General features: G+C 45.2%; 3 protein-coding genes across 15 annotated transcripts; 2 read left to right on the forward strand and 1 right to left on the reverse strand.

Moving 5' to 3' along the window:
• Positions 1 to 7855: 7855 nt before the first annotated feature.
• KANK4 (KN motif and ankyrin repeat domains 4) lies at positions 7856 to 31703 on the forward strand. 7 transcript variants are annotated; one of them, XM_038144700.1, is made up of 10 exons: positions 7856 to 8000; positions 18944 to 19022; positions 20329 to 22113; positions 23063 to 23174; positions 24449 to 24670; positions 25190 to 25277; positions 25668 to 25887; positions 27253 to 27395; positions 29359 to 29559; positions 30136 to 31703. In XM_038144700.1, exons 2-10 carry the CDS (start codon positions 19007 to 19009, stop codon positions 30223 to 30225), a joined length of 2877 nt encoding a protein of 958 aa, XP_038000628.1. In that variant the 5' UTR covers positions 7856 to 8000; positions 18944 to 19006; the 3' UTR covers positions 30226 to 31703. The 7 variants fall into 7 exon arrangements, with proteins under 7 accessions (XP_038000628.1, XP_038000631.1, XP_038000633.1 ...); XM_038144703.1 differs by having other exon boundaries at positions 20332 to 22113; positions 30136 to 31701; XM_038144705.1 differs by lacking the exon at positions 7856 to 8000 and adding an exon at positions 11577 to 11598 and having other exon boundaries at positions 20332 to 22113; positions 30136 to 31702.
• A 3303-nt stretch (positions 31704 to 35006) lies between these two features.
• On the reverse strand, positions 35007 to 176307 carry PATJ (PATJ crumbs cell polarity complex component). 7 transcript variants are annotated; one of them, XM_038143825.1, is made up of 44 exons: positions 176160 to 176306; positions 170329 to 170394; positions 170080 to 170246; positions 168325 to 168507; positions 166883 to 167022; positions 164911 to 165103; positions 163106 to 163234; positions 161265 to 161477; positions 158505 to 158607; positions 157647 to 157735; positions 156258 to 156390; positions 151376 to 151452; positions 148974 to 149030; positions 147428 to 147562; positions 143772 to 143936; positions 142854 to 142982; positions 127856 to 128065; positions 126904 to 127023; positions 123760 to 124134; positions 122469 to 122589; positions 121766 to 121922; positions 120691 to 120762; positions 119650 to 119827; positions 118703 to 118813; positions 117894 to 117971; positions 114723 to 114840; positions 92801 to 92997; positions 85540 to 85631; positions 76636 to 76708; positions 73914 to 74006; positions 69795 to 69866; positions 68676 to 68793; positions 67958 to 68091; positions 56056 to 56139; positions 53874 to 54067; positions 51984 to 52131; positions 50842 to 50928; positions 47586 to 47703; positions 45915 to 45955; positions 45532 to 45654; positions 44363 to 44467; positions 40909 to 41012; positions 39268 to 39391; positions 35007 to 37645 (listed from the first exon to the last, which is right to left on the reverse strand). In XM_038143825.1, exons 2-44 carry the CDS (start codon positions 170348 to 170350, stop codon positions 37499 to 37501), a joined length of 5529 nt encoding a protein of 1842 aa, XP_037999753.1. In that variant the 5' UTR covers positions 170351 to 170394; positions 176160 to 176306; the 3' UTR covers positions 35007 to 37498. The 7 variants fall into 7 exon arrangements, 6 of the variants coding, with proteins under 6 accessions (XP_037999753.1, XP_037999752.1, XP_037999749.1 ...); XM_038143824.1 differs by having other exon boundaries at positions 45915 to 45952; positions 156252 to 156390; XM_038143821.1 differs by having other exon boundaries at positions 156252 to 156390.
• A 2493-nt stretch (positions 176308 to 178800) lies between these two features.
• On the forward strand, positions 178801 to 192387 carry TM2D1 (TM2 domain containing 1). Its single transcript, XM_038143828.1, has 6 exons — positions 178801 to 179098; positions 180377 to 180450; positions 182956 to 183064; positions 187355 to 187446; positions 190232 to 190305; positions 191500 to 192387. Exons 1-6 carry the CDS (start codon positions 178980 to 178982, stop codon positions 191608 to 191610), a joined length of 579 nt encoding a protein of 192 aa, XP_037999756.1. The 5' UTR covers positions 178801 to 178979; the 3' UTR covers positions 191611 to 192387.
• The last annotated feature ends 14859 nt before the right edge of the window (positions 192388 to 207246 follow it).

The raw sequence follows: 207246 nt of genomic DNA on the forward strand, positions 1-207246 counted from the left end.
TGCTCACAAATTGCTCCCTAATTCCCCATCATCGTTATTTTGACCAAACCACGCATATGTCATTTTTAATTTCCACTCTAAATTAGTTCTCTCTGGCTTTGAGAGACAAAGCCAATATAATTGTGAGACATTCTGAGTAATATTTAAGCCTCCTCTATGCCACCTGGATGGAAAACTGGGGTGAAATCTTAGCTGCAGCTCTGTCAGTTGATTGATTTTTTTAATTAGGCAACACAGTCACACTTCTGCCTCTTCTTTCTTCCCTCTCACCTTTCTCTGATGAGTAATCATCAGCTGTAATCCCAGTCCAGGTCGTTGTTGTATCCCAAAGTTTGGGGCACAGGGAGGAATCCAGGCAGTGCCAGCCCCTGGATGCCCAGGACAGCCTGCTTTGCTGATTCCTCACAAAATTCCCCTGAAGCCATGATTTATTTTCGGGAAGCAGGAGCTGCCCTGGTTAGGAAGAAGCTTCACCCACCAGCCTGACATGGAGCTGTGCTGCCTCAGAGACACCCACACAGCTCCATCTCAAACCTGCCATCCAGCAGCTCCTTCCCGCCGAGGAAAAACCCTCAGCTCCCTCAAATCTCCTCTCCACCAGCCTCTCACCCTCTCAGATTTTTATGCCCCCTCTTAAAATACGGCTCCCTGTCAGTGCTCAACGTGGGGAAATTTTTCCAGCAGGAAAAGGATCTGTTTAAATGTAAGGAAATGGGGATTATTTTTTTTCTGTATCTCTCCAAAGCCACAGTAACACCTAATTAAATATTTATGGCAGCTTAGCACGCTCCATAAAGGAGCTGTTGTCCAGAAGGCTCTGAAGCCTCACTCCATACAGTAAAGGAGTGTTTCAGGCACAGGCCAAAGAAGGAGCAGGTGCAGGAGGCTGAGATTCCTTACGTAGGGTCCAATGTGCAAAATCAAATTATGTCCAATACTATGGACTTCACAGCCATGTGTTACAAAAATAGCTGTGCTGGGAGACCAGAAATCTTCACAGGCACAGCCAAAAATAACCACATGAAATGCCTGGAAGGAGCAGATTCCCCAGAGATGGGATTTCTGGAGTCCTGGAGGCAGCCTCCAGTACAGAGCACGATTCCCAGCAGGGGAAAACCTCCCCAACCTTTAGCTGTTGCTGAATCATATAAATCAATTTCCAGAGCCTGCAGCCATATCAGTGATAGGTCTATAAATCTGTCAGGGCTCTGGTATTGTTAGAATCATTCTGTGAATTTTGGTGCAAATTGTGTGCAGACAATGTGCTCTTTCAGCAGGCTGGGATCACACGGGGACCTCGGGGTGGGAAGCTCTGCAGCCCATGCTGGGTAAAACTCATTTTATTCCTGAGGAATAGGACTGTTGGTTAAATTCCCCACACAGAAAAGGTAAGAAACCATTCAGGCTAATAAGAGTACTGGCTATAAACGTCAGGACAGGACTGGCTTCAGGCACAAGGAACAGGAATGAATATTTAGGGATTTTATTGTTTGGTGATCCCCACGGTTCATGCAGACTCTGTGCCCTTTCACAGCCAGAAACAGGAACAAATTGTCTGACTTGCTTTACTCCACAGGAAAGGAAATCTGACTCTTCCCACAGCAAGCAGCCTGGGAACGTCACAAACCCTGAATTATCCCTGCTTGACGAGCTACATCTGCTTTCAGAGCATCTCAAATCATTTCATAACCCTTCCTTTCACTTCGGTGCTGCTGCCTTGGGGCACACGGGAACAATTTGGCCACTGCAGAACTCCAGTCCCTGTGAGAGCAGCACCTCTGCAGGGCTGTGCCAGGCTCTGGCAACCAAACAGGATGAGTTTGGGCAATTTGATGTCAGACTGAGGGGGCGAGGCAGCAGCAGAGCCACTGTCTTCTGTTAAGGGTGAGATCCAAGCTTGGGCCACAGAGCAACTCATTCCCACCTGGGCCTTACAGCAGCTTCAGCCTCTGCCAAGTAAAACCTGGCCCAAAACCTTGACCTCTGTGGCCAGCTGTTTTCTGGCTTCCATAAAGATGCAGATTTTAGGGGAGGCAGGAAGGAATAAATCAGGAATTGCTACAGTTCTGTAAACTCCACGGACAGCCTGCAAGGAGCTCCTTTAATTTCAGCTGCAGAAGGCAAATGTCAGCCACAAACCACGAGCTTGTCTATGCACAAACCATAACAAGCTCCTCCGTGTGGGAGAGTTTATAAGTCTGGAGGTCAAGGTATTTAGCCACTGATAGCACAGCCTTGGCTCTTGTTTATCTCCCTCCTAGGAGAAAACACAGTTGGATGTGATCTGTGAACTTCCTAGAGCTACATATGCATGGATGGTATCTCAGAAAATAGCAATAATTGCACCCATAATGTAGAGATGAAGTAGATTAATTAGTTCATAACGATATGAACGTGTGCTTCTGAAAATCTGCCAAGGGCAAGAGGGTTCTGTGGCCAGGGCTGAAACAGAACATTTCTCCTCAGATCTCTCTGAAGCAAAGCTGCAGATAAAAAGGAGATGTTCTATATGTGGTGCTGTTGCATCCTAAGGGTGTTTTCCCCAGTTTTTGCCTGGCTGTGCATATTTTATTCCACAGCTCACAGCCTGCTGCTCTGTTTGATATAAACACGGATCCAGAGCTTCGTGGTAGCAGAGGCAGTTTGCTACTAGGGGCTGGAATTCACATCAGAAGGCAGGTGCTACACTGCAAACCATAACCAAGATAAAAATGCACACAAAATCCCTCCCCATCTCTGTTCTCAGGTCGGAACGACATCGCACAGAGCTGTTACTCACTCCTGGAAGCAGAGGAAGGAGGAAGCCCGACCTGCACATGCTTGCACCATCTGCTGGCAGCATCTCCACTGACAGACATTCTTAGAAGGGATTCTGGAATTCCTCATCCACACCTAGGGACACGAGGCCACCGTTGTAAAGGTTTAAGATTGAGGTGAGTGTTGGAGCCCTGGATGCTGAGAATTTGAGACTGTCTGTGCTGCCAGGCACTGACCCCCAGGAGAACACTGCATTGACCTGAGGCCATGGAGAAGGATTCCAAAATGGAATGACAGAACTGGGAGTGTGGGTGTGCAGTTTGGATAGAAGTGTGTGACATCACAGGGTGGGAAACTCAGAGTTTAAGGGTTTAGAATATAGTAATAGATATTAAGCAAGATGGAGGTTTTAGGGTGGAGGCTGCTCCTTCTTCTTCACCTTCTTCCTCACCTTCTTCTTCACCACCTACTTCACCTTCTTCTTCACCTTCTTCTTCACCTTCTTCTACATGGGTTTGGGTGGTTTTGTGTAATTGGATAAAAAGTCCCCATTGTGGGCACGGGTGGTTGGTTATTGGGTTAAAAGTGAAAATCATTCAGGTGTCATTTCTCAATTGGCCAGTTGATCCTTCCAAGGCCTTGCAGAGAGAGATGGGGCTCCATTTTCAGTGTGTCAGAGTGAAGTGCTGCAGAGCTCAGGGTTTGTGAGACTGTGCCAGAGATAAGAACTAACAAACATCTGAGTCCCAACAAGAAATTCCATCTCGTGCATTTAATCCCCACCTTGGCAAAAAAGAAGCAAAAGAATCAACAGGTGACTACTTGTTTTTCTCCATAGCAGAGCCATTTCTGCCAGGTTTTAAGGAATTACACAGCAAAGTGACCCCAACACAGCCACCTCCAGCAGGGAACTGCAGAACCTGTGCTGGCCTCATCCAGGTCTTGTCCCCACTCCAGAGCCATCCCCTCGTGGATTGCTGAACTCCCTGCTGGAATCCCAGCTGAAGAATGGGATCCTGTCAGATTCCTTGTCTATCCCAAAGACTTGATATACAAATAAACTTTTTATACAAATTAACTTTAAACTTTATATACAAAGACTTTATATACAAATTAAACACAGCCTTTTGTTACAGCCACAAACATCATCATGTGAGTGAATGAATGACTCAAGTGAAAGTGAAACTTGATGAAAGCATTTGTGCTGTTGGGGTCTGCAGGGATAGACCAGTTCTCCTTCTGTCCCGCTCCCTTGGTTCAAGAAGAGGCTGTAAATGGTCATAGGAGGGAGGTTTCCAGAAAAACCAACCTCTCCTCCTGCAATCTGTGGAGTTCACAGCACCAAGAACATCACTAGATGCCCTTGCTTGGCTTTTAAAGAGAATTGGCAGTTTTCTAGCAGGTAACATTTTTGTCTCTGCGAAGCCAACAGGTCCCATTTGACCCTTCAGCCTGGAGGATGGAACTGGAGGGATCTCTGGGGCTTCTCTAGGTGCAGCTCCTGGGGAGGATTACTGAGAAGCTGGCTCCTGAGTCATCAGGCACTAAACCAGTGCTGAAGGGCAGGAGCTCCCAGCCTGGTGACTCAGTGGGAGTCAAACTGTGGAGCACAGGGACAAATGACACACGAGTAAAAATCCAGGAAACCAAAGCTAAGGCAGAGAACCGCTGAGCCTCTCTGTGATGAGGTTCCCTCTCCTAAGAGGAGCAGCATCACAGTAAGCCCAGAGCCATGGACACACACCTGTCCACAAGAGATGTGTGGAAAAATGAGAACCAGTTTACAAGGGACAACTGAGCAAAGAAATTCTCTTTGAGTAGATCTGGAGTCTGTCAGTAGATGTGTGAATTCCAGCTGTGGCTGTGCCAGGGCTACCTGAGCTATGGGCAACAGCGTTTCATGTTCATTGCAGAATGCCAGACTGGTTTGGGTTGGAAGGGACCTTAAAGTTCATCCCATTGCACCCCCTGCCATGGGCAGGGACACCTCCCACTATTTCAGGTTGCTCCAAGCCCTGTCTAACCTGGCCTTGGACACTTCCAGGGATCCAGGGCCAGCCACAGCTTCTCTAGGCAACCTAAATACTTGCAAGGACATAACAATTTCTTTTGGGCAACACAACTACAGCAAATTTATTTGCCAGGCAACCCACATGGTTTGATGTGAACATCACAAGGGTGATCTGTGTGCCATGAGCAAAATCTTTCCCATATCACTTTGGGGATCACAGGATGTGCACAGCCAGGGCTGAATGAGCAGCAGGTTGGTTCCTGGAGGCTGTTTCTTCTCCAGGACACAGAGGTTGTATCTACACTCCACAGTTTTTCCTGCCTGCATCCAGCTGGCTGGGATGTGCAGGGAAGCACTGGGTTTGGGGTGTGAAAGGAGATGCACAGTCAAGTTTCATGATAATCATGGCTTGATCCATAAAACCCTCCCAAATGGAGCTGCTCTGTAGGGTTGATGTTTGTATTCCTGCAGCGCCCAAATACTGGCAGAAGCATTTTGCCAGCCAAAAGGGGAAGGCCACAGGCCTGGCAGGTGGATGGGGCAGGCTTTTGGCATTCCCAGACCATACAAGGCAGCTCTGTGAGCACAGTAGAAGCTTGCAGAGAATCTGCAAAAATGGATGTTGGCACAAACGTGACATTCTATAGAACAGTAGTGATTCTGTACTGCCTCTCCAAAGGGGCTCCATCACATCAGCCCCTGCCTGCCCTGGCACTGCAGGCTCTGGACACAACATCAACTCTGTTTTCCTCCCAGCACAGGGCAGGAGCCTCTCCCTGCTCCTGTCTGCTTGCTCTTGGCAGCTGCAGGGCCTCCAGGAGGGTCTAATCCCACCCCTGTAGGGAAACCTTCTTCCCGAGGGAGTCCCTTCCCCATCCAAGCAACCATCCACCCTCCGAGGCATTTGCCAGCCAGCAAAGCCCAGTGCCTCTCTTAAAAAACACACATAAAAGCTAAATCAGGTGAAGAGAGGCTGTAGGAAACCACATTCTTCTTGTTGTTCTTTTCCCCTCTTATATTGACCTTTGAAAAGGAGCCCTTGGGCGGATCTGGCGCGCAGCGTTCCGGGCTGACCTCCCGCCGTGGAATTTCACCTAGTAATTTCTGTGGCACACAGAAATCCTTGGAGGGACTTGTCTGGCTTCAGAAGTAAATCTAAGTGCCTGTGGCTTGACAAATAAACAATCTGAAAGCGCTTAATGACTCACAACCTCGCCTAAGAATAGCTGAACTCTGCAAGATGGAAATTCAGCGCGGGGAGCGCGGCCTCCGACGCTGCCCGAGCGGGGAGCTGGAGGACACAGTGGGAGATGATGGGCAGGGAGAGGCTGTGGCTGCATTCCTGATGTCCCCTCCCAGCTCCTGGCAAGCAGCATCTCAGAGGATTCTTGGATATTCGTGTGTATCAGCCACCTTGGAGCGCTCCCCAAATTCACCTAATCCGCTTTTAAACAAATTATCGGGTTTCGTTTGTGCAGACAGCAAAGTTCTCCTTGTTTATCCCGGATTGTTTGAAAGCACCATTTATTCTCTGGGGTTAAAGAGGGGTCACACAACTTATCCACATCTCTGTATACATTTCCAAGCACCTACAGCTCATGGAAAAGACTCTTTTTCCTCTGGCTGTTGAGCAAGTAGAACTTCAGCGACTGAAAAGGGGAAATGGGTTTGGCTGTTTCCTCAAAAATGGGGTTTTTGGTAGTTGGTGCTTTTCTGAGGCACACTTACAGAAATGTGTGCTGTGAGCTGCCACCACAGCTTCTTACCCCCCACACACCTTCGAGCACTTTAATCTAACCCCAGGGAAAAAAAGAACAAAAACAAGTTCAGCTGAATATCTGTGACCACAAGAGCTTCCTGTCAGTGCCCAAAGTTCCTGCTGCAGAAACCTCGTTGTTGTCACTAGGGCTCAGGGATCATCACGGCTTTGGGATGAGCACAAGGAATGGGTAATGGACGAAGTGCACAGTCCCAGGAGCAGCAGGAGAGGTGCTGTGTCTCCAAGGCCACGGCTGCACATCAAAGTTGGTTTGTTGATCAGGACTGAGAGAAGAAAATAATGTCAGAATCACCCCCCACGTCCACCAGCAAAAAAAAACCCAACCCCAGTACCATGATCCCTCTCTTTTAGGCACTGCCAGAATACCCCAAGCAGCAGAGACAGGGGCTGTCCTGGGAAGCCTGAAGGATCCCACACTTTCCCCTTATTCTCTGATCTGTTGTTAGACTCCTCAGGAAATGTGTTCCTCTCACTCAGCACCTGAGCCCCTCACATGGAAACAAGGGCAGAGCCCCGGCCACTCCTGAACCGGGTAATGGGATATTTTATTCCTCCCTGTTTACCAGGAGCCTGGGCACTGCCAGGAGGACTCTGGAATTGCTGGGTGGTTGGGCAGCAGTCAGAGCCCAGCCCTCAGATCTGCCCCTGTGACCTTCCCAGTCAGAGTTTAAAGGTCTTTGAGTTCTTCTGGAAGGAAGGGGGGGATCCCAGTGGGCCACATCCATCCCCGCTGGATGCTGAGTTCCTGGCCCAGATGGAGATCATTTGCTGCCCCAGCATCCCTGGAACTGCTGCTCTCCCACGCTCTGGAACAGCTGGAGCAGGGCTGGGATTTGCCCCTCTGTCTCAAAGACGAGGAAAATCAAAAGCTTTACCTAGCGCTGAAGGAATTATTTGGCATCACTGAACTGATTTCTGCCTGTCCTCACTTGGTGCAGCTGGATGAGCACATGGGACGGGGCACATGGGGAAGCTCAAAGCCTTAAACCCAGATTGCCTTTTCTTTGCATTTTCCATGTGATTGCATTGAGGAACAAGGGCCCGAAGTGAACCGGGCGGGGCTGAAGGGCCGAGCCAGAGAACAGCTGGTGCAAAAACAGTTCAACTTCTGCATCCCGAGCCCATCCCCGCTGATTTCCCTTCCTTCCCACCGCTCTTGATCCGCATCTGTGCAAACAGGATGAGCTACAAAAGTATAAATAAAGCGTTCAGCCGAATACAGCGGGCATGAGGGAAAGTTTAAAAAAAATTAATAAAAATCCCAAAAAGCAGCGTTCCGGCCTCCCATACCAGCCGCTCCCCCTGGCTCCCGCTGTCCCGCCTGCAGCCCATTCGGGCCGCCCCCGGCCCCGCTGCCCGGGGGAGGGCACCGGGTCCCGCCCCGCCCCCGGGCCCGCCTCGGCTCCCTCCCGGAGGAGGCAGCGGGAGCGCCGCGCTGGCTCTGCCCGGCAGGTACGGCCGTGCCCGGCGGGAGCCCGGGCACCCGGGGCACTTCGTTCGGGCTCGGGGTCTGGGACTGCCCGGGGGCGCTGCGGGGAGCGCTGGAGGATGCTCGGGGGTGCGCTGGGGGTGCCTCGGAGGGTGCTCCTGGGCTGCGCCGGAGGATGTTCAGAGGGGTGCTTTGGAAGTGCTCAGGGATGCTCCAGGGTGCTCAGGGAATGTGTGGGAGCGCTTTGGAGGGTGCTCCTGGGTTTGCTCCAAGGGTGCTCTTGGGTCTGCTCCAAGGATGCTCCGGGGGTGCTCCGGGGGTGCTCCAAGGATGCTCCGGGGGTGCTCCAAGGATGCTCCGGGAGTGCTCTGGGGGTGCTCCAAGGGTGCTCCAAGGGTTCTCCTGGGTCTGCTCCAAGGATGCTCCGGGGGTGCTCCGGGGGTGCTCCAAGGATGCTCCGGGGGTGCTCCAAGGATGCTCAGGGGGTGCTCCAAGGATGCTCCGGGGATGCTCAGGGCTCTTGGCCCCTGGCGTGGCTGCCCGGCGGCAGCATCAGCCGTGGCTCACTCGGGACAGGAATGTTTCCAGAGCGCCCCTGGCTCCGGGATGGGGGCACTGAGCGTGGCTGGGCAGCTGCGAGAGGGCAGGAAAGCTCCGAGCCCTGCTGGGACCCCCAGAGGTCACCGTGTGAGGGCTGGGAAGGGCCCCCAGGCCCTGGGCACTGCAGTGGAAGTCCTCAGAGCTGTGTTTAGCCTCAAAGCCGAACCATAAAACCCTGCCTAGCCTTGAAGATGTGGCTCAGCCGAGCCCCAGCGCAGCCTCCAGGCCGAGCGAGGTCTCCCCCCGCTGCCCGCAGCCTCTCCCCGTTTCCTCGCCGGCGTTCCAGCCGCCCGGACGGAGCAGCTCCTGGCACCGTAACTCATTTCTGGCTCTGGCCGGGGCTGTGCCCGGGTTCCCTGTGTCCCGGAGGGGCAGGGAGGGACAGGAGGGAGCGGAGGGACAGGCAGCATCGCCGTTCCGTGAGCGCTGCCGGGGCATTTCGGAGCAGCCCAGCTCTGCCGGGAGCAGGCGTGCCCGGGCAGCTTTGCCCAGCTCCCTGCTGCTGATTTCAGCCGGCCTGAGAGCTCGGGCTGTGCTCCGGAGGAGCCAGGAGCAGGGAGCGCCGAGCTGCTGCAGTGGGTGCACATCACTGAGCTCGCTGGAGAAGAGGCCGGGCGGTCCATGAGGAGGTGGCTGGAGGCAGAAGGTGGGTCGGATAATGTCAGCTGGAAGTTCAGGTCGGTTCAGGATGGAGGAAGTGGTGCTCTGGATGCTCCGGGTGTGATGTGCGCCGTGCAGGGGTGGAAGTGGGTCTGGGCTCTTCAGGGATATCTCATTTTCCTGACAGCTCTGGGATGTGACACCAGCAGGAAGAGCTTCCCTTGTCCAGAGCCACCCCAGATATTAAATATTTCAGCTGTGTTGCCCAAATGAAATTGGTGAACACCCAAAACCATTGCTCATGTAGGGCAAGGGTAGCGACCACAGCCATGTAAAAAAAAAAATAAAAAATCAGCATTTGCCTTTGGACATGTTTTGCAGCCTTCCAGGTGGTTTGTGTTTGGTTTTGGATGGGGTGAATGGGAAAAGCTGATCTCTTAAATGATACCTGAGATGGCAAAGGAGGAGGGGAAACCTGTGACCTCACGTTAATCATAGGTTATTTGTCACTTTGGCTGTAATATTTAAAAGATAAATGCATCTGCTGAAATTACGTTCAGCCTGACGAGCAGGGACCTGGCTGGGGAATCTGGGGTTGAGGAGGGATCAGTGAATGGATTCATTAAAACAGCCCTGGAGCTGGAAGATGAGGTGTCAGGGAGCCTGTTGCTGCTGTGGGCTCTGTCACACTCCTGGTGCAGTTTCCTGGGAATAGGAAAACCCTGGTCACATCCTGCTCCTCTCCAGAAGGTCCTGTTGTGAGGCAGGTTTTACCTCCCAGGTATCATCCCCTCGTGCAATGCTGGGTCTGTCCCATTCTCACATTTCTTTGCCCCCAAGCAGGAATATGACATTGCTTCCCATCAGAGAACCTCTGGCATGGGGACCTTTTGGGAGGGAGAGGTTTTGCTCTCAAAGCATTCCTTGAATCAGGAGTGGTGTTGAGGTCCTGGGACATGGCTGCTGGAGGAACACAGGCTCATTCACCAGCTCGGTGCCAATTCAGGTCCCTCCCTTGGTGGTTTCACAGCTGCCAAATATTTTAAAAGTTGCGTTTTCATCACTGTGTGTTGCAGCCCAACTCATCAGAAAATCTTGGGTCTTTTTAGGGAATCTTTGGGGGCAGCCACAGGGATGAGTGTGGCCCCATTGATGAGGGAAAAAAAAGTCAATATGGAAAGTTATTGTATTTTCCATTTGGTGCCCCACTTGACAGGGGTTATGTGTGACTCTGCCTGGCTCCAGAGCAGCGGGATGCAGATTTTGGTCAATAAAACCCTGAGCCCAGCTCCAGGGGTGTGAAGGATCCCATGGCTTGGGGCAGAAATCCTCACAGTGACAATGCCAGGGGAGAGCAGTGGGGAGGAACTGGCTGCAGGGAGCTCCTGCTTCAGCCCTGTTTATTTTAAACCTCAGGGGAATTCATGTTTTGGGAAGTCTCGAGTCCTGCCCATCCCAGGGTTTAAACAGCACATGAAAAAGAAGGTGGTGTCATTATTAAGATAATACGCCGCCCAAATGGACAATTTGATGGAGTCAGAAATGTGAAATATGGTGAAAAACCTATACAGACACAGAAATCTCTATCTTCAAAGTGAGAATATCTTAAATTAATCTTTGCAGCTGGTTCCTCTGCCCATCAGGGATGAATGTGGTGTGAGCAAGCTGAAACTACACCAGCAATATGTGGCTGAGGCTGGGTCAAAATCCTGGAGGAAAATCCCCATTTCCTAAATGGGTGAGAGGTGGGAAATGCTGCTCCAGGGCTCCCAGCTCCCATTGTCCACACAAATCACCAGCAGAGGAGGAAGGTGGCACATCCTCCCTCTGGGCAGCCCCAGTCAATGAGGAGACTGGTTTCAGGTGGCCTGAAAAAGAAAAGTTCCTGTGTGAAGAGGCTTTTGAACTTGTCAGGAGTGTGATCAATGCGAGTCTCGTTGGCTCGGGTCAGAAATCGATGTGAAATGGCTCCGTGTCTCCGTGGGGGATTGAGGTGGTTGCCCAGGGAGGAGGAGAGAAATGCAGACAATAGGGTTTTCCTAAAAGCACCTAAAATTTCCCATTTTGACCACGTGGGAGTTACTCGGTATCAGTGGCAGCAAAGCTTGACTTGTCCCAAGGTCAAGGAGGTAGAAACCAGAGCTTGGAAGAGACCAGAAGCCATAGCAGGGCTTCACTGTTTTCCCTCAAAACTTGTGGGATTGAGGCAAAGACAGTAAACTTTAGAAACGAGGCGCCTCAGATTTTTGCCTGCCTTCTGACTGGGGAGCACTTTTGTTTCAGGGCTTTGGGTGCTTTTTTGTGCTCACCTGGCTCTGGGAAAGAAGACTTTATGGAAAACACCGCGGTTTTCAAGGCACGGGATAAAATCACAAGAATCCACCAAAGCTTTTGTGAGTCTGTGGCTGGAATGAGCTGAAGGTCAGTCAGAAAAGAGGTTATCAGAGGAGGGGGTGAATGTGATCGTTTTCCCCTCCTGGTAAGCCAGAGAGGAGGGAGAGAGTTTGGATATCTGATACCGCCAGGTCTGACCCGTCTCTAATGGAAATGCTGGCAGGAAGCTCATAACATTTATTAGACAGCAGCGAGCAGCTTTAATAAAATCAGAATCCACACAGCTTTATTACAGACATTGGGAAGGAAAGGGGCCTGAAGTGGCTGTTTAAGCACCAAGGGTTGCACACCCGGGGGCTGCTGAAAGAGATCCTCTCCTTTATGGAGTGGTGCTGGGTTCATTATTCAGCTTCCTTGTGAACCCTCTCGTTCAAACCCCGGGGAGGCCCCACACGCCTCCAGGATGTTTTCCATGTGCACAGCCCCCAGCTCTAGCCCCAGCCGCTCCTCCTCCCCTGCTTTTTTTTTGCAGAGGGGGTGGGAGGCCAGCCTGGACCTCTCCATCATCAGCCACAAGCTGATGGGTTGCAGAGAGAGCTCCCAGCACTCCCAAATTGCTTCCAGCTCCCAGCTCTGCTCTGGAGATGCCCCGGGCAGGCGGTGGCCAAGGGAGTTTCCTCTTGGGATGCAGTAAGGTCCCGTTGTCAACAGCCATGTGCTGAAAGCATGCACTGCCCCAGGATGAAGGCTCTTCAGGTAACCTATGACCTGTTAAGTAGCAGGTTTTGCATCCTAAATCCAGTCCTGCTCTGCCTCAGCACAGAGGGAAGCCTGCCCAGCACGTGTGGTGTGGCTGCAGCTTGGGGTGGATCCAGCTTGGGAACTTTTCCTCCTGGGTGCTGTTGGGTTTGTAGCAGTGGCTCAGGCATTGTCTGGTCCCCCCACTTTAATTTTGGGTCAGCTCAGCTGCCCTTTGCCCCCTCAAGCTGCCCTTCCAAGGGATGCTGTGGGACACAGGGCCACTGGCAGTGGTGATTTTGTGGTGCCAGACACACGTGGGAAGGTGGCTGGTTGGCTCCCAGGATTCAGATCTCATCCAGCAGCAACCCTGTGTGCTCTCACTTTGGAAAACATCATGACAACTCCTTGCAGTGCAAACCGGGACTTTAAACTGCTTTTATTTAACTAGGTATTTATTTAATCCCACAAAGTTTTCAAACCTTTTTTTTTTTTCTCCTGGAGGGAAGCTCCTTCCCGTGGCTGTGCCAGCGGGCAGAGGATCACAGCAGAGATCCCACCCGTGTGCATGTCCCCAGCAGACTGGAAGTGGGTTATTTTTCTTCCTTTGCAGTGAAAACAGAATTGAAAAATCCCTACAACAAATATTCCCCAAGAGGCCATTTTTATTCCTGGTATGTCCATTTGCAGCCGGGTTGTTGTGCAATCCAGACCGCCTGGATGGAGCAGGTTTGGGTGTAACCCTTCGGGTGCCGAGGGCCAGCTCTGTCTGTGGGTCACCCTGGGGTGATCCTGCCTCTCTGCTCAGCCCTGTGAGGCACATCTGGAGTGCTGCATCCAGCTCTGGGCTCCTCAGGACGAGAGGGACGTGGAGCTCCTGAAGTGGAGGCTGTGGAGATGAGGAAGGGCCTGGAGCATCTCTGTGCCCAGGAGAGGCTCAGAGAGTTGGGCCTGGTCAGTCTCAAGAAGAGATGACTCACAAGAGACCCCATCCATGATATAGGTATCCAAAAGGAGGTGTCAGATGGACAAGGATGGACCAGGCTCTGCCCTGTGGTACCCAGCAGTGGGACAAGAGGAATGGGCAGAAAATGATGCCCAGGAAATTCCACCTGAACGTGAGGCAGAACTTCTTCCCTGGGCAGTGACCGAGCCCGGGGCAGATTGTCCAGAGAGGCTGTGCAGTCTCCCTCACTGCAGGTAGTCTGGACACACTCCTGAGTAGGGTGCTCTGGGGTGACCCCACTGGAGCAGGGAGGTGGCCCTGGATGATCTCAGTTGTCCCTCCCAAGCTGAATGGACCCGTGGTGGAGAGGAGAGGTGGTGCAGCCCAAAACCTGCCACCCCACAGGGATTCTTTGTGGGGAGGGGAGGGCAGCAGCCCTGCCAGCATCCAGGGAGGCAGCAGTGGGGCCAGGAGGGGTGGGTGGGATGGCTCTTGAGCCACTTCAGAGCCGTCTGGTTCCTCTCATCCATGGGAGCAGCTGGCAGAGCAAACCCCCCGGCAGCTGCGGTGCCTGACGTGGAGCAGCAGCAGTTTCAGGCCATGGCCTCAGTTCTCATGCTTGGGGGACAATCTTGGTGAGCCCCTTCCCCGCTTCCCACCCTGCAGCAGTCCCTTTGGGCAAAGCTATCAGAGGCTGGATGTAAATCCATCAAGCACCAGCCCGTAATTAATTAATTTGCGTGTTTTGACTCCTTCCCTTCGTAGCTCCCGATTAAAAGCTTATTTAAGGGGTCACAGACTTCCTCAGTTCCAGAGGGATTAAATGTGGGAACAACCGTAGGTCGTATGTGGGTAATTGCAACGAGGAAATGCTCCAAATTAAAGCTTCCTGCTAGGTCTGTCCAGTGGGAAAACCAAACAATTCTTTCAGAATGCCTTTAAAATCAGCATCATGCAGAAATACGTGGATTTTTCCCATCGTGCTGCTTTGCCTGGAGAACACAAGCGGCAGGATGTGCTCAGAAAAGACACACGAGCGTAACTAAAGCAGAGGAATTCAGCAGCAAACGAGCCAGCCTGCTCTGGAGCTGGTTTTGAAGCTCGGGCTCAGTAATTGCTTGTGAAAGCAGAAAGCCACGGCCACCGAGCCGCGGCCCCGCGCGGTGTGGGACGGAGCCGCGTGGGAAAGGCGGCCTTTGGGAAAGGCAGCTTTTGGGAGAGCAATGATTTTTCATCCCTCGGCTGGGAAGTTTAACCCATCCGTGCCTCGGGGAGGGCTGGCAAAAGGACAAACTTCTGGTTCTCTTGTGAGTCCTGATACTCTGCTTCCTGCGAAGGCAAAACTTGTCTGCTTTTCTTCAAAGTTAATGTGTTAAAGTCCCGTTTGGGGGTTGCAGGGAGCTGGAGCAGCGCCAGCAGCTCTGCTCTCACACAGCGACAAGATGTGGTTTTCCTCCCTAGCATGAGATTCGGGTCGTGCTGCTCGTTCAGCCATGGGAAAGGTGCTGGCACTGCTCTGTGATGGGAGTCCCTGGTGAGAGCCCCCAGCAGAGCCCCCAGCTCCCAGGGGATGCCTTCACTTCCCAGGATTTTCTTTCCCAGCCCTGGAAGAGTTTTGCAGCCCTGAAGCCCTCGGCCTTTGCAAGCACGAGGCTGTTGCAAGTTCAGTGCAGAGAGTAAGGGATTTGTCCCTGCTGCCAGCCCGGAGGGGCAGCAATCCAGGATGCCCTAGGGGAATGCCAATGCAGGAGCTCAGGACAGGCTTGGGACGGGCACTCTGCCCATCACTGAGCCACTCTGCCCAAAATCACAGAATCCCAGACTGGTTTGGGTTGGGAGGGACCTTAAAGCCCTTAAATCTCGTTCCACCCCTTGCCATGGGCAGGGACACCTTCCACTATCCCAGGGTGCTCCAAACCCCATCCAGCCTGGCCTTGGGCACTTCCAGGGATCCAGGGGCAGCCACAGCTTCTCCGGGCAGCCTGTTCCACGTGTCTGCTCTGCCAGCTGACCCCTGCCTTGCTCGCTGCCAGCTGGAAGTCTGGATGGATAACCCCAGCGCCAAAGGCTGGAGAGTTTGATACGGAGAGTGCCACTGTCCCCCCCGGGGACACCGGGACACCCCCCGCCCGCGCCGCCCATCCCGTCCGGCATCTCCCGGGGCGCTGCGGATGGATGGACGCGGCGAGAGGGGACAAGGGGCTGTGCCTGCTCCACACGTGGGAAACGCGGCTCCGCCGGAGGATTTGGGGACACGGAGCCCTTGTGCAGCCTGCCCCAGGCTGCCGCCAGCGAGTCGCGGCAGCCGGCTGCGTTTCCTCGGGAGAGGCGCTGGTGGAATTGCTAATGCTCCAGCCCGGAGGTGCAGCATGCGGAGCGCTGCAGCTGCAGCAGCAGGTACAGCAGCAGCGCCGCCGTTAATTATTGACTGTCCCTTCAATGATCAGCCCCGATAAGGCAGCACCCCCCTCGACAGCCCGGGCAGCGCTGGGTGCTCCGCGTTTTCTGGGAAAAAGAACCGTTCCGTGGAAAAGTAACTCGTTCTATGCACCGGGATTGAACTGTCCTCGCAAAGGTCATCCGAGAGCCGTGGGCTGCTCTGTTGGAAAATCAATCCCTCTTTTGTGCTTCTTGGTTTAAACTTGTGTTTGCTTTCTGAGCAAGGTCACAGCTCAGCTGACCAACTTTGTAGCTGCTGGAGCAGGCTGGGGTCCAGCCGCGCCGCGCTCGCTGCTCCCGGCCCTTCGCTGCCGGCTCGGGCGTGGGAGAAGATGCTTTGGAGGGAGGCAAGAGCTGCTGCTCCCCGGGGGGTTTGTGGGTGCCAGCGTGAGCAGGTAACCTGACTGAATGCTTTGCTAACCGGTTTTTCCTTTCACCACGAAGTGCTGGAGCCGCTGCTGCAGTGCAGGAGAACAGACAGGCAGAGCTCAGATCATGTTGTGTGACAGCTAACGAGACTGTGCTAACGTGCTGGTGGGTTATCTTGTTGTTTATGGGCTCAGGGTTAACTGTTTCCCAGTTAAAATTACTAGCAAGACGCTCTGGGAGAATGGATTTTGTGGGTATTTGTGGTATGTGGTTAATTTGTTATTTGAATCTCTGGGGGTGTCATGGTGCTCTCCTTTCTGCTGGCTGGGGTGGATGGGGGAGCTGCTCACATTGCCTGGCAAGTGGCATGGAGTGAAAGAGGGGTTAAATGTGAGTGTAAAGAGCCAGTGCTTGAGTCCAGGCTGGTTAAAAAGACAGTACATTGTCCCTGCAAACGGGCTGCCCCCGGGAATGAAACCACTTTGCTCTGTGCTGTTGCCTTCTCACTATTTGGCTTCTCCGTTTGCATTTCTGTATGTATTTATTCCTGCCTTGAGAAAAACAGCCTAATTCCAGTCTGGATTAATCCTCCCCATGGCCTCTCTGTGTAGCAAAGGTAAGAATCAGCGATGCATGGGGAGAAAAGGAAATGTTCTTCAATTTCATTAAACAGAGAAAACTCAGCAAGTACAGAACCTGGCAGAGGGTCAGCCTAACAGGTTTTAGCAGGATGGAGAGGCACCTAAAACTGTTACCCTGCCTCAAATTATGGACCCTGGCTGTAGGGGTCTGCTACTTCTGGCAGATGACTTCATATTTTAATCTTATTTTTCTTAGGGACAGGCATGGGAGAGCAGCTGTGGGGTCCAAAGAGGCACATTTTTGGCTCTAAGCCATATCCTCCATGCCTGAGCTGGCCCAGAGGGGACAGGAGAACATCAGCAAGCCGTTTGGGTACATTCAGCATCCTTTTACGAGGAGATTTTGAAGTAGATTGGTCAAAGGAGAGTAGTCGTAGTATCAATTTGGGCTGCAGAGCTGGGATCCAGCCAGCTCATAAATGATCCAAATGTAATTATCTAGATATTAAAAACCTTCCTATTCACTGGCTTTTCCCCCCCCACTTTCTGAATAAATGACCTAGAAGAGCGGAGTGTAGCTGGTCAGGCTGGAATTGGCTGCAGTCGGAAAATTAAGGGAAAGAAACAACATTTGAGAAAGAGGCTGGTGTTTGTTTTGGCACGTGCTGTTCTCTGGCAGGAGGAGACAGAAGGAGTTGTCCTTTGTAGAAAGAGTGTGGTTAACTGGAGAGCACTTGAGGAGCTTTCCAGGAGCTCCCAAGGTGCTGGGTGGGCATCAGCGTGACCCTCTGTGACCCTGCTGGAGCTCTGGAGACCTTTGATGTTCTCCTTGGGCTGGGACCTTCCTGGATGCCCATCAAGGCTCTACATTGACCATAAACATGCCCACGTGATTGACAACTGATTGGTTCTTTAAGAGGTTTTGATCTTTCAAAGTATTCCTTATAGAATCATAGAATGGCTTGGGTTGGAAGGGACCTTGAAGATCATCTCATTCCATGGGCAGGAACACCTCCCACCATCCCAGGTTGCTCAGAGCCCTGTCCAGGCTGGCCTTGGACACTTCCAGGGATGTGGCAATGTCCTGTGGTAACAGTACAGCAGGATTTGACTTCATTTTTCAGCTGGTCTTTGGTAAAGGTCAGCTGGAGCCCCTTCCTGGGGAGCTCTGGAGCTGTGGGGAGGTGCTGAAGCCCTCGCTGAGGCAAAGCTCTGCACGCAGAGGATGAGTTCAGACTCTGATGCTGTGATCCATGGGATGGGTGTGAGCTGGGGCTGGCTTTGTGCTGCTGGGTCCTGCCCTGAGAGTGTTGCATAGCTCAGGGATGCACTGGAGAGGAGCAGGGATGGACTTCCAAGCAGCTGTGGGGCCGTCTCTGGCCAGGAACCAAACTAGATACTGTAAGGACAGTCATAAACAAACAACCTACTGTTCGGGAAACTCCCACGTCATCCTCTGTAGCAGAAATTAAAACCAGACCTTCTCACTTGGAGCGTTGTTGTCCTCCTCACACAAGCCAGGGAGCCTCCTGCTGTGGTGTCCAACTGGCCCAACCTCCTTCACCCTTCCCCGCCTCCTCCCTGTGCCTTTCTAAAGGATCTGGAGGTGAGAAGTTTCACCCAGGACCTTTCTTGCTGCTCCCAGCCTTAATTTCTCGTGCTCCAGAAGGGTCTCATCCATGTCCTCGTGATGGGAAGGAGCTGGAAATGTGTTACCATTTCTGGTAACACAGCCCAGAAATGATGTGAGGATCTCAGTGCTGGCTGTGGTAGATCTCCACCTGAAATTGTTCCCTGAGCTGAAAGCAATTTGTCTGGGGTTCAGTGCAATTTGGTGAAGGTTCTTTTTAACAGTAGGGATGTGCTCTGAAGTAATGGCTGTCGTTTGAACCAGAGTCAACATAAATTTTGAATCTTTGCTTGTTATGGATTAAAAAAATAAAAATAAAAAAAAAGGCAAACCAGTCATTTCAGTGTGTAGTTTATATCCCTGTTGTCAGGGAGCTTTTATCATGTTGGATATCTCCAGCTCACAGGAGTCAGTGGAGAGTCCCTGTGCATCCATCTCAAGTCATCCCAAATGTCTGTCTGTCCTCGCTGGCAGTCAAACCCTCTGTAATGCAGGGGATGTTTTAAAGGACCAGCTCCCTGGGAGGTGTCTGTCAAGCACAAGTTGTTGCCTCTGGAAAAGGAGCTATTGATTTTAGCAGCTTCAAAGCCTTGGACGCCACTGGGCTGAAGAAGATGGGAAGTGGGAGGGGGTGGCCTTTGAAGGCTGGTAAGGCTTTAAGGAGAGATGAAGTTCACATGCTGAGCGTGTTATTTTATTAAATTAGAAGTATCCATTTCTTTTTTCCAGGGTGAAGCGACTCCTCAGCCCTTGTCAGAAGATGCTTAAGTGACAGCCCAGTTAGACCCCACCATGGAGAAGACAGAAGGTATAGAGCCTCCAGGATGTTTTTTTGTTCATTTATTTCTTTTTAAAAAACCCCAACCAAGCCCTGGAGTAATTTCCTTACAGAAATGCTGTTAATAACCTGTTCTGTAGAGATGGGGCCAAGAGGTGAAAATTGCATCGTTCATTATCATGCTGATTTCTTAAAAACCACAGCAAAAGCAGGTCCCAGCTCTAGATCAGCACATATTTGTCCTCCCATGCTCTGTGACAGATCCCTGCTCCCACCCTCCAGCTGTGCTCCTGTGCCCTGGGATGACCCCAGTGGTGGCTTCCCTCTGTCCTTCCTCTGACTTCCACGTGCTGCTTCCCACCCAGGCAGCCCCTCAGCATCTCAGGGATGCTCTGTGCTGAGCAGCACCAAAATCTGTTCCCAACTGTCCTGGTCCTCTCCAGCTGTCTCCAGGGTGGAGACAAAGGGGTCAGCCACGGGTGGTGGTGCCTCCTCCTCACTGAGCCCAACTCGTTTGCTCAGAGGTGCAGAGCAGCCCAAACCACAGTGATTTCAGGGACTTGCTGCATAAGGGAAAGTGCAGAAATTTAACTGTTAACCCTCAGGGTGGAAATCTGGGGGCTGTGAATGTTTGCAGGCTGGAGATGGCTGTGTTAAAGTGGGAGACAAGTTGTTTGCCTGTGCTGGCTGGGTGGGCAAACACAGTGACACCCATTTAGTGGTGATTTGCCTCAGTTAGGAGCTGTGCTGGGAGCTGAGCCGGTCACCTTGGGATGAGTGTTCTGCATGGCTGCGGCTCTGAGCAGCAGCCTCTGCCCAGATCTGTCATTTTCAAGGAATAATATGTGACCTGGTGGTTGCAGGTGAAACAAGGCAATGATTTTCCTGCTTGGTGTGCACTGCTTATGCCACTGAAAAGTTTGAACCAAACCAAAACCTTTGAAAAAATGTCATTGTCGTAGATTGATCCCACATACTATTATTGATCTGGATTTATTATCTACCAGGCAGCTCTTTGTGCCTACACAGACACGTAGCTCTGCCTGCAAAACCTGCTGTTTGCTTAATTGCCAATTAGAGCCATGATTTCAGGAGATTTTTGTCTTCCTCAGTGCAACAATTACCTGAGGCACCTCTGGAAAACCAGATCAGAGCTTGGTGCGTGTCACTGGGTCTCTGCACAGCTTCACCACGAGCCTCCACGAAAATGAGCTGCAGCCCCTGCCTGCCCAAAACTGAGATGAAAAGAGAAAAAACATCTCCCCTCTACTCTAAACAGGTTTTTTTCCCCAAAATTCGACCATTTATTCTTTTTTTTCCTGGGGGGATGTTTCAGCAGATGGCCAGCTACCCCAACCCGACGGGGACAGGGAGCAGCCCCGCAGCCTCCCCTACTCCCTGGAGACACCCTACGGCTTCCACTTGGACCTGGACTTCCTGAAGTACGTGGACGACATCGAGAAAGGCAACACCATCCGGAGGGTCCACATCCACCGCCGAGCCAAGCAGCCCAAATTCAGCACCCTGCCGCGAAACTTCAGCCTGCCCGAGAGCGGCTCCCGCGCCTGCTCCGCCGCCGCTGCCAGCAAGAGCTGGACCTCCACCTGCTTCTTCCCGCAGCGAAAGGCATCCCTGGGCGAGGAGCCCCCCCGGGCCGTGCTGCCGGCCGAGGCAGCTCCCGAGGAGCCGAGCTACCGGCGGCGGGCGCTGCTGGCGGAGACGCGGCGGCAGGCGGAGCCGGGCTGGCCGCGGGATGCGCTGCGGGCGCGGCCGCAGCTGCTGCGAGCCTCCAGCATGCCCGAGGCGCTGCCCCCCGGCCACAGCCCCCCGGCGGGACCCCGGAGCCCCCCGCGGCACTGCCACGGCCAGCCCGGCTCCCAGAGCGCCTCCAGCCCCAGCTCGGACGGCAGCGCCTCGGCCCCGCCGCGGGAGATGGAGCGGGACGGCCCCGTGGGGCATCCCGGGGGGGGTCCGGGCCCCCTGCAGCCCCCCTGGCAGAGCCAGCAGCTGCAGGTGCTGGTGGAGAGCGGCGCCGAGGAGGGCGATGCCGCCGATGGCTCCGGCGTGGCCAGGGGCGAGGCAGCGGCTCCGGCTGCCCTCCGGCCGGCAGAGGAGAGCGTGAACCCTGCGGAAAGGGGGCCGAGTGTGAGCGACAGGGATCTGAACGTGCTGAAGGAAGGAGAGGAGAGGAGTGTCCAGGCTGGAGGGGACAAGGAGAGCGGTGCTCCCCAGGCTCCTGACCGTGGAGAGCCCGGCGGGGTCACGGCGCTGAAGCAGCAGGTCGCTGACCTGGAGGAGCAGCTGGCCAGGAAGAAAGAGGAGCTCGAGCAGGTCAGGGCAGTGCTGCAGCAGCAGGATCATGAGATCCAGGAGAAGGAGAAGAGCATCAAGCTGCTGGCCAGCTCCAAAGCTCAGCTGGAAGAGCAGCTGTGGCAGGAGAAGTCCAGAGAGGCTGAGCTGCAGAGGCAGCGGGGCAGCGGGGCCTCGCAGCGCCTGGATGCTGCGGTGAACACGGAGCTCTCCCAGGTGACAGGGCTCAGGCAGGCCCAGGACAAAGGCATCAACGTCAATATCCCGCTCTCCACCAGATCCATCGGCGTCGGCGCCCACAGGGCACAGAGCATCAGCGCCCAGGCCGTGGAGGTGTGCAGGGAGCAGGGGCCGGCAGGTGCTCGAGCAGAGGGACCTTCTGGAGAGGCCAGCACGGAGGCTGGGCTTCCTGCTCCCTGCTTCACCCAGCTGCAGATCCACGAGCACCTCAGCGACGACAACCAGAACCACCAGAACTCCCTCGGCCCAAAGGCGGCCCAGAGCGAGGCGGGCTTTGGAGAAGAGGAACCTCGGGAAGGGCTGCAGGAGGAAGGAGCCCCTGGCCATGAGGACCTCCCGGCTGTTGACCCCATTGGCCAATATGTAAAAAAGATCCAGGAGCTCCTGCAGGAGCAGTGGCTGTGCTTGGAGCACGGGTACCCCGAGCTGGCCAGCGCTATCAAGCAGCCGGCCTCCAAGCTCAGCTCCATCCAGAGCCAATTAGTTAATTCCCTCAACTCCCTGCTCTCTGCCTACTCCTCACAAGGGCCCGTGGATAAGGAGAATTCCAACACGCACTATCAACAGTTGGGTAAATAATATTGGCACAGGCTTCGATGTGTCCGGGCCAAACCTTTTCCCATTTATTCCAGCGTGGAGCAGGGGGGATGTGGTGGAACAGTTGTTGTCAGTCAGATCAGGAATAATCTCGACAAAGCTTGATGAGAAAGGCAGATCTCTGCACGGCAGAAGTTGTGGATCTGACATGGGAAAAAGCAAGCGAAATGATGTAGGAGCTCATAAAGCAGTGGCTCGTTTATACGCAGGATCAGCTTCCAAAAGCTGCCACACTGGTGGCTGTTCCATCAAATAAACATTCTTTTTATTTGGATTGGACATGTCAGTTTGCAAGAACACGAGGCTGGTGCTCATCTGGGGTAAATCAGTGTGGAGTTCTCCAGAACCCAAACCAGTCAAACTAATTGAGCAACCAGGCTGGGAAAAGACCTGTCCCCACTCACAGACCTTCATCTAAAATAATTTTAGCTTATATGAACATGGGAATCCAATGCCTGCTCTCTGGGGGAGGGAGGGAAGGGACTTGCAAATAGATAAGTGACTTATTCCTTAGTAGATAGACTCTGTTCAAAGTCCAATGGAAAAACTTAGCCATGTAGTATTATAGCAGATTTATGTAGGAATTTTCCTATACATTGCTACTGGGTAAAAAAACCCCCACAAACCAAAACAGTATTACAAAAGTAAAATTACTTAAATTCATAGGACAAATACATGATTCCCAGTCACTTCCTTTATATTTCCAGTCACCTGGAGATGTTTGAGACCTGTATTAAAGGTGGCAGGGCAGGTTCAGGTTGTGGCCAGCTGCATCTGTAGTTTTGCAAGACATCAAAAGACTCTCATAAGATGAAGTAAGATGCTTACAATTATGATTTGTAGCTTGTTGCTAGAGGTTGGGAATAAGTATTGCTAATTATGGCACGTCTGCTTAATTAATCTATTATTTTGTATTTTGGTAGAGAACTCTCCAACCACAAGTCTTAAATCCATCATGAAAAAGAAAAGTTGTGGTTTCCATGCAGGAGGCAATGGGACCAAAAAGAATCTCCAGTTTGTTGGGGTAAATGGTGGGTAAGCATCCATTCAGAAGACAAAAACTGCCTTTTAATGTGGAATGTCCTCTGTATCCTGGAGAAGTCATTCTTTCTCGCCCTCTTTTCCCCTCCTGATTAAAAGGCCAGTTGAAATAGAGCCTCTTTTCTCCCTTCTTTAATCCAGCACTGATAACCTGTGAGTAACCCCGTTAAGGAAGGGTGGTGGAGTGTTCAGAGCAGCGGGGACACACTGGGGACTGACTCTGCACACCCTTCTCCTGGGGCTTCATCCAAAACCCAGCAGGGGAAGGTGGGAAGATTCTCTGGGAAGATTCCCTGGGAAGATTCCCACTGACCTTGGTGGGTTTTGAGGAGGCCAGCACTGCCTGGGTGAGCACGCTGCCACTAACCTGCCCCCACGCTCCAGCAAAGCCAACAGCACTTGGTTCAGGGCCTGGGAAAAGACTTTTTTGGTAAATAAGGGATTACCTTGGGATGAAGGAGACTTTAGGTTGCGCTCCCCATTCCAGGTGTGCCCAATATCCAACACTCCTTGGCCTGTGAGCTGAGCAGAGGCACAGCTGCTGCTGAGGTGAACGTGTGCTGGCATGCAGAGTGCAGGGCACGTGTCACTGTCCCTGGGCTGGGCAGACAGCTGTGTGTGCCAGTCTGGTGCTGCTTTCTGCTCACGTCCTGCTCCCCTAGGTTCTGCCAGATGGGCACAACTTGTAGGGACTGGAGGAGTCTTGGTTACTTTGAGGAAAGTTCTGGGGTCCATCAGAGTGAACGTTCTGTTTTGTGGAAGACATTATTAATATTAATGCTTTTAGACAACCAGAGGACAGAGCTCTGCCAGGGCTGCTGGAATGGTGGATTCAGCCCAAAAGACTTCAGCCCGAAAGACTTCAGCCCAAAAGCTGTGCAGACACAGCTTTTGTCTCGTGCTCCTCGAGGCTGCCGATGCCACCAGTCCCTCCTTGCCACGGGGGCCGTGCTGCTGTCACCTTACCACCGTGCCAGCAGCTCCCAGCAGGGAGGCAGCTCGCAGCCCCTGCCCGGGCTGTGTGTGATGGACATCCCTGCAAACCCTGAAGTAACCTTGCCTGCTGCTCATTAACTGCTTCTGTCACACTCCTGCTGCTTGAGGAGCCAAACAAAGACTAACCCCGACTTCGGCTGCGGCTCAGACCTTTTAACTTGCTGCTTGTCACTCTGGGCTTCACCCAAGGCCCGTTGGGGACAATGAGTCTTGGTCAGGCCCCGTGGCTGCGGCTGGGGAAGGAGGGAGTAACCTGTGGTGTCCTCAAATAGCTACGAGACAACGTCGAGTGAAGAAGACACCAGCTCTGAGGACAGCGCGTCGGACGGCGACACCGAGACCGAGGCCGAGGGCAGAGCTGGGGACATGGAGCCCGAGCAGGATGGAAGGGAAAGCAGAGGGCCTTCCTCAGGGGAGAAGCGTGAGGAGGATGATGATGATGAGCAGGAGGCATCAGCAGGAGCAGCACCCTGCTCTCAGCACCAGGCTCACAGGTAACCGGGACAATGGGTGGTGACTGGGCCATGGGACTGCAGGGCTGGGCTGGGGCTTCTGGTGGAACAGCAGTGGTGACCTCTGCAGGCAAGGGAAAAGGCTTTAAAGAGCTAAATATTTTCTGAGTTACTACAGGACCTAATGGGGATTGATTCATGACCCTACACTGAGTCATGTCTGGTGAGTTAGCTCATTTCTCCCCTCTCATGGAAAGTTTTTTGGTAAAGTTCTTTGCAGATTCAGGAATATGATTTTTTTTTTTACCCCACTTCAAGGATTTTTGTAATAGATGAAATTGACCATATAAATCTGTGACTCTGGGCTTAAACCTCTGCTTAAATGTTTAGCTTTGTACCTAAAAGCTGTGTCAAGTCAATGGGACGACTTGTGTCCAATAATTTAAACTCTTAAATGTGTTGAACATATTCCAACCTAATCTGCCCGTGTTCTCCTACTTGGTTCAATACCTCCTGCAAGTCCTGTCCTATGGTGGATTTACAGAAGTCTTTTCCCTTTAGATGCAAACCCTCCGAAGATTTCCTTGCTGCCTGCCAGCTCCTCAGTGAACACCTCCCAGAAATCAGGAGCAGAAGCAATAAGCATCTGGTACAGATATTTCCCAGTCCCGTTTCAGACACGGTTCATGCTCTCTGTTCGCTGTAATGGATGAGATTATCCCCGTGGCACATCGCAGGCTGTGCTCTGGACAGCTTTGTGGGGAGAGGGGTGTGAGGTGACATCTGAGTCAGTTTTACAACAGCCAAAAAGAAAGGAAGAGGGGGGAGGAAAACAAAAAAAAAAAAAAAAAAAAAAAAGAAAGATGGAGGCTTTGTCTGGTTACTCATCCAAGTTACCACAGGAAATTCCTTTCCCCCTCAAGTTGTAGCAGCAATCACAAACCCACAAGCTGAGTGCTGGCTGGGTGGGGCTAGGAGCTGGGGCAGCCACTGCTCGGCAGGGACGGTGACAGTGACAGTGACTCCTTGGTGTTTGCAGCAGCACGTCCTCGGCTCCATCTCCCAGGAGTGGTTCCAGGTGTCCAGCCACAAGGCTTCCAGGCCAGAGGTGGTGGCAGCGTACCTGGAGGTGCTGAGGGACATCCAGCCCCAGCTCCTGGAGACCGTGGTGAACCTGCCTGACAGGAATGGCAACACAGCTCTCCACTACAGCGTGTCCCATTCCAACTTCCAGGTCGCAAAGCTCCTGCTGGACACGGGTAGGAACGGCCACTCTGCTCAGCCAGGGCTTCTGTGGGGCAGGGAGTGGCAATGGCTCTTGCCATGGGCTCGTGGTCCCATGAGGGATGGCTGCACAGGGAACAGGGGGACATGGACACTCCCAGACATGGCGAACACTGAAGGAGGTCCAGGGTCCTCCCAGGGAGCTCAGTCAAGAGCTAAAGGAGGTGGGACAGAGGTGGGGCTGAGGACCAACAGCCACCTACCTGCAAGGCTCCGTCCAGGAGACAAACATGGAGGCAAGGTCCATCCAGGAGAAAAACAGGGGCCCAAGATCCATCCAAAGTACAAGGATGGGGCTGAGGTCCATCCAGGAGACCTGGCTGACCTCCAGACCAGCATCCTCCCCCACAGGTCAGCTCTGGGCCCATGGCTGTAGTCGGGGGTCCCAGCTGAGGCTCCTCAGGGACATGAAGGCTCATCAGTGGCCTCACACATCTCGAGGGCTTTGCAGCCTGACTTTGGGATGGCTCAGGGTTGCTGTATCCAAAGGAATGTCCCTCATGGCCCCAGTCCAGGTGGGATGGGGTGGCTCCCCAGCTTCTTACAGCAGCCAAAGCCACATCATGGCTTGGGGCAGGAGGATCAGACCCCTGAGAGCGTAAGAAACCCCCCAGCCCCGCAGAAGAACTCCCATGTTAAACTATTGAACTTTCAGCTTGTGTTGCAATGAAACAACAAAAATCTCAGCTGAGGCTGTACAGGGCAAAAATGTGCTCGTGCTCTGAGAGAACAGAGGCACTTTGGCCTTTTCTCATGGGCCGGACAATCCATGAAATGTTTGGGAAATGGCAGATTATCATACACATCTATAACCCGATTGTTGCGCAGAGGCGCGGGGAGGGAAGGGTTTGAGGCAGCTGCTTCCTCAGGGCGAGGCTGGACCCGAGCCCTCACCCTCAGTCATGGCTCATTCCTCGTGGAGGAGCTGGAAATGGGCTCTTTGAAGTGAAAAATGAGTGAAACGGGGCCAGGATGTTTTCCAAGCCCGTTGGGTGATGGGCGTCTCTCTGCTGCTCCCTTGCCACGGGAGCCAAAGCAAACAGCCCACAGCTCCAACCAGCATGTGCTTGAGGCATTAATTATCCCCCTTTAATTTCTATTTGTTGTGGTCTTCAAAGTTAATTGAGTTGACCTCAACAGTTGTAATTAACTGTAGCACCAGGGGCCGTTTAATGCTGCGCTCACGAGCCCGGATATTCAAAACAGATAAATCCCCGTCCTGTATCACTATGGAATAACTCCTTTTCCTGGGAATATGAGATGCCATGCGTTGCATGACTCCCTCTTTCCTTTCTGTTCCCTCTGGGTGATCCACCACGGGCTGGATCCATCCCCTGCAGGCAAGTGCTGCCTGGACCTGCAGAACCGTGCTGGCTACACGGCCGTGATGCTGACGCCGCTGGCGGCCCCCGAGACCCGCCAGGACATGGAGGTGGTGATGAGGCTGCTCAAGGAGGGGGATGTCAACCTGAGAGCTGCCCAGGTGTGTGGCAGGAAACAGCTGGGGGAGTCTTTTGGGTTCCTTACCTTCCGTGGCAGCGCCAGGCTGAGGCTCGGCAGCAGGAATGGGGCAGGAGTTGCTGCTTCCTGGATGTTCCAAAGGAAAGCTCAGCTGAGTTGCAGCTCAGTCCCCAGCAGCTCCCTGGGAAGGGGTGTGACATCTGGGGCAAGTGGAGAAACTAAAAAAAAAGGCTGGATATTTTGCAAACAAGTTTTTCTGAGGTAAAAATCAGAAATGCTGCCAGGGAGGAGCAGCGAGGGGTGAACCCCAGGGCGTGGGAGCCCCAGGTTTGCTGGTGAGCTTCATCAAAATCACACATTTTGATTTAGGGATGCGGGTGCCCTCACCCATCTCTGCTCCCAAACTGCTGTAAAAGTCAGTCCAGATCTGAAGAAACTGCCCAGCAGGATTTGGGGAACCCAGGTGTGGGGGCAGCTGGGCAGTTTGGCCATGCTGCTGCAAGGACCAGGGGAGCAGGTGCCTCTCACAACACCTGCAGAGGAGCCCGGGGTGATTTGATAATAACATGCAATAGGGTGCAATACGAACAGGAATTGTTACAGTGTATGGACTATGCAATAATAATAATAATAATATGCAGAGTTGTGACATGAGGTCATGGGACATGGGGTAGTGGTGGGCTTGGCAGTGCTGGGTTAATAAGCACTGACTCGGTGATCTCAGAGAGCTTTGCCAATCTAAATTATTCCATTATTCTATGTATGTAGTAATAATAATAATATTACTACACCAAAAATCTATATATTCTATATCATTATATAATTATAATTCTATAATAGTATATATATAATTATATAAAATTATAATTATATACTACATAACAGTTAGTATATATACAATGCATAATATATATATACAATATATGTACAATATTTTGTATATATATACAATATATACAATGTATTATATAGTATTATTATATATAATATATTGTATAATTATAATATCATAAAATTATATAATATATAATAGATATTATAGAAAAATATATTATAATAATAGTCAAAAATCTATTATATATTATACATCACTATATAATTACATAATACATAATAATTATTAATATATATATAATACATAATATATATAAACACTATATATATACAGTATAGTGTATATATATATACTCTACATATACAATGTATACAATGTCTATATGGTTTTATTATATATCCTATATTGTATAATTATAATATTATAAAATTATATAATATATAATAGATATTATAGACAAAATATATAATAATAATAATAATAGTCCATAAATCTATTATATATTATACATCACTATATAATTATATAACACATAACAATTATTATTAATCTATGCAATACATAATATGTATAAACACTATATATATATATACAATACTGTATTTATATATACTATATATACAATATATACAATTATTATATAGTATCATTACATATCATATATAGTATAATTATAATTATAAAATTATATCATATATAAAATAGAAAAGTATATTATGGAAAAGTATAATATAATATAATATAATATAATATAATATAGTATAATATAATATAATATAATGTAATGTAGTGTAATGTAATATAATATAATGTAATATAATATAATATAATGTAATATAATTAATATAACGTAATGTAATACAATGTAATATAATAGAATGTAATATTATATTATATTATATTATATTATATTATATTATATTATATTATATTATATTATATTATATTATATTATATTATATTATATTATATTATATTATATTATAGTATATTATAGTATATTATATTATAGTATATTATAGTATATTATAGTATATTATAGTATATTATGATAATGATAATAATAATAATAATAATAGTAGTCTCTGAGCGAGCAGGGCTGTGGGAGGAGGTGGGCAGGGAGTGCTCATCCCGTCCTGTGTCCCTGCAGGGCGGGCAGACCGCGCTGATGCTGGGGGTCAGCCACGACAGGGACGACATGGTGCGGGCGCTGCTGGCCTGCCAGGCCGATGTCAACCTGCAGGACGAGGAGGGCAGCACGGCGCTGATGGTGGCCTGTCGCCAGGGCAACGCCGACATCGTGCGGCTGCTGCTGGCGCAGCCCGGCTGCCGGGTCACGCTGACGGACAAGGTGCGGGCACGGCAGCGGAACTCAGCTGGGCTTGCTGCTCCAGGCGGCAGGCCCCCGGGGTGGGTCTGGGGTGAGGAATTGCCGATTGCAGTCCCTTTTCTGAACCAAACCCCTGGCTTTGGTGCTGCTGGGCCGGGCATGGGGTGGCTGTGACAGCCACGGGCTGGGCAGGAGCTAGGGTTACATTTTAGGTGTAACCCTAAAATGAAATCCTGGCGCGTGGAATCGGCTCCAAGACATCAGCAGCAATTTACTCCTCCCCGAGAATGGAGCCTCTGCATGGGGATGTGTGGGATGGGGCTGGGCTGGGAGCGGGTGGAGATTGCTCCTGCTGGGCCACAGGGCTGCGTTTGGAATTCTGGAGCTATTTTCTAATTAAACTATAATTTTATCTGAGACGTGCAGGAGGGCACCGGGGCCGGGCAGAGGCACAGCTGGGCTGAGTTTGGTGTGGTTGGGGCCCAAAGGGGGGTTTGGGATGGTGACTCACTGGAAGGCAGGGAGGAATGGAGGGAGGGAAGGTCTGGGGATGGAGCATTCATTGTGGCATTAATGTGTCACCTCTGTGTCCTGCAGGGCGGGAACTCAGCGCTGTCACTGGCCCGCGGGGACATCGCAGCGCTCCTGCGGGCCCACATCGAGCTCAGCCCGTCCCTCCAGGTGTGACCGAGCCCACACCGAGCTCAGCCCGTCCCTCCAGGTGTGACCGAGCCCACACCGAGCTCAGCCCGTCCCTCCCGGTCCCAGCACGGCAGCTGGGAGCCAGCACTCCTCCCTGAGCAGCGCCGCTGTGGCAGGGCCACGCAGCGGGGTCACAGGGCAGGAACGTCCCTGCACCATCCAAATCATGCTCCCTGTGCCTAATTCTCCTCATTCGTCCCACTCGCAGCCCTGATCTGTGCCACAAACAACTCCAGACTCTCCTCGTCTCTCGTCTCCGCTTCTCCCGGGGTAGATTTGGCAGGTGAGCACCCAAAATAACAGAAAAGCACATTAGAGCAGCAATACTTAGTCTTTTGTAACCTGAGGTTATGGGTGTCCTTTTAATCGACTACTTAACTGTATCTCATTTAACTTGTAAGTTTGTGTCCTAATATTTATTATCAGCTCTCCTGTAAGTAGTGGCAGGCAGCGATTACTCCGTGTATGTAACAACAAACACAAGCTGGATGGATTATGGAAAGCATAAAATCCTATTTATGTTTGCTTCTGCGGGTCTGATGTAAGAATTAAAAATTAATGCTCTAGGAAAATATTTGAGCATGCCAGACCCAAACACGCAGACATTGTTTTGCCTGGCTTTGGCATTACCATATGGCTGTTATTTTTCCCTAATTAAGTTTGAGCTAACGAGGAAGTGCAGCCCACTGACAGGCTCTGCATCACGGTGGGGTGGGGCAGGGCATTCCAAGCCCTGGAAGATCCCAGCAGATTCCCATCCCAGGGTGTGGTGATGCTGTCCAAGAGCTCCGTGGAGTGGCTTTGCTGGCAGATGCCTTTTGGAGCAGCGTTTGCTCCTTGCTTTTCCTCTGCTCAATTGTAATATTCCCAAACTCCTCCTCTAAAGCCAAGCCGTGGTTTAGGTGCTGGAATTGGGTCTCCCCCACCATGGAGCACCCACAGGGTCCAGCATCACCTCAAATCTGGGTTTTTTCTTAAATCCCTTTGCTGACAGAGAGGGAGGCAGGGCTCAGGCCCCACTTTTCCAAGCATCCTTGTTCTGCTGCATCAGGACCCACTGGCTGCTCTCCCTTGGCTTTGGTGGAGCACACCCAGATCTCCCTGATTACCTAATTACTCTTTTTTTCTTTTTTTTTTTTTTTTTTTTTTTGTAAGCAGAAGTAAATTGTGGGCCCCTCTGGTTGTTGTTCAGTCAGTTCACATCCTGACAAAATGTCTCCTGAGCTGCCTTGTGCCCCCGTCCTTGCAGGGAGGGGAGAGCAGCCCTGACCTCTGTTTTCCATGGAAATCTGCCATCTGCTCACTTTGCTTTCCTTTCTTCACATTTTCAGTCCAGGCATTCACTATCTCAAACTTCTATCTGCCTCTTTTTTTTTTTTTTTTTTTTTTTAATCTATAACCCAAAATGCCTCTTTGTGTACAAATAAAATGAATTAAACCTTTCCCTGTGTGTGTTCCTGCCCCCACGGCTGTGGCTTTTCTGGGGTGACTTCCCACACCTGCACAGCACCAAACCAGCCACTTTTGAGGTTTGTCTTCAGATCAGTGACATCCCCCACATCCCCAGAGGGGTCCCTGCACAGATATGACAAGGTGGGATATTTTTTGCAGGAATCCTCCCAGTTTGTGCACAAAAGCCAGCACGGGCATCTCTGCCAGGCCCAGCTGCAAACAGAAAAGCCATAATGCAATTTTTTGACAGTTTTCACCGAGTTTTTTTCCCTGACAGCTCTGGATCCACACTTGCAGAGAGGAATTTTCCTGCTGCTTCCCTGAGGAAGGTAAAAGTTTCAGTTTCAGCAGGATAAATGTGGGAGATTCGCTGCTGATCATCAGGGTGGCTTTGGGAAGTGCCTGCCTGCCCTTGATTTGGGGACAGGACAGTTCTTTTTGGGGTGTGCTGCAGCTCTGCAGGGAGGCACAGAGTTTGCTGCCTTCCCCTGCCCCTTTCCCTCCTGTTCCCATCCCTGCAGCCCAGGCTGGTTAACTGCATCCCAGGATGTTGGTTTTCATCCCTGTGCCCATAATTCCTCTTTGCCCATCTCCCCAGGGAGGAGCAGCTCCCCCAGGATGAGCCCCTGGAGCAGCTCCTCTGCTCATGTGGACCCTGTGGGACCATGGATGGGTTGATGCTGCCCCTGGCATCTCCCAGTGCCCAAAATTCCTGCTGTCCAAGTACCAGACTGCACAAAAAATCATCTGTGGCATCTCAGTGCCACAAAGAGCCAGAGCCAGCCTTAATTTATATATTCCAGTATCACTGTAGAGATCAAACTAAATATAGGCAAGGAGAAACACACCCCCAGTGCGAGCTCTGCACAGGACAAATGGAGACAATTAAGTCACAGCAAGGAAAGGAATTAATCTAATGATCTTTACAGGCTCAGCATCCAGCAGCCCATCAGCTCTGAGGGGAAGGAATGACGAGGAGCTCGGCTGAACACGATTTTTCCACTCTCCTTATGGGCATTTCCAGTGTGTCCCTTTCTGTTGCTGCAAGGAGAGGAGAGGGGACTCTGAGGGTCTCAGCTGAAGCACCTCAGGGCTCAGGGAATACCCCTTTGCTCAGCCTTGACAGGGTGAGAGAGCTGGGGATGGAGAAGAGAAGGCTCCAGGGAGAGCTCAGGGCTCCTAACAGTGCCTAAAGGGGCTCCAGGAGAGCTGGAGAGGGACTGGGGACAAGGGACAGGACACGGGGAATGGCTTCCACTGCCAGAGGGCAGGGATGGATCAGAGATCAGGGATAAATTCTCCGTGAGGGTGGGCAGGCCCTGGCACAGGTGCCCAGAGCAGCTGTGGCTGCCCCTGGATGCCTGGAAGTGCCCAAGGCCAGCTGGAACAACCTGGGGCAGTAGAAAGTGATGGAACTAGAAGATCTTTTAAGGTCCCTTCCAGCCCAAACCATTCCAGGATCCATCCAAAGAGAAACATCTCCTCTTGAGACGATGATCAGCCAGAACCTGCCCCATCAGCAGCTTGGACAGCGTCAGTGCAGCAGCTCTCAGCAGAATTTAATGTTCTTGGGAGAAACAAAACTCTCAGCAGCAAAGGCAGATTTCTCTCTGCAGGGGAAGTTTACTGACTGCTCCTCTGCTCTGGGGTCTGTGGGGCCCAGCTGGCTCCTGTCCTGTCCCCACAGCTCAGGGTGGAAGGGCCAACTCGCCCTGGTTTTGCCAGGATGGAAAGCAGCTCTCAGCAGGAGCGAGACAGGCCATGGTTTCCTTTCCTAGAACCCTCCTGTCACTGCACCCAGGTGTGTCCTTTTTGCAGCACCCCCTGTCCACGGGGAAAGAGCCGGCTCAGTTTGGGAGTTTGTCTTTCCTGGGCTGGGCTCTGAAGATGCTCAGAGCATCCCTGGGGGCAGCTCCTCTGGCCGGGCCTCCAGCCCTGCAAGAAGGCTGCAGAAATGCAATATTTTGTCAACTGCTCCATCTAGTGCCATTTCAGCTGCAAAAGCACCCAGAGCACAAGGCTCAGAGCCCTGCTGGGGCCTGGGCAGCTTTCCCTGCCTGGGCTCTGGAGTGGGTCCCTGGGGATGTGCCAGCCCTGGCCCAGGGCTTACCCTGCAGAGCCAGAACCAGGAATCTTGACCCTGATTTTCTCATCCTTCTCAAAATGGGACTATAAACCCATATGTGGAAATATCTGCACTGGAAAACATTCCTCATGAGCTCTTTGACTGCTCAGGAATCCCTTAGGTTGGATCAGGCTTGGAGCAACCTGGGGTGGTGAAGTCCCTGCCTGGGGTGGAACGGGATGAGTTTCAAGGTCGGTTCCAACCCAAACCCTTCTGGGATTCTGTGATCCTAAATAAAGAGTTTATGCTACCAGTGCGTATTTTCTCTTTTTGTGCAGGAATTGAGACTAAACTCTGCTTCAGCCCCACCAGCCTTGGGAAGGCAGCAGAGCCCTGAGAGCCCACCTGGAAAAGGCTAAATGCAAAGTCAGAGTGACCAGTGCTCCTTTTCCATTTGGGATGCTGCAGAACATGGATCTCTCTGATTTGCTGCCATCCTAGAAGGTGCAGCTATCACAGGAAGGTGCATTTTGGGGAACAAACCCCACTAAGAGGGGTAACAATGACCATGGCAGTGTCTAACCAGGACACCAAACCAGATATCCAGATGTGTGACCCTGTGGGGAAAGAGGATAATGGAATTAGGCATCCACACTCAGCACAGCTGTAAAAACTGATGTTTTATAAACGTGTGACACTAAATTAATTCTCTCCAGTGCTTTCAGACAGAGGGGCATTATCTGCTCCACCCTGGCATAATCACTTCACCTCCATGGCTCTATGGATGTCACACTTCCAGGGTGGTAATTGCCATGGGATTAATCACAGGGAATTTAGGGGCACTACATTGATTCTGCATTGCAGGTAAATGAGGTGGAGCCCCTCACCCCTCCAGGTTGACCTGCTGGCCCCACCAGCCCAGCCAACACCACCACATCATAACCTGTGTTATGAGTTGGCCAAGAAATGCCAAGAGCCCTGAGATGGCTCCTGGCGCTGTCACTGCCCAGAGCAGGTTATTCCAGGTCTCTCCAGGTGAGGAAGCTGATGGAAGGACTGTGAACAGCACATGGCCCTTCTAAAGTAAAGGCTCTGCCCCCCGAGTCCTCAAAGCAAGGCAGGAGAACCCTTAGGACAAGAGGAAGCAGAGGAAAAGTTTTGCCAGAGGAGGTTTAAAGTGGATATCAGGGCGTGCAACAGCTTTTAACACTGACTTAAATTAAAATCTAGAATAAAACAAATGCACAACTGCTTATGCAACCGAGCTTTATTTAGAACCTTTGAAGTCATAAAACGTCTCATTTTACTGATCTACGTAAACATACAATCAGGAGGTTTAATTGCTTTTTCCCTTGCACAGAAAAAAAGTTTTAAACAAACCAGAACATCCCCAACCCAGACAAGCGTGATGCAAACTGAATTCCCTGCCTTGGCCCTGCACGTGGAGCATGGTCACTGGTTCATCAGTTAGTTGCAAGATAATTTTTTTTTTTTTTGGCAGTTATATATTCGAACACACAAAGTGCAAATTACAAGAAGCAGAAAATGTTCTCTCTCCTTCTGAGCCGCGAGAAGTGCAAAACGTCTCAGCCCATAAATTCTGTTATTTATGTCTATGAACTTCATGTGCATCACAGGCCAGTAAACAGCCGTGTACAACTTCACTGATTAAATGTGGCAACGTCTCAGGGTGGGTACAGAAACACAGCAGGATCATTCCCTTTGGCTGGCAAATTCCACACACTGCTGCTGAGGGGACCTCCTCACACCTCACCCTGAACTCCTGCACGCCTCAGGTACTTGTGCAACCAGAGCAGTTTGTTAAGAATTCTCCAGTTTCCTGCACCTGGAGATATCCCTGGGCATCTGCAGTCAGGATTCCACTCACACCTCACTCGGCAAATCAAACAGGACGCTGGGAATCCACTGAAAATGAGAAGTCTCTTCCAGGCACTATTAAGGGAATACCCACCAATGGTTCCAGCAGGCTAAATGCACTTTGTGATTACCTACAGTTATGGAAAACTTTCCAAGGAAATAAGGAAAACCCTTTTCCATGAGAACTTATCACAGCATTCCTGTCTCAATGTAGTTCACCTCGCTTCAGGACTGGTTCCTGTATGTAAAATGGGGAAAATTCTACTAAATTACACAGAACAGCTGTACCTTTAACACCTCCCTGCACTGCTCAGTTATTACACTGCAGATTTTCAACCTTCTTTCCATTTAATTCCTGGAATTCTTCACACAAAATGAGCAGCCAATTCTGACCCCACCCCCCCTTTCATTTCTCCCAGCTATATCACCATTATAAATTATGCCAAATAGTTCCAAATCAGACTGGGCTGCTTCCTCCAAACCCCCTCCTGCTCTGGATAGGAAGATTAACCCACAATGCCCTGCACTGCCAGGAACCTGCCTGCCAAATTCATCTGCTAAATCACCAAGGCCACGCTCACATCATCGCTGCTTGATGGCTGGGACGTGGAATGAGGCTGGGAACTCTTGGATGAATGTTCCTGCACCCCACCTCCAGAGTGGGACCAGCCTTGGGAAGGCTCCTTGTGGGCTTCAGACCCCAAAAAACTGGCTGGGGGATTCAACTGAGCTGGAGGGGGTTGAGGAACCTCATCCCAAACTGCTGCACCTGGCTGTGGGAGATCATCCCAGCCCTGCCTGGCAGTGCCTGGTGTTACCCAAAATCCACTCTGGCAGCCCCAAGAGAGGAGCATCCTCCATGACCATGAAAGCCTCTTCCTGCACTACCTGATCCTGGGGAAACTCTTGGAAATGTGCATCAGTTTGGTGGTTGGGATGAACTCCATCGAGCCGGAGGGACTGCTCACCAGCGTTCCTAGAATTACAGGATCACATTCCCAAAGCAAACTTTTTGTCTTCATTAAAGTTTCAGGATGAACAATTATGCTGCAGCTTGGCACGACAACAACTGCCTTTGTATGCGACATGCCTAGCATATATCAGCACATTTCTTCTTAAAAAATAGAATTAGAATAGAACGAGCTACGCTGTTGTTGTTCATGCTGCCTAAATATCTGAAAAGGCTCAAACATTTTAAAAGCCTAAAAAAATAAATTTCCCTCTCCCCTCGTTTATTTTTCATGCTAAAGGCTGCAAATTGACACATCACAGTAATTACCTCTGACTAACTTCCACAGACCTACCCAAAGAGATAAACATGAGAAGTTCACATTTGACTATCAGACTTACTGTGCCGAGCACAAATAATTTCCCAGAGGAGAATTTGATATTTCATCATTTGGAACAGCGGTAATTTAATTACATTGCTAATGTTTTCTGGCATACTTGAAAGAACAATTAGCATAAGTAAATCATGAGTGAGATGACAAGTCACTCTGCATTTATTTCTGCTCCTCAGATGAGATCAGTTGATGATCTGGAATTCTCTTTTGTGTGCGAATCGATTCCAGGTTCAGCAGTCGCAACCGGGGTTCAGAGCAGCGGGGACGAACCGACGCGCCAAATAATGCACAGCGAGTCCTGTCCTTTGAAGTTCCTTAATTAAAACTTGTCCAGGGAAACCTCCGAAGCCACCAGAAGTCGTGGAGGGTGGGGAGAAATGCTGAAGAAACGTGGGAGGCTGAATGAAGCTGGAGATGCGCGCTGCCGCGCCTGGCAGCGGCGGGAGCGCTGACCCAGGCTCTGCTGGGGCTGGGCAGTGTTTGACAGCTCTACTGACGGCCTAAAACAGCTCAGTCTGTCTCAGGACAGCACTGTCAGGGTCACCGTCCCCCTCTGGCGCTTCAGGATGGCCACGGCCTGATCGTGGGTGACGCCTTCCAGGGCCTCCCCGTTGACGGCCACGATCTGGTCCCCACGCTTCAGCCGTCCGTCGTCGGCCGCCGCGCCCTGCAACGGCAAACCGGGGCTCAGCGTGGCACCCCCAGGCTCCTGGAGCCTGGAATGCTGCCTGGAATGGGGCACGGAGCTCTGGGAATCCCTCCTCATGGCCAGCAGAAATGGCAGTGCTGAGCTCCCCCCCGAGCGCTGCCGCCCATTGCTCCCCACCCTGCCCAGGAAAAGAGAGTTGGCTCTTCCCTGAAAAAAGGCCTGGGGGAGAGATTGGTTCTGGATTTTATGATCATGGAGAGGCTTCTTAAAGCAGCATTTAAATGTACTCCATGCCTCGTGGCTGAGAAACAGCTAAGAAAGTGGGGAAGGAAAAGGAACCAACCTGGGCACTGCCCCCAGCCCCAGCAGAGATGAAGAAATGGCCTCGGGTTCTTCAGGCTGAACATCAGGATAATTTTGGTCACCAAAAGGTGCCAAGCATTGCAGCAGACTGCCCGGTGGAGTCCCCATCCTTGGAGGGATTTAAAAGCCATGTGGATGTGGCACTTGGGGACATTGGCTGGCAGTGCGGGGGCATGGCTGGACTCGGTGATCTCAGAGGGTTTTTCCAGCCTCAAAAGCTCTGTGATAGTCCTGAAAACTTCCAGAGAGCTTTGAAAATGGCTCTTCTCCTCCAGACATCTCAGGGCAGGTTCTTTTACCTAAACCCCAAGCCCTGCCTGCCCAGAGCTGGCTCACAGTGTCTCTTTCTGCCCCACCTGCAGGAACTTTAGGTTCCATTTAGGATTTCTCAATTATTCTCACATCTAGAAACTTGCAGCCCTAAGCACCAGTTAAGAGGCACAGTATTTTAGTAATTCCAAATTGTAAAAGTAGCAGATGTTTGTGGTTTGAGCCCCAGAATAGCAGGAGCAGGAGAGATGGCTCCTACTTCACCTTCAGACAAAGTTTTCTCAACTACATCACCTACCCTGGCACAAGTGACACTGAGTAGGCACAGGGCAAGCAGCTGCATGTGACAGACTTCACAATTATTTTATGGCAAGTATCCCTAATTCCCACTGGTTTTCTTCCCTCCCCTTCCATTTCCACAACTCCCCTCGTGCGGCCATGCCTGACAAGTCTTGCTGGCTCATTTTTAGCAGGGATGGGTGGGAAAAGGGGCATATCTCCCTCCTATAATGTGCTGTATTAGGATTCTTCCCCAGCCTCAGAGGCTGGAGCTCTCTGTACCTGGCAGGGACCCCCATTTCCCCAGACACTCAGGGCTGGGATCAGAGATGGGCTAATTCCTGGTTTTTTTCATCAGGATACAGCATCTCTGCAATTTCCTCACTCCTGCACAGTGGGGGAAAAAGATGCCTTCAATACCTCATGGAAACCTCCTGGAGATTTACAGATAGAAAACTGCCTTATAAATATTTTAATGTACAAACCCAGGTTTCCCAAGTACACAGAGCAATTTTGCTGAGACAAAGTGTCTTGCTTCAGCCATCAGTAATATGAAATATAAACTGAGAAGCCAGCTATGAGTTCTGGGTCCACTAACTCACAGCAACCTACTCAGACAGTACATTTTGCTTTCTGCTACATAATATATTTTCCAAGCCCAATCTTAGGTTTATTTTTAAAGATAATACAGAAAAAAAAAGAGGGAGAAAGTGAAAAATAAAAGGTACCTTGGCAAATATAGTCTTGACATAAATGGGCAGGTCTCCATGGGGACTTCCATACCCCCCTACAATACTAAATCCCAGTCCATCAGAGCCTTTCTCCAAAGTAATAATCTTAGGTTGAGGTGCTCTGAAAACACAATAAATATCACTTAGATAAGCAATGTCTGTCTCTGGGGACTTTATGCAGAAGGAACACTTACACAGACATTTATCCACCACGAGGTTTTTTTCACACAGTCACAAACCATGACCCTTGCACTGGAACATTCCTGCAAAGCCCAGAGTTCAAAGGCTGCTCCGTGTGCTCCAGCTCCTCACTTGGAAAAAATTATTTTAAAGTATTGTATTATACCCACATGCCTGTGCTCATAACTCCAGAGCTCATTAGCTGGAGCCTGAACTCTGCAGGGGTTTGCTCTGCCTCCACTGAGCAAAGGAAGATGTTTTTGGTGGAATTTAGACCACTCACACGGATTCATCCCTCTCAAATTTGAAATCAGCAATTTCTACGTGTGCAGAAAGAAGTGCTGTGGACAGAAGGTGGTCAGGCGTTGGCACAGCTGCCCAGGGCAGTGGTGGAGTCCCCAGCCCTGTGTGGATGTGGCACGTGGGGACATGGGGCAGTGGTGGCCTTGGCAGCTGGGCTCGATGATCTGAGGGGGCTTTTCCAACCTAAACCATTCCGTGATTCCATGGAATCCATTTGGCATCTTCCACCTGTCTAAAGGTGCAGCCCAAGCTGAGTAATATCCATGCATTTTTTTAGGACATACCCAATTCTGCTTCATATTTTCGCCTCCAAATTCCCCTGATGCTTTGATATGAAAAAAGGATTCAAATCCTTTTGTAAAGCAAGCAGTTCTCCTTGGGGAGCAGCAATAAAACCAGTGTCTCACACTCTAAGACCACAGAATGCAGCACAAAGAGCTCAGCTTTTACACTCAACCCTCCTGAGGTAGGGCAGCAACTTCTTAAAATAAACAGAATGAACCACGGAATGAAAATGGAGAACACAACGAAAATGATGAGCTGAAATGGAGAATAAATGGATTTCAAAATGGTAACTGGGATGCTACAGTGAGAAAAGCACACGATGGAGAACGATGCACAGCAGGGCTGGACCTCCAACTTCCATCACCACGCACAAGTGCTGCAAGAGGAATGATTTTAACTGGATTTTTTTGACTCATAAACCGATAAAGATTGAAAAGACCAAGTCCTGGGACATGTTTTGTAATTTGTAATTTGTTACTGGCAGACTGATGCCAGAGGTGTTAAAAACACACCTCTGGCATCAGTCTGCCAATACCAAATTATTTCAAATTGCTGAGATCAGAGCTCCTTCCAGACCAGGAAGCCAATGGACAAGGGCAGAAATACCACGTCAGCACCACATTAAGGAAAAAAAAAGGATAATTTTCCTTGAAAAACACTCAGAAATAGTGCTTGGAAACACATTTTGTGCTTATTGACTCAAGCAATTTCTGTCAGCAGGTGAAGACAGACACGAGCCCACCATCAGCTTGGGGAAGGTCACGGAGTTTTCATTTTAAAGGTGATGGAAAAGTAGAGAGAGAAGCAGTGGGAGAGGCCTTTCCCCAGCCCAGGAATCAACCCCAGCTCTGCAGGAGAGCAGGAACTCACTCAGGATCCTCGGTGGGATGCTCGGAGGGCAGGCTCAGGCTGCAGCCCGTGGACATGCTCTCCAGCTGGCTGGCAATGGCACTGATGTTGGTGTCAGCCACCACCTGGGCAAGAGGGAGGCAAGGAAATACAGTTTGGAAAATCAGCTGCTGGCTTTTTTTCCCCAAGCAAGCTTTAAAACCAAGTCCTACTCTCTTAAACCTCCACTAGTTCCACACTTTCAGGTAAGAGCAGCCACTTTTCTGGGGTCCAATGCAAATTCTGCCCTGAAGCTTCCTCTTGCCCTCACAAGACCATCATCAGGCTCTGAGCAAAGGGGAAGAGTCTTTCTGGGTAATCCAGACAAAAAGGCTGCTTTTCCAAGGAAAGAGAGCCAACACAAGGGGTCCAGGATTGGTCTTGAGAGAAACCACCCCAACCTTTAAGAGATCACCAAGATCCAAGGGACTATTGGGCAAAAACCCTGAAATGCCTCAGACTGGTTTCCTTGATGAGCAGGGAACAAATTAACCCTTGGTTTTGACCTCTCTGAATTTTTAGCCTGAAAAAAAAAAAACAAAACAGGATTGTCAAACTTCCCAATGCTGGGTCCTCTATTATTCTGAAAACATCCTGAATGATGCTCTGAGGGCTGGAGCACCTTTCTATGGAAAAGGTTTCTGTGGAAAGGTTTCTTTCTCTAGGCTGGGAGAGCTGGGGGTGTTCACCTGGAGAAGAGGAAGTTCCAAGGAGATCTCAGAGCCCCTTGCAGGGCCTGAAGGGGCTCCAGGAGAGCTGGAGAGGGACTGGGGACAAGGCATGGAGGGACAGGACACAGGGAATGGCTCCCACTGCCAGAGGGCAGGAATGGATGGGAGATTGGGAAGGAATTCCTTCTGTGAGAGCAGTGAGGGCCCTGGCATTAACTTCATTTTTAATTCATTGATGCTGATTTTTAATTTACTTTTTTTTTTTCCTGGAAAATCAAAAGAAACCACCACAAAGTGGTTTGGATTTGAAGTATTTACAGCTGAAAGGACATCAATTTCCCAACAAGTCCACGCTGTGGTTATCCCCTAACTCCATCTCCCTCTGAGGAGATATTCTTCTCTGCCTGACATTTACTGCAGCACAGGAGTTCAGCTCAGACACAGTGAAGAACAGCCAGGAAGCACAATTCCAATATTTCCTCTAGCTATGGCCCTATTTTATCCAAGTGAACAGGTACTTCTTCCACTCGTTGCTGTGAACTTGGCTTTAAGGAAAACTTCCCTTTTCAAAGTAAGAAATTTGTTCTATAAATCTGTTTTAAACGAGTGCTCACAATTCTTCCACAGCAATATTTCCCTCTTCCCCAACCAGCTGGAGCCAAGAGGGTGATGGAGCCAGGAGGTTTCCATGCAAATTCTGCATCCCAGGACTCGGGTTCCAGGATGCCCCAAAGGAGGGGGGTCCAGCAGATGAGAACAGCACCTGGCTCAGGCAGCACAGACCCCACCAAGGTTCCCTTCCCGTGGCATCAGAGTAAGGAATTCCAGCCAGGATTTGTCATGGTTTTTTTTGTTGTTGTTGCTCAATAAAACGAGGGTAAAACCAAATCTATATTCAAAAATCTTCAGCTGGCAGCAAGAACACATCAGAGTTCAACAACCTTGTAAAAAAGCTCCCCCTTATCTCATTACTACACCTGCAGAAAAGAAATTAAATTAAACCAAGGCATCAAAACAGCTGAGAGGGATGATTGTTCCCCTGAGACCTTAATCTCCCATTTGCAAACAGCATTTGCAAACTCCTTCCCAGGACGTTCCCATAATAAGCCTTTCCACCCCACTGAGCACAATTATCTGACCTTTCAGAGCAGCTTGCCACGAAGTGGTCCACCCTGATAATAAACAGAATTGCTTAATGGCACACCACTCGTGATGATGACAGTGATAGGGCTGCTGCTTTTGGAGTGTTCTGGTTAAAAAAGAGCAGTTTGGTGGTGGAGAGGTACCTGTGGCTGCTGGGGAAGGGAACCACACCACTCCAGGTGTTAAAATACAACACCCCACCTTCCTGGAGCAGATTTTTAACAGAGGAAAACAGCCTCTATTCTATCCCAATAAACCTCTATCATCTGTGAACAGCACCAGGCTCATTTTAATGAGTCAGAATGCTCAGAAGAAGAAAAACAGCCAACTGACAGACCCAAAGGCACTTCCAGAAGAAGCTGTTTGACCCAGTGGCATTTCTAGAAGAAGCTCTTTGTTTGTGTGAGTGACCCAGTGCCAGAGTGCCCCATCAGGAGTATTTTTAAATCCATCATGAGGTGCAATATTGAGCTGTATTACAGCTTTCAAGATGAGCAATTTTGGGTTCTGCAGCAAGCTTTCATTTTCTATTCAGGGAACACTGTTGACATGAAAAGTGAAATTACTCAACGTTAGTAACAATATGATAACTATAATTTAACAGAGAATCCTCAGCTGGTGTGAATCTGTGTGTTTCCTCTGACTTCAATGGAACTACACAAAACACCATCTGCTCTGGAACTGGCTCATCACTCACTGGGTCAGCAGTTCATGGACAGACAAAACAAAGAATGAGCAAGTCTCAAACTAAGTTTATTATCATTTCATTGCCTCTTTTTTCTTTTCCCCCCCCCACCCCTGTTTTTTATAGTCACATTTGTGTCATAATACAAGCAAGAAGCTTGCAGAAGTCCCTCAGGATGAGTTCCAATCCAAAATGCTGTGATGATAAAGAGAGTTAAGAGCAGATTTTAGTGGTGCCTTCAGCTTGTTTTCCAATTTCTGCAAACGAGGAGAATTTCGAATTCTAACTGGTGAGTATTTCCCCCATTTCTTTGCGTAAACATAAAAATAAACTGTGGATCAACGCAGTGGCAGGCAGCAATCAGAAGCAATGTGGCAGAAGATGTCCCTTTCAGCTACCAGAGAAACACAGCAGTGACAGCTCTGTTTTCTCTCTTCCCTGTTTTGATCCTTTACCTGATGAATAATCAGTTCCAGGCAGCTCTGTCTCCGTGATGATGCCATCATTTTTCCTAAATTCTGCTAGAATTTCTTTCAAGGACAAGGAAACCACTCTGTGGGTCTGTGTCTCATTACATCACAAGCACACACACATTTTCTTGTTCCTAGTTAACTTCCAATTAAAAAAAAAAAACCAAAACAACAACCCCACAACTTGGGAGCTTGTTGATTTATCACGTGTGGCAACAAGTCATTTTGTTCCCTTTGTTATGCTTTTATAGAACCACGCTCGCAGCCTGCGTGAATGGCAATAAAGAATTTTTGAATGGAAATGATTTCTTGCTCTCCTCCTGTGTAATTCCCACCAGCAAAGCACCCTGCAATTCTGTGATGCCTTATGCCAGGGATGCTCAGGGTTTGGTTTTTTTTTTTTTTATCCCTTCCTGAATGCCATTTATCTACCCTGCTGCAGCTGCATGTTCAATTTATCACCGTACCTGCAGGATAATGCTCCCATAAGCATTCTTTAGTAGATTAACTGCATCTGCATGAGACAGCCCATCCAAAGGTTGCCCATTAATGCTGACAATCCGATCTCCAACCTGAAAGTACAACAGTAATGGAAAATTACCAGCATTAGGGAAAATTAAAATTAAGAATGCTTAAAATTCCTCGTGAACTTGGCACTGCACAGTCATGCTTCTCTTTTGCAGGATCCCTTTTGTGAGGATTCTGCACTGCCAGTGATCATTTCCCATTCTTCTTTTAACACTAACAATATGATCAGAGAAACAAAGATGGGTTGTATTTTGCTCTTTCTATTTGCAAGCAGAGAGGGAGGGAGGGAGATTTTCACTGCTGTCCTCCCATCCAGAAAGGATTCATTTGTGTCTGAATGTACAGACAAGTTCATATTCTTCCAGACCATGTAAGCACATGCTGAATGTTGTATGGGAGAGAAGGAACTTCTGATATTAATCCAATTAACCTGGATGATTTCTTCTTCCTACACACAAAAATGATCTCGACCCTGCCACTGTTTAATTCCATCAGAGACAAGGCATGAGTGTAGCAGCATGTCCTAATGAATCTCATGGGCCAAAGCACGTGGATCTGCATATTAAATTCTTGTCAACCCTCCTGATTCCTTGAGACTCTCTCCAAAACTGAGAGTGTTCACCATGCCCATGCCTGGAAACCCACATGTGCTGTGGGTCTGACACAAGTGCCTTATTTTGCTGTTTATTTATAGGGGCCTTCAGATCAAACAAATAATTTCTGATCTGGTTTCTACCTGGTTTGAACTCTAAATGATGCCCTGTGTGGAGTTCCCAAAATACCTGTGGTTTCCAGAGGGCCTCTCGCTGCCCTGCCCGGGTCTGGATGAACACAGACATTCCATGACCACTACAAATGCATTTAAGCTCTTTCTCTTTACATCACTTTTCCAATACGGGCAGCAATTGCCAAGATGGGAAGAGAAGGGTAGGTTTGTTTTTTGGGGTGGTTTTGTTTTGCTTTTATATAAATAGAGGCAGAGCAGTCTGTGAGAGAACATCAGTGACAGCAGATGCAGAAGTTTTTGAGGCTTCAAGGGCCACGTGGGAGATGAAACAGGAAATATCAGGGGCCTAATATTAGGAAATAACAGGGCCCCTGTACTCACCCTGAGCCTCTGTGTCCGAGCAGCCACTCCACTGGCCTGGATCATGGCGATGAAGATGGGAATGTCTCCCAAGGGACTGCCCTTGCCTCCTGCTATGCTGACACCCAGGGCATCATATGGGCCCTGGAACACAGCAAAACCAAACATCTGCAGCAGGGGCAACTGGCAGAGTGCAGGGCATGGCAAAAAGTGACTGCTTGGATTGGTGGAACAGGAGAAAATGGGTTTGACACACACATCTCCTCAGCCAAAGCACAGGCACACATCCAGCCCCCGGGTGCAAACACAAATCATGCAGCTTGACTCGAGAGAAATGCTGCAAAAATGAACAACTTCAGGGCAAGGAGTTGGCTTTATGAACGGGTAGAAAACAACTCACTGACCCTTGTTATCTCCACAGTCCTGGGGCCCATATCGGCTCCTACTAATAAAGAAACAAACAATTAGCTTCTGTAATTAAGAGATAATATAATTAAGAGATAACACTGTCAGGTGACAACGGTCCCTTGCTGCATAGGCAGAGTTATCACCAGGCAGGAGTGGAGCCTTCCTGTGCCAAGGCAGGCAGTGCTGCCCACGTGAGGAGGAGGAGGAGGAGGAGGAGGAGGAAGGGTGAATGAGGTGTAATCCCTCCGGCTCCCGGTGTCACCCTGACTCCCATTGTAGCCCAGGCACAATCTGTGGAACTGCAGCACTCTGCCAGCCTGGAGAACAGCCCTATTGTGCCTCCACTCAATTAAAGACTGGATTATTATTCCTAAATCACAGCGTCCTTGCACAAAGGGCTCTGGGAATGGGGCAGTTCCAGGGAGCTCCTCTTCCCCTTTGTGCTGTGCTGGTAAATAATGGACAGGCAGGAAGTCAGGCTGGTGTGTATCCACTGAAAGGGTGTGGAGAAGTACTCAAAATACTGGGAAAGGGGAGGGAAAATGGAAAGAAAAGGGGAAGGAAAAGGGGAAGGAAAAGGGGAAAGAAAAGGAGAAGGAAAAGGGGAAAGAAAAGGGGAAGGAAAAGGGGAAAGAAAAGGGGAAGGGAATAAGGATGAGGGGAAGGAAAAAGGGAAGGTAATAAAGGTGAGAGGGAAAGGAAAAAAGGAAAGGGGGAAGAGGAAAAAAGGAACAGGGAAAAGAGAAGGGGGAAAGTGGGAAAAGAAGAGAGGAGAGGAGAATGGAAAGTAAAGGAAAAAGGCAAAGAGAGACTTCAGAGTTGAATTCAAACTGCAACTTTTTCAGCCCAACAAGCTGATGGTGTAGCCAGGTCCTGAGCTCTGCTACACCCACCCCTAATTGTATCAGCTTTAATGAAACTGGAAGGCTGGCAGAGTAAATTTCTTCCAAAAATCCAGGATTCTTATCTCCTCCCAAACCAGCACTCCCCACATCCATGCAGGAGTGCCTGGGCAGGAGGACCAGGACAGCTGAGGTCTGTGGCATGGCAAGCCCAGGCCTGGGGACCCCAGATCAGGGTCAGGAAATGCCCAGTGCTGCAGGGCCTGCCCTGACAGTACAAGGAAGGATGCCCAAAAGCCACCAGGCTCCTACAGTGCCTGCAAACCAGCAGAAGAAATGTCTTCTCCTCCTGCCCACGGTCAGATGTGAGCAAAGATTCCCAAATCCTGGAGCCACTCTCCCCAGGCTGCTGCAGCTTGTGGATTTTTAACAATCTCTAAACCTGCAAACTGGGCATTGTGACTTTCTCATTACGAAACACCCCTTTATGCACTCAAGAGCAACAAAGATATAAATGAAGTGGTGGCAGCTTTATTCCCTGAGAAAACCGTTCCTAATGTGAGAACCATGCCTGTGCTAAGGCTCTGACAAGGGGAATAGCAGGGCACAGGAATTCTGCACTTAAAATAGAGGGGCCATTCCTCCTCCAGCAGACATAAAAATAATGTCATCTTCTGGGAAGTGTTTGGGTCTTAAAAACATCCGTGGGGCGTCCTCGGGGAGGCAGGGCAGGAAAGGCAGATTTGAGTGCTCAGTTTGGCTTCCAAAGCAGCAGGATGCAAAGCAAATCACACTCAGCTCTTTTGACAGCTGCCCAGTTTGTACCTGAGCTTCTCTGGGATGTGTCTGCTGAGGATCTTTTAGTGCTGACAAAGTTCTGCAAGGTGGAGAGGACGGGAGCGAGCGCGGGGTGGAAGTGGCTGTGGACACTCTGCTGGCTCGCCTGAGGGTGAAAATAGAGAAAAAAACCCCATGAGTCAAACCCAAAAGTGAACTTTAAACCAGACCTTGCGACAGATGGGTGCAGCTGCGCTCTGTGCCAGCCACACTGGAAATGCCACATTGGCCACGCAAGTGCAAACCCCTCTGGGAGGGGAAACCGACCAAAATCTCCCTGTGGAGGTGAAGTCACCAGCCCTGCAGGGATTTAACAGATGTGTGGACGTGGCACTCAGGACAGGAAATAGTGGTGGGCTTGGCAGTGCTGGGGGATGGTTGGATTTGATGGTCTCAGAGGGATTGTCCAACCTCAGTGATCCTGTGGTGCTGCTCACAGTACTACAGACTCTTATTCCACACTTAAGTGTTGCTCAGGTCAGCTTTAGACAGTGCTCCCTTCTCTCAGCTGCTGCCAGGGTGTCTCCACACCTCAGGAGAAGGGGAGATGATGGGCACCTTCCCTGTGGTGCCTCTGCATGCACGAGCACCCAGGAGGACAAAGAGCTGCTCTCTCACATGAGGGGGAGTAACAGGGACACCCATCCTGTCACCTGGCAGGAATCTTTGCTGTTTCAGCTGAATACACTGCAATTGCCCCTGCTCCTTCTATCTGCCCAAGAACCTCTTCTCATTTCCAGAAGAACATGGGAGCTGACACAGGAGAGACTCCAAAGGGAGAAGCTCACTCCTGCTGCCCTCCCCATTGCCCTGCTTTTCCCTCTCTCCTTTTCTGGCTTTTATCTTTGATGCCTCGTGCAGGCTGCCCTGGAGCAGGGGCTGGGCAGAGTCACAGGATAAAGCAGGGATTTATTCAAAGCATCTCCTCCATGGATCCACCTTGGGCAGCACCAGAGCCCAGCCAGGGCTGCCCCCAAGATGAACCCAAATGGTCCCAAAATGCACGAGCGCTCCCGGGGTCTCTGCCTTGGCTCAGCTCTGCTCCATTTGCACCTTGCAGTTCATTGTCCCGTTCCAGCTTTAGCCCAGGCACTCCCACCCTGCTTGTTTTCCTCTCTCAGCCCACGCTGTTTGTGCTCCTGGGCTGAGCTTTGGATCATTTGTCCTTGGTGCCCAGCTGGAGCAGGAATTGTTTTGTGTCCCTGCTCTGTGCAGAGCTCACCATCCCTAATGTGAAGCTCAGACCCACACACTGAAGCAGCTCAGAACCTGAGAATAGAAAACCCAAAACCTGAGGAATCATCTTCAGGCTCTGTCCCTCGAGGAAACCCAACCATCAATTTAGGAAGTGCATCTGAACAGGTTCCACCAAGGGCCAGACCTTTCCAACTGAGCTGCCTTGTCCAAAACAAAGATCTGCTCCATCCTTGTCCACACACAGCAGAGATTTCTTCCCCCAAACCCATCAGCTGGTGACTCAAAAGCCCTGACACATTTATGCCACTGGCCAGTGTGCAGCTGTCAGTGACAAACACCAGGCACAGCACAGTTCCCACCCCTGGGTGCCAATTCATGGCCCAGTTAACCACATTTGCAATGCATGTGAAAGAAACCCCTGTTTCGAGTTCCACTGCTCAAGGGATGCAGTGGACCCAGAAAAAAGCCAAGTGAGGACAAAAGGTCTGGATGCTCTTGGCCAGCACCTTCTAAAGCAGCACTTGCAGTTGTGCAAATCACTCAAGCTGGCTTGCTGCATCATCTGCCAAGATTTTTATAACTCTTGGAAGGGTTTTGGTGAGAAACATTTATTCAGTTTTCAAAATCACCAAGTCACTTCAGAGCAGGGAGATGAAGGCTCTCAAACGACTCTGCATCAAGGAGATTAGGATTTCTTGTGTTAAAAGAAAGGCAGGATTTACCAGGTTCCTGCAAAAGCCTCTTATGGTACAAAAAAAAAAGGGAGATGATGTCATTGGATCTGAATTTTTACCTAGACCCATGTAGATATTATGGCATTTTGCTTCCCTTTCAGCTTGAGATTTACGTGGTAAAACCAGGAGGGTAATTTTTAGCTGTCACTTTTTGATTACCTTGCTCTTGCTAAGGCTTCATGTTGATACAATGGCCAAAACAAAATCTAATAGCTGACTGCTGACTTAATGCAATCAGTGCAATTTCCCCCTGTTACTTCACCTCCCCTTGCCTGCTGCATGCACTGCAGATGTTTCTCCAAAGCCAGTATTTTTTAAAGCTGGGCTTAGCCCAGCTGTTCCCACATGGCTTTAGCCCTTCCTGGCACCTCACCACCTCCAGCCAGCCAGGGCCACTGCTGACCCTCAGGAAGTGAAGAAATCACACCATGCTGTGATAATTTTGGCACCTTTTTGGGGCTGTTCACGGACAGACCCCTTACAGACCTCCTTAAAAACACTCCTGCTTTAACTCACATCTCCCCTAAGCCTCCCGTGGCTCCTCCTCCCTGTTTCCAAAAAACAAATCCTTCTTTTAGCAGTGCTGGATCCCCTCATGTGCAGCTTCCCCACGGCAGAAAGGGGCCAAAGCCCCCCACAGCCTCACCCTGCTGTGATCCCCTCTTTCAGAGACACTGGCACCTTAGAATGGCAAAGCAGTGGATTTTCAGAAGGAAAGCCCATTCAGAAGAAGTTTTCTAAGCCACCGTGCCTCGTTTCTCTCCCCCTGCAATCCTCCAGGTTTAACACCAAGAACTGGTGTCTGAGCAGACCGGGGGGCACAGGGAGAGGGGAAAGGCCCTGCTCTGATTGAAAAATGAATTGTTGTCCTCGCTTCAGGTAAAAAGCAAGTGAAGCAGGAAATTGCTCTGTGTTTTCTTGGAGAGGAAAGCAGCTCTCCTGTGGTTCTGCTGGAAGATAGGCAGAGATGCAGTTTGGTTTCATTAGCTCGTTTTGATAGACAAAACAGCTGCAGAAAATACATCCAAGCAGTTTTTGCAAGTCTTCAAACCAAAAATTTCTGGGCATCATCACTTGAGAAAGATATTACAGATTTTTGGTGTGTCTTGGGAAGACACTCCTTCAGCAATAAATACATTAACCAGCTCTTCTGCTCCATCAGCATTTCAGCATGGAAAATTAGGGGATAAAATGTTTTGTTCCCCACCCTCAGCAGTGTCTGTGGGAGGATGAGCTCCATGTGCACATCTGTGCACCATCCCCGTGCTCTGCCCTTCACAGCTCCAGTTTAAACAGAGGAATTTGTCACTAACCTGGCTGTTTTGGGATGTTTTCCGTGATGACAGCCATGACCCAGCTCGCAATCTCCCAAGCTCAAGATGCACCAGGCCTTGGGCACACTTGGAGAAAAAGAAAAAAAAACAAAAAACAACCCCCAATGTACAATTTAAGTAGACATACAATATTTCATGCTCTCCTGGAGAGAATCATGTTTATATTCAGCACCACAAGTCCGTGAAGAAAGCCACAAGGAATGTTCAAAACATGAACACTTGTATTTAGACAATACAAAAAGTGGATTTAGGCTTGTCCTGAAGGTTCCTCCTGGTTGCTGAATTTAGTATGAATGTCCCCCTTGCAAACTGATGGCCAATTTACTCAGGAAAAAGAAACAGAAAGTCCCAAACTCTTTAGCAGACATTTGAAAAACCCTTCAGAGGCAAAATCTGCAGAAAAGGGTGAATTTAACCCATATGGATCCAACTTAACAAAATACCCTCGCACCACCGGTTCCCAATTCTTAAATAGGTAAACTTTTGGCAAGGCACCAACCCTGAATGGAAAAAGCAAGGAAATAATTAGCCTTTCCCCTGAAGAATGAAAGAAATCATGTGCAGAAACAGTGGTGGGCATGGCAGGGGGAAAGCCCTGGGAGCAGATGCAGTTTGGAATAGAAATGGGTCTTCAGCATCCACTGATGGCACTCGTGGCCATCCCATCCCTCCCTCTGCCCCAGCCCACGGAAAAAGTGAAATTCTCCCAGAATTTCAGCATAAAATCACTCCTGGAGGATGGGAAGCTGTGCAGGAACAGATTTAAGCTGTCATTTTATCCCTGCAGGTCAGTACAGCAAAGCCAAAGATTTATTTCAGCTCTGGTTTGTGTCGCCTCTCCTGTTTCCAAGTGTTTTTCTAACACATGAGATACACAATTGCATTTTCAAATAAATGCCTAAATACTAAATGTGCCTTTGTGTTCCTGCTTCATATCATCCAATTCCTAGAAATACACAGAGAAGTGACTTTAAATGAACCTCCCAGTTATTTCAAATGAAATTCTTGTCTTGGTAATCAGCTGGAGCTGTCCTGTGTATGGTAAATAGCACTTCAGGATAATTACCTTGCACAGAGTCAGTAACTGCAATTCAGTATCTCAGAATGTGTTCTGTACTCACCTTAAGTATAGTGGCAACAGTCTCTTGTGAGGCATTTCTCATATCCTCCCCATTTACAGACAAAATCTGATCTCCTTGAATTAATCTTCCATCTAGGTCTGCAGCTCCTCCTTTAACAATGTCAGAGATAAACACTCCACTTCCATTTCTAACAATGCAAGAAGCATATGGCTAATTACACAATCCAATATTCTTTGGGAGACCAATTTAGATTACTTGCATTTAAGAGACGTTAAAAGAAACCTGTGAGCAGAGGAAGAACCAGTTTTACACCCCATTCAGCTGTGTAAAAAATCGATGAGTTTTAAAACCACAGCATGTTTTGCTAATATTTAATGCTGTCTTTCCCCTTGAACTGCTAGTTCTGACTGCAGGATACATAAAGATTTATGGAAAACACCATTTATATGAATGGAAGCCTGAAGTTTGGTCTATAATGGAGTTAAACTATCTCCTGATGGGACGTGGGTCAGTGGTGGACCTGGCAGGGTTAGGTTAAAGGTTGGGCTCAGTGATCTTGGTGGGCTTTTCCACCCTAAAGGATTCTGTGATTCCATGGTGTGAGCTGGGGCCAGCTGCAATGCCAAGATCTGGCATTTTTTTATCCTTCACCTGAAGGACACAATGCCTCCCACCCTCAATTATACCTGGGTATCATTTAACAAACTGCAGCAATTGGGCTCCTTCTAAGGAGGGGATCCCCACCCTGAAAGATTCAGGAGTAGCACAGGAAGTTCAGCACAGAAGCAAAGGGAGGAGGGCTGTGATTAACATCTGCAGGGTAATTTACATAATCTAAATTAATTGCCCACCCCACAATCTGCTCACAACACCTGGGTTAAGCACTGCCACCCAAAAACTGCTGCAGAAACTCTGCTGACCATAGGCAGTCAGGATAACGACACGGTGCTTTGTGATTGCAAAAGTAAATTATTTTTGGCAATGCAGGATGGCAACTCCAACGCTGAACAAGTGTCATGCCATAAATCTCTTTTAGCAAAGGAAGATTAAAACTATCAGTGCTCTGGTTTGAGTGATCTAATAGCAGTGGTTTAGAGATGTATCAGGAAAAAGTCACATTTCATTAGGCTGCTGTTACTTCCCACTGTATTCCTCTCCACAATTCCCTGACACGAGCGTGGAGCCAGGACAGGACAAGAGGAAACGGCCTCAGGGGAGGTTTGGGTTGGCTATCAGGAAGAATTTATTCATGCAAAGGGTGGTCAGACATTGGCAGGGGCTGCCCAGGGAGGTTTGGAGTCCCCATCCCTGCAGGTGACCAGGGAATTCCTGGAGGTGGCACTCAGAGCTCTGGATGGGTGACACGGGTCAAAGGTTGGACTCGATGACCTTGGAGGGCTTTTCCAGTCTCAGTGGTTCTGTATCTCAGGTTCTGCTCTGCAAACTGCTCTCTGCAGTGTGCCACAGTCCCCTGAGCTGCTCAGGGTTTGGGTCTAACTCAGCCTCCACTGGCCTCGTTCCCTTTGAACCGAGCACGAGCTCAATCTAACTCACAAATCCTTCTGCAAAGAGGTAGGGTAGGTTTATCCCCCAGTTCAGAAACCAGAAAAGCCATGGTTAGGGCCTCCAAAGCCCTGGAACACAGCTACCCTGATGCCACAGAAGAGTGAGCCCTCAGTTCTGCATGGGATTCCCTCTCTGTGCCCAGAACTCTCCTGGGCAGGAACAGCCTCCACTTCTCAGCTCTGTTCTGACAGAGGAGCCAGAACCATGGACCCATTCCATCCTGGGAGATATTTACATATAAAATTCTGCTCCTTATGGAGCTTCCCCTTTATTCCACACTTCATTTATTGGCTACAGTCATTCACACATCAAAATCCCAAACATTTCCCATTGGAAGCGCTGTCAGATCAGAGACACTCTTACCGTTTCCCAGCTATGCTGAGCCCCAGTCCTCTGCCCGTTTTCTTTTGGATATCCACAGAGAAAATCTCCAGGTTTTCCTCATCCTTGTAGTGTGCCTCATTCCTGTAGACCACCAGCTGCACCTTCTGGGGCGTCTGCCGGAGCGCGGTGATGGCTTCCTCGTGGCTGGCGCTGCGCAGATCGATCCCGTTCACCTGCAATAATCAGTGTTTGCTTTCCAAATGACACGGATAAATGATCTTCTCATCACACCCTGCCCCTGGGTGACAGCACACATTTGTCAATTTGACACCCCTTGGTGCTCTAATTGAGCTTTCCCATTCCCAGAGGGAGATCCTGGGTTTCCTGTGGGGTGTGAGCTCGGAGCTTTGTGCCACTGCCTGCAGTAAATCCCAGCAATCAGAACATTTAGGCTTGGAAGTTTTGGGTGTTCTTCCCTTCTTTTTAACCTCAAGCCTTTGGAACCCCAAGCAATGCTTCTTTCTCCAGCTACACAATGTGGGACGTGCTCCTTTGAGCTCCCTGCGTACCTCCGACTCAGATCCCTTCTCCCTCAACTCTGTAACATCAAGATGAAAACAGAGGGAATCAGAAGCACCAGCAAATATATGGCCACAGAGAATCCCAGCAAGTAAATGGCCACGGAGAATCCCAGGCAGGATGTATTCAATGGTGATTTTCCTTTTTTCCCAATAGATGGCACACCAGACCGCTGCTGGAGCAGCCAGCTAACACCTCTCTAACCAAAACCTGAGGAGGTTTCAGCATTTTAGTAATGTCAGACAGTACAAGAAGTTCTGCTTAAATGTTCCATTAAAAAAACCCCCGCTGGAATGTGAAACTTAATCTGATTTTGCCAAGCCTGATCCACAAGTGACCTTTAAGGTGTTTGCCAATATTCTGTCAACTAAATAATCTTTTATTTCTTCATACCAAAACATATCAATACTTAGACATTTTTGAAGTCTCTTTAGGAAGCAGTGTGAACTGTAACGGAATAACCACAAATGTTGATCTACTTCCATACTTCCATAAGTTTTAAGGCCATGAAAATATTTCTCAGAATTTCTAGATATGCAAAACTACAATCATATCTAATTTTACATTAAGATAATTAAGGCTAATCTTTATTCCCTACATTCTTTTGTACCAACTCTGCACACATTTATTTATAAGTGCATTGACATTCTTTCCTGGACACAGGCATCTACGTGTGCTTTATCACACTAATCTGAAACTAATTCAGTCATCTTTTTGATTAATACAGCTTTTAAAAGCTGAAATAATAACAATATTATGGCTCACAAACATTAGCACTTTCCTGTTTGGCCAGAGAAGAATTAATTAACCTGCTCCATTCTTACCCCCTAATTATCGTGCTCTGTTAATACCCCGTTATTTATAAAACCAAAACAACATTCAGCCTCAACGCTAACAAAAATATTTGCAGTGCAAGAGCTGTAAAGACAAGTCCCCAAGTACCCCTGGCTATTTTCCTAACCCTACACACCGAGGCCTTAATGGCCATGCTGGGAATTTGTCCTGAGCTGACAGCAGAGCTGCAAAGCAGCTGCACTGAACCCCTGCCTGACGCAAGTTTCATTTGCAGACCAACACTTCTCTCTTAACCCTTTCCCTCCACCTTTTCCCTGCTCGTCTGGGGGAAAAACATCACATTTCTTCCCAGCAGCCACTCCCCAGCTGCGTGAAGCGTGGCCTGGGGGAGCTGGGAGGGATGCAGGGATGCTGGGAGGGATGCTCACAGGGAATGCTGTGGGGTGATGCTAACAGGGATACTGGCAGGGATGCTACAGCCACCTTCTCCTCCTCACCCCACCTTTTCCCAGCTCAATATTGGGATTTCAGGCAGGGCAGAGATACGGGAGCGGTGCTGGAAGCGCAGGCCTCCGAATGAAAGATTAAAGAGATGAATAATTCCAAGCTATTGGACATGACAGCTGAACTATGTAATTCAAGAACTGCCTTGCTCAATTAAATTTAATGTATTCTCAATTTGTACCTTCAGTTTATATGAATATATAAGGAAATATGAATTTTTCAGGACGTTCTCAGGGACAGAAGGGAAGCCTTGAGAATGGAACCTATTCAACCTACGAGGGACCTCTGTTGAACTGAAAACAAGTCTCCACAACCAAACACAGACACAGAGAATGTCATTTACCTCTAGAATCTGATCACCAGCCCACAGTCTGCCATCTCGGGCTGCTGCCCCTTCTTCATAGACTTCATGGATCACTATGGCGTCCTGTGGGAAGAAGGCAGAGGCATGAACCCTGCTTCCCAAACACCCCCAAACTGGCCACCGTGACCCACCCCACACTCCCCACCAGCTTCACAGTCAAAAACAAGCACTCCAAGTCAGGAGAAGCAAGACTGTAACACAGATTTTTTCAAATTTTCAGTATTTTGGGTTAAGAAAGTGACTCCTGTAATGAAAAGCTGGTGTAAAGGTACAAAGGATTTTGTTCCCCACTTCAGGGTAGTCTTGTCTAGAGCTTCTTCCATCATTTTTATGCATTGGCATCAGCAGCACATGAACTCAGTGTGAACTGTAGTATTAATATAGTCTACTTTTAATGATATTATTTAAAACCAGATTCTTTGGAGCAATGAATATTTTTAGGGACTTGGCATAGACCTCAGCTTTAAGCAAGAGCTGAATGCCTTGTGGTAAACAGCACTGGTTAAATCTGTAAGAAATGAAATCCAGAAGAAAGGAACAATGGCAAATGTTAGTTTATTACTGAGGTTGGAAAATGTAGGCAGTGGCAGATGTAGCTTCAGGGAAGGTTTCAGTGATTTAATCTTACTGCCAGCAATAGATGTCCCCAAAGAAAAAGCATTACAAAGAACATACTGTTCTCTTGCTGGTGCTTTCCCTTTGCATTGTTCTGGTTTGTTTGGGTTTTTTTTAAATTTTTTTTTTATTTTTCCTTAAAAAAATTATAGGTGAGCATCCTGTTCCAGTGCTTCAGCTTGCAGGATGCTCCTTTTTGTGTGCCAAACCTGCTCCTCTCCTCAGCAGCAGCAGCAAACCCTCAGCCTCAGAGCTGAGCCTCCAGCACTGGCTCTGGGCAAACACGTGGTGATCTTTAATTCCACACGAAGGTCCTGGATAACCCAATCTCAAACACCCCCTGCAGAACTGCTGCTGTGGAGCCCCTCGCCAACAGGTACAAGCCAAAGAGGAGCTTTCCCACAGAGCTCCCAAGAAAAACTGGTGAGGTTGGAGCATAGGAGCCCTGCTGGGGGATGGAGCAGGGGCAGGGAATTGCTGCTGGGTGGGAAAAGTTTGGAGTTCTCCCAAGTTTGGAGAACACTCTTGGGTACAACTCTCATCACCAATTCACCCCCCACCCGTGGTGCCCCAAGATCCTTTCCCAGCACAAAACCAAAAAAACAAAACAAAACTCCAATGCCCTTCAGGTAATGCTCAGATCACGACACTCAGATCACAGTTCCCTTTTATTCCACTACAGCTTATTTAATGATGGGGACTTGCTGGAGCACAGCACCAGTGCCACAGGTTCCCTCTGATCCACGGACACCAGTCCCTGAAAAAAGCCAGGAGGATTGCAACCACAAACGGATTACAGCTGACACAAGAGTTCCAGATGGGGGAAAAAGAGATTTCAATCTGCATAAATGAAGGGGAAACACTATGAGCTCTGTACCAAGTAACTAAGAAAATCAAAAGGGTGGTTTGATTAAAAAAATAAAATAAAATATAGATATATATACACACACACCCCTGGCAACTGCAGGGTTTGTCTTTTTTTCCAGTAAGTGAAGCAACAAATACTAACAGAATAGAGCAACACAGGCACGTCCATCTCTCTTCTCCCTGTTGTGGGGTTTGGGTTGTTGTGGGGTTTTGGTTGGTTGGTTTGGGGTTGAGGTATTTTTCACCTTTGTTTTACAAACGATGGTGTTACTCCAAAGGAATGCAAGAGACTTTAGGCTGGGAGAAGTGGCCAATGAGAGAACACAAAATACTGACCAGCTTGTTCAGGCACATCATTCACCTGGGACACACCAGGGCAGTGGATGACCAGGAGGTTTGGTAGCAAACTGGGGGTGTGACCATGGAATAGCACACTGGGCACGTACACAGGATGGTCAAATTAAACCTTTTCAGACTGGATTTAATCTCATATTTCCTAACCTCTGAGCAAGGACCTTTCAATCACATTTCTCTGAGTTTGTTTTCCATCTGTGGTTGCTTTTAAAGCATCCACCAACCTGGAGTTAGCAGCTTTTCCCAGCACTGCTTTATTAAATGTAAAACTGCACATACCGAAGGCTCAGACCCAGGAACCACCAGAGTGTTATCAGTCTGGATCATCTGCATCATCTATTTGAAAAGGCAACACTTGAGTGCTACACTGTGGTTCCTGCATGTGTGAGAAGCCAGACCCAGGACTAAAAATACACATGGCATGAAAAGGTACATTCCTGCTCGCTCCGTGCCTACCCTGCAGAAGGAAACATCTCGTTGATCTGCCAAAACACTGTTTTTCTTAGGCAGGGTTTTTTTTTAAATAGTGTAGCTGAACCAGGCTTATCAAATCGATTAAAAACAGAACAGAGCAACGTGTCCATGATGCACTGTAAAGATTTCTAAATAGTCCATAGGCATAAATGTCAGTTTTAGTTTTCCTTAGCTTATGAATCATGGCAAACATCACTTTCCTCTGATACTCCTGGGATCAGCTCAAAGTCCTTAACCCAGAAGTAATTTTTTTTCCACTGGATCTAGTGGGATCTGGATGAGACTTTGTTAGTTTTGATCATCCATGACAAATCACTAAAACCAAACTACTGATGCTAGCGAACATTTTTAATCATATCAATATTTTAAAGGAGTTTATGCAGTGATGAAATGTCATACTCCAGCCATCTAACCAAGCTCCAAACTGTAATGACTCTATCAACAGGCATGGATTGAAGCTGGAACACCCCTCTCAGTCCCTCAGAAAAAAAACCCCAGAATCTATTATGACTAAAACAATACATTTATTTAAAGGATAGCTTTTGGTTTCTGGACATCTGCAGCTCCTGTTCAAATTAAATGTGTGCTTGATACCAAAACCTACGTAGCTCAAAATCAATCAATCAAGAGGGATGAAGAAAAAGTGGTGTCAATGTTCAGCTAGAGGCTGTGAATTCATGGTGGCTCTGGACAGATTTTCCCATCCCTCCCCACCTCCTTTCACCACCAGTTTCATACAGATTATGGCTCTCCATGGTGGAGCTTGGCAGAGTCACAAAAACTGTTCGTGCAGGAGGGGAAATAAAAACACTCCCGTATCAAGAACACACTTGTTTAAAAAAAGATACCCAGCTGCTGAAAGCACATACTTCATAAAGTTTACAAATCCATTCAACAAACTGGGGCTTTAATCTTTGTATATTTTGACAGAGAACAGTCTGGGACCATTACACAGATGGGGGTTAATGGAGAGCTGAGCAGCTCTTGCCCGGGACGGAAGGATGCGGAATACGAGCCGGGCCACGCAAACTGTGTTCCTCCATGCTAAACAAAGTCCACTCTGGCAGGGGTAAACTGAGACTGTCCAACCATGAAAACACTGAAAAAAAGACAGATGTGAAGGGAATTTCCCTGCTACTGCTGAGATTGCCATCCTGGGCTCAAAAATGTTGGTGCTGAAGGGCCTGCAGCCCAAGGAAATGAACTGAATATCTGACACAGCACTGCATGGCCACAAAAATCACCTGCAAGCCAGAATGGCTCCCAAATATTGCAAAAGCAGAGCTGGCTGGGATACGATGTGCCCCAAACCTGTTAAGAAGCAGAAATGGTCACCAGACCTGCCACAAAGAGAAGGTATTTAGTCGGGTTCAGGCTGGAGCTGTGGGACAGCCACAGCCCTCACCAGCAGAATATTGCTGTCACCGAGAATGTCACTGTGCCTGCACATCTGTGGGGCAAAGGGAAGGCACAGGAGGGAGAAAGTGAGGGTTTGGCTGTGCAAGCAAAGGCAGAGAAGCAGGAGAAGCTCATGGAGCCTCTTGGTCAACACCTCCAAGAGTGAAGCTGGTGCAGAGTGAACAATAAACAGAGAGGGCAAGGTGCCTGACAGAAATTAGCACCCACCTCTGGAAAATAAAGCTGGCACCACGTGCACAGCATGGTCTGCACTGCATTGCCCTTCATCTGAGGAGGGGAAGAACCCTGAACTCCCAGGGAGTTGGATCTCAGCTCCTCCCCCAGGCTGAGGATATTTTTCTGCTTGATTTGTAACGATGCAGAGACCCGTGAGGGGAAGAATATCACACTCAGCCCTCAGCAAAGGGCACAAACAGACATGTTAACTCTGAGAATTAAATTCAGCCAGCTTGACAGCTTAATCTTTGTATCTTAAATGTCAAGAACTGGTATGGCAGAGACCCCGGGCAAGGACCACAGAGCACTGCCCTGACTGAGCCTTTTGGGAGGAAGGTGGTGAAGTCAGCATCCTCTTCAGGAAAATCACTGACCAAGTGATCCTTAAAAGCCTGCAGGAGCATAAACCACGGTGAGAAAGCCTCACAAGCTGCTGGCTTCAGGCTTGGGCTGCTCACATGTTTTCTACAAGTTTACAGCTCCTGAGGCAGTCTCCCCAGTGTTTCTTTCCTACTGTGCAGCTGCTGTTCAGCAGGACAAGAAGCAGCTTTCAACTGAAAAGCCACTGAAAAACAGCCCCCAGGCTGTTACTGGGAATGCTGGGAATGGAGGGTGAGGGAGGAACAGGACAGAAGACACGCAGGAGGCACAAATATTAAGGGCCAAGGGTGTTTTGATGAAGTTGCATCCTGTGATAAAGGTGGACCAGGGTGCAAAGGGGGTGATTTCAGAAGAAGTGGAGCAGAGAAATCTCCATGTTCCTGGTGTTGGCTGGATTTGACAAGGAAGAAGGTCCAGATTGTGGTAAAGAGCCTTCCTGCACAGCCCTGAACATCTGCAAGTCCTGCTGCTTGAACTGAGCTGAACTTTGGGCTTGTCTTTGTTGAGCTGTCTCAGTCCATGAGCTCCAGCCACCACCTGGACAGGACCAAAGGCACCTGCCAGAAGGGAGGTGAACCACTCCCCACTGAGGACTGCAATAACCAGCACAGAACCACGGGGAATGAACCCTACCTCCAACCATAACCACATTTTTGGTGTAGGGAATGAAGCTTTCTGCACTTTTCCTGAGGAAGACAGAAAGTAAACTACATATAAAACCACGCTCTGGAAAAGATGTTTTTCTGATTTAGCTGACAAGCTGTGTTTTCCCAAGCTAACGTTACACATTTCCAACTGATTTCCTACACAGCTACAAATGTTACACTAAATTAGCATTATTAAGGGTAATAACACTGCAAGGGGTTTTGCTGAGTGCAGGATCAGGGATTTATCTCTTTCCCAGGGCAAGCACAATACTGTTAGTTATTTCCTTTTCAACTTCTTCAATACTTTGTCCAGAGTAGCAGAATTGTAAAAATTTCATTTTTTACAGGCTGATTCCCAGAAAAAAGCAGAAATCAACTGGTTGCACAGTGAGTTTCACTGGAGAATTAACCCTACGCAGGAACCTCTCAGTAGTTAAAATAAACTCAGCTGCTGGTTACTTGCAGGCAGAGGAAATGACAACAGTTATGTTATGATCTCTGATCTTCCATTTGCAGATCCAAATGGAATCTCCAAGATAACTTTCCAGCAAGGGAGGGTGAAGGTCAAGCCCAAGCAAATCACTTGACATCTCAGAGGGGTTTGTCTCGTGCGAATGCCTCCTTCTGGCACCGCAGGGTTCTGCCATTGCTGGCGTGCACAAACCATTAGCAGGCACCCCAAATCCTAAAGCAAACACTACTGCAGTAAAACAGGCTGCAGAATGTAAAAATGTATTACCGTGTTAATGCAGAAATGCTTCACGTCGCACGAGACCCAGCGACTGCCCTGCTCAAGGTCAGAACAAAGGGTCTGTTTCCCATTTAAGAACAAGCCCTTGCAAGAGGTGGTGTTCACTTGCCAACTTTCATAAAAAAGATTAATCCACAATATCAATATGAATATAATTTTTCATACTAAAATACAGATTTATTTTAAGGAAGTGGATAGTATTTGTATTACATTTTATAGGCCCCTATAGTTACATCTGGTCCTTATTTATTTAAATTTTATTCAGCTTGCATAATATTTTTGCTTACAGTTATATTCTCTAAGATCAGAAAAGCTAAAACCTGAAAATTCAATGGCACTATTCATTAACATTCCTTGGCTCTGCAGTCATAGACATTTGCAAGCTCTCCTTTGATTCTGAAATAATAAAACTAAGGTAATAAGATGTTTAGTGTAAAAATATATGACTTAAGTCAGAATGATAGAAAGAGCTATGTTCCTGTGAATCACATGCCAAAGCAAACCAAAGTTTTTCAAAAAGTATACATGCTCATTTTAGAGGGAATAATAAAACACAGAATGACATATTAAAACCTTAACTCTCTCACTCTCATTATTTTATTAAGTTACCAAAAAAAAAAAGAGAGTTTGCAGTGTACAGAGCACAGCACAGGTTATAAAGAATGCATGAGGTCCTGGATGTGTGTGACACAGGAAGCCAAAAGCCAGGGGTTTCACCCAGCAGCAGCCGGGATCCTCCTGAAGCCCATCCTGACAGGTCCTGCTGCTTTTGGATATTGTTAGACTCAATTTTACGGTTGATTTACATTCCTGGAAGACAGCAGCTCCTTCAAGCAAGGCCCTGCTACGCAAGCAAGCCCCACCATCAGCTAAACCCTTGCCAAAGACCCATCAAAGACATGATTTGCAAAACTTACTGCCCTAATTCCCTTTTGTGACAACTCGTGTAGGAAGCAGCTTGGGTTTGTCATGCTCCTGCGAGCCAGCATCCTCCTGGAACGATGATGAATCCACCAACTCCACTTCAGCACTATCCAAGCAGGAGTCAAAGCCATCCCTCACAATCTCAAGCTAACTGCATTTGCCACCCTGCCATTAAAAAAATGCCTTCTGGTTTACGCACGTGGGCAAGGGTTTAGGGCTTTAGGAGGGGTTGCATTTTTGCCTCCCCCAACCGCAGGCTCTCCCTCTGCGATACCCGAGCCACGATTCAACACTCAGGGCTGCCATTCCCCTTTTCCATCCCAGTGTTCCATTCACTGTGTGGGGGATTTAACAGCAGCAGCAGCAGCAGCAGCATCTTACAGCCCACATATTGCTGGAGCCTCCCCAGAGGCCAATATCCCCCTTCTCATTTGTAGTTACAAGGTGAGCACATTTCACCAGAACACTCAGTCCGAGCTGCGCTGGATGTCTGTCTGAGCAATCACTCAGGTGCTGTCTGTCTATACCTGATAAAGATATTTTTGCCTGGATTTAAACAGAACTGAAGTGGGGAGGCTGGGATGAAAGCTCAGCCAAGGGAGAACCTGCTCAGCGACACAGGAGTCCCAGAGCCCCACGGGCTCAGGTAGGTCCCCACTGCTGCCAGACTGCAGCAGGGCACAAAGCTGAGCTCTAGGCTTGGCTTTGGAGCAGGAACAGCCTGGTTTTGGCAGCACAGAGCCTTCACAGGGTAATTAGCCCTCACAGGGTAATTATCCCTCGCAGCTCCAGGGGCAAACACCGGGGCTTGAACAGCTGCAGCTTCAAGTCACACTTTTCCTGATTATTCCCTTGCCTTTCCTCAACAGATGGGGTTTATTCAAGGGATGACTCACCTGGACTGACAGAATGAATCTAAATATTCTTCTGTCAAACTGCATCCCGCCCTCAGGAAGCTCCCCAGAAAAGCCTCTGGGCTAACCCAGGTGATCAGGGAAGCTTTTTGCTCCCCAGCTCTGGAGTTACCAGCTCTTACCAATTTCTGCTAGCTGAGCACAGGAATATTCTGCTATTTTTCATGTTCCAGTTCCCTGGCTTTGTGGATCACTTTATTTTACAGATGGAGTACCTTAAAGTTTCTTAATTGCCTTAAAAATGCTTTTTATTAAAGTCAGCTGAAAGCAAAAGTACAAAAAAGAAAATTTACCACATTCAAAGCAGACAACCCAGTATAAAAAATCCTGCATAAGAGGTTTGATGTTGTTTACAACAAACACCACACAGCACAAAGTATATTTTTCTTCCTTCCTGTGTAAGGCTGAGATATTGACCACCCCCTACTCCACCTCCAGAGAGCCCTAAGTTACAGACCCTGAAATCTTCTTTTACACCTCTTCAGCAATTAGCTGAAGTGATTTCCAGCCCCAGCTGAGGCTCCCAGCCCTCCTCCCTCCCAGGTTCTCTGACCCTGCCTGGGGGAACATCCCCAAAACAGCCTTGAAACTGCTGAATGCCCTCTGGCATGTCTGAGTGTCTCACTCACCCAGGCAGCAAAGCCAGAGCCAATATCCACCAGTAATCAACTCGACCATCACTAAATTATTCAGCTGGCAGCAGAGCAGAGAAAATGTTTGTGTCTTAGAGCAGTGCCTCTTCCATGTGCTGCCAGGAGTCAAATCCCTGAAAATTCACTGTCCTGGATTACAGAAAATCATTGCGAGTTGTTAACTGGGCAGCATTCACCCACTCTGGGGTGATAATGGGCTGGGATTTCAGAGGATCGTGGGCTGGTTTGGGTTGGGAGGGGACCTCAGAGCCCATCTCATTCCATCTCCTGCCATGGGACACCTTCCACTAGGCCAGGTTGATCTAAGCCCTGCTCAACACCCACAGCCTCCCTGGACAAAGCCCTCATCCTACCTGGATGAGTACAATTCAAAACAATTCCTTGATGCCCTGTTCTCTGAGGATTTAGGATGAAAATCTCATGGGTGTCCTGGGGAGCCTCAAACCTCATTTTGGGGATGTTTCTGAAAACACTTATTTTTTTTTTTTCCACCCTGTTTTAAATTCCTACTCTGAGGTTACTTTTACAAGTTTGATTGGACTACAACCAAAAAAAAATAAAAATCACAAACGGAAAGCTCTGTGCTTCAGCCAGCTCCACTCTGCACTTTAATTGCTTTAAAGCAGAGGCCATGTGTTGTGCTCTCTCAGGGGTACGTGGGAAGGTGAAATGAAAGTGAGTGAAGAAAAAAAACAACTTTATAAAAAATCAGCACTTACAGGGAAATGAAATAGAGCTGCACCAGAACAGTCTGAAGATCAACAACACGAAGACAACTCCCAAGGACAACCCTTCCTTGGCCATGCCTTTCCTGCAAGCACATCCCTCCAGCTCCCCAAGCACAGAGCCCCAGCCCTGGTTTATAATACATCACTGGAAAGGGTTTGCAGTTTAAGGGGATGGACATCTCCTTACCAAAAAACATTTCACAGGGGTTAAGACATCACTTTCCATCCTCCTGAACAAATTAACCTCCCGGCTCACAGGCTGTATTTTTCAAGTCTCTACTTGGTGATTCCTGATGAGATTCCTGAGGTTATGACTTAAAAGTTGCACTCTGTATTTCACTTCGAAGCAGCCTGTCCCTGGCTGCCAGATTTATTATTCCAAAAGCTGGGCCTGTACATCTTGTGCTCAGGGAAGATATAAAATATTCTGAGAGAGCTTTCCCATCCCATGTGAGCTGCTGTTGAGTACCCTCAGCTCAGCATTTTTAGATCAAGAACGTTTTAGTACAACACGGGTGAGGCCCTTCAAGGCTTGCCATGTCCATTTTAGACTTTACATGTTCTGAGCAGCATTCCTGGCTTCCCCCTTGCTGACAAATTCCTTCTGAGATCCCAGGAGCTGGGGGTCATGTCCTGCAGGGGTTTGTGGGCACTTCTGCTGAAGCCAATTACAGGTCATCCTAATTCCTCTGCACTGCACCAAACAGTGAATCCTGGACACAAAATTTCTGCCCCTCGAGACCTCCAGGAGTGATGAACTCCTTTGATCTTGCCTTTTTTAAAATACAAAAGATGTCCATGTGTGTAACGGAGTTAAACCCAAATGACAGAGAGCAAGACACATCCATCACTCAGCTCCACGGAGCTGCTCTGCCACATTTTCTCTCTAAGCCATGAAACTCAGGAAGACAGAAACTTTCCAACAGCCCTGAGCAGTATTTGCTTTTACTCCTCATTATGTCACGTGAACTTCGTTTCAACTCTTTACAAAAAGGTTTTCTGACTCCAGGGCAACAAAAAACCAAAAAAAAAAAAAAAAAGAAAGAAAAAAAAACCAAGAAGGCATCAAAGTAATTTGGAGAAGATCAGAAGCACAGAAAAATGGGAGGTTCTCTGCCCATAACAGGGGGATGCAAGTGGAGGATCTTTAGGGTTTCCAACCCAAACTCTTCCAGGATTCTGTGATCCCATGAGATGTGGCCACAGCCTTGAGCTCCTGCCTTGAGGAGAAGGGGCTGTTTTGGAGCAGGAGGTTATGGAGAATCCCAGAGAGGGTCTGTGCACATGGCAAAGGATCAGGTTAGGCTGTGGTTTCCCAAAAGCACCTTGTTTCCTATGAAACACCATTTCGTGCCTTTCAATGAGCAGATTCAGAATTATGAGAAGAAACAGGGACTCATTTTGGGTAAGTCCTGTAAGTTGAGGATCTGGAAAGTGGGAGTTGGACCTCCCTCCCTTCATGGTTTGTTACTGCACTCCAGTGCCTAGACTTTTAAAATCAACTCCTAGGAGGACACTTTAATGAATAAACTAATGAAAGCATAATACTTAACCAAAACCATTTACTCAATTTAAAGACTAAAACCCTTTGCATTTTCTCATCTGCTCTGTATAGCAGTTATTTACAATTTTCATTTATTTATATTAAAATCTCATTAAAGACACACACCATATTGGATCTGACAGACTGCCATGTATTATTTCCAAATTCCAGTTAAATGAAAAAGCAGGGAGATGGCTAACACCGAGCAACTTATTTCAATTTACTCAACACTGAGGAGCTTGACAAAAAAAAGGGGACTGGGGGCAAAGCTGTGCATGGCTGGAAAGAGTGGGAACTAACCCAGCTCCATCTCCATGGGAAATAAAGGAATTCATCCCAGCTCTACAAAACTGGAGACTGGGATAAATGGGACCAAAACATGAACTTTTTCCAAGTTCAGCTTTAATGCTGTAAAAGATCCAGCCCATACTCTGCAAAAGAAAATTTTCCTTTTCCTTTTGACTTCCTTTCCTCTTTCCTTTCAATTTCTTCCCTTTTTAATTTTTTTTTTTTTTAATTTTTTACCCTAGAAGAAGACTGCTACATTGCAACTGTCTGTACCTGCTGACACTTTGATGCTTAATGATGCACCACTGTGATATTTTGGGCAAAAAGTGCATGTACCAGAGCAGTTCCACTGCCTGAGGAGTCCCAGAGTCAGGGAATTCAGGAGAACCCAGCACAGACACCTCTGCAACAGAGACTTGTTTACTGAAAGAACTGAATTTGACATTTAAAAAACCCAATCTAGTTCTCTTACACTGCAGCAAAGCATCTCTCAAATGGGAAGTGGAGAGGAGATAGCAAGAGCAGAGGCAGAGAGGGGTTTATGGGGTTTAGCATCACCAATTTGCTGAGCTCCCGCTTGAACTGATATATTTTAATTCATCTGAAGATAATTTTATTTAAAACCAGCATATCCAAGAGGCAGATTAAGCTAAAAGACACAGAAAGCAATAAAAGATTACCTTCGGTTTGCCTCTGTTCTGCAAGGGCTTTTGCTGGCAGGCAGATAAATCACAGTTTGTTTAAACAGCTACTGAGCATTTCTGCTCTCGAGACAGAGGTGTTATCCTTGCTGAGACAGCTCTACCCCTGCAACATTAATTTCTAGTCCAGCCATTCCAACTCCTGATTCACAATGGTTAAATGAAAGAGAACACATTTGGGACCTCTGACCACAGCAGGAAAACTACTGAAACACAAACAATCTAAGCAGGAGCATCATCTGATGTGACACAAGGCAAAATCACCAAGTTTTTATTGGAGGCTATAGTTGGCTTGTCCTCCCTGTCTTCAACAATTCATTACAGCAATTACCTATTAAGGGCATTATTATTTTCCATGTTTTCTCTGTCTCTGCCTGCAGCAAACATTCTTTTAACAGAAACTCACCAGGGGAGTGTCCTTGCCCCCGACGATGCTGAGCCCGAGGCCTGAGCGACCCTTGGAGATCTCTATGGTCATCTCCTGCCCTGGAACTATGGGACAAGTGGCTGGATCCACAGGCAGTGGAGGTGGGAAGACCCCTGAGAAGATCACAAGGGCAAGGAATCAGTCACACAACACAGTAAGAAAATGAGAATCACCAAAGGAATGGTGCCACAACAGCTAATTGAGCTTTTTTTTTGCTCTTCACCTTCATAAAATTGAACTAGAGGGCCACTCTGAGTCACTTCTGAAGTCTCTAAACCAGAGTGACTTGAGTTCTGGGAATAAATGCTGCCAGTAAAAGCCTGTGAGGACATCTAATTCAGTTTTAACCTCTGCAATTCAGATCACGATGGAAAGGGATATTCCTTTCAGGACAGGTAAAGCCATATTCCAGCACCATGGAATGAAGAGCTTGTCCCAGATTGTCTATTCTTCTATTTCAATCGAAAACAAGATTATCACTGTATGTAAAAGTCAAGAAAAACAAGTGAAGACACCTCCAAGCTCTCAAAAATTGTGACAGGAGAGAAAAACACAAACACGTCATTTTAAAACTTAGAATAGGTCACTGGATGTTCAAAGAAACGAAACTTCAGCAGAAGAAAACAAAATGAAAACACCCATTTTGGGTTAGGGCAGTAAAAATACACAGTATTGTGGCAAAATCACTGGGTCCTACCACGGCTGGTGACTTCTGGCTCTGGAGGAAGGTGAGGAGGTGCTGGCTCCAGGGGGGCCTCCTGGGAGCTCACTGAGGCTTTCACGGAAGATTTGGGCTGTTTGATCTGGCTGAGGACCTGAAAGCAAAGCAGAAGCAAGAGAGGTGAGTTATCAGTTGTGGGAACCCAGGACATCCCTCTGGGTGCCCTGGATGGCCAGAGCCGCTGGCAGGGGGCTCTGAGACCCTGGCATGCAGCCAAAGACACACGTGGGGTTTGGATCTGAGCCCATGGAGCAAATCACCAACTCTGTATGGAGAATTACAAGCCACACACACAAGTTAGATAGCATAGTAGAGATAATCACAAAGTGAAAGGAAGGATTTTTGAGTGCTGTACAGGGGGGTTTAAGCCTTGAACGCAGGGGTCCAAGTTTTGTCCATGGGGGTCAGGGGTTCTAAGATGGAGGGATTTGGGTGTGCCCTGTCCTCCTTCTTTCTCCTTCCCAGCCTCCATTTCTTTGGTGCTGTTGGCACTCACAGATTGGTTTAGAGTAGAAAGTCACCATTCAATATAGATAGCAGGCATTGGGGAAAAGGTATAAACATGTAACACGTAATGTGTGATATAAAAGATGGCAGCAGCCCCTGGGAGGGCAGTGTGCCTTTGTCTGAGCTGCTGAACGGGCCACAGCAGCTCAGGAGAAGAATCTTTTAGATAACCAACAATAAACAACTTTGAGACCGGACAACAAAGGACTACTGAGTCTTTCTTTGAAGGCACGGGTTGGAGGAGAGACTCTTCCATCTTTCGGGGTCACCCCAATCCGGGGCACGAGACCCCACAATCAGTTATCACCATGGTGTGGTGAGGTCACTGTCATCAGCTGTTGATCACTGGGCCTCGCTAAATCCTCCAAACCACGGGAGGAAAACAAGCAATTTCCACACATTTAAAGAGGAGCCAGCCATTTTTTACGTCTCCATCAATAAAATTATTTTAATGTCTTCCCAGTTAATCCCTTCCCCTCCAAGAATCACTCAGTCTTTAACCAAATCAAGCCCTCAGAACCCTCCCTTGCTGGTTAACACGAACACACAAACCTTTTCCTGAACACACATTTTCCTGACCACACATACATTTTCTGGGAGCTGCTCCTCTGTCTCCTGCTCATCTGCCACCACTGGCGTGTCAGCTTTACATTTCACATCCTAAAAAGTAAAAAATAGAAAACAAAATGTATTGAAAATGTCTCATTGGCTTCAATAAAATACCCTCCAAAACTCAGAGTGATGATTGTAGGGAAATCCAGTGATGTTTTGGAGGGACGGGACACAGGGAATGGCTTCCAGAGGGCAGGGATGGATGGGATATTGGGGAGGAATTCTTGGTTGGGTTGGAATTCCCAGAGCAGCTGTGGCTGCCCCATTCCTGGCGGGGTCCAAGGCCAGGTTGGAGCAGCCTGGGACAGTGGAATGTGTCCCTGCCATGGCAGGGGTGGAACAGGATGGAATTTAAGGTCTCTCCCAACCCAAACCAGTCTGGGATTCCAGGATTTCTCCATGTGAGTCCATTTGTACCACACCAAGCAAAGCTGAAGGCCAAACCTTAAAGAGGCAAAGCTGCTGTGAGCACAGGGAGTATCAGGAGTTATGACAATCCCACCCCTCAGCTCTGAGGGCATGCAGTGCACAGCTGGGATTTTTGGGGAGGAGATTATCACACGTGCTCTGGAATGACTGGGACAGCAATTCCCAAGCTCTGTGTAGGGACCCCTCAGTGCCCACAGCAGGAAGGGGCTCCAAGTCATCTGCTCTCTCCTCCCCCTCATTTTTTGTCTCTCCTAAATAAAGCAACTCCTTAAAATGCATCCTCCAGCCTCATTAAAAAGATCTCCAACAATGGCACTTCAATCACTGCCTCCACTTGTAGCCTAATTTATTTCTCTACCTTTGCAATACACAAAAATATATTTTTATATCCTACTGTTACAGCTGCTTCCAGACAGGTACAGTGCCCTCCCTTGTTAGCTCTTCACTCAACCTGGGCCACTTTGATCCAAGTAATAGTTATTTTTCTTATCCCACATTAAAACCCCCTGAACAACAGCCTATTTTGCAGAAAAACTAAGTGCCAACTTCCAAAGATTACCTCAAATATTTTTCAAATATTCAAAAGTTACTCTGCATCTCAGAAAGAATTTCTAATTAAGATGACAATTTCTACATTAAAAAAAAAAAAAGTAAACAGAATTGTAGGTAACTCAGCTTGGAAGTACTGGCTTTGTTTGCTGGAGTTTTATTATGTTAAAAGATCCCAACCCCCACAGGATCTTTTTTTTCCCCCCTTGAATTTTTCTCCAAGCTTGCTGTAACTCTACAACTGCAACTATTATCCAAAAGGATAACAGGAAAAAAAGATAAAGGGGTGATCTCATTGTATTATCAGAGGTGTCAGGGGAGGAATGGAAGACTGCTCTGTCATTTTCTGAGAGATTGTTTTAATGAGCAATGAAAAATTACTTCATACTTCCCTTTTTCATTGTGGTATGTGACTAAAATCTGAAGCTTCATCTTGCACCACAAGCAAGCACCAGGCACCACCTTTACATCTCCCTGATCTTTTAAATGAGGCTGTGCTAGAGGTACCTGACCAAAAAGAGCACCAAATACTCTCAGCATTTGTCAAAAGCCTGCAGCCCCACTGGTTTAATCAAATCCAACCCCTCAGCTCCATCCAAAAGCCCTTTTACACAGCCCCTGCTCTTTGCCAGCGTTTCAAGGACTTGTTTTCTGTTTGTGATTCAGATTATTGTTCCAAGTTCAAACCTTTAAAGGTGAATGAATCCATGCTCACATACCATTTTCACTTTGTCAGATTAAATCTTCCAAGAGCATCTCAAAGCCCCCTCCACCAATTCTTTTCCAAGCACACCTTATAGAAAATCAGATTTCTTCAACCCAGGACCTTCCAGGAGGCCACCTCAAACCTCAGCTAATAAACACACAGACTTTGCTTAACACTTCCACTGGCTCCAGTTCAGAAACAAAGTTGTTTTCCTTCCCCCTTCTTATCATCCAAGCCCACAATGATGTCCATTATACAACTTTATAGCTTTTAAAGTGATGAAGTGACAACAAAGAGTATGTTGTGAGAGACTGACAAATTTATCAGCAACAGATGAACAGAGAAACGATGTGAATTTTTTAACTTTCATTACAGCTGTCACTTGGTGAGACATCCTGCCCATGCTTTGAGCTGTACATACTTGTGGAAGATCTCTGCTGATAAGCACATACTTTTTATTTACTCAGTGAACTTGATCTTACTTGTTGACTTTCACATTCCTGATTTCTCCTGACACGTGACTGAGAAATTCAGTAACAATGGTGAAGTAGCACTGAGGCTCTGGTAGCAGCACCATGCTGGGAAAAACAAGGCACTGTTTTCTTTTGCTTCACTAGAAGACTGCAAGACAAATCTCCCTCCCCAAAATCACCAATTTCTGTTGTGCTGCACTGCAGAGTCAAAGCCTTAATGCCAGTAAAGAAAAAAACCCCATTCCCTTGGGGCCAGAGCCATCAGCACACTCCCAAAACTGAGATCCACTCAGAAATATTCCCCATGCAGTTTAAAATCCTGACTGAAAGAACAGTCTGAAATTATGAAACTGGCTTTAGCCATTAATTTCTATCCATTTATTCCCCTAAACCAAGGACTGGCCCAACTTATGGAATGAGCAGCTGGGTCTGCAGGAATTCCAACACTTAGAAAAGTGCAGGCCTTTGCCTTCTCTTACCTCTCTGCCATTGCTCTGCTTGGACAACTCTTTTTCTTTCTTTTTACCTTTCAACTTGTGCGTTTGGCTCCACAGTTCCCTTCTTTCTTGCTGCCAATATATTCTGGGTTTCCTGTGGTTCCAGAGGCATCTTCCCTCCACACCTACCTTGGATTGCTGCCATTTCTTTTTCCCATTAAATTCACCCCTCCTCTAACACCACTCAAAGAGCTGCACAGCACCATGGCCTACATCAAAAGTTCACTTTTGTGTAACATATTTTATGTGTTTTTATCTGCTTCAGTCTTTGAGCAATTTCTCCTATTACCTCGCAATGCCTCTAAAATTTCTTGCCAAGTTGAGCAAGAGCTCCAATAAAACCAGGTGAGTGACACCTGCAAATACATACAGGGAAAATCTGATTCCTTCATATTCCAGCCCATCAGAGGAATCTGCACTGGGCTACCAAACAGCAATAACTCAACCTTTCAGTAATCCATTAGGGACATAAATCAATCCATGGGTGATTAATTCTGATGCTCGAATAGCACATAACACTTCCTAACTCTTGGAATTTGTAGACTCATTAATTAAACACTTGCTGCAGAGCATTATGCACATTCAATTTATATTTGCAAACCCCAAGACACTCCTTGCAAGAGACATGATGGAGCAAGAAGAAGACATCTAAGAGGAAAAATATCCAGAAATGTCAGGTTACTTTAACTGAGGATACCCAGCAAGTCCTGCACTCCTTGAAACTGGAGCAGGCAGCAAAAAAACTCTCTCAGCAAATTCTGAGGTACCTCCAGCTTAGCCATGTTTAGTGGTTTCCATTTTAAATGTTTAACACAGTGTCCAAAAAGAAGAAATCAGAGCTGCACCCTGAAGGACTTTCAGATTCCTGATAATGCATGATCCTGACCTATCAAACAACAAAAATCTCCATCTGTGTCAATGAGAAGTTCAATATTTATTACAGTGCACACTGAGTGAACCACATTAAAGCACAAGTTATGGCCTTAATGCAGAAACCACTGAGAGCAACTCTATAGCTGTGCTATTCAGGAGGCAAGACTAGATTATGATAATAGACATCTTGGCCTCAGAATTTATGAAGCTATGAATAGAAATGAGAATATGACTTACAGACCAGGCTTTTTGTGAAGTGTGTCACACATGGATGGCAGGAGTGGAAACACAATCCCCTCACTCAGCAAGAACCCAAGAAAGGCCCAAAATGCTACGTGGAAACTCTCGTCTTGGTATTTTAACAAGTTTTACTGAGTGCTCAGTCCATGAAAACAGGCTGGGTACATGAAGCTGAGTTTGAGTTTGATTCTGCCTTTACATGTACTGGAGATTATTTGACAAAAGTGCTGCAACACTCCAATAAAAAGGCAGAGAAAACCAATCGAGGCCAGTGAGCCTCCACACTCTGAGCTCTAATCAACATTAAATATTGCCTCAAGTCACTCACAGCTTTGCTGGATTCCTCATCAGTCAAGCTTTTCATGACAACTTCCAAACTCGGGTCCTCCTCACCACCTGCAGGATCGGTGCCAGCGTGGTCCTGGGAGAAAGGATTGACAGCAGCTTTTAAACAGAGCTCTGGGCCCCCAGAACAGCTCAATAGAAAATTGGAGAGTTTTACCCTTTTTTGTTGTATTTTTTAGACAAAGGGCAGCATGACAAGGTAGAAAGATCCATAATTAAAGCCTCCCAATGGGCGGATGAGGGATGTAAGTCAGGGAAGGCAGACCTTGGTCCCAACTTGGCTGACAAAAAGCACCACAAGATATTCCCAAAACTGCACTTAAGGGGCAGCTCTGAAGGCCAGACAAATCCCTGCCAGCAGTGAAAGCTGTGGACTTGGTATGAAGAGCTTTTCTCCAGACCTCTGTCCCTTGCTCAGCACGTTAAAGGAGTCCCAGTTTCCTTCACACAGTCTGAGCAGCTGGGAAAATCGTGGAATGGTTTGGGTGGGAAGAGAGCTTAAAGCCCATCCAGTGCCACCCCTGCCATGGCAGGGACATCTTCCACTGTCCCAGGCTGCTCCAACCTGGCCTGGGGCACTTAAAAAGATCCAGGGGCAGCCACAGCTTCTCTGGGCACCTGTGCCAGGGCCTGCCCACCCTCACAGCCAGAAATTCCTTCCCAATATCCCATCCATCCCTGCCCTCTGGCAGTGGGAGCCATTCCCTGTGTCCTGTCCCTCCAGGCCTTGTCCCCAGTCCCTCTGCAGCTCTCCTGGAGCCCCTTCAGGCCCTGCAAGGGGCTCTGAGCTCTCCCTGGAGCCTTCTCCTCTCCAGGTCAGCACTTCCAGCTCTCCCAGGCTGGCTCCAGCCCTGCAGCAGTTCTGTGGCCTCCCCTGGACTCTTCAGGGCTAGAAACAGAACTATTTCTGAATTTTCATTAGACATTTTACATTTAAGTAAATGTCAACTCAAATGTCTCGGCCACCACTTGAGAAGACAAAGCACCACTGTTCACTGTTGCAAAAAAATACCTCATTCTGTGGCTTTCTGGTGACTGAAACTTCTAAAAACATATTTTACAGCAATTAATATTTAATAGACTCCGTTTCTGGTGGCTTGCCCACAGTATCACACCACAAGACCCTGATTTAAGGTGTATTTACTGTTTATCACTTCTCAGATAACAAAGCTAAAGAGATAAGCTGCAGATAAAGAGATAAGATAAAGATCAGGAGATGAGCTTGAGATGAGCATCAAGAGATGAAGAAAGCTAACACAGTAACCCATGGTAACTATGGCACCCTGACATTCCATTCCACCAGCCAGGCTGTTTAATGTGATCTGACAAGTTACATGTAGGGTGCATGTAACACACAATGTTAAATATTTATGTGGTATTTCAAAGATATTTGAAGATATCAATTCAAGATATAAGGCTATTTTTTCTTTATTTAAAGAGAGGAAGAGCTGCCAAAGAAAGCAATGTAAACTTCTGTATAACATCACTATATTTGGTTATGTTGATTTTATATAATAAAAAGATACCAGCTAGAAGCAAAAACCTGTATTTACTTATAAAACAAACATAATGTAAATAGTCAGAACTTGCCATTAATGCATGAAACTCAACCCACAAGCATCTACCTCTAAAGGCAAACAGAGACACACTTGGGTAGAGTCTAATTACAGCCAGTTGACCAGAGGACAGAATGTGCCTAAACAGAGCTTTGTGCTTCCTCCTGAAGGCACAAATATTAGACAAAGCTGGGAACAAATGCAGGTATTAAAGATAAGATGAACTCTGTGAATTGTTGAGTAATTTATACAGCACCAGCTGCACCTGGTGTGGAGGAGAGAAGGAAAAGCCAAAGCCCTGTCCACAAGTGACTGAGATCCAAACAAAACATGAGCAGTTCTTGCTCTGTGCAGCACCAGGCCTGCAAGGAGCAGCCGTCAGAGGTAACAGAATCTGGAAAACAACAGCAAGAGGGCAAACAGGAGATGCATCATGCATCCAGCCTTACCTCCCGTGGCCCTGTGCTGAGGGATCCCAGCCACGCTCATGGAAATACCAGGAGTTCAATGCACATGGATTTATTGAGGCAAGACCAAACCCCAATTGAATTACAAAACATCTTTTGCTTTATTAGCTCAGATAGAAATAGAATTAAAAAGCAACAGCGAGGCTAACCGTGTAGTTTATCTAGAAAATTTAGTTACACCTTATTGAGATGTCAAAATGATAACGAGTGTGGTGACTGCAGGGATTCCTGGAGCACAGGGGAGCAATCAGTCTGCACTGGGGCTGAGCTAGCAACAAAAATCACAGAAAACACTGGCAACATTACCACACTGAGATTGTTTTTGCATTGCAAGATTACTCCAGGCAGAGCTGCCTCAGCACAACCAGCTGAAAGAGGAGCGGGACAAGGTTTAAATTTGGAGGAGGTGGCAAGGTTTTAGTTTGGAGCCTCCTCTTCCTCCTGTGCAGCAGTGCCCTGTTTAAGAGCTGCTGTTAATGCCATGCAGGTCTGTCAGGAACAGCCAGATCAATAAAAAAGAGACAGGGCAAAATAAGCCTATTAGGCCAGGTCTCTACCCAATGCATTTTATGGCCCCAGGTTTAATTAGACAAGGTGCTCAAACTTATCACGAGCTGCTAATTATGATTAATCTATCCAATTTAGCAGTCTCTAATTAAAAACAACAGCCCACAAACCTTACCTCAATGGCAGAGTGGGAGCCTGAAGGCAGTGGGAAGGGAGTGACAGCCATCTGGTTGACTGCATCTTCACTTCTGCACAACAAAACAAAACACCCCGTTACACACCAAACCAGGGTGGGCAAACTCTTCCTTGGAGCTGGTTCTGCCCATTAAAAAAAACACCCTGAACAGCATGACAACTGTTTCTTATCGGAGTCAGAGCTCAGAAATCCCTTCATTTTTGCTCTGGTTCCTTGCTGCCCAGCAGATCCCCATCCCTCCATGGGAGCCGAGGAGGCTCATCTGGGACACACTGACATCCTGTCCTTTGGAAATCTAATTTCGTGTGGATTATCAGAGGATGCAGTTGGAGTTTATGGTCCCTACACATCCATGGATGTGCTCACACTTAGTTAGCCTCTTTTAATGGTCTCTACATCTGTAAACTGCTTGTTTATAGTTTCACATTCACGTTACGGAAATACAACACCTGTTTTAATGTAACAGATTGCTTTTTCTTTCTTTGTTCGTTTTTGCTGCAGTCTTTTCTAAAAGATTCAGTGTAAAAACTTGGAGAAGATGTTATAAAATGCAGGGAGAAGAGGAGATGAACACTGATTCTCTCTACATATAAAGTGAATTATTTTTCCAAAATGCTTATGATGTATGGCATCTTTTTCTCTCTCTTTAAAACGCCTCTGAAGTTGACATCTGATTAATTTGGTTTTTTATTTAACAGCATTCTGCCTTGCTGATGTTTTTCCTTGACTGCCATTTAAACTGATCTGTTTTCTGTAATTAGCTTTGTGTTTTTTTGGCCTCTGTAAAATGAAACCAGGTAACAGATGACTTCAGTGATACCATTTAAGGCAAATCATCACAGAATCACAGAATGGTTTGGGTGGGAAGGGACCTTAAAACTCACCCAGTGCCACCCCTGCCATGGCAGGGACACCTCCCACTGTCCCACGGTGCTCCAGCCTGGCCTTGGGCACTGCCAGGGATCCAGGGGCAGCCCCAGCTGCTCTGGGCACCCTGTGCCAGGGCCTGCCCACCCTCCCAGGGAGGAATTTCTTCCCAAAATCCAACCTAAATCTACCCCAGCCAGCTTACAGCCATTCCCCCCTGTCCTATCACTTCCTGCCTTTTCACAAAGTCCCTTCTCCAGCCTTTTTGCAGGAGGAATCTGTGATGCTGCTGCTTCACAGGTACAGCTCTCAGATGAAGGGGAAGTGACTTCCCCTGGCTCTTCCAGGTCTGATTTTCTCTCTACTACACTCCATGTCACTGTGACACAAGCAGAATCTTCTCCACTTTAATTTCTGGAATAAACTATTAGACTATTATGTGTTTTAAACACATTTAATGGAAGTGCCTGAAAGAAAAAAGTCTCATTTTCCCCCTGAGGGGTTAAAAGGCACGGAGCTAGCACGTTCTGATCCCTGAGAAATTACTCTGTGAATCAACAGCTCTCAGCACAGCAGCAAATGGGAGTCCCAGGCATGTGAAATGATAAATCCTGCAGGCAAAGGTTGGAGAATTCATTTACTTATCTCCAAGCACACAGCCCCACCATTCAAAGGAGCTGGCTGGGCGCTGCTCAGAGCTGTCCTGGCTGCCAGCCTCTCCTCCTGGCCCTGCTCAGAGCCTTGCAGGAGGGAGAGCCCAGCCTGGGAGCGGCTCCTGCTGCACACACAGGGCCGGGACAGGCACCAAGCCCCTGAATTTCAGCAGCGTTTCACAATTTCCAAGTGCATTTTACCCCACAGGGCATATTGGGCAAGGATGTTTTCCCTGCTCTTATCTTGGTGAGACATCGATCTCGTTAAGGCTGGTGCTTTTCTAACCCACAGGAGTAAATCAGCCAGTGATTCTGTGATTTTGCCTTGGCTGCAGAGGTTTTCCTGACAATAGTTTATGTGAAGTACAATCAGCATGAAAACCAGCCCCCCTCTGCAACCCCACAGTGCAGGCTGCATGCTGTGCAATTAGGAGCAAACATGGAAATATATATATATATATATATATTAAAAAATATACTTATTTATATAAATAAATTAAAAACAAGTATATAAAATATAAAAAAATAAAAATATAAATTAAAAATATAATATATATTATATAAAGTATATATTATATAAGAATATACGAAGATATTAAAAATAGAAATATATAAAAATATAAAAATATATTAAATGTATTAAAATAAAATAAGATAAAAATAAATAAAATAAAAACATAAAATTTATTAAAATATATATAATATATCAGATATATATATATAATATAAATATAAATACATATATATAAAGAATATACATAAGCTTTTGTAAGAAATACCCTAAAAATTGCTAGACAGAAGCTACATGACAAACTGGGGTGTAATTCATTATCCAAACTAGTTTTCACTTCATAAACAACAACCTTTGTATTTTTTTACACTAGTGGGGAAAAAAATATCTTTATGCAGCTTTAAGTGGATGGCCATTTTTATTCCAAGCAATAAAAAAAAACACTTATGGTAATTCCCCTGGGAAAAAAAAGCAAAAACAAAAAACCCCAAGGTTACACAGTGTCACAACTTGTAATCTCCCCCTGCTAGGACTCGTACATATTTAAATACTTTAATGCTGCTTCAAAGGAGAATGCTTCAAAGCAGAATCAAAGTGGGAATATATTTTAAAGTGACAGATCTAATAATAAATTGCTGTTGCTGCTCTGCACTTCCACAAGTGTCCTCAACCAAAAATGCGAATTTATTTACGACTAAAAGGAGCAATCGTTTTCTTTTGATGCAGGGGCAGACATCTCAGAAGTCTGATCATCATATTCAAATTACAGTGACTGCAGATGAGCATTCCACATATTTGCCAATAGTTGCTCCAGAACCACCTCCAAAAAAGCTGTTCCCAGCTGCTGGTGCTCAACCCTGCTCGGGGTTAAGGTGCCTAAACATTCACACTCAAGAGAAAGGCTTCATTCCTTACTACATTTTACTTCTTTCCAGTCTAAACAGGACCCCTGGACATTCCCCATCCTGTCCTGTAGACCAAAAAAATAAAACTCGTGACGTTCTGCTCCATCTGCACCCCTGCAGCTTAAGCAAAGACATTTGTTACCGACTTCAATACCACAAAAACTTGGTACAAAAGAAGCCTGAAGAGAGCCAGGTGCAAAGATAAATCCAAAGGGAGCATCCAGGAAGGTGCAGGAAGGAAAGGAGGGAAGCTGAAGTTGGGTGCTGAAAGGCAAAGCCAAGAGAAATCCCAAACTTGGAGGGGCAACCCCAGCACCAGTGATTCAGTGCACCACAGGACACACTGAATTGCTCTCTGGGGGCTCCTGACAACTTCTGACTCACCACAGACCTCCAGATGTCCTCTAAAGCAGGGGAGAACCCCCTCCTGCCAAAATATCTGCAGCCACCACCACCGAGAGAGAATGCTTTGCAAGGGGCTGAGGATGCTTTTTGTGGGAATACACCAAGAACCAGAAGGAAAACCCAACAGCTTGCATGATGTGACACAAAAATCTGAGATAGGACAGAGCTGTGGAACAAGGGAATAAATGTAAGGTGACACCAGGGCATAAAGTCTTGCAGATTGCTGAAAACTTATAAATGTATATGTAAATAACAGTGACAATAAATGCAATAGTGTAAATAAATGTAGAACAAGGGAATAAATGTTTGTAAGGTGACACCAGGGCATAGTCTTGCAGATTGCTGAAAGCATGTAAATAATAGTGAAAATAAATGCAACAATAGTGTAAATAAATGTAGAACAAGGGAATAAATGTTTCCTCCATAAGGTAACACCAGGGCATAAAGTCTTGCAGATTGCTGAAAACTTATAAATGTATATGTAAATAATAGTGAAAATAAATGCAATAATAGTGTAAATAAATGTAGAACAAGGGAATAAATGTTTCCTCTGCAAGGTGGGTGACACCCGGGCATAAAGAATGGCAAATTATCTAAAGCTTATATTGTCCACACCCTGCTTGGTAAGTTAAAATAAAAATTTTAAAAATTTAAAAATTTTAAAAAATAAAAAAATCTTGTATTTTCTCATCTTTGTCTTCCCTCTGGAAGCTCCTTTGGAAAAGAGGAGCTGCAGGAAAGCTGCATACTGAGCAGACACACTGGGTTTCTCCTCCAAGGCAGGACCTTTGTGCACCTTCCTGAAAAATCTCTCCCACAACAGCAAGAAGAGTCTTGTTCTGCACTTCCTCTCCTTCCACCCCCAATGGCATGGGAGGCACAGGCACACAGGTATTTTAAATGAACAGCTCATGTTCATATTAACTGCAGCTTAGGTCATCAAAGGTTTTGAAGGAGCCCAAATCACTGAACTTCCTGAACCATTCCCGAGCCTGTTCCCACACGTGTATGACAGAGAGGAGGAAACAGCTCTGCAGAAAACAGGAAAAGTCCAAACTTGCACACACACAGGGCCTGGCAAGGGCTTCGTTTCAAAGCTTTCCCACATGAAAGAACCTCAGCAATCAAAGCAAGTAAAAAGAGGAGTTTATACCCTTAAAATACGGCCAATTATGTAGGTTTGAACAAACGTAAAAATAATTTCTAATTATAATTATTTCTAATTATTATAGAAATAATTTCAAATAATTTTCTAATTATTATAGAAATAATTTTGAATAATTTTCTAATTATTATAGAAATAATTTCGAATAATTTTCTAATTATTATAGAAATATTTTTGAATATTTTTCTAATTATTATAGAAATAATTTCAAATAATTTTCTATTTATTATAGAAATAATTTCTAATAATTTCCTTATTATTATAGAAATAATTTCTAATAATTTCTAAAGCATGGCAGTGTTTGAGAGTGGCACTAAACATAAGATGTCACTTCTAGAGGCTCTGAAAGAAGAGTCACAGTCGCAGCAGTGGGGAGTGTTTAACAACTCAGACACTCCCCAGTCCTTGGAGCAGAAGGGTCTCTCTCCTCTGCACATCACCATAAATAACAGGAGATTACACCTGGAAATGGAAGGAGGGGTTGGGTGACAGATTTGTGGGCTTCACAATCCCACCAGCAGGAAGCAACAATATCAGAGCAGTGGCTGCAGTGTGGGAGGGCTCAGGACAGATGACAGATGGAGTTTAAATCAGAAAAATCCCTCACTATTAAAGCAGTTCTCATGGTTCATCACAGCGCCAGGCAATTTTCTTTTAAGGGATAAAGGTAGACCAAGGAGTGACTCACAGGACTGAACACAATGGGAGGATGGTTTGAAATCAGTGGAATTCACTTTGATTCCAGCACTCAGCTGTATTTGATCTGCTTATTATACCAACACTGCAGCACCAAACCAGATTAAAGGCAGTTAACTGAGCCTGGAAGAAACACTGAATTTGCTGAATCATAAAAGTCTCACTGTAAAGGAACATTCTGATGTAAACTGGATTTCCTACTCCAGGTGTAAAATCTAATTATATTGTTTCATTATGCGTGTTACAGGGATGGACTTAAAACACACGACCAAAACCCACAACGGGTAGAAACACATCTTATTTTGGGAACTAGGACACAGACACTCCTAAAAGAAGCAAGTCCCTCTCTCACATTATTACCTGGTTAATTCCTGTTGTAGAATCAGAGCAAGAATTTTAAAAGGCAACTAAGACATTACATCCCTTACTGCCCCTAAAAAAAGGAAAGTGACACTCTAACTGCAAATCTTTTAGATGCTCAAGTAATTAATGAGACCACTGGGAGACAGGGCTGTGATAAGACTTATATTTTGGAATCTGGCCAAAATCAACTGTTTTAAATAATCATCGTCAACTTAATTGAGGAAAAGATGCTCATAAAGCAGAGTGAGAAGCCTTCAAACATAAGAGGGTGTCTGTGATTCTCACAGCAGCTACTGAGCTGTGTCTCATCAGCAAAAATTCCAGGAAAGGGTGGGAATGCAATTGTAACACTACCTGGGTGTAAAAAAGTGTGAACAGACTTTTACAGCACACGTGGTAAGTCAGGATTTTAGCAAAAAGCCCAAAAGGCTGAGGATACCTTTTATCCTTTCTCTTTGTCTAGAAAAAGAAATAAATTTGGGCCTGGAGCTGTATAATCTTTAAGGTCCCTTCCAAGCCAAACCATTCTGTGATTCTCTGAAGTTATTTAATGATAGTTATTACAGCTCTCACAGAAAGGTTTTTCTGTGCCCAGGAATTTCTGGGCTTCTTTCACAACTGATTAAGGAGTTTATGGAAACATCCCCCTGCCCTGCACGTGAACCAAAATACCAGGAATAGGAAAAGCTGGATGCTGTTTCCTGCTTCCAAGGGGAAAGCAGCATGCTTATCACTCAGCATCCTGCATCTCAGGGAAAAAAGGCCTCAGGGTATCAGAGAGGGCACTTGGAACAGCCCAAAAATTCCACCAGCTTGGCTTTTATGCCCTGAATCAGCTCAGTCAGGACCCTTCCAGGCTGTGGACTGATGTATTTCTACAAAATTATAATTCACTCAGGTTTTTCACTGGTGAAATGGGAATATTTGTATTTTGATGAACATGAAGACCAAATTCATTTCTCTCAGAGCTCCTGCAGTCTGTGTAACTTTGCTATGGGGAGCTGTGGTGTAACGTAGCCAAAACACATCCAGAGGCACAAAAAGGCCACAGCTCATGTTTTCACTCAGCAGCATCCACTGGGTTTGTGGTCTGAGCTGGAGGAATGGGAAGCACCAAGACAGACTGGGCCCATGAAACAGGGTTTGCATGAGAACAGCAAATAATTCCTGTTTGTCCTTAAAATCCGCATTTAAGACATTCTAATCTGTCTTTGCTAGAACTCGAGCACGCATCAAAAAACAAGGGACACTGGTTTTCTCCCCACGTTTGGGGCAGTGCTCCAGCCACTGAGGACATCCTCCCAGTGGGAGAATTCCCTTTCACTGCTGTTCCAGTGCCTGCCTGGGCTGAGCAAACAAACCCGTCAGCTCTCGGGGTAAGGCCAAGAGTAGTGAGAAGATGTTGTGCTCTTGGGAGGATGGAAGTTTACACCCTCAGCAGCAACATTTAAAAGCAGAAATTGTTTGGTTTTTTTTAAATCTCTGAGATGGAAACAAGAATCACCCCATGGTATTTCCAACATCTATTTCTAGTATCTCCTGAATATTTGAGATAAATTTTCACCTTGAAGATCACAATCAGAAAAGGAGAATTTTAGCTAAGAACCTACATGGCCTTTGTGTCTCAAAGGGCAAAAGACACACCAAGGATCTGAATGACACACCAAGGATCCAAATGATACACCAAGGATCCCAAAGACACACCAAGGATCCAAACGACACACCAAGGGTCTGAATGGCACACCAAGGATCCCAAAGACACACCAAGGATCCCAAAGACACACAAGGATCCCAAAGACACACCAAGGATCCCGAATGACATACCAAGGATCCCAAAGACACACCAAGGATCCCAAAGACACACCAAGGATCCCAAAGACACACCAAGGATCCAAATGACACACCAAGGATCCCAAAGACACACAAGGATCCCAAAGACACACCAAGGATCCGAATGACACACCAAGGATCCCAAATGACAAGCCAAGGATCCCAAAGACACACCAAGGACCTCCAGCCCATGGAAGTGGCTGTGCCAGGGCCCATTCCCTGGAGTTCTGCTTGGAGCACCAGGGCAGGCTGCAAGGAGCCCCCACTCCTGGCTGGGGCTCCCACAAGTGGTGGTTTTGCCTCTGGAACTTCCAAGCAGCCCCATTTTCCACAGGCAATGCAATAATGGTGAGTGAGCTGTGGGATGTGACGTTGAATTCTCAGTGGCTGGGGAAAGTAACCCAGGAGCTGCAGGCAAGAGCATTAATCTCCTCCAGATCCTCTGAGCTGCCAAGGATAGCAACTCATTCCTCACAGTGCTAATGCTGCTCTTCCATCACTTCTGGGCACGCTGCACCAGGCAGAGCCGTGGCAGTAAATGTACACATTTATATGCATTCACCCACAGATTATTACATTGTTCACAGGGAGGCTGTGGATGAGCCAGGAATATAAAACAACATCAAGTATGATGTATGTGTTGGTGGGAAGAGCACCTTATAAAATGGCATGGGGTGAAGTGCCCAACAAAAGTCACAGCTGGAATTTATTCATAAATACACATCTATGAAATTCCAGCCTGTTAAAGCATGTAGGAATCCTGGGAAAGAGGCAGCTTCTTCCCAGACCTCCTGCCCAGGGTCAGAAGAGCAACACTTCCTGAACTACTGAGGGAATGCACGCAGGTGTCTTTAATTCATGTACAAAGAGGAAAATTTTTCACGCTTGGAGCGAAAGAAAAATGCCCACATGTAATTTTTATGCAGATGAAAGGGTGTTTTAGCATATTCCCTCCCACACAATCCATCCCAGCGCTCCTTGGCAAAGCCAGGCTCCCCCTCTGCACAAACAAGCCCTTGCTCACTTTCAAAATCCTCTTTTGATGCCCACACAAAGGTATCCTTCAGACTCCCAGCCAGCCCGTGCTCCTTGTGCTTCATCCCTGCTCCTCTCCAGCAATCCCAAGCCTCTGCACCATCTCCACCCCCTCCTGGCTGGATGAACAAGCTGCCCTCTCCAACCCTGTGCTGAACCATCCCAAGGCACTTCAGGACCTTGTGGGAGAAGCAGCTCCCAAGCCCAAGAGGAACAGCTCAAGTTTTCAGCAGACACCCCTAAAATAAACATTAATTTCCATTAGATTTCTTTTTATTTTTACATTATTATGGAGAACTCTTGAACTGTTCCAAGGAGCATAGTCAGGGAAAAGGTTTATTCAGCTTCAAAGAGAGCTGAGAAAGTTCAGCATGTGCAAAGCAGGCTAAATATGTAAATATGCCATGGAATAGGCTAAAGTGCAACACATGTTTTGATAAGAATGGTTCTTACCGTATGAAAACCAGCTTGACCTTTGATGGGGCAGTTTTAATGATTGCAGAGGCATTCTGGTGGCTTCTTCCATACAAGATCTGATTGTTTATCTGTTAAAAGAAAACGATTTTCATGTAAGTGGAGGAGTACACCTTGTTCTAATTTATACCACCGAGACTTCCAAGTTTACTGTGGGATCAGGAGATAAGACTCAAAGAAAATGTGGTCTCCAAATCTTGATCTACATAAAACAGGAACCAGTGCAGAGCTAATTTACTGTTATTAGTAAACCACAAACGAGAGAATTTTTTTTTCCCCCACAGTCCCCTTGAATGGGCTTTAAGGATTATTCCCAGATTTTTGGAAAGCAACTTGATCTGAGGAGAATCATATAGATGTGACGACAGCACAGATGTTTAGATGTTTAGACTCCTGCACTTTGCCTGCAGGCTCTGGCCATTTAGGAGAACTGGCTGCTAAGACTGTGCTGACTCCTCAGCTCTGCTGAAGGAGGCAGGAGGGGGAGTCAGGGAGATGAAGGACAATTTAAGGACGTGATGCTGCATCACTTCTGCTGGGATGGATCCACACCTGAGCACAGCAGCAGACACCAAGCCCTGCTCTGGACACAGGGAAATGGGAAATGCTGCAGCTGCCAGGGGAAAACAGCCTGGCCACGACATGACCCAGGTGGGCAGCAAGGCCATGGCACCTGTCCTGGCCACAGCACCGGGGCAGTGACCAACCCCTGTCTGGCACTGCTGAGGCACCTCCAGCCCTGGGGTCACTTCTGGAGTCCCCAGCCACAAAAAGAAGGACATGGAGGGGATGGAGCAGGTCCAGGGCAGGGAACAGAGATGGGAAGGGGCTGGAGAATCCTGAGGGAGCTGGGAAGGGGCTCAGCCTGGAGAAAAGGAGGCTCAGGGGGCCCTTGTGGCTCTGCACAGCTTCTGACAGGAGGGGACAGCTAGGGAGGGGTTGGGCTGTGCTGCAGGGAACAGGGACAGGAGGAGAGGGAACAGCCTCAAGTTACACCAGAGGAGAATTAGATTGGATATTTGGGAAAATTTCCCCATGGAAAGGTTGTCCAGCCTGGCACAGCTTCCCAGGGCAGTCCCCATCCCTGGAGGGATTGAAAATCCCTGTGGATGTGGCACTGGGGGACAGTGGTGGCCTTGGCAGCGCTGGGGGATGGTTGGACTCTGTGTCCTAGAGCACTTTTCCAACCTAAACAATGCTATGCTTCAATAGTGCAGTTTTTTCCTCCCACTCTGAATTTACAACATAATATTTACATTCACATTTGATCTACCAATGCTGCTTAAAACAATAAGGACAACGGAGCCCAGGAACAATCCAGTGGTGACTACAGAAGGGATTTTTGTAACTGCAGATGTTTGTATTGGATTCTGGGTTTGTGATCTTAGAAGGATTTTTTTCTTTTTCATTGGAACAAGAAGTAACAGGCCAAGTCTCCCAGCCTGGTGTGATATGGGCTAGTCAGACACATGAGGAATATTGACAAATCTTATTTTCAGTGGGTCAAAACATGATGCAAGTTCATGAGTTAAACAAGGACAATGCAGGGACAAGAACAAACTCCCTAACACTCGGTTACTGACTGGGCTTGAAGCGCAAAACTTTCACCTACCAAGTCTTTTATTCTACAAAGAGGGACCCAAGCAAGGTCTAAGAGGAAATAATATCACCATTCCCAAAGAGTTAACACAGCTCTGTCTGCAGCTGCCATGGTGGAAGAGGCAGGGTGAGAAGCAACATCCTGGGTCATGCTTCATTAATCAAACATCAATTTAAAAATCCAGTGGCAAAAATGAATGAATGCTCAGCTGCATTCTGGCTTCAAGCTGAACTTGAAATTTGCAGTGAGTTTGTTGACTTAATTTCTCTCTAAGTTTGAGAATAAATTGTTCACTGGGAATACTGTATGCTTTACAAATTGTTTGGATTTAGTTAAATTACCATCAATTTTCCTAAACAGCAGACTTCTTAGATTAAAATTTATAGTCTTTACTCTGGCTAAATTAATCCTACTCACTACATGTATCAAATAGTCCAAAATTTAATTAGCTGTGAGCTGGGTCTCTAAGTTATAATTATTTAATTACTCCAAAATGAAAGCATAATCAAAGCAATATATCTCCACAAGGTTTTGGACTGTCCTACAGAATTATTACACCCAGTATTAATTTTTCTTTTTTTTTTTAAGTACACTTTTGCAAAATAAATTAATGCTCTGTTAGCTGCAGATACCACAGTGATGAGCAAAACACCAAAGCCGACTTAAATAAAACAAAACAAAACAGAACATCTAGGATTTCAGAAGAAACACCAATTTAAATCTTTCAAATTAAATAAAGTAACATGTCAGATCAACCAAATAGTACTCCGGGAGTCAAAGCCTACAAATCTTTGCTTTACTTTTTTGCACTAGAGATTAGAAAAGAAAAACAAAGCCTGGACTAAGCAAAAGAAATAAACTGATCTGAATCAACCTCAACTCTTCTGGAAATGCCTCTTTCCATAACTCCGTGGAAAGCCAGCAGAGCTCAGAGAAAGATAAAAACTTGCTGCAGGTATGAGGTCAGGTCAGCCCACAAGTTCAGCCTTTAAAGTAATCACACATTGCTTTGTGGCAGATTTAATCACAGATCCCAAATGTCCTGTTGCCTTCACCTACACAAGTTTTGGTTTACAGTTCCATGCACTGAAGTAGCACAAAGTACAAACTCACTGAAATCCGAGCTCTTGGGTTCAGAGGAAAAAATCTCCAGGACTGTTTGCTTCTCAAACTTTAATTTGCAGAAGAGAAACATTAGATATGGATATTAAAAAAAAAACCCAACCCACACTGTTTTTACTACGTGGCAGTAATGGAAATCCATAAAATTAGTATCATCTGATTTTTATGAAAATCAAGTTAAATGATACCCCAAAGCTAGTAAAAATACTGGCTTAGCTTTCTGTAATAATTATTTCTTTGTACAATGCACTGGGTTCCTTCTTACCACAGGAATTGTAGCATTTCAAGATCCAACCAGACTCTCTGAAACAATGGGGAAAGTTTCAAAGCCTTTTTTTATCAGTCAGATTTTATATACTGAAACCCCATAAAGCACACCAAGCTCCCAAAGCTTGAGGAAAAAAATTGGAGAGAAAAACTAATTAGAATGTGAATTTCCCTCACCAAAATTCTTGCTGGGCACATGTTTAAACATGTGCACCATCTAAAGTGACCAACAGAGCATAAAATCTGTAAGGACAGAAAATATCCTGCTCTGAGCTGGCAGCTGATCCCTGTGGCTCCCCACCTGGGCAGTGTGGAGAAAGGACACTGGGAAGCCACAGATCCCTGTGCCCTCCTGCCCAGCAACTTCCCCCTGCCAGCCTTACCTGCTGCCAGCTTGGAAATCACCACCCAACCCCAAAAAGCACACCAAAAAAGGACCTGCATCCTCTTCTGAAAGGGACACTGGAGCAGTTTGTCCAGAGAAGCTCCATCCCTGGCAGTGTCCCAGGCCAGGCTGGACAGGGCTTGGAGCACCCTGGGATAATGGAAGGTGTTCGTGCCCAGGGAATGAGATGAACTTTAAGCTCCCTCCCAACCCAAAGTATTCTGTGATTCTGTTCTGAGACTCCCCAGCAAATAAACTGAGAATTAAATGCCAATCCCCCACGTCTCAGAACAGAAATGGCATTGTGAGTTTGGCTGGGGAGCTCATTTACTTGGGCAGAATACTGCTGTATCTATTATATTATTACAGCACAACTTCTATTTATCTAAGCACCTTACAATAAAATAGCAATAAAAATGCATTTAGCACAAAAGCTCTCTGGCTTTGAGCTATGGCAAAAATGGCATAAAGAAATAAAATGCAATAATTGTCACCTGGGCAACAGTCCAGAATGGACAACAGGCAAACTTCTACAGTGATTTTTCTCTGAAGAGTCAAAAAAAAAGAGCTTTTACTCTTTCAAGAGGTGCTGTGGCAGAGGTGCTGTGTTTTATTCTGGCAGAATAAAACACAGAAAGGGCTGGGTGGGCAAGGACCTTAAAGCTCAGCTCAAACCAGCCACGGGCAGGGAAAACTCCACATCCAAACAAGCTCCAAACCCTGCCCCATGTGCAGCAAGAGAAGGGGAGATGGCAGAACATCCCAACATCAGTAATTCAGCATAAGAGGGCTCTGAACACAGCCTGGTTTATTAATAGAACCCAGCTGACTCTCTCGTGGGGAGATGATGATGATGATAATAATAATAATAAAGCTAATAATGGTGACAGCAGGGTGGATTGCTCAGTGTGAGCAGAAGGCCCATGCAGAGCTGGGGAGCAGCAGGACTCGAGGCACAGGTACAGCTCCAGGTGACCCTGCTGAGGGCCATGCTGGCCACCACCAGCCCCAGCACTGAGCCCAGCCTCACCAGACACGAAGCAGGGCAGACACCTGCACCAAACCAGCACGAGAGCCAGGCAGGAGCACCACAGATGGCTCCTTTGCTTGGAAGAATGGAAAAGCACAATTTGTGCCCTGTAAAAAAAAAAACCAACTTTTCTGTTTAGGGACTAAATTCTGATCCAAGCAGTTTTCCCACATGTATAAAAGGAGGATGAAATGACCTTCTTCCCTCAAAAAGCTGTTTTCTCCAGCCACATAGCCATCCAAAATACATCACTGAAGAGGTATTAAAAAATAATGATCACACGAAGGTTTTTGATGTGACCTGCATTTCCCTCCATGACAGGTTTTGAAAACAAGCCAGGATCATGCCCCCAAAAGGCTACTGTTGTTTGCAGAAGCTAAAAGTGAGCTGGTACTTCATTAATTCAGCCACAAAAGATTTTATGAATAAGGAGCTGAGGCAGCCTGGCAGCATCCCACATCCTTCAGTTGAATCCAATCAAACCCCAGTTCAAAAGAAGAATTAACAGGTAGTATCTGTCTGTGTAAATGGCCACCCCATTAACCTGAACTCCAGCAAAAGCCACAGGGAATAATCTGCACACCCTGCAGGGGCATCCTCTGCTTTAATGGAGCAAGACTGTCCAAATGGGGCATCCCAGGACAGCCAGAAATGCCAGAGGCTTCCCAAGATGTGAATCCCTTCTCTTGCTGAGGCGTTCCAGTAATGAAAACTGAGGTGTAATTAAAGATGCAGATGCAAATGTACCTTAAACAGGCAGCTAGGTGAGAACCAGCTGTGAGTTCTGTCATCTCACTGCACATGGCTCATGCACAACCCAGCCCTTGCTAATGCAGGGTGTTTGAATTTAGCCTTTCCTACAAGGAATTGTGCTCCTGCACACTGGTGGCACATCTGAAACTGGATTGCAAGGGTTAACAAGGGAGTTACTAAAGTCTCCTTGGATTTTTATTTGAATCTGGGCATTTTTGAGGTGGAGGATTTCACTTTCCTTCTACTGAAGGGAAAAAAACCTCATTTTATTTCCAACTTAACAGGGAGAGGAATGAGGGCAACACCATCACTTCAGGAAATACTCCTTGTAATGTGGCTCATCCATGCAAAACCCAGCCTTGTCATTAATCCCAGATGGTGCCTCTCTCAAGCACTTAACTTCAGATCCTCTGCTCTACCAGCAACTACCTATGAAATGCAGAGGAGAACAGTGCCATGAGTTCTTTCAACACACCCAAAATTTAACTATAATTTTTTTTTTTTTTACCATTAGAATTCAGTGTCAGGGACAGAAAAAACATCATTCTGAAGGAGAAAGCAATTTTCCTACCCTACTCCATTATGGTTCAGACCTTGATACCTTTTCTCACACTTAAAATGAAATAAACTTCAGATGATGGTGTTGCTATAGCCAAAAAAAAAAAGATCTTTCTTGCACTATGTGTATTGAAACCCCCTAATTACAGAACTGTTAGACAATGACAAATGCTTGGACAATTCTGACTATTCCCAGGGTACCCCCAGGCAGCCAAACTGCTCTTTCTCAAGTCAAGAAATGTGAAAAAATTGGTGGTTTTCTGATTGCACAGAGAGCTGCTGAAAGTCCAAAGCATCACCACCCACAGAGAGCAGCAGGTCAGTAAATCCCTGCTCCTCAGAGAGAGTCTCTCTCCAAGGGCAAGGTCCCCAGGCATGGATGATTTTTTTAAACCACTGAAGCAATCACCACGTAGGGAATCGCTGCAGGTACAGCAGCAAAATGTCATTTTGCAAAAGCCCAAAAGCCAGATGAAGTGAAGGAAAAGCTGTGTTTGCAGGCTGAAGGTGAAGCAAGGAGACTGGAGAAGAAGTGAAGACAAAATACTCCACTTGCTAACGAGCTCTCTTGCCTCGTGGGTGAACTCGTGCCAGACACAACTACAGAAAATAAGTATTTTAAGTTGCAACAGATCAAAACAGATTACAGCATGAAATTTATTTTCAGGATGGGGAATATCCCTGTCATCTGTAAAAACACATATGGCAACGTTGAGGGGGTTTTGGCTTTTTTTTTAACGAAAAGTGTGAATTTCCCTGTAAAGCACACATGCACTCCAAGGATTGATTTACTGTCCCCTTCCTGCCTTTCAACAGCCCCTCCCCACGCAGAGCTTGTGAACATGCTGAGAGCACAGACTTTGCTGACAAGACATTGCTTTTCACAGGCCAGTGATTTTTGTTTCACTGCAAACACATTTACCTGCCAAAGGCCAAGTTCTCAGTTGGCATAAATCAGCACAGCTCCTCGCTCAGCCACCTAATTCCACTTCCAGGCTTTATTTAAAGGTTCAAGATGCCTCTCCCTCCCTGCACATGCTAAAGAGAACAATTACCTCGAGGAGCTCATCCCCAAAGTGATCCAGGGAAGAATTTTACCTCCAGGAGCTCATCCCCAAAGTGATCCAGGGAAGAATTTTACCCCTAGGAGCTCATCCCTAAACTGCATACATGGAAGAATTTTACCTCCATCCCCAAAGTGCATCCAGGGAAGAGTTTTACCTCCAGAAGCTCATCCCCAAACTGCATCTAGGGAAGAGTTTTACCTCAAGGAACTCATCCCCAAACTGCATCTAGGGAAGAGTTTTACCTCAAGGAACTCATCCCCAAACTGCATCTAGGGAAGAGTTTTACCTCCAGAATTTCATCCCTAAAGTGATCCAGGGCAGGATTTTACCTCCAGGAGCTCATCCCCAAAGTGATCCAGGGCAGGATTTTACCTCCAGCAGCTCATCCCCAGAGTGATCCAGGGCAGGATTTTACCTCCAGCAGCTCATCCCCAAAGTGATCCAGGGCAGGATTTTACCTCCAGCAGCTCGTCCCCGATGTGCATCCGCCCGTCCCGTCCTGCAGGGCCGTCGGGATTGATCCCAACCACGAAGATGCTCATCCTGGAGCGGTCCTTGTTGCCAGCCAGGCTGAGCCCCAGCCCATTCTTGTCTTTCTCCAGCTCAATAATGTGCAATTCTCCCGGGAGATCTGCATATCTCTGCCTGATTTTTTCTGGGAAGTCAAAACATAAAGGGAGTTAGAACATAAAGTGAGTTACGTGCAGATGTTCAACAACAGGCACAAATATGCCAGAAATTTATGGCTTCTCAGCAAGTAAGTGTTTTTAACAGAGGTCTTTCCAGCACAGACTCTAAAATCTCATTTGCTCTGTGTGTATCAGTCACACAGCAAAATGCAGCATCAGCTGCAAATACTGTTCACACGAAACCCACACTATTTTTAATTATTTGTGCACCAGCCTGGTTCCCAACCAAAACTTTTCTGAAAGGAGGGTAAACAAGGAAATTCCAGAGGCACCTTTACCTTCCAAAACCTATCAAATTCAGGAAACTCTCGTAAAGTTTGAGCTGGTTAATTAACCACCGCGGGAAAGTGAAGCCCTTAATGGCTCAAACATTACTGCAAGCTCACATCTCAAGGTAAACCCTTCTGCTTCCTCCTGGTGACTCAGGAATCTTCTCAGCACGCTCTGCTTAACTCCACGGGCTGATTAGGCAGAGCAGATGTCAGGGACAATGGAGGTGAGTGATTGCATTTTTAAATGCAGCCTCACCTGGTATTAAGGTAGTTATTTGTCTTTCATCTGCATCTCAAGCATTCCTGTGACAGAGCTCGATATATTTACGAAGTTACTGGGAGCACACAGCGTGGCTGGGGATGCTGACAGGTTAATCTGAGAGTCTTTTCACCACTGGCATACAAACATCCATCACCACTGCTGGGGAGGGCAGTTCTTTGCTGCCTGCTTTCCCTTTGCAGATTTGAAAGCCAGCTCATAGCACCACCTGCACCCTTCAGCTGGGCCACACACTCGAAAGAGCAAGTCAAGGTATACCCCTGTGGCTGGGTGTCACCTTTAGCACAGAGCCCAGGGTGAGAGAAACTGCTGCATTATGCATGAAAAGGAGAAATAAGGGATATTATATGTTCAACCATATCCCTGAGTCAGCAGCAGAAGCTAGATCAATATTAGCTACTACCACCCTCCTGGGGAAGCATATTTTAATAGTATGATTTAACTGCTGTAGTGAATGTTCCCATGACAACAAGGAAGAGGGAAAAGAGCTGGGCAAGGTGAGAGGGAGGCAACCAAAAGTGAATAAAAACTGCTGAGAAGAAAGAAGATGAGGTAGAGAGGTTCCTTCCACGGTTCCTGTGCTATCAGGGTGATTCAGCTGAACGTGGGATGCTCCCAGTGGATCTTCTCTCCAAGGGTCCTTCCTGAGTAATTGTTCCAGCTGCAGCAGCCCCTTGTGCCTTGGCAGAGCCCACTGGGACATCTCCAGCCCCAGCTGCACCCAAGAGAATTACCCACACTGAGAGCAACCAGCTCTCCCCTTGCTGTATTTACAGGCTGGCATTTTCCTGCCACGCTCAAAACCCCCAGTGCCATGAGCCTAAAATCCCCAGGGTGTACAGTCAGGGTGAGACGTTATCCCTGGAAAGCTGCTGAAGCCCTACAGAGCTCTGCACAAAATCAGTGCACCACCAAAAAAAATTAGAAAGCTCACTTGTTACTATCAATTATCTGCCCCCCAAAATTCATGTAACTGTGTTAAATAAATGGCAATCCATGTAGCTGCATGGTTCTTTAATGTATTTCTTAACTAATGGGGTCAAATTGTAATTAGAGGTGTGGTTTGCTACATGGATTTGGAAACTGTTTTGTCTTCTTAGTACCAGAACAGCAAGACAGGAAAGGGTCTCAAAAACTGGAAAGCAAAGGAGATGCAGCCTCACACAGCCACACCTGGCTTGGTCACAGCACTGAGGTTTAATTTCTTTGCCCACCGGGCCAAGTCCAGACCTGAAGAGCTCTAAGGCATTTGCTGCCCACCACAATTAGACAAACAACTCATTACAGCACGGCAAGGAGCTGCAGCACACCCCAGAACTGGGCACCAGGAGAAAAGGGCTGTTCTTACTGATTGCATTTTTGTGGCTAAAACCAAGAATTGGAGCTGGAGGGCTGCTGTCCATCACCTTCTGCCACAGCTCCCTGCACTGCTTGTTGTACATGGGTAACACATCTCACTGCTGGTTGCCAGGAGCAAGGAGCATGTCTAAAGCATCACTTGAACAACTCAGGCAGGAGCTGAAGGAGCAGGGAACACACACACACACACACGTTTAAATGCAGTGCAAATGAAGCTGCACATCTTCAGAGGCTGCCTCAAAACTCATTCCTGGCTTGTGACACTCAGCCCTGTGACACTGCAAGCACACATTGCTCCAGCCTCTGCCTGCAGACAGAGTGCCTCTGTGAATAAATCTGTAATTCCACGGTGTTTCCTCCCAAAAATGAGGTTTTTCACCTGGAAGAAATGTTGGCAGTTCAGAAGCATGTGTGTATTCCTTTCTGAGCTGGGCTGGAACAGTAAGTGAGCTTTAGTCCTTCAAAATCAGTAGTTTGGGCAATTGCCTGGGATGGGACAAAGCCCCACTAAAATTCCTGAGTTGGGCCAGGTCTGGGAACCTGGTGGTTGAACCCCAGCTCTGTGCTGCAGCTGTGCCAAAATGCCCCAATGTGGGAACAAATCTCTGGGTAAAGAAAAAATTCATCTGGGCAAAAAGCAGAGACCAACTCCAGGGTTGGCTGCTTTATTTGTTAAGGGGTTGGGTTGTTTTCTTTTGGGTTTTTTTTTTAAAGTGTCTTCCCCGTTGTGTTATCTGTTGGAAGAAATCCTTACTTACAACAGAAGGAAGTCTCTGTTGATTCTAAAGTCTCCCTTGATTCTAAATTATCACTTTCATTTCCAAAGCAACTATTCCATGGTTTGAGATGGCTGAGGTGCCTAAGAGGCAGGAGGATGCTCCAAGCCAGCCCCATTTCCATCTGGCAGGAGGCATCACTAGCCTGGAGAAGGGACAAGTAGAGACACCTCTGCTTCTAAACCCAACCCTCTCCTAGCACAGGCTGCCTCCTCCCTGGCCAGCAGAAGGTTCTGGCTCTCCCCAGTCCCACTCCTGCAGTTCAGCCCTTGGAAGGGCTGCCCTGGCCAGGCAATAAATGACAACAAATTCCCAGCGGTGCTGCCTCACTGATCCAATCTGCATACAAATATCCTCTGGGCATCCAGCTGACTTCCTTCAACACTGCCATGGTAGCCTCAGCTTGCCTCTTAATAAGAATCTCACAAAATCATTTAAAACAAGTATTTACTGCTCAAACAAACCTGCATCTAAGGCATCCTCTGAATGCCTTTTTCAGCTGTTTTCTCTCCCCTCCAGCTGGTATCAGTTTTCAGCTGGCTGCCTAGGGTTGGGGAGCCAGTTAGCATCTGCTTTTGCAAAGAGTTCCATTATCTGCCTTCATTACCAGATACTTTACACGAGGCAATTGTAATTCTGTTGTTGCTGCACCACACATGGGACTCGGTGTCGTCTCTTGTTTTGGCACTGCTCGGGGCTGTTTCCACATTCGGTGACAATATGCCCATCACAACTTCTGCAAACACATCTCACCACGGATATTTCACCAGCTAATACTGCAGCCAGCTTCTCTTAAAAAATACCATACAGATGTAGCATGAGCCAAGAGCACGGGTAAACGCTTTAGCCATCACTCCTGCAATGATATTTCCCTGTTATATTAGCAGACAATTACATTTCAAAGGGAAGCCCTGGAAATGGAAGACAACTGCTCCCAAACAATCTCCTATTATGCTGCTGCATATGTTTCCCTGCCTCTGCCTCTATTCCTATTATATTAAACAGAGAGATAAAAGAAATAAATGGGGACAATATGGTCAGGATACTGCAGCTCGCATGATCTGGTACTGCAACAAACACACAATTTATCTGCAACACCAGACGCAGACACCACTTCTCAGGAAGGTTCTTTAAATGACAGATATGTAAAAGCACTTGCAAAGGGCTGAAGAGCCTGCTTCCCAAACCTGCTGGAATCTCCAGGTAAATGAGCTGAAAGGGAAGAGGCGTTGCTTTGGAAAATGGTGTCTCTGCATGATGCAAATGAGAGTCCATCCAGAAAAGGTAAAAAGAGGACAGAAAAGGCTCTGGGTGACTCAGCAAGGTGATTTGGTTCAGTACCAAATGCTCAATATTAAAAATGTCAAGGCAAAACATAAAGAGAAGAAAAGAGGAAAAAGGCCACAAAGAGAGACAACAGCTGGTATTTGACTACAGAAGGTGATGCTGAGGATTTTCCGTCCCTCTTGTGTCACCTCAGATCTCTCTTGGCAGCATGTGCTGGCTTTTGGAGAATCCACATATCAGCCTGTGCCCGTTCTAATGCATTTATCTCCCATTTTTACCCCACAGCACAAAACCTGGTTCCAGCCCTGGCCCTCCCAGCACAGCCCAGGCAGTGCTGCAGCACCACTGCTCCTCACTGGGCAGTGACAGACATCAGCATGCAGGCAGCATCCCCTGCACAGAGCCAGCCCTGCATATCAAGCAACCAATTCCCTTCTTCATTTCACTACAAACATTAAAAAAAATTAATGTAGGAAGTCCCTTGAAAGCTAACCCTGGAGCTGTGAGGGCAGCACGTCTAATTTACTGATTATAATTTACAAGAACCTAAATAAGCATATTGAAGGGACCATAATTGAACAAATGGGGTTTAGAATTCTCCCACTACTAATAATATAATAAGCTTATTGTTTTAATCTTCCCACTAGCCCTCTATTCAGCTCCAAGGAGGCAGACAGTTCTTCAAACCTTATCTCAAAAGTGATGCACTCATCTGTTTTCATAAGCTTTCAAGAAAAAAATAGGAGTTATTTCTGTAATGCTTTTCTAAATTCCATTAAATTGCTGCAATTCTTCTCTCAGTGATCAGCAGGGATGAGAAAAACAGGGCAGTTGTACTCAAAAATCTAAACGGAAGGGCCAGAGATGCTGTTCTCAGCAGTCCCCCTCCCTCAGGTGATGAGAGGTACATCCTTGTGAGTGCTGTTATCTCCAAACCTGGGGGCAGAGAGAGTTCCCCACCTGACCCAGAGACTCAGCATCTCCTCCAATTTCCCTGTGACATCCCTTTGGCAGCACTTTGCTCCATCTACACCATTTGGAAATCATTTCCCAAACCTGAAGTGATGATTTGCAGAGAAAACCAGAACTCAGCATTCCTATTTTCCCTTTGGCAGACTTCAATCAATTCTCCCAGTTAAGAAAAAGAGCTCCATGGCCCCTTCTTCCCCAAAATACTGTCAGCCAGAATACTCGGACATGACTTTAAATCCCACGAGGGAGAGAGCACGCACCAGGTGCCACAGGTGTGGGCTACACACCCTGACAAACACAGCTCACCCGACCTCAAGTGCAAAACAAGCATTAAACTCTCTTGGGACAACATTCTTACCCTAAGCTGAAGGTTCCCTCTTTTCCTCTTGTTTTGTCTGAAGGATCCAGGGTCTTATTTGGGATGTCCAAGTTTCTTCTTCCTGCTCCCTCCAGCTCAGGGTCTAATTCTGTTTTGCTCCTCTCATTCTCAGCTCAAAGAAGGAAACTTTCCTTCTCTTCTTAAATCCCACCTGTCCCTCACATCACTTTTTACAGCAGAAAGTGGAAATTTCTGCTGGTGCTTGTTAACCCATCCAGGAAGAAGGGGATAATGAGAGCCTCCACAATCTGATTCAAGTACCATTTCAGCTTTTAGAAACTGTTAACCATTAATTACTTCTTCCTATAATCAAGGGAACCACCACACCTCCAAAGACAACAGCAGGGAGAAAAGTGACTGAAAACCAGGGAAACTGTGATCCGTAATACCAGAGAGCACCTCCACTGCTTGCACCATTTCACACCAACATTTTGCACAAATGGAGTTTTTACCAACAATTTTTTTCCTTATTCAGGCCCAAAGCTTTCACTCTGAGGCTGCACTTCCATTACACAACATTTAAGTCCTCTGAGGAACAGATATTGTATGTTTTCCTTTTTTTAATTAGATGAGAAGGCCATGATGAGTCTACTCACACCCATGTTCATCCTTTAGAAGGAGATTTAGTGGAAGTGTGGTAAACAGAGCATCCCATGCTAATAATTGGTGATTAGAAGGGAATCTGCCTTCCCCTGCACACAATCCTTCCACTCGTTTGCCTTTCCAATGATGCATTAACCCCCAAGAAAGCACTTGGGTTTCCTCAGAAGTGACCTCCTCTGGGTGCTGTGCTGTGGCAATCAGCAGCTCACTGGAACTGAGCTGGGAGTGCCCTGCTCCAGCTGATGCTCCTGGGGTCCTGCAGGCTCTGCAGGAAAGCACTGGCACTTCTGGGACTCTGGGGGCTTCCTCTGGGCACACTCCTGGAGTAGCACACTGCCACTGCTTGATTAAACACAATCAAACAGCATCTAAGACTGTTTTTTGCCCCTTTGATGAAAAATCCACTGTGAGGATACAAATGGTGATGTGTAAAAATAAATCACATCGTGGTTATGCCTGGGCCACGAAATGCCAGACTGAAGGCATTTCTCGAGTAATTCAATCCTTAAAATGTGAGGTGGGCTGCAATGACAGCTGCTGTACACCACATTTTTTAAAAAAAACCCCACAGGAACACTCTAATGTAAATATCCCAGTGCATTTTGTGGCACTGTGCAGCTGAAGTCACTCAAAGCCAGCACCCTGCGCTCTCAGAGCTCCCGAGCATCCTGGAGATAAGGCTCAGTTATCTCTGCTCCCTGAGGAAAACAGCCCTGCTGCTGCCTCCCACAGCTCTCAGGGAAGGCTGGGTGTGAGAACAGGGCAGGACCAGCAGGAAAGACTGCAAAGTCCCAGGGAAATTCCAGCTGTGCAACAGGGATCCTTAAGGATGCACCAGCCCCAGACTCCAGCTGCTTTAAGGACCCCTTCTACACCTCACTTTTGGAGAATATCTCCCAGCTGGGACAGAAATTTCTTTCCTAACCTCCTCTAACAGAACCACAGGATCCCAGGAGGTGGGAGGGACCCACAAGGCTCATCCAGCTCCTGGTAGGATAAGGTTTTCTGCCCTGCTCCTGCTCACTTTGCCCTGCTAGGAGCTATGACCCATTCCCTACATTTGGATTTGCAAGCTGCTCCTTCATTTGATGTGCCTGAATATTGGGAATTCTAATCCAGGGCTTTCCCCACTTGGTGTCAATGCAAACAAATGAATATTGTGAACATTTAAATTCTTCCCTCCCTGACAGGAACAATGTAAGCTGATCCTGACAGTGTTTTACCTTTAATAATGATGTTCCCACAAAGCAATGGGCATGGCCATTATCTTGGAATCTTTCTGCATGGAGTCTAATTAAAGAGAGCCATGTCACACTCTTGTCAGAAACTGAGAGTTTGCTACCTAATGAAGATTTCTAGGGGACCAGTGGTAAGTAACTGCAAGAGGCAGCACAGACAACAGAAGTGGAGGTGAGGAGACATTTCTCGCTTAGTGATCCATTTAATTCCATTTATTTAAGAACCTGCAGTAAGAGCCTGAACCTCCTCCCTCTAGAGTGGGACTAGAAAAATTTGGATTTAATAATAAAGGCTTTTTGAGCAGCAAACACAGCCTGTGTTGATGAGTCCAAAGATCTACACAACGTCCTCCAAGGAAGGTCTCATGGGGAACTGCCAGGCGCTGTGAAATGTAGGAAACTGCTCCAACAATGTAAAACTTCACATAAAATCAGAACAACAGCACTAACAAGCCATAAAAATAAAAAAAAAAAAAAGACTAGGGAGCTGGTTGTGGAAAAGCAGGTGAAGAGGAGGAAATGACACTGGGATAAGAGATGGTGGAGAATCCCAACCTCCCTCTGCTGTGGCAGCGCAGCCCTGTGACACAACAAAGCCACGTCACAGGGACTTGACAATGACTACATGAAACTTTTGGATTAAAAACCCCCGCCCCAGAAGTGTTAACCTTGCTTGCACAGCAGCTTTTAAATGTGCTGTGACAGTGATTAAACAGATTAGAGCTGGATGAATCACTGGGACTGTAAAGCCCAGGAAAATGCCCACGGAACTGGGCTGGGAATTACAGAGAGAGCCTCAGCAGCAAGAAGCCCCACAGAAGATTGATCATGACCAGCTACTTCAGCTGTGAATTAATTCAATGGCAATCTTAATGATAAATTTTAATCCTCTTTTCTATTTTTAGGTTTTAGTTGTTTCGCTGAAGATTGATTGTAACTGTCAAGCTGGTTACTACAAAAATAGATTTACTTGCACCAAAGTATTGCATTAACATTGCACATTCCTTTTTTAGGCCTACTATGGGGATCTAAGCATTTTAAGCATATATAAAAGCTATATAAACATTTAAGGAAATATAAAATTTATGACACATTTGGTTAATTAATTAATCACATCAGATATCGTGAAGAGCTTTCCTTCTATATTTTATATTTTTCCTAACAACATATACTGTTTGCATTTGGAAAGACATGAGAATGTAATTAAAATACAAACAACAGCTTCGTAATAAAAACGCTGCACACAAACATACCAATTATAATTAATACAAGAAAAAATGTCCTCACTGCCACGCTTTCCTTTAAAACTGGGATATTTAACAGAAGCATTGTTATTCTCCTGGCAGATAATGGCGGGTCTGTGGTGATCAAACCTGTTTTTAATAGCCCAATTTCCACTTTGCCAAGGGTTCTGTCTCTGGGTTTCACACACAGCTCGTTGTGCAGCTCTGCCACCCCACAAACACTTCCACAATTCTCCAGCTGACAACTCTCAGCTTCACACTCCCAGCTTTTATTCGCAGGCCAGCAAAGAAAAATATCCTCTCTCAGCCCCTAACAAGTTGCTCAGGTTTGATAAGCTGTTTTCATTCCCTCTGAAGGAGTTGTGGAGAGAAAAGCTCTTTGTTTCAGGCTGTTGAGGAAAAAGGCAAAAGCTGGATTTTTACTACGGTCAGTGCTGGGTCCAGATTCCTCTCAATTCTCTGGGTGCACACATACTTTAAATGAAAAAAGCTATTCAGGAAAATTATGCTAATGGGTCAGAGCATGCTCAGATCTCTATGCAGATTGCCTTTTAAAACTTCCAGTGCGTGTTAAAAGCAGAAAATGTTCGATTTAAATGAAATGCAAAGCCAATTTAAATTAAAAAGCGGCTAAATATTTTAAAAAGCTGTATTTCTAGCTTTTAGAGGACATGAGGAGACAGTGAATTCACTCATGGAAAAGACCTGACCAGCCCCAAATGCTACTCAGATAGTTTATCTCATTTTTTTTCAAATTTAGGCACGATTATTATTATTATTATTATTATTAAAAATATTTTTATATATAATTTTTCTCAGTATTATTATTTATTTTACCAGTATTTTGTTAGGTTCATACCTGCTTTGTGTTCCATCAAACTAATTACAGCTCCTCAAACAATTACCAACGACCTGACCACTTCTGAATTTTGAGCTATCAAATTGTACTCGAGTCATCAGGCTCTGTTCAGGTACAAACCTGAGTTTCCCAATGTCACAACCTGCCTTTCATTGCTGAGGTAAAATGAAACATGAGTGAAAAATGACTGCGACACCTGGCACCGCTGCAGATTTCTGCACCTTGGAACAAAACAAATGCACCCCTACAATTCCACTGTGAGGCCTCTTCTGCTCATAAATACATGATAATCATTCTTTTGCCATGTATTTCCATTTACTCAGCTCTCATGCCCCAGTTTATGGTGTCTGATGTGTTAATCACAGCCCAGCACTCTGATTTCAGATCCTGTTTTAGCCCAGGAGAAGTGGAGATGAAGGAGAAGGTCCTTCCTCCCTCCTCTGTCAGCTCTTGTGCCAGACTCCTCCAAATCCATTCCTCCTTCCTGGAGGAGGTTTTCATTAGAGAGGATGACAAAGTGAACACTTCTCAGGCGGATAAACCACTAAAACCCCAACTTCCAGGCTGAAAACACACTGCTGGGCTATGGCTGCTATTCCAAAAGAGAGAGGCACCAACTAAATAAAGAATTCATTCAAAGGTCTCTTCCTAAAATGAGACAGCAAGAGTTTTAGGAAGAATTTTCAACTGTCTCATGGGGCATAAACTGAAAATCAGAGGGTGCCCAGTGCTAATGAGAACACAGATCTTTCTCCAGAGTTAGTCGGGCAGCAACTTCTGCATTTACAGCTGCCAAATTCCTGTCCCGTCAGGTGAGGCAGGAACCCCAACAGAGGAAGGGATAACAATTGCTCTCCACACAAATCCCCCACTGAATAACCCCGTGAGATCATACAGCAGTTGCATGCTCTCCCTAAATAAGCCATAAACCTTATTTAATCAGCTGTCCTGAGAGTCTACTGGAGAAGTTAATCAGGTTTGTGCTGCACTTATGACATCTTAACACTTGAGAGATTTGATTAAATAAAACAATATTTTGTATGGGAAATTCTATTCTGATTATTTTTAAGCTTTCCAAAGGACAGGGCCTGGCAGACCTGTTTTCTCTTCCACAAAAGAGTAAAACAAAAGTGTCAGGGTCAGACACCTTTCTTTCAAATAAGAGGTGCTAAGCAAGGCATTCATTGTTCTGTAGGAGAAAAATTCTATCACAAAGAAGTGAACAGAGTATTTGAAGAGATGATTTTCTTTTTTTTAGTACCAAAATATGTTATTAGACAACAAACAGCCTCTCTTCTAACGTATTTAATGAAATAAAGATATTAATGCATTAAGCTCTGGGCATTTTTGAAATGAACCAAATTATAAGCAGGAAATTGATGATGTATGTGAGCAGAGACTTGCAATATGTCAAGCACTCTCTCTTCTTCCTTCTGGCAAAAGAAATCCATCTCCAAGGATTAATCCAGGAGGAAGAGCTAAATGGATAAACTTTACTATATTAAATACTCACTTTTTCCACTCTGACTGGAGGAGGAAATCAAGTAAGAGAAAGTTAAAAAATAAACGCCTGAGGGAAAAATAAGAGTGGGGTATGGTAATTTTTACTGTAATTCTTTTGGCTTGATATTCAATTGATTTTTTTTCCCCCTCTTATGGAATTTTGCCTTCAAATAAGATGATTCAGATGCATCCATGCCTTACTCTTCAGTAATAAACACTGTCTTTTGGGTAAGTTGGAGCTCGATGGATCCTGCTTTCTATTTTATTTTATTTCTAAATTTACATGGCCACCTGACCTCTGGGAACTGAGATGTGGAGCCCCACAGGTCTCAAGATGCTCCGTGTCCCTTATGGCAGATGGCCAGGCAAGACATCCAACAGATGGCAACCCACCAAAGGGATGCCAGGTTTTCCCAGTGGCAGTCCAGGGGTCATGCTCCAGTGTTTATTAATTATATTTTAGTATTTTATTAGAAATTAAGCTTAGGTCTAATAGGGTAGCCAATTTTAGTCTGTTTTTCTACAGGAACACAGCGTATGCAACCACCCCCCATGCAATGCAAGCTCCTGCTCCCAAACCTCTGGACTGGCAGCAATTCTCAGGGTGCTGTAAAAAGTTCATGAAAACAGGCAGGAGAGAAACCTGATAAATACCCTGACTGGAGGAAAGGCTTTGGTGTGAGTTCAGACTTTAATAAAGCCACAGAATTCTCTCAAGAGAAGGCTCCAGCCACAGGAAAAGCTCAAAGTGGGGCTCACACCTTCCACCACACCCAAGCCAGGTGAATTGCCTGCACAAAACTGTAGAAATCCAACCTCATTAACTGCAGAGGATGGTGAGCTCTCTGCACAGAGCAGGGACACAAAACAATTCCTGCTCCAGCTGGGCACCAAGGACAAATGATCCAAAGCTCAGCCCAGGAGCACAAACAGCGTGGGCTGCAGAGAGGAAAACAAGCAGGGTGGGAGTGCCTGGGCTAAAGCTGGAACGGGACAATGAACTGCAAGGTGCAAATGGAGCAGAGCTGAGCCAAGGCAGAGACCCCGGGAGCGCTCGTGCATTTTGGGACCATTTGGGTTCATCTTGGGGCAGCCCTGGCTGGGCTCTGGTGCTGCCCAAGGTGGATCCATGGAGGAGATGCTTTGAATAAATCCCTGCTTTATTCTGGAACTCTGCCCAGCCTCTGTTCTAGGGCAGTCTCCTCAAGGCATCACACATACCTGTCTCATCCCATTTTTTCCCCCTTCCCCTCTTCTCCCAGCCCTTCAGCAATACCTCATCAGGCACCATGCTGGCAGGCTGGGCCCTCAGTGGCTTTCTGCCCTTGAAAAACGGTGTTAAAAAAGCACATCTTCTATACAAACAATATTTTAAAAATCTTCTCGTGATCTACTCTTCTAACAGCTCAATCCTGAAATGAACTCTTGCTCTGAAATAACAGCATTGTCTACTTAAATCCATGAATGATGCACAACAAAGTGATACTGTGTTAATCCTTAAATAATCTGTCATCTCCCTAAAAGAATAACAGGTTACAAAATGGCTGGAGGAAATTACAGCCAAACCTTATGGGTTTAAACCAGATTTTTTTGCCCAACACCTGAGAAAAAAACCCATAGTTTCTGATTCAGAACCTTGCATTAAGGTTTGTAGTTCAGTGCAGGAAAATGTCAAGATCTGAAGGTGCAGGTTGAGGTGAGGCTGGCACAGGGAGCAGGAGGCCAAGCACCAAGGGGATCTCATCCTTCCTCCTTGCTGTGCTGAGGCTGAGCAGTGACTGCACCACAGAACAGCCCCAGCCCTGGCACACAGATTCCAGGACCACCCCACTCTGTAGTGACACAGGACTTTGGTGATGTTTTGGCACGCAGGGAGTGCTGTCTGCTCCCAGTGCACCTGCAGGGATGGAGGCCCAGTAGCACAAAGCCTCCAAAAACCATTTGGGAGGTGGAATCCCTCTCTGCTCTCACAGCACAGAGCCATAACTTAGCTCCCCGTGCAAGAGCACACACAAGAAAGTGCCCTGTGCCTTCCCACCCTCTGTTTTTTCCATTCAAATCCCCCCCCAGTTTGGGTACATGCCTCATCAATGAGTAACAGCACACTGCAAGTATGGGAACTTATCTCCAGTATCTTGTAATACTCCCAGGATCATCACACCATGGAAATGATGATTTCTTGTTTTTGAAGTCTGTACTTGTCTAGAGATGCAGAGTTCAGGATACTATACAAGCATAACAATTACAGGTTAAAAAAATCTCCTTAGGCTTACCATTGTGAAACTGCAGAAAAACCCACCAGAGTTTATAAATCTGTGATAACTAACGTGCTTGTTTTTCAGTTAAAGGGAAACAAAACCCCTCTGAAACTACCTAATGCATTGAAACAAAACAGAACCCCACTGTTCAATGCACTCAGTACCAACAAAACACCTTGGGCAGCACCAGAGCCCAGCCAGGGCTGCCCCCAAGATGAACCCAAATGGTCCCAAAATGCACGAGCGCTCCCGGGGTCTCTGCCTTGGCTCAGCTCTGCTCCATTTGCACCTTGCAGTTCATTGTCCCGTTCCAGCTTTAGCCCAGGCGCTCCCACCCTGCTTGTTTTCCTCTCTGCAGCCCACGCTGTTTGTGCTCCTGGGCTGAGCTTTGGATCATTTGTCCTTGGTGCCCAGCTGGAGCAGGAATTGTTTTGTGTCCCTGCTCTGTGCAGAGCTCACCATCCCCAATGTGAAGCCCAGACCCACACACTGAAGCAGCTCAGAACCTGAAGATATAAAACCCAAAACCTGAGGCATCATTTCCACTATCCCAGGCTGCTCCAAGCCCTGTCCAACCTGGCCATGGACACTTCCAGGAGCAACTTCAGATTATAACATTTCCTCCAACAACTTTTTGGGGAAGCAGGGAGAGGGAAGCACAAGCCACGATCTCCAAGCAGTGATGAAGAAAACAGACATGCACATCATCACCCTGATTATAAAAGGCTCATTATTGCTTCTGGGGCAGCAGGAAGAACCACCTGCCCTTCAGCCAGCTGCCACATCTCCCCTAAAGCCAATATGGCAAAAGTGTTGTGAATTTGGTGATAAAACAGAGATGCTCATCTGATGCAGTCAGCACACACACACACACACACAGAGAGAGAAATATATCTGCATATAGATTTCCTTCCTAATGCCTGTAGCTTGCAATCAGTTTTCAATACACACGTGGCCATTACGAGGCATAAAGCAAATTTTCACTGGTCTGTCACAGTGCACTGTAGCCAGAACACCCAGAGATAAATACTCTGGATTGCTCTTTAAATGCCACCTACCCTGGTAAAGAGCAATTACACACCTGCTCAAAGTGATGACACGACAGGGAATAAGGGAGAATCAAGTCTTCAGACTGAGAAGCAAAAAATGATTTCAACTTTCTCCTGACACTTCAAGAAGTGATTCTGGACTGCTGCCTCAATTGCTGCAATCCTGTGCAAAACTAGGTAATGTCTGTAAAGAATAAAATTATTGTCATTTAGCATTTTTTATATTTCCCTTCTGTTAGAGCCTTACTTCCACTACATTTTGGGAGCAGCTACTGCTTAAACCGAGCAGATAATTTTGTTACAGAGCTATTATGCAAATAATCTGCTCTGTATTCTAACTAGAAGCAATGCTGAGCTAGTCTGGGCAAGACATGAGGCACTGTGGAGTTTTCTTTTTAATTTTTTTTTTCTCTGTGCACTGGAGCAACATCATTTACTGTGGTAACGATGAAAGATATCTTCCCATCTAAAAATCAGGTTATTAGTCAAGGATATAAACACACAACCACCTTTTACGAGCCGGTGTCTGCCTTTCATTTACCTATTTAAATATTTACCTCCTTTTAACATATTTTTAGTTGCAAGTCATTGCAGTGATATTAAGAGCACTTTGGTGAGAGCAATACATAAAGACATACTTGGATCATCCTCTCTTAGCAAGTTAGTGCCTGTGTTTACAGATTTACAGCACAGACATTATCTCCTATCTGAAATTACTTATCTGTAGCACCGGAGCGAGATCAAAGATCCCAAACAACATCAGCCACCTGCACCAAGCCCCAGACAATGTAATAACCTTCTAACATCAAATCAGGGTATTTCATGCCCAGCATCTCGGTGCTATTCTCTGGGTACCTGCCTGGTGTTGGAAGAAAAGATCTTACCTAAGAACAAATGCAATCTCAGGCAATATTTAAAGATTAGATTATCCTTCATTGCAAATAGCTCATTTGTTTACTATCACATTGCTTTATTCTTGCTTTGCCTCCTTCAACCACGAAAATGCTGAATATTCAGTTTAGATTCCCAGCAGCTTTTTATTTTAGTCTAAAAACATTTACCTAACACATTCTTAACAAGCAAAGTGAAGAAAATTCAGCCATCTGTCTCTGCATTACAATAACAGTTATGGAAGAGCAGATTATTCTATACAGCAAGGAATTTAATGCTATGAATTCTTATACTTTAAGCAGTGTGTGCTCCAGTCAGTTTTGTATACAAGAATGTTGAGCACTGGCACACACAGAAGCAATGATTTATAAGCAAACACAAGAGAAAATATTTTAAAGATGTTAAATGCATTCAATATTCCAATCATGCTATATGTCCATGCTTCAAACTGAAGGAAAAAAAAAAAAAGATCTCTGCTATAATTTTCTTTCTCCAGCACTTCACTAGTTCTAAATTATCACTAAAAATGCTCAAAAAATGACTTGCTGGAAACAAACACGACATAGAGATAGATGTGAATCCTTACCTGGGAAACCCCCTTGTACCATTGCTGTACCAGCATGTACTCAGGAAATCTGCATTCCTGACAAACATTCAGGGCTGTAAGCAGCTCAAATCCTCATCACACACAGGCTCAGGGCTTGTCTTTCTTCTGACGACCTTGGGCCTATTTTGCTGAGATTTTCCTCTCCTTAAGGGCAAACCGTCTGTCTGTTTCTATTACGAGATGCCATCAATTACATTAATTTCGGGCTGCCCACAAGCTCCCAGTCACATCTGCCAGCAGAGGAGAGCTGCCTATGGAAGCAGGCAGGGAGCAGCAGATCCCTGGATTCCCACATCTGACCCACGGATGCTCCCAGCTGCTGTTTGTGCTCTGCCAGCATCCGAATGACATCTCCATCCCCAAACACCAGTCACCCCCAGCGTGGCTGTGTGGCTGGCAGCTGCAGGTGCCTTCCTGCTTAATGACCCACTGCATGGCAAAGGAGCAGTTAATAATCTTATTTATCTGAGCATCCTTCTTCCTGCGAGCTACAGGGGTTAAAAATTAAATTTCTCTCCCACAAACGGCTTCATTAAATCCGTTCTCTTCTCCGACGCTGCAGTTTCCCAACACTGATGTGTGCTCGTGGCACAGGGTTTGCTTGTTTTGTTTCGGGGTTTTTTAAATGTCAGAAAACAAAACCAATCTGTCATTATAAGCATCAAAAGGCTCAAACTTCACCATAACTTGTGTTTTGTTGAAACCCCAAACAAGCAATATTAGTTTTGCTGCAGTGAATGCTGAGCTGAAACACTGGAAAGACTCAAAATCCTTCATTTAGTAATTAAAAAAAAAGCCAAGATAAAAATCTTTCTCTGAATTTATAAACATACTTAGTTATTTTGGGAAGTCCTACTAATTCTCTCTTCCAAAAGCTACATTTAAAACAACTCAAAATACTCAGTTATTTCGTTAATATCATTAATTTGTTCATTTTTAAAGTTCATTGTCCTTCCTTTAGAATATGTCTCACAGCACACACACAGCCATCTGTTCAGTGCATTATGTCAAGCACACAGTAAAAAACCACAAGAAGTCCCAGCTGCAATTTTACTATTACTTCATCAAAAATGTAATTTCCTCTCGCAATACTTCATCAGATGATAACTGTGCGTGTGACTCAGAGAGAGAGTGAAGAAACCAGCCCAACAACAAAACCCCAAACGAACCCACAGCCTCAAAGGGCAGTGACAGCACCTCCCTCACCCATCCCAGTGGGGCAGGGCAGCTCTGTGGCTCGTTCTGGACCTGATCTTAGGGCTGGTTACAAACCCCATGTATTTGAGCTAATTATGGGTCAGAACAAGAATGGGAAAAGAAGATTAGCAGCACAGAGTCACATTAAATAGAGATTAACACAGAGCTGAAAAATGAAAGTCTCTGCTCTATTTGTCTAATCCTGGCTCTTGCCTGATCTAAGAAAATCCACTGTATTAAACACACTTGGTGCTATATTTAAGAACATTAAATCTTGCAATTACTACTTCTGCAATGTTTTATTCTCATGAAGCTTGAAGCCTTTTTCCAAGCTACAACTTCCCCTCTGAGCATCATCTCTGTTTGCTGTTGATTGCAGTGACATCTATTGGAGAGGCAGTGCTTGGCTGCACGAGCTGCCTCCACTGGGATCAACATTTTCAGCTGATCCCCCCCAAAATGAAAAGTAAAAGTTAGGATTGCTTTTCCTTTGTTTCAGCACAACTTTGCATACACCAGACTCCGAACAGTGAGATGCCCAGGAATTATGAGTGGGTTGGCTTTTATTTAGTCATTTGTTAATAATCCTGGCATTTTCCCAAAATGCTGATCCTGACGTTGCCATCCTCGCCCACAGCAGTGCACAGACACTTCCAGAGATCCTTTTCCTGCCCACCCCATCAACCTGACCCATACCCTCCTCAGACTCTCAACTGACCTGGATTCCTTTTTTTCCATCTTTTATTTTTCTGCTCTCGCTGATCACAGACATCACTGGCACTTGCATGCTGCTAAAATCCTCAGGTGTGTTAAGAGCTGCCCAATCCCAACCCAACCCTCCTGCACCCACAGATTTATCACAGCGGGGGATTGCAGAACCATGGAAGGATTTGGGTTGGAAGGGACCTTAAAGTTCATCCAACCTGGCTTTGGATACTTCCAGGGATGGGGAATCCACAACTTCTCCATTCCAGGGCTCCCTCACCCTCTGAATCAAGAATGGAAAGTCAAAATACCAGAGAAGTTTAAAAATCTCTTGCTTTAGCAGAGAAACCACTGTTCCTCAAAAAGGCATCTTGGGAAGATAAATTATTCTGCTTTCTTAGAGCTCCATTGATTTCTACATTATCTAGAGACAAAATAAGAGGAAGGGGCATTATTATCCCCTTATTAGATACAGTTAAATATCCTTGCAGACAGGAAGTCTGAGCACAGCAGTAGCTTAGTCCATTATCCAAGCCACCTTCCACAAATTTTTTATTACCATCTATTTTTATTATTTTAGACTTTTTTGAAACCAACCAGATCGATCCTAGTCAACTAACTGACAAAAGATTCCACTAAAGGTAGAACAGCAACTGAAATTAAGGATTTCAAGTCCTTTCAACAGGTGTCCTTACAGTTTTTCTAGAATGGTTTTTCTCCTCTCTGTCTAATTTACGTTTGCTACAACTTGGTCACGAAAGCATATCCAAACTGTACAGCCAGGAATTCCCCCAAGGAAAACCTCACCAAAAATCCCACTACAAACTGCTCTGCCCATCCATTTCCTCTGCTTCTTTTTACTACCAAGCCCTCATTATGGCACTAAGCCACCACGGGGTGCACACAAGTCCATTAGCAGGTTCTTGGGGCACACCTCCAGCCACCCCCACTCCAGGAAAACACACCAGTGCCTACTGATGCCTGCAGCACAGCTGCTCACAAGCACAAACAGCTCCTTTGTGTGCCTTCCTCTCCTTTTACTTGTTTGGATTTAAAAAAAAAAAAAAATAAAAAGAAATCCTATTCACAACCCGGTGTTTTTCAGATTTGGGAAGTTTTATTTAAACTTGTTTCTCCAAAACAGGCTCTGCCACAGGCAAGCATGGGAAGGGAAAACTCCAAAATGTTTCAGGTCTGGAGGATGAAGCGTTTTGAAAGCTCCTTTTGCTTGGATGGACAGGCTCCTTGCAGGATGGACACGCTGCAAGTTGTGCAAAACTGCTTCCATGCATAAAACCAAAAAGAAAGCCTTGAAACAACAACCTCGAAGCAAAGAGAAAACAAAACCCACACACAGGGTAAGAGCTGGGTACAGATAAAGATTTGGCAGTGCCACTAGAAGGATGAATAAAACAAGAGGAAATACAACTTTCAACTTGCCTTCAAAGTCAAGGAAAAGCCATCTAAGAACTTGGGAAATGATGTTGGAAATACTGGAGGCATGAAGCAAAGGAGAAGCAGACCTGAAACTAAAGGGTCTTGGGAGCAAGAGTCACATTTGAAAATACAAACCAACCAAACAACAAAACACCTGGAGCTGTAAACTTCTTAAACCACAGAAACACGGAGGACATGTCTGGAGTTTCTCTAAACCAAAAACTACCTCACAGTTTTATTCACAACAAGGATTTGCCCTTTTTGGATCAAAACCAACCCTTGGAAAGAAAAGGGAGAACATGTACAAGAAATGACTCTTTGCTCCAAACAGGAATTCAGGTTCCAGTTCAGCAATGAGAGCTACAGTTTCAGCAGTGGGAAAGCAGAAATAAAAGGGAGCATTGCCAAAAGGCAAGTGGGTTTAGACTTTAGAGCAAATTAAATCAACACCAAAAGGTTATTCAGCCACTTTAAGGGGAAAACAGACAAAACATGGAGACTCTGAGGCCATATGGATGGGGCAGAAAGGAAAGAAAAATTCTTAAATATGGCAGGAAGACTAACAATGCTCTGCTTTTTCAGTCTGGGGAATGATGGAGGATGTGGAGACAAAAGATGAGAGGGGAGTTGAAAGAATTGATAAGCAAGGACAAAAAAATGTCAAGAAGAGCAAATAAAGTATTTCTGGAGTTTGAAAGAAATTGATGAGCAGGTTCCTAACCCTGCAGCTGTGTTAATAAGAATGCTAAAAAATAAAGTAAAATCCATCAGGAGCAAAACAAGAGGACAGGTTTAACAGCTGTCCCACCTCAAAATGCCCTCCAAAGCTTTCCATGCTGTGACAGAGATTGAGAACTCCAGGAAGCAAATAAAGGAGAGGCTATGATGTGAATTTACCTGGGCTGACACCACATCTTCATTTTGAAAGGAACCTTATCTTCTAAATAAGGAAGACAATAAATCCAGCTCACCTGTTGATGTATTTTTGTTAAGTTCCAAACCCAGCAGAATGAGTTGGGTAAGTGGGTAAGGGACAGAGCAATATGAACATAGAAATGGGCAGTTCAGAAAGACAAGTCCTTGTCTGGGTTGGGATTTCTGGGAAAGCTGCTCAAGAACCAGGACAGAAGTTATGAGCATCAGGCAGTTCACAGAAACAACACTGTACTGGAATTTGCAGAGAAGACTTTGTTTTTCAAGTGATCACAGAAGAGGGACTCTGTAAAAGGCCATTCCACAGCTGCCAAGATGCTTAATGTCATTAGGTACACTTGGATCATTTCTAACACGCTTTTTACTGCAAGGGCTGAGGCACAAACTTAGTTTAAGCTTCCTCGGCCTGTTCATAATTTTTAAAGGAACAGAATGAGGTGAGGAGGAATATATCTCTGTTTCCCAAGATGCATGGAAAAGATGGCGACAGCAAAACATTCAACTTCAGTCAGTGAAAGGGAAAGAGAGGAGATTCCCCTGAACAGATCTGTGTGCTGCTGCCAAGTCTGGTAGGATTGATGAATTTAATATCAGCAGCAGCTTTACCTTTTCAGCTTCCAGCCTCAGCCAGCAATATCATTAGGGATGGCAGGAGAGCTAAAAAATGACCAAGCCCATGAATAAGGAATTACTTCTGTGCAAAGTATTAACTTAGGCCCAGCAAGCACTTGGATTGAGGCATATCCTAATTAGACAACTCAGGTGTCAGCCTACTTATCACCCCTATCCTTAACTGGGAATTAGAACTTCAATAACGAGCTGGAATGAGTTTGTTACAACTGGAGCTTTACCCAGTCTGTTTGAGAGCTCAAGATGATGAGAAAAATCACTGTAGCAAAAAGAAAAAATACAAACTAAACCCCAACAAAAGCCCCCACAGAATCACAGAATGTTACACGGATGGATGGGAAATTAAAGATTATCTCATTCCACCTCCTGCCACGGGCAGGGACACTTTCCACAAGACCAGCTGGGTCAAGGCCTCATCTCACCCTATGCTGATTTGGAACAAAGGAGCATAAAGATTAAAAAAAAAAAGAAGGTAACTGATTTTAGAAAGTAATTTAGGACTCCTAATTGCAAGTTCAGTATTCCTAAATATTTTGCTGCAAGATAAACTATGGATAACAATATTCCATTTAACCAAAGCTGTAGTTAACCAAAGCTGTGATTCCAAAGCAGCTGGAATCTAAATCATGCTGCCAAGAACTCTCCACTTGCACTGCTTCCTACTCCTCAGGTCCCTGCTATTCCACAGAGTGAGCACCACCACAAACCACTGCCAAACCCAAACTGGGACAACTCCTGAACCCTTTCCAGGCAGAGTGCTACAAAGCCAGGGGATCCTTTCTTCAGCAGAGCACCAAAACAACAAATCAGTAGATTTTTCTTCTTAAAGGAACCCTTCTTGCTTGAACAGCATTGCCTGGGACCAGCTCCAGGATTTCTGGGTTTTTGCACCAGTGGTCCTCAACTTACAACTGCTGGACTCCACTGAAATCAGAGCAGTAAAACAGAACATCCCCAGTCACTGCTGACATCTCTGCCCAAGCAACTGCTCCAGACACAGCCTGAAAATAAACTCAGCCCTTCCTGTATTTCCTCAGAAGAGCTGAGCTCTGGGACCTGGCTGGGGAGAAGAACCATCTAAGTTACAAACCAGGCTGGGGATTGATGCTGTGGCCACACTGAGCACCACTTCCCACAAGCAATAAAAGGTTTATCAGCAGCTGATTGCGTCCCACAAATGTGATCTGATGCAATGATTGGAGCACTACTCACCCTCTGCACAAGCATCCTCATCCTCCTCTTCACCCAGAGCAGCCTCCTCTGCGTGATGCCTTTCGAGGGCTCTGTAAGGAGGTGGCAGCTTCATGGGAGGTGGAGCCCCATATTTCCTCTGATGGATTCAAAGACAATGAGTTACATGTTTTGTAACCTCTGAGAAAATAAAAAAATCCCACTGTCTGTTGCACTGCATTTGCACAGACACAGCACTTAATTACAATGCTAAATTCTGCAGCAAAGGCTTTTTGTGCAAGGAAGCAGAGCAAGAAGTGACACTGAACATCAAGAAAAAGAACCTAAAACACAATTGTGCATGCACATTTACTTGTTGATAAAACACTTGTGTATTGCCAAAAACATCAAAGTGTGAACATTAACAAAGGGTTAAAAACAAATACTAAAAACAAACTGTTTCTTATAAGCCTCCATAACAAAACTGTCTGGTGCTGATAAACATCACTTTAAAAAAAATATATATAAAATAAGAACTCAATGTAAAATAAGAACTCAATCCTCTTAGTCCATCCATGAATATTTAAACATCACAGTGCGTCCGTGTTTTGGCGTACATTTAAGAAAGGTTTTGAATTATATCTCCCAATAAAATTCTATTACCTCACATAAATACAGGCAGCTCCTATAATGATGCATATAGCGGCGCATGGCAGGAATGCAGAGCAGGCTCTGAGGCTGGAGAGGCTCTGGCTCAGCTCAGCAATTGTTTCCCAGCTCCAAGGAACTCAGTCCTGCCTTGGTTTGCACCAGGACTCCACTAAATGATGCTCAGCTGCATCCCCTGCAAGCCCACTGCTAATAGCAGGATGCACTTTAGAGAGGGAACACCAGGGAGCAGATGCCATTAGAGCACCCAGAATTCCTGTAATTAATTCCTTCTGTGGCTGGGAAATATGACACAACACCCAAACACATCAAGCCCAGGATAATATTTCATTTTTTCAGCAATGAAAGCTGAACCTGTGCATTGATTTTTAAATTCTTGAAGCTGAATTTGTATAGAATGCTGCAAGTAGTGAGCTGTAATATATAGAAAATTTGGAGAGGTAAAAATATCTGTCATCTCATCCATTTAAAAAAGGTAACAGGAAAGCACTGCACTGAACACAGAACACAATAATAAATGGAATTAATTCAATCCACCAGTAGCCAAAGTGTGTAGTCAGAGCACTTGGAAGCACAACGGTTGTTTTCCAAAAGGATGTAACACACTTAATGCCTCCTACTTTCTTCTTGAAGCCAGCACAGACAGAACTGTGCAAAATCCAGATGATCCAGGAAGCAAGGGAGGACTTGGGCTCTACTTTCCTGAGCAGGTAAAGATGGAAAATCTGCAGCCTCACTCTCAGCTGCCTATGACAAATGAGTCACTTTAATATGGCTGTAATTTAATAATAACTTACAGTCTAAATGTTGACCCGTTGGCTTTTTAAGACCTTAAACGTCTGTTAGAAAGTCTGTGTGAAACTACACCAAGCACCCAGGCTTACCCAGCAGTTTCCTGTGGCTCAGAGGGACAAGTATCTCTTATCCCTCCCGTCCCACTGAAAAACCAGACCAGAAAATTGTGCCTGGCTCCTCCACTGCACCACATTTTTGTACCAACACAGAGGCAAAAGCAGAGCTCACACAGCCAACCAGCAAAATCATGTCAACGTCTGGCTTGTCCACTATTGTTTTAAGTGGTTTTCTATAAATTAAAGTGCTCATTTTGAAACAAATAGATCAACAGAGGAGGATAAACGCCAACAAATCAGAGAAAAACCTCCAGCATTTGAAAAGATACAGGAAAAGGCAGGTTTTCCAGCTGGATGTGGCTGCTTTCAAACCAAACTCTTTTGTGACTGTCTGAAGACTGAACTAGAAATATCAGTGATTCCCCATAGGGACGTGGACTAATAATCCACTAACAGCAACTCTTTCCAACTCCGAGACGGCCCCACAGAAGTGCACTGCCACTGCTTTGTGAGCCCACGTTCAAAGCCAAAAAGGAGCTACGTATTTATGCACTGGGGCTCTTCTATATTCCACCCACCAGTTTATAGCAGCAATAGATGAAAAAGGTCTGAAAAAGATTAGGCTCCCTCTTTAACCTCGGAACGCCGCGGAACGCGACACACCGGAGTGCTGCAGATTAAAGGCAGCACGTTGCCAGAGGATGAGAGCTTTTGAGATTAGAAATATAGATAAAAAAAAACACAAGAAAAGGGGATTGTAAGTGCTTCATTGGAAGTATTATCCTCTGGCATGAAAGCATGTCTTCCAACACCTTTTCTGATAACTGAGCCTCGCTGCTCCTGTCCCTGACAGGATCTGAAAGGAGCCTTACAAAAACTTTTGGAGGTAAAAGGGTCCTCTCAAGTACCCAACAAACAGCAGAGTGCTGAGGAGGATCAAACGGAAACTTCATCCTATTTGTAGTTAAACTGCACCAGGCAAAACTTATTGTCTGCATTAATTCTGTCTCTGCTCCTGCTGCTCTCACACCCTCAAAGTACCTGAACTACACTCCTCAGTCAGGACAAATCCCACAGAAAAACACCAAGGCCGTGAGAGTGATACAACTGAAAATGGAAAATTAGATTTTTCCCTTATTAACATAAATTCCCTGTTTTCTGCCAAACAGAGTTTTTCTCTTTCAAAGCTGCTGTGAAGTTATTTGGAAGTCACTGTGCAGTCACTGCCTCACAATTAGCTGAGCAGCCACAGATCCCTCAGTCATTTCCTCATTTTACACAGCTGGGAAATGCAGGAGACTCTGTGGATTTCATCATCCCATAAGGTGATTTCACTGGATTCCAGGCAGCCTCACACTGAGGGTATTATTTGTGTACATGTTGCCATTGCTCTGTTTCTGCTGAACAAAGGGAATCAATTTGCCTCCCCACGGAGCAAACCAGGTACTTCAGACAGATGACAGCCAGGAGCTGTGCTAAGTACAGGGTTTCAGCACCCAGCAGACACCCACAGAATAAATGTCAGAATATCTGGCAGGAATTTGGCAAAAAGTCGTAAAATCAAAGGTATTTCAACAAAACACTTCAAATTTAATTTCAGACTTCGGAGGAAGCTTATCATAGAGTTAGAATACATGCTATTATACCATTTGATTTAGTAAAACCTGGGTACAGCACTGAATGGAATAAATACCTTATCACTCTTATTTTCTTTGTCTGCATCCTGATCTTTGCTGACTTTGATTCCCTTAGGCTGGGCAGGAGAAACCACCTGAAAACCAAAGTAACATTACTCACATTAGAGAGAGAATTACATCTGCAAAATAAACATCCAAAATCGGCTCCTGACAAGAGCAAACCTCCCCAGTGCACTCTGCACTCTGCCCAGTGTAAAAGGGCACTGCAGTGCAGTCTATAAATTATATTCTTTCACTGGATTTACTGAATTACATTCTTACACAAAAGTTTGGAGTTTCTGTGTGGACTTTAGGCAGGTAGAATTGTATACCTGCTCTTACTAAGGCTTTGAAAAGTTTCTTGTCTTGGCCTCAAAGATGAAGAGATGCCTCAAATCTCTTGGAAATTAACTTGCTCCCAGGTAACTGTTTCAGGTCCTTCTGGAGACACATTTCACAAGGAGCTGCTGGTGTGAATCTGACTAACTTTAATTCCAGCTTTGCTCCTCTGGATAACAGTTTATTTCTAGATTATGAAATATGGGTAAATTAGAATGCACAGGGCAAGACTCTTACTACAGAGGTAGGAGAGTTGAATTAACACCTAGTCCACAGATTTACATCTACTCCACATAAATTAGACAAATGAAGTTTCCAATTAGGCCAGAGAAGTAATCAATCAATCAATTGGTCTGTAACTGACTGAAAGGATCCATCCTTGGACACAAAAATGGACAGAACTGGCTGAAAGGAGTTTAGCCAAGTTTAAAATAAGATGCATGTTATGCATTTACTAAGTTTTGGAAAAAAATAGAAATAAACTTACTTTTGGTACATTAGCCAAGCTCTGGACTACGAACACCACAGGATTTCCTGCATTCTTGATGGCATCTACTGCTTCCTTGTGGGTGGCATTTTGTAGGTCTACCCCAGAAACCTGACAAACAGTGTTTATTTTTATTAGGTACAGAGTCATTACAAGGCATCACACACACTTGCAGGAGATTAGTGTATCTGAGGAAGGCATCAAAAACAGTCAAGAGTAATTATTTGTAAAGTACGTTTCGATGATGGCTTAAAGAAAAGTGTATTACTTGGTATTCATAATTAAAAGATGGCCATATGTTGCCCAAAACAATTCTTCTAGATAAAAACATAAGGAATAAGATTGTCAGAGTGTTACATAATGTTAGCTGTAACTCTTTCAGGTTGTACCTGTTTGTAAACTAAACCTGAACAGCACTATCAGTTTGGCACCCCAGATTCTGAAGTATTAATTTGGAGAAAAATGAGTAAAAAAAAATCAACCAGAGGTGAGAGGCAGGAATGACATTTTCCCCCACAGCACCTGCCAGAAATCAGGGATTTATCCCAAACAGTGGTTATCAGTTAACCACTCTAAATCCACACACACAAAATAACAGCCCATAATTCAGTCTGAACACTCTGTGTCCTTGTATACATTAAATTTATGCTCACAGATATGCTGTAACTTATTCCTCATTTGTACAGGAGGAGGACACTCCCATTTTTTTCACCTCCCCCTCAAACACCAGGACACATCTTTTCCTAAATACAGAGGAGAATGTTAAAAGAGCTCCACAGTCAGACCTTAAAAAAAGAAACACCACCAGAGCTTTCCTTTGGTTTTCAAAACAAAGTGTTGCCAATACCTCATGAAGTGGTGGCAGTATTTTGTTCCTCTCTCCACCCAAAGCTGTTTGAGACAATTTTTATTTCTTAGTCTAAAGAGGAAGGTTTATCTCCATTTACCTCAAGTATTTTATCTCCAGTTTTTAAAGCCCTTGTTCTTCCTGCTGGGCTGTCTTCCAAAACTTGTTTGATAAAGATCCCTTTAAGTTCTTCTCCATTCTTCAGGCGCTTTATGACAGTTTGTCCACCAACAATGCTGATTCCAAGAGACACGTCAGGGTCTCTGAAGATCTCAACACTGAAAAAAAAAAGATGTGGCAGTTTCAAGAGCTTCAAACAGTTGGTTTTTTTTTTTTTTTTAACTACAAATGCAAAGCCTTAAATAAATGTAAGCTCCTGGTCTTTCAAGAAGATTTAACAGAGTAAAGGGATAAAGTCAGAAGCCTGAGAATGCTCTCAGCAGAGTTGAGTTTTTCACCCTGAGCAGATCTCACCCCACAAAAAGAGCAAAATTCTGCGGCCAATCCATGCCCACTGGGCAGAGGCTTTTATTTCAGAGAAAGTCAGATCTTCAAGTAAATACCCATCCCCTTTCAGCTTGAGCAAAGTGTCTGGGCATGGGAAGCCCTGCGAGTGGCACGTTAGACAAATAAAGAAGTATTTCATACAACTTTCTGAGCACTGACTTCAGTGCATATTCAGCAGCTCAAGCAGGAACTTTCTGATCATATTTTACTTGGGACCATAAAAACAGCTCACGTAAAAATGTTAACAATACAACAAGGATGTGGCTAGAAAGGTCAGCTTGGCAATTTGGAACCCTGCCATGGGGGTTTAGCAGGGAACCCCTGGAAAGGGAGACAGCCCAGCACTGTGTGCATTGTTCACACCTAATAGTTATTAAATGAGCAAGAACTTGTAGGTCATCCACAACCTAAAGCAGCCAAGCTCTCCCAAGTCAGCTGTATAAATAGAAGGCAGAATTCTGCTGAACATCTGTTAAAAATTCCCTGTCTTCAGGAAAGCCCAAGGTACACAGGTACCCTAAAGTTATTGGCAGAGGAGGAGAGGGAAAAAAACACCCAAGAAGAACTAATGTGGCTCCCAGAAAAAAAAGACATGAGGTAAATGGGAAGGAATAATGTGATTATATGAACATACATCCGTGGTGGTCCCCAGTGGCTGAAGTTTGGAGTTTCTTCTCCTTCTCCTTCTTCTCTCTCGGGTAATTCACTAATTTGGGGCAGAGGGGAGGGGAGGAATAAAAAACAAGAGAGGCATCACCCATGCCAGGTCACAATTCCTCACATATTTTGTATCTGGCAGCGAGACAGCAACACCTTCTCCCACTGCCCAGTTTAAAGCAAATGTACAGAGTCAACAGACCAGACAGGAATTTTTGTATTTAGGTTTAAATATACTTAAGGAATGCTCCAGAAATAAACATGATGGGCAGACCAAATTTATAAGCTGCTCTGTGATACACAAATCTGCACTGCATTTACTCACTGGAAATGACTATTTAAGCAATTAACATTTACTTTCTGATAAATATGCTGTGATGCTTGGAGAGGGATATAAACATGCCAAAAGCAGTAAGCAGATCATGATCCAAGTGGGAGAACAGATCCTATGTGTGTTCCATTAAACCCTACAGAATAATCCTCTCACCTTACTGTGGAGCTGCTTGCCCTCTGAGAGAGGATTTCAGATGAAATTAGGGGAGTACTGAGGGCTGGAATCAACAGGCCCCAAAAGCTCCACTACCCACTGACCCCAAACTGGTGGGGAAAGACTGGGACAGATAAAGCAAATATCCACAGCAATGCCAGCTCAAGGTTCCTCAGCACCACTAAAGTTTCCTGCAGAGGCCTGAGAGCCCTGGCTGAATTCTGCTCCTCCCAAAAGGAAGAACAAATGGAAGGGAAAAGCAGGAGGAGAGCTCCTTAAGGAGCCATGAGTAGAGGCTACATCCCTCTCCTCCAGGCCACCTCCACACTCCCCTCACGGCAGTGCTGGCAGAGCCACTTGCACATTTCTGTCCCAATACTCAAGGGAGGAAACATGGGAAGTTTTCAGGTTTTAAGCCGAATTCCATCTCCTGTGAAAGCTGCAGACCTCTGTGTCTGTCTGAGCACTCCACACAGCCTTTAATCATGATTCAGCTGAGTAAAGCAAGAGGACTATTAAGATTACAAAATTAATGTCTTTCAAAACCTGAAATCTCCCTCCATACCTGCCTGGTGCTGTTCTAGGCTGAGCTAAGGTGGTTCCTCTCCCAGATTCCTGGCTCTTGGGAAGAATATAATTCTCCTCTTTCAGTGCTTCCGTTCCAACTGCTTCTGAATCAGCAGCAAGCTCAGGTCCCTTGGAGTCACTCTGAAGCTTTGTCCCTGAAGAAAAAAAGGGGGAAGATCTGAAAAAAGGAGGAAGATGCGAACTTTTGGTTCCTCTGCCCAGGCACCCACCAATTGTTTCACCCTTGGAATTAAACCCTGTATCCCACCAGGTTCCAAATGTGTTCAAGGCCAGGCTGGACAGGGCTCAGAGCTCCTTCCTCCCAAGCAGGGAGCACCACTTCAGGCAGGTTGATAAATTTATTTCTCTGATGAATCCACCAAATCCTAACCATCCACCTGCGGCCATCTGACATGGAGAAATCTGAGCACAGATCCAAAACCCAGGCTATGGGGCAATTTCTGGTTGTGCTAAAGTCACCTCCAGAGCCTGTCACTTTATTTCTGCATTTATTTATCACTGGTGAGATCTGGAGGAGTAAGCAAGATTATAAAGCTGAAACCCATTTAATGCCAGACTGTCTTGAGCCTGCAGAACTCTTGATTTGAATATCTTCTCATTTGAAAGTATTTTTGTTTTGGTAAAAAAATTGAAATCTGTAAATACGAAATTATGAGATAAAGAGAAACCTTCTTACAAACCTAAATTCATCTCAGTTTTCACTTCTGCCTGGGTAGTTTCAGTATCAAATATGTCTTTTTGGTAGCTGCTGGGAGCTGTGGTTCCAGAAACGTGTGACCTTACAGCAGCATTCTCTTCACACTTCACAGAGGAGAAAAGAAGTAATTAAAGCTAGAAAGCAATGGTATTAGCTTACACAGGGGTATTTGACAGGAACATTAATTTTTACAGCAAACACACACATTTCCTCAGCTACATTCATATTTATTCAGGTAACTATGAAATACTAACTGCTCATTTAAATACTAACTGCTCATTTATGCACTGCATTAAGAAGAGGCATGAGAAACGTTATATGCAATTGAAATATAAAGCAACTGTATATTTCTCCTCACCTGTAATTCAGACAAAAATTTCTTTACTCTTGCTCATCTGTTTTTTATAAGTAACAAACAAATAAATTTAGTATTGTGCACTCTGGTACAAAACTGTCAGTAGAAACTTCATTTTATCTGTTTATACACATAATGCTTAAGGGGACAAGCCAAACAAAACTTGAAATTCTCTGTGGCTGTGATGTCAAATCCTTTTGCACTCCATTTTTTTTTCATGTAAAAGCACACACACCTCAGAAGGTGGTGCGTGGGAGGCTGATAATACCAGTTTTTTGTTTGGTGAGGGGATGAACAAAGAATCAGAAGGAAAAAATAATTCTCAGTACTTGAGGAAGATGTATAAGTAAGAGTTTTGCAATTTACCTGAACCTGTCTCCTCCTACTCCTTAATCCACCACCATCCTTGCCACAATTCCTTCCACCATATTGTTTTTTGCTCAAACACACAATCTGGCTGAAGGAAGTGATTTGGATTTAAAAAAATAAGGAAAAGAGGGAGTCCCTTTCACTGAAGCCTCTGGACTCTCAAACCCATGAAGTGACATTCTGCTGTTACTGACATGCCTCATATCAGCACAGCTTCCAAAATAAAAACCCCAAAACCACCAGTTTTTGGGTAAAAAGACAAATTCAGGATGTCTGTAAATACACCAACCACGTATTTCACTCCAGCAGGTAAATATACGGACAATAAGTTACCTAAAAAAACCTTCCAAAATGTACAGAAGGACAGACTGGTGCCTGCTAGAGGGACACAAGTCAATAAATCTAATTTATAAGTTTAATAAATTAAATTCTAGTAATTAAACTAAATTTATTAAATTAAATTCTAGTAATTAAAACCCTGGAGAGAGTCTTGAGGGTCTAGTTTTGGAGTCTGCCCTGAGGGATCTGTGCTCAGCACAGCATTCCTTACCATTTGATCTTTCCTGAACGGATATTCCAGGGACTCTTTGGCACTTAGGCTAACACTGGATCTTAAATCTTGTATTTCAGCAGCCTCCAGTTGCTTTGGCCATCGTTCTGTGTCCAGGCTCCTGTCTGAAGCTGCCTTCTCTCCACCTGATGCATCATCACCCTTCAGGAAGTCTGAATCCTCCTCATACTCCTCATCCACCAACATTTCCCGTTCCTCCTCCACGTCCTCTGCTCTGGCTTTCAGAAACTCACACATCTCCCAGGACTCCTTCCCATACTCATCATCCTTCTGAGAAAGCTGAAACGACCTTCTCAAGTCCAGATGGGGCTCATCAACGAGTTCTTCTTTAAAAGGTACCTCATCTCTGAAACCCTGCAAAGATCATTAAAGAAATACAGATTTTATACCATGTTTCCTCCCCACTCTTTTAAAGCTGTGCTTGATTTTCTGCCCATGTTAAAAGTACATCCTGATTTTTAAAATCTTCTACCTTTTGCATTTTCTAAAAGAAAACAGACTCTCTGACTTACGATTTTGACACCAAAAGTAGACAGTGCAATTATTTCTTTTTCAATATAAAGAAATTTAAGTCGCACAGCTTAGATGCTGCTGCAGCCATTTGGAAAAACCAATCTGGACTGAAGTTAGGGAATGGAATTATTAATTAACACTGAAACAGCCATAGCAAAGAGTACATATAAATCTAGTTAAAGTATCTCTGTGCTTCAGACATGTCTGCTGTTGCTTCATGAATGCATGAACGTTTCTTGAAATGCTATCAGCTAAATAAACAGCCCAAGAGTTTGCTTATGCAACAGTGTCAGCAACTTAAAAACCCCCCAAAAAGCCTCAAATAAAAGCCATACTTGCTTGCCCCTACCTTGGATATTCCATCCAACTTTTAACCTGGGGCAGAGGGGAAATGGGAGACCCACATACCCCCCCAAATAAAAAGGATCAAAATGACTGTTCATTGCCTTCCTGTTTTAGGGAGAACAGCGCTCAAACCACAGAGCAACCAACCAAAAAAAACAACAAGACCAAGGGAAAAGGTATTCAAACCCGCTCTGAAAGATCTCACTCAACAGTTCTTTTTCTGGGATTTGTCACGTGCTCCCCCAGCTTCCAACACCTCCTGTTTCTCCCAAACGCAATGGGGTGCTGCTCACAGTGAGGCTGCACAGGCAGCTGGGATTTTATGCCCTGCACTTATCCCAGAATTTTGCCACACACTGAGAGCTTTCCCCTTTTTTTCTTCAGGCCACCAAGTCTCTGTGGCCCAAAGAACCCCCAAACCCAACTTCAACACCCCGAGCCCCCAGACTCCAAAACCAAGGGACAGATTCAGGGCTCCAGCCTCAAAATGTTTTTGTTTCTGCTTCCTGCCCCTTCCCAGGCTCCCCACGGCTCTGCTCCACTTCTGACCTTCGGTGTCAGGATCCTGTTTTGTTACATTTGTACAAATACAGAAGGAAAGCCCCAGACACTGCCAAGATGTTTGTATAATTCAAGTGAGAGGCAGGAGAGAAAACAGGAGAGAGGCAGGAGCATAAGGAAACAATGCAGCCAATAGCTGGCATGAGAGCAGAACACCAGCAACCCAGAAATTAGCCCATTTTATTAATTTAACTAGCATTAAATGTCCCTTTAATCCCTCTGATCTGTGTACCTCGATCTCACAAAACACCCAGGCTGAAGAGATCCTGATTCTCTCCATGTTCACTTCATTTCCCCTGGCTCCTGCAGCGTCGTTCTCCCAACACTTCCCCAAGCCCAGGGCACATAAATCAGCTTTCTGTGCCCAGAACCACACAGGGTTTGTGTCCCTGACCCAGCAGTTTGCTCTGCATCCTCCCTGACTGCTGCACTGCAGCACCAGACACCACCAACACCACAGGGAATGCTGCAAACATGACACTGAAGCAAACAAAATCCTCAAATTCCATCATTTTGGGGTTGAAATTCTGGTTGCCAGTGCCTCAGAGTGGGAGCCAGCAGAACACAACACTCCTGGCTACCTGTGTGAGCAGGTAAGATAATAAATAATAATTTTAGCTACTACCAAAGCTGTCACACGAGGTAAAACAAAATGCAAGTAAATTTCCCTGCGGGTGTTTTGTCCAAATTGATCATTCCAGTTTCAGCACTTTAAGATAAAATATTTTCTTTAAAAATACTTAATGGCATTGGTTTTATTTAGGAAGTAGAAAACCAATCTGAGCTGGCAGAGGACAAATTCTCTGCAACCCCTCCCATGCCCCCAGAAAACAACAAATGCCATTTCACATTGTGAAAATCAGTAAATATCACTTATCATCATCCAGGCTAATGTCTTCACAGTATACCCACATCTATCCTATAATACTTCTCCTTTTGGTGCTTCTAATCTACCATTTCAGCATGAAAAACAGGTTTGCACCCAGAGACAGGTACACATGCTCAGCTATACGAAAATGTGGAATTTCTTTTTCTTCCTGTGTTGCAGTTCTGCATGATCCTTTATGTGTTGTATTTTCTGGTGTAAAAAGAATACATTTACCAGCATGAATTTTGCAAAGCACTTGAGAACAGATGAAAGTTACAAGATATCCACATCTCTGCACTGGTGAGAAGTGCAATATTATTGCCTATTACCCTGGTATCTGAGTTTCTCACTATCTTTAATGCCACATCCTCCCACAATAAACAGAATTATTTCTCAGATAGTAAGGATGAGGAGAGTTGAGGCAAGAGTAAAGAAATCACTCCAGAGAACATTAGAAGGCTATGAAGAAGAAAGTATTTCAAGAGTGCCTTATACGCTGAACTACTTTTTTGTTTTGCTTCATGATAATTAAAAGCATTCTGCTTCCATCCTTTACTTACTGTGCAAAGCTGAGCCCACCACTTCTGATTATAATAACAACACAGCATTCCTCTTTCATATCCAAGGTAACCCAAGGTATTTTAATGACATAATAAATTTGATAAGGCAGTCTGGGAGCTGCATTGGTAAGTGCTCCCAATGCACTTGGCACAGTTTGCTGTTAGAGGGAATCCAATACTTTCAGCCTTATCTGAAAAATATACTGTATTTTTTACTTTAAAACATCATTTCCTGTCTGTATAAACTGCAGTTGAACCAAAAAAGTAACCAAATACCTGTGGTGCTTCGAGTATTACTGAGAAATTTGTGTTATCTATTATTTCTGGAGACCCAGGGCTGCTTTTGATGCTGCTGGTATCCACACTGTGCATTTTCTCCTCCTCTCTGCTTTCTCCCTGAAAAAGGTAATCCAAACAATGAGTCAGGAAAACAAGAAAAAAAAAAAATCCCACATCTTTCAATAAATTAAAAGGGAGATGGCGAACCAGCCATAAGAAAAGAATTATAAAAATAGAAATTCAAAAGTGGCGAAGTCAACAGCTTTTATTCTTTGTACATACTGGTTCAGATGCACTAAGACCTAAAGAGATGTGTAGGAAGGGAAGACAAATACAAGGATATGAACAACGAATTACCAGTTTTTAGAAAAGGAAATAATATATTTATCAGCTTTCCTACACTCCTATTTCACAACTCCTCTACCACTCTGAATTACAAGCACTTTCTGTTAACTGGGGCTTTAATTAATTTTGCCTGGGTGCCCTTGATGAACAATACTGCAGCATTCCCCAGTAAACTACTGTTCCAAAGCCTTGATTCCAGAAAAGGGAAATTCTGCTTGAATTTACAGTCTTGACTTCAAACAGAGTAGCTTTCTTTGATGTCAACGGAGCTCAAGCAAGCCCTCAGTAGAGTCTGAGAGAGAAATGGGCTCCAGCACATGTTTAACTGGGTTGCTGAAGTGCTGGAACCTGTGCACAGTGCACATGGGTCTGCCCAGGCACATCTCCCAGTTCCACGTGGATGTTCTTGAAGGAGGAACTTGAAGATGCTGGTTTTGGGCACTGAGCTGCCCATTTGCCAGGACTTTTGGCCCTCTCAGGGCACAGCAGCTCAGCTGTTTCCCAAACGCACACGTGCCCTGTGCTGCATTCTCCCCACAAACACCATCTCCCAATGCCATGGGATGAAATTAGAAAAAAAAATAAATTAAAAACCAGTTCTTACCACTAAAGGCTTGCAGATCCCAAGGGAAACTGTCCCTGGGGGCACAGATTTCAGCACTTCCACTGCCTCTGCCAAGGTGGCACCATCCAAGTGCCTGTCGTTGACGAACACCAAGCGGTCGCCCGGCAGAATCTGCCCCCCGCGCTCGGCCACGCCACCGGCCACCAGGGAGCTGATCACAATGGCTGTTCCTGCTGGATCCAAGGGGTCCTGGCGGGGGAATGAACAAAAAAGCACCCCCAAGTGAAGGCCTTGAAAGATGATGTTTGCTTGGAGTGTGTAAGAGCACTCAAGCACGTTCATCCTCCGATGCTACGGGACTGAAGCCTGTGAGACGTTCCAGCACTGCCAAGGCTGAGAGTGTGCAAAAAGGAAGATATTCCATCACTTGCCTAATCCATTAAGAAATGTTAAGATCTGAAAGGTGACTGATACCCTGCCTGTCCTCTCCTTACACACACAGACACAGCCAGGCCAAGCTGCAAATAGAACAACAACACTGGCAGCCTTCCACCAGCCTCCATCCAGCCTGGGACGTGCTAATGTCACAGAAAATAACCACTCTGCACGTCACCCAAGGGCTTCAGAGCGGCAGAAATGATGGCAAAAGGAACCACTGCAACGTCAGAAATTCCATTCAAAATCTGAAGTTCAAATGGAAGCCCCAAATATTGAGGAAATAGCAGTTGATGCGGGTGGGGTGTGTGACTGCAGTGTTTCTGCTCTGTCGACTCCACGTGACAGCCTGGAAGTGACATTTTTTCCACCTTAACAAGGAACAGGAGACAGCACCAGAAAAGCAACTAGGATCATTACTGAAGGCAAGGAACACTGTAGTGGTGGATACAGAGAGTGTCAAGCAGAAAATATTACACACATTGTAAACTGATGCAAAGATACCCACTTCACTTAATGCTTTATCCTGTATTAGCCTTTGCTTTGTGTCCTGTACCATTTCTATCATGCCTTCACTCATTAAAAAATTATTCTCAATTCAACAAAATTATAAATTATTATATACTGGCAGAAAGATATAAAAAAAAACCCATATGGGGTTTTAATTGTTTTATATATTTTTTGTTTCCCCATTTGTTTTTTTAAGATTGCAATTATAGCCTTTCTCCCCCTTGTTAAGGGCTCATAAAGTTCAGAAATGCTCCTTGCATGCACTGGGTCTCCAAATGCACAATCATGTACTATTTTTCCCTCAGGACTTGCATCTTATTCAGGGCATGGGAGGGATAAAAAAAGGGACAAAATTCAAATCACAAGGACCACCATGAATTCAGCACCTCAGTGTTAATTTGAAAACAGGAATGCTTTTTAAGCTCTTTATTTTTATATGACTATACACTGCTTTCCAAGGGCACATGTTTTTTAAGGTATGTGCAAACATATGAGGCAATGCCTGTAATATCTGTAAAAGGCTGAAATGAGAGAAGTGAAATTAGAGTTCAGCAGGAAGAGCCACGCCGGGACTGGATTCAAGGAAATAAAGATCAGCAACAATTCTCTCCTGTTCTGCTCGATCCTGCCCCTTTTACAATGTTATAATTTTACAATTTATCTGCAGTGCACACAAGATGTTTCCTCCTGAGTGTCACGTCCTGGCAGCCAAGCCCAGCAGGCTCCCTGTGTTCACCTCCTGTGCCAAGGTGCTCGAGCTGCCTGAGCTGTCTGTGCCCAAACCTGCTGCACCTGGTGCTGAGGGAGGATTCCCTGGGCTTCCAACAGCATCCCCTCAGGAGATTTCCAGGAACAAACCAAAGCCCAGCAAGTTCAGAAGAGGAATCCAAAGGGATTTCAAAATGTGAAGGAAAAAAAAGAGCTTTAAGTGTTGGATGTAGAAAACTGAAGTTACTGCTGCCCTTTGTTCTTCCCAGCAAACCCCAACCACCCTGGAACCAGCACAGATTTCTAAACTGGTTTTAATCTGGGGGTTTGCTCCACTGCAAATTAGAAATAACCTTCTGGACATCTCTGCAGACCCAGGATCCAGACAGCCCCTTCCCAGCAAGCAAGGCACTGTTCACATTAGGAAGGCTTTGCTGGAGAACTAAACCAGCAAGTTTTCTTATCATGGGCTCATCTTGCCGTGGCCAGGGAGCTTTATGCTGGTTCCCTGAATGGGTGAATGCTCTCTCAGCAAAACAACACCTTTGCTGACACAACAGCTTTTATAATATGACTTTTGCTGGCTTAGCTGTATTGATAAAAAACGAAGGAAATAAACCCAGCACTCACCCCCACCCATGCAGATAAGCTGACAAAATTCTGTGAGTGAAGGACTGGCCCAGTAATTTCAGTGCTGGCTGAGGATGGGGCAGAACCAGGTTCAAACCCCCGCTCTGTCTGATCAAAATCAGTTCTTTTTTGGGTTCTGGATCAGAACTACTTAAGCAGGACATGGGAATCTCACCATCAGCTGTAGGGTCAGTGGCCTAACTACCACACCTCTGATGAGAAGCAGTCCTGTTTCAACTCACCACTGAAATAAAACCAGTTTTGCTTAATAAATCGTCATGTTTTGGTACGAGATAATTTAGCTGAAGGAAGTGTTCCAAAAGGAAGAGCGATCCTGCAAAGAAGTGTTCCAAAAGGAGGAGAGATCCTGCAAAGAAGTGTTCCAAAAGGAGGAGAGATCCTGCAAAGAAGTGTTCCAAAAGCAAGAGAGATCCTGCAAAGAAGTGTTCCAAAAGCAAGAGAAATCCTGCAAAGAGGTGTTCCAAAAGGAAGAGAGATCCTGCAAAGAAGTGTTCCAAAAGCAAGAGAAATCCTGCAAAGAGGTGTTCCAAAAGGAAGAGAGATCCTGCAAAGAAGTGTTCCAAAAGGAGGAGAGATCCTGCAAAGAAGTGTTCCAAAAGCAAGAGAGATCCTGCAAAGCAGCAGCTCGAGGCAGAGAAGTTTTGAGGACAGTGTGGTTATTTTCCCTGCTTCACAACACACACGAGCACAAGCCATGCACTGGAATTGCTCCATGAAGAGCAGCAGAAATCTTAAAAAAGGGAGCCCACATTAAAAACTGTTGTGCAGGCAAGTAGGAAACTACTCCACTGCTGATTTCAAGCAGAGGGAGCTATTGCACAGGGAGAGAAGAGCGGGATGAGCTGCACAGGGAGAGCTCAGCAGCAGCAGTGCTCACAACCTCAGGGCTCACCAGTGGCTGAATCACGATGTGATTGCCACGAGGAATGCAACAAAAGCTGCACAAGAAGGCACAGACCCACTGAACTTCAAGGTGTAATCATGTATATCCATCCTCTCTCTGTAATTTAATATTTTACAACAATAGTGGATTGCACTGTGCTTTCCTTATCTAAACCAAAGGAACACTGGGATTTTTTTTTTTTTTGAAACCTTGCCTTATGATTTACCCTCAACCCCAAGCACACCCTAAAGAACCACCTGCTATGAAACAAGACAGCAAACACCAAATTCACATTTTTTAAATGGTGAGTGCAACTGGGCCGTGAGGGCTGTTGTCTTGTTTTTGAAAGAAAGCAGTGCTTGCAGCAAGATGAAAAACAGATCCTTTCCTTCTATACTAAGTGCAAAAGGTACAGTTTGTATATAGTTAGTATAGCTAAAAGACAAGTTCACCCCCACAGTGGGATTTCAGGGCTGCCTCCATGTTTACAGAGCAGCTAGAACCATTCCAAGTTCCCAAAGAGCACCAGTGTGACTGCACACCTACCCTGAGGCTCTACACTCATTTTACTTGGCTCAAAGTGATTTTTAGTCACCAGCAGGCAGGAGCAGATTTCAGCCTCCACTTTAACGTGAAGGCTCGTTTACTGGGATGGAGTTTGCAACTCTCCCCCTAAACCTAGAAGTGATACCATTTCAATATTTCAAGAAATTATCACATGGCTTTGTATCACAGCACAAGGGGAGTGCGATGGACAATCCCATGTGAACTGGCCATGTTAAAATGAACACAAATCATACCACATTAAGACTGAAAAAGACCTCCAAGATTGTCAAGAATGGGCCTTGGCACATTTAAAGAGGAACTTTTACCTTTCCTGAAGGATTCTTTTACACCAATGAATAATGATTCATAGGAGCAACGAGGAAAAGAAAAAGCAGTGAGGAGACAAAGCCCCTGAAGTCAAAAGCTCATTTTTAAGAGAAGAATCAAATGCTGGAACGTTTGCCACTTGTGTAAACGCTGAGAGCTGCCCCCTGCCATGCAGCAGCAGCAGCCCAGGACAGTGGCCCCCAGGTAACCCTTTGAGGAACTCCTGTGCTGTAGCTGCTGTCCTCCCCTCTGTGCCAGAGCCAGCCACGGATCCTAGGAACTTGTTTAAAATAGCCACTATTTATTCATACTTAGCACACCATATATTTAACTATGCTGAACCATAGGTTTTCCCTTCTCCCCCAGCCCTGCTCCTCATCAAAACCCACAAAAGTTTCCCGGAGTCCAGGTGTCAAATTTTTCTCCTTATTTTCAGAGCCCCGTTTGTTCTGGATTCATTTAGCGGTGGAGAGTCAGGCAGGGGCCACTGCAGTTGCTGCCTCTGGGATGCCTGGGTTTGGGGCAGTATGAAATCTTTAAAAACCTGAGCTCTGCTAAAATGTTAAGAGTCCCAGGAGTGAGGAGAGTCCTACGTGCAACCCTGGAGCTGCAGCTTTATTGTGGCTTCGACTGCCACGGGCACCAAACACCCACACTCAGAAGGTCTTAGAAGCAAACCTGAGACAGAACCAGCGCTGCTGACCTCTGCCCATCCTGCTGGGACAGAAAAGTGACAAACCAGGCTGGCTGTTCCCTTGTCCCTCCCAAAAGGAGAGGTGTGCAGCAGCCAAGAGAGGGCACTCCAGGCCAGCCCAGCTCCCAGCACCGCAGGCATTCCCTGCTCTGACAACCCATCCTGATCCATCCAGCCAGCCCCTCCCTGGGCTGAGGATGAGGAGCACTGAAACTCCAGCTCCACTGGATGGGAGCAGCTCCCACGTTTGCCGGGGTTCTGTTTGTGTTTTGCTTTTTTTAAAGGCTCCTATGAAAATGTAAGACAAAGCTGCGGGTGACTGACATTCCCTGTGCAAAGTCACTCTCACTTAGTTACAGGCTATATTAGTTTTGGCATCACTTGAGATCTAAATCCAGCTAGCCCGACTTCCTAGAATATTTCAGCTTTCTTCAAGCAACAAACTGCCTGCTGCCACAAAAACACACATCCAAAATAGCATGGCCAAGGATCCCAAAAGAAACAGTTTGAAACTTTTTTCCCCCTGTGCCATTTTTTGATTTATCTGAACATTTTTACAAGTGCCAATTTGTATACTGCAGGTTTCTGTGAGGGAGCCAAAACAAACGCCTTGGAGCTCAGAGGTCAGAGCAGCCCAGCTTCATTACATTTTGCATGGGACTACTTCCAGGTCTAACACACATATATCCATATTTAAAACTCTTCAGTGAATAAGATACCAGGCTGGAAGACTCTTAGACACAACACTTTTGATGCTGAACAAGGAAAAGATGCCCGTCAACAGTGAAAAGAAGCAGAGGCATTTTATGTTTGTCTCACTATTATGCAGAACAAAAGTAGAAGTGCACGTGAGTAATGTACCTGCATGCCCAATGTTGTGAAATTACTCAAAATACTCATCCATGCTCTCAGTTTGTGAAGTGCCTGTGGTTCCTTTTGCAGAGCCACCCTCCACAGCGACCCCAACAATGCCAACGGGATGCAAGAGCCAAGACTGACAAGAACCCTTTTTTGTGCCTTTTAAAAGCACAAAGTGCCTCCAACAGACAGGGAGGAGAGGGAGAGCCAGCTGTGAGTGAGGTCTGATTCCCTCTTTGAGGTGGCCTCACTTTAGGGGTGAGACTCAAGGTCCAAACCTTCTGTTCACTCACTCCAACATGTTTACAGCAGTTGGAGGAACTGCCAAAGGCACTCTAAGGCCTGGAAAAACATCCCTGAGGAAGCGCTCCACTGGTTTTAGTTAGATGCACTGCATCTGAGTGAAATTCGAAGCGTTTCAGACCTGTTTCTGCCTCTTCCACTCGGATTGCAGTCGGCAGGGCTGCTCAGGAAGGAGATTACACAACGCACAGCCTCTGGCTGTACCAGAGAAATAAACTGCAGGCTGATGTGCTGAAGCAACACAAACTTAAATACAGAGCAGTATTCAAGGAGGAACGCTGAACTTTGCTGTGATGTAAGGCAAAGCACTGGAAATAAAACATTACTATTTATTGATCTGCAGTGAGGGAATAAAGCAATGAATTTCAGAAGCTCTGGTGTGCAGCCGGCATTAATCAAAACTTCTGTTGTGGGAAATGTCAGCAAAGAAACAGGAATTCGCAGGGAAGGGGGGAAAAAACAGCAACAAACCACACAGAGCCCCACCCAAAGGAGGAGAGGGAACAGCAAAATAAAGAGGAGGAGGTGGCACAATGGGTTTCCCACACCAGGCTTTCATCATGTGGGATCTGAAATCCTATCAGCCTTCCCCAGCAAGAACCAACACGGTGGCCGGCGGTGACTCAGCCGCGTGGGTCTGGCAGGGCTGGAGAGCACAGCACGGTCCCCACCCCTCTGCTGTGGACCGGGGACCCCAAGGGAAAAGACCTCACACACTACTGCTCTTCCCAAACAAAAAGATCAAAGATAGGCAGCGGCTCAGGGCGCTCTCAGTGTCACCGTGCAGTGGACTCAGGTGCCTGTCGCTATCTTTTAATTTATCAAACTTCTCAATCCATCTAAGGTTTTATCCGCCTTTCATATTTGCTCTCGACAGAGCTAAAGTCTCAGGGATTACATTCATTAGAGTCTCTTAATATCTTAGACTTTCAGACTTTCCAGCTCCAGAAAAAACACGCTGAGTGCTGACTACAGGGAAAAGCCACAGAGATAAGGGGAAAAAAAAAAATCCCTGAACTCATAAGGAAGTGGAGGAAAGCCACTGTGTGATGAGATAAAGAAGGGATAGAGATGTGTGGGAAAGAAGAAAAAAACACCAACAAGCCAAGGGAAAAAAGTATAAATGGTATCACCTACACAGCCTGTGCTCAGCGGGCCTTAACACAGGTTGTGGGTTTGATCAGCTTTCAGAGTCAAAGAATTCCTGAACTCAAAATCCAAGCACAGAGCCCAGCAGCACTTGCACCAGTGAGGTGAGCCAGCCTCAGCACGGGTAAAAGTGTGGAAGTGCAGGATGTGTTTTTACACAAACCAGAGCCCTCCTCTGCATGAAAACCTTGCCTCACAAACAGCAAACACATGAATTATTGAAGACTTGCTGCAGAAAAAGCTGCAAAATAGAAGTGGGGACAGAGGACAGGCTGGGTTTTATGCAACAAGGACCTGCAAACAGTGATTTGGCCCAAAGAACCTCAGAATCCCAGACTGGGTTGTGTTGAAAGGGAACTTAAAGCTCATCTCATTCCAGCCCCAGCCATGAACAGGGACACCTTCCACTCTCCCAGGGTCTCAGAATGCCATCTAGCCTGGCCTTGAACACCTCAAGGATGAGGAAGAGGGTGGATGAGGGAGCAGACAGAAGGGTTGGCAGAAAGGTTGCAGAGAATTTTAAGGCCACAGTGAATCACACTGAGAACAGACAGAACATTCCAAGTGCAACAGGATTCCTTGGATTTGGGGAGCAGCATCTTCCAGCAGGGTGAGGTACTAAGAAAACAGAACACCTCATAAGTTCCATGAGTTTTCAGGATGCTTCATGCTTATCCATCAGCACCGCCATATACCTCAAATCTCATCATTTCAGAACAAATTCTGAGCTGTCTGGGCTGAGCTCTTCCACACCCACTGCTCCATCATCTCCACATGCCCACTGCCAGGCCAGCACAGCTTCCTCCAGCCTCATCCACATTATCCCAGCCTGGCTGAGATGTACCAAGTGGTTAACAGAAAATCCAGCTACAGTTTTGTCCCTTTAAATTCTCGCCTTCTCTCGCAGGCAGAAGACATCTGTGGAATAATAATGAATTTCTTTGGTTTGGGGTTTTTTGTTTTTATTAAAAGCTATTCTTTCTAGCAGGAAATGAAAAAGAACAACCAGATTGGAGAATTTGGGGAAGAAGGGAAAACATTTCTAAAGGTTAATAGTAATAATACTGCTCAGCATTTATTTCATGGATATGTGACAAAGCAAAGAAAAACAGATGTTTTCAGTAATGCTCCAGTTTCTCTGCAAACTCAGGTATTGTCCAGAGCTGCTGCAGCTCACAGGGACAGGAGGGATGCTCCTACAATTTGCTCTACAAGAGAGCAAAAGGAGGGATAAGGAAAATCTCTGAATGCAGGACAGTCTGGGGATCAGCACAGCTTTGTGAAAGGCAGGTCCTGCTTGGCCAAAATCTGCTGCCGTGAGTCTGCCTGGGGTAACCCATGGCTGAGAGAACACTTTAATAACTGAATAAAGCCAAAGATAACAGCAGTGCTAATACTAATAAATACAATGAAAAGGGACATGACAAAGAGAGAGAGAGGAATAAAACCTGAGAAAAACAAGTGGTGCACAAATCTCGATGCCCAGCCTGTATCTGAGCAGTCATGCACCCCTCCTGGCCAAGTGCCCCCATTTATAGATCACATGAATCATATATCACATCAATCATGAGCATGATGTCCTATGGAATATCCCTCTGGCTAGTTCAGATCACCTCTCCTGGCTTCTGGTGCTCCTCCTCACTGGCAGAGCATGGGAAACTGAGAAGTCCTTGACTCAGAGTAATCGCTACTTAGCAACAACTAAAACATTACCCTGTTATCAACATTGTTCTCAGGCTAAATCCAAAACACAGCGCTGCACCAGCTACTTACCAGGGAAATTAACTCTATCCCAGCCAAAACCACAACACCTGCTTAGCGTGGACGGGGGAAAGGCTGTGGAAGTGTCTGCCTGGAATCCGGTGAAGCCTTTGACGCTGCTTCCCGCAGCATTCTCCTGGCAAACCTGGCTGTGCATGGCAAGGATGGCCAAGAAGGCCAATGGTACCTGGCTTTTGTCAGCACTGGTGTGGCAGCAGGAGCAGGGCAGTGCCTGTCCCCTGTGCTGGGCACTGCTGAGGTACCTGGAATTCCGAGGTCACAAGAAGAAGGACATGGAGGGGCTGGAGCGTGTCCAGGGGAAGGGTCTGGAGCCCCAGGAGAGCCTGAGGGAGCTGGGAAGGGGCTCAGCCTGGAGAAAAGGAGGCTCAGGGGGGCCCTTGTGGCTCTGCACAGCTCCTGCCAGGAGGGGACAGCCAGGGGGGTCGGGCTCTGCTCCCAGGGAACAGGGACAGGAGGAGAGGGAATGGCCAAATTGCACCAGGGGAGGTTCAGGTTGGATACATAAAAAAATTCCTTCCCCAAAAAGACTGTTCAGCCCTGGCACAGCTGCCCAGGGCAGAGGTAGAGTCCCCATCCCTGGAGGGATTAAAAAGCCCTGTGGATGTGGCACTTGGGGACATGGGGCAGTGGTGGCCTTGGCACTGCTGATGGGAACAGATGGATTGAAAGGTCTAAGGGGACTTTCCCAACATAAATAATTCTATGAGATTCCTCCCTAACTTGTCATTTAGAGTCCTACTGATGGCCCCCTGCAGCCCAGTGTCAGGGAATACCCAACCCCTAAAGTGACTTCCTGCCTCCAGGTTCTCCAGATCTCTTCCTGTGGGTCTGTCTGTATCTTGGGGAGAGATACACAGAAATCTCTTTGATTTCTTATTCAAGTGGTCTCTGCTCTCCCAAGGCATTAGTACTGCAGGTTTTGGAATCCACTAATCGTGAACACCTCAGAAACTTCTCCAGGAATGTGCTCAACTGCATTCACCCGCTCTGAGGTCCTGGAAAGTAGTTTTAAAGCTGAACTCCAAGAGAATTTTTCAAAAAGCTACACTGAATTCAATTCATGACACACTATTAAGAATTATTTTACACATGAAGCAGCTTAATATGATTTAAAGGATGTAGAACTTTCCCATAGGGGGAGAGAAGCAAATCCTCCGTGAGATGAGTACCAACACAGCTGGTACTGAGGCTTACAGAACTTTGATGTTAATGAATGTGGATGGGTTGTAGAGATGGGAGAAAAGCTGCCTTTATCAGTTTTCCCAGTACCAAGCTGATAGCCATTGTGAAACTGCTTTTTAATACAGCTGTGCAGCTTTTGCCAGTAAGCCACAGGTTTCCATCACATGATCAGGTGAAAATGTGTTTAACAAAGACATGAATATGCTTCTTTGTTCATAACAAACTTATCACAAGAATAGACAAAGCTCAAATTATCACAAGAGGGCAAACGTTTAGCCAGCAACTTGTCAAAGCATTCCAGCCTGCATCTCACTGCTGAACAGACCAAGAAAGTAAAAAAAAAAAAAAGAAAATATATAATCTGCATGAATACCACCTTCTACAAATAAGAAGTCAGTTTGCTTTTTTTTGTAACTCTACATCTGGAGGCTGTTTGGGGCATAAAGAAAAGAGGAAAGATATTTGGAGACACTTAAATTGCTTCACTTCCTGCCGTGAATGACTATGCAGTGATTTTGTTAGAAAAGAGAAAACAATTGTTTCCCATGCTCCCTGGGAGAAGGACAAAACATAACCTGCTGAATGTGCAGCAAAAGAGACTTCAGTTCTACAGCACGAAAAACTGCTACCAATAATAAAGGGAAGGCAGGAATAAGGCAGCTGTGGGGTCTCTATTGCTAGAGCACAGGAAAATCCCTGGAGCACTGACCCAGGCAGGCACAACTCACCCTGCTCCCCCAGCTCAGGGTAACCTGAAGCTCCTGAGTGCTGAAATGCCTCTTTCTGCTTCCATGGATCACTTGGAGCAGGTGAGTCCATGAGTTCCTCCAGCCAGCCACCTCTCCAGGGCAGCTGGAGCATGCCAAAGCAAGCAGGCACTGGGGAATTCTCTCTCAGCACAGACAGGGAGAAACAGCATCTCACAGTCCTTCCCAAGAGTTGTGTAAAATGTCAAACCTCCCTGGTGCACCCCTCACCCTCTCCAGTTTCATGCACTCTGAAGCAGCTGCTTTAAAAAGACTCTGACTTCAAAGCACAGTAAATTAAGCTCCACATAAAGTCCATTCAGCTTTTTGTTTAATTTGATAAAAGCTCATCAGACCATTCAAGTTACCTTCTGGTCAATACTGCCTCAAGAAATCTGCAATTCAGCTACCTGTGGTTTTTCCAATATTTCTGTAAAACATTACTGACAGAATCTGCTGGCCTGCAATGCATCAGGTCTTTGCTAAACACTGTTCCAGGGCTCAAAGAACCTTGATTCCTGCTGGGATCTCTTCATTTTCTCTGTAAATCTTTTGGGATTTTTCTTTCCTCTTGCTCTAATGCCCTGGGGTCACAGTTGTTTTCAGACAGCATTTCTTCTCTGTTTTAACCTGATAATGTATCTTTCAATTTCTTTCTAAGGAAAAGGGATCGGTCTCAAAAACAATGGCTTAGCTCTGCCAGGAGGCTGGATGGGGCTTGGAGCAACCAAGGGTCTGGTGGAAGGTGCAGGGTTTGGAACTGGATGAGGGTTAAGATCCCGTCCAACCCAAACCATTCTGGGATTCTGAGATCAGCTCCAGGCTAGACAGATTTACTGTTAAGCTGGATACTTTCAGGTCTGCTGACAAAGAACACCAAATGCACTGACTGCAGCCCCTTTCCACCCCAGGTGATCCCACACCACTCCACCAGCAGCTCCTGGGTCCCTCCCTCCCCACCAGAGCTCACTTAGCACTACCTGTGCCAGCAGCACCACATAAAGGCTAGTGAAGAGGTGAAAGGCACAGCAACCTCTCCAAGTGGAAGGAGAAGGAAATGAAGGGAGGCAGAGTGTGCTACTCCACGGAGGATCTGGCCAGAAGGCTGAACAGCACAGTTCAGGAGGCTCTGCAGCCTTCCCATCGGAGCACCATCAAGAAAAAGCAGTGCCTGGCCAGGAGCTTTGAGCAGGTCCCAACGCAGTGATGACAAGAGAAAAAACCACAGAAGATTTCATTTTAAGATATTAAGATGTCTTCAGTGTTTCTTATTTAAACAGAAGAAAAAAAATCCAGTGAAATCCATCATTTCAGGAATCCACAGGATCAGCTTCCCATCCACCTCCCCTCTGGCCAAGCAGTGACCTTGCTGCAGAGCAGCAGCAGAGCAGTACTCTCAAAATTTTTACGTTTCCTACAACATAATTACAAATTACAACATTCAAATGGGAAAAAAAGTTTTTTTTTTAATGCACAGAGACCACAGGAAAATGAAGACTATCCTATATAATACTATCCTGTCATAGCAAAAGGGGTAACTCCACCTTAAAGTTTTATGAACCTTCTTAAAAAAAGGAAGTTTTAAGCTCTGTTTTAAGCTTTTAAATCCCTAAAGACAATCAAAAGAAAACACAGGACAAAGTAGAAATACTATTGATTATGCATAATTGGTATAATTAATTTGTAATTAGTTCATTAAAATATATAGGCATTGGAATTATGCTTGTACATTTCTGGGAATATCCTGCAAGTCACTTGGGATGTGCTTATCATTTATTTGATAGATGAAACATTATTAGAAAGACAGCCCATTAAAAATTAATATGCCAGAGTAATAATTTTCTCGATCTCAGCATTCAGTTTTCCACGTACTCAGACTCCTATTCTGCCTCACAAAGAATTTTTATTAATTCTGTTTTCCAGAGCATGGCTTGGGAAGACAGCGTTTGGGACAACTGAGGCACAGCAGCCTTTATGCTGAGCATGCAGCCAGTTTTGAGGAACGAAATGGCAAATATTATACATTATATACCACGGGAGTGTTCAGCACAAGATCTAATTCTACAGCTTAATTTAAGATGGGAAGGTAAAAAGCTTTGTGTTTGAAAGCAAGTAGGAAGAAACTTCCAGAGCAGGGAGCAGCCTGGTCTGTAACTGCTGAGCATTCTTGTGCTTCTGCAGCGTGTCTGGCATCTCTCACTGTCAGAAACGGATGAGCAGGACTCCAGAGCTCCCTAACACTGCAGGGAACAGCCCCAATCCCACCCTGGGGCTGGGATCCACTGGGATCCACCATTTCAAGGGTGTTGCTCCACTTTTTTGTCGGGCAAAGTCAGGTGGGGCAGTAGAGCATCACCACTTTTTAACCCTGATGTCACTTCCCTGTTCCCACTGAGCTTCCTGAAGTCCCTCCAGCATTTCTGGAGTGTCATTTCAGCCAACAGCTACAGAAATAATTGGATCTTAAAAACCCAGCATAGTCACATCACCTCCTCCAAGCTGGGTATGCAACACCAAACTTCCCTTGAATTTCTGTAATGGACAGAGCCCCTCCTTGTGTGTTAATTGCCAACAAAATCTCCCCTTCAAAAGCATCTTCCTCCCCACCCGACCTCCATCAGCACTGTGGCAGCCTAGGAAGGCTGATGATCATCACTGATGATGAAGATGGGCCATGGCAAGACCCATCTTCACTGAAAAACACCTAAAAAAAATTTAAAACTTGTATTCTCCAAAAGGAGCAAAATTAGCAGTGGATGCACAGCACAAGCAGTATCATTTGCCATTATAAAGCTTGAATTTTCTCTTGTAAAACAAAGAGTATGTGCCTAAAAAAACACCTTTCATGTTTTAAAGAAGGGTCTCCAGGTCCTGTAAGGCACAATTAAACACTGCTGTAATTCTGTGCTTCCCAGCAAATCTGTGTTAGGAATTCCAAACACTCTCCCAGGAACCACACACAGGTTTTTTTTGGTTTTTTTTTCCCCTTGCCTCCACTGTAGCATGGACAATTATTTATTTTCTTTGCCTTGCACTCAAGGATGTGATGGATGTATTTACATAAACACACACACAGCCACAGATATCTCTCTATAAAAATTAATCTGCAGATGATGAAAAGTGTAAAAGATCTAAGAGGCAAATCCCAAACAAAAGAACACACTTTATACACTTTATACATAAATATCTTGAAATTATAAAGATCTGAGATTAAGTGGTTTACCACTCATTTAGCATTGATTAGAATGTATTTAAATTTAGCTGCAAGTACCACAACATTGCTCGTGTATTTGCATCTGCGAATAAGTAAATAAAAAGCCTGCTATTAAAGCCTTCATTAATTCTGATTATATGAGAACTTAAAAGCAAATCTGCGTATTACTGCTCTGTAAAGACTCCCAGCAACTCTAGAGTAGAGCTGGCACTGCAGCACAACATGTGTCAGCTAAAATGACTAACAGGATCTATTTTCAGTAATCTTAAATCGCACTGCTAAAATATAGAATTAATGGGTTTGCATAATACTTCAAGTATTTTTTTCCCTTCTAATTCATTCCCAATTCCTGCCTTATTGTATCAAAAAGTGAATTTTATATCACTTGACATTTATGTACAACAGTTGAACACATTTCATTAAACTACAATGTTTAGGCAGCACTCAGATGTGATGTGTATATTATTATAGAGAGTGATCCAGCTATTTTATTTCCTTATAAATATGATGACTGGAGGTTTAAAAAAATATATCATGTTGACTAGAAACATGAAGAACGTTTCGTTCTGACTGCAGATTTTGAGAGTTTCTACATATTTCATTGAAGACAGGGTTTTTGAAAGAAGGATTCATTAATTTTAGTAGCATTTCCCTCCAGCTTAAGACTTGTCTGTTAATTTCTAAGGAGTTTAACAATAAAGAATATAAGAATCTCCAACTAATACCCAAGAACGTTCGCTTGCCACTCTCACAGAAAAGTCATTTTAAGTTACAACAAAAAAACAACCTTGCCCAACATTTGGTCATTAAACCCAAGAGATATGGGGTGCAGCTTGATGAAAGATTTTGCACTTTATCATGTCCAATAATCAGAGGTTGAGAACACTCCATACTATACAGAGTTGGCCCCAAAATACATTTCCCTACAGTTCCTAGGCCCAAGTGTCAAGTCCATTACTCAGTAACCAACATCACAAAACACTTTAAGGCACCGTGCAAGACCAGGGACCAGAGGGATTTTTAGCATTTAGTTATACAGAAAAGTATACCTGATAGTCCAAAATGCTGAATCCTAAACCATTTTTGTCTTTCTCCAGCTCAATAACCTTCACATCAGGAGACCATAATGCCAATTCCCCTTCTTCCTCCTCAAGATTAAAGTCTTCCTCGGGTTTCACCTGGAAAAGAAAAGCTCTGGTCCAAATACCATTCTCTCAGTTCTTTACGAACACTGTTCCTTCAATATTTTGATTATTAATGGTGCATACATGCCCTAAAATCTGACCTTTTATGGAATTAAAACTTCACTGAGCATTATGAATAGAGTTTTCTCCAGCTTGCTGCCTTGAGTACTCCCCTGGGCACAGGCCTACATGTTTTGAGCATCAGAGCCCAACCTGGCACACAAATATCCGTGTATTAGTCTAATTAATTGTTAGAATATTACTAACCTGTTACACGTTGATGAACTTCAGCTGTCCCATTAGATGCATAAAAGAAAAATAAATAGCATAAAAGATTTAACCACAGACAGCTAATAGAAAGGCCAGGCAATCAGAAAAGATGAGAAGCCAAGCTGTAAATACTTTTGCAAACAGGAGCAACCACAAGTGTCAAGCTTTACTTTGAGACTTCAAAGCTCCTGCGACAGAAAGAAACTTCTAAGTTTCAGTTTTTTATTTTTTTTTCCCCCCAGTTCTATAAAAACCTACTCAGAACACGGAAGCAATCAGCTAATGGTGGCAAGGACGTGATTTAGTGTAACTCAGAGCTCTCACTCACCTATTAAGTGTGGGGATGATGAATGGGATGTACAGTCAGCAAAGCAGCGCGGTGATTTACCCACCTTGTCTTCCCAGGACAATGAACTTCCTCGAGACCAACCCGTGTAAACCCAGAAATACCGGGAATTTTTCCAAAAAAATTTACTGTGCTTTTGCACAAGTGGGTGACAGGAGAAGTGTTACCTGCTCCTCTGGAGGGGACACTGCCACGGGGGGCTCGTCCACCAAGGACTCGGTGCCGTCGCTGAAGAGCCGCCGGCAGCACACCAGGGTGAAGGGGGGTGGCACCTCCTTGAGGAAGGTGACAGCCTCACGCCGGGACCTTCCACACAGCTGCACCCCGTTTACCTGCAGCATGGGACCACACAGCCACAGAAGAGAATTAAAGGATATCTGCCAGATTATTTCAATTTTTTTTTTTGCATACGTTTTTTTCCCACACCCGAGCCTGAAAGTCTGATTTTACCCGGGGGTTCTGGCATAGCTTGCACAGTTTTATTAACACATGCTTCTGAAGAATATATACATTATTGTAAAACTTCATCTCCAGGATCTTCTGACTACTGACTGCTGCATCATGTCTCTCTAGCTTCCTCTAACTTCTTTTCTGCTCATGGCTTCTCCAAGCCTAAACCTTTCCTAGAATTCTTATTTCTTTCTCACCTGTTTCTTTGTTGGGATCTTTTCTCAGCGTTAGGCTTATGTGTTTGAATATAAAAAGACAAAAAAATTAATTTTCCCACAATATTTTAAGGTTCTCAGCTCCGATCAAAAAACCTGAAGTGAGAACTACCATAACTAGTTGAAAAGTTTGGCTCAATGACCTTAGAGGTGTTTTCCAACCTTAATGATTCTCTGATTCTAACTTTGCCAATTTCAAATGTACCAAAGTGACTGAAACTAAAATAGATCCTACAGAAAACAGGTGAGAAGTTTGTACAGTCAGAAAGAAACCAACTACAGCAAGCAATTAACCAGAAAGGCCTGACAAGGGTCAAAGCCTGCCATAACATAAACTCAAGATTGTGAGTGATAACACATCATTGTAAATGGATGTTCTAATCCACAGACTTAGAAAAAGAAAAAGAGAGATAGATAAAGAGAGATAGAGAGATAGATAATGGTGCTTTAAAAATGGGATACTGCACTTGCACTTTTTTGGTAGCTGTCTCATCCCTGGAAGAGCCCAAGGCCAGGCTGGACAGGGCTTGGAGCAACCTGGGACAGTGCAAGGTATCCCAGGGGTGGGACTGGATGGGCTTCAATGTCCCTTCCAACCCAAACCATTCTGTCACTCTGTGATTCTACTTCTTCAGGAAAACAAGAGGGATTCCTCCTCTTTTACCTATTTTATAACCTTTGTATCCCGAGGGTTCCTCTCTCTGCACCACAGGGGTGTCCCTAAATAGGAGGACAGCAGGATGCCAGCAGGTGTCCTAAATCACCTGTGTTAACCAGCACTGCAGCCCCAAAAGAGCAGGGCTTCAACCCAATTGCTGCTGTGGACTCAATCCCAACACCCTGTGTGCTCCAGGGATTTCTTTCAGGCTGCCTCAAGCCTCTCTCACGACCAAATGTCCACAGTGCTGGAGTGCAGCCACTGGTTTGGGAATCCAGCACCTCATCCAAGCCACTCTCCAGCAGGAACCAAGGCACAGCAAGTGGGGATCACTGAGGATCACCTTCAGCCCTTCCCTCCATACCCACACTGCAAAGGAACCCACATCTGATCCAAGAAAACAGCATGGAAACGTTCACCAGACATGGACACACCTTTGTACCTGTGCACTTGAGGCAGAGCCTCTCCATAAACCTCCCAGATCTTGCTGATCAGAGGGATTCAATCTTATTCAAGGCTCCACAGCAATCCCACTTTAGCCACCATTTCCTTCTTGATCACTTCTATTTTTTTCCCCCCACTCTGTGCTTTTTGGAGTGTAAATATAGTTTGGACTGCTGGGAAACACAGAGTTCCTCTCACACTCTGCATCCCAGCCAAGCAGAAAAACAGAATGGTGGAACTGGCCTCCACCATGGCAAGACAAACTGCTCTGGGCTTCTTCTGCAAGAATTACAGCAAGTGCTGAGCTATCAGCCTCGTCCATTAGTTAATTATTTAAGCAGAAGGATCCACACATAAGGATTTTTTAATGCTTGGAGAGTGGCAGCGTGGTGGAAAGCTCCCAGCACTTCTCAGCATCCCGTGATGGATGGGGAAGAGCTGCTGTGCACCCCCCAGCAGACCTGGGGACTCCCATTTCTCCTCCTGCAGCTGCCAGAAAGCAGCCTCTGAGCAGGCAAGGTGCCCTACACCCACCCATTCAGCAAATCAGCCAGCCAGCCCTCAAAAGCAGGGAAATTGTACAACAAAAGGGCACAAAAAAAGCAATTTACTCCTGAAAAAGAACACAGTGGAATTAGCTGAAGTGAAGGGCAGGGGAGGGGTATTGTGCTGTCTGTCATAATTCAAACACATCATTAAAAATAATCAACATTCAACCTCACTGTACATTAAAAAAAAACAAAAAGAAAATCCTTGCTGATCGTATTTTAATCCCAAATGTATCAGGCCCAGGTAAGGCTGCTTGTTTGGGGAATGGGGCTGTCACTTTTTCCACTGCAAACCCCTATTTAAGGGGATTTATAACTTGGCTGCAAAAACATAGTCTGGGCTAAACCTGGCACTTACAGCTTTAGCCCCAGAGCACATTTTTATTTTGTTGGGGTTTTTTTTCCCCAACTACAGAGCAGCAAAAAATTTACACTCACTAGGTCTGGGCATACCTGTGAACTTAATTCTGAGTACAGAGTAATACATAAAACTGTTAAATATGCACAATTAAAGTTTCCTGAGTTACTCTACAGCACTGCATTATTGCTTTTTCTATAATTTTTTTTTGTTTTGTTTAGTGGCCAAGCAATTTAAATGACACTTCCAGCATTCCATTAATCCCTTCCTTCAGGAATCAAGGTTTCCTCCATTAAGCAATAAGAAAATGTTTTAGGTCTTAGTGATATCAGTATGAATTTTTGATGTTAGGGGGTGAAGAAGTAAAAGCAGAATAGCTGTACACCTAACAAATCAATCTTTCAGAATGCCTAATTCTGTTTCCATTAAATGTTCTTTGCATCCACTAAAAAAAGGCTCCAATAGCAAAATATTCCACAAGGAGTAAGCAGGCAATAAGAAATTAATGTCTTTTCACTTGCAGGCTGAGATACCAATGGACACGTGTACACACACACACACACAAATAGGAATTAATTTTATAAAATAATTATTTTTCTGAGAAAATAGGTCTGGTGTGATTCTGATAACTCCAAAGCTGCCCCAATACCTCTTTATACACATTTAAACAAACTATGTATTTGCTCATACACACAAATATCTTTCAACACTCCACAAAAAAGTTTTACTGTGAAACTGAAACCACTGTTCCTAAGACTGCTGTAAATGTTTTAGGGGTGACAAATATTCAGAAAGATTATCCACCACAAAAGCTAAAGCCAAACTGTGCAAAAGACTGAGCCACAGGACTACAAATAATTCAACACAAATATTATCTCTGCCCTTGTGACTCTTGATACTCGTGTTAAAACAGTTCAGCAAAAAATACCCATGAAGTCACTGAGAGGTCACAAGAATTTGACATTTTCTCCATAAATGTGGAAGGGAACAGTGAAGAAAATGAATGTGAATTCCAAAGCACAACTCTGCTTCCACAACTAACCTGGAATAATTCTATTGCACACACAGCAGCCAAGCTAGAACTGAAGAGAAGAATTTTAAGAAGGCCAAACAATAATTTTGATCTTTATTTTCTGTTTTGTTTTTTTACCTCCAGAAGTTCATCCTCCAGTTGCAGAAGAGCAAGTATTGCAGCTGGGCCATCTGAAGCAATGGATGATATATAATGATGTCCATTGAAAGTGTCCAGCTCAACTCCTAATCTCAGAGTGTGGATGGGTAACAGCTGCCAAAAGATAAATATAAATATGTATTTAAGTGTAAATCTTTATCTACCAGGATAAAAACAGATTTAGGATTCAGTGGCTCACCAAATGGAACCAAACCCACAGTAAGATGATTAAATGTTCACAGTGACCTCACCTGTGTTACAGCACAACTGTTCATAACTTCACTGTACAAACTGTTTGCACAAATAAAAACAACCAGTCTGTTCCTCGGGTGGAAAGGCAATTTGAACTGTATTCTCAAATAATTAAACTTAATGGGAAAAACAGAGAGAGAAGTACCACCCCAAAAGGTGAGTTGTCAACAAATCACAGAATGGTTTGGGTTGGAAGGGACCTTAAACATCATCCACTTCCGAGCCCTCTTCCATGGGGCTGGAGCAAAACAAAAATAAAGGAAATAGAAATAAATAAATGAATAAAATAAATTCCATAATTGCCCTAAAATCTCACCACAAGATCAGCTGTCTTACTCCTTTGGGAGCTACACTACTTTGAGGCAGAAAAAAATATCCCTGAAGTGTCCTCTGTAAGTAGTTGCTAAAACTGACATCCTTTTTTCTGCACAGGGAAATCACTGATTTTGTGTCAGCCTTTTCCCACTGGGACTCCCTAATTTGGAATTTTTCTCTAGGGAAACTCCAACTCTCAGTGCCTTAAGTCTGCTAATATCAGGAAAAGTAGAATAAAAGTGATACACTATCCAGAAAAGGCAGAAGAAATCATGGCAAACTGGGGAGAGGATCAGCAGGAGCTGCTCCTTCAGTTTGGACATTTTCTAGCTTTTTCTTTCTGGAGTTCAAACAGTGACTGTCCTGCTTCCCAAATTATTCTGGATATTCAAATAAAAGGAGCAATCCACTGATCCACAGCATTCCTTCAGAGCCTGATGTCTGATCACAACTTTATGGCCCTTCCCCACGGAGGTGTCCCCACAAATATATACATGCATCATCTCTAAAAACCTCTTTTCCACATTATTAACACAGGTATCTTGAAAATCTCTTGGAAGTGAAACTAATTTAAGATCTGACACTATAAATGAATTACACATCCCTTTCCCTCAGCCAGGATCACTACAGCAAAATCCTCTGTGGGACAAAAAAGTTGTTCAGCAGAGTTTCAACCCCTGCTCCATTCTGTGCAATTAAATACCCCAAAATTTAGGTTTTGAGGGTGTATTTTGTGGTTTGGGGGTTTGGTAATGAACTGTTAAAAGGTTCATTTGCCTGTGCTATGAAAAGGTATTGGATCAGTCCAGGAGATACGCAGAATATTGGCAGCCTTTTTTTGGAAAATACAGAGCCACAAAACCACTGAATTCCTGAACCACATCTGGAATTGTGTCTTGCCCTCCCAGGATTACTCTGCCAACATACACCAGGAAGGAAACCACCATGTAAGCCTTACCTTTGAGTACTTCTGGAGCTCTGAATCGTCCTTAAAGGGCATATCCACATTCACAACCTAAAAATTGGACATCAGAACATTTTTCAACAGTGGGACAATAAAGACTTTACCAGAACGATGAAATTCTGGCAAAAAAACCCCAGCTCATGAGTAAAATAAACTGTACTTAAACAATGTCACATTGATGCAAAATAATTTTAAACAAATGTTAGAAAAATCTTTCAGGCACAGCACATTTACAAGTAGGAATGTGGTGATTATGCACCATTAGCAGACTCCAATATTATCCTATTCCCGGAGCCCAAATGCCAATTTTAGTCAAGTTCAGTAATCCTGTGTAAGCACAAAATGCCATTATGTTTGACACAAATACCCACACGGCCTTGCCAGTCAGAATTTGAAAGTATGACAGCTTAAGTTTGTACCTCAGGCTATAGTGCAGCCATCTCCCATCCAGACTAACCCACCAACTTCTGGCCTGAAATACCTAACTTTAATTACCAAATGGGAATGGAAAGTGGGTTATTTAAACTAGGGACAGGAAATCCTTTCAGTGTCTTTTTTTAAAGATTAATAAAATGACTATGCTCACCCCCAGTTTTCTAATATCGTCCCTCCTTAACATAATGGATTTATCTGTAATATTAGAAGGTCATTTACTTCAATTTTAAATGTAATTAAGACAAAATCACAGAATGGTTGGGTTGGAAGAGACCTTAAAGATCATTTAGTTCCAATCTACGGCCCAGGGCTGGAATCTGGGACACTGGAGTTGAATGCTTAAAGGAAAACTACACTTGGTTGATCTGAAACAAACAGAGCCTTGCAAAAAAATCAGGTAACTTTTCTTTGAAAACTTCTAGTTTAATAAAGATTAGACTTTTCTTTTGGGTTAATTTTAAACAGGTCTTCCAGCCCATGTTGTTTTGCAGTAGTCAGGGTGTTTTTCCTGACAGATAGGACCCATTTCATGTAAATAAATGGATTTATGACTGGCAGCTCCCCAGCCTGACACCACACAGTCCCTGCTCAGGATCTCAGCTCCTTTCACTGGAACCAAAAAGGACCAAAGCCACCAGGGCCATCAACCCCTCTCTTCAAACAGCTACTTCCTCTCAAGATAAATACTCCTGAGAGAATCCTGTAGGCACCTTTGGGGTGAGTTCTGGGGGCTGAGCGAGGATGGTGTGACACAGGGACTGGGGCGTCACTCAAACTGGACATTGCTACTGAACACAGGAGGGAGGCACAGGCAAGCAGAACCAAAAAATGACTTTCAAAATGGGCTGGCAGGAGAGCCCCCTTCTATCATTCAAGAGGCCCCATGGTTAACATTTTCACTGCTGACATTTCACCGGCGGCGGCTGAAGGAGGATTTGGAATGGTTGGATTCACCAACTAAGCAGGATTTCATCCTCTGTGGGAAGTGTGATAGTGCTCAGGGAGGTAATATCAGCCCCTGGAAATGTAAGGGTGGGAATACCGAGCAACTGAAGTGGGCAGCCAAACAGATTTATTGCATCATGTACATAATCTCACACGAGCTTCAGATCTTAAAGGAGTGCTAATGGAAAGAGGGGAAGCGAGTTTCTCAAGGCAATTCTTAAAGCTACTTTAAATCTCCCAGCGAGTGACTGGAACGATGGCTACTCCAAGTAGTAAAAATAAGTGTCTCTAAATCAACTGGACAAGCATTGCAAAGACAAACAGGGCATTTTCTTGGTGGTGGTGAGAATTTTTTAAGGCTTCGGGAAGAACGCTGTCCCGAGTCTTTTATCTGTACTCGCTGGCTCACCCAGCACTGAAAAGCACAAGTGAATTACAGTTTCCATCAACTCCTCATGACAATTCATCAAAACAATCTTTGGCTAGGCAATTATTTAATATGAAGTGAAGAAATATCTACTAGACATTGGCCCCACAAAGCTACACTATTGAGAATTACTTTGTATTTTCCCAGCGCGTTTGAAAATCATTCTTTCATTCTTCAGATAAAATGGTAAGATTCTTCTGAAAACAGAAGCTCCATCCTGAGCCCTTTTATTATTCAGTGCCCAGTAAAACAAATAGATCATGAATGAAATAATAAAAATGCCATATATTTTAAGTGGCCGCTGTGATGCAGATTTAACAGGACAGCTGATTTCCTTAAATCACTGTTCCTGTGTCATATTTGTATAGCAACAGAATCTATATAAACAGAATAAAATAAAAGGGCAACTAATCCCCCAACTACATTATAACATACATTTCAGTCCTGATGTTACAGAGAGGAAAATCTGATGTTACTGATCTGTTCCAAACACTGAACTGTTCTATAAACAGCCTGTGATGCTAAGCTCACAGATCTGTAATTTGAAGAAATAACATTCATGAATGTAGTTTACTGAAATAAAACATACCATAACTTCGTATTCTGGTCCCAGCAGGTTTTCCCATTTGGATTTCAGCTCATGTGCTGGAGGGAGTGGGACTCTTCCTAAGTATGAAAGTGAATATTAAATTTACAAGCATATTGTACATTCAGAAGTACATTTACTTCTAAATACTCCAATAAAAATTCAGTGTAAATAAAAGATTAGAGGGAATAATCCCCAAAAGGGAAGTGCATTAAGCTGAGTCTATCAAACAGCACAAATCAAAAACGTCTTTCTTAGGAAAACAATGCAAAATGTCAGCTCCTGTAAAAGTGTGATTTATTCAGCTGAGAGGCAGAAGAGGTGATGCTTGGTGATGAGATGTGAGTTCTGTACCATGCAGTACTGTAAATAAATCATTCTTTCAGGCTGCAAAACAAATTTCACACGACTTCATCATTTGTTGCTGTAAAAACGCTTCCCACTCCGGGGAAACATCATCTCCCACCCAAATGAGCCCCCTTAAGAAGGAAAACACCTGACAAGATATTGCTGTTATCGAGGGGCTGTGTCAGCACAATGCAGGCACAGACTTTATTTATACATTTGGCAGGTATAAAGCCTTGTCTGCTTTAATTAGGCCAGTAAGTAACATGAGCTTTAATATAAGCTCCAGTTCTAAACCAGTCTTCCGTGGGAACTTGGCTATCTTGACATTTATATCTTTTCAGCTTTCTTACTTATGCAACCAAGGCAGTTGGTTACAGTCCTGTAAGACAATTTGACAGAGCTAGACAGCAGAAAATGACTGGCTGCCCTGTGTTTGACCTCAGCCAGAAGCTCAGCTCACATATAAAGTTCCAAGCTGGAGCAATGTGTAACTGGTAAGAATCAAGCTCTACAGCAAATTCCATCCAGCAGCGACAGCAGCAGCATCTGGGGGCTGAATTACCAAAAACTAGGGGTTTTTTTTCCCCCCCAAATGGCTTCAGTAGTTTGTCAGATGTCTAGACAAGGCACAGACCACTCGGCGTTGCTGCTGTGTCGCCCTGAAATTCAGAATGTAAAGCACAAGCTCAGGTTCTGCACACAACCAGTGAATAAAATACCTGGAGGGGAATTGTGAGGACACCACGAGGAGCTCAGAGCCCACCAAGAGCAAAACCCTGCACAAATGGCATTGTAGAGCTGCCTCTGCTTTCAGCACCTTCGCAGACTGCAAAGATAAAGCTCTGCAATACAATCCTCATTACACACTTCTGTAACTTTGAAGTTTTCCACTTAATAAAAACAAAGATTGGACTTTACTTCTATGACAACACAGCCCACCCCTGTTCTCTCCAGCTCGCTTTCAGCCATGCCAGACAGGCAAATTCTGTCTGATCTGCACTGAGAAACCACACTGCTCAGAGCCCAACAACTGGGGTGTCACTAGGAAATATCCAGAGGATTTTCAACCTCCAGGCTCAAGCAGACACAGATATCTGAGAATTCCAGCAATCCTGATAGCTATTTTCTGCTACCAAAACAACACCTCAAAAGATTAAAAACTTGGGTTTGTAAATACAGACCACAGTTGTCTCTGAAATAAATTATCTCCTTAAAAAAATAATGGGAAGACAAATTGTCCTAAAATTCTCAACTGCTAGTTAAGGTTTTTTAATCTCATTGGAAATTGAAGTTTCTAATGTGTGACTTATGATCAAGCACAGGCTCATCACTGACTTTACTTCTGAACTGTATCAAAACCAGAACACCAGTGCATTCTTCTGCTCCTTCCATCTGCAGAAAAACAGAGGGACAGAAATTCCCGAGTCTCTTTTTCTGCTATTACAGAGTTACAACAGTGTGAGCACACAGGATCTAAGCACCTGAAATCCACTGTGCAGCCAAATATAGATTTCAAGGTTCACCAGGAGTAATGAATCTCAGGGTCAAGCTCAAAGTTCAGCTCAGCAACTGTAAGCTGTGTTCAGCTGGCTGAATACAGATCTTTTTGTCACTTCCAAAACGCATTACCAAAATCTACAAGTTGTTCAGAGCAGGTGCTGATGCACGTCTCCATTTGAAGTTTTCCCCTTTCTTTCTTTCAAATACACTTTGAAGTTTCTGCTTGTGACTTCCTTAGAACTGTGGAAATGTGGGCTGAAGGGATTTGGATTGAATATATTCAATTCCAGTGGCATCACTCAATTCACTTACAATGTTCCTTTTTCCCCCAACAGCTTTTTCCACATGGCAGCTAATAGGAAATTTCTTTCTAGTCTCTCATCCAGCTGAATTCCTCATGACCTAACATATGTACCATGTCTTCTATAATGTGCAAGGCCTCAGAAATGAAAACACTTCCAGGGACAGCTTTCATTGGCAACAACTTTTCAGCATATTTAGCCTGTCCTTCTGCCTGCGCTTCCGGCAGTTTTTTTCATTTCTAATTAGCAAGCATAAAGCAGAAACCACAGACCTATTGTAAAAAATCATCTTTTCTGGTCAAAATTGTCAGCTTCTTCAAAACTGGGGTCTTTTTTTCTCGCAGCTTCCTCCTGCTCTCACAAAGTTACTACACAAGGGTGCTCTTCATTAAAGCCCTTCCTTTACCTGCCCTACTGCTGGGGCTTTTTCCCCAGACCTCTCTTAAGCTCCTGACTGCCAACATTGTCCCTCTGGGTTCTGAGTACTCCTGCAAGGCAGGATGGAGCAGTTCTGCCCAGCCTGCAGGCTTGCAGAGGCTGCAGCTGTTAAATTCATTGCCTGCACTCTGCTAGCTCTGAGTTTCAGGCCTCGTGCACGTTGCAGCCCAAACCCTGCTGCCTTTGTACCAGAACTGCTTAAGCATGGCTTTGCCTGGCCAGAATTACTATTTAATACCTCCCCAGGAAACACAGTTTAATAAGAATTTCACACAATTGGGCTTAAAGGGAAGTAATACACGTTTTATAAAACATACCTTTTACATTAAACTTCTAAAAGCATTTCCAGAGTTTAGTCAGAGCCTTAAATTAGCAGTATTTACTTTAGCACCATTATAATGAAGTGCCCATCACCACATCCAAAATAAGCACCTATCTTTGGAATTTAAACTGGGCCATTACATTCTGTTCCAAGGTGAAATCTCATACATCGTATTTCTGCAGGAGTAAAATATGCATAGAAGAGCCACAGTTAAAAAAAAAAGGGTGACACAGGACAGACAAAGTGCTGCTCCTTTCCAGCCTCTGTCATAGCAAAACAATGCTTTGAGAACCTCAACTTTCAGCTACTCAACCACCTCTGTTCTGGCCTCCTATTTCTGGGAACATGCAAAAGTCACAACAAAGGATGTCTGGTTACAAGGCTTGGACAGAAAAGTAAAACAGAATGGAATATAGGAACTGCTACATTTCTCTCGTTTCCAGGTTGTCTTTAATACTGACAGATCTTCAACAATCACAGCAAAATTGCTATTCATTGACAGCCGTAATTTAGAATCCTCTATTACATCTACATGTCTCAGAAACTACAAGGCATAAGGATAATTTATGCTGACTTTAACACAAGCTGTATAAATTCACCCAGAATTCCTGTAGAGGAGCCCAGAAATCTGTGGGGGAATTGAAGGTTCTGGAAAGACCTCCAGCCTTGGTTCCAAAGTCAGCTAAAACCCAGAGCAGCCCATGCCTTTGAGACCTGCCCCGGTGCCTGAATGCCATTTGTTACAAAAAAATGCCTTTTCTGAACTCCAGCTATGGGGTCTTTACACCCAAGACACGAGTTCTGATGAAGCTACTGCAGTGCCAAGAGAGGAAACTGCAGCATGTTCAGAGGTAATGGAAACCAGAAGAATATTATAAAAACACTCTGCAGGAGTCTTAAGATGCGTGAGGGCAAGAAGATCACAGAATCATTAAGGCAGGAAAAGATCTCTAACATTATGGAGTCCAGCCATGAAGATGGGTATGACTGAGGTAACACTGATCAGGAAATAAGTATGAATTCCCTGGAGGTCCATCTGCTGGTGCTGCTCACCCAGCAGGCTGGTGCAGGGCCCCAGCAGCAGAGGAGGATGAGAAATAAAGTCTCTCCCAGGAAAAAACTGCACACCTCAGGCCATCAGTGCAGGATCAGGACCACAAAGAGGAATCACTGAGCTGGAGGCTTTCAGCTCTCCTGAGTTAATGAGAGTCACTCCTGAGTACCAAAAGAGCTGCACCTTCACTGACTGTAACCTTCAAAAATCCCTCCCTAAACAAAGTGGGCCACTGCTGACTGGAAAAGGGCAAATTTTATGCAAGGAAGAAGAATCCAGAGAATTACAAACCCTGAGATATCACAGAACCCACTCTCAGCAGACCTGTGGACTGTGGAAAGAGTTGGTTAGATCCAAGAGTACAGCTTGACTTCTGAAAGCATTGCAGGGCAAAAGCTAAAGATGTTTTAAGCCAACCCATCAGTGTTGAAAATGGATTAAAGATGGTAGTCCTTAACCAGACCCAGAAGAGGAGCTGCAAGCTACTCTATCTACCTGCTTGACTGCTTTTCATTGTGAAGATTATCCTCCTGTTCTTGTTTTCCCTCATTCTTAGTGGCCACATTAATTTCAGGCCCTACAGCTCCAGGGGACACAAAGACTGGAACAGTTGGCTGCACTGTGAAAACAGATGAAAAAAACCCCAAATCATATGCTGCAAAATATAGGAAATAGTAACACCACCTCACTAATTCCTTCCTTTTTTTTTGGTGGGGTGGCTACACAGGAGTTTTGCACTGAATTTTCCTGAATCTCTCATTTTAATTTCTTTCCATTCTTCCTTTAAGTATCTTAATTTTCTGCGGTGCACTATTAAAAAACTGAGGATTGTGCAGTATCCAGTCCTGAACTGTTAAATGAGGTAACTGTAAATTGAGTGAAAAATAAAACCAGTTGCTAGAAAAAAAGAATTACCTCTACCTGAAGGTGTTTCTGAGGAAATAGCAAAGGAAGGTCTCCTTCTAAGCAAGGTGAGACGTACAGTCTGTCCCGTGTTCCGCAGTGCCTCTACCACTTCTTGGTTGGTAAAACCCTGAATGTTGACTCCATCAACCTAAAACAAGAAAATTGTACCAAACAGCAGTAATTGTGCTGCATTCTCAGGCTATGTTGTGGAGAATCACAGGCTGTAAGCAACAGCCACATTATTTAGTGCAGGAATTACAGGGTTACTCTCCCAAGACAGCAATATTTGCAAAACAATCTCATTAAATCTGTTACATTTCACTGATGAGAATTTATTTCCAAGATGCATTTTAAAAGGAAACACAGCAGTAATTTCTTCTTTCTGTTTTCGTGGGGACAACCACAAATCAGAATTTACTAACCTGAAACAAGTATGCACAGATTTTTTCCTTATTTTTTTTTTGCTTACCAAAACCAGCTTGACAAGGACTGTGGATGAAGGTTCCAAGCAGAGTATCCAGCCTGGAACTCTGTTCAGTTCATTATCACTGCTGGTTTTCTCATGGATTTCTAACATGCCCCACACAAGCCTCTACAAACAACTGCTCGTATAATTCCCCCCTAAACAGCCCAATTCTTACATTATCAGATATTTTAATTTACACCCAAAATACTCTGTTCACCTCACTGTCAGATCATGCACCAATAGGGCCTTTCCTGCAGATAAAAGGTTATATTAATTTTTGCTCTCACAGAGGAGAAGCTGCTGACTCTGGAAGGTCTGGCATGGCACACATTTTAAAAGTAATTTAAAATCATATCTCTATAAATATTATCTCTTAAAACAAAAAGACTGTGGAATTCATTCCTGCTTGTGCTGTGAATGCAAAATTGGCTATTATTCAATTTACTGTTATTCAATGGTTTTTCCATTTTTCTACACATAAAGCTTGAGCTTTTAAACCTAAATTGTGACCATTAACATTTTGATTGTATCCACACTCCAGAGCCATTCAGGAACACAAACAATGTGCCACATCTTGCAGAATCTTTACAATCCTCGAGTCCCATTCAATTCAAGTAGAAGTTAATGCTGCTCATCTTTACTGCAGGCCAAAAGCCAAGATTCTCCACTCAGAAACACTTTAATCCAAATGCTTGCCTCTTTCACAGTTAACTACTATTTACTATTTCTTTGAATATAAAATAATACTTTAACCACAGCAAGCCAAAGCTCATTTCTGTCACAAGTCTACCTAAACAAACACGAACCTCCAAATTATTTCTTCTGCAAAGCAGAGGAGGTTTAATTAATTTTAGAAAGTCTTTACTATGTTGTTCTTTTAACAGAGATGTGAAATGTTTTAGCTCTACAACAATAGATAAGCAGATTATTCTACTTACAGCAACAATTTTGTCATGAACATGAATTTGGCCATTGTGGTCAGCAGCACTCCCAGGTATGATACTTTTCACAAAAATTCCTGAAGGTTCTGTTGGGGGGGGAGGAAGAGAAACAAGTCACTCCATTAATTTAATTTGCTTCTTGTCTTATTAAGATTTTTAATTCCAGCCTTTTTCACACACTTCCTTCTGCCCATGAAATGATGATTCTGTAAACCACCACCATCTGCACGTTACCACTCCCACAGCCTGACACAAAACTGAGGATCCCTGGTGGAAAAAAACCCAGCACTGACACAACCACCTGTACACTGACCTCAAATATTTTCCTTAAAATGGCTCACAAAAGGCCACCTCCTCCATGGATTCATCCTTGTGCTTACCCAGGCTTTAAACCACAATCACTTAAATCCATGCTGCGTTTGATTTCAATAGGACTAACTAAGCTAAAAGTAAAGTATGTGCTTAAGGACTTTGATCAGGACTTCAATCATCCTACAGCTAAAGAATTTAGTACTTTAAATCTTAATGAAAAAGGCTTTTTCCTTAAAAAAAAAGGAAAGAGAAGAAAAACATGGAAATCAGAAAAGCTGTCCTTTGTCATGTTTGCAGTTTGATTATTAATTCTAACTCCCAATGAGAACAAGGAAATAAAAACAAATTAAAAACAAAATTAAAAAGCCCTGAAACACTAACACTTCCCTTTCACAAACAAATAGGAGATACTGATCTGTAATTCCAGTGAATTTCATGTCTCTATATCCTAGCTCAGGTAGGAGACAATCATTTTCCCCATGGTGAATAAAGGGTATTTGAGAAACCCCTGACCAACATTCTCCTAAATCCTGAACAACTCACCTATATCACATGTGCCAGCATATCCAACAATTGTTATTCCCAGGCTTTGCCCATTCTTTTTTATTAGTTCAACATCATAGGTGTCAAAAAAGTTGTCATTATCCTATAAATAAAGCACAAGATAGTAAAAAAAATTCATTATTTTCCAGTGCCATTACAATATTAGAGGTTAATTAAAACCTTCAGAAGTAAGAAGTGATTTTGTTTTTCCTTTTGTTTAAATGCAATGTAAATTCATTTGTGAAGTCCCTACAAAGTTGGCCCTGGGATGTCTGTGCAACTGTCCTCTGAGCAGTAAAAATCAGATCTGCAAGGCAAGAGTTCACACAGGGAACAGTAAAGACACTGGTGAGACCAAAAGAGAAAAACAATCAAACCCATAAATCTGGGATTGCAAGGGATAAATTGAAATACATAGAGTTGTTTTCTTTCTGTAATCAGATACAGAGCAATGAGATCAAAAAGAAGATGATGAGAGTAAGGTCTGTTAAAGTGATGAAATCAAGAGGGATCCTGTCACTGCCAACAGCAAAAAAGGGACTGGGAAAATGGAAAACATTTCATAAGGGAGTGAAAAAAGAGAAGCTCAATCAAATGCTTGCCAAGCATCAGCTTTGGAAAGACCCATATGAAAAGCAGCCCAGAGCTGCAGCCATACCTATTTCAGCTCTCAATGGAAGGGAAATCAATGGGCACTGTCTCCTTATCACACACACCTCCCTCCACCAGCAAAGTCATTAAGCTCATTAAATGCCTTCCAACTCCCTTGCTCCATAAGAGGCTGATGGAGATGAAGATAAGTTTGGATGCTGTCATTTATCTGGAGTAAACAAGCCCACAGCAGCGCCTGGAATGGAGCTGTGGCCTTGAGAGCCCGGCTGTTTTCATAATCAAAAAGCTCCTCAGAGTCAGTGCTCTGGCTACAAACATTTCTCTCTAAGTGACACTCCTGCTAGGATGCAAAATAATTGAAATTAAGTCCAGAAAAATCCAAGTGCAAAGTCCTAAATACAGTCAGCACAAGCAGGCTGCACACTGCTGTCACTGTCTTGGACAGCACAGATAATAAGATTGTTTTCTTGTGCCCACACACAGAAGTAGTTTCAGTTATTCCCTACCACAGGAAATTCAAAGAAAATTAAATATGAATATAAAACTGAAAATAACTAACCACCTATTAAAAATGCCTTTCTGCTGGTTTGCAAAAAGAGAAAAGGAAAATATTTTCCACTCCAAAGCTCACAGCTAGTGAAAGTACTCCTAAACCAGAGAAAAACTAGATTATAGGGATAAATTCCATTATAAATCTGACACAAACTGAGCGGTGGATCATTGAAATCATCACTACATTAATAAACACATTCAGATTAACAACTAATCCTGTCTTTGCAAATTTCTCCTGGCACCAGGAGTTTCTTCAGATCTACACATGAAGGCACTATTTAGTTCGGAAAATTATTTTTCCCCCTCTAAACTGCATAGCAGGAACACGAAGGACACTGAAAAGACACTGAGAAGGAATCACATTTTAGAAAGGCTGCAGCATTTACAGTGCTCAGGGCTGACAGTGGTAACAGGAAGAGAGAAAAACAGTATTTTGTGGAGGAAACAAAACTATGACCACTAGTAAAAAAAAGAAATTTATTTATTTTGCCCCTAATATGGGCCCTGGAAAATATGATCTAGTCAGGAAAAAAGGGCCTCATTGAAATGCTGATTCCCTTGGAGAGCCTCTTGTCAAATATTGGAGAAGCCCAGCAGATCACCCCTCCCATCTCCTGGACACTGCATTTCCTGCTGCACTGATCCCTCCTGGGGATCCCTGGGGGGAAAAGGAGCTTGAGAAGGACCCAGTCCTTTACTGACACAGCCACAGCATTTTCCCAAGGGTGTAAAACACAAATCTGCCTTTGCAGTGACTGCGCCCAGTGAGCAAAGGGGTGAGTTTGGAGCAAAGTGACTTCCACTCTGACCTTAAAAACAGTGCTTCAAAAAAACCCCAAAAATCCCAGCTCTCTTCACTCATATTCAAGAAACTAAACAAGAAAGAAAAGGCTACTCAGATTCTACACCTAAATCTAAGCAGCACAGTAGTAGCAGATGGTACACAAGCACAGCTTTGTTTATGTTTCGAGACCTACTGTACACTTAGTGTAGCATTTGTTGATTTTAATTACTCAAAACTGAAAAGAATGACTTCAAAAACAAGAGACTTTGATATGACCATGATAAGATTTGCTAAAACAAGTTTCAAAATTTTTAGATATATTTCCTATCACAGGCAGTAGCGTAGACTATGAAAACATTACACTTATGTTTCATAAAAAGATGATTGTGCTGAATAATTCTGGTGTGGCCGTGGCTCTCTGGATTTCAGACTTAGGGAAATTCAGAGTCCAGTTTTAAACCCACTTACAAATGATTGATTAGAAAAAATGTAACGAGCTAAGAAGAAGAACTAAAAGTACCACTTATCGATAATGTTTATGGTCTTGGTAATTAAATCAGCCACTCTGAAATAAATTCTGTAAAGCTGGTCATTCCAATCCCAAGATTACAGGTATTAATAAGATAGAGCAAAAAGGGGAAAATTATAGAAGGCAGGGCTGTAATAATGACCACTTAAACACAAGCATATATCTGGAAGCTCAAGAGAGGAGAAGCACTTTAGAGCCCAAGAACTCTCCGTTCTCTCCTTCCTTTCTGATCACAAGCCACAAACACACTTTAAAATGTCCCAAGGAAGCAGCAGATACTCACATTTCCATTTGGAAGGGAAGGCAACGTGCTGACTGGCCAGCTCAGGGGAGCTGGTGGAGCCTCCATGAATTCACACTTGGGGTCCCTTGCAACGATCATCCTGACAGAATTCCCACAGTTCCTCAGCACTTGGGCAACCTGCTCGCTGGTCATCCCTTGCACGTTGGTCCCTCCAATCTGCAAGATGTGGTCTCCTGTCTGCAGCCTCCCGTCCTTCAAACGCAAATAAAATGGCAAAAAAGTGTTTCCAGTCCATCCATAAAGTATCTGTTCCACCACAAAACTGAAACTGTGTAGGGGCATCTTCAGGGCCATGAGAACCAATGTGAGAAAATGCCAGGAAAAATGACCACCATGGACACATTTTAAATAATTCAAGGACTCGTTTGCACAGTTATGTGCTGTTTTTCCCACTGTTTTGCTCATTTAGGAGAAAACAGGCAGCAACAATGTTTTATAATCTCACAGATTGTTGTGTGTTCTGTTTCACAGAATACTCCTCGTCAGGTAGGAGTTAGAATATAAGCACAGCATTTTGATTCAGGAATTTTTTTACAGAGTTCCTCCCTCATAATTCTATATTAGCCTGACAAATTTTTTTCTCATGCAACCAAGCTCCAACTTCAGTGAGTAAATCCACTGAAGGTAACAAGACTCCACACAATCCATTTTTTACCTGATAATTATGATTTATGACCTACATCATGATTCCAATCACAAGCAGGAACTTCCAGCACCAAATTCCCAGCTGGTATTGATCAGCACAGCTCCACCACCTTTGGTGCACTGATTTATACAGCAATCACAGAGTTATTCCCAGAACCAACTCAAACTCATTTACAAACTCATCCAATTTTAACATGAACATGCCTCATTATTTCACATGTTCTTAATGATGTCTCATTCAGCTGAGAATGATGTGGTGAGTTCTTAGCTTACATGCTTCATTGGTAGCCAAAACACTTTATTCCTTACAGCAAAACAGGTGCTAGACAAAAATTAAAATATACTCATTTATACGTGGCAGGTTCAGAGGGAGACAGTTGAGAAAAAGCCAACATTTTCCAATAAAGCTCTCCAAATTCCCAGCTTTTATTCCATCCTGTACTGGAGGAAGTACTTTTGCCTCTTTCTTTTGTCTGCAGGGGCTCTGGTCCTCAGATATTTCAAGTTATCAGGACCAAATTTGCTTGAAAAATCTGAATCTGTTTGGTTACTGCAAGTGTTCTAGTCCTGAAATGCAGCAACACTCAGCACCGAGTCTCTAAAGACAAAAAATCAGAGGTGCAAACTGTGCCTGCGCAACTTCAAAAGGCTTTGCACCAAACCTAAGTGTCTCCTTGAACTGGTCAGGCTGCAAGGCAGGGATCAAACCCCCCTTCACTGAAATCCACTCAAAACAGGACATTTTCAATCTCTAAACTGAATCTTCCATTGCAGTGATTTTGGGAGGGCAGATTTTCTTGCCTGACAATTCACTTGGAGAGTCTGTCCCCACGAGTGTTGCAAAATGTGCCAAATTCTACAGAGTATTTGTCCTGCCCCAGACCGACCAAAGGCCAAAAATACCAAATATCAGGCAACTTTTCAGAATTTTTGTATGTTCAACAATGTTACAAAAGCCAAATCTGGTCTGAGAAACAACTTAATTTATATCAGGTGCTGACTTTTTCCTCAATCATACCTTCAACCTTTATTTATTTATAAAGCACGTGTTGGCATTCAGACTTTGATGCTACCAGCTTCCTTTTGTTGAAGTATATTAGTTTATTTTAAGACTGTCAAAAGCGGTTAATTATACTTTGCAATCAAACAAGAAGTGACATAATATAACAAATTACCCGATCTGCTAATCCCCCAGGAACAATTGTTCTTACAACTACTCCACTCGACTTTCCTCCTACAATTCCAAAGCCTAATCCTGAACCATCGTTAATCAGCTCAACGTCTTCAACGTGGCCCCAGTGAATCTGCAATTAATAAAAACAGGAGATTTTAATTTCGGACCATCATTAACGTTTCTCGCTTTCACATGCAGCAGGAAGGAGGAGAATCAATCACAGCAATTTTCTGTCTCCACCCCACATGCGGGAGGATCTGTGGGATTTTGTTCACTCAGCTCCATTTCCTCATAAACACGCAGTGGGATTTCTCATCTGTTTTTAAACACACGTTTCTGTCCTCCACTTTCAGGGTAACAGGATACTAGGAAAAAGCTTGACTAAGAAAAAGCAATTTTAAAGTCTTCCTGCCAAAATGAAAAGCATCCTTTTAGTTTTTCATAAATCCAGAGTACTGCAAACAAGAGGGAAAAACAGAGGCAAGGAGCTTGCACTGGCCCAATTTTCCCTCAGCCTTGCCCAAATTCTTATTTCTGTTATTTCACTTACACACTCTGAACACCCCCACTCAGCACTGAATTAATAGCACAGCACAATATTCTGCCATACTGGATTGGAAGCAAATTTCTAAGCTACACTCTACCATGACCTTATGTTCTACAAGACAATCTGAAAATAACAAAGCTGTTAAGCAACCCAAACCCAGCCAATGTTTCTGTCACATTAATATCTCATACAGGCCCAAATGGAGCAAAGTAGGCAGATTTAAGTCTTCTGTGAATAAAGGATTTATTAGCATACTGAAAATCTTTGCCAAAGCCAGTTAAATATCATAAAAGAAGTTTAAAGACCCCCTGCAGAGATATATATTTGTATTTTATTTTGTTAGTCTGTTCAGTGCAGATCTTTCAATGAAAAAGCAGTTAAAATTTAATTCTTTAAAATTTTCAGTGCAATAAACAATATTGATTATCCACTAAAACCTTCAGCTTTCACTACCTCTGTAATAATCATGAGGGAAATAATTGCTAAGAATAGGGAAAAACACTGCTTTTACCCAGATTTTCATCAAAATCTACTGGTATAATAAATTCAGATTCCAATATCGCAATCCCTGGATTTAGGTGTGCAGTTTGTCCGAATTATGGGTGGAACACAGATGGAAGTTCAGCCCTGGTATATTACATGTCCCAGTGACAAGCTCTCCTTAGTCACAAAAACAAAAGGTTTCCCAACCACTGAAATTTGCCGACGGAAAAAAACCCAAAAAACCAAAAAAAATCCCAACCTGATAAACAAACAGGGATTGAGAGGTTCTTTAACAGATAAATTGTGTTTGTTTTTTAAAACAAAGACAGTGCCAGTTTAAATTGGTTGGGCTGTTCCAAGCAGTGCTCATGGCAGGTTATGTTTGCTCTCTTGTAAGAGGTAATCAGAGCATCTTTAATTGCTGAGCACAAGTAGGTTTCAGCTGGGTATTCTCATAAAATGCTTCATCCAGCCTGTGCTGAACAGACCCTGCTGATAAGAATATGGTGATCTACTAAAGCTTCTGCTATCCCATAAAAACCCAGGATCTGTTTTATAACAACTCCACCACGCAGCTTTGCAATGGAAATTCTGTGCTTACAGCACGGTGAGTCTAAATGAAATGTCATCACATATAAAATTTGATTAAAGGAAAACAATCCCTCTATGTAAAACTTGCTAACACAAACACTTCTGGGCCAGGGGTAAAAAAAAAAAAAAAAAAAAAAATCCAGCCCAGCTCGAAATCTGATTTGGACAGTATTACAACAACTCACAGTCTCAGGTGGATTTACATCACTGAGTAAGGCAGTTCTGCTGCTCCCTTGAAGTGGCTCCCGAGCCACCACCAGATGCAGGGATCCTGTGGATTGCTGGAGGAGGGCAATGGCGTGCTGATGGGAAATGTTCTGATCCAATGGCGTGCAATTAATGGCCAGTATGTGGTCATTTTCCCTCAGTCTTTGATCCCTTAACAAAACATTGAAAGCAATTTTTTAATGCAGCACAGTGACTTCACGTCAGGCTCCTGTAACTGAAACGTGAACAGGCAAAACACGCAGTCGTGCAAGGTTAAATGTTTATGTGCTTTAAAAACCTGCTTATTAGGGTGCCTTCACCAGCTTACACACTCCATTCCATCCACACTGCTCCAAACTGCCCAGCCACATTTTGCTCCAGCTTTGCCATGGTACAGAAATTTGCTCACTTCTTTACTTTGCTTCTGTGCAAAATTTAATTGCAATTCCCTTATACTTTCTTGATGATATTGAACTTCAAAGCAGAAAAAAGTACTTTTGTAGTTACACAATGAACTAGGAACTATTCTTCATTATGTTTAGCACTACATGATGCCATCTCTGAGAACCCACAAGTCAGGCGTTGATGCTGTTTTGTATCACTATTTACTCTAAAGATTGATGTGCTGCATATTTATATTTTACTTAAAATTTATAGTATCAAGCTTCAGACGTGAAACTTTCTTGGAGCAACACGCAGTTCAGTTGCTACCTTCAGATAATATAAATTTCACAGTTAATTCACCCCAGTGATGAATTTAGATCTGTGACAAGAGAGAAACCATCACTCATCTCCTTTGTTAAATATTCATTCTGAGCACGAGACCAAACTGTTACATAGACAGACACTGCCTTCAAAGCTCTGTAGGAATCCAAAAAAGTCTCCAGGAGATCTTGTCTCAGAAGCAAAACGGGAAGCATGCTGGGGAAATTTATAAACTCCGAAACAATATAACTGCACATCTTAACTAAGGCATTTGAAACTTCCTTTTTGTCGTGCCATGTTTAAGACGTTTCCCAGAAATCACTTTCTTCGAGCACTAACCATATTTCAGATTCTCTCATCAAAGAAAGTGAGCAGCAGGTCATCAAATCCTAAAGTGAGATATTCACCCTCCTTTGACATCCGGATCAGTCCATCTGTCTCCACTTTGAAAGAGCCTTAATATGCTTTTCTTTAAGTGTTCTCTGGTGTGTTCTCTGCGGGCCCATCGCCATTATCATTCCAACCTCTCCCCACTCTTTTTGTCATCCTGTGTTGGCACTTCCTGACATGTGTTATTTAAAAAGTGACACCAATGACTTGAAATCTAGACACATTTTTCTTGAGACATAATTCCAAGCACTGCGTTTGTCTCATGCCAACTCTTGTGGTTTTACAATCGCATTTTATTTTTAAAGGATTGCTCTGTCTTTTGTTGTTGGGTGAAAACCCACAGACAATACAGGAAGAAACTGCCTGAAGCCTCGATTCTATAATGACATCTGTGCAGGGATCTGTTGGGAGGAGTGGATCTAAATTTACACAGGAAACAACCAGTAAAACCAACTATAAATAGGGCATTGTCAGAAGCACATAAATAAAGGAAAAAAAAAATCTTTCAGGGACACAATGCATAAAAATTAAAACGGAATCTAATTTTTATCTTTGTATTCTTTTCTGAGTTTTCTTTTGGTTTTTTAATCAGGACTCGAGATTCTCTAAAGTGAGTCATGATTTCTGGAAATTCCATTTATGAATGGCTCGGATGTTTAAAACTCATCTGAAAACCTGATCCTCAAAACATGAGTCCCTTTCAGCTGAAAAGCCAGAATTCAAGATACCACCACCAAAATATCCCACCAGATAACCCAGACAAACATGTTATTCTGATTGAGTTTTCAACGTGAAGGTCATGACTTTTCCCTCCACGGAAAATACAATTTTCCAACACAATTATGAAGATCTCACCTGTCAGCTATGCTTCCTGGCTGGACTTCCTTGACAAAGATACCAACTTCTCCCAGGCTGGGATTTTTAAGGGCAACCACACTAAATCCAAGCCCTCCAACAGAGGGTTTATCAATCGTTATTGATTCTATTTGTCTTCCCTAATAAAACAGAAGATAAAATGATTTACTAATTTTCAATGCAACAGAATGAGCTAGTTGAAAATTTATGAACACTGGGAGAGTTATTCTCCTCCTAAGACTAAACAAAGGCAAAATACCAAATATGTTATTTCTATAAAAGCTCCTCCATTTATTATTTTTAATATGGCAACGTATTGGATATGCAAGCACTCTGAGGTTCTGAAACCTCAGGGAATTTAAGAGCTGCTTTCACACTTCATTCACATTATGAGATGAATTCCAAACTGGATGAAAACTATGAACGAAGTGCTGTCTAGAGCAATATATTTGGGATTTCTGGAAATGCTGTATAGCTAAACTAAATTACTTGTCTTTTGGCTCCCCTTGCTTTTAATGCTGATTTTTAGGTGTGCATTCAAAAGGCTGCAGCTTTTAAATAAAGAAATTAATTTCCTCCCCCTCCCTGCAGCTTCACACTTAATGCTAAAAAAAGTTTGCTTTTGCAACTGCCTGTTTTTCAGTTTAAATCCAAAATTGCTGGAGTTGTTTACTGGGAAATATTACTGGGAGAATGCACTGCTATCACAGCTCTTTTATTCCAAATAACATGCAGCCTTTACTGCTAAATCTTATCTCTGATGAGTTAATGACACACTAATGAGAAGAGTAATGCTCAAAATATTACAGCTACATTAAGGTAGTCAATTAGCAACAGTTACTTAATATACAAAGGCATGACTAAGCAATTAAATTAACAGTTCAAAATAACACAGAACAATACATTTGTGGTATAAATGCCAATCCCACATGGGTGGATGTCTGCACCTGTACAAATTCTCAGGGAATTTGGTACATCTGCATCTGGCTGGCAAAGTTAAGACATACTAAATAAAGAGTTAAATAAAATATTACATGCTAGTTTTTTAATCCTTTGCACTGTTCATAAAGTTGGTACATTTCCAATTTAAAATGTACTTGATAAACAAGTGCCTCCATCAAAACAGCTTTCTGCTGAAAATGTCCCTTTTCAATTAAGTGTCATCAAATACCAAAAATGTTTTCTGGCAGCTGAAATTTCCTTACTACGTTGGTGTGTTTGGTACAAAGTAAAACAGAAAATTGGCAATGGAAGTTAAAAAAACAAAACAGGCCACCAAGCCACTTCCTATTGCTGACATTATCTTCCAGAGGGAAAAGTTCTCAACACTTCTACTCTCTCTTGGTTAGGAGGCACCACGCTTCCAGACACACAACAAAAAAGCAGCATGAAATGCTCCAAAATGAAAAAAAGTTTGGTTCACTAAACCTTAAGAGCCTTACCTTTGCCATTTGCTGGATGATCATGTTAAATTCATTAACAGCCAGGTTTGGAGTGAAGGCTGATGCTCTGGGTGCAGGTGAAGTGCAAGGTGTCCCAGCAGTGACTGATTTGTCAGCAAACACCAACAGCCCCCTCTTGGTAAAATCAAAATCCACTGAGCGGTCTGGAGGCATGTAATTGAGCTGTTGAAAACGAACAGAGGTGTGGAAAAGCTACTGAAAACAAAAGAAGGGTTTTCCACAAATACCATTTTACGTGCAGGCTGCCCAAGGAGCAAAAAAACCTGTGTTCATATATGCCTATTCACACAAATATACTCACCTGTATAAATCAGGCAGTGCTAATATATAATCTATAACCAAGCTACCATAACAAATTGAAACTGGTTTTTAGGAGTTCCCTGTGTTTCAGGAGTTTCAGCTGTCTTTCTACTCCACTTATTTTTTTCTGTTTCTTTCATGCTTCTCCCCTGCCCATGCCCCTTACCCTCTTTTCACTCTGGTATTCCAGAAACAACACATGCAAAAACACCAAACACTAAAGAGGCTCTAAAGCACTGCTGCAACTGTTAGGGAAACCCATATAAAATTTTGGCACAAAAAATTCAAGTATTTTGAGTCATTCAGGAGCCTGAGGCCTGCTTTGTATTATCCCCTCCCCAAGGAGAGCCTAGGGTACAAACTACCACTGAACATGTTATCTCTGCTGGAACTTGCACTTCTAGTCCTCACTGATAATGAAGAAATGAAAAATATTCCCAGTGTGACATAACAAACTGGAAAATCCCATCCTGAATGAAGCCGCCCATGCTTAAATAGAATTTCAAGAAAACCCAAATTTTCTAGAGACGAGAATTCTGAACATTCCAAATACTATGTCTCAGTCACTTCTTAGATACATTTGCATTTTCATACATTCGTTTAACAGCCTGCAGATGTGCATCCAAGCCTTGGAAGGAAGGGATGCAGCATCTCTGGGAACTTGGGAAGGATGGATAATGAATGGCACAGCCCCCACCAGGCCAGCCAGGCAGGAGCACCTGCAATACACCTGGCAAGGGACAGCCTTGTCCCCCTGTCACTCATCCTGCCAGTCACTCCCTGGTTTTGATTTTATTGATGATTTTAACTGAGCTGCAGGGTGAGACCTGTCCCTGCCCATGTCCACAAAATCAAGTGCCACTTGGCTTTACAAACCAAACCACAGAAGTTCCAACCTCTGACAAAGCCAAGTCATTTTAAAACTCGCTTGGGTACAGCTGCATCAGAGCTTGGCAAATCTTCAGGCTGGGCTTTCTGCACTTTACTTGCCAAAGCAGGTTAAGCATTCTTGTAAAAATTAGCAGGAACTAAGTGATGCTGTCTTTTAGGGAGGAAAAAATGCTGCCAGTGAGCTGATAAACAGCACTTAGCTTCAGTGAAAAACAAAGGACCCCAGTTCCAACACTGTTCAGGACTCCAAACACTGGAGCTGATGCCTTTTGCAGATGTTTTTTTCCAACACAACCCCGCCTGTCCTGCATCCCTTTCAAAGCACGTTGCCCCATGACCTCCTGGTTGCAAAACCACTTCCCATTTCAGCAGTGCCTCTGCAGACACCAGCTCCGCAGAAGAAAAAACAGGCCCAACACTCACTAGCACCACGTTACAGCTTATTAATGAGAGCGCCCTCGTTAACACACGCCTACACACGCTGATCCAAGTTCCACTCGCCCAGAGTTACCATCACACCAACAGCAGGAATTTTACACTCACTTGCTCCTTCAGCTGCTTGATGGATTGCTGGAGAGTCAGGATCTGGTTGAACAGGGGGCTCCTGAGGGTGTTCCGTAGCACAGCCAGGTTTTCCTGGTGCTGGGAATCCTTTCTCTCCTGCAGCTTTGCCTGCAGCCGATCCAGGATCTGCAGCACCTGCTGCTTATCTGCACCACAAACCAGGCCAGGTTAGGAATGCAGCTGCTTTGCTCAGTGCTCAGCAAAAGGAATCATTTTCAGACCACCTACCTGCCGCTGGATTTTCGGGCATGTTGAGGGGTGGTTTTGGAATTGATCAGAATAACCTGGCTGAGGCTTAAAAAAAATAAAAATTAAATTAATTAATGATAGATCTAAACAGATCAGTAACATTTGATAAATGCAATAATACTATGCTAACTACAAGAAATTTAATAAAAAAATACTACTACCCCTGTTGTTTACCCCAAGTATTTAGCAAAGCTCTCGACACAGCCTCAGCACATCCAAAACTTTTTCCCTGTTCCACATGCTTTTCCTTTCACACACAGGAAGGAATATGAACAGCTCTTCCAAATATGAATAAAAAATGCAGGTTATGAAAAAAAAAAACTGAAAAGGAAAACTGAGACAGACATGTTCAACCAAATTATTTTGACTATTGACATTAAAGTTGTGATCTTTACAGATATAGACACAGCTAAAATCTACCTGTAATTTAGAAGATACTTTCCACCTGATCATTCGTAGACAGTATTCCAACATTCTGGATGGCAATATAGATGAAACTTCGTGTTTCCCCGTAAAAAAGTGAAGTTCACTCATGGGACAGCACAGAATTAAAGCCCCAAATTTGGCATATTAATCCCTGTTCCAACACATTCCTGAGGAAGGTCTGTTTTAATCACACCCTGATTTACAATAGGTGAAGGTTCTCTCCTCCTGTAGGTGTTTGCCTCTTTTCTACATGCATGAACAGCAAAATATCCTTTATTAAGCTTTTAAGGAGTGGAATATCCTTTTTTAAGCTCCTCCACAGTGCCAAATAGAACAGGTCTCCAACAGAGGCTGAGGCCTAGATGGCAGTATAAAAACAACAGACTTGCAATTAGCAGAGATGATAAATTTGTACCCTTGCTTGCATGTTATTAAGTTGATGTGGAGCCTGTCATTCTGAAATCTATCAAGGCAGCTCTACCAAACAAGTTTCCTTCACTTAGTACAAGCTCCTCTGAAAAAAGCCAGCCATTTAACAGCACAATTTACATATTTTAATTCTATCCAGTATATAAGTGTGTAATTTCCGAATAATATATTTGGAATTATTTTGGAACAAGACTAGCCATATCCCTCTCTCTACATAAAAGCTTTTCATTTATTTTTTATTCTCACAGCTCAAGAGGGTCATATGGTGAACGTGACACCAGGGTATGCACATTCCAGGGGCTCTCTCCCAGCAGGACCTCTGACCCTTTCAGCCCTGCCTCTGATGCTGTTTCTGCTCACACTGAAAACACCTGGAATTCTGGGAGGACACTGTTATATTTACCAAAATATTAATTATGCAGGTGAGTAGCATTCCTTCTCCTGCAGAGTTAGGTTAAGCTGATTTACCTAATTGGAAAAAACAGAAGTGGATGGAGGCGTGTCCCAAACCACAATTTCAGCTTTATGCACCCTTTCCTGTGCATATCCCAGCAGCTCTGGCTCTTCCAGGAATTCCTGCAGAGCTCGGTGGCTTTGTGTGGTTTCCACCCAGAGCCAGGCAGAATGAGTCTCTTTGCAAGACTCCTGACAGATTTAGGAGGTTATTTTAAATCAAACTCGTAGCAAGAGTTGAAGCAGCAGAGCCATACAACCCCCTGAAAGATTTTCAGGAATGCATCTGCACTTTTGGAAGTGCTGCAGCTTTATTTTCTTTTCCATTGGAAGTAAAACACTTCTAAGAGCACAGCAGCCTTTGATTCTGTGCAGAGAGCTGATTCTGAAGAGCAGATGAAAACACCATTTCCTTACACACTCCTGAGTCTTCATTAAACCCAGAAGACAAAACTTAAACCTCCTCGACTGAAAATACAGCATGAACCTTAACAAATCAGGACAAAGAATATGGAAATTTGTTCTTTCTTCCCGGTTTAACTTCCCTCCAGTCGCTTTCCTCCTCTGTTTTTCTACCTCTCATCACCAGTTAAAAGAGGAAAGCGAGCGAACCAAAAGGAGAAAGGGATGGAAAATAACTCCTGTGAGGAAAAGTGGCTTGAAACACCTTTAAACCAGCAGCGGGGAGAGGAAAAGATTAAACCCAGAGAAGAAATCCAGCATGGCAGGAAATAACAACGACTTGACAGCACCATGGCCACCCAAGAGCCAGAGCCAAGAGGCTGGTCCAGCTTCCCAACCTTCTTTTGTGCATTTATTCTTCCCTTTCCATTTTCCATTCAGCTGATCCCACAGTGAGCTGGAACAGGGAGCTAAACACTCAGAAAGAATCCTTCATGTTTTGGTGGGGTGAGGTTTGTGCCCACTCAGCTCTGAGCTGCCAGCACTGGCAGGAGGGGGACAAGAGGGGACAGGGTGATGCGTCCACACCTCACAGCAGGACCAAACTGCACCACCAGAAACATCCATGCCCAATCCAAATCAGCCTCCAAATGCTGAGCTAACCATCACCAAAATTCATCTTTTTTTCTTTGCCGGGGGTGTAATAACAGCAATTATCCAATGGGGACTGACCCAAGAAAATTGGAGATTTAAATTTTAGGAGAAGAATTATAGGTAAGAAATCTTGGCTCCGTTGAGGCAGAAGTTCTCTGGAGAAGGAGGTACAAAACAGGAGGGGAAAAAAAAAAAAAGCATTAAGAAAGTTTCAGCTTCTTGCTTGAGCTGCTCCAAGTGTCCCTAAGAGCCACTTCTGCCAGTGGATGCCCAAGTGGATCTCAGGTGATTTAACTGAAAAACAGTTCAAGTTTACACAGCACTTTGGAGTTCCTCGTGATCAGAGCTGGCCTCCAGACAGCTTGCAGTGCTTTTTAGTAATTTTTTTTTGGTACAATATGTTAAAACCACATTCACTGTTTTTTTATTCTCCTTTCTTCCATAAGAAAGCGAGGAGGAAAAAATTAAAGCAAACAGCTCCTGCTGGTGTGAAGGGATCCCTGAAAATACAAACTAATTTAGAGTTTTCAAGTCATAGATAATTGAGGACTGGACTCTAAGACCTGCTTTTGGGCACCAGAGAAACTCACAACTCCATGTATTATTGATCTCTATGTTTAAGAGCCCAAACAATTTATCATTAAACACTTTCCAAACACACTCTAAGTCCAGGCAGAGTGTCAGCAAACAGTGGATATATTAGATCCCAGGCATTAACTTTGAAGAATGATCCAAAACACTTTGGTTTGTCCTGTTAAAATCAGTTCATGCGCTCCACATCCCAGCTCCAGTCTCCAACTCCTATAGATGCTTGTTTATCTCACTGGAAACCTCAGTTCAACATTTATGTCACAGCTTCCAACATAACCATAAAATCATCGAGAAAATGATGAATTTCAGGAGGTTGAGTGCTTTGTAACCTCAGGACAGCATCCAACTGGGGTTCCACTGTCTTCACTTCTGAGAGCTGAACCCAACGCATCCGAGGGAGTGGGAAAGCTTCAGAAGGTTTTGTATGAAATCCCAAGACTTGGATCTTCTTCAAAAGCAGCACAAGGAAAAAGGAATTCCCCCATGCTGGTGCCAGCAGAGGGTCATCAGAAGAGCTGAAAGGTTTAAGTCTTCCATTGCCATCACCCCCCTGCCACTTGCACGGAGACATGGAGTGCTGCACATCCCAGAGCCAGAGGGGAGCACAGCCTCCCAACATCCCATCAACAACCTCGACAAACAGCTGCCCTCCACAAAGGGCTGCTGGAAGCTGGAAATTGAGGGCTTTGCTGCTGCAGGACGACACAGCTCAGCCAGCAGAGATTCTTCTGCCCCTTTTTCCCCACCCATCCACAGCCACCTCTGCCCCACATCCTTCCACCCGGCCTCCAACAACCCTTTCCTGCATCCCTCTGGGAAAAATCCAGCCTTATGGGATGTCCTCCCCACTCAGCCTGGCTGGAACCTTTGGGGATATTAAAACCCACAGGGGCCTAGCTCACTGCTGCCATTTCTCAAAGGCTTCTAACACAACCAGCCTCAGCAGCCAAAGGGCTCATCCCGATCCAAAGTCACCTTTCTGCACTAATGCAGTTGGAATTTTTCCTGGCCCTGTTATCATGAGTGACTAATACAGCGCATATCATCCTCCTCATCACAGAGACCTCTGACTCAGAAAATTTCAGTGTAAAAGTTGATAAAAGCAAAAGCAAGGGAAAACAGCATTTGCTAGTGTGATCTTAATCCTAAATTGTCCTAACATGCCATCAGCTGAACTTCAGATAGCCAAAATTTTATAGTTTACACGCCATCAAGTGACTCCATACTGTGAAAAACCACTATTCTAACACGTGTTTTGCTCAGTTTCACTTATACTGCACAGAAAAATTCAGTCAGACCAAGCACAGCACATACACACCTTTCCTCTGAAACCACCTCTGCTCTGTGCAATGCTGCAGGATTTACAAAAATGCTGTTGAGCGCACACTGACTGCTCCAGGCACTTGACAGAAGGAAAAAATTGAATACTTCTGTGAGTACCTGAATACTGATACGCCACACATCTCCAAGGTGCAGTGGGTCACAGCTAAATATTGTTACAAATAAAGAAAATACTGCTTGGGCAGGCTGAGTTTTACTCGCAATTAGTGACTACAGGAGGAGGAAAGTGAAGAAAACACAGCACTCGGCACCTGTGTTACCAGTCTCGGTGCAGATCAAGAGGAGCCTCACTCACTCGCCAGGCATGGTAACTTTAGCAAGCAGAACCTGAATTCCTGAATTCCTGTGGACTTCAGCCTCCAGGGAAGCACTGGAGTGGGTCCTCTGCTGTCGGATAGAAGTTAGAGCTCATGCCAAAGCTGCTCTCCACCAAGCAAAAACATGGTCTTAGAAACCTGTTCTGATGGAAAACTCCTTTCCAGTATCTAAATATTGTCATTCCCAATAAATCCTAGGTACTTTGATGACAGCGTACACGACTAACAAATCACTTCAAGGGGAACAGAGCTGTTAGACCTGGAACCATGCTGAACTTCCAAGGGTCACAAATCAAAAAGGAATGCGGAAGAACTGTTTTCTCATTAACCACCCGTAAACAAAGTAAAAACCTGCTCTGCTGAGAATCCCTGGACTGACAGGCACTGGATGGGAAGTGTTGCAACAGGTGTGTTACTTCCCTCCTCCTCTCCCCCTGAGCCAGCCTCTCCGAGCAATGGAAACTGTTTGCACAACAACACAACACCAGGATGATTCCAGTGCCATGGAGAGCCCTTGGCTGCCATCGGGAGTCACTCAGCCCTGCCCTGTCTTTACTGGGGTGTCAGGGACTTGTTGAGGTCACTGGTGCCAGAAGGGCTTTCACAGGGGGGTGTCTGATGAGTGCAGGCTGGTATCCTGGCCATGGCTAGACTGGCTAAGCTGCTGTTCACAGGTCTGGCTCTGGAAGCAGGAGATGGTTGGAAACTCTTGGAGAATTCCAGGATGAGTCAGGTTGGAAGAAAACACAGTTGGATCATCTGATCCAACTTCCCTGCTCAAGCAGGGCCATCCCTGAGCACAAGGTACAGGACTGAGTCCAGATGGTTCTGGAATGCCCCCAGTGAGGGAAACTCCACACCCTCTCTGGACAATTATTTCCAATGCTCTGTCATCCACACAGGCAAGAAGTTCATCCTCACATCCAGGCAGAACTTCCTGGGCATCAGTTTCTACCCACTGCCTCTTGTACTATTGCTTGGCACCACCAGGCAGAGCCCAGCTCCATCCTCTTGGCAAGCTGGAACACCAGTCACAGATAAACACAGGTTTTTAATCCCCTTTACATTTTCACGCACACATTTCACCCGGTGACCCCCACGGCCGTGTCCGAAGGGGAATTCACTCCTGCAGCGGTCCCGTGCCCCCCTCCCATCTCACCCCACCCCATCCGCGCCATCTCCGGGCGGACGCGGTACCTGCGGGCGGGATGCGGGGAGCCCCGGGATGCCGGGAGCGGCGGGATGGCCGCCGGCGCTCACCTGGGCGGAAGCGGGAAGCGAGGGGCGATCCCGGCTCACCTGCGGCGCAGGAAGCCGGGGCGGCGCGGCGGGAGAGCCGCCTCCCGAGGGACGGCCGGGCCGCGGCCCCTCCCGGCCCCGCGGGGCAGCGCTGCGGCGGGACACGGGCTCTGGCCACCGCGGGAAGTGCAGCGCTTGCGTTTCGGAGCCCAAATTAACTTTTGAGTCCATTTCCAGGTGAGCCCGACCCGCCGTAGCTTGGATCTGCCGCGTGGCCTCCGGCCTCCTCAGTGAAGGCAAACCGCGTGTGTGAATATGGAAGAAAAGCTTATTTTTCGCTTATTTGCAGCACACCGGTGTCCAGACTCAATGATACTCTGTGATTCTGTGTTTTGAACTCCCTGCGGAGGGGCACCTAGAGCCGGCTTGGCGGCTCTGAGGGCTCTGTTCCCTTTGGACACGGGGGTGTAGATCTTCGGAAATGTGTACAATAATATGGGTATAATAATAATTTTATAATAATATGCTCTGCTCAGCCCCAGCAGTGCAGCCCCCGTCACTTCACAGAAGGGAATGGCCAAAAACCGTAGGAAAACTTGGATGGAGTAAAGGGATTGCAAGACTTTCCCCACAGCACCCCAAAGCACAGAAACGTCACTGTGGCTTCCAAGACACAGAACGTTGTCCAGGATGGCAATAGAAACAAAATTCTCCTCCTGCTAGTCACAAAATAGGGAGCAGGCACCATTTTAGTTGAAATTCATTGTGTGAGCTGTGTGTGCTTTCTGAAAACATTAGTCTGCTTTCTGACTCACTAAAATTATATACATACACACATAGTCGAATTAAAGTCGATAAATACAATTTTTATTCTGCTACTCAGTTTCACAAGCCCATCTGCTGACCTTACACGGCCCCGTTGGTTGAACGGGGTAACAAGAGGTTTGGAAATCAATTTCTCATGAGTTCAGATTGATTTCACCTCGTTCTGGCACCCGTTTGGTTTCACTGAGCGGCAGCAGCGGCCCCAGAGCGCAAGACACGCTAAGAACACACCACTCCATCCCCCTTCCAAAGGATTCCGAGCGTTCAGCTCCCCGGCCCTAACGCTCACTTTTAATTAATGTGGCGCTCGTGAGAAGTGACAATTTTCCTGACAGTGATGAACAGCGAGTGGTGTATTTATCCACGCGAGGGACGCGCCGCAGACAGAAGAGCCGGGCACTTTTCCCATCAGTGCACCTCCGTCTCCATCTCCGAGGGCTGAGTTCATCCCGGAGCGCGCTCCGGCCCTGCCCTTTCGCTTCCAGTTGCTGAGAGGAGTATCAATTTTCATTTGCATATTTGCCTGCTCAACTCCAGGCTGCCAATTCAGTTTATGCGAAATCTCCCCAAAAGCTGTTAGATGGCAATATTTCACATCGCTGGCTGAGCTCTTTGTCAGCCATCCACAGGTTTCAAACCCGCGTTTCCACGGATTCTCGGAATATCTGGTGCCTTCTTTGGTACTGACAGGCTCCAGACAAGTCACCACGCACCAAAATAATGCCCAGAAAACCCAAAAGACTTCCAGAAAGGATGGGTAGTGATGATATTTTCCTCAGTACTATTTCAGAGTTGCTTTTCCAGCTTTTTAGGTTCGGTTTTCCACTTTTTAGGCCCCTACTTGTTTTTCAGGAAAAGCTTCTTGAGCAGATATAAACTTGGGACAGTGGTGTTGCCTTTCCTGGGTGTGTTTGATCCAAAGGACCTCTCCATCTCCTGTAAACACTCCAGGATCCCTTAGCAGTTCGTAAGTGGAAAACTGATGCCTTTGAACAGCAGAGAAACCTGAAATAACCCCAATAGGAAAACAGTGAATAATTGTCATGTTAGTGAGAACAGGGAAAGGTTTGTAATCGCCACAAAATAACTTGTGAAGAACAAATACTGATGAAAAGCTTGGGTGCTCCAGGAATTCGGTATTCATTTAAAAATTGAAATAAAGAGCATTTTTAACAATGCAGTTTTATGTGAAAATAGGGTAAGAATTTAAAATTATTTCTTTAATCCGACTGCTGTGGGTGTGCTGGACACAGTGTCAGCACACCAGGCCCGCCTGGATCACAGGGGATGCACTAGTCTGGGTTAACCAGGTTTGGCAGGTCACGCCTTTAACTTCTGCTGGGCTTTTTCAACATATTTTTCAAGTTCCCAGCCAACTCCAGACACCAGCGGGGACACTCAGAAGTGCGATTTTGCCGGGTGGGCCAATGCTATAGCGCGGGTGTTTGGAAGAGCGGGGAGGGTTCACCTCACCCGGCCCCGCCGCTCGGTTCAGGGCGGGCGGCCCTCACCCGGAGCGGCCCCAGCCCCGCTGCTGGAGCCGCCTCAGGGCTCCTCACGATTCCCCCTCCAACCCCACACCGCGCCGGGCCGCGGCCCCTCACACCCGACATCTTAAGTGCGGGCAAGCGCGGGGCCGGAGCTGGCGGCGGCCGCGGCCATCTTTACTCGGGGCGCCACCCCGCCCGTCCCAGCGCCCGGCCCTGCGAGCGCCATCTTGAGTAAGGGCGCGCTCTGCCCTCAGCGCAGCCTCGCCCGCCATGTTTAATGAGGTCACCCCCCACCACTCAAAAAAACCCTTAAGCCCCCGCAAAAAGCCTAATCCGTACCCTCAGCAAGCCACGAACACCTCGGGATTCCCCTCCGTTTCTCCCCGCAGCCAGCGCCGGCTCTCCCCGCGGCACGGCCGCTCCGCTCCTCCCCGGGTCAGCTGACGGCGGCGGCGGTCCCGTCATGGCCGCCCGGAGCGGCGCGGCTGAGGCGCTGGTCCTGCTTCTCCTCTGGTTCGCAGCCCTGGAGGGAGCGGCGGGCTCGGAGCCGCCGCTCAAGTGCGAGGAGCTGCGGTTGGGGCAATATCCTGAGCGGGGCCGGGGTCGGATCGGGGGCGGTTGTTGTGGCGGTGGGCCCGGTGTGAGGGGGGGCAGCGCGTGTGGGGAGGGGAAGGGGCGGTGGGGACCGTGAGGGGCCGGGCAGGGCGGGGGGCTCGGGGAAAGCCTCAGGTTGGGAGCCCCGAGGGGGTCTCGGCTGGCGGGAGCGGGACAGGGCTCCTCAGGGTGCGGGAATTGAGGACACGGCCTCAAGCTGCGCCAGGGGATTGTTCAGGTTGGACATGAGGGGGAATTTCTTCACAAAAAGGGTGATAAGGCATTGGAAGGGGCTGCTCAGGGGTGTGGCGGAGTCCCCATCCCTGGCGGTGTTCAAAGAACGACTGACTGTGGCACTCAGTGCTCTGATCTGGGTGACAAGGAGGGCATCAGTCACAGGTTGGACTCGATGGTCTCAGGGGGCTTTTCCAACCTAATTAATTTTGTGATTTCTTGTGGTACTGTGTGTGCCACAGCCGTGCTTGGGATGTCCTTCAGAGAGATTGCCATGAGATGAGAGAGCCCGCTCTGCTACCACTCCGCCTTATTTATTATTTGCAGGAGCAAGACCTGGAGATGTTGCCATTTTTTCAGGAAATAATGTGTTTCTGTACCCTGCACAGCTCCGAGGAGCAGGAGGTGTGAGGCTCCTGGCTCTCCAAGGCACCTCTTGCCCTCCCCAGAACATGTTGGTTCATGGCAGCTGACAGTTTTTGATGATCAAAAGTGTCAGGAAAGCAAATCTTGGAAAAGCTTGCTTCATCTCCTGCTTTACTTGGCTGTGGGAGTTGAGACCTCTGGAAGTCAGTTCCCTCTCAGTTTGTTCCTGCACCAAATTCCTGGCATTTCAGATGCTCATTTTTACGCGTTCGTTGAATTTTGTGTGTTCCTGTATATTAAATTTCCTCAACCAAATGCCTCAATTTCAAGGCGCTGTGGTATTTAAATGAGGGAACAAGACCAGATGAGGCGTGTGCTACCTTGTTGCCTCCAAATACGGAGGCTGTGACTGATAAATATTGTAGTTCCTTTAGGTAGTGCTGACTGCAGCACTAATTAAACGCGGGGCTTATGCGATATATTGGTGTATTAAATTGGATTAGCCGATTTGCTGCATGGTAATGTGCTGCTCCTCTTTTGGGGGATGGGTAAGCACCAACATCAAGGTGCATCTTAAATCCTCGGGGTTTAAAGAGGGTGGAATAAATTACTGTTAAACCTGTTGTAGTGTTTGATATGAAAACTGTTTTCCTCAATTACCTGAACATATATGTGTGATGAGCCTAAAATAGACAATAGCACACAAGAACCAATGAATTGCACAAATCACACAGCATATGGTAAGGATTTTTAACTTATATATTGATTTACTGTGTTTTTTTCAAGGAAGTGTTCAATTTAGCCCTTTGCGTATCTGCTTGATGAGCTTTATAAAAGATGGGATTAGTAATATCATTAGTCTGAAAGCCCAAAACACTTGTGTGGATTGGGTGCTTTACTAAACAGGAATAAATACTGTGTCTGTGATTGGTACTTTTGTAAGTGAGGTTTCTGGTAAATCTCTTCAATGGATGTTACACCCTTTAGGCTCTGTCCTGCACCACTGTGATTAAAACAAACCATTCCTGTCATACTGATTTTGCATATAATTATTAAAAGAATTGACATGTGACAGAACAGCCTTCAAAATCTTCTAAGTTTTAAGGGTTTTTTTTCTTAAGGGTTTTTTTTCTTTTTTTTCTTGTTTTCTTAAGGCAACACAGTGCCTTCCATCATCACCAGGTTTGGGTGCATGAGGCTCTGTTTTGAAAGCACATTTATTTGATGTTCAGTTCTGACATACTTCAGAGCACCACAGAAAAATTCATCACTTGATTACTTATTTTCCTACCTGTGCTTAACTTCTTTGATATTCCCAGGCATTGAAATACATGGTCTGTGTTTGACAGAACAGCAAGTATGTGCACCCCTGATCTAAAATCATGGAATTACAGAATAGTTTGGGTTGGAAGGGACCTTAAACCTCATCCAGTGCCACCCCTGCCATGGGAGGGACACCTTCCACTGTCCCAGGGTGCTCCAAGCCCTGTCCAGCCTGGCCTGGGACACTTCCAGGGATGGGGAGTCCACAAAATTCATGCGTGTTCATATTTTGCTTCCTGTAAGTGCTGAATGATTTTCTTCTGGGATAGTGAAGATTTTCCAAATAATTTCAGACACTGGATGTAAATACTTTGCACAATGGATCCTTTAAATAAAGTTTTTTTAGTTCTTTCCATCATTTTAAGATTGTGTCCCTGACTATAAATGGGCAGTCAGAGACCAGAAGAAACACTGCACAGTTTGAGATTGATCATAACTCAAGATTATCAGTTGTTTAACTAATTACCGTGTGATTGTATTTAATACACTGCACTTTTGAACAGGAGATAAGCTTCAGAGCAGAACAAGTTGCTGAGTTAATTAACACTGTTTCTTTGTGTAGCATTTTTAGACACACACACACACCAGTTTTTACATTGTCCTCACAGTATTTGAATTGCTTATTTTCAGTATTACCTAAGTAATAAAAAGTTAATTTCTGGATCCTACTTGAAGCACTACAATTTCTGATCACTTCCCAGTGTCCCTTACCCAGACAAACGGGGGTTTAATTCAAAACAGCAAAGTGGTGCCATTGAGTAGAAGGTTTGGAGTCTTTGGAGTGACACTGCGAAGAAAACTGTGGCCTTTCCTGCATCAATATATCTTAACTGTGCTGAGTTTCTTCTAATAAAGGAAAAAACTTCTTTGCTTAATTTACTTTACAAGAAATAATGCATATTTTTGTAATTGCCTTAGATTAGGCCCATTGATCGGTAGCATCATGGAATGATTTGGATTGGAAGGGACTTTAAAGATCATCTCATTTCACCCTCTGCCATGGGCAGGGACACCTTCCACTATCCCAGGCTGCTCCAAGCCCTGTTTAACCTGGCCCTGGACACTTCCAGGGATGGGGTAGAAAATCTATGTAAGGCTTTATAGCAGTTCAGTCCACACATAACTCAAAGCTTAATTTATTTTTTGGCCCTATGCAATATGGATAGGCATTAAAAAATCCATCTCGTGCCTGTGTGCATTACTGGAAATTCTGGAAGGAATGTTACACCTGGCTTGCAGTTTGGTTGGAATTAACCAACAGGCCTCACAAGTACTGAAAGCTGATAGAAAGTGGGTAAAGGACAGAATTTTTTTTCCTTTAAAACAACGGACTGCAGCATTGGAGAGTGACTAATATTCTGGTAATATATTGCACACTTTAGCAGGTGTGACTTTCTGCTGTGATTTCCACTTTGATTCCCCTAAGAGTCAAGAAAAATGGAATTATTTGGGTAGAAAGACCCTTCAGGTAGTTGCACAGTCCAACCTCCTGCTCCAAGCAGTGTTGGCACTGAATTCCAACCAGGTTGCTCAGGGCTTTGTGCAGTCAGACCTTGAAAACCTCCAGGGATGGTGATGGCGTGACTTCTCTGGGCAACTGGTTCCAATATTTGACTGTTCTCATGATGAAAATGTTTTCTGTATGTCAGCTTCAGATTTCTCATTGACTCATATTGAAGCCAGAGTGGAAATTACAACAGAATTGGGGCAGCAATTAGGTTTGTATATTTTGCTTAAAATGTAGCAAAGAAAAACTACAAGTTAGCGGTAGGACTGGCTTAAAAATATTTTAGACAAGTAATTGTGTGTGACCTGTGCTTTGTATCAAAACTTGCACAGTAGAACTTAATTTGTTTCACTTTTGTGTGGTCAGAAAACTGCTCTTAGTTACTGCTTAATATCAAATAATTTTTTGTCCTCAGTTCAATGTCTGCCAGCACCAAATATTACTTGCAAAGATCACCTTGGCATAGAGAAAGTCTTTACGGGACAGGAAGTTGGATTTTACAAGCCTATTGAGTGTCGCAATGTGTGAGTACTCTTTGCTTCTGAAAAACTGAAGTTTGTCCAAAATTGTATAATGTGTGTTGGCAGAAGGAAAATAGAAGAAAGACAGAACCATGCACATTTTGCCCAGTAGGTAATCCTCTAATAAACACTACAAAGACGCAACACAGGGTCACGGCAAGGGTTGGGTTGGGAAGGACCTTAAAGCTCTTCTCATTCTGTCCCCCTGCCATGACCAGGGACACCTTCCCCTAGACCAGGTTGTTCTAAATGTGGACCTTCATGGGGAAATCTGTCTGTACATTTTCTTTGTTGTTTAGTTATGTTTGTGTCTTTGCTTTTCCTTATTTTTTTACCTTTGCTTTACTTTGTACTTCAGCTTGGCAAACTTTTGCTCCAAATGCTGAGGCTACATTTCACGTGTGCTTAAAATCAGCACAGTTGCTGGAAGGAGCTGTTGGGGACACCCTCCATCCCCTTCCCTGACAGATCCCAGGACATCAGGGAGCTGCCCTGGGTTTGAGCTGCCTTGGATCAGTTCCCCAGTTTGAGTCACAGTACAGTGGCTTCAAGTGCTCGTGCCAGCGCAGGGATGAGGGTGACTCAAGGATAAAACAGAGAGGACAAAGGAGGGCTGGACAGGGCTGTGCTGCTCAGTGCTTCATGCCAGTTTAAAGTGTGCCTGTAGCTGCAGCTGAAGTTCTGTGATGCATGGATTTTAGGGGAGCTTCAGGATCTCTGCAGTTCCCCCCAAAATCTATACCAGAAACTGTTCTCTATTTTGAAACAACTTTTGTGTTTAATCCAATCCACCGTGTCTTTTAAGAGGCTGTTTCTGGTACATGAATGACGGACCTCCTTTTTGTAAAGCACATTGTGAGTGATGGAGAGCTCTGGGTACCAATAAATGTTCCAACTGGCCAGTACTAATGATCAGCCAGCACCTGTCACTGCCATTTGTTTCCTCTTTTTCTGGGATTCACACTGGAACCTTTCTCTTTTGTCCTACTGGAATCTTTGGGAATTAAAACTCCAGAAGTACTGGGTACTCCCTGTTACTCTAGTGGGCACATAACTCTGATGTGCTACTTGCTGCTCAGTAATTTGCCTAACTCAGAAGTATAGCTCTGCCTCTTAGTTTCATAAATATTTTCTCTGTATTTAATCTTCTCAGCAGTCAAAGCTCAGCAAACTGAAGAAAACATGTTATTACATCTAATCAGATTTAAATGCCAGCAAAGTAGACGTCAGTCACATTTTTGTCCAGAAACAATTGTGTTTCAGTCCCATCTGTGATGGGGGCTGAGGAGAAGATGAGCTATACTAGTTTAGTGAAATTGCTTCCTCTTTAGATTAGATGGTAATTTCTATGTTTGGGGGTTTTCTGTATACATATATTTTTGGGTTAGTATATTTTCTAGTAACACTTTTTAAAGGTAGCTTTTCTTTACATTTCTTTATTAAAATCTAGGTCTGTAGGTAGAGAAATGTCTTCCTTCCTACAATATCTGTTACTTGATCGTGACTGTTATTTATAATGAATAATCAATGGCTGCACTGCCAAAGCAACTCGTTCTGACTTTTCCAGTCCCTCAACTGTTGGTATGGCAGAAAGAGAAGAGAACCCTTTTTGGACTGAAAATTCCAGTAAAATACAACTGTGAACGTAGATAGAGTTACACAAGCTTGTCCTTCATAATGTCCTAAAACCAGTAAAAAATGGCAGCAAGATTAATATCACCATCCTTCATCTGTACACTTATTTAAAAAGTGGTCCAGTCACTTTTATGAGGCACTTTGAATGTTACCTAAGTGTTAGAAATATTGTTTTAAGCAGGAATCTCCAGCTTACTATTACAACAATAGCCCTGCCTTTTCTACTGGTTTCTGGAGGTTGTTCAGCATCGTACTGAGTTTGGATAGCAACTGCAACTGTAGAAATAACTGCACATCATTTAGCCAGAAAATTCGTTTGAGAAGGCATCTTCCCATGGCAGGATTGTCCCAGCACGGGGACAGCAGGTGAATCTCCATCACCATCTTTTGCGAAGGACAAATCAGCAAGTTGTCCTTAGCCAAAACTGTAATTTAATTTTGGCTAAGTTCTGGGGTCCAGTTATTTTAGAGCAAGACCAGGAGATGTTCCATGTTTGTGTGAGTGAATGTGTTAAAGTTCAGGTACCCTAGTAATAATTCAAGATAAAACTTGTAAGGTTGTTCCAACAAAGAAGTACTGGGAGTCAAGATTGCTTAGGTTTGGCCTTAATCTGATGCTTTGGAGGTAGATCTTATTTTTTGGCCAAATTCTAGAATCCCCCAGACTGGCATCAATCAAATATTTTACTTAATATGTGCAGGCCCTGATGTTGCAGAGTTGAAATGTCCATTGTTCAAGTGTTGCCATTCCAGGGAAGAAGGCCATGGAGTGATTCTCTGTGAAATTCACAGGGTTCAGGACAGGTCTTTGAGCAGAGCCAAGAGACCCTGAAAGAGCTACCTACAGCAGCACCTGCTCTTGTCAACTGCTGTGGAAGAGCTGGGAGGAAAACCTTTTAACGTGGCAGCTGGAAGAAATGCAAGGCAGAAAAAATAAAGGTTGGATGAGGCTGAGGAGCAAGAGAAAATCAAAAGAGGAACTGACAAGAAATTGCATCTTTTTACCCAATTCTAGAAATTCCTTCAGATGCCTGGGATGTGTCATTTTCCTACTCACTGGTTTACTCTTTGTGCATGTTTTTGTCTGAAGGAGTAAGGCAAAGGAAACAGCAGAGTGCATGCAGCCTTGTTTGTTACAGTGTTCTCATGCTTCCCCTTCATACTGGATTTCTTCTGCCCGTCAGTTTGATGTTGATGAGGTTGCAGAAACTGTTGTGCTTTCAGAAGCATCTCAGTGCGCAGGCAAGGGCTCAGCTTATTACTAGCTGTGATCAGGAGCAAAATTAAAACATGTTGCCATTTTTTATGTAACAGTTCTTTTTATGCTTTAGTGTCCTTGGAGGGCTGTTGACACTTTGTAGTTGATAAACCATTTCCAACAGTTTACCTCAAGTTTTAAATAAACCCGCTAGTGTTCTTTACAGTGGGAACAAGACAGTTCTAAAGATGATAATTTATGTTACATTAGGTTCCAGGAATGCCCTGTGTGTTCCGTGTTGCTAATAAACACCAAGTAACAAATGCTGAGGTAAAAGTCATGGTTTAATCACTTAATGTTGCCATTAGGTTTTAAAGTCAGCAAATTTAGATAATAAGCAAAAAAGGTAGGTCTCTACTTGGCAGTGAAAATGCTTAATAAAAGTGCTTGGACTTCTGTCAGCTACTGTCTTTTTGAGACTGTTTTATTCAACTGTCAACCAAGAGTTTAATTTGGGCCTATTAAATAATTGCTGGCACGTAGTGGTGCACGTATCAAAACAGTGAATTACTGAATATTTTTCAGTTCTAATTACATTTGGGTTTGCTGTTCAGGAGCTCGCTGTTCACCGAGGCAGCAGTTCCAGCATTGAGGGTGATATGTTTTTAGCTCCCTTATTAGTGCAAGGTTCTCCAGCAGGGCCTGCACTAACAGGTGGTTTGGTGGCTGCATCGCTCCAGCTGTTGGCAAGAATGGTTCCAATTAGGATAAGTCTGAAAAAGTCTGTTCTATCTGTTTATTTTGTATGACTAACCATGGGAAGCTTAACTTGAGAGTGCCTCTCTACCCCTGTGCATCTTTGTGCTGTCAACAGTTCTTTTCATTGTGACTTTGTGCCATTAGCAGTGTAATGAGTGAATCCAAGACTTACTCCTTTTGTTGAATCCTTCCTGTAGCTTCTTCAGCCGGTGGCCATGGTTCATTTCTCCTTCAGATCTCGTGGCAATTACTGTCTCTGCTGACATCTCACCTGCCTGTCCTGTTCCTCTCCATTTGGCTGCGTGTGAGACTAATGCCTGCAGACAGTATTCACACACCTCCTGCCTTCCTGGGCTTGTCTCAGTAGGGCTGAACTGTTAGGAGCTGCTCTGTGGAGCTGGGGACGGATCAGCAACTGAATTATGTCTTGACAAGAAATCATCATTTAGTTTCAGAATAATCTGTATTCTGCAAGAGTACAGTTGAGTTGCAGCAGCTGAGGTTCCTTTATGGAGGATGCCTTCCCAGTTTGAAAGCTTAACATTATCAATTCCGTGGCCGTTAATTGAAGAAAAATAACAAGTCTGTTGGTTTTTTTTAAAAACCAGAGCAGCAGGAAAATGAGTCACTACTTTAGCAGTCAAAAGTATGAGTGGGTAAATTTTGCAGTCATTATCTACATTGCTTGCTTCTTTTGGCAGAAACGGATACTCCTACAAAGTGGCAGTGGCTCTGTCCTTATTTCTTGGATGGTTGGGAGCAGATAGATTTTATCTAGGATATCCTGCATTAGGTAAGTTTATTCCTTAATTTTTTCTTTGAGGTAAATCTTAGTCTTATGGCTGACTTGTGTGTGTCTACTCATATTTTGACTAATGAAGGTTGACAGTCAGAGTTTTAATATTTAAAACTAGAATCCTTACTTCATGGTCAAGTGAGACAAAGTGCTGCATTATCCTCAGCCTGCTCTTCTGTTGGAGTGGTGACAAATGGAGATGTAGTGTCCAGCAGATAAAATCCTAATAAGCAAATGTGGTTATTGCTACTCAAAGTTTTGCTTTGCATTGATGTTTTATCACAGCATTTTTTGTGAGGCACTGGAGCAGAAGTGGCTTTGCCTCATGTGCCAGCCTTAAATGAGACTTGACTTCAGCAGGAAAAAAGTGGACAGATTTTACAGTAAACCTGGTGTTTTGGGAGATGGAATTTATTCTGGCAAATGCACACCTTCAGGATAGCTCATGGTATTGATAGCAATTCTGCAGAGGCTGGGACTTCTAATAAAACCTCTTTCTGGTTTTTAGGACTTCATTCCCAGGATGGTGGTGCCACTGGTTTTTAAGTAATGGAAATACCTTGTTATGACAGAACTGCCCTCACTGGCTTTGTTTCTGAGCTGGACAAAGGGAGTGAATTTAAGTATAGATAGGATGGAGCAGTGATGTGGAAAAAGCTGTATGTGTTGCTGTCACTTCAGCCAGAAATTTTGAGTTTCTGCCCATTAAATGCCAACTCTTTTAAATGACATTATCTGTCCTTTTCTGTAATCTTGATTAACATCCATGTCTTTTATCCCTGAGATTCTGGAATTAGCATTTACTTTGTCCATCTGTGTCACAAAAAGATACATTTTTGAAAGCAGTCAGTAAGGTGCATTATTTATTTGTACCACTGGATTTGGAATAATGATTTGCAGTAATTATTTTTAACATATTATGGTAATATAGATTCATAAATCCTTAATTCTTTTGTACAAGATCTTTATGGCTAATGCTTTAACTCCTACTGGATTATACTGTAGCCAGTAGCCAGAGTTAATATTTAAAATTAAACTCTTCCAAAGCCAGATTTTCAATCTTTTGAAAAGCAAATAGGTAAGAGTAGAAAAGAATAAAAATCAACCCACTGGATTCCTTTACAGTGGCTGATTAGGGATTTCTTAGGTCATCTGTGCCTTGGCAAAAAATGGTTAAGAAAGGTTAATGGCATTGAAATCTTTTTTGCAAGTGTAACGAAGACTGTAAATGCTCTTTGGTTTATTTTTTTCCCCTTCTCTTTTGTTTAAAGAGCACACAAATACAAACAAGCTATTGAGTATAAAGAAATCAGGAAGGCAACCTCTTCCTCTCCCACACACTGTGAACCAAACCAGGAGTTATTACTGCAGAACAACACTGTTTTTTCTCCCTCTGTGTTTTAGAGCAGTTTATTTTCTCAGTGTGATCTGCTTGTAGGGAGGGGAGTGAGGAGGAAGAAAAAAAAGCCAACTTTACCCTGCACTCCAGAAATAAATGCCAGGTTCAGAAACAGTTCTCCTCCATCCATTCCCTAAGTAAAGTGGAGCTGCAGCAGTGGTAAGAAATCTGCTGGGTTCCTGAGTTCCCAGCTGGCATGTTCCAGGGACAGGGACACCTTCACTGGATCACCTTGTGCAGAGCTCCATCTAACCTGGACAGTTCCAGGAATTCAGCCACAGCTTCTCTGGGCACCTGAGCCCCTGTGCCAGGGCCTCACAGGGGAGGATGCACATGGACTTCCCTTCCATGAGAGACAAATCCAGGCAGTGGGATGCTCTTCCTGCAGGGGATGCACTTCCTCCCCCCTCTGCCCCCTGTGCAGCCCCACAGACAGCCCTGGGGGAGAGGAGGTGCTCTGTGGGACACATTGGTGCTTTGGAGAGGGGATCAACCAAGATCTTCCCCTGAAATAATACATAAATATATAGTTCTCTCTGTACTACATATACCTATATACATATATATTCTCATATATATCGTTCTTTCTGGATTACACTCATTGTACAAGAAACTATTGATATTAAAAAAAAATAAATTTAAGCCAGCTTCTTTTTTTCTGAAGGCATTTTCCAAATGAAGTCTGCCTTGCAGGACAACTTCCAATAAAACATTCATCTGTCAGTTGCTATTCCCACATATTTTCTATTAATCTTTCATCTATTTGTATAAAACCAAATATTTTTGAATACCAGTTAAAAATAAGTGTTTATATATTTTAATATATATTCAAAAGAAATTAATCTTTCATCAAAAAAATAAAAATTATACAAAGGATTGTTTTCCAAAGTTGCATGTTCTGAAAATCAAATCAGTATGTGCTGCAACTCATGAGGTGGTAGAAAGTCTCTTTCTATTCAGAAGCAAATTTTTCAGCTCAAATTGGGATTTTTCCTGTCTGTGCCTCAATGAAAGGAATATTTCAGTAACCTGATTATGAACTTTTGCTTTTCCATGTTTAAGAATATTTAGATGTTAAAAAAAAATTGTTATTATTTAAAATCTTTAAAGTGTGTCCAGGACATAGAAATACAAATATGTGATTTGTTTTTTTTCCCTAATAATTAAAGAAGTTTAACTTTAGGCCTTCTTCTAGATAGATGCATATATATATATATATATATATATATATATATATATATATATATATATAAACACACAGATTTTGTGGGGTGAGGGGAGAGTTTGGGTGTGATTGGTGTGTGATTTGGGTATGATTTCATCCCAATGATGAAATCCCAGGGATTGCTTAAAGCTACATTTAATTTTACTTTTCTTTTTTAGGTTTGTTAAAGTTCTGCACTGTAGGGTTTTGTGGAATTGGGAGCCTAATTGATTTCATACTTATTTCAATGCAGGTAAGTCAGGGCTTTTAAAACAAGATACAGATCTGTGTTTTTTAAAGCTTTGATTTGATTACTAACACTTTGTTAGCGTTTTGGCCTTAAGAACCACTGGATATTGAAGAACCAAGGCATGCATTTTGGCTCTGTTTGTAGATTGGTGTTGTAGAATATAGACACAAAATATCAATATATTTGCTGTTGGAATTAAAACTTAGATTAGCCATCTATAAATACTGACAATGAATAGCTTGGAAGCCGTAGCACCATAAATTCAGGTGGTCAGAACCTCTTTATGTGAGGCAGAGTGTTGGACTCAGCATGGGATCTCCTGCTGTTCCCAGAACCAAGTTCTGTGATTGCCTGTGCTTTATGCTGATGAAAGAAGACATTGCCACTTCCATTTTCCACCTCTCCTGCAAATTCAAGTCCCTCATCAGCAGAGAGCTGTGACTGAGGGATTCACGAGGGTTAAATCCCCAGCTGGGGTGACATCTTGTGACATCATGAAATTGCCAAATTGTTTTATTCAGCAGCCGTTTAGCGTGAATTGCAAATCGGCTGTGATGAACTCCAAATCCATTGTGGGTATGGGAGTTGTTTCTGGGGGTTTGTAGGATAATATTTTAAAAGCGTGCACTTCGGATCTGTCTTTTGTGCACATTCTCAAACTCCTTTCTCTGCTCTCGCAGTGATCCTGCCTCAGAGCACTTAACAGATCCAGATGAGAGTATCTTTCATCTCACCTTGTTGATCTCCCTGGTGACTCCACATCAATTTAGCACTTCCAGAACAAAAACTCCATGATCTTTCCTCCTCCTCTTCATTCCTTACCTGTTCAGTGTTTCAAAGACACTTGTCATCAGCCTAATTCTCTGCTGCCGACCCTCCTTTGTTCAGGAAAAGTGGTTTGTAGCCCACTCATTTGTTAGGCTGGTTTTGTGCCTCAAATCCTCGTCGGATTAGCCGAGTCCCAGAGCCTGGCTGTGTAATTTGGTTGATTAGAAGCCCAGGGGAAATGTTCCTTCTGAGACAGCGCTCGCTAAAACAGTTAAACTGCAGCATAACTTCAAAATAAATCTAGTTTCTGTTTGACTAATTAAGCATGACTAATTTTATGATGGGAAAATTAGCAGTAATTGAGACATTAGCACAAAGTATATATTTCACTTCATATTGAAAAGTCTTGGTTCCTTTTTCCTCCTGCAGATCGTTGGCCCTTCCGACGGCTCCAGTTACATCATCGATTATTACGGGGCCAGGCTGACCCGCCTCAGCATCACCAATGCAACCTTCAGGAAAATGCAGACCTACCCCTAACACCCCTAACTCTGGCAGGGAGTGGCACAAATCCCCAGGTGCAGCTGGTTTTGACAGCTGGATCCAGTGGTGCCCTGGAATTGCTGAGGATTTACTGATCGCTCCCCGTCAGAATGGAATGTTAAATGCACGGTGAACAAAGATGACAAAATGGGAAAGCTCCTCACGTGGGCAGGTTTACCTCAAAGCTGGAACTTTGGGACTGCTCTGTTTCTGAGCAGAGGGTTTGTTGCTGAGTTACATCATCTGTGAAACGTGCAGACTGTTGCAATTTGCACTGATGTGTCTGTGTCATTTAGAGTGTTACAGAGAGCTGCAGAGAGAGTGCTCATAATAAATATGCAGATATTTATTCCATTGAAATTTATTAGAGTTTTAGCATGGATACACCTGGGGGGGTCTGTCCGTGTGGCAGTTTGGAAATTAACTTAAATATCCCCAACCACACAAACTGCCTTTTTTTCCCCCATCCTGTTAAAACCCAAAAAACCCCCTAAATCTTAGGCTGGTGTAGCCTGTGAAATTGTGTTAATTGAAACAATTATTTCTTTAAATTTTAGTCAAGTTGCAAAATTTGGCCAAGTGCTGATCAACAGTAGAAATATGGATGTGTAAAAAATAGAACTGTAGATGACATATCACAAAAAAAGGAGGGTGGATGTTGGGGTGCCCTGAGGTTAGAAAAACAAATAATTGTACTGCTTATTTTTATTTTTTTTCTTTCCCCTCTTGCAGCCATCCATAGTGAAATAAAAACCTTTTTTCTCCTGAAAATAATTGGGGTGTGTGTGTTCTACAGCTACAGAGTGTCCAAAGAGTGAATTCTTCACAGTACTAAAGGCTTTAAAAGGCTCTTATTTTGGGTCAGTTGTGTTTCAGTGCAATAAATTCTGTATCTTTCAAAGCTGTTTGACCAAAGTCTTTTGGACAACCAGGATTTCACTGGGTGTTCCTTTCAGGAAAAGTATGTACACACAGACAGAAAGCATGTCAACAAAATCTTCATGCTATTTGACCAATTTTAAGCATTCTCTTCACCTTCTAATGAAAACTGGCACTAACTGAGGGAGAAACCCACGCCATAGAAACTTCAGTGTAATTTTTCTTTTTTTACAAAAGTTTGGGCTTTTTTTTTTTTTGTTTTTCAGGTGAAACTTTCAGCCTGTCATTAATATATCCACAAACCGTATTTTTAAGGGAATTCCCAAGAATGAGATTCCTAAGTGGATTCATGAAAGCACAATTTGTGGGGTTTAGGCTCTTTTTAACCCACATTAAGCCCAGTGCACAGAGAGCTTTGTCAAGAAATCCTGTTTTTAACCCAAATCAGCATAACCTGACATGTCACGTAATGAGAATAAACCACAAGGAATACTTTGTGCTTAACGTTAATTCTTCCCTTCACGCAAGAAAGATGTGGTTTTGGAATCCTTCCTGCCATGCATTTTCCTTGTGGGCTCAAAGAGACAGGAACACTCTGTCAGCTCCATTCCCTTGCCTGATATTTGTTCTGTCTCCCTTTGCTCCCTCTCTCACTGAATGCTCTTTGTGCTCATCAGTTTTGTTCCCTGAAATACTTTGAAAAACAGACAGGAAGCGGGTGGAAAATGGATGTTTGAATCAAGTAAAATCTCCTGCCTAAGATCATCCTGTGACTTGTCTGCCTTTTGTTTTTCCAACCCTGAAGCTGGTAATGAAGCTGTGAAAATAAGAAGATGTCATGGATGTTATAATAAAAAAATAGCCTTGGGCAACTTATCATTCAAGATTCTGTTCTAAAATGTGTCTCCAGGTGTTCAAGTAGCAGAGGGCTCCACTTGGTGATTTCAGAAATCCAGGTTGTGCTTCGTTACCTGTAAAAAAATTCCAGGAGCTGCTTTGTGTGAATCAGATGAAAATAGGATTTTAGTTCCTAGGACCATGAGATGCTAATCCCAGAGGCCAAGCAGCCAGCAGAGAGAAAGAGCTGCTGGTCCAAGCTGCTGTGGTTGTGTGGGAAGAGATGTGTCAGCCGGGAAGTCAGATCTGCTGTGGGATCCCTCCCTGCTGTGGGATCCTTCCCTACTGTGGGATCCCTCCCTGCTGTGGGATCCTTCCCTGCTGTGGGATCCCTCCCTGCTATGGGATCCCTCTCTGCTGTGGGATCCTTTCCCGCTGTGGGATCTCTCCCTGCTATGGGATCCTTCCCTGCTGTGGGATCCCTCCCTGCTGTGGGATCCCTCCCTGCTGTGGGATCCTTCCCTACTGTGGGATCCCTCCCTGCTATGGGATCCTTCCCTGCTGTGGGATCCCTCCCTGCTATGGGATCCCTCCCTGCTGTGGGATCCCTCCCTGCTGTGGGATCCCTCCCTGCTGTGGGATCCCTCCCTGCTATGGGATCCCTCCCTGCTATGGGATCCCTCCCTGCTGTGGGATCCCTCCCTGCTGTGGGATCCTTCCCTGCTGTGGGATCTCTCCCTGCTATGGGATCTCTCTCTGCTGTGGGATCCCTCTATGTTGTGGGATCCTTCCCTGCTGGAGCCCAGGCTGGGATCCAGGGCTGCTCACGCTGGGGCTGTCCCTGCAGCCAGGACACAGCCATGGGTGACATCTCTTCCCTTCAGAAGGCATTCCCCTTGATCCTCTGCCTTGTCCTGACAGCTTCCCACCCCAGCCCAAATCCTCTCCCATGTTTTAGGAGTGGGTGCCACAGATTGTTTAACCTTTGGGAATTTCATGGGGGGCTGCCGGGGTTGTGTTCTCTATATGAACACGCAATAAATGTTAATGTATGTATAATATGTTTCTATCTGCTGGTTTAGCTGCACAGCTGAAGTGGAGAGAGGGTTAACTGAGCAAGCAGATAAAGCTGCAGGGCCAGGAGACAGTTAGTGAGGTCTTTGTTTTCATCTTGTAATTGTCAGATATGGCATGTTTACCATAAGGGCTGTGAAAAGTGTGATGCAAGATGTAAAGCTGTCCCACTGTGTTAATAATAAATTGGCTGCAGTAATATTTATCAAAATGTCTGTCCAATGATGATTTTTTGTGTTGCTGCCTGCTTTAGCCTTCTCCTGTCAATCAAGTTGTCCATCCCAGTCTTTCTGTAGTTCTGATTGCACTGCAATAATCTTCTCTCGGGGTTGTTTTCCCCAAAACAGTTGCAAAGCAATGAAAACAATTAGACAATGTAGTATGTCGTCCTCCTGCCTCGTTCCCAGATAAAATGATATCTGCTGGCCTTGCAGATAGTCAGGAATCCTTTCAACATTCCAGCTGGGCAGAGAAGTATTATTCTGTATCTGTAAAAATAAAGAACATAAAAAGTAAAGGCTAGAGTTTAAAACAAGAGTTCGAGGTGCTCAGATAAAACTGTTCACTGAAGATGCTGCAGATCCAGGCCAGGCATTGAACCCAGATCTTCCCAAACCACCAGTGCAATTCAGTCCTTTCAAAAAGGCCTCTACAAGCTGTCCTATTTCCCCCTTTATTTTAATGAGCAATTTAAGATTTTCTGCAGTGTGCTAAACCATGACCTGAAGGAGCAGTAGTTGGGAGAAATGTCCAGCTTTGGGCACTCCACATTTGTTCCCACAGCGGTGGCACTTCAGTGTGCTGACTGCACTAATGAATGACTCTGGGTTGCTTTCCTTCAGCTGGGTTCGCCTGTGCATCCCTCACTTGTGTCTAGAGCTCCTTTTCACGGAGTTTTTTTTACAACAAACTGGTTATTCCTCCTGGGATTTAAACCACAACTCTGCCACAGGAACTTCCTGTGACAGCATTTCGTTATCCTCACCCTTTCCCTCTCCACCACCACCCACCACTTATTACATGAAGATATCACTGCTGCTTTCAGGACCTGATAACACCTTAAATGTTAGCTTTTACTCTGTTTCCAAAGATGTATTCCTGTACGTCTGCCAGCAAAACTTCTCAGCTCCACAGGAAGGTCTTTGTGTTTGAAATGCTCCCTTAGAATTTTTTTTTGGAGAACATCTGTTGTCACCCCATCAAGGATTGTTTCCTTTGTTCCTCAGGAGTATATTCAGTTATATTTGCTCGCACAGCTCTGTCTATTCAGTCTGCTCCCATCTCCTCTCAGTGTTTTTGAGTTTTTTTTATTTTTAGATTCATTAGGTGTTTAGGCCATCTCTGCACTGCTGCTTGCTCTGCACTTTTCAAACCTGCTTCCTCCTGAAAGTGATGTTAAATACAATAAAGTTGGGTGCTCAAGCACCCAGCTGGGGAAATTCCAGAGGCGAGACCTGCATTTCCATCCCCTCACGGGACTGTTGCTAATTGTGTGATTGCTGATTGTTACAGTAACGCATCACGCAGACTTTTCAAACTCAGTGTCATGCCTAACTACCCTGCAATTTTCATTATTAAAAGTGGTCACTGTGTGGCTTCTTTTAAAAAAAAATGCACCGTTTAAATTCATTTAAATCACGCTGTTTAACCAGCTACCCCGTTCTGGGTTCAGCATCAGAGTCTGCCAAAAAGTGAAATATAAGAGATTGTTCCGTTTGCATCTTCTGCCTGAATCCGAGGAGAAAAAAATAGCTTAACTTTAGGCATATGCTTAAGTGTTTTGCTAGACTGAAATATGATCAAGACTCTTCCCACTTTCTTCCTCTCAATCCATCTGTGATACCCAGAGAACCTTCCTAATCTCTGGGAATTACAAGAGAAATTCACATTCTGCAGGGGAACCTCAGCCCTGACGGTGTGAACGGCTAACGGTGTTGGATGCACTCCTGTGGCATCCCACGTACCCCAGCTTTTTGTCACCTTAAAGCTGCTTTTTGTAGCTTTTTGTCCAAGTATCAGCTCCCTTTGGACATCCTGCCCCAATCCTTGAAGCTCTTCCAGGAGGAGGCGGACTCTTCAGAGCTGCATCACTCGTGTAGGAATGTCACGGCACCAGACCAGGGATTCTGTGATAAATCCGAGCAGGGACCCTTTGCGGGGCAGGAATGATGTCAGGCTCCAGATTCTGCGGGAAGCGCCTGAAACTCAACCCCGCGTTGTCTCTCTGCCTCCTGCTTCCTGAAGGTGGAGCCAAACCCCCTATCAGATCCCCAAATCTTCCCGAGTTGCTCTTTATCGCAGCGCAGACTTTGCACACCGGTATTTTTCCCTGCACAACAGAGCGAACTGGAAAGTGGCTGCGAGGATTCTGTCTGGCCAAGACGCATTTTGCACCGTGGATCTAAGACTGCAGCAAAGGGAAAGAAATCCAAGGATAAAAAGGACACCCTCAATGCTGTTTGCAGCGTGTCTGATGGAGATCTAGCTCCCAACATTCCCAACAAAATAAAGTATTTTTTTTAAAAATACTGCTTGTCTCAGATACCAGCTCCTTGCTTTTCCCAGGATTTCTGTTTGTGACTCTTTGTGCTTCATAAAAACCCCGGCCATCCACGTGCTCCAATAACTCTCCATGATCCATTTGAATGGCTGCTTTCAGGACTGCAGTGCTCCCCGAGCAGCACATTCCTCGGGCTCTGCAGATGCATATGACACAGCAGAATTTTAGGCAGTATAAGAATTATAAAGCTCAGTTTCCATTACTGTAATTGCTATATAAATCCTACCTTAGAACAGGCCTATTTAACCTTGGTTTGAGCTGAGACTTGGTCCAAGTCTGATTAAGTTGAGCACCAAATTCTTTTTCTTTTCTTTTTTTTCCCCCCCTTTTTTTTCCTCTGCAGTATCATAACTTAGTTGGCAGCGGGGCGGGGAGGGAGACGAGATCCAGCGCGTCCTCTGCGCCCTGTCCTGCCAGGGGGTGGCTGCAGTCAGGAAATACCTGTCCCCAACCACCAGCAGGACAAAATGAGCTGTGCATTTTGTTCCCTGGGAGAAGCACCGTTTCTCCCCTTGGAACCTGTGGCTGCTGCTCGTGCACAGCTGTGCTCAGAGCAGGTGTGTGAGACGCCTCCGAGGCAGGCGCTGCTGGGGGGAACCTCCAGAGCCTGTCCTCTCTAAGGGGATGGAGCAGGAACCCCCAGCCTTTATGTCATTTGCCACCACCTCGATGAATATTGGGTGCCCTGGTGGTTCCCCCCTCGGGGCATTGGGGTATCTGGGGCTGCCTTTGGGTCAAAGCATTCAAAACTTGTGCTAGGACGAGGAGCAGTGGGGTCAAAGTGAAAGAGGGGAATGTTAAGTTAGAGGTACACAGGAAATTGTTCCCTGTGAGGGTGGGAAAGCCCTGGCACAGGGTTCCCAGAGAAGCTGTGGCTGCCCCTGGATCCCTGGAAGTGTCCAAAACCAGGCTGGACCACCCTGAGATTGTGGAAGGTGTCCCCGCCCATGGCAGAGGTGGCAATGGATGGGCTTTAAGACCCTTCCAACCCAAACCAGTCTGTGATTCTGATTCTAAAACTGAGGAAGAAGTTGTCAGTACTATAGGCAGAGGTTGGTGATACCCTGCTTCACTGCTGCAGAATGCCAGACTCCCTTTTAGGCCAGGAAGCAGCTTTGACATGGATAGCCACGACTTGCTCCAAAGAAACTCTGGCACAGCATTTCCCATGCCACAAACCCGCTCTGCAGGGGCTGCTTTGCCCCTGTGTCAGTAAAGCCATAGGAATGTATTTATTAATGTATTCTGTTTCCTTTACAGGGTCTTCTTCAAAGTTCCTCAAATTTACCATGGAGAAAATATGGCAAGAAGATGTAAGAGAATGCTGAGAACTGAAAAAACTGAGTGTTCACCTTGAGCTGGATGAGACTGCCCACCATGAGGGTTGTGCTGGCAAAGGCAGGGGCCTGGGGAATGCAGAGCTGGGGGGTAATTTTTAGGGCTTTCATTCCAGGGCCCCATTGATTATAGCCCTATTAAGAGGCCGATGCATGCGACTTTTAAGTTATTTTGTTAACTAAGTGTAGGCAATGGATGTGTCATGCTAACAACCATAATTGCTGGTGTGTCTAACACAGTATGTAAGTACAGTAGAGTGAATTTAAAAGGTTGTGGTAATCTAAGAATGTTAAAAGGGGAATGTGTGCCTGAGGGGCGTGGGGGCTGGGGAGAAAAACGACTTACTTGACATTCACTGTCTTCCTCCCAGCTCCTTTGCTAAAGTAGGAACAGAATCGGAACAAAAAAATGTTTGTTTTACAGCTGTACCAAGTTACGGCGTGGACTCGTGCTCCCCCCCTCCTCTCCCACTTGCATCAAGTACATCCTGTACTTTTGGCAACATGTTGACTGGATATTTAAAAGCTGTGAACTGTTCTGAAAGTTTCACATACTGGGTTATGGGCCATGTGTGTTTGATCAAAATTCAATTACTGCACTGTACCATGCTTGGAAACCTATCATCCCAAGTTATGAAGTATGACGAAATAGGCTAATCTAATTGGTTCAGTATGGGAGCAGTATCAACCAAGCTTGTTATGATAAATAGCTTCCTGTGTTAAAGGTTCTCTAGAGCTTAAGTATCTTGGCTCACCTCCCTCTACAAAATAAGAATAGTGTTCCCTGGGAACAGTTACATCACTGTCCCTCTCCTACATTCACAATTATTAAAGGTTTGTGGATTTTTTTCATCTTGCTGTTCCTTGAGCAGATAAACCGTGGACATCTACTGCATTCCCCACTTCCATCCCCTCCTCCTTTCCTCGGGGTAGGCTGTGTGGTGCTAACCCTGAGTCTGCTGTTCCTCAGGGCTGGAGCACACTGGAAGTGTTCAAAGCCAGGCTGGAAGGGGCTCTGAGCAACCTGGTCTAGTGGAAGGCGTCCCTGCCCATGGAAGGGGGATGTGAAGAGATGAGCTTTGAGGTTCCTTCCAACCCAAACCATTCCATGATTCCAGGATTCTAAAGCAAGCTTGACCAGGAAGCCAAAATTCACCCTGGGGCTTGTGCGCTGCTATGTCAGTACATGAGTGGTGTCTGTCTGTACAAAGAACTGGAATTTCTGATGTAAAGTTAAACTTAATGGAAGAACTTTAATCTTTCTGAGCATCCAATAAAAGAACTTGTGTTCAGTGAGCTCCACACCTATGGATGTGCAATTATCTTCTTAAGCCCCAAAGTTTAGGTCATCAGTAGTTAAACACAAATCCAGGGTGCAAGTGCTGGATTATGGCTAGGGAAGGACTGTGGTCTAAGCCTGGATTTGTAGTCACTAAATTGGGCACTAAGACAGTGAGCTGTGTCCCATGAGATGATACTGGCTTCATGATTTTATCTGGTCCATCTTTGGCAAGAAGTGCTTAGCTCGGATTTTGATGTCACAGTAATAGACAGTGTCAAGGGGGGAAAAAAAAACCACATGGAAAAGTGGCTCCTTATGCTCTGGTGATTCAAGTTTTTCCTTCCTTGAACCACCCCCCTCCACGTGCCTCCTAACTCAGAAAAGCCCCTTCAGGCAAAATAATTGTGTGATGATCATTTTACAAATATATAACTCAGGCCTGATAGGGCAAGGGCCTTCAGCACTGCTAAGTTTTCTCCTAAGAATAAAGTTATTCACTTACTTAGGGCTTGGTAGAACGAGTTCTTATGTAAGCGAGTCTTCGAATTAGCCCCAAGACTGCCTAATACCTGGATTAAGCCTGGATGGTGATTAATGCCTATTTACTGTATCTGTTATCCCACTGCATTTTGCTCTTCAGCCTTGATTAAGCCCTTTGCTTTACCATTTAAAATGTCCTGCTTAACCTTCTGCTTACAAACGTACACAGTGCTGAGCTTTGCACTTTTAACCAGCACAAGTTCTACCATAAATAATAGCATTTAATTTTAAAGTGCAACAGCTACAGTCACCACTTGATTAAATGACAAAGAACAGCAACAGCAAACCGGGGAACACAGAGTTTTTCACCACAAATGTCTACGTCCACGTAAGTGAAAAAATTACACCTTCCTGCTGCTGATTAGCACTTTCTGTGCAGGTCTTTATTTTACATGTTTACAGAAAATTATTGCCAAAAGAGCCTAAACAGTGACTCTCTGCGATTTCCCCAAATATGTTTTGAAGGAGATAAACTAGATTAATCTCTCTTTATAAAGTTCCCACAAGAAAGCTCACAGACACAGTAGCTTTACCTTCAAAAATAGAATGTGACTGTAGGCACTTATGCTAATCTCTTTTTTGGCAAATCAGCTTTTTTGTATTGAATCTTGCTTGATTGAATAGCACTGGAGCTGCCAGAGTAAATGCTATTATCAATGTACAGTAATTAAGGAAATAGTCCTTGTCACTCCAACAGTGTCCAGGCAGTAGTGCCTTCTGTAATAAAGTTAAATGATAAAGAAATATCTCCAAGGTGTGGATACTGAACCAGGGGAGCTCTTGAGATGCAGGGAAAATAACCCAGTGTGGAATTACAGGTGGTGGGGAAAGTATAAATGCCTGTGGAATTCATGCTAAAAAGCTTGTTTGATGCTAAATGTTTAAATAGAAGCTCAGCACTAAAACACATAATTGTTTAATTTGTCATGTAATTTCCTGACTCAGGGCAGTTGAGCATCTCCCAGTCACCACCCTTAAAAAATGTGTGCGAGGGAGAGGAGGGGGGAGACCCTTCCATCATTCAGCAACTTCAAAGATCTTTTCCCCCTTCAGGCAGCAGCCTGCACGAATGATAAACCTTGCTTTAAGATCAGCAGAGCCCGGCTCTGCCAAATCCATTTGGGGAGAGAATTTCAGTAAAAAGGACTTGTCATTCCTTCCCCCGCCCTCCCGCTTCGCTCGGAACTTTACAGCCTGGGAGTCCTTCGGTGGATCGGGATTGTTCCTGCAGCACCAAACAGGGAGATTCCCCAAGGACACGGAGAGAGAGAGAGAGAAAAAAAACCTTTGGGTATGTTCTGCATTAAAACTGCATCACAGGCACCAAGAAATGTAAACTGTAGGAAAGCAGGGTAACTCTCAGGTCCCAGAAATGGTGTTTAATAAGCAGGGAATGCTGATGGGTGCTGCCGGAGGTTTGCAGAGCTCTGGCCTACGACGTGCTGAGCTCTGCACTTGAGAGCAAAGAGCTTTTGTCCAAGCAAGGTACGTGCAGGAGAGATGTTGTTTAATGTGCAATAAATAACCAGGGGAGGTATTTAATCAAGTGTGCCGGGAAATACTGCTCATGTCCAGACACACACATTTCCAAAGGGGCAGCCTGGGAGCGAGGGCTCGAAGGGATGTAAGGGGCCGGCCAAGGAGTCCGCAGGGAGGCTGCAAAATTTCATCCCGCTACTCATAAGACACACGCAGAATTCCAGCCCCTGTGCTGCTTTTCCCCTAGCAGCCTGCATCTTATCTAAACTCTGTGTAATAATTTTCATATTTCACAAATCTGGCAGTTCTGCTGGGGCGTGCGCTGCCGAGGGTTTTAGCATTCCCTGCAACGCTCCCGCTGCAGCGCATTGACATTCTGAAGGCTGGGCATCGTAACCTCGCCATTAAATCTTTGACACAATGAAGTGTCTTCTAAATAAATTCAGTGGGATCGATCCAGTGAACTTCAGAGTGCACCTTTTCAATTATTTTTTAAAGATGGAAGTGTTTTGTGCATATTGAGCTCTGGATTTGTGGAGCCGGGAGCGGGCTCGAGCGTGGACCTGAGCTCTGCTCCAGCAGGAGCTTATGGAAACACTCGGAGGGGATCTGAGTCCTTCCTGTGCTTCCAGCATGGCTCTGGGCTTCTGGATCCAAGACTGTCTCCTGTTGTATGTAAAACATTAATTATTATTCCAAAATATTTGGGGTTTCTTGCGTTCCCATACCTCAACCTTCACAACTGTCCGCTTGAATCCGAGCAGAAGCACTTTGGTCAGAATTAAAGAAAAAGTGATAGCCCAGGCAGCAGGTTTTTAATTGAGGCCTGCCAAATACCAAAGGCAGATGCTTTTTCATTCTGTAGCTCCTGGATACGCCGTCTACTTTTCGGTTTCAAGGACAAAGGAAACACTTACCCAATTAGATGAGGCATGAGATTGTGACATACGGGCTCTTTCCTTAAATAAAAAAAAATGCTGGAAAAAGATTTTTGACCCTAAGTCAATGAGTGCTATTAAAATAATGAATACTCCATAAATCCAGCCATATTCAAGGTCCACACTGGGAGCTGTGTCGTTCCTGTCGCAGAGGAGGCCGCGGGATAAATCCCCACACGGCTCCCTTGGCCAGATCACATTTTGGAGGCCTTACTTTTAAACCAGGACAGACAGAGATGTGAGTCAGTGATTCAGGGACACAGGAGGTCTGTCACCTCCTCTGTCTGATGTCAAACATGATCTGGGTGTTGGAGCACCTGGATTTCCCCCGCACACTCAGCAGAGCCCAGGAGTTCTCCTGCTCCTCTCACGAGCCTCGTAGGAGCTGATATTTTAATGGGAACGTGGCTGGTCCATGGTAACGCAGTTTTTTCCCTGCTGAAGGTAGGAAATGGTTAACTTAATGCTTTCTACACCTCACACCTGAGCCTGAAGCGTGCTAGAAGCCACTTGAGCTGCTGCAGCAGGAGCATCACACGCTGCCGGTGGAAGCGGGGTACATCGGGCTCGTCCTCGTTTCTGTGCCTGGAGATGGAGGCAGCAGTTAAACTTTGAAATAATTACAGCTCTGCTGCCTCCCACCTCAGAGCTGGGATGTGTTTGCTTTAGCCTTTAGCAGACAGCTGGAAGTGTTGACTGATAATTGTGGTGAGTTTCTGATCCTCCAGGAGAGCGAGGAGCCTCCTCTGTCCTCCGCCTGTCGTTCCTACTGCTGGCCCTGCCGAAATGATTGAAATCAGTGTTCTCATCCCTGCACGCAGGACTGGAGTCTCAGGTGCTGGGAATTAACATTGCCTGGTTAATTACATCAGTGTGCAGTTGGAGCTGCTGTAGCTGTCCTTTCTCACAGAGAGGAATTGCAGCCTCACATCAAACTGGGTGGGGGACTGAGTGATACTGGAACAAATGGAAGTGACTGGAAAAATTGCTCTTGTCTTTCCAGCCAGGCCCAGCTGCCATTTTGATTTCTCTCCACCTTGGTGGCTGTCCCTGGACCTCTGCAGGGTTTGTCCTGCTGTAGCCTGCGCAGAGCCATTAATCATGTGTGACATCTAATGGGGCCCCAAATCACAGTGTTCACGATGACAGTTTGGGATGCCTGGACCCCTGGTGATTCTGGACTTTGAGTCCTTCCCAGCCTCAGCTGCAGAGCAGATCAGGCTGGAAGCTGCATCTGTGCCTGTTGGTGAGGCCCCAGCCAAGGGCAGACACAGCACTGCTGCACCCAGAGCACCAACGCCAATCCTCTCCAGTGGGAACCCCCAGAGACACAGGGAGCAGGGACAGCAGGGGGGAGCACTCGTGGATCTCCTGGAGACCACAACATCATAGAATCCTAGAATGATTTGGGTTGAAAGGGACCATAAAGTCCACCCAGTCCCACCCCTGCCATGGGCAGGGACACATTGCACTATCCCAGGAATATCCACTGTCCCTGTCCAATCTGGCCTTGGACACTCCCAGGGATCCAGGGGCAGCCACAGCTTCTCTGGGCAGCCCGTGCCAGGGCCTGCCCACCCTCCCAGGGAAGAATTCCTTTCCAATATCCAACCTAAATCCATTCTGTCCCAGCTGAAAGCTGCTGCTGCTGATGGAGAGATGGTGCCTCTCATCTCCTCTGCAGGAGCAGCAGCAGAGCCTGACAGGGGCCTGCCCATCCCAGTGTCCAAAGCAGCACACAGAGGAACAGCCTGTTCCTCCCCAGCCTGCAGAGCCCAAACCAATGCAGAGCCTCCCCGGACCCCTCTCCCCTGGACCAGGAGCTGAGACCAGTGACATGGCTTAACTTTAGGCTCTGCTGCCTTGGGCCAGCTCAGCACTGTCACCACGAAGCCAAAACCTCGTGTAATCACATTACTGTCACTGCCATTGCTTTCAAGAGAGCTTGTGCAGAACTCTTTTATTCCTGCAGTTTACACATCCATAAAAACCACACAGAGTACAGTGAGGTGAGGGAGAAACGCCATGAATTTTCATCATATTGATATTTCTGGCCCATTTTACATTGCCACTATGTCCTTGGTGATGGGGAGCAATAAATACCCTCTGCCAGGCTCACATTGCCGTGGATGGGAGAGGAAACAGCAACCCAAAGGGTGTCACATTCTAGAAACCTGACCTGGAAAGAAGGATCCACAATTAACTAGATGGGTAAGGGAGCCTTGATTATCATTAAAAAAGCCCATGTGGCAAACAGCTTTAAAACATCCCAGATATTATCGATGAATTTTCTGTGCATAGGGAGAATTCAAAGGGGTGCTATTAGCATTCTGGACAGAGAGGGAGCAGATCTATAGCACGGCTCTCAATAAATACATTGCTGCAGTAAACTTCTTTAGCACTTTGCAATTCACATCTGATCTCTGCTGACCTTCTTTTTTCTCCTAATTAAACCTTTAGCTTGCAAATGAGCCATTTCCTACATCAAACTGGTAGATGGTGCAGGAGGAAATTCTACCCGCGATTTATAGGAGCTGCTGGTGACCTAACTGTCTATCACAACCTGTTCTAATTGATCCCTCTTTGAATTAAATTTGACCAATTACTTTCTCCGAGGTGAACAAAGAGGAGACTCTCCTTAAAAGCTGCTGTGCCACAGCAGCCAGCAAAGCTGGGTGTGTGCAGTGGATGGGAGGCACCCATCATTTTGTGCACGTGAGAAGGTAAAGTCTGAGTGCCCCCAGCACCCAAAACCTCTGGTTTCCTGAACCAAGTGTTTTTAAGGTGTTTTTGAAGGAGGGAGCACGGGGGGTGACTTGGACTGCTGCTCCCACAAGCTCACATCCTCACCTGCTGTCGCTCCTGCCTTGGTTTTGGAGCTGGATGATCCTCCAGGCTGCTCGTGTCCCTCAGTCCTCTCCCAGTGCAGTGCTGTGGCTGCCTGTGAAGTCCTTTCTGACCCAAGGAGAGGTCCCCCAAATCAGTCAGTGCCTGGTCTGTCTCCTGATGAGGACTCAGGAAGGGAATGGGTGTCACAGCATGATGTTGAACTGCTGACCTCAGGAGTTCAGATGTATTCTTGGCTGAACTATGTAGGGTTTTGCCTGTCCAGATGAATCCTGTACCCTTCCCTGTGGCTGAAATGTGGGAGTCTGGCTGGGAAAGCACCCTGTGGCAGCAGGGAAGGATCCTTGGCTTGGCTGGACAGCAAGAAGCTGGATCTGCACGAGCCAGCAGTGACACAACGGGAGTGAACTCAGTCCAGTCCATTAAAAAGTCATGAGTCTCACCTCAAAACCCTGTACAGAAGTACATTTTATCTGATTTTCCTTGTCTCCTGGCTCCAGAGCGTGCATTTTCAAGCCTTGCTTCCACAGCTGAAATGATGAGAAATGTCCTTTCCCACAGGAACTCCTGGTTGCTGCAGCTTCCCAAATAGCATCAGGCTCCAGGATTTGGCACTCCTGTCATTCCTCTGCCTGCCCCATCCAAGCATTTCCAAAGGCACTGGGTGCAAATCCCCCTTCAGCCAGCAGCTCTTGCCCTGTGGAACAGGCTCTGCCACTGGAGCATCCCAGTGCTGCATCCTGGGATAATTTCAGCCTTTTCCTCTCCTCTCCAAACCACAGGGAATGGGAGACCTCGCCAGCATTCCTGCCCCACATCCAAAGCCTCCCTGGGAAAATGCTTGCCTCTCCAGGAAGATTTGACATCATGTTGGGAATTCTTACCCGGGAGGGTGGGCAGGCCCTGGCACAGGTGCCCAGTGAAGCTGTGGCTGCCCCTGGATCCCTGGGAGTGCCCAAGGCCAGGCTGGACAGGGCTTGGAGCAGCCTGGGATGGTGGGAGGTGTCCCTGCCCTGCAGGACATGAAAAAAGACAGGCTTTAAGGTTTCTTCCACCCAGAACCATTCAAGGATTTTATGAATTTCTGCATTGCTTGGAGCAGCTTGGCAGGGGTGGAACTGGATGAGCTTTAAGGTTCCTCCCAACCCAAACCATGGCTCCAAACCATCCCATGATTCCAGCTGTGCAAGTTCCCCTGGGCTGTGACTGTGACCCACACCTCTGCTTCTACAGCAAATCACAGAAAAAAGGTGATTTTTTTTTCACCCAGCTCATCCCTCATCCTGGGTGAAGCAGATCCCTTCCAATTCCTGTGCCAGAGGAACCATCCCAGTAACTCATCCTGCTGGTGCACGGGAGGATCCCAGGGCTCCCCAAGGCACGAAGGAGGGCTGCCAGACCCCCTGGAGCCCTTCGGGGTGGCATTAAAACGTGGCTGACATTTTCCACGCTCCCTCCTCAGTCCTCTGGCTGCGATATAAATTTTCTGGGAGTTCTGCTGTGCTATTTGCATGCATCCACAGCACTGTTTGTTTTCACACAGTGACCTACATAACTCATTTTAATACGTACCCAGGCAGCAGGGCTGGGCTGCAGGGGTGTCAGGGGGATGCACAGCTCAGCAGCAATGAATCCATCATCCCTGTATTTTGGGAGAGGACGGTGGGGGCAGTGGCATTCCTTCCTCTGGCTGTCCTGCTGGAGCCCTCTGTGCTGGTAGAGATGGTGTTGGGCCATTTCCACTGGTTGCCAAACGGATGAACTCTTCTTAGCTGTCAATTTTCATGAAATATTCATATTTTATTTAATTTCTCTCCTCTGTTCTCTTCCCTTTTTTTTTTTGTGAGATAATGACTCCTG

This window comes from Motacilla alba, chromosome 8 (assembly GCF_015832195.1).
Source record: "Motacilla alba alba isolate MOTALB_02 chromosome 8, Motacilla_alba_V1.0_pri, whole genome shotgun sequence".
Lineage (NCBI taxonomy): Eukaryota > Metazoa > Chordata > Aves > Passeriformes > Motacillidae > Motacilla > Motacilla alba.

Excerpts from the sequence above, each read along its gene's own strand:
- KANK4 (XM_038144700.1), top strand. Across the intron at positions 25,888-27,252 it reads AAAGCTCCTGCTGGACACGG|GCAAGTGCTGCCTGGACCTG; the intron begins GTAGGAACGGCC and ends CATCCCCTGCAG. Across the intron at positions 27,396-29,358 it reads TCAACCTGAGAGCTGCCCAG|GGCGGGCAGACCGCGCTGAT; the intron begins GTGTGTGGCAGG and ends GTGTCCCTGCAG.
- PATJ (XM_038143821.1), bottom strand. The coding sequence starts at position 170,350 with ATGCCCGAAAATCCAGCGGCAG. Across the intron at positions 165,104-166,882 it reads CCAGGAAGCATAGCTGACAG|GGATCAAAGACTGAGGGAAA; the intron begins GTGAGATCTTCA and ends TGTTTTGTTAAG. Across the intron at positions 54,068-56,055 it reads CTGGTGATCAGATTCTAGAG|GTGAACGGGATCGATCTGCG; the intron begins GTAAATGACATT and ends TGATTATTGCAG.
- TM2D1 (XM_038143828.1), top strand. The coding sequence starts at position 178,980 with ATGGCCGCCCGGAGCGGCGCGGCTGAGGCGCTGGTCCTGCTTCTCCTC. Across the intron at positions 180,451-182,955 it reads CACAAATCACACAGCATATG|TTCAATGTCTGCCAGCACCA; the intron begins GTAAGGATTTTT and ends TTTTGTCCTCAG. Across the intron at positions 183,065-187,354 it reads CCTATTGAGTGTCGCAATGT|AAACGGATACTCCTACAAAG; the intron begins GTGAGTACTCTT and ends TTCTTTTGGCAG.